This window comes from Melospiza melodia, chromosome 3 (genome assembly GCF_035770615.1).
Source record: "Melospiza melodia melodia isolate bMelMel2 chromosome 3, bMelMel2.pri, whole genome shotgun sequence".
NCBI classification, from domain to species: Eukaryota; Metazoa; Chordata; class Aves; order Passeriformes; family Passerellidae; genus Melospiza; species Melospiza melodia.
The window spans coordinates 136,563,737-136,852,094 of NC_086196.1; the positions used below are offsets into that span (position 1 = coordinate 136,563,737).

Consider the following 288,358-nt stretch of genomic DNA (forward strand, 5'->3'; position numbering starts at 1 on the left):
GAAACCCACCCAGTTCCTGCAGTCTGATGTCTGGGGCTGCTGAGCTGGATATGGATGAGTATTTTTTGTGCTGAATGCCCCTCAGGGGATTTCATGGAAGCACAGAGTAACCCAGAGTGGGAGGGAGCTGTGGAGATCACCTGGTCCAGCCTGCCCAGGAGAGCAGAGCAACCTTCAGAGTCAGATTGGTTGCCCAGTTACCTTCTGGACACGTTTACAGCTCCCTGCTCCACAATATCCATGGCAGCCACGGAATCATTGAGGTTGGAAAAGCCCTCTGAGGTCACCAAGCCCAACCATCCCCCAGCACTGCCAAGGCCACCACTGACCCATGTCCCCAAGTGCCACATGCACATGGCTTTTCAGCCCTGCAGGGATGGGGAATCCATCACTGCCCTGGGCACCATTTTAGTGAACAAATCCTTCTTAATACCCAATCTAAACCTCCCCTGGTGCAGCTTGAGGCTGTTTCCTCTCCTGCTGTCACTGGCGCAGTGAGTTGCACCAACATGGGCAGTGGGAAAGAACAATTCCTTTGTTCAGTGCATCAGACTCCTGAGTGTCACCTGCTTCCCTGGCTGTGGAAAGGGAAAAACAGAGTTTTTTGGGTTTTTTTTTTTGTCTCTTTTTCAGGACACTTTTTTGACAGTGCTGTCACACATTCCCACATACTCCTCTCCCTCTACAGTGGAAGTTCCCAGTCTAATTACTGTCTTGGGAATAAATCTCCAGCTCTTATCATCCTCCCTGCCATCCTTTGCACCTCTTTATTTGTTCGACATGTGCAGAGAGGGGGACACCAGCACAGTTTGCAGTATGGAACACCCTCAAAACTATCACAAAATCACCCCAATTTCTATCAGAACCCATTCCAGCCAACCCAAGCACTCAATTTTCCTACTTCTGGGCACTGGAGTTTCTTTTTCTGAGTACTCTTTGGGAATGTCTCATTCCTGGAAGGTGAAAATCAGTTTTTTGACAGTGCTGTCACACATTCCCACATACTCCTCTCCCTCTGCAGTGGAAGTTCCCAGTCTAATTACTGTCTTGGGAATAAGTCCTCAGCTCTCATCATCCTCCCTGCCATCCTTTGCACCTCTTTTTTTGTTCTGCACGTGCAGAGAGAGGGACACCAGCACAGTTTGCAGCATGAAACACCCTCAAAACTATCACAAAACCACCCCAATTTCTACCAGCACCCATTCCAGCAAACCCAAGCACTCAGTTTTCCCGCTTCTTCTGTTTTCTGTTTTTTTGGGTTTTTTTCCTGAGTACTCTTTGGGAATGTCTCATTCCTGGAAGGTAAAGATCAGTTTGCCATCACCGAGCCAGTCTCGTTTGCCATCTGCTGAAGTTGCCACTCAGTGCTGAAACCCTTCTGCCCCCAGACTCCTTGCAGTCAGTTCTCATTTCCCTGCTCTGAATAACCTTCTGCTGGCACCAGAGCACCCCTGACAGCCTGGATCAGGCCATGTCCACCCCAAAACTGAACACACTCGAGATCCCAGAGCTGTCTGGAGAGTTTATGAAGGAGAGGGGCTGATCCAAGTGTCTGAAAATGGTCAGATCTTCCTGGGAAAAGGCTCTCAGCTCCCTTCAGAGGGGTGAGAGGCGCCAACAGACCAGGCTGCAGGGATTGAGGTGTTTGCTGAATTGACCAGAGGGGTTTGCCTCAGCGTGACACATGGACACCAGCTCCTCTCAGTGTGTGGGGACAGCTCTAGACAACAGAGGCAGAGCTGTCAGTGCATCCTGGCCACATCCCAGCCCTGCTGCATCCCTGCCAAAGGTTGGGAAAGGCCTGTGATACTGATCTTGTTCCCTGGGAGGTCCCTCTGCCCCAGGAACATCTCTTCCATCTGCTCCCTGTCACACTCCATGGTTTCCCTTTGAATTGGGGGCTGATTCCAGCTCTGGGGACAGCAGGGCTTTGCCAGCAGGGTGGAGGGGCTGCTGGCCATGCCATGAGCAGCAGGACCTCCCCCAGAGCCTCCTCTCTGCCCTATAAATGTGAGGATGCTCAGCAGTGGCACTCACAGCTCCCAGCTCCTGCTCCGGCCTCGCTGAGATCCAGCTCCTCTCCAGCCATGAGGTTCCTCTGCCTCATCCTCGCTGCCTTCCTCCTGCTCTCGCTGGCTGCCCCAGGTAAGAGAGGGAATTCTGAGCTGGATAAAGGGGAAAAGTGGGATGAGGAGGGTCAGTCTGGGCTGCAGCAGATGGAGAAAACTCGGGCCCTGATGGTTTTGGAGCTGTGGCTTTGATGCTCACCCACAGAAATGTCCCAAATCCTTGGGGTGTGCATCTGTGTCTCCAACCAACCCAAGCCATTCAAAGACTCTGGGATTTCATGATTCTATGATTTCATGATTCTGTGATTTCATGATTTAATGATTCCATGATTCTGTGATTTCATTACTCTGATTTTGTGATTCTATGATTTCAGGGTTCTGTGATTCTGTGACACCATTTGGTTACCCCAGCTTAAGTGGGGAATCTATTTTTATACAAATAGATTTGTATAAAAACCTAAAAATGTTTAGCTTTTTATTATTTAAAATTATCATTATTAAAAACTATCATTAAATTCATTATCAAAACTTAATTATTAAAACTATTATTAATGATTAGTTGTTAGATTAATTAATAATTAATTATTAAAATTAATTACTAAAACTATTATTAAAATCTAATTAAAAATTAAATTTGTCTAAAAATCTAAAATTTTACCAGAAAAAGTAAAAAAAAAATCACTTTAAAGTACTGTAAGAGGCACGTTTAAGATGTTTTGGATGTTTTTGACATCTCAGTTAAGGTGAGCTGGGCCCTGGTGTAATTGTCTTAATCATGAAGCACCAAGTGAGTGCTGGATGTCCTTTTCAGAGACTCCAGCCTTCTGGAACTTTCCTCTGCTTGATGCCACCTTTTGTGCCAGGCAAAGTCTGGCAATACCTTCAGGGTGAAGCTCCTGACATTTCTGATGTGCAGTGCTCACACATCCCTTCTGCTCTGGTCCTCACCTCCCCTTCACTGACTGAAAGGCAGATTTGGGGCTCAGGAAGGCTCCCATTCCAATATTCCTTCACTTTGGGCATCATCTCCCAGATTTTTCAGGCCAGCAGCTTCTCCCTGCCACCACCCTGGTGCCTGGCACTTGGTGGAGCCTTGTCCTGAGGAACATCTTTATGAGTTTTGGTTTTGGGGTGTTTTGGGATGCTCTCCCATCTGTCCCAAAGTGCACCAGGGGGAAGGGAGGTGCACAGGGAGCTGCTCTGGGTCCTTCAAGGTCCCTTCCAGCTTTGGGGTTGGGTTTGGAATGTTGGACATGTGGGGCATGGAGCAGGACACCCCTATGGACAGGGTCTGATCCTGTTGCCCACTGAGACTGGGAGGGGATGTGAGGGCATGGAAGTGGGGAACAGGGATGGGAAAATGGGGAAATGGGGAACAGAGATGGGAAAATGGGGAAATGGGGAATTGGAGAACAGAGATGGGAAAATGGGGAACAGTGATGGGGAAATGGGGAACAGTGATGGGGAAATGGGGAAATGAGAAAACAGGAACAGGGGAATACAGATGGGGAAATGGAGAACAGAAATGAGGAAACGGGGAAATAAGGAAAAGAGATAGGGAAATGGGGAAATGGAGAAATGGTGAACAGAGATGGGGAAATGGGGAAATTGGGAACAGAGAGGGGGAAAGGGGGAACAGAGATGGGGAAATGGCAAAATGGGGAAATGGGGACTACAGATGGGGAAATGGGAAAATGGGGAAATTTGGAAATGGGGAGATGGGGAAATGGGGAAAAAAATTGGGGAAATAATGGGGAAATGAGAAAAGGGGGAAATGGGGAACAGAAATGAGGAACCACCACTCTCTCTCCCCCCTTCCAGGCTATGGGAAGTTCAGGAAGACCTGTGCTCCTGTGGGGTACTGCTCCCCAAAGTGTCGTGTGATGGATTTGAAATACACCTCTGCTGACTGCAAGTACTCCTGCTGCATCCCAACCAGCTGGAAGGGGAAATAGGAGCTGAAGAGGGAGCACCTGGGGAAGAGGAGGCACCACGGTGGTCTTGGGAGCAGATTCCCAACTGTCTGACCCCATTGCCATCCCCTCCTCTTAACAAATAAAACAAAGAAAAAAATGAGATATAATTTGTTGTGTGGTTATGATCCTATTTGAAGCATTAGGACAAGTTCCCCAAGCCACAAAGACCTGTTGGCATAATGTCTCATTGTTCTTTTCCACAAATTTCACAGTGGAAGTGTCAAAGAGATGGAGTTTCCCCCTCTGTTTCCCACAGGGAATTCAGGCAGTGCTGGGTGACAAAGGTGTGCTTGGAGCAGCACCTCCTTTGCTGTCCCTGTCCCCACTGAGCCTCACAGCAAATCCCCTGGGTCACTCGAAATTCAGTGTTCATTGGAGATCCTGACAGGAGTGTTGTGGCCATGGCTGGAGAATGAGAGGGAAGGATGGGGACAAGGTCTCAAACTCTCTTCAGCATCTTCCTCATTTAAAAATGAAAAAACGGGACACAGGCTGGAGAAACCCAAGAATTGTGAGGAAACATGATGAAATAAAGCAGGGATTGGTGAAAGGGAAAATGAAAATAGAGGGACCTTAAAGGGAACATGGAGAGACCACTCAGGGATGACCAGAAGGTGCTCAGGAAGCTCCTGAAAATGGAATTGACCCTCACTGGCCACGGGGCAGATCCCACCTCCTTGTCCTCCAGCAAATACACGGAGTAAAGCAAATTTCCAGAGTAAAGCCAATTTCCAGGCTCCTCTGCTGGTCCTGGATGGGGAATGGATGCTGGCAAAGGTAGAAGAAACATAGAACCAAGAACTCTACAGGAGGTGAGGAAAGGGGCTGAAAACTCACACTTTGGGTTTCCCACTTGGTTGTTCCTAAAAAAGAGACAATCCAGGGAATGTAGCACATCTCTGGCAGCAGCTCTGACCTCCCCGTGGCTCTGGTGTTGCCAAAATCCCATCTCACCAACCCCGGAGGAATTTCAGAATTGTAGAATTAGGACATTGTTAACAATCCCTTTCACGATGTTCTGTGCCACTGATCCAGGGCTGGGTTTGGTGTGTTTGAGCCCATGTATTTGAATGATATTTGTGTCTTTGTACTGTGAAGCCACTGCAGAAATTTCAGAAGAGGGATCCCCCTCAGTCATCACTTGTATTTCCCTCCTAAGGCATTTTCTTTGACCACTGAATTCAGCAAGTTAAAAAAAAAAAAAGTTGTAAAATATAAAATTAAAATAAAAAAGCCTTAAGATTTGGGGTTCATAAGGGTCCAAATAAATCTGGAAAAGAAACCATAATTTCCAGTGAGAAAGCAGAGATACCCTTATGTTAATTGACATCAATAGAATCACAGAATGGTTTAGGTTGGAAAAGTTCTCTGAGATCATCCAGTCCAAGCATCCCCATCACTGCCAAGGCCACCACTGGCCCATGTCCCCAAGTGCCACATCCACATGGCTTTTAAATCCCTGCAGGCATGGAGACTCCAGCACTGCCTTGGGTAGCTGTGCCAGAGCTGGACAACCCTTTAAGTGTCCCAATATCCAATTTAAACCTCCCCTGGTGCAATTTGAGGCTGTTCCCTCTCACCCTATCCCCGTTCCCTGGGAGCAGAGCCCGACCCCCCTGGCTGTCCCCTCCTGTCAGGGAGTTGTACAGAGCAGGGGAACAAGTGCAGGAGTAAAATAATGAAGTGACCCTGAATTGCTGTGGAGTTTCAGCTAAAACTGCATCACTTTAAATCAGCCATTTACTCACTCCTCTCATGTTAAGGTTTCATGGTGTTCTACATCTGGAAAGGACAGGTATTTGGGAAAACAAAAACAAAAACAAAACTTCTTTGTCTTTCCTATCTGATATAAACAGAGTAACTTGAGAAATGTTCATAAAATCACAGATTCTCCTGGGCTGGAAGGGACCCACAAGAATCACCCAGTCCAACTCCTGGCCCTGCACAAACACCCCAAAAATCCCATCAGGTGCCTGAGTGTGATGAATATCAATTAAACAGCCCCAGAAATTGCAGCTCCATAAGAAAGGAGCTTTGCTGAGTCCTGCTTCTGGAATCTGCAGGCAATGGCACAGAGAAGCTGTGGCTGTCCCTGGATCCCTGGAAGTGTCCAAGGCCAGGCTGGATGGGGTTTGGAGCAGCCTGGGATTGTGGAAGTTGTCCCTGTCCATGGCAGGAATGGGAATGGGATGAGCTTTAAGGTCCTTCCAACCAAAACCATTCCAGGATTTCATTACAATTGATTGGATCCTGGTTGTAAGGTTCTTTTTTCCCCCCTCTGTTTTCCTCTATATCTTATTCTCAGTGAAATAAGACTTCAACAGAAACATCTTTAAAGGAAAAGCCACACAGAGCAGCAAAACCCAAACCAAACCAAAACAAAAAACCTGCTTTCCCCACAGATCTGGAGTTCCCATATTGCCTGGTGCTACACATTTTAAAGATGTGTCTTTCCTTGTGGTGACAGTCAGTGCATCTGCCCTGGGAGAGAGAGAGGAAGGGGAATGTCTGGCCCTGTGATTCCTGCTAATGTGCCCATCTGCTTCCCTGTCACTGCCCCCCACACACAGGCACAGGCAGCAGGGCAGAGCCTGCACTGCCTCTCTGTAAGCACTGGGACCTTCCTGAGCAGTGAAAACAGCAAAAACAGATGGCCCAGCAGGGTTTTTTCCAGGTGAGACAGAGGCTGAAGGCTCAGCACATCCAGGTTTCACTCCCTGAGTGGTCACAAGGTGCCTCCAGCTCTTCCTTCTCCTTTCACAGGGATATTCCCTGTCATGGGAACAGCAAACACAAGGGAAACTTAAAAAAAAAAAATAAATAAAAATAAAAAAGGAGAGCATGTAAAGAGTCCCAAAATGTGTGGCTGGAATTCCCAAGGTTTAGCAAACAGCTCAGTGTGGTGCTGCTGGTGCTCCCTGTTCTCTCCAGCTCCTCCATTCCCAGTCCCTACAATCAAATAACCCACAAGGAGCCATTCACTCCACATGGAAAATGACTTGGATTTTCCCTCACAACTTAGATTTTTCTGTCATGGACATATTTTATGAAAAATCATAATATGAAATTTTATTCTTTCGTTAGGATTTTTTCTCCTGAGAAGCTGAGAGGCCCCAGAAACGAAATATAAACAATGATTATCTGCTGCTGTGGAATGCAGCAAGTGCATTTTTGATTAATCTCATGTAGTCGTTTTTAATTAATAGCCAATCACAGTCCATCAAATTTCTCCTCCACATGGAAAATGACTTGGATTTTCCCTCACAATTTGGATTTTTCTGTTGTGGACACATTTTATGAAAAATTCTTGCATTAGGATTTTTCTCCTGAGAAGCTGAGAGGCCTCAGAAATGAAATGTAAATAATGATTATCTGCTGCTGTGGAATGCAACAAGTGCATCTTTGATTGGTCTCATGTTGTTGTTTTTAATTAATGGCCAATCTCAGCCCATCAGATTTCTCCTCCTCCATAAAAGAATGCAAACCAATGAGTTATTTACAGAAAGTGTGTGAGAAAGTTCATTACAAGAATGTAAACATCAAAAGGCTCATAAAATCTTAAAAAATCAGGGTGATATTTTTCCTCACAACATCCACCTGGATTTCACCAGCCAGGGGAGGAGTCACACCCCCAAACCCAAGCCAGGTCCTTCTTCAGCCTTCACCTTTATCACCCTCAACAATGCATCTTTCCATTCCCTCCCATCCCTTTTCCAGATTGTTTTATGATCAAATTTCCTGCTGATTGCCCCCACAAATCTCCTCTTAATCCCCTCTCCTGCAGCTCAGCCCCAAAGTGCTGGGTCCTGTCCTTTGCTTTTAGGACAGGATTTTCCTGATTTTCTGTGTTTCCCCCCCTTGTTATAGTATTTAAAACTGGTAAAATCCTGGTTTGCAATCCCATAGGACACTTTAAGATTTTTTTTTTCCTTATCAAATTACCATGTCCCATCTTTGCACAGCAAAACCTTCTTGAGCAACAGATCATGGAATCATGGAATGGTTTGGGTTGGAAGAGACCTTAAAGATCATCCAGTGCTACTCCCTGCCATGGGCAGGGACACCTTCCACTATCCCAGGCTGCTCCAAGCCCTGTCCAGCCTGGCCTTGGACACTTCCAGGGATCCAGGGGCAGCCACAGCTTCTGTGGGCACCCTGTGCCAGGGCTTGACCAGGCTCACAGTGAAGGATTTTTCCTAATTTCCAATCCAAAGCTACTTCCTTTCAGTTTAAACCCTCTTGTCCTGTCACTCCAGGCTCCTGTAAATTGTCCCTCTCCACATTCCCTGTAGGATCCCTTCAGACACAGGGAGGGCACCCACGGGCTGGGCTTGGGGGTGAACACGTGGGCACTCCCTAGGGCAGCTCCAGATCACAGCAGCTCCCAGGATTACAGGAAGAAAGAGGAAGAAAAGGAATGAGAACTCCTGGAGTTCAGAAGCTGTGGAGCTGCATTTGTGGAGAAAATTTTCCCTGGTGAGGAATATCCAGCCATGAGCTGAAAATCTCCAGGCAGTGAAGACATCACCACTTCTAACATTGAATCTCACTTGTAATAACTAAAGTTTCTTTATAGAATCATAGAATGGTTTGGGTTGGAAGGGACCTTATAGGACATTTAGTACCACCCCCTGCCATGGCCAGAGACATCTTCTACTATCCCAGGCTGCTCCAAGCTCTGTCCAGCCTGGCCTTGGACACTTCCAGGGATCCAGGGGCAGCCACAGCTTCTCTGGGCACCCTGTGCCAGGGTCTCAGCACCCTCACAGGGAACAATTTCTTCCCAATAACCCATCCATCCCTGCCCTCTGGCAGTGGGAAGCCATTCCCTGTGTCCTGTCCCTCCATGCCTTGTCCCCAGTCCCTCTCCAGCTCTCCTGGAGCCCCTTTAGGCCCAGGAAGGGGCTCTGAGCTCTCCCTGGATCCTTCTCTTCCCCAGGTTGCAGAAATCATGCACTGCAGTCAGAAGTCACTGTTTCATGCTTGAATTCCCTTCAGACTTTTTTTTTTTTTTTAATTTCGCTTTTTTTTTTTTTTTTTTTAATTTCTCTTTTTTTTTTTTTTTTGAGGGAAAAGATCAGGGTCCCAGTGATTTGTTGCTGCTTTTTCTTCTCTTCCATTGTTTTTACACTTAAGGCAATGAGGATCTGCCAGGATTTCCCCTTTGATGAGTCCCCACAAAGGAGGGTTCAGCATCAAGGCCTCCCTTCTTTCTGGCTCGGTGAGAACCAATGTAAATATTTCATTCAGCTCCTGTGGAGTGGCCTGAGCTTTAATTGACTTTATTTCCCTGACCACACTCTTCGTCAGGCTTCACATTCTCTATGTGTTTGGAAAAAGAAAGAAAATCTGATTTGAAGAGGTTTCCTCACTTTTTTCAACTCTTCCTGCAATTCTCTGCTGAGCTGCCTTGTTGTGTTTTATACTTTGTCAGGCCCAGTTTATTATCTTTTCTATTTTCCATGTTTGGCCACAATTTCTGCTTTTGCTTTCTAACCACCTCCCTCATCCCATTGCTCTGCTCTGACCTTTTCCTTTTTGCTCTTTCTCAGGCCTTTTGTTTTTTTATAATATCTGTCATAGATTTTCCCTGAGTCTCCTTCTTAGTGGCCTTAAACACCTCCCCAGATGCTTGCAAAGAATCTATTTGCAAGCATTTAACTCTTTTAGCTGCACCTTTTGCCTCCTTTTTGACAATTCCCCCATCTTTATATCACTTCTTTATTGAAATTGAGGGCAGAAACATGGCCTTTCCATCCCCTGCTGCCCTGAAAAAGAAAAAAAAGTGGTAAAACATAAAATTGAATGCGAATTCCGTGGGATCTGAGTTGCAGGTGCTCTCCCAAGGGATAACTTTGAACCAAGCCCAGTGAATGATGTTTTCTCCCTCTAAATATGAGAAATTCAGTAATTCAGAATGTATATTCAGAAATTCAGTAATAAACCTAGTAATTCATGGATATAATAAATAGATATTATAAATATTCAGAAATTCAGTAATAAACCCAGTAATTCATGGATATAATAAATAGATATTCAACTAATTTCTCCTATAAAAGGTTCTTTCCAGGATATGAATCTGCTTCTTGGCATAGTTGGAATTTATAATATCATGGAATCACAGAATAGTTTGGGTTGTAAGTGACATTTTTAGGTTGTTTTATCCCCCCCATGCCATGGGCAGGGACGACTCCCACTATCCCAGACTGCTCCAAACCCCATTTTGGAGTTCATTCACTTTCTTTTCACTCTCCTCTCACAATTCCCAGGAAAAAAAAAAAAAAAGAAAGAAAGAGAAAAGAAGTTTTAAATTTTTTTTATGTTTCCTTCTGGACTTTTTATCTAATCAAACTTTCAACCTTGTGTGTCTGTGAAGTGTCACCAGCTCAGGGCTAGTTTAGGTGAATTTTCCATCTTTTGTGTCTTCTTTTCTGGGTTCAGGTCAATCTTGACAAAATCTGTGACTCTTGATGGGCCATCCTGTATCAAATGGGATTTTTACCTGCTGCCAGACCTCAGCCTCTGTAATCTAGAATTTAACCCCCTCACACCCAGCATCTCACCCAGTCTGTGAAGAGACTCAGTCCTCTTCTCCATACCCTAAGAAATCCCCCAGCCTTATCAGGTTTCCTGTATCTCTGGTCAGTCTTTCAGCTGATAAAGTGTTTCAGGTTATCAAGTTATCCTGAGGATGAAAACTTTATCCTAAAGATAAATAAAGGAGCATAAACTTGGTCCTTTTTTTCCTATTATTCTCATTTTTCTACCTGCCCGCCCCAAAATTTCCAGGGACCATTCAGACCAGGGTGGTCACAAAACCCTTGGAGCACCTCATGTTGCATGTTCAGACACACCAGCATGCCCATGTGTCCTGGAAAATGGGATTTTTGGACAAATATATAAATTATTCAGAGGAAGAAACCACTTTTACCTCCAGCTCCATGTGCCAAGATCTCTGCTGGTCACAAAGGATGCTGCTGAGGAGAGGAGACACAGGCCTTACTCCTGCAGAAATTGGGAATCATCCCACAAGAGGGAGAGGTCTGTACCCCCTCTCTTCTCTTGCAGCAGCTTCCAGCCCCACAAATACCCATGCAAAGCCTTTTTCTGTGTTTGCAAGGCTCTGGGGGCTGGAAAGTTCCTTTATTTTCTGCAGGGTTTCAGACAAACAGAGCTGATTTCTGCCCAGTGGCCCTTTAGGACACAAACATTCCCAATGTCCAGTGTTGCTGGAATGTTTGCGGGGTTTCTGAGCTGCCCTACACTGGTGTCCCCTTGCAGAATATCTGGAGTGATTGGGTGGATGGGGCAGGGAAAGGGACACTGAGGAAATCCTCAGCTGTTCTCCTGTTCTTGGTGACCCCCATGGAATTATCTGGAATGATCCCCATGGAATAATCTGGTGACAGACTCTGCTGAGAAGAAACTTGGTGAGGGTGTCCAGGACAACCCCAAAGCCTCAGTGGCTGCATTGGTTCTTCTGTGGCAACCCAGGAATGGGATTTTGGGATGCAAGGGGAAGGTGATGCTGTTTGTGTCCCATTCCCAACTCTCAGTGGGACTGAGAACCCCAGAGCAGAGGGTTCTGATGGGGAATGGGAATAATGGAGCTGTTGTGCCCCCTCCAAATAAACTGGGATTCAGCTTGTGGAGGAGGGAGGCACTGGATTAAACACTGGATTAAGCAATGAGCCTCCTCCCAGCCTTTACCACCACTCTGCTTTGAAAACCCCAAAACCTTTGCTTTTTATGGCTGGCATTTTGGTGTCAGAGGTTTGGGGCTGCCAGGGGTGTCCAGGCTGTCCCATCCCTCACACAGAACTCATCACACAGAAATCATTTTATCACAGCACACAGAAATCAGCTTATCACAACACACATAAACCATCTTATCTGCCCATCTTTACTTCAAAGCACCGAGCACCGCCTCAGCCACACCCTGGGCACATCACCAGGAGCTCCAGGGCTGCAGGGCTGGGTTCCTGCAGGGTCATTTGCCCTTTTTGGGAGCGGGGATGCAGCAGTGCAGCTCCTCGCAGTAGGGGCTGAAGGACCACTCCTCGGTCTCAGCGCAGGCGTGGGCGCAGTACCCGTCACAAAATCCCTTGGGCTGTCCCTGCCCTGCGGTGGGAAGAGACAAAGATGGGGAGTTATGGAGGGAATTGTGGATACTGTGAAAAATGCATGTATTTTGTGATTGGCTTTTTGCAAATATTCAAATGAATATTACATGTGTTGTGTTAGAAAGTAATGCTGTATTAATTCTCTTAAGTAGCGTGGTAAATATAGTTTTAGGTTATAAAAAATGTTAAAATAGGAACTATGCCATGTAGGATACATTTTTTTTAAACAAAGGACTCGCAGCAGATAGCAGCCACAGGACATCTAAATCTTTCAGAGAAAAAAAATTAAAAGAATTCTCCTATTAGAAGAAATGAACTTCTTCCCGCCTCGAAGGCGCTGTCAGGATTCAGAGGAAGAAGTTGAGGACGACCAGAATCCTGTGTTTGAATGGAATTTATGCATCATGTATGAAGTGTATGAATAAGCAACAGGCTGTTGTTTTTAAGGGTTAATCCTTTGTTAATATGTGTCCTTTTTCAGGCTCATGCTGCCCAGAAGAAGGTACCTGGACATCTTTGTTTCTATTGTCTCATCTTGTCCTAATCCAAATTGTCCAAATTATTATTACTCTAATTGTATTACTACTTTTATAACCATTTTATTACTACTGAACTTTTAAAAACAAGTGATTGGCGTTTTTCACAGATATGTAGGAGGGCAGAGCACCTGGAGTTCTCTCCTTGCTTGTTCCAGGGTGGTACTGATGCTCTGGGTACCCCACCCAGGACAGGATGCATCTCATGTCCCAGCTGAGCTGGAGGATTTACAAACCATCCCTCCACTCATGTTGAATCCCTCTGCACGAGGGTGGGAGATGGGATTTGCAATGTGGCATCCAAACCATCCCAACTCCAGGCTGAATAAATCACCAGGGCCCTGATCCCACCACCCCAGCGATGAATCCCCTCCCTCCCCCTGAGGCACAGAGGCTGCAGAGGACACAGCTTACCCCAATTTCTCCACCTCCACACCTTCCTCTCTTACCTGGGGTGGCCAGGGAGAAAAGCAGGAGCACAGCAAAGACCACACAGAGCACCCTCATGGCTGGAGGCCAGGGGGGACCTTGGCACACAGGATCTGAGGTGCCCGAGGTGTCTGAGGGCAGAGGTTTTATAGAGGGACTCTGGCCACCAGCAGCACGGCCAGAGGAGAACCTTGGGCAGGCAAAGCCACCTGCAGAGGGCTGTTGTTTGCTCTGCAGGCTGTGCAGTGTCACCCTGCCCCACTGGGCCCTCTCACAAAGGCCCCTGGCAGCCAGGCTGTGCTCCATGGGCACGTGGGGCTGCTCCTGCTCTCCACATCCGGCTCTTGGGGCTGCCCAAGGCACAGCTGCTCCCAGAGCAGCTGGAATTCAGCCTGGGATGGCTCCTGATGAGCTCTGGGCACTGTCTGCAAGGCACAGACACAATGGACACAATGGGGTGTCAGATTCATGATGGGGAATGGTTTTGTGGAGCGTCCAACCCTGACCAGTGCTCTGGCACTGAGGATCCAAGAGTCATGGAACAGAATCCCAGAAGAGTTTGGGTTGGAAGGGATCTTAAAGCCCATCCAGTCCCACCCCTTGCCATGGGCAGGGACATCTTCCACCATCCCAGGCTGCTCCAAACCCTGTCCAGCCTGGCCTTGGACACTTCCAGGGATCCAGAGGCAGCCACAGCTTCTGTGGGCACCCTGTGCCAGGGCCTCACCACCCTCACAGGGAACAATTCCTTCCCAATATCCCATCTAAATCTTCCTTCCTTCAGCTTTAGGACATTGCCCCTTGTCCTGTCCCTCCATCCCTTGTCCCCAGTCCCTCTCCAGATCTCCTGGAGTCCTTTTAGGCCCTGGAAGGGGCTCTGAGCTCTCCCTGGGGCTTTTTCCAGCTGAACACCCCCAGCTCTCCCAGCCTGGCTCCAGAGCAAAGGGGCTCCAGTTCTGTGATCAATTTTGTGGCTTTCCCCTACACTCAGTCCAACATCTCCACATCCTTCTTACTGAATCAAAGAATCCTGAAGGTGAGGAAATCACTCTGAGATCCCTGAGAGCAGTGAAGCTGGCACCACTGTGTTCACCTCTAAACCACGTCCCCACATGTCATATCCACATCCCCTAGGGACACTTCCAGAGATGGGGAATCCACCACTGCCCTGGGCAGCTGTGCCAGAGCTCAGCAGCCCTTTTGGGGAAGAAATTATTCCTAATAAATAACCTTACTCTCTCCTGGGGATCTTGAGGCTGTTTCTTTTCATCCCTGAGAGCAGAGCAGACCCCCCTGGCTGTCCCCTCCTGTCAGGAGTTGTGCAGAGCCACAAGGTCCCCCCTGAGCCTCCTTTTCTCCAGGCTGAGCCCCTTCCCAGCTCCCTCAGCCCCTCCTGGTGCTCCAGCCCCTTCCCCAGCTCTGTTCCCATCTCTGGATGCTCCAGCTGAGGTTTCACCCCAGGGCATGGGGATTTCAGGGCTGGGTCATGTCCAGCTCTCAACCCCAGCACCACCAAGTCCTTCTCCCAGGGCTGCTCCACCTCTTCATCCCCATCCTGGAGTGATCCCAGGGGTTGCCCCAGCCCATGGCAGGACCCTGCACTTGGCCTGAATTTCATCACGTTGATTTGGCCCAAGCCTTTTTTGAGGATTTTTTCTGTAATCTTTCCAAAAGGACCATGATGCTGAATAAAAGGGATGTAGGCAAATATGTAAATGAAGCTAAGGAATGAATTGTCACACCACATCTGATCAGAAGTCTCTTGTGATTCCAGGGTTATCCTGCCTAAAAATTTCCACAATTTTCTGGAAAGAATGATTCAAAAATTCACAAATAAGATGTTGAAAAAGACTGCAAAGCATTCAGGGACAGGATTGGAAACCCAGTGTATCTCCTCATGCCAAAACCATAATGTTAAAAATACATTAAGTAATAGTGGAAGTTCCCTTGCCTTTACAGACAAGGATAATAAGCTGGAGAACACAGACCAAGGAGTTTCTGGCTCCTTGCTCTGCAGGGATCATTTGTGTGGCAGTAAATCACAGGCAGGCACCAGAGAGCCGAGTCAGGGTGTTGGGAAAGCAGCAACAATTGTCCTACAAGTGCAAACAAGAGCTGGCTCTGGAAAACACAGGCTGTACCCTTGGGAAGGGCATCCATCCCATTGTGTGCTCCAGGAAAGCAGGGAAGGGGCTCAGTGGGGCTCAGAAAATGGCTCAGGGTCACCAAGAAGAACCAGGGCAGTGCTGTCCCCTGTGCTGGCACTGCTGGGGCACCTCCAGTGCTGGGGACAGCTCTGGGACAAGAAGGACATTGAGAGGCTGGAGCTGTCCAGGGAAGGGAACAGAGCTGGGGAAGGGGCTGGAGCACCAGGAGGGGCTGAGGGAGCTGGGAAGGGGCTCAGCCTGGAGAAAAGGAGGCTCAGGGGGGACCTTGTGGCTCTGCACAACTCCCTGACAGGAGGGGACAGCCAGGGGGGTCGGGCTCTGCTCCCAGGGAACAGGGACAGGAGGAGAGGGAACGGCCTCAAGGTGCCCCAGGGAGATTTAGGTTGGATATTGGGAAAAATTCGTTCACCCAAAGTGTGGTCAGGCATTGAAATTGGCTGTCCAGGGTGGTGGTGGTGACCCCATCCCATTAAAAGCCATGTGCATGTGACACCTGGGGACATGGGTCAGTGGTGGCCTTGGCAGTGCTGGGGGATGGTTGGACTGGATCTCAGAAGGGCTTTTCCCACCTAAATGATTCTGGGATTCTGTGGTTAAGACGTGTCCTGACAGAAAAAAAAAAGAAAATAATCAAGTGGAATGGTTATGATCAGGAAAGATGTGACATGGAAAACATGCAGCGCTCAGATCCAGGAAAGGGGATCTGTTGGTGGCCAGGATGAGAAGTCAGTGACATGAACTTTGGCAAATTCCCCAAGGAGATTCTGCACCTAATTTTTAAACCTGCACCTGTTTCATTAATTTATAAATTGCTTTTTTGATACATTTGTCCTTTCAGTGCATTTTAACTTCTTGCATTTCTTGTTCAAGTTCCTCATTTCAGCTATCCTTAGTGGGAAAGAGGACTTTTATTTTTTTATTTTTATCATAAATACATAATTTACCTTCATATCCCACCTATTTCTTGAGTTAAGAAAATTGCAGAACTGCAGTTCTGTCCTGCTTAGGCCTCTAAAATATTTGCAGCTTGTGATTCACCTTCACTAAGTTTCTACTCTGAGCTGACAAGTTCCAGTATATTTAATTTCGTGAAAACAAGTCCCCAGCTCTGCCTCTTCTTTAACCTCTCCTTTCCCTACCAAAGGCCATCAGGGATGGGGAGATGAGCAGTGACATCCCACAGGGGGATGCAGGATGCCCAAACCTCCTTCCCAATTGGCTTCAGGTAATTCAGATCCCCATTTGTACAGAGGTTATAGATTTTCCCAAATTTTCACTGATTCAGTATTTGTCATTTTGCTGCCCTGTGTTGTTGTAAGATTCACCTGCTGCACTCTGAGGATTCAGGTCTGATGATATTGAGTAATCATAAAGCAGCTTCTTGTCCTTTCAGCCTCTTTCTCTCCCTGGCTGTTTATCAAATTATTAAACAGCCCAGTGAGCTGGGGCTGGAAAAGTTCCCTCGCAGAGTTTGGCTCTTGTTGGAAAGCCCAGGATTGTCTGGGGGGTCTGTGGGGATGAGGTGATGATCAAAGTGTCTCCTCCAGGCTCCCTGGAGCTGCCACCCACCCATCCCTCAGAGGGGACAGCCAAGGCTGAATTTATCAAGGAGATTTTGCATTGCAACCCTGAGCATTGGCTGAATTTATCAGGGAGATTTTGCAGACACAGAGAGCAGGGATCCTTTCCAGGCCATCAGTCCCACATGGTGATCAGCCTGGACAATGCAGGCAGAGTTATCAGTGCATGGTGGCCCTGTTGCATCCCTCTGCATCCCTGCCAGAGCTTGGGAAAGGCCTGGAGTTGTGTGATACTGTTATTGATATTGATATTGATCTTGTTCTCCTCTCCCTGCTGCATCCGCAGATCTCCATCAGGTCCCTCTGACCCACAGCCCCATCCCAAGGACCCAGATATCAACATCCCCCATTCCTTTGTGTTCCCATCAGGGCTGGGATCCTATCTGATGTTGGGCAACCACATCTGGGACAGACAGGAGGTGCCTGCCAGCACAATTGGGGAGTTCTTGTGCCATCCCTGCACGCCCAGCACGATTCGGATGAATTCCCGCATGTCCCCAGCATCCTCTGCTCCTCAGGGAGATTCCCTATAAAACCCAGCAGCTCCAGCCTGCCTGTACATCACCTCCTCCCTCTGAGGTCTCTGGCTCTCCTCTCTCCAGCCTTGCTGAGATCCCAGCTCAACTCCAGCCATGAAGTTCCTCTACCTTGTGTTCGCTCTTTTCCTCCTCTTCTCCCTGGCCACTCCAGGTAAGATGGGAAATGGGGTGGGATGAGCTTTATGCTGGTTGGGATTCTTTTAAAATAACTTTAGCTCAGTTCTTACCCTCTGAGGTAGCTGCTATAAGCTGGGCAGGTGCTTAAATGACTTCTTTCAAGGGACAATAAAATGAGAACTACCTCTGGGAGATTTGTATGGGAATAATGGAGGTTAAAACATCAGTGTCCAGTTTAGGAGTGAGCCAAGGACAGACAATTCCAAACAAGAGTCTGGATGTGGCCACTTCTCTCAGGGATTTGGAGAATTTCATAGAGTTGGGGGTGCTTTTCAAGCAGCTCAGTGTCTCTGTCAAAGCTCAGTCCTGGGTGTGTTTAATAGCTTAAGCTGAGAAAGGGTAGATTTAGTTTGGATATGAGGAAGAAATTCTTCCCTGTGAGGGTGGGGAGGGCCTGCACAGGATGCCCAGAGAAGCTGTGGCTGCCCCTGGATCCCTGGAAATGCCCAGAGTTAGGTTGGATGGGGCTTGGATCAGCTTGGGATAGTGGAAGGTGTTCCTGCCCATGGCAGGGGGTTGGAACAAGGAGATCTATAAGGTCTCTTCCAATCCAAATCATTCCATGATTCCATGATTTTATGTTTGGTTTATTGATGTGACACAACTGTTGCTGCTACTCCCAATTTCTCAGACTCTAAAACTCTCTGGTCCCTCTCCAGGAATCAAGAGGGGATTTTGGGCTGAGATCTCCCAAAGGGATGTTAGAACTTCCCTTCAGGTGTCAATTATCAACCACCTGGGGCAAGTCTTTCCCTTGGCCCATTTTTAACCTTTTAGTGGTGAATATTTAGTGCCAGGCTGCTGTGGGACTAATTTTCAAACCTTTGCAACATCCTTGATGTGGTTTTTGCTGCTTTGCTCTGAGAACAATAATCCTTTCAGGAGAGAGACAAGGGAAGGAAACACCTATGGGCATAAGGGAACATCTTTAGGGACTTGGCTTTTGGGGCATCTCTCAGGAGGGAAATGGATCTGCTTCCCTTGGGAGCATCTCTTCCAAAAATGAGGGGAGGGAGGTGCACAAGGAGCTGATCAGACTTGTGACCTTCCAGATCCTTTCCAGTTCTGAGCTGGGTTTGGACAGGAATGTTGGACATGTGGGGGATGGAGAAGGACATCCTTATGGACAGGGGCTGATCCTGCTGCCCACTGTGACTGGGAGGGGATGGCTGGGCATGGAGATGGGGAACAGGGATGGGAAAATGGGGAAATGGGGAACAGGGATGGGGAAATGGGGAACAGAGACGAGAAAATGGGGAACAGAGGTGAAGAAATGGGGAAATTTGGAACAGAGATGGGGAAATGGGGAAATGGGGAAATGGGGAAATGGGTAACAGAGATGGGGAAATGGCAAACAGAGATGGGGAAATGGGGAATACGAATTGGGGAAATGGGGAACAGAAATGAGGAAATGGGGAACAGAGATGGGGAAAATTTGGAAATGGGGAGATGGGGAAACAGGGAACAAAAATGGGGAAATAATGGGGAAACGAGAAAATGGGGAAATGGAGAACAGAAATGAGGAACCACCACTCTCTCTCCCCCCTTACAGGCTATGGGAAGTTCAGGAAGACCTGTGCTCCTGTGGGGTACTGCTCCCCAAAGTGTCGTGTGATGGATTTGAAATACACCTCTGCTGACTGCAAGTACTCCTGCTGCATCCCAACCAGCTGGAAGGGGAAATAGGAGCTGAAGAGGGAGCACCTGGGGAAGAGGAGGCACCACGGTGGTCTTGGGAGCAGATTCCCAGCTGTCTGACCCCGTTGCCATCCCCTCCTCTTAACAAATAAAACAAAGAAAAAACGGAGATGGAACTCTGGCGTGTGTGGTGTGGTTACTGGTGTCCCCACAGTCCCTGCTTTAAAACAGGCTCCCCAAGCCCAGCCCAAAGGCTCAGCAGCACAAAAAAAAAAGCCTGAACATTCACTGACAATGAGCTGCAGGTCTGCCAGTGGTCTGAGAGGATGGTGATTTGGGAATAAGGTGCTACTTTTCCTCTTGATTTCTCCACACAGCCCTCTGGAGACAGGAGAGATTCTTTTAGCTCCTTGCTGCTTTTCAGGTCATAGGTTATCTGCAGATGTCTTTAGAAGTGTCTGTCTTTAGAAGGCTCAACAATGTCTCCTCCCAAGCAGAAGACAGCCCTCTTTCCATGAAAATTTCAGCAAGTGGGAAACAGTAACATAAAGGTCCTCACAGATCCCATGCAATGGGACAGGGGGAGATCCCTCAGCAACCATGGGCAAAACAGACTCCACTTGGGAAACTGAATATAATTTATTGAAAACGAAAATCGGTAAGAGAAATGAGGAAGGAAAAAAAAATCCTAAAATTCTGCCCTCCTTGCCTGCTATTTCTTCCCATTCTGGGTGTCCTGAATCCTCTCCCTGCCCCTCTCAGCAGGGAATGGGGGCTGTGGTCAGTTGTCTCTGCTGCTCCTTCTTCCTCAGGGGCTGGGCTCCTCACACACTTCCTCTGCTCCAGTGTGGGTCCTTTCCATGGGCCCAGTCCTTCAGGAATGTGTTGCTCCACATGGAGTCACAGGTCCTGCCAGGACCCTGCTCCAGCCTGGGTTTCCCCCAGGTTCCTTCAGGCATCCCCTGCCCCAGTGTGGGGTCACAGCTCCTTCAGGCATCCCCCTTGATCCATTATGGGGTCTCCAGGTGGATTTCTGCTCTCCCTGGGCCCCCATGGGCTGCAGGGGCACAGCTGTCTCTCCCTGGGCTGGGAATCTCAGCTCTGGTGCCTGGAGCAGCTCCTGCTCCTCCTGCTGCTCTGGCCTTGGAGCAGGGCTATTCTCACTCCTCTCTCCAGGTGATGTTTTATATTTTCCCCCTCTTTTCTTACCTCTGTCAGCCCAGAGGTGCTGCCACTGTCCCTCATGGGCTCAGCTTATCCAGTGGCACATCCATCCTGAAGCAAACTGGAATTTGTAGAGGAGTCAGGGACCAAAAGAGGGGCTGAGGGATCATTTCCCATCTGGAGAAGGGACAGCTCCAGAATGACCCCATCCTAAATTTAGACATCCAACATCTGTGGGTCTGCATGGGAAATGGGCCTATTCATGGTCCCCAGACCATGCTGGAGTTAGTGTAGGTGCAGATCTTTCCTTCTTTCCACAGCCAAGAGCCAGCCAAAGGGGTGCATTAGGAACATTTGGGACAGTTTAACCCTCTGTTTATCTTCTCTGCTTCTCTCCTGCTTTTACCTTGCAATGCAATGGATGCATTCAGAGCAGAGAGAGCACAGCAGCAAACCCACAGGGCTTGGGATCCATTCAGCCCCTCAGAGCTGTGACATCCAGCTGGGTGTGGAAGGGAACCCCTTGTTCCCAGTCCCTTCACATGGCCACACACTGGGAACAAGACCTTTTCCAGGTTGTGCTCCCCCAGGGCAGGCAGCCCCAGGCTGCTGCCAGGCCATTCCAGAGGCAGCAGCATGGGACAGTGCCAACATTGTTCAGGCTCAAACATCCATCCTTTGCCAGGAACACAACCTGCAGGGTCTCTGCTTGGGTTCAGCCTCTCCTCGGACTGGAGGTGCTGAAGGAATTTGTTTGTTTCTCCACAAGAGAGAGGGAAATGTGGGAAAGGAATCACACAACATCAATCACAACCTGATATAAGTGTAAATGCCAGGACTTCTGGTTCTTCTGCCAGTAACCTGCTCTAGTGAAAAGTGTCCCTGTCCCTGTCTTGGGGTTTGGAAATAGATGACGTTTAAGGTCCCATCCAACCCAAACCATTCTGTGATTCTCTGACTCTTCCCAGTTTGTGGTGAAGGACACTTTGGGAGGGCAACAGAGGCCTGAGCCACTCTGGCCATCTCTGCTATTGGCATTTTGCTACTTTCTCTTATTTTATGTGTAAAATTTACCTTCGGGCATCCAGAGGGTTCTTCAGATGGGAAAGACATTTCAACTTGATAACAACTTGCTTGTCCATTGCCGCAGGATTCAAGGCTCTGGTAGAGGGTCTGGATCTTGACAGGCAGCTGGGAATGAATCCCAAGGTGGGATTGGCCAGGTAGTGCCAATCCTCTCAGGCCTCTGCTTTGGAAAGAGAGGAAAAAGGCTCTCGAACTCATTGCCTTAGCACTGATCACCCCAACCATTCCTACAAGCCAGCACCAAGTCCCCTCAAAAGGGGGACAGTCTCAATTGGCTGTGCTAAAAGTTTTGGCAGCCAGACCAGAAAAAAAAGCTAGATCAGGTTGTGAGGGACACTGGCACAGGGCACATGAGAGCCCTTCGAAGAGCCAAATGGGCACAGAGTGGAAGTCTCATTGTCAGATGGCCACTGGGTTGGAGTGACATAAGTTCCCATTAAGCAGCAAACAATGTGTCCTTGGGCACCAGCAAAGTCATGCTTCTCTTAACCCTGTCCTGTCTGTCAGGAAATGTCTATAAATATCAAGGTCTCCAGGCTTTTTCTGAGCAAGATCTCCCCGCAAGGCTCCATCCCAGAGCTGCTGTGGTCCTGGTGAATATCCAGCCATGAGGGTCATCTATGTTGTCTTTGCTGTTTTCCTAATGGCCCTGATGGCCACCCCAGGTAAGGTGGAAAATTGTGTAGAGCAGAATGAGAGATGAGACTGAACCATAAAGGAATTAAGGTGAAAGTGTTCCAGGAAGTGTCCAAGGCCAGGTTGGATGGGGCTTGGAGCAACCTGGGATGGTGGGAGGTGTTCCTGGCCATGGCAGGAGGTTGGAACTGGACCAAGGTCCCTTCCAACCCAAACCACTCTGGGATTTTATGTCAAAAAAGTTTTCCAGGAAAGTAGGTGTGGGTGGGTCTTTCAAGAAGAATTATGCTGGGTTTGGTTCAAAAGACTTTTGGAGTGGAGTTCAGCTCCAGAATGACCCCATCCTAAATTTAGACATCCAACATCTGTGGGTCTCCATGGGAACTGGGCCTGGTCATGGTCACTGGACCGTGCTGGTGACCATGAGGGGTTAGTCAGTGCAGATGGAGATCTTTCCTTCTTTCCACAGCCAAGAGCCAGCCAAAAAGGAGCTGCAGAGGACATTGCTCCAGGACCTGTGGCAAAGGAGAGAGGGAGGAGCACACTGAGGACTGTGGGAGGATGCACTGCTGCCTGACACACAGGAAAAGGAAGTAGAGAGGAGAATGGAAAGTGATGCTTGCTGTGGTTTCTTCTTGTTTGGAAGAAGTTTTGTTTCTTCTTTGTTTTCTTCTTTCTTTGTTTTGTTTTCCTTGATGGAAAAATATTTTGCTCCTTTCAATAAAAAATACCCTGAAATGTGCTGTGCAGTTTGTTGTGTTCTAAAAAGTTGGGTGCAGATGTGTCACAGACACATATTTTATGAAAAATCCTTTCCTTAGGATTTTTCCTCCTGAGAAACTGAGAGGCCTCAGGAACAAAATGTAAACATTGATTACCTGCTGCTGTGGAATGCAACAGGTGCATCTGTGATTGGTCTCATGTGGTTGTTTCTAATTAATGGCCAATCACAGTGAGCTGGCTCGGACAGAGAGTCCGAGCCACAAGCCTTTGTTATCATTACTTCTTATTCTATTCTTAGCCAGCCTTCTGAAGAAATCCTTCCTTCTATTCTTTTAGTATAGTTTTAATGTAATATATATCATAAAATAATAAATCAAGCCTTCTGAAACATGGAGTCAGATCCTCGTCTCTTCCCTCAACCTGAGACCCCTGTGAACACAGTCACACAGAGGACCAACAAAAATCCAGTCAGTCTTGCCAGAGAGGTCCTTGTTCATGGAGATGATGTGCCCAAATGCAAATACTGCCAGTTTAACCCATTCCCTGTGTCCTGTCCCTCCATGCCTTGTCCCCAGTCCCTCTCCAGCTCTCCTGGAGCCCCTTTAGGCCCTGGAAGGGGCTCTGAGGTTTCCCTGGACCCTTCTCTTCTCCAGGTGAGCATCCCCAGCTCTCCCAGCCTGGCTCCAGAGCAGAGGGGCACCAACCCTCACCCTCTGCACTGGAAATAATTTGGAAATGAGAAAATGACCATGGCTGCGTGAGCAGCTCTGTGTGGTACCACAGGAACATTGGAAGGTGCAGGATCCTTGGGATTGAGCTGCTGGAGGGTGAAGCAGGAGGGGAGAAGCACAATCTCAGATAACAGATTGGATTCAGCCAGGGCTGGTGCAGCCTAAAAACTGTGCTGTGGCTTCTGAATCTGAAAAAGTGCCACCAATAATTAAGTTTTGTCCCCAGAAAGACTTTAGTTTTGTTCTTTTATGCGTCATTGAGCCCTGTTTTAGAGTTGACCTGATAGGGTAAATAGCCCAAGGCATTCCTGGAGACTCTTCCCAAGGACACAGCAGGGGGAAGGTGCCCTCCAGCTGCTCCCTCTCAGCTGAGGCAGCATCTCTGGGCACCTCTGGGGACACCTGAAGGAGAAAAATCTGATGAATGTGGAAGTGATCCCTGACCCAGCAGAGCTGCAGCTGGCACAGGGTGCCCAGAGAAGCTGTGGCTGCCCCTGGATCCCTGGAAGTGTCCAAGACTGGGTTGGACAGGGCTTGGAGCAACCTGGGATCATGGAAAATGTCCCTGCCCATGGCAGGGGATTGGAACAAGATGATCCTTGAGGTCCCTTCCAACCCCAAAAGTTCTGTGATTCCATGATCTAGGGCTCTTCTTTGCTCACCATTTCCTTGGAAAACAAAGCACAGACAAACCCAAATCACCTTCAGGCCTTGCTGATTCCAGTTCCCATTTGTCACTGTGACTTTCCTCCTGATGTCTCCAGGAGGAGCAGCAGGAAGTCCCTGCTTCAGGGACTGTGCTGCCACTACACCTTGCTCCTGAGGGAGACTGGGTGGATTTCCTGAAGGAGAGCTCACCATGGCTCAGGGAATTGTGTTCTGCAGATTTTTAAGGCTGGATTTTCCTTCAATTCCCACCAATTTTCCTTCATTTCCCATAAATTCCCTTCAATTTCCTTTCCATTCCCATCAATGTCGTCACCTGTGGACTCCTGGGTCACCTCCAATGTCACCTCCAAGTTATCCAAGCCCAGAGTAAAGGGCTCCCATGTCTCTCTTTGAGAGTAAGGAAATCATGCCTTCCTCAGTTTTAATGCACAGCAAAGGGAAAGGATTTAAAAACTCAAAAACTGGATCACCACAGTTTTATCTGAGAAAAACAGAGGACGCACTGTGGATAGCGACAATTTCATCTTTTAGGGAGGCTGGGATCAACAGGGATGAACAGAGCCTATTGTGTCAGTCCAAGTGCCAGGTGGGGACAACAGCAAAGGTGTTCACCAGCAAGGAACAGGGATGGGGGCTGCTCACACACCAGTGATAGTCTGGACATGGCCAGGTAATGCCAGCTGGCCTCAGGCCCAGCAAACAGGCCCTGGCACTGTTTAATGGACTGGAATAGACACCTCCAGAGTGTCCAAGGCCATGGGAACAGAGCCAGGAACACACTGTGTGACTTCTTTCTCTAGGACTGGCAGGCTTGGGGAAATATTGGTGGGGAAACAGAGATGAGGGTGTTGGTTTGTATTTGTACTTTGGTATCTGTAGTTTTCCACAGGCTGCAAATATAATGTGGAGAGATGAGTAAACTGATAAAAGGGATGCTTGGAAAAGAATAGGGTTTATATTTGTGTTTTCATCTTCCACTTCCAAGGTCTGCAGAACAGAGATGCACGAGATGGGTGCATAAAGGGGACATAATTTCCAATCTTGATGAGCTCCTGCAATGAACACAGAGGCAGAACAAAATCTCTGGGGAGGAAGATGAGAATCTTGTAAGGATAGGGAGGCCCTGGCACAGGTCACCCAGAGAAGCTGCGGCTGCCCCATGCCTGGAAGTGTTCAAGGTCAGGTTGAACAGGGCTTGGAGCAGCCTGAGACAGTGGAGGGTGTCCCTGCCCATGGCAGGGGGTGACTGAGAAGGTTTTTAAAGCCTTTTCCAACCCAACACCACCTCTCTGTGAGTCTGTGATTTCTTGAGGGGACACGCTGGGATTTTGTGTGTGGGTGACCACAAAACCACACAGCAAAGGCACCAGCAGGTAGAGCTCATCTCACCATCTCACTGTGTCCTTCTGCAGGGAAGAACAGTTGGGGAATAGAGATCACAGGGAGCTGAGAGCCCAGACCAATGTATTTCTGGCTCCTATACATCCCCCTGGAGTTCCCAACCCAAACCTTTCCTCCCACAGAAGCTGCTCCAGGCACCATGAATGGTGAGGAACGCCACAGGAACAGCCCGGGATGCTAAAAAGGCAACTTTGGGTGATGTACAACCAAGAGAAAACCCAGATCTTCTCCACCATCACTGCTGCAGGCAGGAACCAGGAAAATCCCGGCAGCACGGCTGGAAAAGTGGCTTTTAGGTCTCTGGAACTTGAGATCTCATGGGCTGTGCCTGCTGCCGCGTCGGGCTCAAGGTGAAAGCCGTGCCCGTGGTCAGAGCCCGGAGAAGATTTAGGGAAGGCTGCCATCTCTTGGATAACTGCAAAACGACGGCAGCTGCCTGGGAAATGCTGCTCAGACAGCCCAGGGATGCCAGCTCCAGCCTTGCTCTCGCAGAAGGGCATTCCCTGAAGTTATTCCCGCTCTGCTCGTGCCCCCCGCAGGCCGATCCACGGCTTTATTTAGGGCAGACTGGGATCAGATGTGGGAATGAGCTGATTGTCCGTCTGGCTTTCTGTGCCTTTCAGCGGTGGCTGCCTCTGTGGGGCTGCAAATCTGGAGAGTTTTATTTGAACCACCTCCCACCTGGCTGCCTCAGGTCACACACAGGTGGGAGAGACTTGGGACAGCCTTTTTGGGGTCTTTTTGCCCATCCCTGCTGTGCTCAGGAGATCCTTTCACCTTTCCATAGGAAGTACTTTGGCATTTGCAGTGGTCACATCTGCCTTGAGGTGCAAACCCTGCCCTCCTCTGTTTCCCTGTCCCCAGGGTCCCCTGCACTGCCCTCTCTCCCAAACCCAGCTGCTCCATGGCTCAAAAAGCATCCCAGCACCTGCCTGCCTGGTGGCCCACTTTCCTGCAGATTAAACATTTGTCTAATGGCCATAAGCTGCTTAAACATGTCTTGGGCAAAGCCCCTTTGTGAGTATCCCAGGAATAAATGGCTTCCTGCTGGGACCACTGCTATGCCCCCACTCCAAAGTGTTTCTTATGGATACCTCATCTGTTTTCCTTCCATTTTGTGCCTCCAGTCTGTAGTGGTGCTTGCAAGGGTTTCAGGATGAGGGGAGAGATAAGAATTACATTGAAAGAAAATGAAATATTAAAACTTTACTAAAAGAATAGAAGAAAGGATTTCATCTGAAATTTAGCAAAGAATGGAATGGAATGGAATGGAATGGAATGGAATGGAATGGAATGGAATGGAATGGAGTGATAATAAAATCCTTTGACTGACTCACAGCTTCGACACAGGTGGCTGTCATTGATTATCAAGTAAAAACAATTTCACATGCTAAGTAAACAATTCTCTAAATCACATTCTAAAACAACAAAACATGGAGAAGCTGAAACTTCCCAGCTTCTCAAGAGAAAATTTCTTAATGAAAAGATTTTTCATGAAATATGTCCAGCCAGTCTGCTCATCTCCCTTCCAGGAGTGAGGAATTTACCCCATCATGGACAAAGGGAAATGGCCTCTGCTGCACAGTCAAAGAAAATCCCCAATTCTTACTCATTTTTCACCCTGCTCCATCCCTCCAGGACATCCCAAAACACTCCTCTCCCTCCAATCCCATATGTGTTTACCCAGCCAGCCAACATCACAATGTTTAGGATCTGCCAAGCATGAGTGTGCAGCACTTTCTAATTAGCCTGACAAAACCCAAATAAAATCAGAGCCAACATATCCAGCGCTTCCAGGATTTCCCACCCCCACATGCCTGTCAGCTCTACATCTCCATTGTTTGTCCTCCCTGCCACCTCTGACCAAGCTGTAACCTTTAACCTAGACCCAAAAAAAGCATCAAATTCAAATAAAGTGACTTTCGTAAAGCTTATTTTTGGCAGGCATGGGAGGAGGATCAAGCTGACCAATACTGGGAATATTTGGTCCAAACTGTAAGAATTCTGATTTTCTTTTTTTTTAAGGGAACTTTTTTATCATGATGACTTTAACTTGTCACTCAGTTTTTGCCTCCTGAGGATGTATGATATGCCCCTCTGCTGCACCCATTTTCTTTTCTAGAAACAAATGCTGACTCTAAAATCCCAATAATAACCCATCTTCCTATGCTCTGAATATCCAGCACAGAAATAGCAAAAAAAGACGCAAGCATTTGGAACAAGGCAAGGAATTCCAGTGACACCCCGTGCCCTAATTCATGCAGGGCTTATGCTATTAGAGGAGGTGATGCTAAGCTGGGGCTCCTAAGCTGTGGCTCCTTGGATATTAGAGAAGGAGAGAGTGTGGGGGAGGTGGCTGGGATGGAGAAATAGGCAATGGCTGAGCAATGCCAGGTTTTAGAGGATCATGGAGGCTGCTGGCTGTGATTCCCCTCAGGAAAGAGTGGTCTGGTAGGAGGAAAGGGCTTGTGGGCTGCATGGAGAGCTGAAAAAGAGGCAAAGTGATGCTATTGCCCCAAAAACTGTTCTTATTTTCAGCTGGAATGTGGGGTATCCCCCTGGTGTTTGGAATACCAAGGGTTTGGAGGCCAGACATTCAGCTCTCATGGTGCTGTGAGAGTTGGGGAAGAACAGGAAAAGTCCTTAGGAAGCAGCATGAGGCATAAGGGAGATGTGGAAGAGGGAAGTGGGATGGCCACAAGGGCAGGAGGGATGCGGGCAGGAGGAATTCCAGGAGCAGAACATGAGCAGAGACCAGGAAGGGAATGGTTACATTGAGCAAGGTCATGTGGTGGCTTCATCAGGGTCTAAGGATTTGACACAGGAAAGGGATGGTGAGGTACTGGAGCTGTGGCTTCAAGATGGGAAAATGGATAGAAGAATGATGTCAGGGCATAAAGGCAATGGGTGCAGTGCCTGTATGACCAAGAGGATTTAGAGATAATCCAGGGACAGCACCTGGTCTGGTCTGGGTGTCACTGGGAGGGAAAAGTCACATCCCACAGGTCTTGGGCCAACAGCCAGCCCAACCTGTGGCCAAACAGCCCCTCCAGAATCCTTGGGAAGGCTCTTGCAGTATTTTTTCCTTGAACTTGACTTAGATCACCCAGCAGTCAACACTCAGCTCCTGCTATTCCCCTGGAGAGGGGATTCAGGCCTTCAGTCCCTAAATGTGATTAACGACCCCAGTCATAATTACTGTGTAGCACCACAGCACCTCAGAGCATCCAGATTCTCTCCAGAGATTAATAAATCTCTTAAGAGATTCACAATGTAAACATGGCCTCGTGCATGCCCCAAAGCCAAGACAGAGTGGCCAGTTGGGCTGGATCTGCTATTAAACTTTCTCAGTCTGCAAAACAGGATGATCTCTCCAGATGGTCCATTGGGAATGGTCCCTTGTCCATGTTAACTCCTGAGCTTCCCAGATCATTCCAGCCCATGTCCCACCTGAGCTGAAACAAGCAGTTCAGCAGTAGGGGTGACTCCCTGTGCCCCAAACAGCTTCACTCCCAGTTGTAGCCACAGCCTCAGGGATTTTAATTCCACTAGGCTGGAGTAGGACAGTGGCCACATGGCCACAAGGACCAGAAGTGGAGCAGACCAGAAACAAAGACCTTCACCTGTCACCATGATATTTTCTGAAAAATCCCTTTGCCAGGAATTTTCTCCTGAGAAGCTGAGAAGCCTCAGAAAAGAAATGTTAAACAATAAATACTAATAAATAAATTATTACACATTCCAAGCAATGTGGTCTGGAGGTTGCTTACCAACAGGTGCATCTTTGATTGGTTCCATGTGAATTGTTTTAAGTTAATGATCAATCCCAGTCCAGCTGTGTCGGGACTCTGGTCAGTCACGAGATTTTATTATTCTTTCTTGTCCAGCCTTCTGATGTCTCCTTTCTCTTTCTTTAGTATAGTTTTAGTATATCATTTTCATATAATATAGCATAATATAATATAATATAATATAATATAATATAATATAATATAATATAATATAATATAATATAATATAATATAATATAATATAATATAATATATGAGTTTTCTGAGAACTTGGAGTCAATTCTCATCTCTCACCTCATCCTGGGGACCCTCAAAACACCACAATATTCACCAGCAGTGTCAGCTCATAAAACACGGGGCAAAATTGTAACTCATGCAAAGATAAGAAGCCTCTTTTTCTCTTTAAAAGTAAAAATGCTGGAACTGAGTAATTACTCCAGGCCTGGCTATCCAGTCAGAAAGCATCAGGCATTTCTGAGCAGTGCTGGGTGAGCGACGACGGGGCTGGCTGGCATTTCATCCCAGCTTCCTTTCACTTGAGCAATCCGCGCCGGAGACTCTTGCTTTAGTCACTTTTACGGCTCCTTGCACTCAAGGCTGCAGCAGCATGCGCTGGAAGAGATGCTAAATGTTATTTTGTGCCACTGTTTCCCCTAAAAGTAACATTTTTTCCTTCTCCCTGAATAGCTGTTTCCCCTATTTCTTGTGATACCTGGTGCATTTTCACTGAGAAACGCAAGTTCTGGCAAATTGTACTTGGAATCCCTGAGTTTCTTCTTGTCTGGAATGCAAAGGGGTGAGCTCATCATCCGCCCTCTTCTGCTGGGTCTCAGATGGTGTCAGCCCTTGAAATGGCCTTCCTTGCCTTTCACCATCCAGAGGGACGAGGATAAGTAGAGAGGTGGGAACCTCATCAAGATCATCCATGTGAACCTCATCAATATCAACAAGGCCATCTGCAAGGTCCTGCACTTTGGTCTGGGCAATCCCAGGCACAAGAACAGCCTTGGAAGGGAATGGGACTTCTCCTGGGGAGAAAAATTTGGGGGTGCTGGTGGATGAGAGCTGGAGGTGACACAGCCATGGTCATGTCCTGGGCAGCGTGGGCAGCAGGGGAGGGGGGATTCTGCCCCTCTGCTCCTCTCAGGTGAGACCCTGTTATAGGTAAAAGTTAAGTTAAGTTAAAATAGGATATAGTTAAATTATATTGTTAAATTATATTAATTATGTTCTATTATTTGTATTATGTTAAAGGGGAGGGGCTTATAAGAATGTGCTAGAAGGGCCCAGGGTTTGGTGAAACAGGGGTCTGATGGGGCAAGGCAAGGTCGAAGAGAGATTGGATGAAACATCTGACCAATCATTCGAAGCCCTGCAAAAACGATTGGTCCAGAATGAACGGCGGTAAAGACCAATGAGAAGCCTGGAAATGGACCAATCATCATGAGGATCCAAAATGCACCAATCCTGGACTTGAGGGGGACTATAAATGTGGGGAGTTCATTTGGGTCGGGGTTCTTCTTCTTTTGGGATATTTGTTGTTTGGGAGAACCCAGTGCACTTGGGGTGAGCGCACTGTTTTCGTTTTTGGCTCCCTGTGTGGGTGCCTGGGCTTATCCTGGGCACTCCGTTCCTTGTAGCTATTTCAATAAACGAGAACCTCTTTCCCTGGAGAAAGTTTGGCCTCGTTCATATCCATAACAACCCCACCTGCAGAGCTGCCCCAGCCCTGGGCTCCAACAGCAGAAGGACCTGGAGCTGCTGGAGAGAGTCCAGAGGAGGCCACAGAGATGCTCCAAGGGCTGGAGCCCCTCTGCTCTGGAGCCAGGCGGGGAGAGCTGGGAAGGAGAAGGATCCAGGGAGAGCTCAGAGCCCCTTCCAGGGCCTAAAGGGGCTCCAGGAGAGCTGGAGAGGGACTGGGGACAAGGGATGGAGGGACAGGACACAGGGAGTGGCTTCCCACTGCCACAGGGCAGGGATGGATCGGATATTGGGAAGGAATTGTTCCCTGTAAGGATGAGGAGGCCCTGGCACAGGATGCCCAGAGAAGCTGTGGCTGCCCCTGGATCCCTGGCAGTGTCCAAGGCCAGGCTGGATGGGGCTTGGAGCAGTCTGAGACAGTGAAAGGTGTCCCTGCCCATGGCAGGGGGTGGGACTGGATGGTTTTTAATGTCCCTTCCAGCCCAGACCATTGTGGGATTCCACGATTATTGGTGTATTTTCCTAAACATACCCGAGATTTTTGCCCTGAGAAGCCAAAGGATAAGTTGAACATCTCACGGGTTATCTTCACCTCTGCTCCAGGGTGCCAGAACAACCTGAGGAGCTGCACAAGTTTATCTTGATTCAGGAAAGAAAACAATCAAAAATCCAAAAATGCTTTGCATAGACAACAGAAGACTTTGAGAAGACTTTCAAATAAAAAAAGAGAAGGAAACCACAGGCACGAAACCCTCTTTCCATTTTTCCCTGCCTGTATAATACAAGTCACTGGATGTCACTTGGGGAAGATGAAGTTCAATGGAGGAGGAGGAGGAATTCAGAGGTTCCTCCACTGTGTAAAGCCAATTTATGGACTTCACTGCTAAAGAAGGTCACTGAGTCAACTGCTGTGACTGGATAATTGCATGACCACGAACATTTGCAGCTCTGCATGCGAAGATCCTGTAATAAAGGTAATCAAATCTCATGCTCCAGCGCATAAGTGGATCTTGGGCAGCAGCCGGGGGAGAGCTTTTTCACCCAACACCCAGAGCTGTGCAGACACTTTGGAGTGTGATGGAGGCAACCTCAGAAGCCTCCAGTTTTGGTCATTGCCAGAGGCAAGAAAGGGGGTTTGATGAGCTGGTGGTCTAAGTGGGAATGGCAATTGCTGTGCAGGAGCTGGGGAAATCACGGAAGGGGCCGGGTGTGATTAGTGTGCTACAGTGAACGGGGAAATCCATGGCTCCAGAGATCGCCCCAGCAGCAAAGCCTGGCCTGGAATGTCAGCAAAGCACCACAGGGCATTTATGAAATGGAGTCTGAAATATCCTGGGAGACTGCAGATGACACTTTGCCCAGTTCAGGAGTGAGGGGTGATGAAGGAGCCCTCACTGATGCCCAGAGATGGGGTGGACTCCCCATTCCTGGAGGTGTTCCAGGCCAGGTTGGAGAGGGCTTGGAGAAACTTGGTCTATAGAAGATGTCCCTGCTCATGGCAGGGGGGTGGAATGAGATGGTTTTTCAGGTCCTTCCAACCCAATCTATTCTGTGATTCTATAATTCTACCCTCAGCAAACGCTGGAACACTGACCTCCCTCCCATGACAAGCCAATGGAAAGCTCAGCCATGCTTGGGGTGTCCTGTGCAGGGACTGCAGTTGGATTTAATGGTCTTAGTGGGTCCCTTCCAGCTCAGGATATTCTGTGGTTCTACTGCAAACCAGAAAGGAAACATAACAGTCTGATAGGTGCATTGATGGGGGTTGAGGATTGGGATCTACATGTATTCTACATGTATTTATATGGATAAATCAGGGACATCAGAACCCGTGTAGTCCCACCCTAACTAAGATTTACAACATATGCAAGAGAAAAAAAAAAAAAAACAAAAAACAGGCACTGCACAGCTCTTAAAATGCCATCTAGAGTGGATTGGGTTGGAAGGGACCTAAAAACATCACCTCATCCCAACCCCCTGCAATGGGCAGGGACACCTTCCACTATCCCAGGTTGCTCCAAGACCCATCCAGCCTGGCCTTGGACACTTCCAGGGATGAGGAAGCCACAGCTCTTCTGGCACCCTGTGCCAAGGCCTCCCCACCCTCTCAGGGAACAATTTCTTTTTTTTTTGAATATTTGGAGGAAAGAAGAAGGCACAGACAAGCAGCATCTTGGAGAAAAGTGCATCCAGCTATAATGTGAAAACTGCTTTGACAAAAATGCCCACTGTGGGGGTACAGGGGACCCCAAATTAGTGCCCTTCAAACCTAAACATCCAAGGGGCTGCATCTTTGATTACAGGGCCCAAACTCTGCATCAGGAGGCTGTGAAAGCTGTGATTTGTGCAGGTCAGCACAGGCTGGAGCAGAAATGGATGTTTCCCAGCAAGCGGAGAGCTGTGAAATATCCTATTGAAAGCCAGTGCCAGGGATCCGCTCCCATCTGATCCACAGTAATTTCACACAGTGCTGGAGGTTTTCACACGTAGCAATAAAGAGTGATTTTGGGGAGGCAAATGGCTGAAAGAGCAGAAGCACCTGGAAATGAAGGTATCACCTCTGGCCATGATTGCAGCTCCCTGACATCAGGGGCCAGCACCAGGCAGGCACAGGATTTCCCAGCAGAGCCCAGCTGCCAGACTGTTACTCTGCCTTCACACTGTCAAATGCACCTGGATCCACAATTCCCTGAGCTCTGAGGGAACCATGGAAAACAGGCTTTGCTGCAGTGCTGTGAGAGCCATCTATCATCTCTGTCCACAAAACCCACACAGGGGAGAGTGTTTTGAGGCCATGGCCTGGCTCTTCTGAGGAAAAAAGGAGAGGTCCTGGGAAGGTAGTGCAGAGGCCACAAAGATGATCTGAGGGCTGGAGCTCCTCTCCTAGGAAAACAGGTGAAAAGGCAGGGGTTGTTCAGTCATTGTGACCCCTTCCAGTAATTAAAAGCAGCTTATAAAAAGGAGGGAGAGGGATTTTGGAGTGATAGGACAAGTGGAGAGGCTTCAAACTGACAGAAGGAAGAGTTAGGAAGAAACCATTTGCTCAGAGGGTGGTGAGGCCCTGGCGCAGATTGCCCAGAGAAGCTGTGGCTGCCCCTGGATCCCTGAAAGTGTCCAAGGCTGGCTGGATGGGGCTTGGAGCAACCTGGCATAGTGGAAGGTGGAAAGGTGTCCCTGCCCATGGCAGGTGTTGTAATGAGATGATGTTTAAGGTCCCTTCTGTCCCAAACCATTCCATGATTCCATGATTCTGTTTCCCAGCAGTGATGCCTGTAAAAGGAGCTTATGGCACCACTCACCTGTTGAGACATGAGCTGTGGGTCAAGTGTCTTAGATGGGGAATTCAGAAGTAAATACATCCCCATCTAGCATGAAAAATCCAAGGACTGGATTGACTGAGGCCCATGCACAGCCTGGATGGATGAATGAACAACAGGGATAGAAAATACTTGAAAACACTGAGATCCCTCCTGAAGCTGGATGGTTGTCATGGCTTTGACCCTCAGGTGAGCTCCAGCTCCCAATCACCCTCTATCAACACCCCATTAAGCAATTCAAGGTAGACTTGCAGGCTCAGGAGGAAGCTGTGAAGTCCTTCCATGTACATTTTCTCCTACAAAAACAATGTTAGCTTGTGTCTCCAGCAGTGACAGGGATGTTTCCTTGCACTGCCCTCTCTGTACCTAGGAAGCTGTCCTTTGCAGGGGAAGATCCTGATTCAGCAAAATATTACACCTAAAATTAACCTGAAGCCCATCTGTGCTCCTTGAAACAAGTGGCACTGGGAGCTGGTTTGAATATTCTGCCACACAGACACATTTCAGGATCAAGACATGATAAAGGATAGGGATTTAAATGCTTTGTTTAATCAAGAAGTGATAAAAGAGCTGCTGACAAGGAGATGGAAGTTGTGCTGTACATGATATCCTGCAAGCACACATCAGCAATTGTGAGAGTCTGTCCAAGTTTTCCCTCATCTGCCTCATGATTGTCATTTGGAGACCACTGAAGAGAAGACCCCACTGTCTTCTCTGTAGGAGAAAGTCACACACACCACAGGCCTGAGACCTGAGAGCACAGTGCTAAGTTGTTGTTTTCACAGGTGTGTTTGCTGTATGCTACACTGAGCCCAAAGAAGGGGACACCGTGCCCTTTTTGCAACAATAGCCTTGGAAGCTGTCCCACCTCTCAGCCTGGCTGGACTTCTCCTGAGTTCTGGTTCTTCCCCTGCAGAAGACCCCTCTCACTTTTTTGCAACCACCGTGACAGACAGACTGAGATGTAAGGAGCCTCTCCATCAAGGACTGAGACATGAAACCCCCATGTGAAAAGGCCTCTCTGCTCCTTCCAAGGACTGGGACTGAAACCCCCAACCTGGGGGAGGTGTGTGGGGGGAGGCAAGCTGACCAAACTGAGATGTTTGCCTGCAGGTTGTGACCACTGGACCAAGAAGACAATGGCTCTCATTTACTGCTGAGAACATGGACTACCTGTTACATCTATTCCCTATTGTATCCGTTTCCCCCCCTCACAATTTTCAATAGAGTTATCATAACAAAAACCTCTGAGTTAGCTAGAGATTTTGAGATCTCCCCAACGTAACAGGTGGATCCTCAACTGGACTGGACCAAAGGACATCATCTCTACGTTTGGTAGCTATATCCCCCTCTTTCCCTCTCTCTTTTCTCTCTCTTTCTCTATCTTTTTTCCTCTCTTAATCTCTCTATCGTATTTTGCTATGGTCATTTAATAAAGGTGCATTTGTTTTGATTATCACTGCAAACCCCCTGTGCCGTGTTGGTTCTTTTTGCTGTGATCAGCCCACGAACCATCACGAAACCCGTTTGTAAGGACGGATTGTGACAGCAATCCAACGTTGTTGGACTCCCTGTGAGAAACCTGGAGCAAGGAACAGGGTGTGTGCTTGCCCCTCGAGTGTCACAACACTGCCCCAGCTCCTGAAAACAGGAGTTTGCTGCCTCTCACCCTGCTGGCCCGACCACCTTGCACCAAATCCTCCTGGCATCTGGAGCTGTAGCCACACCCAGGAGGGAAACTTGGTCACGGGAGTGGAACCAGCGGCTCCTCCCTGGAATGTTAACCATAAACAGCCAGCTCCAGGTGTGCTGCAGCCTCACAGCACCCTGAGCAGCGGTGATTTGAAAGAGCAATGAGTGCCATTCTCATCTGGAGATTTCCTGGGGGCATTTCTGACCAGTCCTGAGCAGGCTCAGCAGGATCATAGAATCACAGAATGGCTTGGCTTGGAATGGAATACAAAGTTTATCTAGTCTGACCTTTCCATGGGGAGAAACACTTTCCTCTATCCCCGGTGGCTCCAAGCCCTGTCCAGCCTGGCCTTGGACACTTCCAAGGATCCAAAACAGCCTCAGCTTCTCTTGGAAAGCTATGCCAGGGCCTCACCACCCTCTCAGGGAACAATTTCTTCCTAATCTCTAAACCAAACCTTTCCTAACTTAAAACCATTCCCTCTGCCATTCCCAGGACTGTTCTTCATGTTCAGGTCTATGAATGAAGTCTCTCCTTATTATAGAATCATGGAATGTTTCCTGTTGGGGGGAACCTTAAAGAACATTCGGTTCCAACCCTTTGCCATGGGCAGGGACACTTTCCACTAGTAAGTAACCTGCCCCAGTAACCTAACACTAAATCAGGTCGCTCAGATCCTTACCCAGCCTGGTATTAAACTTCTCCAGGATAGGGAGTCCACAGCAACAAGATGGGGATGGGAATGTATCAGAGGAATGGGAATTCTTTCTTCTCTTAAGATGAAATATTACAGGTGCTGCAGAGTGATTAGTCAAGCCTGCACAATCTCTGCTGGTGGTGGAAGGACAATTAAGAACTTTTTGGGTCAAGGTAGGTCTCATTCAACAGGCCCAGTTTTGCAGTCTTTATCTGGACAGTTGCCTGTTGGAGAATTTTGCTCAGAAATGGCTTATAGAGTTTTGTTCAGACATGCCATAACCATATACAGCTGATGGAAAAGTAAAAGGCAGCTGTGAGGAGCAAATTCTCACAGCCTGTTTCTGTAAACAACAAAAGTTCTCAGCACATTTATGTAAACAGCAGAGGTTCTCAGATTGTTTTCAATAACAAGTAAATATCTTGTCCTTGGCTGGTTTGGGAAAGCAAAAGTTGACAAACATGGAGGCCTTGAGAACTTTCATAACAGGGTGAGAAAATAAATCTTGGATTCAGTAACAAACCTCAGGTATTGAAAACAAAAGGAGGGGTTAGTGTGTAATCTGTGACCTATGATGAGCTCGGATTTTGCAATATGCATGAGCTTAATTAACACCACTATAAAGGTGTGTAAGTGAGATCAATAAATTGGAGTCGATGCTGATCAACAAGGATGGGTCGTCTCACTTCACTTTCAACAGTTGCCCCACTGCAAGTACAGTGATCTGTAAGATTTAGATCAAGAGTTATTGTTTGCTGCTGTTTCAGCTTCTTTTTTTCTTTCTTTTTTTTTTAAGATCTTCTTTCCATTCTGCCCTAAAAATGCCAGAGCTTGTTATCCTCTCTGAGACTCAACCTGAGCATTTGTGCCACAGACTCCCTCGTGCCCCTTCTGATCAGCCTAACCAGCAGAGAACTGAGCTCCTCACACTTCCCTTTGAAGAGTCCTTGCTGTCCTCCACCTTCGCTTCACCTCCAGGGGATTCCCTCTGTCCTGCACTGCCCATCCCCTGAGCAGAGCAGGAGGTGGGTTTCTCTGGTTCTGGCTGGGTTTCCCATGAGAGATGCCACAAGGAACAATTTGTGACACTTCTCAAAGACCAAACTCACCATTCCTGGCTCTCTGGTGACCTGAGAACCAAGACTCAAAGTGTCACCTAATCAAAGGATCTACCTCTCAACAAGGTTCTTCCCATTCTGTCTGGTCTGGGTTGCCCTTGCCTAATTTCACCCCTCTAAAAGTTAAATTTCTGTGCAGTCAGCGGAAAAAGACTGGGCACTTCCAGAGCATGGTTCCTCCTGTCCCAAAATATGGGCCTAAAACAGGGAGGGAATTGCCTTCCAGTTGTGATGGCATGCTCTCCAAATCCTCCAGAGAAACTCTGAAGGATCAGCTTGGACAAGGAAGATGTCCAACTTCTAGATGGGTAAAACCAGACGAGACAAATTCCCACGCCTGGCTTCGTGTCTAGGAACCTCACAGGGAAGAACAATTCTTCCACTGCTTTTTTAAGCAATCTTCAAGCTTATTTATCTCTTCCTTCCAGTCTCTTTAAATGCCACTGAAGTTGCTGTCATCACAAATCAGAGTCACCAGAACTGCCTTTCAAAGCAAAACTCCAAACTGAGAAGAAAAGACGTCGCTGGGTATGGCAAACCCTGACGGGCTGTGGATTGCAGGGACAGGAGCATAGGGGCTGCTCCAGCCTCTCCTCACCCTGGGCCATCCTGGTCCTATGCATCCTCCAGGGCAGCAGGGTGCCCCAGGAGTGTCCCAGCAGCTGGAGTGCTTCAAATTTTTGCACTTTCTTTACCAAATAGGTTGTTAAAAATTGGGACAGGCTGCACAGCAAGATGGTAGAATCACCATCCCTGGAGGTGTTCAGGGAACAGCTGGAAGTGGCACTGAATGCTCTGGTTTAGTTGTAAAAATGGTCCAAGTTTGGACTTGATGGCCTTTGAAGACTTTTCCAACCTGTATGGTCCTGTGAAATCGAGGATTCACCTCCCATTTTCCCCCCACTATTGGCTGTTAGAAAGGTCCTATTAAAAAATGTAAGATCAAGGAAAACACTTGTTTTCTTTAATAATTCTACTTTCCACACATTTTCACCCCAGAGGACTCCTTGAACTCATTGCCATTTGCCTCAAATGGGCTTCTCTTTTTAGTTCACATTCTGGAACAGACCAGGAGTTGCTTCCTATTCCCAGTCCTCGAGTCCTGCAGGATTTTTCAGGCTTTCAGATGTCCTGAGTCCCTCTGGAGAGGTTTGTCACTGTCCAGCCTTGGCAGCTGCGTGTCCCAGAGGTCCTCACGCCCCATCAGCTCTCATGCAGTGACTTCTTCCCAAGCTCTGGCATGAGTGGGGACCAGCTGATGCTCCCCAGTGATGGCTGATCAGCTGGCAAATGGAGATTTGCTTCAGGAGAAATGTGCACCTACCCCATGGTGATGCTGCAGAATGTGTTTGAGTCCCAAGTGAGCCCAGGCTGGACAGTGAGATTTGGAAATGGTGATTTATAAAAGAGCTGGAAGAAGTGAAGCAGAAAAGAGCTGAGGGAATAAAGGGTTTTTTTATGTTTTTCTAGTTTCTTGAGGAAGCAAGACTGGGAAGATCACACCCTCAGAGTGCCCATCTCTAATTTTCTGTGTCTTTTTCATTCCTATCTGCTCCAGCAACACCTTCATCCATCCAACAGTTCCTACTAGACCCCAAGGAGACAAAAGACATCCTATCAATGTCTTCTCCCAGGTGAAGCTGCAGATGACAGGCACAGCTCCCAAAGAAGGGAAATCTTAAAGCCACTCCTTGTTCAAAGACTGTTGGTTTCACTTCATTTGGGGATGACCTTTAAGGATGGGGCTTTGAGCAAACTCATCAAGAGGAAGGTGTCCCTGCTCATGGAATGAGATGATCTTTAAGGTCCCTTCCAACCCAAATTCTGTGATTCTATAATTTGTTTGGATTATTTTTTTTCCCAAGGAGTGATTTTGTTTGATTAGAAACAAACTGCATCCCCAATATGCATCTATACATTTTAGTTATCATCATATAACATCATTCTACTCATGAGTTGTGTGCAATGAACTTTATGACATTGCCAAAGTATTTGCCATATGCTGGTTAACTGCCACTCTTAACCAGGGAAAGAGGACTTGGGAAAGGGTGAGAGGGTTCAAAGGACTCATTCATACCTGAAAAAGCTATTTGAAAATAAGTTTCTCAGGATTTTTAGCAGAAAACTCACTGTATAAATGCCACAGTTGAATACAATGAAATTGAAATTCACTTTCAGCGTCAAAGAAACATGACTGTAAATCCTACTGTGAACTCAAAGGTAACAAAGCCAGGTGTCTGGGTAGCAGGGATGCTCAAAGCGTTTTCCAGATGTCACCTATCAAGAACAGTCCTGGGAGAAGGACTTAGGGGTGCTGGTGAGAGGCTGGACATGCCCTGGCCCTGGAACCCCCACATCCTGGGCCGATCCCCCAGAGTGAGCAGCAGGGGATGGGGGGATTCTGCCCATCTGCCCCAATCAAGTGAGACCCCACCTGAGGTCCCCAACACAGGAAGGACAGTGAGTCCAAAGAGGCACCAAAATGACCAGAGGATGAGGCACCTCTTCTGAGAGGAGAGGTTGAGGGAGTAGGGACTGTTCAGCCTGGAAGAGAGAAGGCTAGTGGCTAAAAGGAGCCAACAGGAAAGTTGGAGAAACAGCATTTATAAGGGCCTGGAGAGACAGAACAAGGTTTCACACTGACAGAGGGCAGGGTTAGGTGGGATATTGGGAAGGCATTGTTCCCTGTGAGGGTGCTGAGGCCCTGGCACAGGGTACCCAGAGAAGCTGTGGCTGCTCAATCCCTGGAAGTGTCCAAGGCCAGTCTGGATGGGTCTTGGAGGAATCTGGGATGGTGGAAAGTGTCTCTGCACATGGCAGGGGGATGCAATGAGGTGGTTTTTTAGGTCCCTTCCAACCCAACCCATTCCATTACTCCATGACTCCATGAATTCATGTGGAATCATGAACAACCCATGAAATAACTTTGTTGTCTTTGGCAGGACGGTCCAAGCTTGGTCTTTTCTGCTTTAGCCTGGATTTGGAATAGGACTTTGTCTCTTAAGGTCAACAACAGGTGCTTCTCTCCAGAGCACGAAATAAAGTCCAGTTTCTTTCCTGGAGCAGAATTCTTCTCCCCACAGGCACTTCAGGAGCAGGTCTATCAACACCACAGCCAACTCTGCTTGGCAAAGGTAAATCTCCCTCACCAGTGCATTGCTGGTGTCTGAGGGTGGCCTGACAAATCCATTGACATGACATAAGGAAAGATTTAGGCGAGGTTTGGGAGCATAATAAATGAATCCCCCATCGAGTCGACTCTACGTTCCTTGGATCTAGCAAGCAATCACAATAAGCCCTTTGGATTACTTGAGACAAATGCCTGTCTGCACAACAAATCACTGCAGATTGCTTATGACAGCCAAATGAGACGTCCTTTCAGAACATCACCAGCAACTCTCACAGCTCTGGAGCACATTATACAGCAGGAGTTAAGAAATCTTAAAAAACCACATTACCTCTTTTGGTTCTTCTTTCATGGGATAAAGACAAGTGACTTCTAACCTGCTCTTTCAGGGCTGTTTGGCCAAATTGTTTGCTACAAGGCATTAGAGCTTTTGTGTTGTCTTTGACATTCCAGGTTACTAAAGGATTATATCCATAGACTGTGGTAATCCCTGAATATTTAGAAAATACACACACGGCTCTCCAAACACCAGACATCTGCCCCATGGTGCTGCACATCTGCCATTCCCATGGATTTCTGAACAATTTCCTTTGATGAGCAGGTTTATTCCAATGGAAATCGACAAATGAGAACAGCTCCCCTTCCCTCTCCACGGCTCTGCCGAGTCTGCAGTTTTGTAGCTTAACATTTTTATCCAAGACAAAACATGCAGTCAGGCTCTTTGGACATCACACAAACACACAGAAATGTTGAAAGATAAATAGGTTGGATGCACACATGCACACACACACACTGAAATCCCCTTTGCTGAAAAATCTGCTTCTGCAACGAATACATATTTTTTAAATTAACATTTTTTAGAGACACTAACTGCATCTTGAGAGCAGAGAACACATTATTTTGTAGGCGTTTTCAGCAGCACAATACCAACCCCTATTTTTAACTATTGACTAATTACCAGTAGATCTTAATTACATGGTGTGTGGAGGCACTAATAAGTTTACAAATCTGCCAACAACACTAAACACATATGTCTTTGCAAGCATTAGCCTCTCTCTCTTATTTTTTAAAACCTTTTCTCTCTTTCCCCCCTCCAATTTGGCAGCAGAAGATCCTGGGAAAGGCTATAATTGTGGCTGATTAGAAGGCGAGAATCTAAATACCCATCCTTGTGGAGAAAAGAATGGCTCAAAGCACGAGGAGGAATGAAAAGAGAAGCCAGCAGAGCCTGAAAAATTTGGATTTTCAACAGGGTGAGAGAAGGGTTGCCTTTGGAGGTGTTAACTTCTGTCTTTTCTGAAAGATTCATGGAGCCATGTGCAGGTTTATTGATTAACTTTGTTTAGGAAACAGTGACTTGGAGCAAGCTGGTCTGTGGAAGGTGTCCCTGCCCACAGCAGGGGGTTGGAATGAGATGATCTTCAAGGTCCTTTCCAACTAAACCATTTTGTGATTCTATGATACAGTCTCTAAGAAGAAGGATGGTACTATTTTATGCATTTAGGTTTAATATTCTTATGCAAAAAGTAACTCAGCAGGAACTGCCCCTGTGTTCTGCTGTACTGGCACAATGCCGCCAAACCCATCCCAGGGAGATTTCCTGACAGGGTTTTCTCCTCTTGTTCAAGAATTTTGACAAAGTTTCTGCATCCTCAGCTCCTCAGAGATGTTTTGCACCACAGCTGGACCCTCACATCTACCAAAATGCCTTTTAGACCCAGACCCCACAAAGCTGCCCACACTTGTGGGTTCTTCCAACAGTCCCAAGTGGGGCTGAGAAAATTTTGAGCCCTGGGGATGCGTCTCTTGTGTGGGGTCTGTCACAGGAGGCAGGGGGCTGTAGGTCTGCAATGTTCCTGTTAAATACACTTTTGAGTGAAGTTTGCCCAGTGCCACTGAGAGGATTCATGAAGATTCAGGAGGCAAAGAGGTCACTGCAGTCCACAGATCCTCTGGAAGTCACAAACTTTCATTATCTTCTTCAAATGTTGGTCAAGAGGGACTGGCTTTAAACTGCCAGAGGGAAGGGTTAGATGGAATATTGGGAAAAAAAATTCTTCCCTGTGAGGATGATGAGGCCCTGGCACAGGTTGCTGAGAAAAGCTGTGGCTGCCCCTGGATCCCTGGAAGTGTCCAAGACCAGGCTGGACAGGGCTTGGAGAACCCTGGGATCGTGGAAGGTGTCCCTGCCCATGGCAAGGGGTAGAAGGGGATGATCTTTATATTCCCCTCCAGCCCAAACCATTCTGGGATTTTATAGTTGAACTCAAGTACTGTCAGCTGCAGAACTGAACATCTGGAAGCTTGATGGCAAAGACTTCCATCAGTGCTCTTCCATCAGTTGAGTTTCTGACAAAAAGGAGCAACACCCTGAGATCATCCTCAGCAGAAGTCTCTGCATGCCCAACAGCACTTAGTCCAAGAGGTGATCACTTGTGGAAGGTCTGATGTTGCTTTAGAAGCTATAAAGAGGTTATTAATAATATCAAAGAGCTATTAGAAAAAATGAATTATGGTGGAATTGTATGGGCTGGTTTTTAAAATAAATAATTCCAATAATTTGACAAGAAGGAAAATTAATCTTATCTTTTCAAGTGCAAGTGTAACCAAAGGGTGAAGGATGTCCATATTCTTGGAAAAACACTGGGGACGCTTTTAGTTTGTGTCCACACTGCTGCTGATCTCCTGAGTGATTTGCCATGGAATCACTGGATAAACTTGAGGTTTATGACTCCATAAATGAGAGCAGGTGCCTCCTTTGCACATTCATATTTCTAAATGCAGGAGGGTATTTCTGTCTGGGATGATTCAGTGTTTATATTTACACGGTGGAGGAGAGGAGATTATTGTCATTTGCATTGATGAAGGAGGTAGTTGTCACCTTCCAGTTTTTCCATATTGAATCTTTGTTAGCAAATAACATGTCTTGAGTAAAATGAGAGCAAGAGATAATTTAAATGGGCGCCACACTTAGCCCCAGCAATAAAATTACAAAAGTGAATCAACATGAAAGCAGAATCATTTTTTTTTCTCTACAATTTAGGTAATTATGGACAAGGCAGGCATCAGTTTTCCCTGCAAAGAAACTGAACCAGTTACTCTGGTGTCTCAGGGCAAAACTTCAGTTCCTTAATTAACAGATTCAGAAATATTGTATGCGCTGGCAGATGGAAGAAATGATAAGAGCACTTGGCAAAGCTGGAAATGCTGGTGATTGCACATATCAGAAAGCACAGAGTGTGCCTGAACCAAGACTTCAGAATAGCCAGACTTAATTCTGAGATGTTGTTTGAAACAGCCACGTGATAATTTTTGCCATAGAGATGAGAGACTTCCAGCATCCGTTTCAAGCTGGGCAAATCTCATCCATCCCCTCAGTTATTAAATGACCTGTGCAAAGCCAAATTAATGAAAAGCATTAAAAAACACAGAGGGGGGATTAGTGATGCTTTTAGTATAGTGGGAGAAGAGAGAGAGAGAGAAAAGAAAGAAAAGAAAAGAAAAGAAAAGAAAAGAAAAGAAAAGAAAAGAAAAGAAAAGAAAAGAAAAGAAAAGAAAAGAAAAGAAAAGAAAAGAAAAGAAAAGAAAAGAAAAGAAAAGGAAAGAAAAGAAAAGAAAAAAGAAAAGAAAGCAAGCTTGTTTTTCTATGAAAAATAGTTTTACACCATTATGGAATAAATAGTCTTTATGCCCCATCTCCTTACACTTAATGCCAAGTGACAAAGGCAGGCAATTGATTTCCCCAAAACAGGTAAAAATTCTATGCTGTTTCCTGAAACTGGAGCATGTTCCTGCCAAGAGAAGCTGATCTAGGAGAGGACAAAATCATGGGATGGGAAAATCCCTGGCAAGGGACTGGAATTAGATGATTTTTAAGAGCTCTTCCAACTCAAACCATTCTGAGACTCTACGTTCCCACTCAGGACCAAAGTGGGACAAATGGTGGCTGAAGTGGGGCCAAGGCAGTGGGAAAAGTGTGCAGAGTGCACACTTTTTTTTACACCTTTTTTACAGAGTGCAAAAGGACACAAAAATCAGAGTCCTGTGTGGTGCATGGGGAGAAGAGGAGGGCTGCAAAGATGTCACCAACACAGAATTAAAGAACATCCAGAGATGGAAGGGACCCACAAGGTTCATCCAAATCCAACACCTGGCCCTGCACAGAACAACTCCAAGGTTCACACCATAAACAACAGGAATTAAATGGAAATGGAAATTCTGTCCTCAGGATGAAAAAGGAGAGAAAAGCAAGAAGACCTGGTGTGGACAGAGCTTTGGGAAAATGGGCCATGGAGAATCTCAGAAGATGATCAGGGAATCAAGGGAAGGTGATTTCTCTGCAGTACCAAGGAGGACCAAGAGGAAGGACCAAGAAGTGAAGAAAGACACCAAGGTGTAGCAGCCCACAATGGAAAGAGGCAATGGTTGGGCTGATATTTCAACCAGAGGGAGATGGAAGAAGCTGCAGTCACCAGTCACCAGTCACCTTTTCCTTCACTTTTTTCCAGGAGGGAACACATTTGGATTTGTGCACCATCCTGTCTAAATTTTGTTTGATATAAAAGGTCATGTATTTAATTAACTGTGAAAAACGCCAATCACTTGTTTTTAAAATTTTTAAAAGTTTAATAGTAATAAAATAGTTGTAAAAATAGTAACACAATTAGAGTAATAATAATTTGGACAAATTGAATTAAGACCATATGAGACAATAAAAACAAAGAGTTACAGATGTCCGGGTACCTTTTCTGGGCAGCACGAGCCCGAAAAAGGACACACATTAACAAAGGATTAACCCTTAAGAACAATAGCCCATTGCATATTCATACACTTCATACATGATGCATAAATTCCATTCAAACACAGGATTCCATCTGGTCTTCATCACCTTCTCCCCTCTAATCCTCATAGCGCCTTCGAGGTGGGAAGAAGTTAGTTTCTTCCGATAAGAAGGCCATAAATTCTTTTTCTCTGAAAGAACTAGGTGTCCTGTGGCTGTTATCTCACTGCAAGTCCTTTCTTTTAAACAAAACATCTTACATAGCATAGTTTCTATTTTAACAATTTTTATAACCTAAAACTATATTTAACACAGTACTTAAGAAAATTAATGCAGCATTGCTTTCTAACACAAAACATATTATATTCATTTTAATATTTGTGAAAAGCCAATCATAAAATACATGCATTTTTCACATTAACAATTATGTAGTGACAATGTTAAATATTAGAAAAATATTCTGTTACATTCAGAGGTTCAGGGAAGGTTCAGCATCATGAGACCCCACTTGAGGTGCTGCTTCCAGATCTGGGGCCTCCAACATAAGAAGGACATGGATCTGTTGGACTGAGTCCAGAGGATGCTGTGGAGATGCTCTGAAGGTTCCTTCTGCTCTGGAGCCAGGCTGAGAGAGCTGGGAATGTTCACCTGGAGAAGAGAAGGCTCCAGGGAGACCTCAGAGCCCCTTCCAGGGCCTAAAGGGGCTCCAGGAGAGCTGGAGAGGGACTGGGGACAAGGGATGGAGGGACAGGACACAGGGAATGGCTGCCCACTGCCAGAGGGCAGGGATGGATGGGATTTGGGAAGGAAATGTTTCCTGTGAGGGCGGTGAGGCCCTGGCACAGGTTGTAAAGAGAAGCTGTGGCTGCCTCTGGATCGCTGGCAGTGTCCAAAGCCAGGCTGGATGGGGCTTGGAGCAACTTGGAAAAGTGGAAGGTGTCCCTGCTCATGGCAGGGGGTGGAAAGGGATGAACTTTTAGGTCCCTTCCAACCCAAACCATTCTTTGATTCAATGATTATCAGTTGTAAAAAACCAAGCATCAGGGACTGTGGGAAGGGGGATTATTTTAAAGGAACATACCTTACCTTAGTTAAGGTGTGAAATCCAGCTCCACTTCCTCCCACAGTCCATGGCTTCACATGGGCTTTTCTAGTGACCCAGAAGAACAGAAAAACTGGATGTTACCCACATTTCCCATTGGCACAGGGGCCAACCTTCACCCTGCTTGGAAGGGGAAGCATTACCTGATAAGTTTATTTTTCACTGAGCTCTGGAGAGCAGCGTGGCACAGTGACAACAGCAGCCAACTACTCTATGAGATATATCCCTGCCCTTCAGAGCCAATTAAATCACTGGAATCCCATGGGGGGAAGTAGGAAATGCTGTGTAGTCACTTTTCCTAAATCCCAGCTTGGAAAAGCACCGAGCAAGTCCATCAAACTGGAGGCCTGAGCTGTTACTGCTTTTCCAAGGGGAGAAACACAGTTGCCTGCACTGCTCACCACCTTCCTTGGCTGATGAAGTCACGTTGCTCCTTCCTACTGGATAATGAGTTCCTCGAGGAGCAGGACACTCCTCAAGGGGATTATCCCATGCTTGGTTTAATGGGAAAGATGCAAGAACTTCCAGAAAAAGGATGGAAATCCTGGAGTCACCCTCTCCTGGCCAGCCCCCCACCCCAGGTGGCCCTATGTCATTTGTTCAGCTGATGGTATTGAAATGGCATCCCACAGAGGCATTTTGGGGGAAGCAGAGAGAGCAGACAGGTTCCTTTTGATGCACAGAAATAAATTAAAACAGCTGCAGCTCTCAGGAGATTAAAGGGAGCCTGAGGAGAGCTGAATAAACCCTGTCACCACAGGTAAGATCTAGATAACAGCAACGATGAAGTTTGCTAACGCACACGTCTCAAGACCATACTAATTCTTAAATTTGTCAGGAGGTGTAAAGTGATTTAAATGTAACATTTTTGTCCAATAGAGACAAGTTTGGGATTCATATAATTTCATATTTAGTGGGGAATTGGTATCCAGGTTTTATCATGTAACACCTGGGGACCTGAACACATTTCAGGGACTTGTAAGGAACTGGTCCAGATATGGGAACAAACCATGTTCAGTTGTTTAAAGTCCAGGCTGGATGAGGCTCTGAACAACCTGGTCTGGTGGGAGATTCCCAACCCATGGCAGGGAATAGATCAAGATGGTCTTTAAGGTCCCTTCCTACCCCAAACATTCAGTGATTCCATGATTAAGGACTAACACTATTGGCAGTCACTGATATCACTTCCCAGTCAATTGCAGTGCTAAAATGAAAACTCAAAGATGAAGCCCTCCTATAAAAGAGAAGGGCTGGAATTGGAAATGTTCACCAAACACTCCTCACACTGTTTTAGAGGCAGTTCTTATGATGGCTGTGAATTGGCTTTTCAATAGAGAATATTTGGGACCTTCTGCACCTTTCCTAGAGAGCCCGGTGTCACAAAGTGGTGGGTGAGAGCTGGACATGTCCTGGCCATGTGCTCTCACACCCCAGAAACTCCCCATGCCCAGGGGGATCCCCCAGTGTGGGCAGCAGGAGAGGGGGGGGATTCTGCCCCTCTGTCCCACTCAGGTGAGACTCCACCTGCAGAGCTGCCCCAGCCCTGGGGACAACAGCAGAAGGACGTGGAGGTGCTGGAGAGAGTCCAGAGGAGGCCACGGAGATGCCCCAAGGGTTGGAGCTCCTCTGCTCTGGAGCCAGGATGGGAGAGCTGGGGGTGCTCACCTTGGGAAGAGAAGGACCACGGAAAACTTATTGCTGCCTTTTAGTACTTGAAGGGGGGCTGTAAGACAGATGGGGACAAAAGGGACAAGGATTGATGCCTTAAAACTGAAGGAGGGTCAGTTTAGATTAGATAGAAGAAATGAGTTTTTTGCAATGAGGGTGGTGAGGCCCTGGCACAGGTTACCCAGAGGAGCTCTGGCTGCCCCATCCCTGGAAGTGTCCAAGGCTAGGTTGGGCAGGTCTTGGAGCCACCTGGGATAGTGGAAGGTCTCCTTGCCCATGACTGGGTGCTGGAACAAAATAAATTTTAAGAAATCACTTCCAACCCAAACTATTCCATGATTCTAGACAGTGCTGCCAGAGGGACACAAGTGGCAGCAGAAGCAGCATCCTGTTGATCCTCCCCTGGTATAGACATGTAGCATTCAAAGAGGTTAATAGAAATTAACAAAGTTAATCAACAGAAAAACTGGCCTAAGTGAGTCTTCTAAGTCAAGCTCACACAGTAACTACTAAGTTTACCAACACATCCAACTTTTGATCCTGTGGACACATGAACGTTGTGGCAACGGAAGCTGGAGCTTTTTCTGCCTCATGCATGAATAACAAAGCCACCTGCTATATTCCAGCAGTGAATGCTTTATTGTTAGTGATGATGCATGAGGCAGAAATAATGCAGTTTGATTTTTAGAGACAATACCAAGTTGAGCTTGCGAGGCTGTCAGCCCACACTCGTTTGACTTGGGAACTGAGCAAACAACATGGAAGTAATTGATGGAAACTAATGACACAATAAGATGTCATTTTTTTCTGACCTACTTTGCTTAAAGTAAATCCCCATTAATTGTAATTATCTGTACTCCATGTACACCAAACACTCAGCTGGATCCATCCCCCAGTTATTTAAATGAGGCAACTCCAGATTTACACAACTCTGATTCTGGCTTACATACCTCTCTATATTTAGTGTTTGTTCCCCTGATCTGAATAAATGCCTGGAAGATGGAAGACCACACAGCTCAATTAGGGTATTGATCAGGATGAAAAAAGCCTTTAACCAAGCAGCACAAAGAGGTTGTGATCCCATGCTGGGGTGCTGCTGGAGCACTGAACACGCCTCCCCTTCCCAGTGCCTCCCTGGTGCTCCTGGAGAACAGCAGGAACACAAAATGCAAGGCACAGACAGATCAGCTCCCAGTGCTGTGAAGGAAAACCCTGGCTAAACATGTTTTATAAATACTTGCAGATCTTGGGGTCACCCAGAGTTTACCCAGACCTCCGGACACAAGCGCCTCCAGCGTGATGGAAGCGTGGGATGCTGCTGAGTGCCAAGAAAAGATTTCTCCTCTCAAAAATATGAGTTGAGAGATCTCATCATGGGTGTGATTGACACTCACAACTTCCAAAAAATCCCTAAAAATACAGACTGTTGGCTAATAAAAGAAACAGGCTCTGAGCAATGACTTCTGGCTCTCTGGGAGGGCAGGACTACAGAGGAATGGGAGCTCTTGTGGATTAAAGGGGCAAAGGATCTCCCCCAAGTCCTTGGCCAAAGCAACCCCAGCAGCAGCTGTGGGAAACAGGGAAATTAGGGGGTTGTGGGGAGACTGGGACACGGCAACATCTCTGCTGTGTGCTGAGAGAGGGAGCAGGAGCTGGAGAACATCATGGGATAATCAGGAATTAAGATGTAAGTGGTGGAGATATCACTTCTGGCCACCCACGGAGTCATGTAGCCATGACTCATCCCCTGGTGCAGGAAGGAACGTAGCGTACCGTGCATCAAAATGGACAGGATCTTTCCAAGGAGAGATGATCTGGCATGGAAGACCTTTAAAGGGCTTCCATCCCAGCTGTTTGTCCCTCCACACTGGCATGCCTTTTTCTTGATAAAATCAGGAAGTGATGTGTTAAATGAGTTACTTTTTTATTTCAGTCTCCGATACTCCTACTGGAAAGATCTTCCGATTTCCAGGCTAAAAATATTCATGGCCAGTTCCTACTCATTTACTTTTCCACCGTTGCCCTTCAGTGTCCCAACGCCTTTCCCTCCGCTCACATTTATTTTCCAGGATGTATTTATAGGCAGGAAAACATATTCCTTCTCCAGCCTCATTTTTTAGCTCAACTAAACAAGCCAAATTCTTTCAGTCCACGGGAGAAAAGACAGATTGTCCTGCGCTCTGATCAACACCCAGCTCTTCCCTGCAGCTGGAATTCACCTTTCCTGGGCTGGGCACAGGTGGCCACAGCTGCACCGAGGAGTTTGGGGGCAGTGCCAGCAGGGTATTGTCATTGTGTCATCCCTTGTCCAAGCAGCTGCTTCTCTCACTCCACGTGCCAACGCTGAAATCCTCAACTGCTGCCTTCTCCCACCAGAATGTCTCATCAAACAAGTTTGGGTTGGTTTTGTATCAAAACAGATGACTCGTCTGCCCCCTTACTGGTTCACCTACACTTCTATATAAGTAATAAGATGAAATAGTTTGTTTACTTCTCTGTTGTTTTGGGTTTTGGGAGACTTTTTTTTTTATCTTTTAATCATATGTAGCAAATCTGCCACACAGAAAAGTTTGAGGGAATGAGGGATGCTTCCATTTATATCTCTTTATACAGCAAATCAGAAGTCGAAGCTTAATCTGGGTGCTTCTCACCCAAAAATATGGGTCCCAGAGTCCTTATTTCTTACTGCTGTGAGAATTAACAGCCATATTTAGGTTTGAAAGTATCTATCAGGAGAGGGAGTTGAAGTTATATATATATATTTATATTTATACATGTCTTATGCACATGAAGTAATTTGGTCGAGGGCTGGTTTTGCTCTTATTTATTTCCATATTCTTGCAATAGCTGAAGTTGCAGAAAATAAGAGAAGACCTTCAATATTTGAATATGTTATGATGGGGATCTGTGGGATCCTGTTTTGTCTGATCCCATTAAATAATATTATACATAATAGCAGTTTTGTCCCTTTGGGGAACTTTGTGCCAGAGTTTCACTCCAAGTGAAATTTGTCCACATCCAGGTGTGCATCAGGTGCATCCAAGTGGATCATGCCCAAAGCTTTGCTTTCTGCTCCCTTTCTTCTGTTTCTTTGCTGGAGGAGGATCCAACCATTTCAAAACCAACAGCATTTTGTTTCAGACTTCACAAAACTTTTCAGCTTTTTTGACATCACCCAGAAACACCAAATACACCTTTCCCAGATAGCCTGATTAATACATGAAAGTCCTCCCACTTTTTTTTCAAGATTAAATTAATTTTTCCTCCCTGAAAAGGCATTTTATCTGCACTTTATCTCATTTTTCTACCCTCTTGGAGCTGTTTCTTTTTTCTCCATGTTGCAATTTAGGCTCTGCAAAGCAGCAACTTTTTCAGCCAGTTCTGGAGTCCTGACATTCTCAGTCCTGATATTTTGACACAATTTAAAGGAAAAAAAAAAAAAAAAAAAAGGAGAAATGGTAGAATTCAAACTCCCACAGAAAGAGGCAGAAGCAGGTGCTGGAGATTGTAACCTACAGAGGACAGCACAAGACAGCTCAGAAAAGATGGATATGATGAATGAACAGATGTGTAACCTGGAATTTGGCTTTCCCACATTGCCAGCGGGTCCTTTGGTAAAACAGCTGCCTGGGGTGCAGCTCAGCTCCAGGCAGATCCCAAAAGCAGAGCCAGGAGCTGCTTGCTCAGCCTGCAAGAGGTTTCTCCAGCACAGAGCTGAGCCCCTGGAGAGTCTGCCTGACTCTAAGTGCACAGTGGGAAAAGCAATGTCCCCCAAAGTGGGTAAGGGAGTGACAAAGAGCAGAGGAGGGGATGGAGAATCCCTGTGTTAGAAGGACAGGAAGACACCAAGGTGGGGGATTTGAGAAGGCAACAAGGTGGTGTCAGGTCAGGGTGCCAAGGTGTGCTTGGAGAGAGCTGTTATCAACAGAGAATGAATCCCAGAAAGGTTTGGGTTGGAAGAGACCTTAAAACTCATCCAGTGCCACCCACTGCTGTGGGCAGGGGCACCTTCCACTATCCCAGGTTATCCAAGTCCCATCAAACCTGGCTTTGAACACTTACAGGGATGGGGAAACCACAGCTCCATCACCCTCTGAGTACAGGAGAGGGACCTGTGGGATGGGGAGGGACAGGAGCCCCCCTTCCCCAGCACAACCATGGGAAGGGAAAAGGCAAAAAGAAACCCAGAGGAGGTCCCAGGTCTCCCAGGGACCTGGGAGCTGCTGGAGGCGGGAAGGTGGAAAGCAGCCTGGCTGAGGATGAACTGAGTGGTGATCCTGGGATTTGAGGTTGAGCAGGGACAGGGCAGTTGCCACTGGACTGGGGAGCTGATTTGGGAGCAGGATGGGGTCAGCACAACGGGCTCCAGCCAAGGCTGGTCTGGGGAATGGAGGTGTCAGCGCCTGAGCCTTGGGGGAAGAAGCACAATGGAACTTTCTGAGTGCCCAGAGGAGAGCCAGGAAGAGGGTGAAGGATCTCAGGGGCCATCTGAGGAGCAAATGACATCGCTGGCTTTGTTCAGCTGGAGGAGATGGAGGTCAGACCTTGCTGGGGGCTGCAGCTCCTCCGAGGGGCAGCTCCAATCTCTGCTCCCAGAGACAGAGACAGGACCCAGGGAATGGCTAGAGCTGTGTCAGGAAGATTTAGATTGGATATCAGGGAAAAGTTCTTCCCCAGAGGGTGATAGGGCACTGAACAGCTCCCCAGGGAATGGGCATGGCCCCAAGGCTGCCAGAGCCTTTGGAAAACACTCTCAGGCGCAGGATGGGATAGCTGGGATGTCCTGGGCAAGGTCAGGGGTTGGACTTGTGTGCCCCTTCCAAATCAGAATATTCTATGATTCAGTGTAGATGTTGTGATTTCAAGATGACTAAAGAGATGGAACACCTCTCCTGTGAGGAAAGGCTGAGAGAATTGAGGTTGTTCAGCCTGGAGAAGACAGCCCTGGGGAGATCTTAGAGCCTAGGTCTTACATGGCTGAAAAGGAGGTTCAGGATGGACATTAGGAGGAATTTCTTTACAAAAAGGGTGATTAGACTTTGGAACAGGCTGCCCATTGAGGTTTTAGAGTCACCATCATGGCGGTGTTCAAGGAATCACTGGACATGGCACTCAGTTCTCTGCTGTGGTTGACAAGGTGGTGTTTGGCCATAGGTTGGACTTGATGATTACATATGTGTTCTCCAACCTAAATGATTTTGTCATTCTGTGATTCTGTGATCTCAAGTTGTACCAGGGGAGGTTTAGATTGGATATTCGGAAAAAAATTCTTCATGGAAAGAGTGGTCAGGCAATGGAACAGGCTGCCCAAGGAAACCTGATGGTGGAACTCCATCCCTGAAGGTTTCCAAAACATGTGTAGATGTAGAACTTGGAGACACAATTTAGGCGTGATCATGTCCATGGGTTAACAGCTGGACTTGGTGATGCCAAAGGTCTTTTCCAACCTAATTCTGTAAAGGAGCTCCAAGAAAGCTGGAGAGGGACATTGGACAAGGGCATGGAGTGACAGGACAAGGGGGAATGGTTTTAAGTTGAAAAAGGGCAAGGCTAGATGGGATTTGAGGAAGAAATTCTTCCCTGTGAGGGCGTTGAGACCTGTGAGGGCAGAGGTTGTCCAGAGAACCACCCACAAGGATCATCCAGTCCAACTCCTGGCCCCACACAGGAGCATCCCCAACAATCCCACCCCGTGCCTGAGAGCGCTGTCCAAGTGCTGCTCCTCGAACTCTGTCAGGTTTGGTGCTGCGACCATTCCCAGAGGAGCTGTCCCAATGCCCAGTCACCCTCTGGGATCAGAACCTTTGCCCAGTATCCAGCGTAACCCTCCCCTGACACAACTCCAGCCCATTCCCTCGGCTCCTGTCCGGGCCAGCACCGAGCACAGCCCGGTGCCTGCTCCTCCTCTCCCCCTCACGAGCAAGTTGAGTTCTCCCCTCATCTTCCCCTTCCCCAGGCCTCATCCCCGTGAGTTCCCGGGCCAGGCGGGACGGGGCACGGAGCATCCCGCTGCGGCGGGCGCTGTCCGTGCCCGGGCACGGCGTGTGGAGGGCGCCGCTCCCTCCCGTCCGCGCCGGCCCCGCCGCCGGTCGCTGTCGCCGCCAGGCGGCCCCGGCCCGTCCCGCGCGCCGCGGAAGCGCCGCCCCCGGAAGCGGCGGGCGGGGGGAGCGGGCACGGGGGGGGCAGAGCGAGCGAGCGCCCGGCGAACGGGCCGGGGACGCGGCGGCGGCGGCAGCAAGATGGCGGCCAAGTCGGATGGCGGCGGCGGCGGCGGCGGCGGCGGCGGCAGCGGCTTCGCCCAGCTGCACAACCTGGACGAGGCGGCGGCGGCCACGGGCGGCGGCGTCGGGGCAGCGGCGGCCGAGGTGGCGGAGGAGCCGGGCGCAAGCAGCTCCTTGCACATCTGCCACTGCTGCAACACGTCGTCTTGCTACTGGGGCTGCCGGAGCGCCTGCCTGCGGAACCTCTTCGGGCGGGCCGCCGCCACCGCCGCCGCCGAGCCGCTGGCCCCGCGCCCCCCCGCCGCCGCCGCCGAAGGGCCGCCGGAGGGCGGCGAGGCGGCCGAGCGGCCGTGGCTGGACTGCCTGTGGATCGTGCTGGCGCTGCTGGTGCTGCTGGGGGATGTGGGCACGGACCTGTGGCTGGCGCTGCACCACTACGGCCGGCGGGACTACTTGTGGTGCGGCCTCACCCTGGCCTTCGTGCTGCTGCCCTCGGTGCTGGTGCAGATCCTGAGCTTCCGCTGGTTCGTGCAGGACTACACGGGCGGCGGGCTGGGCGCCGTGCAGGGGCTCAGCAGCCGCGGGCCGCCCATGATGGGGGGGACCGCGGGCCGGCGTGGGGGACCCGCCGGCGGGGTAGGAGGAGCCGGCGGCACCGCCACCCCCGGGGCGCAGCGCCTCTGCAGGATCTCCGTCTGGGTCTGGCAGTCCGTCATCCACCTGCTGCAGATGGGGCAGGTCTGGAGGTAAGGGGCGGCCGGGGACTCCGCCGTGCCCCCGGCGGGGCGGGCGGCGCGCTGGGTCTCGGGGACCGCGGCGGCGGAGGGGCGGGAGCGGGGACTGCGAGCGCCCGGTGCGAGGCGAACGGGGGGCAGCGTCAGCCCCTGCTCCGAGGGGGATGTGGGGCACTGTCACCTCCTGGTTTGAGATGGACGGGGACAGTGTCACCTCCTGGTTTGAGATGGACGGGGACAGTGTCACCTCGTGGTCCAAGGTGGACGTGGGTCAGTGTGCTGCTGTAGGTGGTTGTCAGCACCTGGTTTGAGGCGGATGTGGGTGACTGTCAGCTCGTGGTCCAAGATGGGCATGGGTCAGTGTCACCCTCTGGTTTAAAATGGGTCACTGTCCCCTGGATGAGGTGGGGAGCTCTCAGCTCGTGGTCCAAGGTGGACGTGGGTCAGTGTTACCTCCTGGTTTGAGGTGGGTCAGTGTCATCTCATGGTTTGGTGTGGGTCAGTGTCCCCTGGACAAGGTGGGGCAGATGGGGGTCAGTGTCACCTCAGTAGTCTGAGGTGGCTCACTGTCCCCTAGCTGAGGTGGACCAGATGGCCATTGCTGTTATCTCATGGTTGGAGGCAGACGTGGGGCAGTGTCATCTCATGGCTTGAGGTGGATCAGTGTCCCCTGGCTGAGGTGGGACCGATGGGAGTCAATGTCACCTCATGATTTGAGGTGGACATGGGTCACTGTCCCCGGCTGAGGTAGGGCAGATGGGGGTTGTTGTCGGCTTGTGGTGTGAGATGGACATGGCTCAGTGTCACCTCGTGGTCTGAGGTGGTGGTGGTGGTCAGTGCAGTGCTCCCCACGTGGAGATTTGGGGGTTGCTCCAACTTTGAGTGATGAGAAACCCACAAAATGAGCCTGTGGGACATGGGGGTCATTGTCACTTCATTGTCTGAGGTGGACCCTTGCCAGTGCTCCCCATGGTGGAGGAGGTGTCAAGGGCCCCCTTGTGCTGAGGGGACCTTTGAGGGGAAGAGAAGTTCCCCCAAAATATGTCTGTGGGGCTGAGGTGGGAGGAGTGGCATTGGTTGGTACAAGCAGAACATGAGATTGGTGCTCCCCACGTGGAGATTTGGGGTGACCCCTTCTTCACTGAGAAGAGCCCCAAAGGGAGCAGAGATGCAGCATGTGGGGCTGAGGAGAAGGGAGTAGGGCTGCTGTCACCTCACAGCTTGGAGGGGACACAGTTCTGTGCCCCCCATGGTGTGGGATGGAAGGGATTCTAGCTCCGTGGGAATGAGATGGTGCTCCGTGGGAATGAGATGGTGCTCCACAGACATGGGGCAGGACTGGGAGGGAGCTCATGGAGCTGCTCTTCCCTCCAGGACAGGCCCAGGGCTGGGGGTGACCCTGGCAGTGGCAGCACTGCAGAGGGAGGTCCTGTGTCCCTGGAGGGGACTCACCCCATCGCCCCCCTCCTGGAGCCAGGGGGCAATGAGAAAAAGCCCCCATGGAACGCAGGGGCTGCTCCAGAGAGGGTCTGCAGGGGGATGGACCCGTGGCTGCCAAGCACTGGGACGTGCTGGTTCCAGAGGGTTGATGTCCTCCTGGCACAGATCCCGTGGGGATGAGGGGTGAGGGTCTCATCCATCCCCGAGAGCCTCCCCCCAGCCAGAAGAGCGGGAGCGGGAGCTGCTGGCTCGCTGACTCCCCTTGAACCGAAGGAGCCGGTGGTGGGAGTGGAAAAACGCAGCGTGATGCCTCGGCTGTGGCTGTGGAGAAAGGAGAAGCCTCCTCGGTGGGGACGGCGGCGGCGGTGGGGCTGCCGGTGCCAGCCTGAAGGTCAGGGATAAGGGACTCTTCCCTGCCGGAGAGAGAGGTCCTGGGGTGGAGGAGACACTGGCCAGAGGACGAGTCTGGCAAGTGACCTCGGGCTCGGCAGGAATAAAAAAACATCCTCCAGTGCGAGCTGGAAATTACGTTATCCTCCCCAAAAAGAGAGGTGGGAGGAGGCAGGGAGGGATTCTCCAGGATGAAAGCCTGTGGATGCAAACACTGCCACAGAGATGTCGGGCTTGCCGAAAGAGGTGGTGTAAGGACAGCTGTAAAAACCCGGCGTGGCCCAGCATCCTCTGAGCTGGGGCGCGGGTTGGGAACGTGGAAGGGGTGTGAGATTTGGGGTGGGGGTAGAGGGACAACTCTGGATTGTGTCACAGGGTGGTGGCTGCACGCCCTCCACACCATGGATGGGTCAGGCTGTAGGGAAGAGGCTCCAGATGGGGGTCCCTCAGCGTTTGTAGCTTTTCAAATAATCCTTAGGGATCCAAGATTTTTATTTTCCCCATTTTTTTTGAAGAAGCCGCGGGGGTGGAGGGGAGGGGATCTGCGTGGGAAGGGTGCGTGAGATGTGTACGTAGGAAATAAGCCCATGCAATCATGCAGTGCAACAGCAAATACATATTTCTTCTGCATCTTCAATGTCATTTGTGCAGCGTTCAAAGCACATTTGTTCTCAACTTCTGCTTGGGGGTTTATTCTATTTTTATGGGTTTTTTACGGCCGGGATTTGGGCTGGGGGGTGGCGGGAGGGGGATGTCTGTGGGTGGTGCGTGCGAGGATGATGAATTGGTCCGCGACCCTTTCTGCTGCTTCCCCTGGTACTCCCAAATGCTGATCCCATCAGCAAAATCAATGCAGATGCTCCTCTGGCAAGTTGGATTTTTCCTTTCTTGGAGTCAGGCAGAAGAAATGATTGTGTTTTAGCTGTGCACAAACACCCCATGCCGTGGCACAGTCGAGTGAGCATGTGGGGAGGGGGATGCCGAAGTGATGCCGGCAGGGACAGAGGGGATTCATGCAGGGGGCTGATTTTTGGGTAATAGGAAGAAACAGAGCTCAAGTTGCCCAGACTTCTCCCTGCTAGGGTAATGCAGAGGAAAAACATTTGCTTCTGAGATTGTGCAGGGCTGGGAATGCCAAAGGGGACTGATAAGGAATGCTGCAGCCCAGATCATGTCAGGTGAAATCAGGGAGCTTTCTCTCCTGTTGATCTGTAATCCCACCAGCACCCAGCTCCTGCTCTTTAAGGCACGCTGGACAGCGTGGAGCCCACTCCCAATATCTGACCAGAGCCAGAATTAACTTCCTGGGATCTGTGGAGCAGCCTCCACGAGGGTGTCTTTTTGCATTCCCACTCCAGCTATTGCCAACGCCATTAAAATTAATCTCGGATGCGGTGATGGGACTAATACTGGATCACGCTGGTTTGGCCAGCTTTGCCTGCAGCACAATCCCTGCCTGCTGGGGGGAAGTTTAGGCGTGGGGATGGAGGAGGAAAACCTGGGACAGCGTAAGTTCAGTGCGTAATGCTCCGAGCCTGCTCTCCCGTGGGATCACGGATCCGCGCTGCCGCTGCACGGAGCGTAATTGGGATCGTACCTTACGTAGGGGATGTCGTGGGTGTTGCTCAGCATCTGGGAACGAAACCGTGGAGAATTGGAGGGGGGCAGGTTGGAGTAGTAGAGGAATTCTCATCCTGAATACGTTAGGTAAATGTGCGTTTGGATTTTGAGGGATGACACAATTCCTGTGGCGGCTTCTTCTCGTAAATACTGGGAAGACTCGCCAATAAGATGGTGAATAAATAGCATTTTATGGCAGAAATATAAATATACATCGGGATCTTATTTTAGCAAGGCTGTCTCTTCATTTTGTCAGGATTGTGGGAGAAGGAGCTTGTTTTGGAGCAGTCTGGATGAGGGCTTTGTCTGTTTGTGTCATATTCAGAGGGTGGATCGTGACCAGGCAGGAAGGTTGAGGGGGCAGTGCGAGTGCTGAGGGGCCACTTAGTGATATTCCTGGAGTTTTTGTGGTTTTTTTTAGTTCAGCTGGGATCTGAAGGATGTGTTAATACTGTCTGTCTGTAGTGGCTGTTGGAAAAATAGTAAAAACATATGTGTGTGTGTATAGATGTATTTATTTTGAATTCTTGCAGGAAGTAGTCTGATCTCAAATGGATGCCAGTAGTCTGATCTCCAATGCCATTCCCACCAATAAAGCTCAGCTCCTGAGGTTTTTACCTTCATAAACCTACAATATTCACCTTTCCTCTCAATTTGAGGACTTGAACAATTCATTCAGACTATCCAAAAAGTGAAGGATGCCAGTTGGGGCACATTATGCTCATTACTGAGGCGCTGCAGTGCAAGCTGCCAAGGGCTGTTCCTTGAGGAGGGATGCTGTGGTTTTGCTGGAAACAGGTGAGGACAGGGCTGTTCTTTTGCTGCAGCTGTTCAGCCATGTAAATTCAGGAGAAGCAGAAGTTTTGGTATCTTGAGTAGTTGCACAGGTTGTATGAACGACAGGAGTGGACTTCCCTGTCTGATGTACCTTTCCTTAACCTCTGCTGGAAGTGGGTTACTGGGTCATGGATGCTGCCCTGGAATGGGGGGTTTAGAGTGGAAAGTCGGATCCCTTGCGTTGTGCTGTGCTATTAAAGCAAACATTATTGGATTCCATTGGATTAACGGGATGTGGAGCTGAGCTAAAATGAATGCTGACCAGCTGGAAATCTCTGTGTGTGTGTTAAACCATCAGTGATGGTGAGTTTTGGGACGTGAATGTGCTCTATTTGTGGGGTTTGTTATTAAAACAGATTTGAATACAGATCTAGGAGAAAAACATTCTGTGCAAGAAACCCCAGCAAACCACAACAAACCTTGTCATTGTTGTGACATTAAAAATTGTCTTGTGTATGTACACGGTGAGAAATTCCTAATGTTTAGGCAGAGAGTTGGCATCTTTTTTATTAGTGTAAAGACCAAATCTGTGAGCTGTTCATCTTTGGAGGTGGAAGGATGAATCAATGGGTTTAAATGGAATATGTGGCATTTAATGACTTTGTGTTTGAGTGGGTTCAGGCGCTCCTAAAATACTTTGTCTGGGATGAACTTTGTGAGTTGGAGACACATTATTTTGGATAGTTTAGAAATACAGGCAGCTACAACTCTGAAGTTCTCTGTCTGAATCCCTCAAAGTGGAAGCCATCTGCTTGTCAAACAGCAGATGAACCAGAAGCTGCTGACCCAATGCTGCCTCCTTGTCTTGGTTTGGGATGTTCAGATACTTTCTGTAAATTTGCTGCCTTCCTTGGCACGTTGGAATATTTTTTTTCAGCTTTTTCTGGTTAGCTTGTCTGGCAGCTGAGTTTTTCCTTTTAGCCAAGTTTTAACAGCTTGCTTTTATAGTATGGAGTTTTGTCAGTTTTTGACAAGTTGGCAGAGGGAAGACATTCTGGGATAGATGATAAATATGTTCTCCCTACAAAATCAGGTCTGGGGTTTAACTTTTTATATTTTTTTTCCAGTGAGGTTGTTCTCCCTTTCAAAAAACTTACCCATTCCACCCCCATTTCTGCAGGATCTCCATAAGGAAGTGCTGGGCTGTGGGTGTAGAGGTCCAACAACATCTACAGAACATGTAGCTTGTGAGAGAGTGGAAATAATAATAATAATAATAATCATAATCATAATAACGATGGGAAAAGGGCTTTATCCCTCGAGTGGGGTCTCCATGGGTGGCTGCTGGTGGTGATGCTCCGTGTCTTGTTGAGTGGTTCCCACTAGAGGGGGTCCAACCACAGATGTTGGAGCGGATCTGCTGGGCCAGCCTTGGGAGGGCAGAGATTTCTCCAAATCTTTCCTTGGGAGAAATAATATCCTGCCCTGAGCTGCTGGGAACTCCCCTTCCCATGCAACCCAGTGTTCCTGCAGAGACAGCATGGCTTGGGCAGGTGGGGATGGGATTTGGAGGAGAAACTGGAGTTTGGTTTGCTCTTGGATGCTGTTGAGGAAGAGCTGCATGGTGCTGGGCAGTGACAGCAGCTCATCACCCCCTGCCCTGGTTTTTAGGGGGGTATAAAAGGGGAGCAGAACTGCTTGGGTGACCTGACCTAGTTCTTACTGGAACCAGCATAAAATTTCCATGGCTTTCAAGGTGAAGACACCATTGCAAGGTATTTTGGGGACAGCATCTCCAGGAGTCCAAAAACTGGAAGGGAACCCAACTGCTTTGAAGTTGAGCTGCAGGCTGCTTTCCTAAATGCTCCCCCCATGTGGACCTTGACCACAACATCCCTTTTCAGCTGTTCAAGCTGAACTCCAGGAAAAACAGCTGTTTGTTTTTTTCCCACTCTCCCTATGGCTTTATCTCTAATGCCAGTGGCAGCCTGACAGTGCCTTTCCTGGTGGAGGGGAGGCAGGGTGCCAAGGGGAGGAGGGAAAGATGGCTCACCATTTTTTATGTGTTAAAATTCCAGGCTCTGTATTTTCCACCTTTCCAGACACTTCCATTTTGCTTTCAGCTGCACTGAGCCAGCTTTATTCCTTGCAGTGGTTCTCCTCTCTGAACAAATGTAGGTTATTCAGGGAGCATTTCTTTTAATGAAAAGGATGGAGGAAGAACTGATGGTGATAAAGCATCTCTTTGGAGGAGAGCTGCTTGCTCCGCCTTGAGACTGCAAGGAGCAGAAATGGGATGTCAAATTTGTAATTTTCCTTGGGGAATGAAGGTGAGCCTGTGGAAAAGTCTGGATCCCTCACACAACTCCGCTCTCTACTCATTTTGTTTTATTTCCCTTGAATCCTGACTTGATTTTTAGCACCTGACTGTAGTGAAAATCAGCAGTAGTACAAGGCAGTGTTTTAACACCTGGAAGCTTTTAAGCAGGAGGAATTGTGAGTCAGAGTAAAGCTTTGCTAGAGAGAAAATTAAATTGTAATTAAAGGCGTAAGCAAAGAACATGTGCCAAATATTGTCACTTCATTGACCCACCTTCTTCTGATGTGCTGGCATTCAGAATAATGGGCAAGCCTATCATCATTTAGGGCACCAAGATGCTTTTCCAAACAGATCCCAAGAAAATGGGGAAAGAGCTTTCCAGGGAAGGAGGATATTTAGAAAATCCTCCAACCTACCAGCAGTCTGATGGAGGGGGGAATATCTTGTATTTTTAACCCTGTGGAGTGGAACTGCTTGATCTTTGCAGGCACATCCCATGTCCTTTAGGCTGCAGTGTCAAAGATGCTCCCAAAATCTTCTGGATTGTGGGACTGAGCATTTAGCTGTGTCCCAGTAGCAGCCCACTGCATGTCTCCATGGATGGATTTTTATTTTTATATTTTTTTGTCACTCTCTCCACTTGGGATTTAAATTTCCAACCACCCTGTATTCCAGTTTCAGCCTGTGTTTGGTTATATGGAAATGCTGTAGCAGAGGAACTACATTCACAGTGCTGTGGAGGAGTCTCAGGAGTTGCTATTTGTCCATTCCTGAACAAATTTCAGTGATGGAGTTTCATTATTTCAGTATAAATGGGTGTTTTATTCCTTACTTCCATATCTTGAACCAGGAAGAAATTCAAATCTTGGCCAAGAGGCAAAAAAATAGAGCAAAAGGCCATCTCAAATGTGTCCCCAAAACTATAACGGGACCTGAAGACTGTGCTGCTCCTCACGTCTCCTTTTTTTGGAAATCTGTGAGAGCTCAGGTTCACCTCTGAAATATTCACAGTCTGTCCTTAAGTGACATCAGCTGCACAGAAAATTTTTGCAGAATTGGCAGCTTTGTTGAAACCTTCTGTGTTCAAGCCCAGAGCCTTTATTATGACCTCCTCTTCCTCTGCTCCATCCTGATTTGGTTTACCTGCAGCAGGATTTTGGTATCCCAAAGAAATATCCCCATGTTGTTATGGAATAGAATCATTTCATGGAATGGTTTGGGTTGGAAGGGACCTTAAAGATCATCCTGTGCCACCCCTGCCATGGACAGGGACACCTTCCACCATCCCAGGTTGCTCCAAGCCCCTTCCAACCTAACCTTAAACACTTCCAGGGATGCAGGGGCAGCCACAGCTTCTCTGGGCAACCTGAGCCAGGGTCTCTCCATCCTCACATGAAAGAATTCCTTCTACATATCTGACCTAAATCTCTCCTCTTTTGGTTTAAAACTGTTCCCACTTGTCCAATCACTATCTGTCCATGTAGAAAGTCAATTTTCCTCTTTTTTGTACACCCTGTTTAAGTACCCCCCCTCTGTACAGGATGGGCTGAGGGAATAGGCATCTTATCCCTGTCCCAAAACCCTGTGGGAAATAGGACTAAGACAGGAATCTCTCAGTGCTCTTTAGATGGTCACTGAATGAGTGCTAGGAAAACCAAGCCTGTTGTGAACAGACACAAAAATGGACACTGCAGAGGTCTCAGCTCATGCTGGAAAACTCCTGTCAGCTGCTGAGCTACACCACCTTTTCTGCCTTCACAGGTCTGCTTGATGTGGGAGAAGTTTCCCATAAAACCCCCACCATTTTGGCAGAACTCTTATTAAAAACTCCTCAGGAGCCACAATGCAAAAGGCTCTGGCAGCTGGAGCTGCCTTTATCACTTTGCTAATTAAACCTGTGGGAAAAACCCAAACCTGAGTGAGGGAGGATCATGTCCAGCTGCCAGAACCTCCCTCAGCTCATGGGGTTCTGTGGGGTTTTCTGTAGGGGCAGGACCATATTTTGCTTCTGTGATGGACACTGGACATCACAACTCTCCAACAAAAGTCCAGGAGAGATGAGCTCCCCCATCCTATCAGTGGGGTGGCTCAGGATCATCTCCTAAAGCAGGGACATGCCACATATCCCAGTGAGTTTGAAGAGTTCCAGTCTCTGGGAAATTCACCATTCTCCAATTTTCTCTTATAAAAAAAAAGATCAGTTTAACTCCTCATGCTTGGATCCCCCACACAGGCAGCCCTGGATGACAGGATGGCAGAAATACGTTTCCTGATCTACCAAACACAGAAGACAGCAGTGAAGCACCAGGAGTGGTTTTGAGTTTGGGATTGGAATTCATCCCAGTTATGTCTAAGCGAGGGAAAAAAGAGCAACGGAGGCCGATGTTGTTGAAGTAAAAATTGTAAAGAGTGGTATAAGCAGAAGGCATTTAAATAATGTAAACAGTCTGGCATGGGAGGAAGGATGGGAGGCATTCCAGAAACAAAGGGAAAATAGTTTTAAAACATGGCTAAAAATACAGCAACTCTTGAATTCCAGAGATTATCTCAATTAGCGCTTTTCAATATATCTTTACAACAGAATTGTAGGAGTTCACAAAAGATAATGGAGGCTATGAGATACGGAGAAGTGATATAAATTTGTTTAATTAAAAGGATGAAGGGCTCCCTAAAATAAGATTCACTTATCTTCTGTAGCTGGGAAGAGCGAGGTTATATTGGGAAAACTGCAGCTTGTGGCACCGTAGTGTGGAGAAAGCATGGAGAGAGCCAAGGCTGGGAGGAAGAGCCCCTTCTTCAGCCTCAGCAGTTCCTTGCTCGGTGACTTTCAACAGCAAATCCCTTCCCATGGGATTTATGTGCTATTAGAGCAAAATGGGATGATTTTACATTTCCAAGAGGATTTTGTTTGATGTTCAGAGAGCAGGAATAGGACATTTTTGTCCAACAGAAAATCAAATACTCAGACATCAGAGCTTTGAGAGGCAGGCAAACATGGTTTAAGCTGGGAATCTGTGTGTGTGGAGCTGTGCATGGATGTGCTTGATGGCTCCTCTGGCTCCAGAGGTGTGTGGCACATGTCAGAATTTATGTCCAGCCTCAGCATTGCGTGTCCATCCCTTGGAATGGGGGGAGAAGCATGGATGGATATCCAGCTGGAAGTGTAGGGGGAGACCATAGGGGCCAGGGAGGAGAGGAGACCCTCATGCAGATCTAAATTAAATTAACCCCCCTGGATGTATATTAATATGTTAAGTAGCACTAAGCTCTGTATCCCAGCTTAGCAATATTTTGAGGCACTTTATTGCTTTAATGGAGGGATAAAATAGAACCTGCAATTATAGTAATTTTTTCTAATTGAATATTTTGCTTTATTCTTTCCCTTTCAAAGCATGACTGTAAGTACCAGCCTTCATAAAGCTTTGGAAATATTTATACTTTCCCTCTCTGGCAATGGGTGTAAATATGCTTCTTCTTGGGCAGACTGTTTAGGTCCCTCGTGGATGAGGAGCAGAACAGCTCTGGAGAGCAGTGGGCAATGCACCTTCCTCTGCTCTTTTTAATCATGGAATTTTGGGATGGTTTGGCTTCAAAGGGACTCTAAGGATCTTCCAGTTCCAACCCCTTTCCATGGGCAGGGACACCTTCTTCTATCCCAGGTTGCTCCAAGCCCTGTCCAGCCTGGCCTTGGACACTTCCAGGGTTCCAGAGGCAGCCACAGCTTCTCTGGGAAATCTGTGCCAGGACCTCACAATAACAGCTGTTATTCCCAGGCCATGTTCTGTGCAAACAGATGAAATCCTTGTTTTCTGTCACCTAAACTGAGTTTGAGGAGGAGGACAGGTAATGCTCCTTCAGGATCCTGCTGGAGCAAGATGTAGATGGTTGGTAGAGGCAAAAGCTGAAGGGCAGAGTCCTTGCCCAAAACCAGCCAGGTGAGGCAGCCCTGCTGCCAACAGGGACAAAAGGGGATTAAACTGGACAGCTGATGGTGTAATTGGGTGTCAGTTGAGTTTTTTGAAGTAGCCATTTTCAGTGGCAGCTCTTCAAACCCAAGTTCCTCCCTCCAGCTCAAGCCTCAAGCAGGCAGCGAAATGCAGCTAAATTAACATAATAATTGCGTTGTGCATTCCGTGTGCTGAATCTGGGGTTTAAAGAGGGAGATTTGCTGATACTCCCTCCATGTGATGGGATGCTATCAGTTGGAGGCTGTTGCAGTAGCTGTCTCCTCGTCTAAAGGGGACTTTTGATCCAATAAACTGCTTATCTCGTGTAGTTGTCCTTTCATCTAGCGTGGGTGGTGTGTGACGGCTGATGGAAGGCGCAGTATTGTGGCTCGTTTATGAATATTAATTAGAAATGGAAATAATTTGGAACAGCGTGCACCAACAGCTCTCCAAGCATCACTGGCTGCAGAAATCCATCCGTTCCTCCCTCATGGAACACTCACAAATTCAGGGAAGACGCTCACGTTGGGGTGTGAAGTCAGCACACGGCGTCTGTCACGCCGACACGTCGGCGATGCAGCGGGAGCTTGACTTGGGGCTTTATTTCCCAGCATTTGTCACGGCTGGGCTGGGCAAGGAATGATTTCCTTGGGAGAAAGGAAAGGAATGATTTCCTTGGGAGAAAGGAAAGGAATGATTTCCTTGGGAGAAAGGAGCTGCAGCAGTGCCTTGCCAAGTCATGTGCATCCGAACCGGGGCTGGAGGTTGAGGCTGTGCCTGGGCACGTGGCTGTGCCGAAAGGCAGCGCGATAAGGCTCCGGCGCCCTTGTTTCAGTGAAGGACACGCTTTGCTCCTGAATGCTTAATCTTACCTTAGTCCTTGTCACTCCGGGCCCCTTGTCACACGCTGACGTAAATGCATCGTGCCACTGACGCCAGGAAAGGCTCCAGCTCCAAGTGTGATGATACCAGAGCCCTTCAGTGAATCTCACAATGGTTTGAGATGGAAGGGACCTTAAAGATCATCTCATTGCAACCCCTTGCCATGGGCAGGGACACTTCTCCCCTTTTGTGGTTCCATCTCAAAGTCCAGCCATGTGCACTGATGAAGGATAGAGCCCTCTTCATCTCTCTTGCCAGGAACTCATCCTCAGTGGCCACATCTCCTCTTAGCAGCTTGGTAGTGGCAGGATTTGCCCTCTGACCCTGAGATGGGCTGGCACAGCATGGCTGTTTCTGGCATGTTAAGCTTTCATGGCTTTTGGGGTGCCTCCAGGATGCCAGCTGGGAATGGTTCTGGTGGTGCTTCTTGAAGTAAGGGCTTGTAGGGATGATTATCATCCCAGGGATGATCCTGTGCTGGTTGAGCCTTGAAGGCAACAACATCCCTGCCCAGTAGACAAGGAGGAGCCCAGAAGCGAGCAACACATCCTAGCAACACAAGGAAAATGTTCCCTTTACTTAGGGTTAATTTTTATTTTCTTATGAGAGCATAGGCTTGTTTTTCCACTCTGATGAAGGTGTATCCAGCCTGTCAGAGTCTCCAGCAAAATCCACCTCTAGCTTTTGGACATGGCCACCAGACTTATCTGTTTGGGACTAAATTTATTTTATGTGTGCACCAGTAGTGGAGGCCAGATCCCTTCATTGGATTAGATTGTCACTGTCATCTTTGGGAGGGTTATATTCAATGGGCCACCTTGGAATTGTTGCTTAGGGGTGAATCCCAGGTGAGGAGAGCGGAGAAATGCCTGGACATGTCATAAATCGTGGAATGGCACAGGACTTTGAAGCTCATCCAGTTCCAGTCCCCTGTGATGGACAGGGACATCTTCCACTGTCTTGAGTTGCCCCAAGCCCTGGTCTTGAACACTTCCAGGGAATTCAGCTGAGACCCAAACACTCGTGTCCCTGTGCACTCATCCCCCTCAGATGCTGGTGGAGGAGGATGTGGTTTGTTGCTCCCACAGTTTTCTGGAGTGCTTTGCTCCTCAGAGAAGACCCTCTGGGGTAAACTGGGATCATCCCTGAGAGCTCAGGACATGCAGCGAGCCAAAAATGCACACTTCTGGGGTCACCCATCATCACCCAGACTCCAATTTGTGGGTTAATTTATTTTTAAAGTGAGCCAAGTAATTAACTGCTTTCCTTTAAAACTCCTCGGAGCCCTTCAAACCAACGCTTTAAAAATGGGTTGATTATTCCGCTTTCTTCAAAGCACGGGGTATTAGGAAAAGTCGGCTCCTGCAGGCACGATCCTCTGGCAGCCCAAGGCACTCCAGGGGTGCTGTGCCGTGTCACACCCGCTCAGTGTCACAAATCACTCGCCTGTGAGTGCCACTTGCTCTAAGTGGGGCATGACGGCTGTCACAGGGCCGGCTCTGCCATCCCCACCTTCCCTTTGGAATTTGTGAATTTGTTCCCTTCCCCCGGCGTGGCCAGGGTTGGGTTCTTTGAACCAGCTCAGGCTTTGCTTTTCAATCCTGAGCTTTAGATCTGGGATAATAAAACATCAAAGTAAACCAGATTGTTGTGGATAGAGAAAAAAAAAAAAAGGAAAAAAAAAAATCAGGACACTCAGTAGGACTTCAGGGAGTAATAAATTTGTTCTATATTTAATCTCGTATTTATCGCAGTGTCAGTATGAGACCACTTCATTTTACTACTTTAACTGTAGCTAAGAATAACTGAATCCTTGAAATATTGAGAAAGTGGCTAATACCTGGTGGTAGCTGATGGGATCCAGCTTTAATAGTTATTGATTGGCTTCAAAAAGCTCCCAGTAATATCACATTTGAGCTACTGTATGTTGGGAGTTCAAATCCTATCAGTTATTTAAGATTAGAAGTAATTGTAGATTTGCAGCTTAATCATCCCTCAGTAGGTGAAGCCAGCCAGGACTTCAGGTGTCATTTATAATTTTGCAAAAAATTATGGTTGATCTGCCCCGGTTTTATTGTGGGAAAATCTTGGCATCCCTAAATTCAGACATTCTCCAGCATTTCCTCAGCTTGCTCTAAGATTGGTGTGGATCTTCTGATGGGGATGCAAAGCCCAGTTTGAAATCTGTTTGTCAGGCAGTCAACAAAAGGGACAAATGACCCTGTGGGGTTGGTCCTTTCTCATAGTGCCCCATGTCTCAGAATGGGCTGAAAAAATCCAAATATCCTCATAAGAAAATAAAAATTATCCCTCGGTAAGGGGAATATCTTCCATTCAGAAATTCAGGAGAGCAAAAAATCAGATTAAACATTGCTTTTGAGTACTAAAACTCTGCCTGGGTAACCTGACATTTACCTGTGCTTCAGCAGAGCTTCAAAACAGCACCTTTAATGATGCTTTATTACCATTTGTGTTCTTAGTCTTTGTTTTACTGCTCTGGAGTTTCATAATCCCATTTATCAAAACATTTGGGGTTTTGTTGTTTCTTTTCTCCCTAGTATGGCTTATTGCACAATTAGAGCTTCGTTAAAGGCTCTCATTATTTTTTTTTGGTTGTGATCAAGCTCTGCTTGCAATGAACCACTGAATTTTCTGTTTGAACACACAGATCTCCCTGTAATTCCCGGCTGCTCCTTTCACTGGGAATCAGATCTTTGACATTCCTGGGAAGTGACCAATTTTTTTATCAACGAGGGCAAATTATTTCTAACTCTTTTAATTTTTTTTGTTGATATTTAAGTGTATTCTGAGAGGAAAAAAAAATACAGTTTTTCCTATTTCCTGCAATTGTCGGGAGCTGCGTAACTGCAGCGCGGAGTTTGAATTCAGGGGTTAAGTTGCATTTCTGGTGGCTTTGCCAACTTCTTTGCCTGGGAATGGATTATTTCCCCCTTTTTTCAGGGGATTAGGGGATTTATTTGGGAAGCAGCACTCCTAACAAAGGTGTCTGAGGCACTGGGTTTGCACCTCCTCCATTTACTTTGAGTGAACTACTTTTGCCATCCTGAAACTGGTTTTTGGGGGGAATGGTGAGGAAATCATGCTTTTAATTTTGAGTATTTATTTTGGAATAATTCTGCTGAGTAATTTTAAGTAGGAATTGAAGAATGAGGATATACTAATTGAAAAATTATTGTTTAGAGCCAATTCCCACATGGAATATGTGTCTCACTGGAGCAGAAAGCTGTTTAAGGATCCTGAGCCAGGCTGGGAATTGTTGGGATCTGGTGCTGGGTCCTTGTGTGCTGCTGTGAGGCTCATAAAAGACCACAGCCCTAATTAAGAATGAAAATGTAGATATTTATGATCTTTAGGTTCCCTTCCAACCCAAACCATTCTATGATTCCATGATATTAGAGTGGATATTCTGTCTGGCACTGCTCCTTATGGTCAGCAAAAGGGTCCTTGCCTTGCTGCCACTTTCCACTGGCTATAGGATTAATTGGTTGTGTGAATTAACTGAGGACTAAGCTTCATTAGGCTGCCATTATCAGTGCATTTGTATTTTTTCTGTCCTAAATCCTCCATGAAAACATCTGTTAGTCACTTAGAGTAGGAGTCTGCATTCTTAGGAACAATTTCACCATCATAAAACTGGACATTTTTACTGATCAGACTCCTTTAAATATACTCACTTCTCTTCCAGTTCTTTTTCCAAGAGGAAGCCTTTCAGTAGGACACTAAATCTGTGTTAACTCTGAGGACAAGTTTGTGTTGTTGCTTGTGAGGCAGGTGGGACTCTGACACCTGTCAAGAGCTCTGAGATGTGTTCTGTCCTCCTCCCTTGGCATCGCCCCTCATCTGTTTTCTGCAGAATTACTGAATTATAGAATCATTAAAGTTGGAAAAGACCTCCAAGACCATCAAGTCCAACCTGTGACTGATCCCCATCTTGTCACTGAGTGCCACATCCAATCATTCCTTGGACACCTCCAAGGATGAGGACTCCACCACCTCCCTGAGCAGCCCCTTCCAATGGCTGATTATCCCTTCAGGGAAAAAATTCTTCCTGATGTCCAGCCTGAACCTTCCCTGGTGTAACTTGAGGCCGTTCCCTCTCCTCCTGTCCCTGTTCCCTGGGAGCAGAGCCCGACTCCCCTGGCTGTCCCCTCCTGTCAGGAGTTGTGCAGAGCCACAAGGTCCCCCCTGAGCCTCCTTTTCTCCAGGCTGAGCCCCTTTCCCACCTCCCTCATCCCTTCCTGGTGCTCCAGCCCCTTCCCCAGCTTGGAATGTATTGTTTTCTTCAATATTGTTGAAGTTGGTTGAAGTGTTTTATTTGGACTCTTTTTTTCCCCCAAACCCAGGGTTTCTGTGCAATCAGTGCCTTGAGTTGCTGTGGTCATTGTTACTTTTAAACTGAGTGTCCCCAGGACTGGGCTGCTCACTGCATTTATGGAACTGAGTGGCAGAAACCCAGGAACTGCAACATTTTATTAACCACAGGATCAGAGAATTGCTAAGCTTGGAAAAGCTCTCTTAAGATCATAGAATGCAACAGTTCCTCCAGCACTGCCAGGGCCACCACTGGCCCATGTCCCCAGATGCCACATCCACACAGCTTTTAAGTAGCACCAGGGATGGTGACTCCTGCTGTCCTGGGCAGCCCCTTCCAAAGCTTCACCACCCTTTTGGTAAAGAAATAATTCCTCATTTCCAGTCTAAACCTCCCCTGGCACAACTTGAGGCCATTTCCTCTCATCCTGTCACTTGTTATGTGGGAGAAGAGATCAACTCCCACCTGTGGCAACCTCCTGACAGGTAGTTCAGGCTTTAGAGTTTCCTTTGGTCCATATTAATTTTCTTGGGTCACCTAAGAAATGGGATACATGTCCAAGGCTGGCTTTCCCTGCCCTTCAAGCATCATCTGCTGGGGTTACCTCAGAAAGTTTCATGTTTTTGGAGCTTGGGTACCTTTGGCTTTTTAATAAAAGACAAGATTCCTAATAGAAATGCAGCTTAAAGGCCCAAAAAACCAAAGCTGGTTTTACTGAAAATGGCATTATTGGATTTCAGAAAAGCCTTCTCACAGGAGCAGGGGATGACCACGAAAATTCACCATCCCAGACATAAAATTTGCTCTCACATCCTTTTGCCCATGATTCTCATGATGACACTGAAATTATTTGCCTATTAAAGGGTATCTATTGCTCCTCCTAATCATAGGAATAGAATTAGAATAAGGAATTCCTGCTTTAAATGTGTCTGTTTACCCAGTTCTGTGACATAACCATTATTTTCCTCTATGCACTTCCCCATTCAGCCACAGCAGTGAAGTGTCAGATATACCTGAAACCTCTGGATTCAGTCAGCAAAGTCAGCTTGTGTCAGTTTATGATCTCACACTCTTTTTTCCCCCCCACAGGAGTTCTGTTACCTGATAAAGTTGGATCTCTTTGGGTCAAACCAGTGGGATTATCTAAATGAGGCTGTCTGCTCCGCTGTCCTTCCCGACCTGTCTCTGCTCTGCCTTTGATGGGGGCCCTTCCTGGGGTGTCCTGCACTTGTTCCACCCTGCCTTTGGTGAATTAAAGAAGTAACTGCATGTCCTGAATGGTTCAGAGCTCAGGGTGACAGGGATAACCAGCTTTTGTGCCCAGCTCCCTGTGATCTGTAATAACTGCTGGAATTAAAGGAAGGAACCACAGAGCAGCAGCAATGTTTGGCGTTTTTAAAGTAGTTCTGATTTAAGTGTAAAATACCTTTTTTTATTATTTTTTTTGAACTTTATCAGTTACTGAAAACAGTTCACAATGCTTGAAAGAGCTTTTCTGGCAGTATAGGAAAGTACCTTCAGAGATCTCAGGCCAAAGCACCGTGCAGCTCATTATCTGCTTTCTGATGGTGAGCAGAAAAGAGCACAGCTGGCCCAGGAAAAGGGGTTGGATCTGGGCAGGTACATCCTGATTTTCCTCCAGGTTCTCATGCCATCATCTGGCATTTGTGGTTTAAAAGTTTCTGAGCAGGAGGTGGTGTGTATTTAATAGCCCATGATGAATGCTTTAGTCCTTTGAGGGGTTTTGGAGCTTGGTAAAATTTTCTTCATTTTTTTTTTTTTTCATTTTTTGTTGCTTGGTGTCTCCTTGCTCTTTTCATCAGGAAGATTCCCAAATATGAATCTTCTAGTGGAAGATTCCCTGCTTATGGCAGGGGATTGGATCTGAAGGATTTTCAAGGTCCCTTTCAACCCAAACCATTCTGATTGATGATTTTGTGCTTGAAACTGTTTTCCTGAAAATATTGAGAGTGGGACAATGACAGTTGTTTTATTTGGGGCTTTTTTTTGGCGGGCTTTGGTTTGTTTACATGCAGATTCCTCTGTGGAACAGGGATTAGTTGAGCTTTACACATAGTAAGTTATCCTGAGGAACTGAAAGCAGTGGCGTGAGTTTCTGCCCCTTGCAGAGAGGGAAAATACCTGTGCAACAAAAACCTTTCCATAGATTAATTGTGGATACTCTATGTTTTAGTGAAGCAAGGTACTGAATATTCCAAAGTCAGTTTTCCAGCTTCAGTGTGGTGTCAGTGTTGACAGTTGGATTCAATGGTATTTTTATGGGGTAATTATGTTTTGTGTGTATTGGACTTTGGGAATATGTATAGAGAAAATATTCCTGTGCTGTCAGAATGTTTAGTGTGAATGTGTTATTTACTCTGCAGTCAAAGGGTGTTTTAGTGAGAAGGATTTTATTGAATCATAGAATCCTGGGATGGTTTGGATTGGAAGGAGCCTTAAAACTTCTGAAGTTCCAGCCTCCTGCCATGGCAGGGACACCTTTCTAGAAGGTAAAATTGCATTTTTAAAATGTCTGTGCTGTCTACACATAGAGCTGAGCTGTGAAGAGGAGGGAGACCCAAGGAAACAGGACCCCCTTCAGATCAAATCCTGCCTCCCACATGGGATGCTCATGCTGATGAACAGAGGTGATTTTACACCAGGAACAGCTTCAGCAGCAAAGCTCCTCTCTGAGATGAGTCAGTAGCTGTAGTTTCTCTCCTTTTGCTCATCTTTTACCACTTGGAGTAACTCCCTGCAGGCTCTGGGGAGAATTGGTCCCTGCAGATTTCTCTGCAGCAGATTGTGATCCTGGTTCTGAGATGTACAGCAGGGTTTGAGGAAAAATCCTGGAAGGGGGCAAGCACTGAGAAGGGAGAGTGGGAATTGCAAGGAGATAGCTTGGCTAAATATTTCCTGGGAGGGTACTAAGGGGTGTAATAATGGCTGATCTCAGAGGGGATGGTTTGGAAAGAACAGCTCATGTCTGATTTCAGCCTCTGGATAATGTGGTTTGGCTCATGCCTTGGAGCAGCTCAGGGAGAAGGTGGAGAGCTGGTGGATGAATGGAGGAATATCACTGCTTCAGCAACAGGCAGCATGAAGTTATGACTTTGTGAGGGCAGGAGATGAAAGGAAAAAGCACTTAAATTCAGAATCACAAGAGTTTTCAGTGATTTTTCATTGTAGGAAGGAAAATTCCAAGCAGTTGCAGCCTTTTCTTTTCATGCAGTTAATGCCATTTTCCCATTAAATTAATTTATTTTCACAAATCACAAATGGATCTTTAGGATTGTTCACAAAGGTTACTCAGTGCATAAAACTTTGATGTCTCTTCATACAACTGTGGAATGGTTTGGGTTGGAAGGGACCTAAAGATCATCTCATTCCAGCCCCTGCCATGGGCAGGGACACCTTCCACTATCCCAGGTTGCTCCAGCCTGGCCTTAGACACTTCAGGGATCCAGGGGCAGCCACAGCTTCTCTGGGCACCCTGTGCCAGGGCCTCCCCACCCTCATAGGGAAGACCTTTTTCCTATAATTTAACTGAAATCTCCCCTCTTTTAGTTTAAAACCATTCTTGTATCTCACCTGAAATGCGAGGCTGTGAGCTGCAGGTGCCTTCCCAGCCTTTGGAGCACACACACCCCAGCCCTGTGATGCTAATCCACCTGCTCTGAGCAGATCCCAGGGAGAGTTTTCATCTCCAGCAGGATTGCAGGCCACAGACCTCGTGTTCTCCAGGATGTGAGCAGAGTGTGATATTGATTGCAATGCTTACTGTAGTTATTTATTGCCTTCATTAGCAGGGAAGAGATGAGAGACTATCACAGTGTATTAAGTTGTCCCAGAGACACCTGGATAGTAAATTATAAATAAACAGTCAACAGTGGAGTAGAACTGGTGGAAAGCTGGGATGGTCAATGTGAGGATCTACCAGCCAGGCTTTTTAAATCACTAATGTGCAGATTCAGTGGGGTTATTGCTTCCTGTGGCTGGTAATGCAGTTTTAAGGGACTTAAGTGACTGGAGACGTGGTTTGACTGAGCTAATTGACGTTCATCTTCTCTTGAGATGCCTCTTCTCTTTTGCACAGCACTGAGACTTTGGATAGGTGTTTTCGTAGGATTTCATCAGAGATAAACCCCTCCAAACTGCTATTTTTGCTGTAAACATACCCTTCCAAGGAAGGGAAAGATTGTGCTAAAATGATTGATGATTGGCTGGAAAAGGGAGGTAAAAATCTGGGTAGAATAAGGGTAATTCCTTGTCCATTTCCTTCCAGCTTAGCACCAAATAAACCTTTGTTATCCTGAGGGACATGACTCTGTGTGTGCTGGTATGGGATTGTAGCATTTTTAACTTTACTGGTTATCATGGCTATCATAGTTAACTGTTGGAATCAATGATCTCACAGATCTTTTCCAACCTTAATGGTTCTATGATTCACCCAGGATTCAGCTTTTACTGGAGCCTTTTGAACCCAGAGCCTGCCCAGAGCTCAGTACTGCAGCTGTGGGACCTTATTTTACAAGAAAAATAAAACTTACATGGCCAAAGGGGCCTCAGAAAAAGCTCAGTGACAGAAGGACCAGTTGAAGACAGTGGAATTGAAAGTGACCAAACTTTTTTCGTTGTTTTTATTTGTATTAACTGTAAAAAACCCAACAAACTTACAGTTCTGCTTTACTTGAAGCTGCTGTGACTCGTAAATAAACCACTGAGAGCTGTGCTCACAGCCCAAACCACTGGAGATGTATTTAAAGCCATAAACCCTGTTGCTGCTCTTGTATTTTTGTTTTAAATCCTGTTTGTGCAAGACTGTTAATTTACACAGGGCTTTACAAACACAGATAAGACACTTTCCTTGCCCACATAACTCATTCTTAGAGGTCTGGGCTTCCTAAATTAATGATTTGTCCAGGTATTAGGGCATCCCTTCCTTTCCTTGTGTATCCCTGTGAGGAATCCTCGAGCCAGAGCCTTTTTGTGGACAGACATGCCTTCACCCAAGGGAGTTCTCATTCCCAGCTGGGCACTGGGCTCTGGTTTTTGGGAGTAATTTTGGGGTGGAAAGTTGAACACCCAGGGTTGTAGGAGCAAATCCAGGCTTTTTTTAATCCCCAACCCATTTATGTTCATGCATAAATAATACCTGAGTGTGACAAACACTGGTTAAGACATTGTGCATTTAATAATGACATTTCTTGGCTTTTCCTCCTCGATTTGGGAAGGATCCTCTTTATGTTGGAGGCACAGGGAGTTCAGAGCATGGTGGATTTCATCTCCCACTGGATGCAGGATGGAGCTGAGGATTTCCCTTTGCTGGAGATTGCTGGTGGTGTGAAGCACTTCAGGCAGCCTGAAAAGCCTGAGTGTTTCCTGCAGGAGAGTGTTGTGTTCTCCTGGTGCCAAATGGGTCAAAATCTCTGCCGTGGTGGTGGCAAACTGTGGAGCTGGCAAGGGAAGGAATAAATCAGGGAACGTTCTGGGGAGATGATCGTTAACCAGCATTCATGTGTAAAACGGCGTCTAGACATTCAAACACTGCTAATAGCATTTGATTAACCATTTTTGTTTTGTTCTTGCTCAGTGTGTTAATCACTGTGATTAAAATGCTTAGCCACCATGGAGCTAGGCGTTGGATAAATTAGGAAGTAAGCAAATCCAAACAGATGGGGCAGGGAAAATTAGTGTCTCTGGCAGGGCCAGCCTCAGACAAGGCAGGGCCAAGGAAGATTTAGGGGGAGACCCTAAATTATCTAAGAAGAGCAAATTTACATTTGCAGTGGGCCTGCCAGATCTCCCCATCCTGTTGTTCCTGTAAAGCTTTGCCTCCTCAAGGCTTTTTCCTCTGCCTCTGGAACTCACCTGGCCTGGCAGGTTGCAGGATGCTACAGCCAGGTTTGGGATCTGCTCTCTCCTTTGCACAAGGACATCCCAGCATCCTTGTGGGGTGGGTCCTGTGTCCCCTGCTGCAAATCCTTGTGAGAAGGATCAGCCACTCAATTCTAGCTCAGGACTGGCCCAATTTCTACTTATTTTTTTTATAGCAATAACAAAGACTGTTGGTGATGTTTAACCCCTCCACCACCAAACATGTGGGCACCATCCTTCAGTGGCACAATGACTACTTTAAACTGCTGGGATTAGGGCTAAATCCTTGTCTGCTGCAGATTTTCAAGGAAGAATGATGGCTGCAATGGGTGGGAAGGGCACCTTGCACTACTTGTAAGATCAGGAGCATTGTTAGATATCGAGATGCATTAAATTAGCCCCCAGTTGTGTCATCTCTAAAGAGAAATCACAGATAAAACAGATGAGCACAGGGGTTTCTCTGTGGTAGTTTGGACAAAGCTGGAATTACCTGAAGGAGGGATCATCCATGGAGGTGATGGGGAGAGCACACTCACAGCCCTCTCTGTTCTTCCTTCCCCTTAATCTTGTTTTCTGTGTAACTCATTTTCTGGTAGAGCTGTGGGAAAAAAAAATTGAATGGGTAGTTTTGGTGACAGCAGGTTTTGGCCTATTATGTGGTAGGATCTGTAGCTAGGATTTCCAATTTCCCCTCTAATCAAAAGGCTTCCTAAACCTTTCAGAAGTGCTCTCCTGGGATGACTGCACTCACAGAAAGGCGAGTGCTTTGTTTCTGCTGGTGTCAGTCTCTTCAAAGGTACCTGAAGCACAGCAAAGCCATCAGCCCAGTCCTGCTCCTCTCAGAGCATCACAGGGCTGGGGATATCCAGTGCACAGTTCTGGGAATGTCCAGTGCACAGTTCTGGGAATGTCCAGTGCACAGGGCTGGGAATATCCAGTGCACAGTTCTGGGAATGTCCAGTGCACAGGGCTGGGAATATCCAGTGCACAGTTCTGGGAATGTCCAGTGCACAGGGCTGGGAATATCCAGTGCACAGTTCTGGGAATGTCCAGTGCACAGGGCTGGGGATATCCAGTGCACAGTTCTGGGGATATCCAGTGCACAGGGCTGGGGATATCCAGTGCACAGAGCTGGGGATATCCAGTGCACAGTTCTGGGGATATCCAGTGCACAGAGCTGGGAATATCCAGTGCACAGTTCTGGGAATGTCCAGTGCACAGAGCTGGGGATATCCAGTGCACAGAGCTGGGAATATCCAGTGCACAGAGCTGGGGATATCCAGTGCACAGAGCTGGGGATATCCAGTGCACAGAGCTGGGGATATCCAGTGCACAGGGCTGGGGATATCCAGTGCACAGTTCTGGGGATATCCAGTGCACAGGGCTGGGGATATCCAGTGCACAGTTCTGGGAATGTCCAGTGCACAGGGCTGGGGATATCCAGTGCACAGAGCTGGGGATATCCAGTGCACAGTTCTGGGGATATCCAGTGCACAGAGCTGGGGATATCCAGTGCACAGAGCTGGGGATATCCAGTGCACAGCCCCTCCTTTTCCAAATGCTCCAGCCCTGTGTAAGTGATGATCCTGGGATATTACAGTGAGAAAAGCTGGGAAGTCTTGGAGTTTCAAGAAATGCTGAATTTAATCTGAACCAGTGTTCAGTCATTGCCTGTGTGGGACTTTTCACTCAAAGGTGAATTTTGTTCTTGTATTTTTGTTGTCCTGGATGGGTTTTTACTCATAATCACAAAATCATGAAATGGACAGAGTCCCCAGCAGAAATTCAATGTTAAATGATCTCTTGAGGGTAAATTCCTTCCTACTGGTATTCTTTTAAGACCTCCAGGCAATACTAAAACTCTTTAAAAGTTGGTTCCCTGTTTGTTTGGATTTTTTACTTGTTTCTGCCAGGAATGGTCACAGCTCAAGAAGTGTTTGGACAATGTTCTCAGTCTCAGGGTGGGATTGTTGGGGTGTCTGTGCAGGACCAGGAGTTGGACTCTGTGATCCTAATGGGTCCCTTCCAACTCAGCATATTTTATTATTCTACCTCTTATTTTACATTTCTGATTTCCTTCATGACTAAGCACAGCAGTTTTCAGGCTTCATAAAAAACTTCTCTGCCTGCACCTCCTTCCTTACACTGGCCTTACTTTCTTGCTTTCATCTCTTCTTTTTTCCCCCTCAGGTCATATTCCTATATGCAGGAAAGCATAGATAGGCCTAAGTAAAAATGCCTTTTATACCTGAAATATATAAGAAGCCCTTAGACACAACACTGTGTCTAAATATACCTGCAAAAGTTGGGCTTATTCAGCTCTCCTCTAAGGGGATTGAGACATGTGAGTCTCCAGCTGAGTGTGTTAAGCTCTGCAGTGACCACACTTCCAAATATTTTATTTGCAGTGTGTTAAGGGTTTTTTTTTCAGCAAGTGCTCTATTGTTATTGCCAGGAAAATGCTGACATATATTTTATGTAGCACATCAGATGTGATCCAGACTCGCTTTGCAGAGCTGAGTAGCATTGCTACGGCCAATTGTTCGACACAGCATTTTGCTGCGTTTCCTGACATGCTTAATAAAGATATTTTCATGATTCTGGAGGCAGCCTGAATGCCATTAACTGCTGGCTTTCTGAGGAAGCACAAAACACAGCTCCTAATGCCAGGCTCTGCAGGTTTGGCTCGGCAGCCATCAGGTACCACTCCAGAGCATGGGAAAATTGAAATAAAAACCACCTTGGCTGGTTGGCATCACTTGAGCTGCTGCTTTCTGTCCTGCAGATTGATCTTGTCCATGGATTAGGGTAAGGCAGAGCTGGGGGTGTTTTCTCAGGGATGGGGATGGAGGTGGTTGAATATTCTGGCACACAGGAGACCTGGCAGAGGATCTAAGGAAAAGGTCTCTGTCAGCCTGTGTCAGGGTCCCTGTGATATCCATGTGTTGTCTTGGCAGAGTCCAGAGCCTGTGGATGTGCTGACCTTGCAGCCAGAACAGGAATTTGTTATTTCAGAAGATCTGGACCTTGTCATCACTGGTTTATCTTGGACTTAGTATTTTTTTCACTTATATTCCACAGTGGATCTCTGGGTGGGAGGAAAGCAGGAAAACTGTAGAGGAGTTGTACCTGGAGATAAATCTAGAGGAAAGGAGCACCCCTCCCATGAGGAACAGCTGCAAGGATTGGGATTGCTCATCCTGGAGAAGGGAAGGCTCTGGACTGACCTTATTGACTCCTCAATAATAAAAATGGAGAGAGACTATTTACCACGATCTGGAGGGACAGGACAAGGCAGAATGGTTTCAAAATAAAAGAGAATATGTTTAGAATGGATATTAGGAAAAACATCTTCCCTGTGAGAGTGGGCAGGCCCTGGCACAGGGTGCCCAGAGAAGCTGTGGTTGCCCCTGGATCTCTGGAAGTGCCCAAGGCCGAGTTGGATGGGATTTGGATCAACCTGGGGTAATGGAACGCGTCCCTGCCCATGGCAGGGGGTGGGATGAGAATCTGTAAAGTCCTTTCCAAACCTTTCTATAATTCCATGATTGATTCTCTGGTACCTGGTTTTGAGAAAGAGAGAGAAAATAGCCTGGTGGTTGTATTTTAAGGGATGATGTTGATTGACACAGGGTGACTCAGGGTGTCTCTGATCACTTAGGAAAGTGCTGAACATCCCTGTGGGAAGGGAACAGGCTCACAGCACATCCCTTCCCACAGAGGGAGTATCTGTTCCTCAGGAACAACCAGTTTTTTCCAACTTTGGTGTTTTTCTACTCTGAATGTAAAACCAGGGAATTCTCACTAGAAAAGAAACAAAAATGTTCGTGTTTCGCTTTTGCCACCCTGAAGGCTGCAGGAGAGGAAAGAAAACTCTTCTCTCAAGAGAGAGGTGTCCTTTTTGGCAGTGTGAGCTTTAAAGAAAGCCAGAAGTTCAGGAGGAGGATGGAGGCCAAGGGGAGGAGGTGGGATCTTCCATGCTCCCTTCACAGATCCCAAGGATGCCCCAGTTTGGTGGAGAAACTGAAGCAGGGGGTGGCAGAGAGTTGATTTGCTGCTCTCCGTGGATCTGAACAGCTTCTGAGCAGTTTAAAATAAGCACTTGGAAGGTATCATGTTCCTGAGGAGGTAAATGGTGAAGGAATCACAAGTTGGAGCGTGGGGAAGGATACGTGACAGAGCTGAGCCCAAGATTTGGGGCAGAGAGGGAGCTGGAATGGGGAAGTCCTGAAAGTGTCTGTACTATGGTGGAGAAGCCAGAAGATGAGGATGTTGTGGTCAAAGTGAAATAAAAAGATGTCTAAAGTGTGCCACTTTTACTGAGTTTTCCTCAAAAGGGTGGTTAAGAAGAAATAGGGGTTGTATTTATGCTACTTACTAAAAAACTTTGGAGAAGACGTGATGAGTGTTTTCCATAGTGATCTTTAGCTTCTTTTCCTGATGTCCTGAATTGTGAAATCAGAGCATCTGAATCATGAAAAAGCATAGCATAAAGCACTGGATAATTAGGCTCTTTTGAATATTTTAGATTTAGATTGAATATTAGGAAGGAATTCTTGCTTTGAGGTGGGGAAACACTGGCAAAGGTTGCCCAGAGAAGCTGTGGCTGCTCCTGGATCCCTGGAAGTGTCCAAGGCCAGGTTGGACAGGGCTTGGAGCAGCCTGGGATAGTGGAACCCATGGCAGGGACTGGAATGGGATGGGTTTTAAGTTCCCTTCTGTGATTATATGAAATTATTTAATCATTATTGTGGTGTTTTCCATGTGTGCAGGACACACAGAGTCTGCCCCTGATGTAGCTTCTGAATTTGACCCATTTCAACCAGAAGTTTTCAGTGCAGATTTTTCTGATCACAAAGGGTTACTGGGTCCCTGAAAACAGAGGGGAGAGAAAAACCTATTAGAGGTCCAAAGGAGTAAAAGCTGCCACATTTGTGAGTTTACCAGGACACACAATTATTCCAGTTAACAAGGTGGGGATCAGTCACAGGTGGGACTCGGTGATCTCAGAGTTCTTTTCCAACCTAAATGATTCTGTGATGATTTTGTCAATGATCATTCTGTGATGATCTCTGTCAATCTCCAAGGTCTTTCCTCTTTTGCAGGCAAATCTTTGGGAGAAGTGATGCCATAATCTGATCCCAGGGCTCTGCTTTTCCTCCTGCAGCTGCCGATCCCGGCTCAGGCTCCCGGCACTATGGGAGGGGGTGTGCCAGATCTCCACGTGTTCCCTGCATCTATGGGAGCTCCGTGTGTTGGCCTGGTTACAGAGATTTTGTTCGATTGTGTTGGTTTAACTCAGTGGGAGGTTATTTGAGAAGGAAATGAAAGGCTCAGTGAACAGTGAATGCTTGAAGAGGTGTTAAGAGGAAATTCCAGGCGTCTAAGCTTTAGGTTCTTTTGTTTTAGGGATTTTTTTTTTTGGCTTTTCAGCCAGCCGGGTTTTGAGCAGTGCAAGCACAGAGGAAGGGATAGGAATGAGAAAATCCCAGGGAAGAGGAGTTTGTGCAGAGAGGACCTGGCAGTCACAACAGTTATGGAGAGGAGAGTAGATAAAGGAGACATTTTTTATGATCAGAGTAGATAAAGGAGACATTTTTTATGATGAGGAGACATTTTTTATGACGAGAGTAGATAAAGGAGACATTTTTTATGATGGGGGTGTTGGGGGATCCCCACCACCCTCATCATAAATGATGCTCCATGGGTGCCCCATCCCTGCAAAAATTCAAGGTTGGATCAGATGGAGCCCTGAGCAAGTTTATATCCCTGCCCATGGCAGGAGGGTTTGACAGAGAGATTTTTAAAATTCCCTTCCAACCCAACCCATTCCATGATTCTGTGGAGGGTTTTTCCCTGCCTCAGGTGCTGCAGAGGATGATTTATGTCAGAACTGTTTGGTAGCAGGACAGGACTTTACAACAGGCAGCCTTGTTCTCAGCACTGGGAAAAGTTTATTCTATAAATCAGTTTTATCATCAAGAATGGTTTCTGGGGGCAGAATTCAGCAGGACGGGTCACAGCCTGGGCTGTCACATCCCTGACCTGTGCTGGAGAGGAGAGAGCTGAGGGCAAGTGGGGACAGCCAGGTGTGAATGAGAATGTTCAGAGGGGCACAAAGTGCTCTGTGTCACCATGTTAGGGACAAGCTCTTACCTGGAGAGAAATAATTAGGAAGCCTGGTCGTCTTAAATGGAAAAGGAAGAGGTTTTGTCCCTTTAGAAATTCTTTTTTTTTTTTTTCACTCAGCTTGTATTATTAATTAGATGGACATTGGAACTATTTTGAATGTATTTTTTCTAGAAGGGGGTATGGGAAAAATTCTGATTGTATAAATGGATGAGTGTAAATACTATAGAAAAAAAAAGGACAAGATTGGCTGTTCTGAAATCCAAACTTTCCTGTTGAAAATGATCATGTCAATTATATCAGAATCCTGATAGCAGTGAAGTAATGAGAGGGAGGCTTGATTGCTGAAACAAATGTAATTTTTACAGATTAAGACCTGGCCAAAACTTTCATTCTGAGTCAGTGAATTACAATCTTATTAGACAACTGTGGTCTTCCCCATTTTGCTACAGACGCACAGACTTGTGACTATGTAGGCCAAGTAGGTGCAACAATATCTCACCTACTTCTCACTGATGTGTAATTTCTGTCCAAGTTACAACAAAGCAGCTGCTTCCAAAACACGTAATAATTATGGCTGCTGCTTTTTGCATGCTTGGGATCAATATGCTGGAAGTAGTGTAGGACTGGAGAGCTGCACTCTGCTTTAAAAGATTTGAGTACTGATGTACACAGCATGGCAGAGGCTGAGAGTGGAAGGCTTTGTTGGAGGCGGTGTTGAAACAAAGTGTTGACATCCTTCTCCACATTTCATGCAGTTCACTTCTCAAAAACAGTCCCTTCTTAATTATCCCTTGGATTTATTCATCTTTCCCAAAGTTTTTTCACATGATTGGTGAAAGGTGGTTGCATGTGCCTATCTTCTGCTCTCAGCAGGATGCTGGATTGCCCTTGCACTGAGCATCCTTCTGCATCCCTCATATAATTCTCCAGTTCTTGAGCATTCCCTATTTAACATTTCTGCCTGCTTATGTGGGGGTTTTACAATTAATATCACAGCTGAACTATACTGGGAGATCAGATGATTTATAAAAAGGAGTATAAAAGTCTCATTTCATGAAAATAAATCTTGTGAAACCACGTCTGTAACCTTTAAAGTGAGCAGGAGTACCTCTGGAGAGATGGATTCTGTGAAATTACACTGCTAAGAGACAGAGAGGAGTCTCTTGGCTCCAGGGCACTAAAACTCAGCCCCTGCTCTTGCTATCCTCTAACAGAGAACCTGATGGGTCAAGAGGCAGCCCATAATTCCAAGCCCATGGTGTGACAGGGTTGAACTGAGTTTGGTACAGGATTGTTTTGCCAGGGGCTGAACTGATGGACCCTGAGGGTGGACATTGGTCCAGCATCTCATGAAGTGGTGACTTAGAACCCAAGGGAAGCAGCCAGACCATCTCCAGAGTGGTTTTGGCAGTGGAGCAGCATCACCTGAGACCAGCCTTCCTTCATTCAGTGTGGTGTGTCCCATCTGTGCCAGCTGCTGCCTCGGGTCCTGTCCCCAAAGTTCCCAATCTGGGGCAAGCAGCAGTGAAGGAGGCCGGGGTACAACGGTGCTGCTTTGTCAGCAGAGCAGATTTGGGTGAGCTTCAGCCACAGCAGCTGCTCCAAGGCAGAGCAGGTGGGAAACACCAGACCTTGCACGGCTTGAGGAGAGATGTTCTCACTCTGCTCATCCAGGAGCTTCTCAGGAGGAATCACAGAATGTCCTGAGCTGAAAGGGACCCACCAGTGTCACTGTAGGACACGAAATAACACAACGTGGACATGCAGCTTTCCCAAGGTGAAAAAGAGAACTTGTAATTTCTGACTCTAACATTTATAGATTTCTAAAAGTGACAGTGGATTGGAGGGTGAAAGTGCCACCTCTCCAATGACACTGGGCAAACTTACAGTCTATCAAATTTCTCCTCCTCCATAAAAGAATGTAAAACAGTAAGTTATTTACATAAAGTGTGTGAAGAAGTTTGTTAGAAATATAAACATCAAAAGGCTTAGAAAAACTTAAACAAAATGACACACCAAGAGTCCAACTCCTGGCCCTGCACAGACACCTTAACAATCCCACCCAGTGCTGAGAGCATTATCGAAACACTTCTTGAGCTGTGGTAGCCTTGAGGCTCTTTGAAGTTGCAGAGAAGTCTTGGTGTGATTTTATAATTCCAAATGGGTTAAAAAGGCTTTGTGCTTTAGCAAGGAAGCAAGTCAGGAACAAATTCCTTTAACTCCTCTTCCAAGCTGCAGGGCAGTTTTTGGTAGTTGTCCTCCACAGAGGGAAGTGGAAGGAGCGGGCTGGTCCTTTTGCCATCTCCTGAAAGGTTTTTATCCCTTACAAAGGCAGCACATCTTCCAAGGTGGGTGACTGATCTAATATTGTAGGATTACAGGCAGGGACACCTTCCACTATCCCAAGTTGCTCCAAACCCCATCCAACCTGGCCTTGGACACTTCCAGGGATCCAGGGGCAGCCACAGCTTCTCTGGGCACCCTGTGCCAGGGCCTCACCACCCTCACAGGAGGAATTTTTTCCTAAAATATCTAATCTCAACCTCCCCCCTTTCAGTTTGTTTATCTGATGGATTAATGCCCCAAGGAAATGCATCAAGTATAGGGAAGAGTGTTCCAATATCACCTCATCCCTGATGCTATTTAGGTGAAGGGTTGATGGTAGCAATAATGGGAGGAGTTTTTAAGCCAAATTGTTAAAAAGCATTGTTGGTACTGAGATAAGGGAAAAAATGGCAGGAATTTAAGTAAATAGTTCCATGAAGAGCAAGAACAACCAGTAGAGCTTTCTAGTCTTGTGTGTTTGTACATTTTCCTTTATTCCAGTGAAGTTCCCAGCTCAACCTGACTAACCAGCTGCTGTCCAGGTTCTCCTGTTACTCTTGGATAGGAGAATTCACAGCTGCATTTCTCCTTAGGAGACAAAAAGCAAAGCAAGGCAGCTCTGTGCTGGTGACAGCATGAACATGCTCATTGAAAGCTTCATTTAATGTTTATAAACATCAGGGATGACAGAAATGTTGTAACTTCAGCATTTAGCGATTTTTTATTTTTAACCAAAAAAAAAAAATGCAGTTAAGGCACTTTGAGGCTGCTGAAACAGCAAAGCAAACATTTGTAAGTTTGTAGGAAATCTGTGTCACGCTTCTCAAGTCTATAGCTGTGGGTAGGAGGAGAAGTGTCAACTTATCTCCAGGAACTAAAACATCCTGATTGTATCACATAGAATCAACCTCTCAAATTCATTCCTGCGCGGAGAAACCCAGTCACATAAAATCGGCCAGTTTTGAAAAAGGACTTTGAAGCTTTGTGACCACTGGCATTTGTGTCAAGCCAGGGTTATTTAGAGGCTGCTGTGAAGGGGTTTAACTAATCACTGGCAGCATTATCCAGTTTTTCATGCTTGGAGAGAAGAGCTATCAAAGCCCCAAGTTTTGAGTGGGGCTGAAGAGGTTTTTCACTTTGAGGCATCGTGCTGTGGCCTGTGCTAGAGGCACAAGGCAGTGGGTTCGTTTGGCATTCAATATGCAAAAAAAGCAATATTCAGGAGAAAGAAGCAGGGTCTGGCTGCAAGAGTGGAGGTTTAAACATTGTTCAGGCGTGTTTGGTTTGTGTCAGGAAAGCCAGAACTCAGCTACAGCTGATGCTTGCAAGGGGTTGTCAGAAAGAGCAAGATGTTTTTAAAGGTTGTGTGCATGTGGCACTTGGGGACATGGTTTAGTGGTGGGCTTGGCAGTGCTGGGGGAATGGTTGGACTTGATAATCTTGAAAGGCTTTTCCAGCCTAAATGATTCCATGATTCTCTACTCGTGTTCCTTGGGCTCTGGCACGGGCAAAGACCAGAGGGGTTTGAGCCATAGAGGACCATCAGCAGTGGATAACAGTGGGGTGAGGGATCACCTGCAGATCCATGAGACCTGCTGGGTGCTGAGAGGTGGCTGTGTCAAAGCAAGGCCACTCTGAAAATCCATGGAGATGATGGGAAAATGGTAAACATTGCCCCTGTCTTCCTAAGGCTACAAATCCAAGGAGCTACAGGGCAGTTCTCTCCATTTTGACTCCTGAAGAAATTGTGGGATGAACAATTTGAACAAATTTCTAGGCATGTGCAGGGAAAGAAGGAGTTCCCCAGGAGCAGAGCCTGACCCCCCCTGGCTGTCCCCTCCTGTCAGGGAGTTGTGCAGAGCCACAAGGTCCCCCCTGAGCCTCCTTTTCTCCAGGCTGAGCCCCTTTCCCAGCTCCCTCATCCCCTCCTGGTGCTTCAGCCCCTTCCCCAGCTCTGTTCCCTTCCCAGAAAAGGGAACACACCAGCAGCATCTCAAGCTGTTTAAACAGGAGCCCAACCACAAGAGAGGAGTGACCTTACCCCCTCTGTTGGTCATACACAAAATCCCACATCCAGTTTTGTGCCTCATAAGAACTTCTCTGAACCAGAGGGGATTCACCATCAGGCCGACAGTGTGGAGTGTTTGGACACAAAAAAGCATTTATACCTGCTGTAATATATTTCTGTTTTCAATAAGATCTTCATTGCTGTGATGAAAAATGAGGTAGATAAGGTGTCTCAGTTTATCATGATGTTGTCATGATTGGTGCACTTGCAGGGTGCAAAGCCAGAGTGAGAACTGAGTCCACAGACAACTCTCCCTTCCCAAGTGATCCAAGGGGATTTTTCACTGCAGAGTTCAGGCTGAGAACAAGAAGCATGTGTTCTCCTTGAGCAGAGCTGCTTCTGTTGGCAAAACTGCTACCAAGCATCTCACAAAACTACAGAGTGGGTTGAACTTCCCAGGTTTTACATTTATAAGGAAAAGCAGTCAAGTATCTTCCTTTTTTTTCCTCACCAGCAACAGATTGCACCGAATCCGAATTAGGTGGCTGCCATCTGCTTTCACACAGGCTTGGAAAACAGGCCTGCCCTCCTCAGCATGGGTGGGGAGGGTGCTGGGGAGTGTTTACAACTCTGTGTTTACAGGATTTGGGATTAATGTGCTGTTTTCTTTTTCTGAGACAGAGTAAAATTGAATTAGGCTTTGAGTGAAACACTGAGTGCCGCTCGCTTTCAGCGCCGCAGTGTAATTTAGAAAAATGAGCTGCTCAAATCATTCCCTACCAAAATATTCTGACCTCACCCAACTCAGTTTGGTAGTATCAGCCTGGGATGTGCATTTTGACAATTTTGCTGCTTTCAGTGCACTATAACAGACTCAGGTGATACATTCTGAAGTCTAAGTGGTGAAGCAGAACCCTCAGAATTTTGGGAGAAAAAGGAGAATAAGGTTTTATTAGGACTGTAGGTCCCAATAAGGTTAATAAGGACTGTAAGGTTGGATAACTCTGGTTTTCAGAGTAGGGTATCCATGTCATCATCCCTAGAAGCTTTCTGAAAGTGTGTGGATGTGTTATTTGAGGACATGGTTTAGTGGTTAATATGGTGGTGGTGCTAAGTTGGTTGGACATGGTGATCTCAGGAGTCTTTTCCAGCCAGGCTCTGTGATTCTGTGATTTTATAATTCTGTGACTCAGACATTCCAGAGTCAATAAATCAAAGGGTTACTTGATCTTGTCCCCCTGTCAGGACAGGTTGTGTCTGAGCCACACAGGTACATCTTCCAATTTTAGTCATATTTGTTTAAAAAAATGACAGCATGGAAAAATGATATTAACACTGAAGTCAGGGTCAGCCAGGTCCTGGAGCAAACACCTTTGGGAACACACCAGGGCTTGTGCCAGGCTTCTCCTGCTCTGGTGTCCTACATCCCTGGCAGCCCCTCATTGCTGAGCTGGCACTGAGCTAGAGGGGTGGATTTTTGGGGGGTGACCCCCATCAGCTGAAGGTATCACTCTGTGTGCAGAGAGCTTTGGGAAGCCAAGGGAAAAACAGACCTGAATTCCAGCGGTGTGACCCACAATGGATAAGGATACTTCAGTTCCCTGCCTGGTTATTCCACTTGACTTGGCTGATTTAACTGATTTCCCCTGATTTCACACACAGGGGCTTGGCTTAAGCTTTTCTCAGCTGTGGGGATGAATCAAAGAGCTCCATGGCAGCAGGTGGGTTGGAGAGAGATTTGGTATCAGTGAAGGTGCAGAAACAGTAAAAGAAATTTTTGGATGGTTCATTTACTGGGCATTTCCGTGCCTGGTTTTAGTGTCTGACATGACACTACAGTTCCCAGGTGCTGCTCAGAGGAGAGCTGAGCAGCTCCAGCACACACTGAAAGCAGCATTTGCACAAGGCACAAGAATACAAAACATCTGTGCTTGGGTTTGCTTTAGTTTTTAACTTGAAATCTTCAGCTGGATCAGCCTTTCCACCACAGCTCATTTACGCTGCTGCTGGAGGAGTATAATTTATTCTCATGTTTGCACTGCCAGGGTGGTTTTAAGTGGGAAGTGAGATTCAGACCTTCAATTTTCTGGTGGTTTCTTTGTGTTTTGATGACAGATGAACAGCTGGGTGCAGTAGCCTTTAACCAAGCCCCAGAGCATCCCTTCATTGCTGTTAATTCTCAGCAGAGCCTGCGAGACCTGTTGCAAATAAGTCACGGGAGGATAAAGCAACGCAAAGCTCGTTGTGTATCAGAGCTGCTTTGTTCCTTCATTTGATAATTATCAATTTGATTTTACTTATTTAAGCTGTTGTATTCTGTGTCACCCTGGGTCTGTGCACTGCTGTGGATGGGACAGCTCAGGAGCAGAGAGAGATTCCTGCTCAGAACACATTCAGATTTACTCTGAGTGTGACCTTTGGACGCGGATCAGGGTTGATAAATCTCTGCTGACAAGCAGAGAGGCATCACCACTTGGAATTTGCAAATGTAGAACAGCAGCAATTAGGGAGGAGTGAGTTTGTATTGCCAGAGCTGTGAATTTATTTAAGGCAAGATGGATTCGGTGTGAGGTGTTGATGAGGAACGTTTTGTTTTTGCCCAGTTCCTGAAAAGCGCTTTTTAATAAATTGCTGATCTTTGGAGACCTGTAAGAAATACCAGGGATTGCCTTTATCAGCCTATAATGTGCTTTCATCACTCCAGAGAAGGATGTGAGAGTGATACTAAGTTGGTCCCTGGAGAAAGGCAGGAGACACCACTGAAGGCTCCGGAGTCTGCCTTGAAATGGAGCTTAAATTTCCTCGTTAGCACAAATATCTCTCTAACCTTATCACCAAAGTGCTGCTGCTCGATTCTCACACGCAGAATTACTCTTCTGTAATGCTACAAGTAATTTACCTCAGTAATACTGAGTCAAAAACAACTCCTATCTGAGCTGTTATGATTTATTGCTTCTTGAGGCTCTTTAGATTGAAATGGCTTTTCCAGCCTTGCAATTCTAAAATGCCTAAATATTATACTCTGCATTTAGTACGAGGCAAAATCTGTGTGGATTTGATGGCATTGAGATAATCAAGATGAGATGCTGGATGGCCATTTTGCAAATATTTTCTGAGAATAACATCAAAAAGTAACCAGTTTAAAAGTATTGTAACCCTGCTGTATTTCTTGGAATCACAGAACGGTTTGGGTTGGAAAGGACCTTAAAGCTTATTTTGGTCCAGCCTCCTTCCATGAGCAGGGACACTTTCCACTATCCCAGGTTGCTCCAAGCCCTGCCAGCACACCCTGTGCTTTGCCCACCCTGTGACCTGCCAGCTCAGGGGTTCACCACTGTGCACACATATTTTATTTTAACATTTTAGTTTCTATGGCTGAATGGAGCTGAATTGGAGTTTGCCTTTGGGGCCAGTTTGTTCCCCTCCTCCTTCCAGTGCGCAGCTTAGTGGGGTTTAAAAACTGCTGACGTTGTTTTAAGGGCTGATTTTTGGGTCAGGCCTTTCATAAGCACATCAGGGGGAGGAAATTGTTGGAGAGCAGGGGAAAGGAAAGGTTGCTGTGGTTCCAGGCTGGAGGAAAGGGTGCTCCGCTGCTGGAGAATAATCCTCCTTCACTTTGAGGTGCTTCTCCTTCCCCTCCTGCAAAGGCACTCCAGCAGTGCTCCAGCTGCCAGGATGAGGGATATTATTGGGAGAAAAATGGGAGGAGCTTTGTAACAGGGCTGGGGGCAAAAGTTACAGAATCAGAGAATGATTTGGGATGGAAGGGACCTTAGGGAGCATCACATTCCACCCCCTGTGGTTGCAGGGCCACCTTCCACTATCCCAGGTTGCTCCAAGCCACATCCAACCTGGCCTTGGACACTTCCAGGGAGCCAGGGGCAGCCACAGCTTCTCTGGGCACCCTGTGTGTGAAAAATGCATATTTTATGATTGGCATTTCACAGATATTAAAATGAATATTATATGTGTTACATTAGAAAATTGCGCTGTATTAATGTTTTAAGTAGTGTGTTAAATGTAGTTTAGGTTATAACATAATGTTAAAATAGAAACTATGTATGTGAGATATTTTTTAAGAAAGGAATGAGGTACTTGCACCAGATAGCAGCCACAGGACACCTAATTTTTCAGAGAAAGAGAATTTATTGCTCCATTATCAGAAGAAACAAACTTCTACTCGCCTCGCTCAGCCATGAAGATGCTGTGAGGATTCAGAGGAAGAAGCTGACACTGACCAGACAGAATCCTGTGTTTGAATGGAATTTATGCATCATGTATGAAGTGTATGAATATGCAACAGGCTGTTGTTTTAAGGGTTAATCCTTTGTTAATGTGTGCCCTTTTTCGGGCTTGTGCTGCCCAGAAAAGGTACCCAGACATCCGTAACTCTGTCTCTCTTGTCTCATATTGTCCTAATCCAAATTGTCCAAATTATTATTACTCTAATTATATTACTATTTTTATAACCATTTTATTGCTATTAAACTTCTAAAATTTTAAAAACAAGTGATTGGCGTTTTTCACACTGCCAGGGCCTCTCCACCCTCACAGCCAGTAATTCCTTCCCAATATCTAACTCTGCCCTCTTTCAGCCTAAAACCATTCCCCTGTGTCCTGTCCCTCCATCCCTTGTCCCCAGTCCCTCTCCAGCTCTCCTGGAGCCCCTTTAAGCACTTGAAGGGGCTCTGAGCTCTCCCTGGATCCTTCCCCTTCTCCGTGTGAGCACCCCCAGCTCTCCCAGCCTGTCTCAGGCACAGAACTCCAGCCCTCTGAAGTAACTTTCTTAAATGGTCACTGACACACCCAGGGTGCTGGGGGAGAAGATGAGTAGCAGGATGTTTTGGGAAATTGCAGGGAGACCACAGAGGAGCTTATTCCCATGTGGACTCAGCGCAGCAGGGATTTGTTTTTTCCACCTAGGTGTAAAAGCAGGAGGTGTGTGAGCACCGATCATTTAGGTGAGCGCATTACAAACACTCCCCTAATTTAGCACATGCTAAAATAGCCCGAGGTTAAACCACACGGTATTGCTGAGAGCCTTTGTGTTTGAGCACACTGCAAAAGCCGTGGGTTCTCTTGTTGAAGAGCCTGAACAAAGGAGGGCAGTTATGGGCTCAGAGTCGCTCCAAGCAGCGAACAAAAATACCTTGGAGTAGCAGTGAATGGCGTGCCTGGGAAAAGCAGGGCAAGTGCTCTGCCTTTGTGGTCTGCAGCTCTGTCCTCACCAGGTCGAGGTCGTGTCAGGCAAGAGCTGCTGGCGCAGGAAGGCACCTGAGGTTGAGCTTTTTAGGAGGGCACAAAGTGAAAAACCAGCGAGGAGAATGATTCACCCGGCTCTGCCTGGCAAGCAGGACCAGAGCCCTCGGTGTGAGGACAGAGGCAGCCTTGGGTTTGATTTTGGCAACCACAGAAAGGTAAAACAACATCTGGTTTGTGGCTCTGGAGGTCGGAGCCAGCCTGAGTGTGCCTTCACTCCTCATCCCACAGCGCACAGGCTCTGCTTGTGTTCTCATGGGGGATTTCCCTGCATCCCACACAGAACTTGAATATTCCAAGGCCCTGGACTGCTTCCATCCCTTGGCATCGTAACGTTGCAACAAGCACCAATTTTCTTGTTTTTCTCCCATGCAATTGAAGAGTGGAAATCTGTGATGAATATATTAACATTCATTGAATTATAGAACAGATATTTAGCATTTTTCCTGAAGGATCCTAAAATGCTTTGCAGACACTTTCATGTATCACTACACAAATGCAGCTGCTTTTGCTTCATGCTTAGATTTAATTTGAGATGAAGGGAGAGAATTTGCTCTGTTATATCACAGAATCACAGAATGGTTTGGGTTGGAAGGAGCCTTAAAGCTCATCTCATTCCAACCCCTGCCATGGCCAGGGAACTTTCTCCTATCCCAGGTTGCTCCAAGCCCCATCCAGCCTGGCCTTGGACACTTCCAGGGATCCAGGGGCAGCCACAGCTTCTCTGGGCACCCTGTGCCAGGGCCTCCCCACCCTCACAAGGAAAGACTTTTTTTTAATACCCCATCTAAACCTACACTCTGCACAGTGTTTTTTACAGGAGGACACATGGTGAGTTAGAGCAGAGAATTTTGTTGCATAAACCCATGTCACAAGTGCATCCAGTGCCCCTCCTACACTCCTGGTGGCCTCAGGCTGAGAGGTGACATCTCATGAGCTTTGCAGTGTCCTCAGTCTGGCTGCACCATAGGAATTTGGAGGTGCAAGATCAGGTCCATGTATCTTTTTGAGCCAGCTGGGTGCCCCACCATGCGTTGCTGTGGGTTTGCATCCTCCTTTTCCCTGAAATGAACAACCCTCTAAATACTCAGGGTGAAAGATGACAAAATACTGATCTATTCTGAGTTAAGGCAGGAAAATTGGGTGTGGGTGCTTCCTCCTCTCTCACAGCTCTATCTCACTCCTGAGCCAAGATTCATTTCCATGGGAAGTGCCCTGGGCTCTTCCCTCATGGATAATGGGGGTGTGGAGAGTCCCTGTAGCTCAGTTCTCCTGGAAAGAGAGAAGAAAGCAGCTCCTGCCTTCCTTCACCTCTTCCCAGGGGTGGCTTTGCCCACTGCTGCTCCTGTTGCCCCAGCCCTGAGCAGGGATTGTTAATCAAGACCACAATCAGCCTCTTACAGGTCCTTTGTTTCCCAGACTGGTGCTCCCTCATTTCCTGTGATTTTTTTCCTGTCTCTAGCAAAGCTGCTTCCATTTGAAAGCTCCTCTTCCATCTTCCCCTTTCTTTAAGATGTATTTGTGCATTTTTTTTGTAATCAAAACAATCTCCAAGCCCTGCCAGGATCAGGATTTCTCTGGATGATTTCAAATGTACTATGAGAAAGATTTGAACCTGAAGACACCTAACTTGTAAAATGCACTCAGTGGAAACCCTTCAAATTCAAAAGCTGCTTACAGTGTCCATATTGGATGTTAAAGAGGCTGGATTCCAGGCTGGAAAGGGTCAAACACCACTTTTGGAGAGTTGGAGTGGCTGAAATTGCTCTCTTAGTTCACAGACATCAGGAGGGTGGCAGCATCTGGAGATCCTGGCATGGATTGCCCAGAGAAGCTGTGGCTGCCCTGGATCCCTGGAAGTGTCCAAGGCCACGTTGGATGGAGCTTGGGACAACCTGGGACAGTGGGAGGTGTCCCTGCCCATGGCAGGGGGTGGCACTGAATGATCTTTAAGGTCCCTTCCAACCCAAACATTCTGTGTTCCATGGCTGGTGGCAGAGTGAGCTCCTGGCTGCAGTTAAAGGTGGCTGAGACTTCAAAATAACCTGAGGCAGAAGGGGAAAATTGAAGTTTGTGATACCCCAGGAGGTTTGGGATAACCCTTTAGTTTCCTGATTGATGCCATGTCTCCTGCAGCTCCTATGGAATGGGAACAGAGGTGTCCAGGGAGAAGAAGGAGCTGCTCCACCTCTAGAAAAATAATTCACTAATTTTTAGCTTCAAATGCCACTTACTTTGCAGCCTGCTGCGCTTTATGAAAGCTGCCATTGAGCAATCCCAGTTTTCTTCACAGCTCCCAAATTTAGTAAACACTGTCACTACAAAAGGCAAAGCTACTGGGAAAGTTTCTTCCCAAAGTCACTGTGGGAGGAAGGATTTGGGTTCACTTCATTTGGGCTGATCTTGTCCATGTGGGAAATGGGGCAAAGATCCTGATGGGGTGGTCCTGATGTGTCCCTTGAGAGCAGAAATGCTGTTTCAGTGTCCTGTGCCTGGGTTGTGGTGACTTTCAGGAGGGGTTTAAGTGTTCACAGCCCTCACTGAGCTTTTTTTGGGGACAGTTTGGACATTTTCATGTCACCATTTCATTGAAGAGCATTGTGATTGTTAAGATCCAGTTCAGACATGTTGCTTTGAGGCTGGAATTTGTGTATTGGAGACAGATGGGTGAACTGCTGAAGATAATCAGAGGTCAGCTGGTTAAGCCTTATTTTTTGAATAGCCTTGTTGGGGTTAGAGAGTGCTTTCTTAAAGAGTATTTACTGCATAATCTGTGCAGATGAGTGTAAGAGAGCCTTTGAAGGAATTAGTGAAATTCAGCTGAGGCTGCTTTGCATTCAGGCAGTAGAGTGCTGCTGAAAAACCCAAATGGCTGAGGGATCCTTCTCTGGTGACCCTAAAAACACATTTAAACCTTCTTTTCCACCTGCCAGCCTGATCTGTGACCTCACCACGGCCTGACAAAGTGGAGTTCTCATGAAATGTGCTCCAGCTTTTAAGAGGGTGTAGTTAAGATCACTTTTGCTCCAGAAGAATGATAGGAAAATGCTGACGCTCCTCATTTTTGAAGGAAAAATCCATATGCCACAGCCTTGTGTGAACAAATGTGGTGTCTGGGCCGGATGGACAGACTGAGCTGGGCAGTGATGAGTCTGCTCACAGGAAGAATCTGCATTAAAATGTGAAATGATGGAAGCTGGAACAATCAGGCTGGAAAAATAGCAATTTATTGGGAGTGTTCCCACAGCTAATGCTGGGATCATGATCCTCTTAATGTGCCAGTGCTGTGGCATGCAGTGTCCCAGCAGGGCAGCACTTACAGTCTGTCTGTCTGTCTGTCTGGAAAATCCTGTGGCATCTGTGACAGAGCCACAGAGGTGCTGATTTACTCCTTACCTCTGCTGGGTAGGAGCAAATGGCAAATTAACTGGGGCTCGATGCAGTGTTGCTGGTGCTGCACTGAGAAAAATCTTCCTTCAGGAAAAGGTTTCAGGTTTTTAGGTGTCAGGACAGGCTTGGAAGGAGCAATTTCAGCAGCTGCTGATGCCTCTGAGGCTTTCTCTGCTCTCTGAGGTGATGTTGAAGAAGAGGTTTATTTTCATTCTTCACCCTTGGAATAATCATAAAACTTAGAGAAGAATTTAATCCATCCTGATGCACTTTGGGACAGCTGTGGGGATCTGTGCAAGGGATTGAATGTCCTGAAGAAACGGACAGGAATGATTTAATTTGGCTTTCCTGTAAAAGTGGTGCTGCCAGAGGTGCTCGGCAGTGGCAGATGCAGCAGGATGTGGTGGAAGCAGGCAGACCTGCACAGCAGCTGTCCCATGGCTCAGGGTGAGGCTGCACCCTTGTCCCCATTGCTGATTTCACAGCAAATCTGACAGTCCTGCTGCTGTAATATAAAAGCATAAAATATCCCATTGTAGACAGGCTGGGAGCACTGGGAGCGTTCAGCTTGGAAAGAGAAGGATCCAAGGAGAGCTCAGAGCCCCTTCAGTGCCTAAAGGAGCTTCAAGAGAGCTGGAGAGGGACTTGGGATAAGGGATGGAGGGATAGGACAAGGGGAAATGGCTTAAACTGAGAAATAATAGATTTAAATTAGAGATTTCAGGAATTCTTCATGTGAGGGTGGTGAGGCCCTGGCACAGGGTGCCCAGAGAAGCTGTGGCTGCCCCTGGATCCCTGGCAGTGCCCAAGGCCAGGCTGGATGGGGCTTGGAGCACCCTGGGATAATGGAAGGTGTCCCTGCCCATGGCAGAGGTTTGGAACTGGATGAGCTTTAAGGCCCCTTCCTATCCAAACCATTCTGTGACTCCAGATGTGACAGGAGTGCTGTGGGCACCACTCCATTGCCATTCACATCTGGTTTAGCTTCCAAGAGTGCTGAGCACTCCCAGAAAGCTGCTGGAAGCAGAAGCAGAGTTTGTGCTCAGCCAGAGGAAGGTGGAGCACTCTGCACCCATCATCTCTGCACCTTGCCTCAGCGTTTCTGGGCTGTTTGTGGCCCTGGTTGTTTTTCCCTGCTGCCAGATTTAAACTCCAGCCTCTAGAGCAGTGATAATCCAGCCTATGCATGGAGACACGAGGTCAGGAGGAAACCAGAGCTGCCAGCAGGACTTGAGCAGATTTTAGCTGTGTATCCTCCAACCTCAGAGCATTGTTGCTGGAGGTGTGTTCCTGTGTTCCCTGACATCCTCCACTGCTGGATCATTCCAGGGACCCTTTTGCAGGGCATTCCTGTTCTGTTAGGGCATCCTGAAGAGCTGTGTGTCCCTCAGTGTTCTCAGGACAAATTTCCTTATTCTGAATCATCATAACATGAGTGACCAAAAAAACAACACAAACCCTAAGTACTGGTTTGTATTTACTGTTTGTTATCCCGAAGTTCCTTGCTGGGATACTGCTGCTGGATCCTGCTCTGAAAAATGCTCTAATACCAACAATGAGCAGCTAATTTTGTCCTTTGTAAATTTAATTTAGACTTTCAAAGGGCTCTCCCTTGACCTCACAAGTTTAGGGGAAGCTCTGTAGATGAGTGGTAGCCTATTTTCACTGTCATTGCTCCCAACTCAGGTTTATCAGCAATCTTTCCCAGATTTTCATTAAAAGCACCAATGCCCTGGTGTGCAATACTCAAGTTAAATCCAGCTGTATGAATGTCTTATCTGATTTCTCATGCACAATTTTGGTACCTGTAAGAGAACAGGAGGATGACCTCCCTCTAAAAGGAGTGTCCCTGCCATGAGAAGAAATAGGAGTACAGATTACACTTAAAATTTTACTTCTGAATTACCAATCTGTGTTCCTGGAACTGGTCTGTTACTGCTCCCCAAGGCACACTGTGAACTTGTAATGGAGCCACTGGACATAAATAAATGCTTTAAGCAGTTTAGCTGGAAGTGTGGATCCTCACCTTTCCCCTTTTCCCTCTTCTGTCTCCATTCCTGCCTCCTGCCTGGCACTGCAGTGATTTGGAGGGGTTTGTATCTTATTTCCACGTGGCTGCCTTGGAGATCTTTTCAACCAACTTCCCTCTGGACTCTCTACAAACATTAAAAGATGTTTGAAATTACTCAACCTCAACGGTGCTTGAAATTGAGCCATGTTCTGTTGTGTCAACAAAGTGCTGCAAGTGCTGATTGTAGAGGCCAGAATAAAGGTTTCCAGCTCTGGTGCTGCTGCCCACAAAATTCCCTTATTAAGTGATGTTTCCCCACCTGGGAGCTCAGATGTGCTGCTCTGGTTGCTTATTTGTCCATCTTCCTTTATTTTATTTAGATTTTATAATCAATGAACAGGTTGGAACAGTTCTGCTGCAAAGCTTCCATCCCTGCCATGGGCAGGGACACCTTCCACTATTCCAGGTTGCTCCAAGCCCTGTCCAAACTGGCCTTGGACACTTCCAGGGATCCAGGGACAGCCACAGCTTCTCTGGGCACCCTGTGCCAGGGCCTCACCACCCTCACAGGGCAGAACTTCCTTCTGATGTCCCATCTAAATCTCTTTCCTTCTCCCCTTTGTCCTATCCCTTATCAGCCCATGTAAAAAGTCACTCCCTCATTCCTTCCCTGCTTGTTTTCCTTTGTGTGCTTGGATCTACTCAGAAATTATTTGGGGAAGAATGAAGGGCTTTGTGGGTTATTGCAAATTTGTGATACTACCTGAAATCTGAATAATTTCACAGTGCTCTATTTGGCAGTGCTATGTATTAGAGCTGAATGTTTCAGAGATGGAAGAGCATTTCCTGTTCTTCACACTTGTGTTCCCCATGAAATACATGGAAAAGGAGAAGTGAAGTGTAATTTGTCCAGTTTTGATTGCAGATGGTGTCTTCCCTGAGCAGCCTCTGATCTGGAGCCAGGCTGGGAGAGCTGGGAATGTCCAGCCTGGAGAAGAGAAGGATCCAGGGAGAGCTCAGAGCCCCTTCCAGGGCCTAAAGGGGCTCCAGGAGAGCTGGAGAGGGACTGGGGACAAGGCATGGAGGGACAGGACACAGGGAATGGCTTCCCACTGCCAGAGGGCAGGGATGGATGGGATATTGGGAAGGAAGTCTTGGCTGTGAGGGTGGGGAGGCCCTGACACAGGGTGCCCAGAGAAGCTGTGGCTGCTCCTGGATCCCTGGAAGTGTCCAAGGCCAGGCTGGATGGGGCTTGGAGCTGCAGTGGCTCTTGAGTGGTTTCCCTTCCCTTGGCAGGGGTTTAGAGATGATATTTAAGTTCCCTTCCATCCCAGACCATTCGGTGTTCCTGGTGTCAAATGCAAAACCTTTATTTTGGGAACACTGCATTTCACTGGGTGCAGCACAGCCTCTGTGTCTTTTCTACCTCTGGGTTTCCTTATTCCTGCAGCAGCTTTGATATCTTGCAGTAAATTCCCGGTCACAGCCACTGTCAGCTGGTGTCTGAGGGCATCCTTTAAGCAGAGGTGAGGACTGAGTTTATTTTTCAGTTCAGAGAGTGTTTCTGCGCTTGGTGAGTAATGAGCTCTGCTGGTGCTGGGTCAGACATTGAAAAAATTCTTTCTCTGCTGGTCCCACCTGACAGTGAAAGCCGCAGTTTCCCCTCAGTGTCTGAGGTCAAAATAAGCAAAATATTTCAATGATTCCACAGTCAAGTCCTATGGTTGCATTGGAGCTGCAGATTCCACAGGGGGAGGTTTTGTTGTCTTCCAGTTGGGATATCCCAGGAGCAGTGCTGTGAGAGCCAGACCTAACAAAGCCTGATGTCCTGGAGTTCTGTCTCACAGCTCTGGGACCCAGGGGGAATCTCAGAGAATTGGTGGAAGGTTTTGTGTCATTTAAAGGGTTCTTCTCTTCTCTGCAGATCCTTTGGTGCCTGAGAAGTGACAGTTTCACACTTTCTTTTTTCCCCAAGGATGAGCATAGAGGAGGATCCACCACTTCCATTCATCATCAGGGTGAACTTTTGGGGGATTTTAGGCCTTTTTGTTCCACAGGAATTTGGGGTCTAGAGAGGAAGTCCTATGAGGAGCAGCTGAAGGAGCTGGGGGGCTCAGCCTGGAGAAAAGGAGGCTTAGGAGCTTCTTCTTGCAGATGGAGGAGGCCCCCCAAAGGTTCCTGCTTCTCCTAACACTTTGTTGAGAGAGGAGATAGACTGGAAATCCCAGAGGATGTGTGGGAATGGGAAGCTGAGTGAAAGGGATGCCTAAGGAGGACTGAAGAAATGTGGGTTTCAAGTGAGAACGTGGGAAGGAATGCTGGCTTGGCTTTGTGAGGAGCTTGTAAGACTTAAATATTTGAGTTCCCTGAAGATGTTTGAGATTAAAATAATAAGGGAAAAGAACAGCATGGCAACTACCTGATACCCCTGGCTTTGGAACACATGCCCAGTGTCCCAGGGGAGATGATTCCTGCTGGAAGGGGGGAAGTTTGCAAAAACTTCAGAAACTGTAAAAAAAAAAAATATTGAAATGTTTGTCAAAGGACAGCAACTGTTGGAGGGATACAGGAGAAACTTCCAAATGCAGCTTTGAAGAATCACCAGAAGTATTTAGGAGAGCAGGTCACAGACCCCTGGAGGTTTGGGTCTATAAAGTGTTGTTTGTGCTCCAGCCTCCAGAGGGAGATCCCTACAGGGAGGTGTGTGTATCCCTGCCTGTTTTGAAAATTATTCACATTTTTGATGTGACTGTCACTGTCTAAAACCAGGATGTAAGGAGCTTGAGGAGCTTAGGAACCTTCTGCCATGTGACAGTGTCATTCCTGATATGTGGGGATCATGGAATCACAGAATATCCTGAGTTGAGAGGGATCCATCAGGATCATTGATCCAACCCCTGGCCCTGCACAGACACCCCAACAATCCCACCCTGTGCATCCCTTAGAGCGTTGTCCAAACTCTCCTGGAGCTCTGGCAGCCTTGGGGCTGTGCCCATTCCCTGGGGAGCTGTTCCAGTGCCTGACCACCCTCTGGGGGGAGAAGGGAAGCTCAGTTTTACCCACAGCTGTAGCTCTGTGGTTTCCAAAGAGCTTTGAACACTCCCAGCAGCTGAGCTCCCTCCCCTCCCTGTGCCATCCCCGCTTGGAACGTGGCATTCATCTGAAGTATTCATTAAGATGGGGAATTATTTGCATATTATTAGCATTATTACATGGAAATAAAGCTGCTGCTGGTTCTTCCCTCCCTCTATGTATCTTTCATCACCCGCCTTTATAAGGCTCTGAATCCTGTTTGTTGTGTGACAAACTGGGCTGATAAATCTCGTTACTCACTTCAATGGCTGGGAGACTCGCTGCACATTACTGAATTTGGTGAATTATGTAATAAATGCATAATTAAAATTAAACCCAGAGCCTCTCGTGGAACCTCAGAAAATGCCGTTCATCATGAATTATAGAGAAACCTACCCGGGTATTAAAATTTAAGCCTAATTATTTGGATTTATTTTCAATCAATATTTAATATGTTACCTATAAGTTCCTGCAGGCCCACAGCAAATCTGTTGTTGTGGCTTTGCTGGAAAGCACAGAAAGTGTCTGTGTGTGTGTAGAGTGAGGTGTTTGTTTTCATGGGGCTTCAGAGCTTAATATTTGATTACAGAAAGGAAAACTCCCCTGATAATGATGTGCTCAAAAATTTTTTCAGCCACAGAAGTGTCACGAGGAGTTGGGTTTTGCCCAACTCTTTCCCCACTTGATCACCTTTGAATATTACCCAGAGAAGCGGTGGCTGCCCTGGATCTCTGGAGTGTCCAAGGCCACGTTGGATGGGATTTGGAGCAACCTGGGATTATGGAATGTGTCCCTGCCCATGGCAGAGAATTGGAACAAAATGACCTTTAAGATCCCTTCCAACCCAAGCCATTCTGTGATTGTGGTTTACTGGAGGAGAATCACAATAACAGGAAATGATTTACTCAAATAAAGCACTGCTTGGTTGCTCACTCATCAAATTGGTATTAAAATAAACTGAAAATCTTTCCCCCAATGAATTTCTGCCCTCCTGGTTCTTACTTCAAGGCAGCTGCTGTCAGGTCTAAACTTGAGATGTGCTAAAAACTTCTTCTCTCTGTGCTTAAAACAGGTTTTAGAGATACTTTCCTTGGAAAGAGAAGAGATGTTTTTCAGGCAAACAGCCTCCAAGTTTAATTTTGAAAGGTTTGTCTCTTAAGTAGCAAATTGAATAGAAGGGATTTGATTCCCTTAAATCCCCGATTCTAGAGAAAGCAGCTTGAGATCTCAGTAAGAGAATTAACACATGAGTTAAACTTACAATAAGAAGCAGGACTTGGAAAATGCCTATTCAGATGCCGTTAAGGAAATAATAGGATTAGTTCTTGTCGTGTCAGTGTGGATTCCTCAAACTGGGGGCTGTGCTGACACACAGCCGGGCTGTGTCGCTGGTCTGGCCGTGAAATTGGGGACAATGACAATAAAGATGACTTTTCTTGGAGGCAAATTCCTTTGAATGTTTAAGCCAGTGCTTGTGTACACACGGAGGGCAGGTAATTCGGGATGACAAAGGAGTTCCTAATAATCCCCCTCCCTCCCTCCCTCCCCAGATGTGCTGTTTGTGGCTGAGGTGATGGTAATTGCAGCTGGGTAAGCGGTGAAAAAAGTCAGGATTGCACCGTGGCAGTGTGTTTTCAGTTCCTGTAAACAGATTTCTGTTCATTTCTGTCATCTGTTGCAAACACAATGTGGTTTCTTACCTGTTATTTTCATCCCTTTTATTCCAATGTATATATATTTTAATGTATATACATTATACCCATCGTTTAAGATAAAGCATTTTTGTTCTTTGTTTATATTTATTTATTCGTTTTCACTGTTCATGACAATTCAGAATCCTGCAAAAAAAACATTATTTTCATTTTCTTGTGTTTTCCATTCCATAATCATCCATGTGTGTCTTTGTTTTTAGCTTAAACCAGAGAGAAAGAAGCACTAAGGCAGAATTGGGGTTATTTTCACATCACCTGATTCCATCATAGAAGGAGCTCTAGGACACCAGCACTCTGGAAAACTTCCAACAAAATGGTAATGAGACCAAGAAAGGCTTCTGTTGTTCTGTCATTCTCTGTTCTTGTCTTCAGCCACAACTTCTGCTGCTTTGCAAAGCTTCTCTTTCCTTTTCCATGGGGTTTCCTCTTGCAGTAGTCCTGGGTATCCCATAATTCCCCCCAAAAGTGCTATAGGAGCTAGAGGGGAGCTTAGGCAGCATTGTACAAAGCCAAAAATTACATGAGAAGTTGTGGCTGCCCGTGGAAGTGTCTACTTGGAGCAGCCTGGGATAGTGGAAGGTGTTCCTGCCCATGGCAGGGGTGGAACTGGATGGGCTTTAATGTCCCTTCCCACCCAAACCATTCCCTGATTCTGTAATTTTGTGATTCTATGATTCCATAACTAAGAATGAAATAAAGTTTTGTGTTGACAGGTAATTGGCAAATGTACCAAATTTCTCAGTAAATTATCACCAGAAAATTTATATATAATTATATCATAATATCATAATATCATAATACCAACAGTGGAGGAAACAAGGTGGGCACATACTCAGGCTGACACTTCCCTTCCCATGTCACAGCATTCCCAAGCACTCCTCAAGCTGGAACTTAAAGAAGCAAAAAAAACCCAAGCCAAACAGCTTTACAGCTTGGTCTCTGACAGAGAGTATTTGCTGTGTTTTGGCACAGGATTTATTTAGGGGGTGTGGATGAAGCTTGGAGAGAGCTCTCTGCACATTTTGCAGTGGCAGCTGCTGACGTTGCCTCGAGTTGCAGCCAAAACTGGGCTGGTTTCAGCTCTGTGTGTGTTTTAGCTCAGTGTTGCTCCATTCTGGAAAGCTGAATGATCCCACAGATTTGGAGATCAGCAATGTATTATCTTATTTAGCTTGCAATTCAAGACTTTAAGGAATTATGCAGAAAAGCTGCACTGAATGCACATGTTTACATGCATATAATTGTATCAGGTTACTGTACGTATATTTTTCTTATCCTTGAACTGTTCTTGCTTGAAATCCTTCTGCTCTCCTCTGAGCTGTTCCTTTCTTACTCACTAACAGGAGTTGCTCTCCTTTAACAAAAAGTGCTTATCCCTATTATATGTCTTTTAAAATGTGCCCATTTAAATTAATATTTAACAGAGCAGAGACATGTCTGTGGTATAATGTATCCACTTATGGCTAATCGTTATTTGAGGTGATTGAGCCTCTTTGTACTTAATTTTTTGTGCTTTTTATCCAGCAGAATCATTTGTGGATTGCAGTGTATGAGCTGATTTACACCTCAAGTAGACTATTTCTCCTGGAGCTCTGGGTTTATCAATTGCCAGCAACCTTTTAGCAGCATAAAGTGAGCACTGAGTGTGGAAGGATCTCATCCCAAACCAGAAATCCCAATTCCTGACCCAGTTTAAGGTGTAGTTACCAATTAATTGGCACCCACCTGTAAAATTATTTTCTTAAAGGCTTTGGAATGGTTAATTTACACTGCTGGGATTTTTTATTCCATCTGACTTCGTTTATCTGTTCCTTCACTGAAGGGATGCTCAGGCACTGAAAGAGGCTGCCCATGGTGGAATCACCATCCCTGCAGGGATTTCAAAGCCATGTGGATGTGGCACTTGGGGACATGGACCAGTGGTGGCCCTGGCAGTGCTGGGGCAGCTCGATGACCTTAAAGATTTTTCCAACCTTAAAGGTTCAGTGATTCCAAGTGAGCTGCCCAGGCAGAGCTGCTGGTCTTGGCTCCCTCAGTCACTGACGCTGCCATGTGTCCTCTCCTAGAAATCCTGGCCTTTGACTGAGTCTGCGCCTCAGACACTGAACCTTGGGTGGGATGAGCTCTGCCACCCCATCAGGGATTCCTGAACATCCTATTTTTATTTCACTATTTAAGCTTTAATTGATCAATAATGGTTTAGTTAAGGTTTAAGCATTATTATTTATTTAATTTTATTCTTTTCTCTTTTTTTTTTTGTTTTTTAGGTATGAAAGGTTTATATGGGTGCTGAGATGTTCCAGTGCTTGGATCAATCAGTTTATTTAATATGGGAAGGAGTGGATTTCTTTTTTTGGCTGTTTTTTGGTTGTGTTACTTTAAGTTTCTGGAATTTTACATCAGCAGAGTTGATCCAGGTATAGAGACAGAGAATCATGAAATCAGAATGGTTTGGGTTGGAGGGGACCTTAAATCCCATCTTGTTCCACCCCTCTCCCATGGGCAGGGACACCTTCCACTATCCCAGGCTGCACCATCCAACCTGGCCTTGGACATTTCCAGGGAGGAATTTTAAGAGATTAGATTATTTTTAAGGTCCCTTCCAATCCAGTCCTGTGATTCCCTGATTTTCTAAAAGCTCATCAGAAACACCTCCACTCCCAGGATTTTTAACGTGCTCTGCTCTCCCTCAGCCCCTGCTGAACCCTCTGACAGAGCAGGGCTTTAACCCCCAGCCTGCTGTGTCTCCCCAGTTCAGACATCTCTGCAGAAGATTAAGCAAGTTAGAGAAATTAGCTTTGATCCCTTTCTGCCAGCATAGGATTATTCCATATCACACTGGGTTTGAAGTTCACACCTAATCCAGTTTTACACGGCCCGGGGGGGACCGAGCTCGAGCTCCTCCCGGCTCTGTCTGCTGATTTAGTGGCACTTCCTTGATACTGAGATTCAATTTGCATTCCCATTACTGCATCCCATTCCATCCTGTGCCATCCCATAACACTGCTGCTGCTGCTTTTGGGATCAGCCTTCCCAAGGCAGAGGGATTGTTACCCTCCCTGTTACCCTCCCTGTGCTGTTTTGGGTGCTCACTCCATTAATATACATTGATGTATATTTAAACTACAAACATCTCTGGTGTCCTGTGTGGAGGTTTTCAAACTATAGGAACAGATCTAGATACAAAAAGAATTTGGAATGTCCATCCTGGATCTTTGTGCACAGAAACAACTGGTGTGAAATGAGATTCCAAGAGCCACCTGTGCAGAGCTGATGGTGATCGTGGCAAAGTGGAGGGTCCTGTCCCCATTTTCCAGAGATTTGCTGCTCAGTCCTGAGGGGTTTTTATATCACACTACATTTTATTTATTATATTTGTAACCCCATAAGTTTTCTTCCTAATAAATGTGTATTTTCAGGTTGAAAAAAATCCTTGTCTGTGATCCTTTGAAATGCTTTTTTACAGGCATTCAGCATTCTGAACATTTTCTCCTCACACACACACTGGTATGGGGGTAGCAGAGCATTCCAGCCAGGAGCTGTTTGAAGTCCCCAAAAGGTGCATTTAAAAGTGACACCATGTTTGGCTTTACTGGCAAAAGCTTGGTTTAGCATTTGCATCACTTCCAGGGATCTTTCAGGAAGTGCCTCCTGGAGCAGAAAGCACTGGATAGGTCAGAAACATGGTTTATAGACCAAAAATAGGTTTATAGGTAAGAATTACAATTTCAAGTTTCTAAGGGTGGCTGTATTTTAGTGGGAAGCCCAGGAGATCCCAGAATGGAGTTCTCTTCCCTGTGCCTTCCTTTCATACTCACCTTGTAACAATATTTCATTTTTCTTCAAGAATGCAGCATTCATAGAAGGACAGAGTTTTAAACACTCTTGTAGCATGGTTGCCAGAGAATATCCCTGTTTTTCCATGCTGAGTTCCTTGGGTAGCCCCTGCTCCTGCTTTTTCCTTCACTGACAACATCTCCTTCAGAACCTAAATCCATCCCAGTGATATTTAATCATGGAGTCACAGAATGATTTGGGTTGGAAGGGACCTTAAAAATCATCTCATTCCAACCCCCTGCCATGGACAGGGAACCATCCTCCTCCCCCAAAGCTGTCCTTGGCAGAAAAACACCATTAATCCTGGTGGGAAGCAGCAATTCCAGGGATTTCATGGCACTCCTGCTGCAAAGGTGGTTTGGAATTGTCCTCCCCCATCCTAACAAGGTTTTGACCATACCAGGAGCACCCTCTACAAAAAAAAAAAAAAAAAAAAAAAAAGATTTTTTTTTTAAACACATCAGCTCTGGAAGGTCACAAAGCTGTCAGAGTGACTTATCTGCTCTCCTCTGGAAATGGCATTTCTGGGAGGCCGTGGCAGATGCAGCTCCACAGTCTGGGCTGGATCCTGTGGAAGTGCTTCAGGAGATCCATCAATGCCCTACTTAATTTTAAATGTTTGGAGTTTCTTTTGTTTTTATTTTTTAATTTTTGTTTTGTTCTCTTCACTGTAGTAAAATTATTTTTATTACCCTTTGGGTATTACCTGCTTTTATAAATCTTTCTATAATTAAATTTACAAATCCGCCTGTGAGCTGGTGATGTGTAAAACCTTGCAAACGGGACCCTTTGTGTGTTAACCTATATTTATGTTACTTTTATTCCTTCTGGCAGTAATTATCCTGGCTCTAGGCCTAGGATTAATCTATAAGATGCTGAACATGCTTGAATTTTTTTCCCCCCTTCTCTGTGGCAAACTCATCTTATGCAGAGCAGGACATTTTTAAAACTGCTTCCTATGAAGTGGTTTCACTGTGCCCCCTCTTAAGTGATTCACAGGAGGAGCCATGGCAGAGGTTCATTGATCCTGGGCCTTGGGTATGGAAGGAGAAACGATTGAGCCTCTGTCACTTTGGTGCTGGGCTGTGTCTGAGCCTGGTGACACAGCTCTGGCTGCCTGGCCAAGGGACTGTCACCATCACTGCTCTGCTGCACTGGGGGACAGGCTGGGACAGGGCTGGGGGTGTTGCAAAGCTGGGCAGGGGCTCCAGCTCTGGTCTGGTGGGGCTGGAACTTCCATGCTATGGATATCGGGCAGCTGAACAAGAGCCAGGTGTGCCCAGGTGGCCAAAAAGGCCAAGGGCCCATGGGCTGTTCCAGGAAATGTGTGTCCACCAGGACCAGGGCAGTGCTGTCCCCTGTGCTGGAGCTGCTGGAGCATCTCCAGTGTTGGAGACAGCTCTGAGAGCCTCCTGATAAGAGAGACATTGAGGGGCTGGAGCATGTCCAGGGAAGGGAACGGAGCTGGGGAAGGGGCTGGAGCACCAGGGGGGGCTGAGGGAGCTGGGAAAGGGGCTCAGCCTGGAGAAAAGGAGGCTCAGGGGGGACCTTGTGGCTCTGCACAACTCCCTGACAGGAGGGGACAGCCAGGGAACAGGGGCAGGAGGAGAGGGAACAGCCTCAAGATCCTCAGGAGAGATTAAAGCTATTTATTGGGAATAATTTCTTCCCCAAAAGGGCTGCTGAGCTCTGGCACAGCTGCCCAGGGCAGTGGTGGAGTCTCCGTCCCTGGAGGAATTTAAAAGCCCCATGGATGTGGCAGTTGGGGACATGGGTTAGTGGTGGCCTTAGCAGTGCTGGGAAATGGTCGATCTTCCATGATTGTGTTATTTTTATTTTGCCATGGTCTTTGGCCGAAGGTGCTGCAAGATCCTTAAAGAAGTCATGGAGGGTTTGCACCCACCATACAATACCTTGGTGGAACATTTATTCATCCTCTTACTGAGTAAGAGTTCAGGGACATCAAAGAGAGGCACCAACACTTTCTGGAGACAAGAAAATGGTGTTTTCTGAGTGTCATGTGAAACAGCCCTGGGCATGGGCAATCCACAGATTTCCCACAGCTGGGGAGGGAAGTTCTGGTTCCTCCATCCCTAAAAACATTCAGGATCAGGTTGGGTGGATCTCTGAGCAGCCTCACCTGGTTGAAGATGTCACCACTCGCTGCAGGAGGTTGGAAGGCCTTTAAAAGCCTTTTCCAACCCAAAATACTTCCTGTCACATGTCCTATCCCCATCCTCCTGAGCTGGCAGGTGCTGACCAAACCTGCTCCATCCCTTTCTCCATCCCATCCTCATCCCCACTGTGGGTGGATGAGGGAGGAGCTTGTAGAGACTCAGTGCTGTTTCAGGGCTGCTGGTGCATCATCCTCATGGCTGAGCTATCCTTGGGGACTGTCCCCTTGGGCACAGGAGCCAGGTCCCAACAGTGGTGACCTCTTCACAAGTTCACAACTAGAACAAGTTCACAACTGGAAGTTTCAGCCTTCCTGGATTCCCAGATCGATGCAGCCCCGGGCTCTTTGCTGCTGTGTCAGGAGAGCTGCCGTGGGCTGGAGCAAACTTTGCCCACTGGGAATTTTTTCCTTAGAAAACCTTTCTGGAGTCATTGATTTGCAGTGTGTCTGAGCCAAATTTAAGCATGGAGCCACAGAGATCTGAATTTAGCTGTGCTGGCTGTTTTCCCTAGGAGGAGGGATCACAGGGATGGATTTGATTGCCTGGGAAAATTAGTGTTGATTTCAGTGAAGAATATTTTATTACAGTGTTTGCATTGGCATTGTCTTCATAAGATAATGGCTGAGAGTTTCCTGTGTTTCCTGTGCTTGTGTGTATTTAATAATTTAAGCTATTCCTTCTAAATACTGGCTTGGACTAGAAAAGAAAAAAAGAAAGCTGCCTACTCTTAATATCCCATCATAAAATAAAATCACTAATCCCAAAGGTGGAGTTGCAATTAAAAAGGAAGAAAACCGGTGTTGAGAAGTCTTGAAAGTGAATAATATGGTCTAAAATAGACAGTGCCTGTGGTGTTTGCTTCAGATACTCAAGATGCTGAGGTTGTAGTGCCTTGAAAAACTGGGATGCGGTTCCAGGATCCCAGAGTGGTTTGAGTGAGTGAGGAGAGACCCCAAAACTCCTCTCATTCCAACCCCTGCCATGGGCAGGGACACCTTCAATATTCCAGGTTGTCCCAAGCTCCTTGGGGAGCCTGCTCAGTGCCCAAACACCCTCTGGAAGAACCTTTTCCCAATATCCAGCTTAACCTTCCCCTGACACAGCTTCAGCCATTCCTGGGTCCTGTTCCTGCTCACAGAGAGCAGAAATCAGAGGTGGAGGATCCAGTGTGGAGAATCCTTTCCCTCTTCTCTTTTACAAATATAAAATCACAAGTTGACCAAGATAATGGCCTTTAACCCTTGTTTTCCCCTGCATGGGTTGCTAAACCTCCTCCTCAAACTCCCTCCAATCCCCCCAGGCACTGTCTCCACACCAGAAGGTTCCCCTGCCATGAGGATCCAAACATTTGCTGCTCATGTGGGGCACAGGAGGGCCAGGGAGGCTCTTCAACACCATCAGGCAGCTCAGTCCACCTCAGTTTGGGATCTGGTTTGCAAAGATCAGGGCAGGTGAGAGTTGTTGCTGTAGGTTGTGTGTCTGGGAGTCTCCCAAATTCCCTCTGGCTGCTTCTGATGAGGTGGGGAGCTCCAGGACAGGGCAGGAGTGCTCCAAGCTCCCCAGCTGGGTATTTTGACCTGCCTGGCAGTTTTCCCTTCTCTCCTTTCCCAGGGTATCACTCCAGGCCACGGGAAGTTTTGGATCAAGAGGAATTACCTTCAGACAGTAATGAAAGAGGCTGTACTCATAAATGCAGCACTGGACCTGTTAAATCAGGCTGTGCCTGGCACTGGGGGATGAGTGCAGTCTAATAAAGGTATTACAAGCACTCAGGTTTGGGCAATTAAAATGATAATGATATGCTGGAGCTAACGAGGCTGAGGTGAGGCTTTGTGGGGACCAGGGAGTGCATCCAGGTCTGCCCTGGCACACAGAAGCTGTGACTGCCCCTGGAAGTGTCCAAGGCCAGGTTGGACAGGGCTGGGAGCAGCCTGGGATAGTGGAAGGAGTCCCTGGCCATAGCAGGGGGTGGAATTGAGATGAGCTTTAAGGTCCTTTTCAACCCAAACCATTCTGGGATTCTGTTTGCAGAGCTTCTGGTCTGCAGGAAAAGAGAAATGAAGGGGCTGAGAGGAGGGGAGGATTAACCATCACTTAAAGGTTACTGCACATTTTATGTGCAGGCCTGAGCTTCAATTCAAAGAGGCACAGGGTGGTCTGGGAGGGAAGGAGCCCTAAAGACCATCCAGTCCAACCCCCTGCACGGGCAGGGACACCTTCCACTCTCCCAAGTTGTTCCAGGGAGGAATCCTCCCTTTACAGCAGCATTTTCCTGGGTCAGGAGTGGCAGCCAGGCTGTGCTCCCTCTGAGCAGCTTCCCTTTACGAGAGGAGAGAGCAGGAGCAGAGGAGTCCCTGTGACCCACCACTGTCATTTGCTGCCTTCAGAGCTCTCCGTGGCAGCACAAGGGCTCCTTTATGGCATTGTGTTTACCAAAGCTGCCTGGAGGAGGTTATTTAAACTGTGCAGTGGTTTTGAACCATGCTCTTGACATAATTTTTCTCCATCTGTAGCTTAAATATCAGCCATTTCTCTGAACTGAATGACTCTCATGGTTACTCAGATGCTTTCAAGGTGCAGTCATTCCCTTTGTGAGCACCTGTGACATTTTGGAGCTGCCCAGTCTGATTGCTGCAGAAATCCAGGCTCTGTGTGGGAATCACAGCAGTTACAGGAGCACATGGAGACGGCTGGATCTTCTGTATTAAACAATTTAAATTAGATATTAAGAATAATTTCTTCCCTGGGAGGGTGGTGAGGCCCTGGCACAGGGTGCCCAGAGAAGCTGTGGCTGCCCCTGGATCCCTGGAAGTGTCCAAGGCCAGGCTGGATGGGGCTTGCAGCACCCTGGGATAGTGGAAGGTGTCCCTGCTGATCACAGGGGGTGGAATGCAATACTCTTTAATGTCCCTTCCAACCAATACTTCCAATAAATTGCTTTGGAAACTCCAAATGTGATTATTAAATGGATCTTCATTTGATGCAGGAACCCTCCCATTATGTGGTTCTGTGGCCACAAAAGAAAAAAAAAAAAAAATGTGCTTTTTATTTTCAAAAAAACCCACCCAAACCTGGGGAGAAACCCCCAGGAGCAGCAGCTTTCAGCCTGCAGGTCTATTTCTTTGTGTGTGGGCAGGATGATTTCTGTCCATTTATAAAAGGCAGGTTTTTTTCAAATAAATAAATAAACACCAATTCCTGGGGTGAAATTCTCAAAGGCTTTTAAGAGAACGAGCACTACTGGCCAGGGTGGCTGGAGGGAGAACTTCTTGGTGTCACCTTGTGCAGCCACTTTGAGAGAACTGTGAATCAACCACTTCCCAGGCAATTTGTTCCAAAGTTTCACAACCCTTTTGGTGATTAAATTTTTCCCAATATCCAATCTAAACCTCTCCTGATCTAACTTGAGGCCATGCCCTCTTGTCCTATCTTGCCCTGAGTGTTTTTGTTTGCCTGTTCTCAAGATAAACAATTTTCAAGTCCTTTAACACAGATACTCACGTTACAAAATATTATGATTTCATTTCATCAAATATGAACCAACTGTAGAGAAAATTTTTCCTTGTGTTTGCAGTTCAACACAGTGAGCTTGTAAGCCTCCCCAGGTTTTGTGTCTTTGTGTATTGTCTTTGCAGAAAGCAGCAACCAGCATTTACCATTGAATCTGTAGGTGCCCCAAAGCTTACTCTTTGTCCATTGAGAAACAAAGAGACTATTAAAGGGAGAGACCAGAATGTCCTGGTGTCACCTTGTGCAGCCACTTGGAATCCCAGCTGCAGAACTCCAGCCAAGCAGATAAAGACATGAGGGTGTGTGGGACCCGGAATTGGTGAGGAAAACCAGAATGAGCTCTTGGTGCTGAGAGCAGAGTTGGGATGCTCAGCCTCTTGGAGGAGAGCTCCAAAGTGCTCCTGACAGCTTGGAAACACCTAAATTCCTTCATTAGAGCACAGAGGCAGAGAATTGCTGAGGTTGGGAAAGTCCTGCGAGACCATCCAGTCCAACCATTCCCCCAGCACTGCCAAGGCCACCACTGGCCCGTGTCCCCAAGGGTCACATCCACAGGGCTCTTTAATCCCTGCAAGGATGGGAACTCCATCACTGTCCTGGGCAGCTGTTCCAGTGCCTCACTACCCTTTCCATGAAGAATTTTTTTCCCTAATATTCTGATATCCAACCAAAACTTCCCCTGGCACAACTTGAGGCTGTTTCCTCTTTTCCTGTCCCTGTTCCCTGGGAGCAGAGCCTGCCATCCCCTGGCTGTCCCCTCCTGTCAGGTAGCTGTGCAGAGCCATAAGGTCCCCCCTGAGCCTCCTTTTCTCCCTCCTGAGCCCCTTTCCCAGCAGTGCTGGCTGAGGTGTTGGATTATGTTTGGGTTAGCAGCCTCCAGCTGAGTTTGCAGGAGCTCCCAGGCTGTGCCCCAGAGCCAGTGCAGCTGTCAGCGAGCTGCCAGGTGGATTTTGGTCCCTGTGGTGCCTTCACTTCCAGCATTTCCTCACTCTGAGGCCTCTGGGGACAATCTCACTCGCTAATGCAATTTGAGAGCCATCACTCAGAGGAGCTCTGTGGGAACCCAGCTCCCACTTTCGCTGATCTGACTGCTTTTGCTGCAAGAAGAGCTGCTGTGCTCAGGTGTTTGTCCCCACCTCTGCCCTGCACTAAAATGTTTGTTTTCCGTGAGGAAATCCCATCGCGCCTGCAGAGCCCCCGGCTGCCCTCGGCACCAGCACGCCATCCATGGCTCTGTCCTCCTGTGATCCCAGCAAGTGCTACAGTCCCCAAAGAGGCATCTCCGCACCACAGACAGGACAGGCAGGCCAGGGAGCAGCTGAGGAGAGCTCCCAGAGCAGGAGCTGGGTGTGAATTGAGGGGTTGAATAAGGATAGGGAAGAGGAACCGTCGGGCTGGGGTTGTGTTCAGCTCCTCCTACAACCACTCATGGGAGGCAGCTCCTGGGGAAAACCACTGCAGCCTCCTCTGGCTGCTGGAGATTTCACCAGGAGCTGCAGTGGGAGCCTGGGGAGGAGGCTTGGATGTGGATACCTGCCTTTTGGTGGTCTGGGAATGAAGCCACATCCACAAAGCATCATCCATGCCCTGAGGAGCTATGGCTGCCCCATCCATGGAAGTGTCCCAGGCCAGGTTGGAAAGGGCTTGGAGCACCCTGGGGTAGTGCAAAGTGTCCATACCCATGGCAGGGGGTTGAAAGTAAATTATTCATAAAGTCCTTTCCAACTCCAACCATTTCCATGATTCCATGATGGATGTAGATGGCAGAGAAATGAGGTTTCCAGTGCAAAGGCAGGAACATCCCATGGAAACCACTCACTTCCCATTACCTGTGCAGGCTCTCCAGGGTTTTGGGAGCCTCCCAGAGAGGGAGAGACGTGGGGGAAGCGAGTCCCAGGTGGGAGTGTGTTTTTGTACCAACACTGAATTCAAAAGGAGCTGTGAGTGCAGAGACAGCTGAGCGACGGCGCAGCCTCCACTTTCCTTTCACACCAGGAATTGTTTCCACTCCAAGGGCTGCTTTGCATTTGTATTTAATATGAATTTCCCTTTTAACAGTGCCACTCGTGACTCTTGGGTACAGCTTGTGATTCTCCACATCTGAGTACAAAAAGCCAGGCTGGGCATTGTGCTTTCCGGAGCTGGAAATTCCTGCCCTCTTATTTTGTGGGCAGGAATAGCTTTTCCCACATTGCTGGGAGGATCAGTGTTGAAGAGAGGATAAAATACTTCCCTAGGTCATGGGACAGATGGATCTAGAATTGAGCTACCCACTAACCTCCTGCTGAGTTTTTTGGGGACAAGATCTGTTGCCTGCCAGATGTTTGTGCTCTGTCTGGCACAGCAGGGCAGTCTGGGTGCTATTTTTGTAGCTGTGTTAAATAACTCTGTCTACAGGGTTTTGGAGGTAGCAGGGGAAGGTCTGTCAGGGCCCTTTTAAGTGTGACTCTGTGGTTTATTCATGTTCAAGCTCATGTAACACTGGATGTGTTGGGATTACAGAGCCTTCATCCACCCCCAGAGCTGCCTCTCTCCTGTGTCTGGAGTTGGGCAGGACTCAGCCAGGCTGGGAGAGCTGAGGGGGCTCACCTGGAGAGGAGAAGGATCCAGGGAGAGCTCAGAGCCCCTTCCAGGGCCTAAAGGGGCTCCAGGAGAGCTGGAGAGGGACTGGGGACAAGGGATGGAGGGACAGGACACAGGGAATGGCTTCCCACTGCCAGAGGGCAGGGATGGATGGGATACTGGGAAGGAATTCCGGCTGTGAGCAGGGTGGTGAGGCCCTGGCACAGGGTGCCCAGAGAAGCTGTGGCTGCCCCTGGATCCCTGGCAGTGTCAAGGCCAGGTTGGACAGGGATTGGAACAAGCTGGAATAGTGGAAGGTGTCCCTGCCCATGACAGGGGATGGAACTAAAAGATCTATAAAGTCCCTTCCACTCAAACGATTTTAAAATTCCATGATTATTCTTAAATAAACTCTTTCCCATTGCAGGGATATGTTGGCCTTCTCTTATATGTAAGATTTCTTTTAAATGGATATAGTACCTGAATCCTGTGCTCCATCTCAGCATCACTTCCACATTTTAGGTGGAAACTTTGAAACATTGAAGAACTCCTGTTTGTTGACCCTGGCTGTGTTTTGTGCCGCCCATTCCTTCCAACCCTTCTCCACTTCCCTGTTTGTGGAGGGGGATGTTGGTCAGCCACTGCCCTGCAGCCTAGAGTGCCTTATTTTCCTTAAAACTCACAGGTTCCATCGAGCAAAGTCCTAAATTATAACTTAATTAGATGAAGCTTTCATTAGGGGATGTCTGTGCTGGTGAGCACACCGAAAGAGGAAAGAGACTGGCAGAAAATCCCTCCTCCCTTCCTGAGGCAAGTGTCCCAACCACTTCCAGCCACGACCTTCCTGCTGCCCTGTCCCACTTCACAGCTGGCCTCCAAATGGGAATAACAAAGCCTGTGGTGGCTCAGGGCCTGTCACTGTCCCCAGCCTCTGCAGCATTGGAGGGTGGATGTCCAAAAGCTCTTGAAGTGGCGGCTTTGTACCAGCTGCTGTTCCCTCTCTGCTGGGAGCTGCCTGGTCACACAGGCTGGGGAAACAAAGCCAGGGCAGCCAGGTGGTGCAGGGGCTCAAAAGCCTCTTTTGTTTGCTCCTTGCCCTTGAAAGGCAAAAATGATGTCATGGAGGAGAGGTGGAGGCTCGGGAAAGCTCCTTGCGACATTGGAGAGAGGGGAGTTCACTGCACAACCCCAGATCCTGCGCTGTGGTGGTGTAGTGACCAAAAGGAGGGTGTGAAGAGTCCAGAGCATCCTTTAGAGTTTTCCAGCTCTGCTTGATGCTTGTGCATCACCTCTGTCGTGTGGTGTCCAGCACAGAACCCACAGCGCTCGTGGAAATTAATTATAATGTCTTGAAAAATAAGATGTGCGTAAGGAATTTTGGGGCAAGAAAGCTTCAAAGACAGGTTGGATTGGGCTTGGAGCAACCTGGGATAGTGGAAGGTGTTTCTACCCATGGCAGGGACTGGAACTGGATGGTCCTTAAGGTCCCTTCCAACCCAAACTCTTCAGTGATTCTATTCTTGAGGTAAAATTGGCTCAATCAAAGAGAAAATTCCAATGAGATGTTGAATTTCCTGGCTGCTTATTCCAATGGGGGTGAGGCCCCAAATGAAGGAATGGTGTTTTAGGAACTGGATGATCCTTAGGGTCCCTTCCAACCCAAACCCTTCAGTGATTCTCTTCTCAAGGTAAAATTGGCAAGAATTGGCTCAATCAGATAGAAAATTGCAACAAGGGGTTGAATTTTCTGGCTGCTGATTGCAATGGGCATGAAGCCCCAAATGAAGAAAAGGTGTTTTAGGAACTGGATGATCCTTAGGGTCCATTCCAGCCCAAACCCTTCTGTGATTCTCTACTCGAGGTAAAATTGGCAAGGATTGGCTCAATCAAAGAGAAAAATCCAATGAGGTGTTGAATTTCCTGGCTGCTTTTGAGGCCCCAAATGAAGAAATGGTGTTTTAGGAACTGGATGATCCTTAAGGTCCCTTCCAACCCAAACCCTTCAGTGATTCTCTTCTCAAGATAAGGTAGAAAAGAATTTTCTCAATCAAAGGGAAAATTCCAATGAGATGTTGAATTTCCTGGCTGCTGATTGCAATGGGGATGAAGCCCCAAATGAAGAAATGCTGTTTTGGGAACTGGATGATCCTTAGGGTCCCTTCCAACCCAAACTCTTCTTCAGTGATTCTCTTCTCAAGGTAAAATTGGCAAGGATTCTATTCTCAAGGTAAAATCGGCTCAATCAAAGAGGAAATTCCAATGAGGTGTTGAATTTTCTGGCTGCTGATTGCAATGGGGATGAGGCCCCAAATAAAAAATGTTGTTTTAAACCCCCCCATGCAAGGATTTCTGCAGGGAGGATAATAATGGCACAAGCTCAACCAAGTACAAGGTACTCTGAGGCAAATGAACTCCCACGGATAGCAAAGAACAAGGAAAGAAAAGGAAAGGGGGAAAAAAAAATCCCAGCTGGGTTGGAGCAGAACTGACTCCTGGAAATACTCCAAGCTTTGGAAATTGGTAGGCTTCTGGTTCTTGATGGCCCCCTCATGGAGCTTAACAAAGACTGGAATATAAAGATATGTTTATACCTTTTCTTTGGGAGTCATTTTGCCTCTTGTTGTGGTCTACAGGGCTGTGCCCTCAAGCCTAAAAATAGGGATAATTGATGTAATCCTAAAGCAAGGGAACACACCAGCTGAGTGCACAGACTGTCAACCTGTCCCCTCAGCACCTGCAGGCTGGGAGAGGGGACATGCAAAGAAGATTTCTGGTTTTTGAATGCTGCCCCCTGATCATCACAAGTTTCTAATTTCATCACAAGTGATGAAACAGCAGTGTGTGATCACTGCTGTGATCACCTTCCACTGGGAGTGGAAGGAAGGATTGGGGAACCCAGAGGTGCTTTGGGGATGGATTTCAGGAAGATAATACCTTCTCTGGAGGCCTGCCCACAGGTCTGGGCTGCTGTGGAAGATCCACAAGTGATGGATGTGACTTCTCTGTCTGAATTTGAGGTGTCTTACACCTGCTAGCGCTGTTTTATGGTTAGAAGTACAGGCAATGCAGGCTCAGGCTGAAATTCCTTCTGAGTTAGCAAATGAGAGACTGGGATCACATCCTTCCCAAGAGGTGTCCTGCTCCCAGGTGCATCTCCACATCTTTCTGCATCCTCACAGCCTCAGTCTGCACCAGGGGAGGGTCAGGTTGGACAGCAGGAGGAATTTCTCCATGGAAAGGGTGGTCAGGCATTGGAGGGCACTGCTCAGGGAAGTCATGGAGTCCTCATCCCTGGAGGTGTCCAGGAAAGGATGGGATATGGCACTCAGTGCTCTGGGCTGGGTGACAAGGATTGGTCACAGGGGGCCTGAGAGGTCTTCTCCAACCTAAATAATTCTGGGATTCTGTGAAAGAGGCCATCTCCACCAATACCCTCGTAGTAGGGGTGTCTTTTGTTGCCTCTGAGAGCCATTGGGTTGGACTTAAATCCTTTGTTCAAGCTTTTACAGGATTATTTTTTCTCTTTCATCAGTGCAAAGATCAGAACAAGGATGTTGTGGTGTAGAAACTGTTTGCAAAGAGCCTTCATCGAGGAAGAGAAACTCTGCATGGTCTTGCTGGTCACCAGGGCCTGGTTTCAGCTGGGATCTTGTGGAGGATGTGCAGAGATGTGTCATGGATGAGGGGGAATGGCTTCCAACTGAGAGGAGATTTAGATGGGACATTGGGAACAAACTCTTCCCTGTGAGCGTGGGGAGGCCCTGAGGTTTCCCAGAGAAGCTGTGGATGCCCCTGGATCCCTGGAAGTGTCCAAGGCCAGGATGGATGGGGCTTGGAGCAAAGTGGATGGTGGAAAACAAAAATGAGCATCAGGAACTCTCCTGGCTGCAAAGGGGTCACTCCTCCATGCCTGGCCCATGCTCTGGCTGGGATGCAGAGCAGCACTGACCCTCCCAGCCACAAGGCTGGAGATTTTAAAGCTCTTCTGGGGAGACTCCTCATGCCCAGAGTAACTGTGTCTTCATTATGTCTGGTAGATGCTGCTGAAAAATTAATAATGCACTTACAGGCCTTAGTTAAGGAGGAAGAGAACGTCCCCACTGGTGGGGCCTGGAAACCTGGAGAGCCAAGTGGTGCCTGCTATTTATTCCCTTTTATTTAGCATCCATATTTAATGCTTTGTCTCCTGCAATGGCTCTGCAAAGAGGAAGGAATTAATTGGGGAGTTGCTGCAGTGCACATAACGAGGCACTGCTAATTGCTCAGGGTGGGGTGTTGATGGAGCTCTGTTCAACAAGTTGCTCCTGTTCATTCCCTCCTTCCAGTCTAAATTCTGGTTTCAGCTGCACTTCACTGATTGGAAAAAAAATCCAAAATTCAGCAAATATGCCTTCTGAAGGCTTTTTCTCAAAAAGGAAAAGCAAAGCATCTGTTTTCCAAGGAAAAGGAGTTACACTGGTGTGTTTAATTTATGGATTTAACTAATTTTAAACTCATTTTTCCTTTTTCTTTCCTTTTTTTTTTTTTCTTTTTTTTTTTTTTTTAGCCTTATTCTCTGGATAGCATTAAAAACATACCTGGCTGGGAATGTATCTCTAATTAATTGCTTTGCAGCAAATGAGACCATTTCAGCAAATCCTCCTTGCATGTTTTAGATCTTAATCCAGTGGTTATATATTGGATAGTGCATCACAGTGAGCAGGGTAACTCCACCCCTGTTGGAAAAATGCTCATTTCACAGGAGAGATTATTGAATTTGGAATTTCTGGTGTCTCTGTTACTGCAGTTACTGTGAGGTGTACTTCTGCTTTGCATCCGTGCCCAAGGGACAGTGTCCCAGGAGTCTTCTCCTGTTGGGTCACTTCTCATTTCTCCACCCCATCCATCCTAAATGTCCCTTTAATATTAGTGGGAGCATGGTGGAGCAGGAAATGAATGCAGGAGGAAATTAGGTTGCTTTTGATCCATTTTCCTGAATTTCTGGCCAATAACTGCCTCCAGTCATACAAAAATTGACCCAAATCCTAGGAATTGTCAGAGGTGGGGGCTGAGTTGCCAGGATGGAAGAGAATTTCTCCAGGAACGTCTGTGGAGTGTCTATTCTTCATTCCCTTTGAGAAGAACTGGAAAGCACTGGAACAGGCTGCTCAGGGAGGCTCTGGAGTCTCCAGATATTCCAGAACCATCTGGACACAATCCGGTGCCCTGTGCTCTGGGATGACCCTGCTGGAGCAGGGAGGTGAGACCAGATGACCCCACTGTGCTCCCTTCCAACCTTTACCATCCTGTATCCCCTGGCTTTGCTCTTTCCTAGCTGGAAGGGCCATTTTCCATGATTTTTCTGTGTAGCCACCTAACATGGAGGGTGTCCATGCCCCAAATCCCAGCTTGTGACTTCTGAACCCACCACAAACAAATCTCAGGTCCCATCTTTCTCCTTTTTGCTTCATCTTCCCTCCTGCCACACCAGCAGCAGGAATTCCTGTCTGACTCTGCTCTTTTTGCCCTGAAGACACCACCAACCTCCTTGCTGGGTGTTTTCCAACTGAACACCTCCACTGACCCTTGGGATGCTCCTTTCCCAGCTCTCATCCCACTCCTTCCATCCCCTCAGGGGTGCTGCCTCATCCTGCTGCCTGCAGGGTGCTGCTGATGCTCTGTATCCTCTTGGGAATGCCATGGGGCTGGGTTCATCCTGGGCTCCAGGAGGTTCCCACACAGCCCCTGTAGAGGCTGGGGGGGATGATCTGCTGGAATTTGGGGTGGTGCTGTCCTGGAATCTAGGAAGATATGTCCTGGAAGCTGGGGAGATGCTGTCCTGGAATCTGAGAAGATGTTCTGTTGGAATCTGGGAAGATGCTCTGCTGGAATCTGGGGAGATGTTTTGCTAGAATTTGGGAAGATGCTATTCTGGAATCTGGGAAGATGCTCTTCTGGAGGCCGGGAAGATATGTCCTGGAGGCTGGGGAGATGTTCTGCTGGAATCTGGGAAGATGTTTTGTGGAAATTTGGGAAGACACTGCCCTGGAATCTGGGGATATGCTGTCCTGGAGGCTGGAAAGATGCTCTGCTGGAATTTGGGGAGATGTTTTGCTGGATCTGGGAAGATGCTCTGCTGGAATCTGGAAAAATTGTGTCCTGGAAGTTTGGAAGATGCTCTGTTGGAATGTGGGGAGATGTGTTACTAAAATTTCGAAAGATGCTCTGCTGGAATCTGGGAAGATGTTTTGCTGGAATTTGGGAAGGTGCTGTCCTGAAATCTGTGGAGATGATGTTCTGGAATCAGAACATCAGATGATGTTCTGGAATGGGGAGATGTTTTGCTGAAATTTGGAAGATCATGTCCTGGAGGTTGGGAAGATGTTCTGTTGAAATCTGGGAAGATGCTCTGCTGGAATCTGGGAAGATGTTTTGTGGAAATTTGGGAAGATGCTGTCCTGGAATTTGGGGATATGCTGCTCTGAAGGCTCCGCAGGTGCTGTTCTGGAATCTGGGAAGATGCTCTGCTGGAATTTGGGGAGATGTTTTGCTGGCATATGGGGAGATGCTCTGTTGGAATCTGAGGTGATGTTTTGCTGGAATCTGGGAAGATGCTGCCCTGGAATCTGGGCAGATGTTCTGTTGGAATCTGGGGAGATGTTTTGCTGGAATCTGGGGAGATCATGTCCTGGAATCTGTGGAGATGCTGTTCTGCAGGCTGGGGAGATGCTCTGCTGGAGGCAAACGTGGCCAGCACACATCAGCTGCTGCACGGCTGCCGCTTCATTCCGGCACCGGGCTCGAATAATCCCCTGTGCCTTTAAACGTGCTGCACATCAAAGCCAAGCAGAGCAGAGGAATTCCCTCTTCCCGCCTCCCAGCCCGCTCTCCCTCCTTTTTCGTTTAAATTTTCGGGACTGGAGAGCGGATTGCAGCTGACACAGATTTGTACCCGTCTCCATGACGACAGAGACGGGCAAGTTGTATGTGGAGCGTGTTCATTGTTAAGTTTCTAATTTCGGTAAGGTCGCTGGACGGTTTTTCTCCTATTTTTTTTTTTTAATTTTTTTCCCCGCAGCTCTGAGATACCCTGGAGAAGGAGGAGGAGGAGGAGGAAAGCTGTCGGTGCCCCTGCTTCTCCAGACGTGCTCCCTTGCAATCCACGGAGCAAAAGCACTGGGAACGAGCCCCCAGTTTTCAAAGCTTTCCTGTTTTAACCCCTTCTGCTCATCCCTCTGGGTGCACCTCAGCAATTCCCACTCTCCCTGAGTTCCCTCGGGATCTTTGCTGCCTCCTTCTCTTGCTTTCAGCCAGTGGGATGCTGTGCAAAGCTGAAGGTACATGATGCTGATGACCACTCACATGAACACCATAAAAGCCACCAAGTCCTGTCCAAGGATGCAGAATTATCCATGTCTTGGCCGGAGACGTGGGGCACAGCCAGTGCTTTGACAGAGCTGGTGGCATCACTGATGTTTCAAAAAGTTTGGATCTTCCAGTTTGACTTGCTCCATTAGGGGAGATTTAGATTGGATATTAGGAATAATTTCTTCACAGAAGAGGTTGTCACGTACTGGAATAGGCTTCCCAGGGAGTCACCATCCCTGGAAATGTTAAAAAAAATTGTGGATGTGACACTTGAAGACACGGTGGTGGCGAGGGGTTGATGGTCGGAGTTGTTGATTTTAAAGGTCTTTTCCAACCTTAACAATTCCATGACTCTCTGATTCTTTTCTCACCTCAAGAAGAAAAACACACCTGCATAAAGATTTAGGGATTTAAAAAAAAAAACTTGGTTTAGAATGAGATGGAATTTGGTATTCCATGTTAGGATTAACACTCCTTCCCCCCTCAAGTCATCCTTTGATAGGATGGGGGAGAGAGAAAATGTTCCTTGTGCAGATGCTCTGATGCTCAAGTGACTTTGCTTGTACAAGGTCTCCCTCCCTCCCTCCCTCTTCCCATAAGAAATGCTGAAATTCACACAGCCAAGAGGAAAACAGGATTGCTGATGGCAGAGCAGTTTGGGAAGAGAAAGCTCTGGGGACACTTCAATTCAGTACTGAGAGGGGGCTTATAAAAAAGAGGGAGAGACTTCTTACATGGGTAGAGAGTGACAGGACAAGGGGGAATTGTTTTAAACTGACAGAGGAGAGATTTCAGTGAAATTTTAGGAAGAAATTTCCCCCTGTGAGGGTGGGGAGGCCCTGGCACAGGGTGCCCAGAGAAGTTGTGGCTGCCCCTGCATCCCTGGAAGTGTCTAAGGCCAGGCTGGACAGGGCTTGGAGCAGCCTGGGATAGTGGAAGGTGTCCCTGTGCACAGCAGGAAGAGGAATGGGATGATCTTTAATGTCCCTTCCAACCCAAACCATTCCAGGATTTCAGGACATCAAGTTGCTGCTCACAATTTCCCCAATTTGTGGGAAATTGTGAAATTTCCCACATGCATGGGAAGGTGCATGAACAGGGTCAGATCCTATCAAGAAGAGGATGTGCTCAGGCTTTTCTCAGTGCCTTGCCTTTAACTACAATAAAGCCCCAAACCCTTGGGATGTTTTTCAAACAAACCCTACCTTTGTGGTGTCACCAATGCCCCTTTTTCTTGGCTGCAGATGGAAAGCAGGGGAAGATGGGACATTTGAACTGCAGTGCCCTATGCTGCTTCCAATGTCTGCTGCCAGCAGGTCAGTTTGAGCCTGGCTGGAAGCCCCTGGGTGTGTTAATTGAATTAATCTCCTTCCTATAAAGCACTGAGCTCTTAAGGTCAATGTGCAGTGGAACACAGAGCCGTAATTGAGGTGCTCGCTCACTCGTGCGCACGCTGGAAGAAAGACTGCCCTGATTGATTCCTCCAGGAAGGATCTGCCTGACATTTCAGGCTCAGATGGTTTGCTTGGGATGGTCTTCATGCTCCCTCACTCACTTTCTGTCATCTGACTCATTCCCTCTCCTTGTAGCCCCATTGAAAATGTGGGTTTGAAAATGAAGATACCCAGCAGCTCCTCACTTCAGCTCTGTGTGCAGGGGTGGGTTTTGTGCAGACCAGCCTGCTCTGGTCTACACAAGGAAGCAAATTATCCTCCTTTTTCAGTATTTGGCCATTTTCTTTTGCTTCTGCACCTTCCAAACAGACAGAGAGCTGTTCCCAGCTTTTCTTAGTGGAGATGAAGGAGAGTTGACCAGAAGAGATAAAATCCAATCAGGGGAATGAGGAATAAAATTTCTGTTTTGTTCTGTGATGTTCTATCAGGGACTTTGCAGGATTCGAAAGACTTTGGGTAGATTAACCTGAACAGCAGCACTTGAATGTTCAGTATATCTTCCACTTTTGGAGGAAAAAACATCAATTTTGGACAGGATGGGGGAGATTTCAGGGGAGGGAATGATGACACAAGAAGAGCAGGAAGGCTCTTGGCATCTATAGGAAAACTGGCAGCGGGAAAGGGCTCCACTTGCTCCAAAGAGTGAGGAGAGATTGTTTAACCATTGCAGGAAAAACAAAACCAAATAAAATCCCATCAGGGGAATGAGAAATAAAACTTCTGTTTTGTTCTGTGGTGTTCTGGCAGGAACTTTGCAGGATTTGAAAGACTTTGGGTAGATTAACCTGAACAGCAGTGCTTGGATCTTCCAGCATGTCATGATTCCTTCTGCTTTAGAGAAAATACATTAGTTTTGGACAGGATGGGTGTGATTTTGGGAGAGGGAATGATGTCACAGGAAGGCTGTTGGCATCTGTAGGGAAACTGGCAGTGGGAAAGGGCTCCACCTGCTCCAAAGAACGAGGGGGGAATTGTTCGACCCTTGCAGGAAAAACAAAAACACATTGTGGACATGGTTTCCAGGGGCTCTGGAAATGGCAGATCCCAAGGGATAAAAGAGATCTCCACACTTCTGTCTCTGGAGTGGCTCAGGGCTGAGGGTGGATAAAACCTGACTTTCCACCAGCAGAAAGCCACAGATCTCGTCAGTTTTCTGCCAGTTTGTCCTTTTGTCACTACTTGTAGGCTACAAAAAGGTCATTTTATAAGGACAAATCCAGTCCCCAGCCTTAGAGAAGGGCTGTTATTACTCAGAAAACAATAAAATCAAATAATGCCAGACTTTGCAGGAGTCCCTCTGTACAGAGAACTCGAGAGGATTTGCTGTCTCCCTGGGAAAGAAATTACAGGCTGAGGGTTAACCCTTCTGCTTGAGTCATTTTTCAGAGTTGATTTTGGCTTTGCTGTGGAATATCTTGTCAGATTTTTTTTGTTTGCCTGCTGACATTTTAATAAAAAAATATTTTATTTCATGCCTATAGTACTTAAAAAATAATTGGGAGGGAAGGCAAAGGGAAAGCTTTTCATCAAGTATCTCATTTTCCTAAGGATCTTTGCTTGTGAAATGTATTTTTTTCTGACAAAGTCCATGTGCTCCAGGAGCTCAGGATGAGCAGAGCTTCAGCTGGAGAGAGAAGTGGAAATGCAAAAGATTTGCACAAGTTCTGACTCACTCAGAACACAGAGCAGGAGGCTCCAGCCCTGCTCCACAGAGGAATCACCAGCACATGCCCCATCCCAGGAGAAATCAGGTGCTTTCCCAGAAGCTGCTGCAGCTCTTTTTGCTCTTCTTGCAGGAGCTGGCACATGCTGTGCTGCAAAAAGACTTTGTATTACAAATTAAATTAGAATTACTGGTTAGAAATGGGAAGTCTCGCACAAATACCTGATTTATTGGGAATTCACATTAATGGGATTATTTCTGCTGCCTCCACAAGGCTTAGGTTGGCCTCCAGACCTGGCTCTGGGGCTGCCATGCCCTGCATGTAGAGAGGGGAGCAGGGAGATGTCAGATGAGCCTGGCTGGCTTTGAGGAGCGGGGTGTGGAGCAGGTGGAGTTGAGCACATGGGCTTGTGGACTCACTGTGCCAAGGTGGAGGGGCCTGGCTTGGAAACAGCAAAAACACGAAGAAAAACTCTGTGTGGATTGATCACAAGGTGGAAAATATAGCCTGGAAGAGGAGAAAGGAGGGGGAATCAGGAGTGTCTCTGGACCAGCTTGATTCTATCTGATCTTGGAGCTCTGGCTGGAACTTGGCTCCCATTTCTGGTGTTCCTAGCACATCCAGGGTGGGTCCAGAACTGGGCAGAGTTCAGAGTCCAGAGGAGAGGGTTGGGCTAGGTGACCTCTAAAGTTCCCTTCCCACCCAAACTTTGCCATGGCTCTGTGATCTGTTTCCAACCATCCCAAACTGCTCAGCTGGGGTGATAACAGAAGGAGTTTGGGGTAGCAGCTGGAAGCATCCTGGGTCTTGGAGCCACCAGCGAGGAAACTTCTGTGTCTTAACCCCCAGGGTGTGCCTGTGTTGGATCATGGCAAGGAAACCTGGCACAGGTTGATCCCAAGGGTTGAACTTGGTGTTCACATGGGTCAAATGGCTTTTTTAAAATCACACCCTGGGATGGCCAAAGCCCCACCAGGACAGCTGCCACCTCCTTGGCAGTGCTGGGTTAGCAACTGGACTCAGTCTTGGAGGATTTTTCAAGACTAAACAATTCTATAATTCTATACCAACCCATTCAATGATTTCCTTTCTGGGTTCTTCTCCTGAGGCAGGGAGGAGATCAGAATCCCCCACTTGCTGCTAACAGAACCATTCCCTATTCCCTGTCCCCAAGCACCACATCCACACTTCTTTTAGATCCCTCCAGGGGTGCTGATTCCACCACTGCCCTGGGCAGCTGTGCCAGTGTTGGCAAACTTTTCTGTGGAGAAATTATTCCAAATATCCAATATAACCTCCCCTGGCTCAACCTGAGGCCGTTTCCTCTTGTTCTGTCATTTGTTACTTGGGGTAAAGGACTGATACCCAAAATGAAATATCAAAAAAATGATCTCTTCCAGTCCCTTGGCTTATAACCTTCCCTCTATCACAGCTGTATTGGAGGGAAACACAGAAATTTTCATCAGGTTTTGAGGCAACTTGGATGGGGCTGATCCATCCCATCACTCAGGAGTCCATGGGGTTTGCTATGGTCACAGGGCAATGCCCTCTGCTTTAGAAACACCTCCATGCCTGACTTCCTGGCTGTCTCTGGGGACAATTCCCACCTCCTTTTGCACTTCCAACACTTCAGGGTTGACAGCACTTCCCTGCCAGGAAAGGATTGCGTGCAGAAAGGGCCCAGCACCATCCTGCATGGGCTGTTAGTCTGTCCCTGAGCTCCTTGCAGCACCTGCTGTTGCAAGTTTGGATTCCTAACATTTTTCCAGGGTGCACTGGAGCTTTTTTAGCCCCTCCACTCAGAATTAAGGGAATTTGTTTGTGCAATTTCCATTTGTGTGTGTTCACCTAACACGGGGCAGGCATGTGCTCCCAGCTCTTGGAAACATCCCCTGAAACCACAGCCTGTGAGGGGCTGGTGCTGGAGGCTGAAATTTGATTTGGGAGGAGGAGATGCTGTCTGGCTTCTGCACAAGGAAATCCCATCCTTTCCAACCTAAGGATCAGATCAAACATTTGCCTGTCACAGACATCTTTCAGGAAAAATCCTTTCCTTAGGATTTTTCCTCCTGAGAAGCTGGGAGGCCTCAGGAACAAAATGTAAACATTGATTATCTGCTGCTGTGGAATGCAACAGATAGATCTGTGATTGGTCTCATGTGGTTGTTTGTAATTAATGTCAATCACAGCACAGCTGGCTCAGACACAGAGCCCGAGCCACAAACCTTTGTTATCATTCTTTCCTTTCTATTTTTAGCCAGCCTTCTGATGAAACCTTTTCTTCTATTCTTTTAGTATAGTTTTAATGTAATATATATCATAAAATAATAAATCAAGCCTTCTGAAACATGGAGTCAGATCCTCATCTCTTCCCTTCTCCAAGAACCCCTGTGAACACCATCACACTTGCCAGTCTGCTAAATGCACTAAGTGCTAATTTGGTGGTTTTTTTCATCTGCTTCATGCACCTAAAAGTGGATCCCTCCTCTGTCTATCCTTGGGAAGCCTTCAAGGAGGTAAAAAATCCAAATGTGAAAGCTCTAATGATGAATGTCCCCTCAGGATTGGCTTGGAGCCTTTCAGATGTGTTGAGGAGCCAGGGCACAGGAGCAAAGCTGGAGCACTCACAGGGGAAGCTCTCATTGAAAACCACAGAGGATGTGAACAAGTTGTGTGATGAAGGACACAAAGAAAACATGGAATTATAGAATGGTTTGGGTTGGAAGGGACCTTAAACTCACCTCATTCCACCCCCTGCCATGGATTCTGCTTGGAGCCTTGTGGAACAAGCAGTGGATGATCCGTGCACAGCGTTATTTGTTGGGAAGGAACTCAACAAACTCATAGCACATAAAGTTGAACCAGGCCAGCTTGAAGAGTTCCCTGCCATCCTCAGGGGATTAGGAGGAGCCTAAAATCCAAAGATTGGTAGTTAGGGAAAAAAGTCTTCACTGAAAGGGTGCTCAGGCATTGGGACAGGCTGTCCAGGGAAGTGATGGAGTCACCATCTCTTGGAAGTGTTCAAAAACAAATGCATGTGGCACTTGGGGACAAGGTTTGGTGGTGATTGTGGTGGGGCTGAAGGAATGGTTGGACTCCATGGTCTTGGAGTTCTTTTTCAACCTAAACAATTCTGTGATGCTGGGATCAGCTGGATCTGAGGTTTTGAGTGAAAAGTAACCACTTTAAGTACCCCCAACCAAGCCCAAGGAGGAGGTTTCCGAAGGAAATCCACCTTAATTTCAACACAGCAAGAAACAAGGCTTTTTCCATGCTCCTGGGTAAATTGTGCCAGTGGCTAATTCTCCTCTGTGTGAGAAATATGCATCCTTGGAATTTTTATGAATTGAGGAAGTTTTTGATTTCTGGACAATGCTTGTTGTTCCCCCAGGGTGCACTCAGAGCCTCTGCTCACCCTCCTCTTCCAGGCAGGCAGGCATGGATTCAGACTTCCAGGAAAACATGATGTGATCCTTGGGGTTGTTCTGTGAAGGGCCAGGAGTGGGACTTGATGATCCTTGAGCATCCCTTCCATGGCATGATTTTATTCTATAAAGCCAAATCCTCACTAAACCTCTAAATCTCTTGGCAGTAAGGACGTTAACATCATCATTTTGGAAAGACCTCAAGCAAAGTGGGTCGTTCTGCAGACAAATTAACTTTTTTCCCCCCATCACATTTCTATGGGATTTAATAATTTAATTTCTGCAGTAATGCGTTTGTGGTCCAAGTTGAAGTTGGGTTTAGTGTAAAGGTTCGTACTGTTAAAACTGTTGAAAGAAAAATCTATTTTACAGCATTTTAGGCCATAAACAGCTGGGTGGTCAAGGCTGAGACTCAAGCCTGGTTATAACTGGGTTTGGTAAGAGAAGAAATAGGAATGTTCAAGGGAACAAGTGATAGAGCAAGAGGAAACACCCTCAAGTTGTGCTATGAGAGATTCAAGCTGGATTTTAGGAACAATTTCTTCACCAAAAGAGCAATCAGGCATTGGAACAGACTGCCCAGGGTAGTGCTGGAGTCACCACCTCTGGAAGTGTTTAAAATGTGTGGATGTGGCCCCTGGGGATGTGGTTCAGTGGTGAACAGGGTGGTGCTGGCTGATGGTTCCTGTTTCATTCCTCTAAGATAATTAAAGTTTGCAATAGAGACGCAGAGATTTGGAGAGGCAGGATCCTGCTCCAGGAGCAGCCTAACAGAGCCGGGGTTTCAGATCTGCCTCTGATCCAGGCCTGGGGCCTGCAAGATGGGGACAACTTTTTATTAGGATCTGTAGTGACAGGAAAAGGCCTTTTAAACTAATAGAGGGTCAATTTATATTAAATATAAAGAAGATTTTTTTTTATAGTGAGGGTGATAAAGCACTGCAACAGGCTGACCAGAGAACTTGTGGATGTTCCATCCCTGGAAACATTCAAGGCCACATTGGACAGGGTTTGGAGCAGCCAGGGATGGTGGAAGGTGTCCCTGCACATGTCATGGGGGTGGAATTAAATGATCTTTAAGGTCCCTTCCAATCCAACCGTAGTAGGATTTTCTGATTCCCCATTTTGCAATACTTGTGTCTTTAATTTCTCTGGGGGTTGGGGTGACTCAAGGTGGGAGCAGACCCTGCCCACATGGGGCATTTTCCCCTTCAGCACCTTGCAGGATCCAGGAGTGCCTGTTCAGCTGATTTTTCCTGGGAAAAATGGGCAGGGAGGTGGACAGAGGGAGGATGTATCCAGGTGAGGAGGGTCTATCTGTCCCGGCAAATTTAACCCCAGACTTGGACTCTGGAGCAGAGTTATCCACTGTCGCAGACATCTTTTTATGAAACTCCTTTTCTTGGGATTTTTTCTTCCTGAGAAGCTGAGAGGCTCCAGGAACAAAATGTAAACAATGGTTATCTGCTGCTGTGGAATGCATCAGGTGGATTTTTGATTGACCCATCTTGGATGTTTATAATTAATGGCCAATGAAGGCCGAGCTGTCTTGGACAGAGTCTGAAGCAGCTGCCTTTTGTTGTCATTCTTTCTTTTCTATTCTTAGCTTAGCTAGCCTTCTGAGATGAAACTTTTTATTCCATTCTTTTAATATAGTTTTAATGTAATATATATATATCATAAAATAATAAATCAAGCCTTCTGAAGATGGAGTCAACATTCTCATCTCTTCCCTTACCTGGAAACCCCTGTGAATGCCATCACAATCCACAATGCCACATTTTAGGGTCCTGCACTGTTTGCCCAGGTGCTGGGTCCTGGCAGGTACAATCTGTGTGTGAGAGCCCAGAGGTCCCCAGGGCCACATCAAACAAACCAGGCAGGGCAAGGGCAGGAGGCTGAATCCACCTCTGGGATCATCCCTGGCACTAAATCCACACCACGATCCCAAACACGGGCTGGGCCCAGACCAAGCACCCCTCTCCCAGACAATATCTGGGTGTGCCTGAGGGTTTAGCGGGGATGTTTTCCAGCAGGCTCCGTGCCAGCCTGCTTTGGAGGACGGGAGAGTTTGTCCATATGGATGTGAGCTGTGCCATGCTGCTTTGCCCTCAGAGAACTGGCCCTGACCCATTTTATTTCCTAGCAGAGATTTGGGATGCGTGGCCCGGAGGCTCTGGATTCATCAAGCTCTGCAAGCAGAGCTGCCCTTTGCCAGGTGTCTGGGAGTTTTAGGGGCTGTTAATGGGAGAATTAAACCCCACTGACTGCTCCCTCCCTTCCTGGGAAACCTGTGATGTAATCCAGCATCCAGTGTTTTCTGTACGTCCCAGGAGAAACAGCCCCAGATCCAGAACATTTGCAATCAAAACACAGGAGAAACTGAAGCACAGGACTTGTTTGAGCTACTAGGACCCCACAGGATGCAGATGCTGGATCCACACTCTGGAAATCATCACCAGAGAGGCACAGTTTGGATGTGGGTGATTAGTTTGGGCAGTGAAAATCAAGGCAAAAGCACTGTCAGGAACCTGGGTGATGCAAAAATCTGCTGGGGCTCAGGAGGACTCATCCAATCCAAGATCATCTCAGTCTCAGGCGCAGGATGGGATTGTTGGGGTGTCCTGTGCAGGGCCAGGAGTTGGGCAAGATGATCCTTGTGGGTCCCTTCCAACTCAGGATACCCTATGGCTCTATGATCCAGTTCTGAATGGAATTCATTGCTGAAAGAGAGAAGTAGACTCTGGAGGTTTATGTAACTGAAAAACTCATTAGAATAAGGGAAATTTGAAAAAAGAAAAAAAAAAAAAAAAAGCCCTAGAATCCGTGTGTGTAGGTGGAATCATAGAATTATTTAGGTTGGAAATAATCTTTAAGATTACTGAGTCCAACCATTCCCTCAGCACTGCCAAGGCCACCACTGACCCATGTCCCCAAGTGCCACATCCACATGGCTTTTGAGTCCCTTCAGGAATGGAGACTCCACCACAGCCCTGGGCAGCTGTTCTAGGGTTTGACAACCCTTTCCATTAAGAATTTTTCCCTAATATCCAATCTAAACCTCCCCTGGTGCAGTTTGAGGCCATTTCCTCTCCTCCTGTCCCTGTTCCCTGGGAGCAGAGCCTGACCCCCCTGGCTGTCCCCTCCTGTCAGGAGCTGTGCAGAGCCACAAGGTCCCCCCTGAGCCTCCTTTTCTCCAGGCTGAGCCCTTTCCCAGCTCCCTCAGCCCCTCCTGGTGCTCCAGCCCCTTGCCCAGCTCCATTCCCTTCTCTGGTAGCACCAAATGTGGAAACTGCTGGAGACTGGGAGAGTTGTGGGAAATTCTCATCTTACCCAATTCTCATCCTTTCCTTGGGAATCTGCTACTGGTGATTGTTGGAGCCAGAAAATGGCTGAGTGTGACCCAGCAGAGCAGTTTGTGACATCTTACAGGAATTGATCCAACTTTGATTCAAGGGAGTTTGGGTTTGGACATGTTTGAATTATGGGACAGCTCAGCAACTTCTAGAGCACAGCACATAAAGGGCTGGGCAGGGCCTTGGGAGAAGAAGTGTTTGGGCTCCAAGGGACTTAAATATCCCAGAGACAACATCCCAGCTGCTGTGTGAATTCAGAGCCATGCTGGAAACCCCACCTGGCCACCAAGGTGATGTGTTCCATCCCCCAGGACACATCCATAGAGATGCAGCCTTCACCATAGGGAGCTTGGGTCATACCTAATGTGCTTAGAAAAAATTAAAAATAAAATAACCTCTTTATCCAGACTTTGCAGCTTTCTGTGTTAACCAGAGTGGCTCTTTGAAGTGGGGGATGGATTCCCTGGATGCTCCCAGGATGTATTTGGTGCTCATCTGCATGAGGGGGATGAGCAGCCCTGCTGAATGAATAAAGAGCAGAGCTTTGCTGCTCCAAGTGACGTTGATTTTAATGCAGAATGGCACAAAGTGGAGCAGGAGGAGTTCACCAGCTTTCTAGAAAAGCTTCACCTGGTGGGAGCAGAGGCAGGAACTGACCTTGAAGGAAACTCAGCTCAGATTTGGGACATCTGTGAGCCCCTGGAAAGGCTGCTTGGTATAATGGGAATGCAGCAGGGTGTGCACCTGGAAGCACAACTGGATGGGGCTGGTTCAGTGGCTGAACAACCCTCTGAGAAGCAGCTGCTGCCGAGCAAAATGAGTCCCTGCACTAACATTTCCACTGATTTCCTCCTGCAGGGAGAGAGGCTGTGGAGCTTCACTCCAGCAGGAGGCATTGGGGGTTTTTTTGTGTGCATATCTCTGTGAGGAGACAAAGCACAGGATCCTCTGTCCCCTCTGAGTGGAAGCTGCTGTCACTTCAGTGAGCTTTTGTTCCTACAGCCATGCTCCCCTACCCTGCCGCCCAAATGATCTGAACCCTCCCTGTATGTGTACATGACAGGGATAAACCAGCATAGGGATGTTTCCTTCCTCTCTCCATCAATCCAGGAGCGTGGCTCCCTCCACCCATCAAAGAGGCATTTTTATTCCCTTGCTCCACGTCACTCCTGAACCGCTCCCAGCCAGAAACTCTCTGCTTGAAGCAGTGTTTGATTTAACCAGAGGCAACTTAACACTGTAGTCATCAGTCAGTTCCTGATACTATCAAGGCCTGGGAGATAAAGGAGCAAATTAAAAGGGATGGGAATAAAAAAAAAAAAAAAAAGAAGAAGGGAGAGAGAATAAAAATAATAATAGTAATAAAAAAATCCTCTATGATCTGATTTTGTGTTAAATGTTTCATCTTTGGAGTGAGCATTAACAGCTGATCAGCAATGTCTGCTCCATTGACTCCCTGGTAAAGTGCAGTTGTTCAGAGGGAGGACAGGGAACACTGTGGGAATCCACAAAATCAGAGGGTTTTGGGAAAGCTGCAAAAGGCAGGCCTCAGATACAGTAGACCTGTGATTAGAGCTAAGCAGCAGCCATGAGATTGGTCAGCAGAAAAATTATTTAAACTGTAGAAAAGCAAAGACGAATAGAACAATGGTCTGTGTATTAACGCTTGTCTAGAATTACTCTCTGAGCTACAGAAAAGTTTATCCAGCAAGATATTAGGAAGGTTAAAGCTTGATAATGGAGCTCTGTGCATTGTGTTTTAAGGCTTACAAGTAGGTATTGTATTCAAAATAAGCAAGCATTGTTTTAACCAAAGGTATGTGTGGTGATTGGATAGAACTACTGTCAATGTCCTTTTGCTTTGTGTGATTGGTCAAGAAACTCCTAAAGTGAGTTGTAACATTAAATTCTCGGTCTGCTGCCTGGGATGTGAGCTGGTGGCATCTTCCCATTGTCATAATCATGTAATGAGACTGATGCTGGAAAATAAAACAGCTCAAAGCACATTCCACAGCAGCCCCATCCTGTTCGATAAACACCAGCTCCCGCAGGGCTGGCACTGCCCGGATCTGCCTCCCATGCAGCCTTGCCAGCTGACCACAGGCTGCAGGAGAGGCCTGGCTGCCTCTCTGGTGTGTCTGCATCTTAAAAATTGCTGTGCCTGCACAGGGAACCTATTCCTTGAGCTCCTCAGTGAGAGAAAACTACTGGGTAGGGCAGCATAAGGGAGGAAAGGCTGGTAGGGCTTTCCTCCAGAGGTGTGCTGGGCTTCTGATGGGACTGTTGGTCGTGGGGAAGATCCCTGGCACGTGGCTGGGATTTTACACTGCCTGGAATGGTCTCAGTGGCTGCAGGCAGGTCAGCCAGGACTCCTGAAGGGTTTGCCAGGGTTTTCTGCAGGCAGGAGTTGCGATGGAGCTGTGCCATCTGCATTAACATTTCTAAGTGTCCCCACTGTGACCGTGTTCACAGGGGTCTCGGGTTGAGGGAAGAGATGAGGACCTGACTCCATGTTTCAGAAGGCTTGATTTATTATTTTATCATATATATTACATTAAAACTATACTGAAAGAATAGAAGAAAGGATTTCATCAGAAGGCTAGCTGAGAGTAGAATAGAATAAGAAGGAATGATAACAATGGCTTCTGTCTCAGACTCTCTGTCTGAGCCAGCTGGGCTGTGATTGGTCATTAATTAGAAACATCCAACATGGGCCAATCACAGATGCACCTGTTGCATTCCACAGCAGCAGATAATCATTGTTTACATTTTGTTCCTGAGGCCTCTCAGCTTCTCAAGGAGGAAAAATCCTAAGGAAAGGATTTTTCCTGAAAGATGTCTGCGACATCCCCACCACTGTTTTTATAGTCCCACTTGGACACCTGCTCATGCCTGAGCTGGAATGCAAGCCAGGATTTCCATGGATGTAAAGAAATGCAAATTGAGTGACCTTGGTGGGGCAGCTTTGATGTACAACAGTTGTGGCTGCCTTGGGCACCAACATCAGGGCCACTCATTGCTCCACAATTGTGGAAATGCTCGGATTGAAGAGGAAATGAACTCAAATTGTGCCAGGGGAGGTTTAGATGGGATTTTGTGGAAAAATTCTTCACTTAAAGGGGGGCCAGGCATGGCACAGCTGCTCAGGGCAGTGTGGAATCCCCATCCTTGAAAGGATTTAAAAACTGTGTGCATGTGGCACTTGGGGACTTGGGTTAGGGGTGGATTTGACAGTGCTGGGTTAATGGTTGGACTCTGTGTTCTCAGAGGTCTTTTCCAACTGTATCAATCTGGTGATTCCATGATCTCATTCCCACGTGTGCCCAGCAGTTGGAAACAATCACAGGAATCCCTTTAAGGGTTCCTTGACTGATGTCTGGCATCTAAAACTTCCCTCTCCTGGGACTCTGACTATGCTGGATGAGTTTCCAACACAGAAAACACCTGACTTCTGATTTTATAGAATCCCAGGAACTGGATTTGGGAGAGTTGAGTGCAGTTAAGTCCTAAGGCAACTCTACCTGCATGATTCCCTGTTTCTCAAGTCCCATCTCATGAATTCCACAATCAGAGAAAGCTGTTCCTCCCAGCTGGCTTCAGGATATCATTGCTGGGTTATCCAAAAATTCCTGGTGCCCTCAAATCTTTTTAGGCTGGAATGGGAGGGTGAGGTGGCCCCTGGAGACCCAGATCAGGTTCTCTGAAGGGCATCACCTGAGAGGTGGCTGTGTCAGAAGCTCAGGGCCCCTGGTTTGTGGAACAGAGGCAGCCTCAGCTGTGTGTACAGATTCCCAAAATGCAGCTGGATCCTCCTGCACCTGCTTCCCCAAGGATGGTGGGAGTGGGAGTGGAAGCAGGAATCAGTTAGCAATGCATCTTTAAAGCTTCGTTTGCATCATTAGGCACTTATGAGCAATGACCTGACATCTGAGGGGTCAGGATGCTTCATTATCCCTGCTGGAATTAAACACACCTCTGGAAAAGTGTTTGGCAGTTTTTTGTTTAATATTTCTGTGTAAGATGGATGTGAAGTGTCAAGCAATGCTCTCTGATGGGCTTCTAGGCTCTTCTGGAGGAAGGATATAGCACTGCCCAAAGTGGAAAGAAGGGAAAAGGAGTTGGTCTTACCTGGAATTCAGAAAAAGGGAAAAGGAGTTGGTCTCAATTAATCTTAAAGGGGGACTTATAATAAAAGATGAAGAGGGACTTTTTACACAGGCAGATTGCGACAGGACAGCAAGGATCTGTTTTAAACTAAAAAAGAATAGATTTAGATTAGATCTTAGGAGGAAATTATTCCTGTGAGGGTGGGGAGGCCCTGGCACAGGTTGCCCAGAGAAACTGTGGCTGTCTCTGGATCCCTGGAAGTGTCCAAGGCCAGGTTGGATGGGACTTGGAGCAACCTGGGATAGTGGAAGGTGTTGACAGGAGGTGGAATGAGATGGTCTTTAAAGTCCCTTCCAACCCAAACATTCTGTGATTCCATGATTCTGCGACATCGTCCTTAGCAAACAATGAAGCTGGAGCTGAATGTTTGTGAGGCTTTTTTTGAGATAAACCTCATATTCAGGAAATCTTGGGATCCCTCTAGGAATGGCAGCTGGCTCAGGGGTGAGCCCACTTTACACCTCCTTGCAGGCCCTGGTTTTCCCTGCCTTGTGCCTCTCAGTATTTCCTTGTTTGGGACAGATTTTGGGTTTGTTCCTCTCCTACCACACATTTTCACCCAGACCCAGGCTGCTCCCTAATAAACCCAGCGTGCTGGCAGCCAATCATCTGATCCTGCTGAAGAAGTGCCTCTGTTTCTCCTGACACGGGCAACTTGATTTGTAAACAGACACTTAAGTGGGTGTTTTTAGTGGTATAGCAGATGGTCAATACAGCTGCCTCCTCTCCCTACTCTGCATTCCCCCCCCTCCTCTACAATTACACTTTCTTGCCATTTTTCTCTGTAATGTGGATTTGGTTTAAAGAGAAAAAAAAAATTAAAAAAAAAAAAAAGATTGCAAGAGGGAGAAAATTGTTCAGTGAATTTCAAGAGGGAAAAAAAAAATGGACGTCAACCTCCAACGTTACCTTAAAAGCACTGTGAGAGCTTCCCACACATCCTCACTTTGCTTGACTTCTCCCTGCTTGAGTAGCTCTGGATCTCAATGGGACTGCTCGTGTGGGAAGAGCACAAGGCCGGGATCCACTTCCCTCACGCACAGGAGCCCGTGACTAATGCTACAACTGAAATGTTCATTTTCCTCCCTGCTTGCTGGAGTCACTGCTTGCTTCCCTGAATTCTGCAGCAAAGCTCTGAGGTGATTTTGGGATGGGGGATGGCATGGATCTGTTGCCCTGATTTTTTTAAGATTTTTTGAGCCTTCTGATGTTTACATTCTTGTAAGGAACTTTCTCACACACTTTCTGTAAATAACTTATTGTTTTGCACTCTTATATGGAGGAGGAGAAATTTTATGGACTGTTGTTTCATCCAGTGTCATTGGAGAGGTGGCACTTTCACCTTCCAATCCACTGTCACTTTTGGAAATCTATAAATGTTGGAGTCAGAAAATAAAATTCCCTTTTTTCGCCTTGAGAGCAGCAGTGTGTGTGTGCCGCGTTATTTCGTGCCCTATAGTGACATGGATCCCTCTCCGAGGGTTTCTTGTGGCCCAGGAGCATGGTTGGGGTCTCTGCAGATGTTTTGGCCTTGTTGCTGCACTTTTGCCTTGTGTTAGACTTGTGTTTTCCAAATTCACCTTCCTACCTTCTGTGAAATCAGTGATCAGCCCCAAATTGGGGGTGGGATTGATCCCCTTCCCTCCCAGGCTCTGCCCCCCAGACCAACATCTCTCTCTTTATAAGGCTCTTCTTAAACCCCCTAAATTTTCCCTCTGCTTGCTTTCCAGCTGTCATTTCTGCTTCCCCTCCCAGCACAGCCCCATGGCGTGGCTGACACCTCCAGGAGTGAGCTCTGAACCTTTTCAGGCACATTAAGGCACTGGGGTGAGACTAATCCAGCACCAGGCTGGGGGCTGCACTGCCTGCAGCCACTGAAAGCAAACCAGCCACCCCCTCTCCCTTACAAGAGGCTTGGCTGGGGATCAAACTCCAGTTGGGGTCATATTGAAGAGTCTTTTTGTCTTTGACAGGTTGTCATTCCCTGCAGCTCATCCCTAAGACCTGGAGATGCAATCGGTGGAAACAAGAGCCTGTCCCAGCCTGCCTCCTCCATGTGCCTTCTGAGAGAGGGTTGTGGCTTAAAATATTATCTAAAAATAATTAAAATTATTTAATTATTTATAATTATTATTTTAAAAATAATTAAAAATATTATTATCCCCATGTTTCAAATATTCTGGGGGTGGCTGTCAGGTCTCCTGGCCTGACACTTGAAACCCATGGAGGGTTTCCTGCCTCTTCAGTAGCCTTTTCCAAGCAGATTTCACTGAAGCACAACTCATTCCCTGCCCAGGGCAGTGGTGGATTCCCCATCCCTGGAGGGATTTAAAAGCCCTTAAAAAGAGGGATGTGGCACTTGGGGATGTGGATCAGTGGTGGGCTTGGCAGTGCTGGGGGCACAGTTGGACTCAATCATCCTAAAGGGCTTTTCCAACCTTTGTGACTTGATGAGTGTATGAATCTCCTGAGGAAGCTTTCCAGGAATTTCTTAAGGCAAACTTTCATTTCCCTGCTGGAAAATCCCAGTTCAGCAAAAAAAAATTCCTTTTTTAGGAAGGTGCTTGTTCCAGTAATGTCTCCAGCAGGAATGATCCCTCTGAAATAACACTCTGGTGATCAGGGAATTATTTAGGGGTTACTATTTGTGGGGTTTTCCCCAGTTATTGGTGTCCCTGTGGGTGTGGTATGCTCCAGTATCCCACCAAATCACTGGATGGTTTGGGTTGGGACCTTAAAGAGCATCTAGTTTCAAATCCCTGGATGCCTTTTCATCTCCAGCAGCAATTAGGAAAAAGCTGTGAGGAACATATGCAACATGCAATTTCCAACACTGGAAAGATCTGTGGGCACACAAAAAGATGTGGATGCACAAAGGATTGCACAAGGAATATTTGCATCCCACAACACCCAGTGAATGCCCTTTCCTTGTCTTTACCTGTCCTGCTGATGTTTAAGGTTTTGCTGGTGTTTTAAGACTGGAATTTGGCTCTAGATCCAACTGGGAAAACCACACTGCTCAGGTTAACGGTGCCACTGGAGGGATTTTTCCAGAAGGATGTGACCTTGCCTGTGAACAGAGCTTTCCTGAAGGGTCTGCTCCTCCTCCCTCCCCCAAGGTGAGTTCCTGGCCCAGGACTCTGCTACCCTGCTGTTTCCTGGCTGGAGCCTCCTTGTGCAGGGCTGGCTGTGGTTCCTTCCCCTGGCCCTGGCCTCCATCCATGGCTATAGGAGGACTCTGTGCTATGGCCAGATCCTCCTGTGCTTCTGTTCCCTGGACCCGAGCCCAGCCCGTTTCCCTCCCTGTCCCTCTTTTCCATGAATGAAGCGGAGGGATTTGGCCAGGAGCCAGAACCCTCCAGGGCTTTTATCAATGGGATCAAGGGTTTGTCAGATCCTGAGGATGAGTCACTGCAGGATCCCCTGACTGCTGGTTAATGCCTCAGGGATCTGCCTGGAAAGGGTTTGCTTGGATCCTCTGGAACAGTTCCATGGATGTAGGAGTGACAGGACACAGGGAATGGCTTCAGACTGACAGAGAGTAGGGATAGAGGGATATTGGGAAGGAATTGTTCCCTGTGAGGGTGGGGAGGCCCTGGCACAGGGTGCCCAGAGAAGCTGTGGCTGCCCCTGGATCCCTGGAAGTGTCCAAGGCCAGTTTGGATGGGGCTTGGAGCAGCCTGGGATAGTGAGAAATGTCCCTGCCATGTCAGGGGATGGAATAAGATGAGCTTTACTTTCCCTTCCAACCCAAATCCCTCTTTCATTGGTTGGAACCCAGGACATTGCTCTGGCTGTCCTGGATGGCTCGAGACCCTGGCAAGGGGCTCAGAGACCTTGGCACAGAGTCAAAGACACCTTTGCCTTTGATTTTAACCCATGGAAGCAGTTACTAGCTTTGTGTGAAGATTTACAAGCCACTAGAGTTTGAGTAGAATGATAATAAATTTATCATGGGGTGAAAATGTAGAATTTTGGAGATTTAGAATGGGGGTTCAAGAGGCAAGATGGACAAATCTGGGTGTCCTGTCCTTCTCCTTCTTCTTCTTCTTGTCCTCCATCTTCTGCTGTGATGGTGACACTTTTAGATTGTTTAGAGTAGAGACAGACTGTCTAATGTAGGTGATAGGTATTGGAAAATTATTGTAAATAAAGTACATGTAGTTTTCAGTATAAAAAGTTAACACCACCCCAAGGGCAGGCACTGTGCCACAACCCCGACCTGCTGGACAGATCTCAGCAGGTCAGAGAAAGAATGTAATAAATAAGAGAAAATAAACAACCTTGAAAAGCAGAACTGATGAATCTCGACTGTCTCTTTGGTCGTGGGGCTGGGAAAAAAGAGACTTTCTGACACCTCAAAAGTCATCTCAACCACAGAAACCCAAGATGATTCCATGGTGACACGCGTGCCTGCTGGGACAAGGTGGCATCTTGCAGCTTTTCCCAGAGCAGCCATGCAGGAATGTGGTCCATTCTTGGAGAAGGACAAGAGGAGGTGACTCACACAAGGAAGATCAAAAAAAAGGATTCAGCTCAGCTCTGTGGGATGCCACAGCTTTCCCATGGTTGTCTCAGAGACTGGCTGGGGTGATGGGCACAGCAGGGAGGGGACATGGTCACCAGCACCAGGACGTGGTTGCTGAGCCACCAGACAGGGTTCCTGTCCCATCTGCAGCTCAGATCACTAGTGTGATCAAACAGCTCTTTTCCCCATGTCCTGAAATTCACTGGCTCCAGCTAAGGCATTGACAATCTCAGGCTCTCCAAGATGCACACCAAGTCCTCAGAAAGTAACAAAAATGATGATCTGAAAGGTCTTTTCCAACCCAAGTGATTGTGTCATTCCATGGTTTAAAATCCAGGCACGTGGAGAAGTAGTCATGGGCATTCCATTTCTTCATCATTATTTTTTTCCCTTCAGATGTTAGAGCCTGGAGGAAAATTTTGAAGTCAAACCTCATCTCAGAGACATTTTAAATGCTTCTCTTTGTCTGAGAGGTACAAAATTCTGTTTCCAAAGTTTTGCTATTTGGTTTTGGGCAGTTTTTCACCACAGCTTTACGTTTGTTTCCTAAAGAAACCAGACCGACGTAGGGACAGAGGGTGGACCCCTCAAAACTTTTAATACTGATTTTTCAGAGGATAAATCCTTCAACTTTCACACAACCAAGCAAGTGGAAACAGAATTTGAACCTCAGGATCCTCAGTGAGGGAAAAATCACCCCTTGGACCATATTCCCTCCTAAATTCCAGCCAAACCACCCATCAGAGAAATTTGATGAGTGCCACAGGCTTGGGTAAATCTTTCACTGGAGTTTATTCTTTACTGGATGCAGGAAAATCCACCATCCCTTGAAAACCAACCTTGCTTTGCTCTTTTACTCACAGAGGATTTGTTTTCTTAGCTGTAGTGTGGGGAGAGATCTAGATGTAATTTCATGTTGGAGCATGTAAAGGAAAAATTTGGGAGGCAAATGGGAAAAGCTGAGTGTTTTGAACTCTGGGATACTGCAAGAAGTGGAATTTGAGCCTCAGTCTTCTGCATCTTCAACCACCAGGTTCATCCTGGGCTGGCCTGAGCTTCCTCCTAATTTAATACCTGAGGAGGCTGATTTCCATGGGCCCATCTCCCCTTTGCCCCAGGCACATTTACACAGGGCTGAAAAACCTTTTCTTCCTTCATATCCATGAATTCCCACCACCCATCAAACAGCCTCCATCAGTCTGCACCCCATCCCTGCCCCACAGCCCTTGTGGGCCCCCAGCAGGGGCTGGCATGGTGGCAGTCCTGAGCTTCCACCTTGTCCCTCCAAATGTCCCCTGAGCTCTTGGCAATGACCCAGCCCAGTAATTGCACTTCCAGCTCCCACTCCAGAGTATCTGTTTCCCTTCTCCTGGGTGCAGTGGGGTTGCTGGAGCTTTCCACAGCCCTTTTAGACAGCACCAGCCTCCCCTCTCTCTCCCACCTCCAGAGCCTGCTTAGACCCATTAAGTTTTTAATCTGGTCTGTATTTACAATCTCCCCTTATATTCTTATTTTCTTCTGTTTAATTCCTGCTCCCCACTGGTGATTCAGCAACAGGAGGACAAAGAGTTCCTCTGGCCTCCAGGGTTTTGCCTTTAGAGGGTTTTTTTAAGCATTTCCTGAAATGTTCCCCCTGGCTGGAGTCTCATTTGCTGCCTGTGGGCTGGACCAATGTCCCCACAGCAGAAATGGGCAGATGGGTGGTGCAGGAAGACTTTCCTGGGAAGGTCTCATCCCAGTTGTCCCACTGGCATCTTCTCCTGGGTGAACATCCACGGCAGGAGTGTGGTTGGAGTTTCCAGGTGTTGAGGTTCCAATCATCTGCCAACCAGTCAGCTCAGAGGTCTCGTTTTGGCCAGGTCTGAGAGGGCTGGGGAGAGGCAGAAGGACACCATGACTCCATGTCCAGAGGGGTGCAGGATCTTTGAGGTGTAAATCCTTGCTGGGTAAGGAGCTGGAAGAGCATTTGCAGTTTGGGTAGGCCAAGGAAAAGACCTCAGAATCTTGGAGAAGAGGCTCTGGATATTTCACAGATACAGATGTTGTTTTCTCCTAGTTTTTCCCCAGGTGCCAAAAGCCACCTGAGATGCCCTCAGGCTGTGCCACTCCAGGAGGTCAAAGGTGCTCAGCTCAGGGTGGAACCAAATGAAACTCTGCCCATGTTTTCATTTCAGGGAGTAAAACCTCTTCCACCCAACCCAAACTGCTTTGCTTTTCCCCAGCTCCTTTTCAGCAGCTGCACTGGGATGCTGTGTGTCCCACCATCCACACAGACCAAAGGACTCATCATTCCTGGCTCATCCAGCAGGAAACTGAGTCACAGGCAGGTGACAGCAGAGACCAGCACCCAACAGGGCTGTTTTCTGGATTGAAACTGTGCAAGGGACTGTGCCAACAGGTGACAGCAGGAGTGGTGCAATCCCTGTCCCTGCTTCCTTCACTGGCACAGACAAAGCTTTTCTGTCCCATCTCTATCTCTGCTGCATCCTCTGCATTTCAGGCATCTTTGTCTCCAACTCCCAGCCCTGCCCAGGCATTTACCCAGCAGAAATATGACTTTTAATTTCTATTTTTTATGACTTCCTTTTCATAATTGCACTGGAGGCTCTATGCTGTTCTGCTTTAATCTGCATCCTGAGAAATCGCTTTCTCAGGCACGATTCACTGGATGGGAAAGGGAAATAAGGATTTCAAAGTGCAGCCATGGGCTTGTTGGCAGCAAAGAAATGTGGGGTCCACTGGAGTTTAATCACAGAATTATTTGGATGGGAAGGGACCTTAAAGATCATCCCATCCCACCCCCTGCCAGGGGCAGGGACACCTTTCCCTATCCCAGGCTGCTCCAAGCCCTGTCCAGCCTGGCCTTGGACACTTCCAGGGATCCAGGGGCAGCCACAGCTTCTCTGGGCAACCTGTGCCAGGGCCTCACCGCCCTCACAGGGAAGAATTTCTTCTTAAAATCAAATCTAAATTGTATACCTTGGGGGAAATGGTCACCAATTTTTCATACAGTTTTAAGTTTGGTCAATTTACATATCAGAGATTAATCCTCCAATTACAGCTTCAGGTAATGAAGTCATAAACTCCCAGTTTGCTTCTCCCCTAAACTTACTTTTGTTTGAACTTCTTGGGGACTGAGACAGTGAGGTGTCCTTGAGTCCTGGGCCTAGAGAGGAATTGTTTGGTCCAAATAAAATGGAAGAACAGCAGCTGACAGGTAACTTTAGAGTTATACACTAAAGAATTTCCAGGATTACAAATGTAAGAAAATATAAAAACTAAAATCCTAAGGCATCACACACAGAGGCATTAATTGGATTGAAATATCAATGTAAAGAATTAAGCATCCTTCAACATCCCCTCCATCCACCCCATCACTTCTTAATGTCCCTGTCATTATCATCTGTCAGGATCTGGGGTTGTTTATTGTCTGCCATCTATGGGGGGGGGGGGGATCATTTTACAGGAAAACCTTCAGATAGTGCCAACATTCCTCAACATGAAGAAATGGAAGTGGATTTTTCACAGGGCCAAGGCTGCTCAGGGTGGGGATGAGGAGCAACTTAAGAATGGAAGAGTTTGTGGGTTTGGTGTTTAAAAGCTCCTCAGGCCTGGTGTGCTGGGGAAAAGAGGAGATTTGGGCGCTGTAGACACTGGAGGGATGGCTGTCACTGCTGTCCCAGGGAAATGGCACAGGGCAAGTTCATGGACACTCCAGCCCTGGGGTGTGAGTGAGGTTCTGGTTCTCAGACCAAAGTATCTGAAAGAGGACACTGAGGCCACCAAATAACCTTCTGTCAGCAGTGGGGACACCTCCAGTTGTCCCACCCATGAGAGGTGTCCAGGACACACAGGACAGCACCTTTGGAGGTGCCCATGACTTAGGTGACATCTCAGGTGACCAAGTGAGTGACCTAAGCAGCTCCTGGCATTATCCAGATAGCAAAGCCAGCTCTTTGCAAAAAGCCACAAAATCCAATCCTCAGTCTCTGACCTGTCCTGGGCATCCCACAGAGAGTTGCCCAGAGAAGCTGTGGCTGCCTCATCCCTGGAAATGTTAAAAGCTGGCTTGGACAGGGCTTGGAGCAACCTGGGACAGTGGAAAGTGTGACTGGAACCCTTCCAACCCAAACCATTCTGTGATTCTGTGATAACCCAGCATGACCTGCCTGGAACTGGGACAAACAGCCAGCCAGGAGTGGATATTCCCACCATGAGGACACGGGGCTGGGAGAGTGGGAATTGAGTGGTGAATCACAAAGCTCCACCACACCACCAGCTCCAAAGCCTGCCAGAGAGGCTCCTTCTCACAGCAGAACCCCCAAGCCATCAGATTTCTTTTAGACTAAAGCAGTGTGTAATATATAATTGATAATGGTTATTCCTGGTGCACTCCTTGTAATGAAATTTTAATGCTGGGGACAGCTCAGCGTGTGCGTGTGTGTGTGTAATGTAGAGCTGGGCCCTCGTGCTGTTAAACACGGCTCCTCAGCCTTTGTTCTGGCAGCTGGAATCTCAGCTGGCTTCTCAATGTCAGAGAGGACAACCCCACATCCAGCTGGTGCCAGAATTCCCACCAAAACCAGGAGTCCAGAGCTTGGAGTGGGCTCTGTTCCCAGGAGTTAAAACATGATTCCACCTGATACCCAAGAGTTGCCCCTGCCAGTCCCTTCCTGGGAATTTGGCTGCCTGTAAATAACATTTCCATCACCTTTGAGTCCTGTTAAGGAAGAATTTCAGCTGGAAGCAGGAGGATCTCACCCCATGGAAGCTGCTTTTTAGTGAGCCGAGCTGCCTTTCTCTTGTCATTGATGAAAGTGGCTGGCAAACAAATTCCAGCAGTGACTGTGCCTTTCCTTTCCTTTCCTTTCCTTTCCTTTCCTTTCCTTTCCTTTCCTTTCCTTTCCTTTCCTTTCCTTTCCTTTCCTTTCCTTTCCTTTCCTTTCCTTTCCTTTCCTTTCCTTTCCTTTCCTTTCCTTTCCTTTCCTTTCCTTTCCTTTCCTTTCCTTTCCTTTCCTTTCCTTTCCATTTCCTCTTCCTCTTCTCTTCTCTTCTCTTCTCTTCTCTTCTCTTCTCTTCTCTTCTCTTCTCTTCTCTTCTCTTCTCTTCTCTTCTCTTCTCTTCTCTTCTCTTCTCTTCTCTTCTCTTCTCTTCTCTTCTCGAGGGGTAATTAGCTCACTCTCCCACAGGCTGAGGTTCACCCTGGGCTGTGTTTTATTTCCATTATTTATTTCCATGGGCCAGGACAGGCAGCAGTGTATGGAACTCCCTCCTTGCTCATGGCCAGCCCTAAGTCCTGGAAAGCAGAGGGATCCTGCCTTCAGATCAGGTTTGCCCAGATTCATGGGAATGAGGAAAAGAGTTATCATACCCCTTTCTTTTGTACCCATTGTGATATTTGTGAGGGTGTAACACTAGAACCAAAGGGGACAGGCTGTCAGCTGGACAAGCTGACCTAGTTGGAGATGTCCCTGCTCATTCCAGGGGTTTGGACTTGATGACCTTTAAAGGTCCCTTCCAACCCAGACTGCTCCATGATTCTGTGATCAGTGGTAGCTCTGTGCAGCCACTGGTCCTGGGTCCTTTTTGGGATTTATATGGTGGGACAATTTGAAACAGCATTCATTAGTCTGTGCCAAGGCTGTGCCAAGGAAACAAAGTCCTCCCCACACCCTGCCAAGCACTGGGGTGTGGAGAAAACCTGCAAGAGTTTGGATGTTCTGTTTGATTGTTATTTACCAACCATTATCCACACAACTAAACCAGTTGTGCTTATTTTGGGATTCGGTTGGATGTCAGGGAAAGGTTCTTCCCCAGAGGGTTGTGGGGCACTGAAATGGCTCCCCAGGGAATAGGCGCAGCCCCAAGGCTGCCAGAGTTCCAGGAGCACTTGGACAACACTCAGGGATGCACAGGGTGGGATTTTGGGGTGTCTGTGCACAGGAGTTGGACTGGATGATTCTGGTGGGTCCCTTCCAGCTCAGGACAGTCTGTGATTTTACGATTCTAAATAGTTCCTGCCCTTTATTCCCACTCTGTGGCTCTTTCCTGGGCACAGCCCTTGCTCTATGCCAACACTCCCAGCACTGTCTGGGTCTCTACAAGGTGGCTTCATGTCCTTGGTGACTGTTCAGCCAAAATAACCAGAGTCTGATTCTGCCCCCTGGGGCAGGGCACAATCACCTGAGAGGGTTCTGTAAGTCCCCCTCTGGGTCCAGCCCTTGGTAGAAGTCACTGCTGCTGCTCTGGGCACTTGCTGTGACATCCCTGGGGCACAGAGGGATTGAGAGCACTGCCAGCACATGGACTCAGGCTTGCCCAGGCCCTGCCAGGGCTGGGTGATTGATTATTGTGAGTGGTGAGTGGAACAGAGTCAGAACACAAGGGCTGGGGTTCAACCTTCACCTTTCTGTTTTTGCTGCCATCCCCAGAGCCTTTTCAGCCCTGGCCAACTCAGATTCAGCCAAACCATCCCTGTCTCAGCTCAGAAGGTGGCACAGGTCAGGGATCATCCCCAAGATGTGGTTGGGGTGCAGGCACTTTAGGAGGGTGGGAAGGGTTAATGGTCTCAGGGATGGAGATCAGGCTCCAGCATGGATTTATTGTGGAGGTGTAACCTCAGCATCAGGCTGGGTGGGAGAGCTGGGGGTGCTCACCTGAAGAAGAGAAGGCTTCAGGGAGACCTCAGAGCCTCTTTCAGTGTCTAAGGGGACTTCAGGAGAGCTGGAGAGGGACTGGGGACAAGGCATGGAGGGACAGAATGCAGGGAATGGCTTCCCACTGCCAGAGGGCAGGGCTAGATGGGATAGTGGGAAGGTCTTCCCTGTGAAGGTGGGAGAGCGTGGGACAGGTTTCCCAGAGAAGCTGTGGCTGCCCCTGGATCCCTGGAAGTGTCCAAGGCCAGGCTGGACAGGGCTTGGAACCACCTGGGATAGTGGAAGGTGTCCCTGGCCATGGCAGGGGGTGGAACAAGTTGAGCTTTAAGGTCCCTTCCAAAACAAACCATTCGGGGACTCTTTTGATTCCATGATCAGCTCTGACCTGAGCACTGTGAGGGTTTTCCCTCTTTGCATCCCAACCTCTCTCATCACCCACCTCTCACAGCAACCATTGCTGGGAGCTGGATCAAAGAGAATCCCCAACCTGGCAGCCTTCTCCTGTTAGAATCCGTGTTTGGAGCTTCCTCCGAGCACTCAACCCGAGGCTGTTTCTTGCTGCTGAACCCTCTGAACCCCACGTGGGCTGCACAGGCACCAGGAGCTGTGCGTGGAGCTGGGCTCTGCAATGGAGAGGCTCCTGTGAGCCAAGCGTTGTCACGGAAACCGGAGAGTTGGGGAGGAGGCGGAGAGAAGAGGGGATGCCGAGAGTGCGGAGGATTCGGGAGGGCGGAGGGGCTCTCCCATCATCCCTCCATGCAGAGATTCCCCCAAGGAAGAGACGTCTCCCTGCTGCTGTCGAGAGCTTGCCTGCTCGGCTCCTGCTCGCTGGAGTTGATGGATGTGTCTGCGCTGCTCCTTCTGAAACTCTTCCTCCCTGTGCCACCAACAAAAGAGAGGAAGAATAAAAAGGAGCAGAAAAATGAGGAAAGAGAGAGAGAAAGAGAGAGAAAGAAGGAAAGAAGGAAGGAAGGAAGGAAGGAAGGAAGGAAGGAAGGAAGGAAGGAAGGAAGGAAGGAAGGAAGGAAGGAAGGAAGGAAGGAAGGAAGGAAGGAAGGAAGGAAGGAAGGAAGGAAGGAAGGAAGGAAGGAAGGAAGGAAGGAAGGAAGGAAGGAAGGAAGGAAGGAAGGAAGGAAGGAAGGAAGGAAGGAAGGAAGGAAGGAAGGAAGGAAGGAAGGAAGGAAGGAAGGAAGGAAGGAAGGAAGGAAGGAAGGAAGGAAGGAAGGAAGGAAGAAAGAAAGAAAGAAAGAAAGAAAGAAAGAAAGAAAGAAAGAAAGAAAGAAAGAAAGAAAGAAAGAAAGAAAGAAAGAAAGAAAGAAAAGAAAAAAATAGGAAAACAAAGAAAGAACAAAAAGAAATAAAAGGAGCAGGAAAGCGAGGAAAGAAAGAAAAAGAGGAATTAAAAGGAAAGCAAGGAAAGAAAGAGGATCCAGAGGTGTGAAGAGGAGTAACTTTGAATCCCCACTGTGCTCATCCCTGTGGTTCCTCTGTGCAGGGTGGCACTGGAAGGCACCAATGATGGAGCTTCATCCATCATCCCCTGAGTGCTCTGAGGCAATCACAGCCACTCCTCCCTTTGCCTTCCCCAAAAACAGCCTGGTCCCCTCCTTGCTCCTCCTCAGGGAGTTCTGAGAGGTGGGACACCATGGAGGTGCCACAGGACCGTGGCCATGGTGGGCAGGACACAGTCCTGGGGTTGGTGTGGGGGCCTCTGTCCCCTTTCCATCCTTCCCTGAGACTCTGTTGACCATTAGGATGTTTGGTTTCCCCCAAGGAGACCCTGGGGAAGTCACCAAAGGCCAAGTCTGGCTGTGATTCAGGGGTGACAGTGGCACAGAGCAGAGGTTCACATGTGGACATCAGGAGGGAATTCCACGTTGCACCCATGCTGTGACCCTGGGAACAGCATTCTGGGGCATCCTCAGGGCTCTGCTCACCCCCAGGGTCAGACATGGCTGGGTCTGGGCTGCTATGAGCTGTGCCAAGGGTTGCTTTAGCAGGTTGGGGTGGGAAAATCAAATCAGATCCTACAGGCATGGCAGTAACTCAGGACTGGCTCTTGCCACATGGCTGAAGTGGAGGATGAGACTCCTCAACGAGATCCCCCTCATGGCCCAGTGTCGCAGACATCTGTTATGAAAAATCCTTTCCTTAGGATTTTTCCTCCTGAGAAGCTGAGAGGCCTCAGGAAAAAAAAAAAATGTAAACAATGATTACCTGCTGCTGTGGAATGCAACAGGTGGATCTGTGATTGGTCTCATGTGGTTGTTTCTAATTGATGGCCAATCACATTCAGCTGGCTAGGACTGTCTGTCCAAGCCATAAGCCTTTGTTATTGTTCTTTCTTTTTCTATTCTTAGCCAGCCTTCTGATGAAATCCTTTCTTCTATTCTTTTAGTATAGTTTTAATATAATATATATCATAAAATAATAAATCAAGCCTTCTAAAACATGGGGTCAGATCCTTGTCTCTTCCCTCATCCTGAGACCCCTGTGAACACCACCACAGCCCAGCTTCTCCAGACCTTCCCTCACCTACATTGCCTTGCTGAGGATGTTCCCATCACTTTCCATGCTATTTTGGGGGCAGGGCACTGAAATCTGCAGGTGGGTGTGTAAGTAGCAGAAGGTGAAGTGAGGGAATTTAATTTCCTAGGAGAGTGGATGGGACCACCATGAGGAAATGAAGTTCTGTGATCTTATTCCTTAACTATGAGGTTAAAAGTCCCCACAGCAGGGGCTGGGTGACAAGGAGGTGCCTAAGCAATATTACATTTACTGCACAAAGAGCAGCACAAGGTCTTATTTGTGGGTTCAACTCAATTTTGGCCAACTCAAGGAATGAATCTATATCCAGGTTTGGAATATGTGTTCCCACACCAAGGGTGGTGAGCCCATGGCACAAGTTACCCAGAGAAGCTGTGGCTGCCCCTGCATCCATGGAAGTCTCCAAGGCCAGCTTGGAGCAACCTGGGATAGAGGAAGGGGGTGGAACCAGCTGATCTTTGAGGTCCTTTCCCACCCAAACCATTCTGGGATTTCAGGGTGTCAGGAGTCAAGAGTGCAGCCAAGAGAGAGCCACAGCATTCCCAGCTTGGAAAATGCATCCATGGCTGCAAACACCCCTCCACTAGGACTTCCAATCAGCCTCTAAACACGGTGGAAATCACAGGCATATTTATTCACTTGCAGTTCTTAATCCTGCACTGAACCTGATGGTGGTAATGGATATTAGGGCTGATTGGACATGGCTGATTATTATTATTACTATTATTATTATTTTGCCAGCTGCAGGGTGTGTGACTGGCTCTTGCAGCACTCTGCCTCTTCTCTGCTGACTCCTAGGAACCTGCTGCAATTTAGTCCAGAAGACCTGGAATTACTCCTTAGCAGGATCCTATTGTTATTTTTGTTAGAGGACTGGGCTTGTTCTGCCTTTTTTGCTTCTTCTTTATATTTTTTTCCTTACATTTTTACAGGCAGGGAAAAACCCTTACAAATTCTGGGTTTGGGTATTTATGTATATCTATGCTTTTAGAGATATAATTAATATATTTGTATATCTCCCACACTGGTGCAGCCCCTTGCAAATGGTCATTCTTTATCATCCCATCCCATCCCATCCCATCCCATCCCATCCCATCCCATCCCATCCCATCCCATCCCATCCCATCCCATCCCATCCCATCCCATCCCATCCCATCCCATCCCATCCCATCCCATCCCATCTCATCTCCTCCTTCTCCTCCTCAGCCTCACTCACCCAAACTCATTCACTAAACACATAAAGAAATAAATATTTATTTATCAGTATATTTAAATTGTATTGCCCTGTTAAATGCTGTGCTGAGGTGGAGACAGAAGGGTGGGAAGAGGAAAAAAAATGCACATTGGGGAAATGGGAGTGAGGAAATCAAAGTAAAGACTAAATCTGAGTCATCTGTGGACTGCAAATCTCTTGGTGATGGAACTTGATTAATGCTCCTATTTGAGCTGGTTTGTGGTTTAGGGAAGAATTATGAGGTCACTTTTTTAAAGCTTTGGGTCTCTTGTGATTGTTTTTGGTTGGTTTTGTTAGATTGTGTTGTTTTATAGAAAATTCTCAAAAAAACCCCAAACCTCAAAAATGTTCTCCCATCTTCAAAAACTCCAACCATCCTCCCTGGAGCACTTTCTCAGTTTTGACTTTTAATTTGCAGTAGATTTTTCTATCAGAATCAGGTCTTGGACATGTAATAAACTTCAGCGTCACTTGGCCAGCGTGGGGACTGTTTCTAAATTGGGGAAACTGAGGCACAGAGGGATGCACCTCTTGGAGCTCAGGGCTTTTGAGCACTCTGATGGAAAAAAAAAGGAATTCAAATCCAAGTCTGCAAGCAAAAAGTACCAAAACCAGGCAATTTTTAGGCTTTACAATGCAGTGCAATTTTATTGCAGTGACTAGTACTTGGGAATTGTCTGGATAGGGAAAAAACACCAAAATCCCAGGGAAAATTTCCTCCCAAAGCATAACTGGAGGTTAACTTGTGTCTAGGAGGGTCCTTATGTAAGTGTTTGTGTAAATATATATACATTTAAACTCCAGATCCTGTTGTGCTCTGTATAAACATCATTTTTTTCTGGAAGTCAGCTGAGCTTTTAATCTTTTTGGGCTTCTGAAGAGGTGTTCTATTTAGGGAACCTCACCAAAACCCCAAGCTCCTGCCCACTTGTTAGCGCTCAGCAGAGGGAAACCTCGCGCCTCGGGGGCTCTGGGGACCCGGTGCTTTTGAAGGTGAAATCTGCAGGGAAATCCTTGCAGCAGGAAGTGCAGCTTCTGCCTCATCACACCGATAAAAAAAGGAAAAAAAAATAAAAAGAGAGGGAGGTGATCCTGTGGTCTGGATGCCCTCGGTGCGAGGAGGATGCGGGGATGGGATGCGAGGATGGGATGTGGGGATGGGATGCAGGGATGGGATGTAAGGATGAGATGCAGTGGTCCTGCAGGTGGTGAAGCAGCTTTTGTGCGGTGTCTCCGTTCCCAGCACATCCCTTTTGGATGAGGAGGGGACAGGGCAGGCACGGAGCACAGGTCGGGATGTCCCCGAGCAGGGATGCGGGTGCACAACTCGGGTGAAGGATGCTGGCAGCTCCTCGGCTGCCCGTGCCCAGCCTCTGCTGCAGTGGGGACGGGAATTCTGTAATTCTGTAATTCTGTGCGTGCAAAGCCCCGCCACCCCAGCGGCGACAGCTCCTGAAATGACCCCAGCGCCGCAGGACCGATCCCTTTATCCGCGGTGCGCCAGAGGAGGGGATGGAGCGAGGAGAACCACGGAGCGGGGGGAGGAGGAGGAGGAGAGAGAGGATGGGAGCTGATTACGTGGGAGGCATTTTGTCCAGCAGCAGCAGCAGCAGCAGCGAGGATGCAGATGAAAGGATGGAGAGGATGGTCCGGTGTGCCCAGGGATGGGCTGGCAGGGATGCACCCAGCTCCAAACCCCCCTCGGCCCCGGTGGGGCTGTGAGGCTGCCGGGATTAAGATGGATAGATCGGTGGGAAGCGTTCGCTGTGACCGGAATAGAAAGCACGGTGGCTTCGTGCTGACTTGAGGGCACGGATCCAGAAAATAGCATTGCTGGGGAGATGATTACTTTACTATTGGAGCTTGTCCTTAAAATAGCAAGCTGGCTCCTCGCTGCCCCTCCTTCCCCCGTGCCCGTGCACAGCCCCAGTGGTGGCTCTGAGATTCCTAGGGTGCTTCCCCCTCCGCAGTTTATTCCTTATGTCACATCATACTTTGTAAAAATGTCCTTGAAGGCCTCTTGGTCTGTGCAAAGCTCACAGGGGACAGGCTCAGCTCTGAGCATTACATTTGGAGCAGGGGAAGGATCTGGGGGGAGAATCAATCAGGGCTGCCATGGGGTGACAAATCCAGCGTGGGTGATGCTGGGATGTCACCCAGGAAATTTCAGAGCCCTTCCCTGGCTATCTTCTCCTGCCTGGGTGCTGCTGTGACCCTGGAGCAGGGTCCTGCAAGGCCCTGCAAGGCAGGAACACTCCCACCTTCTCCCTGGGGTTTTATTCCATGTAGGGAGCAGCAAGGAGGAGAACAAAGCCAAAACCAGAGCAGGGAGCAACCCAGGGCACTTATGTTACCCAGGTAATTTCAGAGCCTTTCCCTGGCTGTGTCCTCCTGGCTGGGTGCTGCTGTGACCCTGAGGCAGGGTTCTGCAAGGCCCTGAAAGGCAGGAACACTTCCAGGTTTTCCCTGGGGTTTTGTTTTATGTTGGGAAGCAGCAAGGAGGAGAACAAAGCCAAAAGCAGAGCAGGGAGCAGCCCAAGGCACCCATGTCACCCAGGGAATTTCAGAGCCCTTCCCTGGCTATCTCCTCCTGGCTGGACCAGGGTCCTACAAGGCTGTGCTGCAGATCTTGGTTGCAGAAACACTCCCAGGTTGTCCCTGGGATTTTATTTCATGTGTGGAGCAGCAAGGAGGAGAACAAAGCCAAAACCAGAGCAGGGAGCAACCCAGGGCACCCGGGGTGAATTTCAGAGCCCTTCCCTAGCTGTCTCCTCTGGTCTGGGTGCTGCTGTGACCCTGGGGCAGGATCCTGCAAGGCCCTGCAAGGCAGGAACACTCCCACCTTCTCCCTGGGGTTTTATTCCATGTAGGGAGCAGCAAGGAGGAGAACAAAGCCAAAACCAGAGCAGGGAGCAACCCAGGGCAGCGGCTGAGGCCTTGGAGCCTTCAGCACAGGAAGGGCCTGGTGCTGTCACCGCGGGGGTGACGTGTCCCTGCCATGTCCCACGGGTGCATTTGCGTCTTCTCGGCTGGCGCAGGCCGAGCCACCCATGGCAAAGGATCCTCGGTGCCAAGGGATGGAAGGGGAAGTAGCAAAGCTTCCCCAGCCAGGGGAGCACGAGTCAGAGACCTCAGCCAGGGGTCTGAGCTCATTTCAGGGCTAAACTTAGTGCAGAGAGTCCCAGCAGCCAGGTTGGGAACGCTGCCACGTTGGGATGGATGCCCTGGAGCAGCGTTTTGTAGGCCAGGCCACCCGGATATTATTGTTAATGTTAAAAATATTCTCTGCTGAGTGATAGAGGCTTGTGCTGCTCTCAGGCTGTCTCAGTGTGGATGGATCCTGTCTTCCCCTTTTTACATAAAGCACTGAGCCCTTGGGAAGGGGAGGGGAATGAGATTTATGGAACTGAGGATGTCCCAGACTGGGGTCACGGGCAGAGAGAGAGAGAGAAGTGGGGCACCCAGGGTAAAGCAGGGAGAGCCACAGAAAGTCTGTATCAGCAAATGCAGCAGTGCTGGGACCCTGACGGGGTCTGCATTCCACTGCCTGCACTGCTCCTTGTCCTGGCACTGATGGGCCACAAATGTGTCTGGGTACAGTCACCTCCCTTCAGAGGAGGCCATGGAGATGCTCCAAGGGCTGGAGCCCCTCTGCTCTGGAACCAGGTTGGGAGAGCTGGTGGTGCCTGGAGAAGGATCCAGGGAGAGCTCAGAGCCCCTTCCAGGGCCTAAAGGGGCTCCAGGAGAGCTGGAGAGGGACTGGGGACAAGGACATGGAATGACAAGGGGGAATGGCTTCAAACTGATAGTGTCAACATCTGACCACATCATGTCCCTACAAAAGAACTTATCTGACAAGGATTACCTGATGCTTCCTGATCCTCTGCCACATCTGAGAATGATTTAGGTTGAAAGAGATCTTGAAGATCATCTCATTCCAACCACCTATAAGCCTATAAAGTGTCCCATAAGCAGGGACACCTTCCACTGTCCCAGGTTGCTCCAAGCCCTGTCCAACCTGGCCTTGGACACTTCCAGGGATCCAGGGGCAGCCACAGCTTCTCTGGGCAACCTGTGCCAGGGCTTCACCACCCTCACAGGGAACAATTCCTTCCTAATATCTAATCTAAATATCCTCTCTTTTAGTTTAAAACCATTCCCCCTTGTCCCATCACCAACTGCCTGTGTAAAAACTCCCTTTCCCTCTTTTTCATAAGCCCCTTTAGGCACTGGAAGGGGCTCTGAGGTCTCCCTGGAGCCTTCTCTTGTCCAGGTGAGCACCCCCTGCTCTCCTTCCTGTATCCAGCCCTCAGAGCATCTCCATGGCCTTCTCTGCAACCCACTTATACATATATATTAAAAAATAAATAAACAGAAATTAATTTCTATGTAATTGATGTAGTTTTTATATTTATATGTTTGCTTATTTAACATGATGCCAACAGCTGCATGGACACGCTCACGTGGGCTTCAGCTGCCCTTTCTTCTGCTTAATTAATGGTGACGACTCTTGCAGCGTGCCTGGCATTCCCTTATAAAAAAGTGTCATGAAGGACACGGTTATTTCTTCTTTTTCTTCTTAATAATAATGGATAAAGCAATTTTGAAATATAAATACAGACTTGGAGGAGCCCTTTGGACACCAGGGTAAAGTCTCCTGCAGAAAGCTGTGGCAAAGATTTATGTTTGGTTTGAAGGGTGAAAAATTTGTGGACAAGCCCACAAGGGAACATCTCTGTTCTCACCATAAACGATAAAAACGACACCCCCTAAACCCCCAGAAAGAGAATCTCTCTGTGCTTAGTGTTTTATCTCATCTTCTGGCAGGGACACACACACACAGAGGGGACAGGACAGGTGTGGGGAGGGGGCACAGAGTCCATGCCAGGAGGAGAACAGATATAAGGTGTTAGGGAGTGTTTGGACAAAGAGGGACAGAGGAATGACCTTTTCCAGCCCTGTGGGGATGTCCAGAGAAAAGAGAGGAGAGAGGAACATAGAGGAGAAACAACGAGGTAAAGACAATCCAGAAATCCAGAACCGACATCGAACTAATCGCCTTAAAAGAGATTTCTGGGGCCATTCTGGTAATTTGGGGATTTATGGTTTTTTATGACTGCCCGTTCTGGGATTAGCTCTCAGGAGAGCAAGGACTGGAAATATTTTTCAAGCTATTTGTGACTCAGCAGCTGCGAAGCGCTGATTACTGGCAGCAGCTGACGTCCGAAAAGCATCTAAGTCTTTATTGCATTATCCAAAAAGGGCAGAGGCTTTTTTTTTATCACCCCAGCTTCAGAACAGCGAGTTCCCAAACCTTCAAGGAGGACCAGGGACACAGGGCAGAAGGCGGCGCTGAAAGAAAATTTTTATCTCTTTCCCAAAAGCTCTTCAAATTTTCCATTTTTTGGTGCTTCCAACCACTTGTGTTGCCTTGGGATGTTCCCTTTGGATTTAGGCAAGAGAAGTGATGCCAAACCATCAAGTCTGGTGTCCAGCAGCAGAAGTTTGTGGTGTTTCCAGGGAGCAGAATTTCTGTGTTTCCATTGGGAGAGCATTGCTGTGCTTTCCCACAGGTCCCTGGAAGGCTGATTTCCTTCAGGGAATCATCATGGAGCTCCTGGAGAGGGTCCAGTGGAGGACTATGGAGATGGTGAAGGGACTGGAGTGTCTTCTTGATGAGGAAAGGGTGAGAGGAGACACAGCTGAGAGGGGCCCTCAGCCCTGAGTGTCCCTGTGTGCAGGGAGGGTCAGAGCAGGGCCCAGGCTCTGCTCCAGGGCCCAGCAATGGCACCAGAGCCACGGGCAGGGACTGAGCCCAGCAAGTTCCACCTGGACAGGAGGCAGAACTTCTTCCCTGTGCAGTGACCAAGCACTGAACAGATAGTCCAGAGAGGCTGTGGGGTCTCCTCACTGGGGATATTCCAGACCTGTCTGGGTACAACCCTGTGTAACCTGCTCTAGGGAACCCTACTTGAACAGGGATGTTGGTCTAGAGGACCTTCAGTGGTCACAATCATCCTGTGGTTCTGTGATCAGACTGGTCACTGCTCTGTGCCTCAGTTTCCCAGTGCTCACAGATCCAGCAGCCCATGAGTCCACAGCTCTGATACAGCCCCACAGATTAGACATTAATTAGTGGTTATTTACCAAAGTCCGTCAGGCTGCTCTGGTCTCAGCAAGACCTTTTTCAACATCATTTCAAGTCCAGCTCTGAAATGCCAGGTGTGGTGATTTGGTGATCACAGCAGCGTGTTTGGTGCTGCTGGATCAGCTCAGGGACAAGAAGAGAGATCTGCATCCCCTTCTCCTGGCTGTCTCCTGTGCCTCAAAGCAGGCCAGGCCACTCTCGTGACTGCTCACCCCCTTCCCCTCAGCCTTTCCAGCTCCTGTTCGTCATCCCGAGACAAACTCCCCCGCAGCTTTCCCCTCTGTTGCAATTACACACTCTTCCTCTGTCAGTCTCCCAGCTCAGCGTGCCCAGCCAAGCCCAAAGCCAGGAAGTTCCCAGGATGCTGCCAGTCCAAGCAGCCGATCCCCGTCAGCAAATGAGGGCAGGATGGGGCCAGGGGCACAGCCAGGATCTGTTGGATGAGCGGAGGCAGCAGCACGTCAGCAAAATACAAAAAAAATTGGTACCCAAATCTCCATATGGATGGGCAGCATCCCTGTGAGCTCCATCACGGGCACTGAGCCTCCTGCTGCCTGCTGGACAGAGGGTCCTGCCAAAGCTGGGGAGGGGGAAGAGCATCCATTGGAATATTTACCAAGCGCTTGTCTGGCCCTTGCTGCTGAACCAAATAGTGGCAACTGTGGTGTTTCACTCGAGAGACACTTTTGGCTAGCTGGGTGGTGCAGCTGGGCAAGTGGAGAGGAGTCCAGGCTTGCAGGAGCTCAGGTGGCTGTGGGATGGAGCTTTCCCCATAACAGGATCTGCTCCTCAGGTTTTTACCCCTGATGAAGAAGCTTTAAGGTGATGGTGAAGGAAAGGAGTCGGTTTTCCATCCAGAGCTTTATTCTGGCCCACAGGCCTCTGAATCCAGCAACAGCTCTGTGAAAAACGCCAATCACTTGTTTTTAAAATTTTAAAAGTTTAATAGTAATAAAATGGTTATAAAACTAGTAATACAGTTAGAGTAATAATAATTTGGACAATTTGGATTAGGACAATATGAGACAATAAAAACAGAGTTACGGATGTCTGGGTACATTTTTCTGGGCAGCACAATCTTGAAAAAGGACACACATTAACAAAGGATTAACCCTTAAAAACAACAGCCTGTTGCATATTCGTGCACCTCATACATGATGCATAAATTCCATTCAAACACAGAATTCTGTCTGGTCAGTGCCAACTTCTTCCTCTTAATCCTGACTGCGTCTTCATGACTGAGGGAGGTGGGAAGAAGTTCGTTTCTTCTGATAATGGAACAATAAATTCTCTTTCTCTGAAAAATTAGGTATCCTGTGGCTGCTATCTCAGTGCAAGTCCTTTCTTTAGAAAAAAAAAGTATCCTACATAGCACAGTTTCTATTTTACATTTTGTTATAACCTAAAACTCTATTTACCACACTACTTAAGAGAATTAATACAGCATTACTTTCTAACACAACACACATAATATTCATTTTAATGTTTGTGAAAAGCCAATCTTTTTACATGTTCCAATAGAACTCCCTGACCATGTGGTTGCTGCTCCTTTTAACCCGGGGAGAGGGGCAGGGAAGGGGTAGGGACCCACCAACCAGGTACAGGAGGGGAGGTCTTAAGGGACAAAGGACACCTGGATGGCCCAATGCCCCCCCAGGGGTAGAGGGCATCCTTTGAATCTGCCAATCACTCCATGCCCTTCTGGGATTCCAGGATTGACAGACAGTGCTGGGAGGGGTCAGAGAGGGGAAAGGAGAGGTGACTGGCACACCTGGGAAGGGAATGATCAGGGGAGGGACCTGGGTTTCTGAGGCAAACCCTGAAATCACACTGCAACAAGCCTCCCTGCCATCGAGGGGATAATAAGGATAAGAAGCAGGAGTTTGAGGATAGGATAAGGAGTTTGGGATAATGGCTCTGGAGCCCCTTTGATCCTTGTTGGTTGTGGCCGTGATGAACAGGAGGGGGGATAAAATGGGATGAGTGGAGGGGAGGAGGTTTCAGAACACAGGAGAGCACTTTGTGCTGGAAATGAGCAGCACCAGGGTGGTCCATTTTGGCTGACATTGTGTGATGTTGGGCACAGCTGGGTGCAGAATGTGGATAAATCACTAAAAATGAGATAATCCTTGGTAAAGAATCATAGAATCCTGGAATGGGAAGAGACCTTAAAGCTTAGCCAGTTCCACCCCCTGCCATGGGCAGGGACACTTTCCACTATTCCAGGTTATTCCAAGCCCTGTCCAACCTGGCTTTGGACACTTCCAGGGATGGGGCAGCCACACTTTCTCTGGACAACCTGTTCCATGCTCCTGCTGGTGAATCTGTGGGAAGATCCTGACGTGCATTGGCACCATCCCATTTCCTTGTGGGGCCTCTGCTCTGTTTTTTGTGTGGTGATGATGACTAAGAAAAAGCAGTGCCAACCCTGTGGAACCTGCAGTGATTCCCCTCTGTGATTTGTTCCCCAGCCCCATCACCTGAGAGCAACCAACAGGTCCTGTGGCATTTCCTTCTCATCCCTCATGGAGTGGCCTTTACAAAGGCAGGGACAGCATTACAGCAAATATTTCCTGATATTTTTACATCCAGTGTGTAGGAGTGGGATGAGTGATCCTGACCAGAAGGCTGGTGAGATGCCTGGGAGAAGAATTCCCTGTACAAGCCAGAACCAAGTCTCATTCCCCTCTCTGCACTCATTGTTTTTATGATTCCTCTTGTCTTTCTTCCGTCATGAGCACAGGAAGTTGCTTTAGGATAAATCCCAGCCCATTCATACACATATGCCACCCATGAGGATGAGTTATGCTCTCTTTCCTCCCCCTGCTCTGCCTTCAGCCCTGCCCCTGCCTCTCACTTTGCTTCCCTCTGGGCAAAGAGCTTCTCAGAAATCTGTAATTACCAAAGGTGTGGGGAGGAATTGGAATATTCACTCTTTGTGTTCATCCCAAATGGATGTAAGGAGTTGACCTTTAGGATACGTGTGTGGAATTGGATTTCTGGTGTAGTTTCCTTCAGAAAAAATACCAGCAAAATTTAGATATTAAATATATATTTGTGAATGTGTGTGTGTGTACAGCTGTGTGGATATGCATACAAATCCAGATACTGATATGGAGATGTTTGACTGGAAAACTGCCCAGTAGTGGTGCTGGTGGTGCTGGTCAACAGTGTCTGAAGATGAACCCAGGTGGGCAAGAGGCCAAAATCACCTGGGCTGTGCCAGCTCTGGGGTGGCAGCAGGACCAGGGCAGTGCTGTCCCCTGTGCTGGCACTGCTGGGGCACCTCCAGTGCTGGGTACAGCTCTGGGAATGACATTGAGGGACTGGAGAGTGTCCAGGGAAGGCAACAGAGCTGAGGAAGGGGCTGGAGCACCCGAAGAGGCTGAGGGAGCTGGGAAAGGGGCTCAGCCTGGAGAAAAGGAGGCTCAGGGGGGACCTTGTGGCTCTGCACAACTCCCTGACAGGAGGGGACAGCCAGGGGGGTCTGCTCTGCTCCCAGGGAACAGGGACAGGAGGAGAGGACAGAACCTCAGACTGCACCAGGGGAGGTTCAGGTTGAGCACCAGGAGGAATTTCTTCTTGATAAGGGTTGCCAAGCATTGGAAGGGGCCCAGAGAGGTGTTGGAGTCCCCATCCCTGGAGGTGTTCATGTCTGGACATGGCACTCTGGGCTGGTGACAAGGTGGGGATCAGTCAAGGTTAGATTGGATGGTCTCAGAGGTCTCTTCCAATCTAAATGATCCTTTGAATCTGTGTACAGAGACATGGAGGCTTTCAGAGCTCCCCACCCCTCATTGCATCAACAGTTCTTCAGAGAATTGCTCGAAAAAATCAATCAAGTAACCAAATATTGAAATGAAAAATAAATCTATTTCATAGTAAATCACAACATAATAAATTGTCTCCTTTTCTTCCTCATTCTTTTTCTTTTTTCCTTCTTGTCTTTCTTCCTGTCTCTTAAAATAACAAACACTGGTGGTGTTGTTTTAGAGGGAGTGTGTTTCCAAAGCTCTGTAAATTGGCAGGAATTCATTAAGCCCCACTGAATTTATTGAAAGTTATAAAGTTTTTAAACCTACAAATGTCTGACATCTTTAAAGACTTATTAATTAATGCAAACCATTAAATACCGTTAAAACTCATGTTGCGTTTATGGAGCGTTTGAGCTCCATTGAATATGCAGATCAGGTAATTCATCTTTTTAAGCTCCATCCGATTTTTTGTTCCCAAAAGAAGATGGGGTTAACACAAAGGAGGAAAATCCAAATTTTGCAGATTTCTTAGGGTGGGAGAATTCACAGCCAAATTCAAGATTTCCCTGTTTCTAGGAATTTACAGCTAAGACTGATGAATTTTTGCTGTCCTCAGTTTTGTGGAAGTGCCTGGTGGGGTTGATTAAGGTCACAGCCATGTCCTGGGTTGTTGTCCTTCAGCCACTGGGGGCTGAGGTGGGATGGTGAGAGGAGGTTGAGAAAAGCAACTTTGTGCATTCATGGCAGCCACCTGCAGGTGTGAAGTTTCTCAAGGAGAACAAGGAGGATTTTGGAGAACCAGAGTGGAAAATTCCTTTCAGGTTGCAGGACAGTGGTTGCTCTAAGAAGAGAATGAAGGGGTTGGAAAAGACTTCTGGAAATCTGCTGGAAATCCAGCACGTGGGGGTCCCAGGATAAAAGAGTAGTTTCTGTCAGCCAAAACACCCACAACCCAAGGTTTTCATGAGAAGAAAGATTTTTGTATTAAAATTTTACCTCCTTAAGCTGTTGCATAGGAGGTGCTGTAATTTGCATCCAGAGCTAAACAAGGCTTTAAATGGGGCAAGGGAATGAATTCCCAGTGCCAGAGGGCAGGGATAGTTGGGATATTTGGAAGGAATTCTTCCCTGTGAGGGTGTGAGGCCCTGGCACAGATAAACTGTGGCTGCCCATGGATCTATGGAATTGTCCAAGACCAGGTTGGAATGGGATTGGAACACCCTGGGATAGTGGAAGGTGTTTGGGTTGGAATGAGGTGATGTTTAAGGTCCCTTCCAACCCAAACCATTCTGGAATTCTATGATCTGTATTTGGCTGAACTCTGATAAGGCGGGGACTGTGATCTGAGTAAGCTTTTAGACAACTAATCCCAGTGATTTACAGGCCAAGATCAAGCCATAAATGTAGGAAGGACTTTACACACTGAGCACCCCATTCACAGAGCTGATCTTGAGTGATCACGGGTTGGAACGGGGTGAGGACAAAACATCTGTGTGTCCATTCCATAGCCAAAAAATCACAGGATGGTTTGTGTTGGAAGGGACCTTAAAGATTCTCCAGTTTCAAACCCCCTCTCCAGTTCCAACCCTATTTCCTGATAGGCAGATCAAGAGACAGATGAAAAAAAAAAATTTTCTTTTGAGAAAAATTAGAGATGATGGCCTTAAGCTTCATCTATCCAAGGACTTATTCTGGACTGTGCACCTGACATTAGTGGTTCATAATTAATTCCCTGTGTTGATGCTCCTATTCCAGAATCATACATGCATTATTCCAAATTAGCTCAATCCACCTGGGACCCTGCCACAAAACCAGGTTAAGAAATTAGCACAAAGCAGCTGAGCTTTGGTAACCTACTGGATAGGCAGGAGAATCCATGGAAAATGTAAAGGAATTCAGCTTCATTTTACATCCCAGAGAGGAGGAAAAAATCCACGTAAAAATACCTGCCTTGGACTGAAAAACACACATGTGAGCAATACCCAAGCCTCAGCTGATGTGCAGTTGTATTTTAAATTGCAGTAATGTGATTTAGTGTAAGAGCCCCCAGCACCACTGGGAAATAGCAATTCTACTATAAACTCCATTCCTGCTGTAACCAGAGTGATTTTTTCCTCTCAAAAATAAATCTGCACGGAAGATTTCATAGATGAGCAGACTGAATGGGACAAGGAGTTGGAAGAGCTTTGTTATGGGCACAGTGTTGATAGTTTATCCATTTTTTTGCCACTTGGTGTATGATTTGAACTAATCACTAATTTAGTGTTCTTTTATTTTTACTTTTTTTTTTCCTAAAGCTGAAGAATTTTTAAATTTGAAACAAACAAGAAGCTTCATCGGAGGTACCATGAACACTAAGAACCAGCAAAACTGAAAAATGCAAAACCAACCAAACAAAAAAAGCCAAAACAGCCCAAACAACAAAAAACAAAATATATACACAATAAAGGAGCCTGTTTAATAATGATGTTACATAATTGGTATAATCAGAGATTCAGTAGTTTGGGTTGGAAGGGACCTTAAAAATCATCCAGTCCTGTCCCCTGCCATGGGCAGGGAACCCTTTCACCTTCCCAGGGTGCTCCCAGCCCTGTCCAGCCTGGCCTTCCAGGGATCCAGGGGCAGCCACAGCTTCTCTGGGCACCCTGTGTCAGGGCCTCCCCATCCTCACAGCCAACAATTCCTTCCCAATGTCCCATCCATTCCTGCCCTCTGGCAGTGGGAAGCCATTCCCTGTGTCCTGTCCCTCCATCCCTTGTCCCCAGTCCCTCTCCAGCTCTCCTGGAGCCCCTTTAGGCCCTGGAAGGGGCTCTGAGCTCTCCCTGGATCCTTCTCTTCCCCAGGTGAACATTCCCAGCTCTCTCAGCCTGGCTTCAGAGCAGAGGGGCTCTACTCCTCAGAGTATCTCTGTGGCCTCCTCTGGATTAATTCCAACATTTTCATGCATTTTCCTTGTGGAAGCTGCCTTAGACAAGGACCCTGGGGTATCTGAGCTCTGATGGGGATGGTGCAGATTTGGGGATTTGTTTGGTTCAGTGACAATTCACTTCTTGTGTGTGAGCATCATTCCAGAGACCAAACTGTGGAGCAGAGAGGTTGGGTATCCAAGGGATAACTGGATATTTTCTGTGGAATATTTAACTTACAGAACCCAAAATGTCAGTGCTGAACCCCTCTTTTCTCTGATGCTGCATCAGGTGTGCTTGGACCTGGCAAAGAGACCTCATACTCTCAATCATCTGGAGTCTCCAACACACCTGTGGGGAGGGGGGTCTTCCCTTTCTTGTTGCTTTCTTTGGCTTGATGGGTTTTTTTTGAATTTTTTTTTTGGAAATTCCCCACTGGCATGAATTAAACAGAATTCCTGCCTGAGTGCAGGAAGGGGCTTTTTGGACATTCCCAGAGGAGATGGAAAGCAGAGTCTTGATTTATTCATGGAGAAAAGAGAGGTCCCACCAGTGACTGATCTGGAGTGCTGGAGCACAGAACCCCCTGCTCTACCCCAGAGGTTTCCAGCTCTGGAGCAGTATAAAGAAAATCACTCTGCTTTTAGGGGGAAAAAAAGGTGAAAAAAAGAGAGAGGAAAGTCTTAAAAATGCCTGAAAGTGGCTTGAGATATCAGCTCTTCCACCATTTCCATGAGCCACCTGCAGACTCCAGCTGGATGGATGGATTAGGCAGTGCCAGGGGGTGATTTTGGACCAGTAGCATTGACTCAGGTGGTTCCCAGGAGCACTTTTGGAATTAGCACAGGGCAGGGATAATGATGGGGTGGTGAGACAATCAAGAGGAAAATGTTTCTTCATGGTTTGAAGCCCAGTCCAGGCTTTGTTATAAGAAATTTCAGGAGCTGCACTACCCAGAGAGCTCTGGAGCAGCACCAGGATTAGGGAAATATGAAATAAATGAAGTTAGGGAGGGGAGCTCTCTGTAAATCATCTGTCTGCTGCCCCTGTGATGTGACGAAGTGAGACAGTTCAGGTCCCCAGGGAGGCTGGCACTAACGTGGCCTGGGGTGAGCTCCTGGAGTGCAGCAGGGTCAGACCTTCTGCACAGCCACCCTTGGGCTGCAGGACTGAGTCCCCCCGAGATCAGGCTGACCAGGGATCATTGTCACTTCTGGAACAGATGATGGTGAGGCCCTTCCCTTCACATTAACTTCCTCTTGATGTGCTCCCAGGGGGAATCATTGTGGTGATGATGTCAATGTGTAGACACTGGCCAGGCTTTCTCAGCCAGGTCTGCAGTGAGGAGAGGGGCTCTGCTCTTTGGGGGAGGAGGTGTTGGTGGATGGAGCCTCCCGAGGTGGTGGCAAGGCAACAGCTCTTCCCCCAGGAACTGCAAATTTACCTTGCTGTGCTGGGATCCCACCTCTCAGGAATGCTCTTCCTCGAGGGTCTCTGGGCACCTCACAGCACAAGGTGATTGTGGTGATACTTCAGGTTTTAGATTTTGTATTTTTCAGATTCTGTGCTGCTTTAGTGTGTGGGTCTGGGTTTCATATTAGGGAGTGGTGAGCTCTCTTCACAGAGTAGGGAGACAAAAAAATTCCTGCTCTAGCTGGGGGCCAAGGACAAATGATCCAAATCTCAGGCCCAAGAGCACAAACACCGTGGGCTGAAGAGGGAAAAACAAGAAGGATGGGACTTCATAACCTAAAGCTGGAATTGGACAATTAACTCCAATATGCAAATGGACCAGAACTCATAAAAGTGAGAGATCTCGTGACTGGTTGTCCATTTTGTGACCATTTTGGGTTCATCTTGGGTGCAGCCCTGGCTAGGCTCTTGTGCTGCCCAAGGTGTATCCATTGAGGCCTTTTCATCAATCCCTACTTTATTCTTTAGCTCTGTCCAGCCTCTGTTCCAGGTCAGCCTTCACAAGGTATCAGTGACCAGGAGGGATGGTCTGACTGATCCTGCTCCCAGTGCCATACAGTGGTTTTTCCTTGTGTTTTTCAGTGGAGTCTCTTCCCTGGAGATTATTAAAATCCATCTGGACACAATCCTGAGCAGCAGGGCCCCTCTCCCAGCACATGTTCTGAAGGACAGCACAGGTGACCTTGTCACAAGGCCCTGTCTTAGTGGACAAAAAGTGGACAAAACTTGACTGGCATCTCCATTTTGATCCATCCCAAGGCAGAGCAGCTTCCAGAGGAAGTGAGAGGTGTGCAGAGTGTTCAGCTACTTCTGTCCAGGGAAAACTCAACAGCAGAATACCACAGGATCACAGGATGGTTTGGGTTGGAAGGGAACTTAAAGGATGTATTTCAACCACAGCACCTTTGGTGCCTTGAGAAGGATGACCTAGAACAGAGATTAGAAGGAGCTAAAGAATAAAGTAGGGATTTATCAAAAGGCCTCAATGGATACATCTTGAGCAGCACAAGAGCCCAGCTGGGGCTGCACCCAGAAAGAACCCAAAATGGTCACAAAAATGGGCAACAGGTCATGGGGTGTCTCACTTTTATAATTTCTGGTCCATTTGCAAATGGGAGTTCATTGTTCAATTACAGCTTTAGGTTATGAAGTCCCATCCTTGTTTTTCTCTCTTCAGTCCATCATTGTTTATGCTCATGGGCCTGAAGTTTTGATCATTTGTCCTTAATCCCCAGCTAGAGAAGGAATTGTTTTGTCTCCCTTGTCTGTGATGACAGCTCACCATCCCCTAATATGAAGCTCAGAATTACACACCAAAGCAGTGAAGAACCTGAAAAATACAAAAGTTAAAACCTGAGGCATCACCTTCACTATCCCAGGTTTCTCCAAGCCCTGTCCAGCCTGGCCTTTGACACTTCCAGGAATCCAGGGGCAGCCACAGCTTCTCTGGAAACCCTGTGCCAGGGCCTCACCACCCTCACAAGGAACAATTTCTTCCTCACATCTAACCTAAATCTCTCTCTTTTTTAGTTTAAAATCATTGCCCCTTATCCTAACACTATCCTCCTGTGTAAAAAGTCCCTCTCCCTCTTTTCCTAAGTGCCCTTTAAGTACTGGGAATGTCCTTAAGCTCTTCCTGGAGCCTTCTCCAGCTGGACACCCCCAGGTCCCCCAGCCTATTCCTCAGGGAATCAATATGACAAACACTCTTCACCCATGGGAGAGGGAAAATGTCATTACCTGTCTGTCTGATTGTGGGGTTTGCTCCTTGTGTCTCCCGGCTCCAGCAGCAGTTTCCTCCCACATGGAAGGTGGGAAGGAGGGGGGTGGACAGGGCTGATTAAATGAGAACATATCATAGCAGGAAATAGAGGGCCTTAAATGAAATCTGTCACAGCTCTGAGGCCACAGCTGCAGGTAAAGGACCAAGAAATATCTCTGAGAGCTCAGTAACACAGGCAGTAGATTATGAGTGCCTCACAAGGTGCAGTGAAAATGTCTTTGGTTTTGTAGGGGCTGTGCCAAAAACCTGTGATAATGTGTGTGGTAACAGTTTTTATAAAAATATTTTTAAAAATAGGGATTAATGTAATATATTGTATATAATATAATACTATACAATATATTATATATTATATATTATATATTATATATTATATATTATATATTATATATTATATATTATATATTATATATTATATATTATATATTATATATTATATATTATATATTATATATTATTATATCATACTATACTATACTTTCAGGGCTGAATTTTGCAGACCTGGGCTATCTCGGCTCCCACAGAAGTCAACAAGGGCTATACCTCCAAAATCAGTGAAGGAGCAGAGTTGCTGATTCTGAGAGCTTGGGAAATGCTCACTCCTCACATATTTTTGGCTAAGCAAGCAAATAAATAAATATCGTCACAAAAAAAAAAAAAATCATATCCCTAAAAGCCCAGTTCTCCCATCCTTCCTCATGGGGAGGGAAGAGAGAATGATTTCCATAATCCTGCCCCCAGCCTGGAGGGACACGAATGATACCAATGAATTTACATCTCTCATCAAGGAGAGCACCTGCACCCCTGTTTCTCAGGAATGCAATGTCAAGGGATGCTCCTCCACCACATCTCCCCCTCCCACAGCAAAACTCTGGGATTAAAACAATCCAGCCTCTGCTTTCTGTTCCTACTGCATCTCTCAAAATGCTTTTGCAGCCCTTCCAGCCCCAGGTGAGCCAAGGGGACAGGAGGGGAGGGGAGGGAAGAGAGGAGTAACAAAATCCTTTCAGACAGCTCCAACAGGCAGAGCAGGAGCCTCAGAGCGTGGAGATGCCTTGGCTGGAGCAAAAAGAGGCTTCCAGGGCATGACACAAGTAGGTCATCCTGCCTCCCACTCCTTGCATGGTGGCAGGAGCAGAGGGGACAGGGAAGGAGCCTCACCCACTTTCTGCTGCCCGCAGGGATTGTGGAGATGCCGCTTCCACCTGGCCCTGGGAGCATGAACAGGGCCAGGGCCAGTGCCTGCTCTGCCCTGAGCACCAGCGCAGCAAAATGCTCCTAAAATGGAACAGTTTCAGCCCTAAACTCATTCTCTGCGGGGCAGCCAGGGTGAGTCTGCAGCTTGGCTTCCTCTGCTCCATGTGGGCTATTACACCTCTCCTTTTCATGTTTTATTTTTTATATTTTTGTATTTTTTATCTTCCCATTTGGATATTTTTCCTGGCTTGCAGGGGCCAAAGTTGTTAATGCCAACCTGGCTGGTTTGTCTTTCTCTTCCCTGCTCCTGGGCACTGTCCATGCTGTGGCCACATTGCAAGGGACCAACCTCCAGGGGAAAGAGAGTCTTGTTTCTCAGCCTTCCTCCTGAGCTGGTGCCCAAATCCCTGTGGAAAGCAAGTTTGTGGAATTTCTCTGCATTTTGCCCTTGCTATCAAACTTTTTACACTATTTCCAAGCAGGGCTGCCTGCTTTTCTCTTTGCAAGGGATTCCTGGAGCCCACATTCCCATCTGGATTTGGACTGCATGGCTTTGACTGGACACAGCCTTCCCCACTGCAGCCTTCCCCACTGTAGTGTCTACACATTTCTCAGAATTGCAGAGGATTTCAATTTGGAAAGGCCCTCAGGAGATTTTTCAGTCAACTCCCCCCTTTTTAATTTCAGTCCCCAAATCACCAAATAGGTGTGGCTTGGGAATTGCCATTGGCACCACTCCTACTCAGGTCCTGTGTCACTTTGTCCCCAACAATGCAGGGATAAAAAATAGGTGTGTTTTCCTTGCATGTGGATCATTGGAAGTTTCCCTGCTCATGGCAGGGGGGTTGGAATGAGATGATCTTTAAGGTCCCTTTCAACTGTAACCACTCTGTGACTCTGTGATCGTTACCATCCATGTTCATCTCTGCAGTTGGCCTCAGTTCTTCTTCCCATGCCTGTATGGATTGATTCCCTGGCAGTCTCCTGGCTGCCTTAATCTCTCCACGCTGCCTCTTCAGACTCCCTTCCTGGCTGCTGGGTGGTTTCCCTGTTAATTAGGCATTTCCATGCTGCCTGTCTGGCCATGCTGCCTCCTGCCACCATGTTCCATGTAATACCTGCTGGAATGCAGCAGGGAGAGTCCTCCAGAACCAAAAGATCAATTTATTAAATGAACTATTTAGAGAAATGCTGAAGCCTGGGAGGCAGCACCAAGGCCTGAGAAGCCACATAACCTCTGTGTCCTGTTTTACCACAATGTGGTAATTCCCCTGCTCTCTGGTCATCCTGCAGCTGGAGGCACCACCTCTTGTATTTTGGTAACATCTGAGCACTTTGCATACCTAATATAATAATATACATATATTATTATGTTATTTATATTATTACTATTATTTATATTAATAAATTAATCCTACTGGCACTCAGGATCTTACTGAAGGTGGGACAATGTTGTTGGTCCTTCATTCCCAACCAAGGAGCCCTTGGAGACAAGTGGCCACAACACCATCATTCTCAAGCCAGTTAATTTTTTTAAGTTAATTTTTGTTAATTTTTGGTATTTTTTTGAAGTTAATTTTGTTTAATTCAGCCACGTGGGAAGTTTGGCAGGACAATCCTTTGTGGTGATTTTAGCCCCTTCTTTCCCCACCAACCCCTGCTTGTTTGCTTCTCCCTCTGGTCACACCTTGCTTGTCACCAAGGGGAATCCCAAGGCAAGCAGGGACAGTGAAATAACCTATTTGTGTACAACAGCATGGATTGATTTAGTCTGGCTCACTAAATAAACACCAGGGACATCCCCTGCCCTAAAAGGCTGCTTAATTTATCAAGTTCAATCACAACAAGATCCCAGCTGCTGAATTGGCAAAATTCAGCCTGGAAGTCAATGCAGGACCAGGAACTTGCAAGCAGCACAGTGACGCAAACAGGATCAGTCATTCCTCTGCTGAAGAAACAAGATATTTTTCAGTTTGGCTCTAAAAGCAGCTGGGAGTTTGGTCCCCAAGGGTATAACTTGGTCACCAAGGGATGTAGATGGTCTCAAACTCATAGCTGTGGCCAGAGTGCCCAGCAAGGCTGATTTCAGGCTCCTTTTCAGGGGGTAGAAGAGATTTGCCTTAAATAGGAACTGCCATGGGCTGGGTTAAACATCCTTTCCTTGCTAGTCTCAGTGAATACAGCACATGTTTGTGTTATCAATCAACATATTTGTGTTATCAATCAACCATTGGCCAATTTCACTGACTAGTGTCCTTTCCAAATCCACTGTTTTAAGTAAGGTACTAAATCTTTAGGAGACTGTCCAGACAATCCAAATGAGCTTTATTAGCTAACTGCCAATAATCCTGTGCTTTCCACAGAAACAGGAAATCCAGGCAGGACTTTCCTGGAAATCACACACAGAATCACAGAATATCCTGAGTTGGAAGGAACCCACAAGGATCATCAAGTCCAGCTCCTCCTGCTCTCAATGATTTCCTTAGATCAGTGTTCCCTGGGTCACATTGTGTCACCTGAAAATGTCATTGCCATTGGATGCTTCCAGATTTCCTCCAACCTTTATTTTCCACTGGGAGAGCTATCCCAGAGGATGAGCCATCTCCTCCACACCGCTGGGTCCTGCCTGTACCATCAGCTGCATCAAAGACTTGGGAACCCAGCTTAGGATTCTTTGCAGACATTTGCAAACATTTCGCATTCCATATTGGACTGTATTTCTGCAAAGTTGTGGTCCAAAAGACAGACATGACCTCATTAATAGCCACTATCACCGCTCACTAATTACTATCAGCAGATTTAAAACTGCCAGCTGTGGTCAGTGGTGACTTCTGGGGACTCACCCCTGCTCCGTGTCCAGCCAATTCTCCCAGGCACTGCTGTGGCTTTTCTCGTGATCCCGCTGGATTTTCCCAAACACCCCTGGCAGCAATCAGTTATTGGCTGCCTCCTGAGGCTGGATTTGAGTTCTTTGGGATGCCCAGTCCTGGGAACACCATAATTGCTGTGCCCATCAGTCCTGGCGCATGCACGGGCGGCTGCCACCGCTCCACTCCTGCTCCCTGAGAGCCTCTGCTTTGCAGCCCCATTAATGACCATAATTATTTCCCTGAGCATAAATTGTTCCTAATGACTGTAGTCATTTCTAGTGTGAGAGCACAGCAAATGATGCATCCATGGCACAGGATGAGGCCAAGGCACAGACCTTTCAAACCCTGTGGAATGTCAGGCACCCATTTATTTACAGGGGCTGGGTCGCTCCCCTTGCTGGTTTGGAGATTCAAAAAGTTTGTCACTTCTCCTTGGTCCTTCTTGGTTGTGATCACTGCTGGTCCTGGTCTGAGTTTCACCCCCACACTGCTCAAAATTAGATATTTTGCTCCAGTGGGAGAGACTCAGTAGGTCTCTTTTAACTGCTGGTCACTGAGTGGTTTGTAAAATTATCAGATATTTCAAGAGAATCTGCCAAATCAAATTTGTCTCAAATAATACAGCGCTCCAAGCTGCAGACTATAGGTAGCCTCCTTCTTTGAAATCTACAGAGCTTTGTTTTTTTCATGCCCATCACTCCATTTAATCACCACTCTTTTAGTCTCTGCTTTGGGGGTCTGTCAGAAGTATCTGCTGCTCCAGCAGAATGGAAGTCTTGGGTGTAATTTTCTTAGAAGACTTCATCACACGTGATTAACTCATTTGTAGTCTTAATTAGACCGTGATCCTGGATGACTATTGAAAGATCTATAAGTTGATATTAGATTATTGGAGTAGTTAATTGTGCCCTGGGCACAGGCACCAAGGATTGACTCTGCAGAGCACTGAAGGCAGAAACACCCACGGTACTGCTACAGCATCCAGGTTAGGGATAGGGCTGAGTGACAGCCAGGGACTTCTGCTCCTGGGATGCCATCACCGCTCAGGATTTGTGGTTTTTCCTCAAGCTCCAGCATCCTGAAATCATATTTTTATTGGAAAGTCTTTGCTTCCATTGAAGAAGTGTTTCTCTGCATCACATTTAAGAAAAGCAGTTCAAGAAGTGCCTGTGAGCTCAAAACTTAAAAAAAAACAAACTATGTCATTATTCCCAATGCCATCCATTGGCAGAGGGAAAGGTTTTCCAGGAGCTGGGGTTAACTGCACTTTCTGTGCAGGACTGGAAGTCCCAGGGAAGCAGGAGGCTGTGTCTCAGAGGAGCTCTCTGGGTCTGAGTGACTCTCAGACAGCACAGCCCCGAGGCTCCTGGTGCTGTCACAAGAGGTCTCAGCAGTCACTCGTGGGGGCAGGTGCCCTTCCAGCCCTGCTGCTGACTGGGAGGACTGGGAGTGTTGTGGCTCTGGTGACTGAGCTGGGACTGGCTCAGGAGTGGGCAGAGGTGTCCATGTGTGTGTCCATGTGATGCCTTGTGAAGGCTGAGCTAGAAGAGAGGCTGGACAGAGTTAAAGAATAAAGTAAGGATTTATTAAAAGGCCTCAATGGATACACCTTGGGCAGCACAAGAGCCTAGCCAGGGGTACACCCAGGATGAACCCAAAATGGTCACAAAAAATGGCAACCAGTCATGAGGTCTCACACTTTTATAAGTTCTGGTCCGTTTGCATATTGAAGTTAATTGTCCAGTTATAGCTTTAGGTTATGAAGTACCATCCTTCTTGTTTTTCTCTCTTCAGTCCACGGTGTTTATGCTCTTGGGCCTGAGATTTGGATCAGTTGTCCTTGGTCCCAAGCTAGAAAAGGAATTTTTTATCTCTCTACTCTGTGAAGAGAGCTCACTATTCCTTAATGTGAAGCTCAGAATTACACACTAAAGCAGTGCAGAATGTGAAAAACACAAAAGCTAAAACCTGAGGCATAACATGTGTAGGTGCCTGCACCAGGGCTGGGACAGGGTTTGCCAAGTGCTTGTGCACCTTTGGAACAGATTCCCAGATGTGTGTCCTGGCTCTGAGGCCAATTGGTGCAATCTGGCCATGCCCTGACTGCCACGATTCCCATCCCTCGTGTCCTTGCATCCTTCCCAAAACAGCATTCCCATCCACTCTGCCAACTGGGACATGTTCCAGCCACCTCCCAAAACAGCCTCATTTTTGGGGTTCATTTTTGGGGTTTGCTCCTTGTTGGGGGCCAAAACACTGCCAGGAACAGGTTGTCCAGAGCAGCTGTGTCTGCCCCTGGATCTCTGGAAGTGTCCAAGGCCAGGTTGGACAAGGCTTGGAGCAACCTGGTATTGAAAGGTGTCCCTGCCCATGGCAGAGGGTGGAATGGGATGATCTTTAATATCCCTTCCAATCTAAACCATTCCATGATTCCACAGACATTTTAGTGAGCCAGATCACCAAACTGCAGTGCCAATTTCCTTGGAATTATTCCAGGAAGATCTTAACTGGCTCTGAAGCCTGACCTACCCTGCTGCGTGATGAACAGGAAGGAGAAGGGGGTTCCATCCATCAGGATGGTTAGAAAGGGACTTAGGCAAGGCAGAGGCAGCACAAAGGACAACAGGCTGCTGACACAACTCCTACTCCTTCCCAACACAGCTTTCCAGGAATTAGGGTTGAAAGGCCAATTTGGGGCCACGTTCAGGTCATGCCCTTGGGCTCAGCTGACAGCACAGGAACACCCTGAGCAGAAACCTTCATAACCTAAAGCTGTAATTGGACAATTAACTCCAATTATATGAAAATGGACCAGAACTTATAAAAGTGTGAGACCCCATAACTGGTTGTCCATTTTGTGACCATTTTGGGTTCATCTTGGGTGCAGCCCTGGCTGGGCTCTTGTGCTGCCCAGCGGTGCGGGCAGTGCAGAGGCTCTCTGGAGGATCCTAAACTACATCACCCTGCTCACCTCGCTTTACCCAGGAATAACTCTGTCCCTCGGGATGTGACGTCCTGTCCCAGAGGGGGCTCCAGCTGCTCAGGATAGAGCTGGGCAAGGAGGCAGCTGATCCACCTGCCTCTGGATCATATTGGAATAATAACCAATATTGTGGACAGGATGTGCTTGAGCTTGTCTGGCCCTTGGTGCTGAACCAAATAGTGGCAACTGAGGTGTTTTCACCCCAGAGACACTTTTGGCTGCCTGGGTGTTGCAGCTGGGTACATGGAGGCAAGTTCAGGCTTTCAGGAGCTCTGGTGGCTGTGGGATGGAGCTTTCCCTGTAACAGAGGCTGCTCCTCAGGTTTACCTCTGGCAGAGAAGCTTTAAGGGGGTCTCGGGAGTTTAGCTGGTCAGAGTGACCCCAAGATGCGTTAGAAAGTCTCTTTTCCCAGCCTGGCTATCGAAGAAGGAGTCAGAGCTCTTCATTTCTCAGTCTCAAAGTTGTTTATTGTTTCTTATTTATAAAATTATTTCTCCTGGGCCAAGGCCCACTCAGCAAGACAGTCCAAGGCACACTGCCTGCCCCTGGGGCAGTGTTATCTTTTTATACTAAAAACTATGTGTGCAATATTTACAATTACTTCCCAATACCTATCACCTATGTTAGACAGTGAGCTTCTACTCTAAACCAATCCAAAAGTGCCAACATCACAGCAGAAGATGGAGGCCAAGAAGAAGAAGGAGAAAGTGTGGACATGCCCAGATCCCTCCATCTTGCCCCCTGAACCCCCATTCTAAAAACCCCAAAAAATTTGTTTTTCACCCCATGATAAATTCACTATCATTCTACTCAAACTGTCGTGGCTTGCAGATCCTCATATAAGGTTGGTAATTTTTTCCATGGGTCATTATCAAAGTCACAGATGTCTTGAGCTCTGTGCCAGGGTCTCTGAGACCCCTGGCAGGGGTCTTGGCTGCTCAGGACAGCCAGAGGGATGTCTTGAATTCCCACAGGTGATGGTGAAGGAAAGGAGTCGGTTCTGATGGAGGGTTTGGATTCTGAGCTTTATTCTGACCCACAGGCCTCTGAATCCAACAACAGCTCCAACAGAACTCCCAAACTGCGTGGTTGCTGTTCCTTTTAACCCAGGGAGAAGGGCAGGGAAGGGGTAGGCAGCCACCAACCAGGTACAGGAGGGGAGGTCTCAAGGGACAAAGGACACCTGGATGGTCCAATGTCCCCCCAGGGGTAGAGGGCATCCTTTGAATCTGCCAATCACTCCATGCCCTTCTGGAATTCCAGGATTGACAGACAGTGCTCGGAGGGGAAAGAAGAGGTGATTGACATACCTGGGAGGGAATGGTCAGGGGAAGGACCTGGGTTTCTGAGGTAAACCCTGAAATCATAGCACAACAAGCCTCCCTGCTATCGAGAGGATTATAAGGATAAGAAGCAGGAGTTTGAGGATAGGATAAGGAGTTTGGGATAATGGCTCTGGAGCTGCTTGCCTCCTTGTTGGTTGTGGCTGGTGATGAACAGGAGGGGGGATAAAATGAGATGAGTGGAGGGGAAGAGGTTTCAGAACACAGGAGAGCACTTTGTGCTGGAAATGAGCAGCACCAGGGTGGTCCATTTTGGCTGAAATTGTGTGATGCTGGGCACAGCTGAGTGGAGAATGTGGATAAATCACTAAAAATGAGAAGTCTTTGGTAAAGAATCATAGAATCCTAGAATGGGAAGAGACCTTAAAGCTCAGCCAGTTCCACCCCCTGCCATGGGCAGGGACACTTTCCACTATCCCAGGTTATTCCAAGCCCTGTCCAACCTGGCTTTGGACTCTTCCAGGGATGGGGCAGCCACAGCTTCTCTGGGCGCCCTGGACACACCACAACAGGAGCAGGGCTGGTTCCCTGCCTGGATCCACTGCAGGCAGGGCTGAACCCGGTGTCAGGCAGGAGTCGGGAATGATCCCATGGATTTCCTCATCCCAACAGCGTCAATTTGATCCACGCTGCTGTGGCAGGGGGAAAACATGGGGGCGGTGTGGCTGAGCATTGAGATTCTGAAAAGGGTGATGGAGAATTTAATGGATCTTGGCGGCTTAATGCTCCATTTTTCTTGTGATTCCTCCTCGTTTCTTATCTCTCGTATTTACATAAATTATGTGGACTCTAGGGAAGCTGCAAGGCATAGAAATTTAATCAACCTGAGTCTCAGGAGCCTGGTCAGTGTGCAGCAAGAGAAGGAAAAGAGGGGTGGAAAATGAAAAAAATATTAAATTTTTTTTTTTTTAAATCAATAAAATAAAATAAAATAAAATAAAATAAAATAAAATTAAATTAAATTAAATTAAAATATAAAATAAAATTAAGAATAAAATAAAAAATAAAATATAAAAATAAAATAAATGAAAAAATAAATAGAAAATAAAATAAATAAAATAAATTAAATGGAAATACAGTAAAATAAAGACAATAAAATGAAATAAAATAAAATAGAAAATAAAATTAAAAATAAAAAATATAAAACAAATTTAAAATAAAATATAAAAATAAATAAAATAAAATAAATAGAAATAAAAAATTAATAAAATAAATGGAAATAAAATTAAAAAAATATATAAAATAAATAAAATATAAAATGAAATAAAATAAATAGAAATAAAATATAAAATAAAATAAAATAAAATAAATAGAAAGAAAGAAATAATCAGAGCACAGGATGTGTCAAAGAGAGTGTTAATAACACCATCCCTGAGCCACATTCAGCAAGGAGCTGGATTTCAGGAGCGGGGAAGGGATGACATCACCTTTTGCTGCACACAGATTTTCTTGCAAGCAGGAGGGATCTGGCAGGTGAACAACAGCCAGGGAGGCACTTCCACCCCTCTCAACCCGGCACCGCAGCTCTTCCCCCTCTGGGATGCTGATCGGGACATCCTGGAGTGGGATCTCCTTTTGTCATACCCATCCCCCGGAGCCAGGCTCCTTTTCTTTTTTCCCCCAGTTTTCAGCAGTGCTGCTGGAGGAGGGATTGGATGAAAGGGTTTGGAAAGAAGTGGTTGCAGGATTGCCCAGCTCCTCCTCGCAGGATGACATAATGCCTGCTGTGGTCTCTGAACTCCTGGTTTGCTGCTGGGCTGCAGCGTGGAGAGAGGCAAGCCCACGTCTTGCTCAAGGCTGAATTCAGGCACAGATGGAAATCCAGGAGCAAACCTGGAGGAAGAGGGATCCATCCCTGATTTTACTACTTTTAGCTTTAGCATTTTCCTTATTTTAAGTGCTCCTGCTCTCTCCATGTTCAGCAGGCAGACCCTCCCCTTCCCAGTGCAGCTCACACTCTGCTTTAGGATATTAAAAAAAAAAAAAAGAAGTTCCTTTGTTTCAGGGGGATTTTTCCATTTTCTTTTGAGCTAACTGCTGACATGGGAGATTGAAACACTTGATTTGTGAAATGCCAGTCTAAAATTCTTGTACTTCTCTGCTCTTTCTTTGGTGCCATTTTATTTCTAATGCAAAACTGATACCAAAATTCACACTTTGCTTCCCTTTTTCCATTCAGCCATTTTTTCAATCAAGAATTGTTGGATATTAAAAGAGGAGAGATTAAGGTGAGATACTGGGAAGGAACTCTTGGCTGTGAGGGTGCTGAGGCCCTGGCACAGGGTGCCCAGAGAAGCTGTGGCTGCCCCTGGATCCCTGGAAATGTCCAAGGCCAGGTTGGAGCAGCCTGGGATAGTGGAAAATGTCCCTGCCCATGGCAGGGAGTGCAACTGGATGATCTTTAAGGTCCCTTCCAACCCAAATCCAAATCCCAAACCATTCTGGGATTCCATGACTGCTTCTCCAAGAGTCTGGGATGTTCAGATGGAACAACAGGAAAGGCTGTTTCACAGGAGATTGTGCAGCACTGGAAGAGGCACTCAAGAGAAGTGGGGGAATGTCCATCTTTGTGCAGGCTCTGGAATCATGGATGATGCCAAGCCCTGGCTGACCCAATCAGGTGATGGTCAGACAGAGACCTCCAGATTTCTCAATACTTCTCTGATTCTCTGCAGCCCCAACCAGACAGGATACCTGCTTTTCCACCTGAATATTGCACTACAAAAGCCAAGGGTGTGACAGAAAAGCCTTGCAGCCCCCTTATCAACCCAAGCTGGTGTGTGAACCAAGGAAAATGTGAGGATTCAGCTCACATTCAGCTCCCTGTTACTGATCCTGCCCTTCCCCTGCCTGCCTCACCCCCTGCCAGCAGGTTCAGGCTAAGGAATACTTTGGGAAGGGCCCTTCCTCACATTCCTTCCTTTTCCTTTGCTGCTGACAGGGTGGGAGATCACCCTGGCTGTCAGTGTTGAGGACAGCTTTTATGGGATGCTGGGCTTATCACAGCTCACCTTCCACATGGTGACAAGCTGCAGTGGCTGCATGATCCATCTGAGAGCCAGATAGCCCTGCACAAGGGGGACAAGGCCAGGATATGAGCCATTAAATCCATGGATATTCCTGGCCAGAGTGTGGAAGGGGGGCATCCCTCCCTGCCTTGCCCATGAGCTGCACTGAGTGCTGCCAAACTGCTCAGGAAGTTGGGTCTGGAGACCAAAATGCTGCTCCAAAGTCCATGGAAGCAGGAGCAGAGCTTCACTGGAGCAAGTGGAGGGATATTTTGAGAGTTCATTGTGCTAAATGAGCCAGCTGAGGAGGGGTTGAGGAAATCTTGTCTAGAGTGGAGGGATTTTTTTCCCCTCCTGTTCCTTTTTCACCTGAAAAAAAAATCCTTCTTTAAGGTTGTTATAACCCTCCATGCCATTGATTTGTGCGGATAGAGTTGGTCCATCACTGACAGCAGAGCAGAGGCAGAATCTCCACTGTAGTGGGAGGGGTCAGGCATTGGATCAGCTCTCCAGGGAAGTGATGGAATCCCCACTGGAATCAGTGTAAATGTCCAGAAGGTGTCACAAGGGGGATGTGGCTTGGTGGTGAACACAGCAGTGCTGGGTTAATGGTTGGACTCAAGGAAAAACAAGAGTCACCTTGGCAGAAGAAAATCTCCAAAATGGAGACACATTTCTGAGCATTCCCTTGAGCTCCTTCACAGTAATGGAAGGACACCTGTGCCTAAAGGACACAAATGGATTTATCCCAGCTGGAAGGATCTAGAGCAAACACCTCAGAACCAGGCACATGTTTTACTCACCTAAAGTTCAGCTCAGCTCATTGCATTATTTATTTCTTGCTGCTTTTTCAGCTTTAGCATTTTGCTTATTTAAAGGTGCCTTGCAATGAAAGGAATCTTTAAATCTCATCCAGTTCCACCCCCTGCCATGGGCAGGGACACCTTCCACCAGACCAAGTTGTTCCAAGCCCCATCCAGCTTGGCCAAGACATGTCCAGCATCACATTCCCTTGGTCCCTTAGCCTGATAAGCAGCAACAACCAAGTTCATTTAGTGGCCCCTTCAACCAGGAGCCAAATTTGGGCCCCAGATCATTCCTGATGTGTGATTTCACTGGCACAATGCACCAAAGCCTGGGCTTTTCCAAATGTTTGCAGTGATTTATCTCCTGCAATATAAAGAACAGCTTTGTACTGTAGTTTTCTTCAAAAGTTTAATTAAAAAGTTCTCTTCCTTTCTTTCCTTCTTTTTTGTGCGCTGGAAAACGTACAAGGAGAAAGGAGGTGGATAAAAATAAAATAGAGGCGAAGTTTTAAGCATGCAAATGTTGATTAAAAAATATCAACCCACTCTCCTGTGAAATGCTAACAATGGTTCCCATGGCTCCTGTCTCCCGAGTCAGAACAGGCCCAGTGGGTGAACTCTGATTTCTGAAAGCACTGAAGTCACTCCTGCCATGGGCACCTCTGGTTACTCACCCTCAGCAAGGCAATCTCTGCTCTGTGCAGGAGATAAAATCACCCAGTGAGCTCCAGTGTTTGGAGTGGGATGTCAGTCAAATTCCAGCTTGGAATAAGCTCCACATCTTCCAGCAGCGTGGGAAGGCAGTAATGGGAACAAATCACCAGCAGGGACCCTGGGTATTTTTTCCTCCATTATTTGTGTGGATAAATCAAACCTGGATAGCTCTGGAAGCCAAATCCAGGGGTCTGATGGCATTTCTCAAGTGAAATTCCCCATCCCAGGTGCTAAGGGAAATCACACCAAAGCTCATTCCTGACCTGTTACATCACCTCCCACTCCATGCATCCTCGAAGAAACAAATAAACCCTTAAATATAAAACAAACCCTTATTAAGTATCTAATTGTCACTCTCACTTTGCCCACTTCACAGCAATATTTAGCACCTCCACCAACCTGTGGGATTTTAACAGTGTTTAATTTTGGCTGGATTGAAGAGCAGGAGCAGCCTCTGTGTTTCTCCAGAGCTTGCTCCTTTAACCCCTGTCTTCCCAACAGCTCAGCAGATTTCCACTCACAGTTCATGTGAGCAATAGAAGAGCATTCACTCCCCATAAACATTCCCCAATCCTTCTGGAAACCAGCACTGCAAGGCACAGAGCAAGGTCAGGACAGTGGGAAGAGCTGTAGGTTGTTTATAGGATTTTGGAGCAGCTGCACCACTCCTTGATGAAGAGATCATAGCAGGTGGCCCCAAAACACGTCAGGTCTGTGATGCCCTTTGCAAGCAGGATGTGGGATGGGGACAAATCATCCCACACAGTTTCATTCTCACCAATTCTGTGCCAAACCTGCTTCAGCTGGGGCAGATTTTGATGTTGCCCTGGGAAAGCCAGGGCAAAACCATCCCTGTTCAGGATTTCAGGGCACTGGGTAATTTCCTTCAGTCACAAGCACCAGGCTCAGCTCAGGCTGCCCTGCAGATGTCAACTCAACTTTTGGGTGGAATTTGCTGAAAAAATTGAAATGGGCCATGTTTGGGACTGAAAAAACCCAACAGTAATGCTGGGCCAGGTTTAAAGTCCACCAGGAGCAGGTTGAGTAACAGGTGGGTGCAAGAACAAGGCAAGCACACAGGGATGCATCCCAGGATGATTCTGAGAGGGATGTGCTGCTGTTGATTTAATAACAGAATGTTCCTTGGTGGTTGAGTTTCTCTGTTATTCATTTTTCCTAAATCCTTGGCATTATGAGAAGGAGTTGCCCAGTTCAGCTGTGCTTTATAGAAAAAAAGGAGCTTTCTTTTTGCTGGGTTTGATCTGTCACCAACCTCCCCATACAGATTGAAATCTTTCATTGCAGGGCACTCTGGATTTCACAGCTCTTTGTCTTGAATGAAATCAGCTCTCCCTTTTCTGGTCTGAAGAATCTTGGTCTCTGTGACACATTTGTCTGGAGTCCTCAGCATAAGAAGGATGTGGAGCTGCTGGAATGAATCCAGAGGAGGCCATGGGAATGCTCTGGGGGCTGGAGCCAGGCTGGGAGAGCTGGGGGTGTTCACCTGGAGAAGAGAAGGATCCAGGGAGAGCTCAGAGCCCCTTTCAGGGCCTAAAGGGGCTCCAGGACAGCTGGAGAGGGACTGGGGACAAGGGATGGAGGGACAGGACACAGGGAATGGCTTCCCATTGCCAGAGGGCAGGGTTAGATGGGATATTACAAAAGAATTCTTGACTATGGTGAGGCCCTGGCACATGTTTTCCAAAGCAGCTGTGGTTGCCTCTGGAATTCTGTAAGTGTCCAAGGCCAGGTTAGACAAGGTTTGGAGCAGCCTGGGATAGTGGGAGGTATCCTTGCCCATGGCAGGAATATTCCCATGGTAGAGTGAGATTATCTTAAAGGTCTCTTCCAACCCAAACCATTCCCTGGATGCACAGAAACTGTTCCATCCCCCTGATCTCCTTCTCCATCCTTCTCTATTATTTTCTTGCTCTGCATCTCCTTTGGGAGATGAGTGAGGGCCACAAGCCCACTGCAGGCACATCCTGGACAGTGCAGCAGCAGCAGCACGACTCCCTGTTCACCCCTCTCCTCCCCAGCCCTCCCTTTTATCCCATTTTGCTCTTCCTGACCCAATCCCAGCTGCAGAGGCCGCGGTGGCTGCAGGGCTGGCAGCAGCACATTGCAGCCGTCTGGCTGCAGAGGATGTGGAGCTCTGAGAAGGTTCCCAGCCCTCCCTGCACTGCTTTTCCCCCCTCTCCTCCCTGCCTGGCTGTGATTGCTCTGCCTCCTCTGGCACAGATGGCTGGAGGTTTTCCTGGAGCTCAAATCCCAGTGTAAGGACTCCCCCCTGTTCCTACATGAGGCTCAGGGAGTTGTTGGCCACCGTGGCCATCAAGCACCATCAGCTCCTCATCCTCCAATCTTCCCGTTGACCAAGAGTGGGTTTTGTTACAGACAGGTTGATGGATTTAATTAGGAGCAGCAAAACATTTTGATTTATGCTTCCTACCAGCCTTACCTCCTCCCCTGCCTCTCTGCCTCTCCAGCTTCACGCTTGTCAGAGCGGATATTTTTAATATATATATATTTATCACAAGCCGCTCCTTCGGCGCTACAGGCAAAGCTTTTAGCAGGGGAGAAGATGCCCGGCTTACAAGTAGCTCTCCAATTACTATTGCTTGCTTTAGTGATTTTCTAGGAGAGGCAAAGGGCTGGATCCTGGCTCTTTCCCTTCCCTCCACAGCAGGATATTCACTGTTACCCATGGTATCATCCCCCAGCTCTCCTGGGTGGCACATCTCCATGGTGGAGAATGTTTCCTCTTTGCCCTGATTGCACTTGGTGATTTCTGGCTGCTTTCCCCCTTCCCCAAACACCAATGCATTAATAAAATCCCCCCTCTGGCCTGTTAGTCTTGAGATTATCAAAATCTGAACCAAATCCCAGGGCTGGGGTGGCAGGAGAGGAACCTAGCCTCACCCACAGTTTGTCAGATCCGCATCTGAGCTGGGATTCATGAATTGATGTGAGCGAGATTCCTTCCTCTCAGCCCAGGATCCACGTGTGGGTCTGTCTATAACCCAGTGAGTCACTCCAATGCTCTTTTCAGGTCAAATTTAAAGCTACACCTCCTCCCAGAGCCAAGGCTGGGGGATGGAGTGGTGGAGAAGGGGATGCAGGGATGGGATGCGGGGATGGAGTGGCTGAGCACTGATCCCATCTCACATCCAGGGCAGGAGAGGCTCCTCCATCCCTCCCTCCCTCCTTCTCAGCATCCAGGAGCACAGATAAGATCTCTGCTGCCCAGACCTGCCGTCTGCAGCTTGGGAGGGAAACCAGAGAAAGGCAGGGGGGAATGGGAGCACGGAGGGAGATGCCAGAATCTGAGCGAAGTTCAGCTCGTGTAACGTCTCCGGGAATGTCGGGACGGGGAAAGGACAGTGAGAGCTTGGCCATGGTCTCCTGATGCCTCCATGTGGAGCAGCAACCTGACAGAGCAAATTTCTCCTTATCTTCAGCTGCTTCCTTGCATCATCTGTGAGCAAACCCTTTGCCTTTCCAATGACAATAATGCCACCTGTATGAAGCTACATTAGTTTTATTTTATTTTAATTTAATTTAATTTTATTTTATTTTATTTTATGTTTATTTTATTTTATTTTATTTTATTTATGTTATTTTACTTTATTTTATTTTATGATTTATTGTGCCATGATAGTATGTCAGACAGCAATGGGTCACTTCAAATGAGAGGCACTGAATGTGAATTTTAAAAAAAAAGGAGATCCAACCAGGAAGAACAGTTTTGCCAAGAAGTGACATTCCCTACATTTCTAAAAAGGGCTTTTCCGAATAGTTCCAAAGGTCTTTTACATGAAACCATCAAAATACCATTATTTACTCCAGTTTGACCTCAAAACTGAATTCCCATCCTTACATCAGACAGCAGTGCCTGGTTTCAACTCTCTGCCAGCAGGAGATTGTCCATATAGATGTAGAAATGAATAAATAAATCATGAATATGGTCATATATATGATATATATAAACATATATGGTTTACTTATATAAATATATACCTCATAAATCAGATATTTTTCTTTTATTTCTATATGCCATACACCTCTCTATATACAGGTATATGCACCTCAAATGAATAAGTAAGCCATAGATTCATACAGGTTTGCACATGAATATGCACCTATATCTATGTTTAAGGTATGAATTTATATACATGGTATGTTTGTTGATTGTACATTTTTCCTTGGAACGCATTGTCCAGCATGGCCGCCATAAATGTAAAAAAAAATTATCAAAACTGTTCAAAAATTAAATCCAGAATCATTAAGTAGAAAGGTTTGTGGGCAAACTCCTGGGAAAGATGAAAGTGGTGCAAGGGTCTGGTGTGGAAAAGGGGATTTAGATGAATATGGAGGGTATTTAATAATCAGGAGAATTTGTGGATCAGAAGTGTGGGGTTCACCCCATTTGGTACTTTGGCAATGGAGAGATTTCCTGATGAGGTGTTGAACATAAATTAATTCATCATTTATCTCAGCTTGAGGTAGGGGTCTGAGAGCTGGACAGGACCCATCCCAACCTCCCCATGCCCTGGGCTGATCCCACAGTGTGGACAGCAGGGGAGGGGGGAATTCGGCCCCCTCTGCCCCTCTCAGGTGAGACCCCACCTGCAGAGCTGCCTCCAGCCCTGGGATCCATCAGAGGAATGTGGAGCTGCTGGAGAGAGTCCAGAGGAGGCACAAGGATGAGCAGAGGGACGGAGCAGCTCAGCTGTGAGGAAAGGCTGAGGGAACTGGGATTGTTCAGCCTGGAGAAGGCTTTGGGATGTGCTGATTGTGGCCTTCCAGTTCCTGAAGGAGCCTACAAGAAAGATGGGGAGAGATCATTTACAAGGTATGGAGGGACAGGACACAAGGAATGGCTTCCCACTGCCAGAGGGCAGGGATGGATGGGTTATTGGGAAAGAATTGTTTCCTGTGAGGATGGGGAGGCCCTGGCACAGGTTATCTAGAGAAACTGTGGATAATCTGTGCCAGGGCCTCACCACCCTCACAGCCCTTGCATCCCTGGAAGTGTCCAAGGCCATGTTGGACAGGGCTTGGAGCAACCTGGGATAGTGGAAGATGTCCAACCTCATCCTCCTTCTCCCCATCCCAGAGAGCAATTCCTCCACAGGATGACATTTTGGGAGGCTGGCTGTGTCACATGTGTCACCCTCTGCACCTGCCCCTTGCTCTCCCTGATCTCAGAGTATTCCCTCCTGACATCAGACATCTTGTGTTGGAGTCAGGAATTACCTGGAGCTGTGAGCATCAACTCCCCAGAAATCCTGAGGTGCTGCCAATACCTGTAGTCCTCAAACCATGACAAAAACATGGACCAGGAGGAGAAGCCGAGGGCATCTCCCCATCCCACCAGGTGTGGCTGCACCATGGTATGGCCACCATCCACCCATCAAAAATGTTCCACAGAGACCTCCTCATCCCTGGCTCCTCACCATGCCTCTCCTCCTGCTCCTGTGACCCAGCCCTCACCTTCAGGAGTGGTGGCACCATCCTGGAGCTCTGGGAAGCAGGGCTGAAGCCACACCGGCTGCAGGTGGCACTCCCAGCATGTCTGCAAAGGGGTTCCTTCCCACGAAATCGGTCAGGAAATCTTCCCATTGCTGAATGATGAGCCTAAAAGTCTTTGACAGCGTCCCTCGAAGGCACTGTCAGCTGTGATTGTCTTGGACGTGGCACCCCAGGCACTGGCAGCTTCTCACTGATTTGGGATGAGAGAGGATGGGGCAAGGAAGGTTTAATTTATTCCTGCTTTTCCTTCTCCACCTGCCTGTCCATCCAACTCCACAGTGGTGTGGAATGGCACGAGCGATCCCACAGGACTTGCTGTGCACCAGGAAGCCTGGCAGAGATCCTGCCAGCTCCCAGGAGGCTCTGCAGAGCTCTCAGAGCATCACTGTGTTCTCCCCCACGGGGTGGGCATCCCTGCACATCTGCAAAATGCTCATTAACACAAGGGAGGCATTTTCCAGTGACTCTGTTTGCTGTCCCCCGAAGGGAGATGCCCATTTATCAAAAGGAAATGCTTTAAGTGGGAAAACACCAGTGTCAGGAAAGGCAATCAGGAGTTGTCAGCATGGATTCACTGAAGGGAAATCATGTTTGACCAGCACAATTGCCTTCCACGATGAGACAACCACCTGGATGGACAAGGGGAGAGCAGTGGGTTTTGTGTACCTGGACTTCAGCAGGGCTTGTGACACTGTCTCCCATAATTTCTGTTGGGTAAACTCAGGAAATGTGGACTGGAAGAGTGGATGAGCTGGACTGAGAACTGTGCCACAGATGTGGTGCTTAGGGACATGGTTTAGTGCTGGACCTGGTTGTCTTAACTTTCTAGTTGGACTTAGATCTTGAAGGTTTTTTATTGAAGGTCTTGGTTTCAAAAGACAGATGTCTGCTAAGGAAGGCAGGAGCCTCCCCTGAAATGGAAAATGTGAACACCCTCCCTTTTCCGAATTGCTATAAATTTTAAATTGAGGGGCTCTCAGGCAAAAATATGGGAGGAGGAAATAACAGTTCTTTAATAGGGAAAAAATAAAAAGATAAAATAAACAATGAAGTAAACTAAAACAAAACTGACAGAATCAGAACACAACCTGACACTCTGTGGGTCAGGGTGTTGGTAGCAATCCAATTGGAAATGTGGCTGCAGCCCTCCTGGAGTGTCAGGTGTGGTTCTGCTGGAGCAGGGATCCTGTAGAAAATGGTGTAGTCTTCCTCTGAAGATTCAGTGGAAGAGGCAGCTGCTGTTCCTCTGGGAAATCCAGTGGAGAAGCCATGCTGGTGTTCCAGAATCTCCAGATTATATCTGGGTAGGAATGCTTGGCTTCTCCCTCTGGATGAGGAGTGCAGTGCAGTGACCAAGCACTGAACAGATTGTCCAGACAGGCTGTGGAGTCTCCTCACTGGGGATATTCCAGAACTGTCCAGACACAATCCTGTGCCCTGTGCTCTGAGATAGCCCTGCTGGAGCAGGGAGGTTGGACAACATCACTCACTCTCTGTGATCCCTTCCAACCTGACCCATTCTGTGATTCTGGGATTCATGGGAAGTGTTTTATTTTGGGACCAAGATGGTCTTCGGTCTCCATACTGCATCTTCAAAGCTTGGGGATGTCCATTAGGGATGAGGTGTCCCATACCATGGTGACATGTCCAGAGAAGAGGGAGACCAAGAGCTGGAAGGCAGATTTGCCTGTGTAGGTGTAGCCTTTCTGTCCCAATTTTACCTTCTGGCCCTTATTTTATAAGGAGTCCTAAGCTGAGAAAGGAAAACCAGAGCCTTTATCCCCTCCAGGATCTCCAGACCTTTGAGGGGGTTCTTCTTAAGCCCACACTCAACATCCACCCTGGCTTGTTCATTTGTTGTTTGTGTCCTGCACCCTTGGTGTTAATCCCAAAGATGTTTTACACTTAAAATTCACACATCCACCCCAAAATGCCTCAGAGGAAACGAGGGGAGACACATGGAGAGATCAGACGGGCTTTCTGCAGCCTGTCTCTGCAGAAGCCATCCATCATCCATCCCCATCCATCCTCCATCTCCATCCTCTGGATCTGCCTGTGCACGCCAGTTTTGACGAGGATTTTTGGTGCCTGAGAGGGGAGCGTTTTTCCTGTGAAAGCCACAGAACAGTGAGCTCCAGCTCCTGAGCAGGCTCTCAAACACAGAGCCAAACCAGCCCCAGCTCTCCCTGTGCTCATTAACGTGCAACTGGGAGAGAGGCAGGAACTTCCAAATGACTCGCGAGCAGTGCTGGCACTTTTGTTATTCCTCCTGTCGGAGCTGGTTCCACCTTTGATTCTGCTGGTGCTGGGAGGGGACTGCTGACAGCAAGGGCTGAAAGCAGGAATCATCAGGAGAGGAGATGAAGGCCCAGCCTAACACATTTTTTTTCCCTGTCCTATGCATTTAAAGAGCTGGGCTGGATAATCTGGGGGTTTGGATGGCAGGAATCACCTGCTTTTGAATGGCTGTAGCAATTTAAATGGGGAACTCAGAGACAGTTGTGGGTTTTTTTTTTTTCCTTCATAATCTCTTTTGCATGGTTTTTATTGAAGTGGTAGTCATGGGAAGAGCTGGAGTTAGCTGGTATATTCTGTAATTCCTGCTCACTGCTGGGAAAACAGGCAGGAAACCATCAGAAAATAAGCCCCATAACTCCAGGAGCAATGGAGCAGTTTATTTGCCATGGGAGATACAGCTCTGCTTTCACAACAGCATCACCAGGGGGGTTGAGCATCATTTCCCAAAAACAGGAGGGTGAACAGAATCCTCTGCTGTACCTTGTAATGAGATGGTGAAGCCAACTGAGACAGCAAGAAGACCTGGGCTCAGATATTCTCCAAAACGATTTGCTGGGCCACAGGCTGGAGTGAGCTTTATTTATCACCTTCATATCCTCCCCAGCACTGTCTGTGGGGCTGGTGACCACCCTGCACACACAGGGATGATGCTTTCATCATGCTGGCTCCTCCAAAGGGTAGATCCAAAGGGTACAGCCCCTCCTGCATCTGTTCAATGCCAAGCTGGACAGAGCCCTGAGCAACCTGGGTTGAAGATGTCACTGCCCACATCAGAAGCATGGCACTGGATGGCCTTTAAAGGCCTCTTCCAACCCAAACTATTCTCTGATTCTACCAAAATACAGATTTCAATTATCACATATTATTATATCCACTGGGATTTTTTTTCATTGCAATCCAACCAAACCTCACAGGCACTACCATTTATTGCACTCTGTTGTTTTTGCAGGCGATAGGTGATTTACTAAAGTGTTAATTTCCTATAGCAAAAGTTATAATGGGAAACCAAAGTAAAATTGATTTTAAATTACCATGGCAAGCTTGCAGAAACACTCCCATTATTCAGAGGAGTGGGTGAAGGCACTGCAGTTTTCACTGCTGGGAAGGAAAATACTTTATTTAAGACCAGGGGCTCTCAAGTGGCGTTGCCAGGCTTTGGTGACACCATCATGGTGGAATCCTGTTATTAGGGAATGTTTTCTTGGTTGAGAACAACCTGATCCATGAAGAAAAGCTGTGTTACTGTTGGTTATTTATTGTTTTTTCTTTAAATGATTCTGGTGGGGATGGTGCTGTGGCAATCACCAAGAAGCTCCCTGACTTGGATCAGGGTAACAGCAAGAATTTCAGGCATGACTTTTCTTCCTGGGGACTTGTCCTTGATATTCCTAAAAGCAAGGATTGCCCCGTCCTGCATGGACAGCTGCCCTCAGTTGGTGCTTCCTGAAAAACACCATTTTTCACTCAAAGGCTGCCATCCTAAATTAACTTTCACTAAGGGAGGCCAAGGGAGAGGGAGGGGGGCAGATTGCAAAACCCAAACTCAAAAAATCTGCTTCAGCCAAGATGATGTTTTTGGTGCTGGGATGAATCAGAAGCAAAACACAAAATAATCAGCCTAATTGTGATGAAAACTAGACCCAAGGACCTCTTGAAGCAGCAGTAATGAGTTGTGGGTCACATCCTGAAGATTTTACCATTCTCCAGGGATGTGCAAGCTCTCAGTGCCCTGGGACAGGATCCTGTGCAGGACTAAGGCTTTGTAGAGGCAGCAGCTCTCTCAGACTGCCTGAAGCTCATGGCACCAGAGGTGCTTTCCCATGGATCACTGGCAATATGAAATGTTTACAATAAATCAACACAAGGCATTATTACATCCTGTCCTCCCTGTCTGATGAGACCAGAGCTGTGGAGGAGCTGCCCTGCTGCCCACACCCACCCTGCTCATCCCATTCCCTTGCAGGATTTGGATGTGCCCACCTGGTTTTGAAGGCTTGGAGTGTTCTGGAGCATGGATGTGGCCAGATTCTTCCTGTTGGCCTCAGGGCCAGACACTGACCCTGAAATTCTCAGTTAATTACTTTATATGAGATCCCAGAGACTGGAACAAACCTCGATGCTACAAACAATTCCTTTTCCTGGCCAAGTAAATGACATGAGCCCTAAAACTGCTCATTTCTCACCTGATGCTTCTGCTCCATAAACATCCTGTAAGGAGAGGTCCTGTTTGTACTCAGGAGCACATGGAAACTCCAGGATTTGATATGAGTAATCCATGGGAATGTTTGTTCCTGCAAGGAGAAGGATGAGATCAGACAGAACATTTGAATTCTCTGTTGCCGTGGATGCATCCAGGGGTTCACGCACAGATGTTGTGAGCACCCACAGAAGGAAAGCATTTATTGATATCAAAACCATTCCTAATCCATCTTGGTTTCTTGGGAAAGGGAGAAAAGGAGGAAGTTACACCAAAAGATGACTCTGTGACCAAGGTAGGGTGATCTCAGACATATGGGTTTTGCTGTGCAAGACCCTGGGCAATTTACCCTGATTTCCTAAATCTTGTTTGTTTTGTTTGTCTGAGGAGTGGAGTCCTGGTGGATACAGCTTCAGAACAGAAACCAGTGTCATGACATGTCCAGGGAAGGGAACAGAGCTGGGAAGGGGCTGGAGCACCAGGAGGGCTGAGGGAGCTGGAAAGGGGCTCAGCCTGGAGAAAAGGAGGCTCAGGGGGGACCTTGTGGCTCTGCACAACTCCTGACAGGAGGGGACAGCCAGGGGTGTCGGGCTGTGCTGCCAGGGAACAGGGACAGGAGGAGAGGAAACAACCTCAAGCTGTGCCAGGGGAGGTTTAGATTGGATATTAGGGAAAAACTGTTCCCTGAAATGGTTGTCAGGCCTTGGTACAGGCTGCCCAGGGAATTTTTGGAGTCTCCATCCCTGGAGGGATTTAAAAGCTGTGTAGATGTGGCACTTGGGGACATGGGTGAGTGGTGAACACGTGGTGCTGGGTGGATGGTTGGACTGGCTGATCTTAGAGGTATTTTTCAATCTAAATGATTCTGTGACTCCATGACAACCAAATATCTGGAATGGACCAGGAATGGTATACAAGAACCTAAATGAGACACAGCTGGATGTGGTGAGTCAAGAACCTAAATTTACTGTTTGTTTTCAACTGAAAGCAAACCCTGCCATAGCTAATTGTAAACTCTTCAGATCTGGGGGTTCCACTGAATGGTAGAAATCTCCTTTGTGTCACTGCTATGGTTCAAATCCATTCCTGAGAGTTAAGGAAATTTGGCAGGCTAGGTAATGGTACAGGAAATTATGTCAGAACAAAATCTCAAAGTTCATGGAATCACAGCATCACTCAGGTTGGAAAAAACCTCCAAGACCATCGAGTCCAACCTGTGGCTCATCCCCACCTTGTCACCCAGACCAGAGCATTGAGTGCCACATCCAGGCATTCCCTGGACACCCCCAGGGATGGGGACTCTAGATCTCCCAGGGCAGTTCCAATGTCTGACCTCCCTTTCCATGAGGAAAATTCTCCTGATGTTCAACCTGAACCTCCCCTGGCCATGAGGCCATGACAAATGTAGTAGGAGCCTATGTATAAGTGGACAGAGGAAATTTATTTTTCCTCACATGCTTTCTCTCAGGTGTGTGGACATGGAATGCTGCAGGGCAGGTGTGTACAGACAGGTGGGACAATTTCATCGTGCTTTGAGATGCCCTGACCCAGAAATTACCAACATGTTTTAGTCCAGTTTTATGCCCAACAGAGCAAACTTGCTGTGGGTCACTCTTTCACACAGGTGTCCCCTGAAGCCCACTCTTTCAGGCAAGTTTCCTCTAAGGAAAAGTGATTGCAGTTTCCCCTTCCTAGATCAGACATTAAGAAAAAAATTCTTGAGAGAAAGGGTTGTAAAGCATTGGAAGAGTCTTCCCAGGGAAATGGTGGAATCAGTATCCCTGGAAGTTTTCAAAAATTGTGTGGATGTGGTTTAGTGGTGAGCAAGGGCTGGGCTAACACTTAGACTTTACAGCCTTAAAGGTCTTTTCCAGCCTTATTGATTCCATGATTCTGTGATTTTTGCCAGTCTGTAAAAGTACCTTGAGTGGTTTATCAGCCTCAGCCCTGAGCCCTCTACAGGATTTGGAGGGGACCTGTCTGAGAGAACAAAAATCAGTTTGGATGATGATGACACTGGGGTTGCTGGTGTCAGAAAGGGCTTTTCTCCTCCTTCCCAGCCATACACAAATAAAGCTGGGGCAGGGACAAGAATGCCTTTGTGAGGGGCTGGGTCTTTTGGCAGGGTTCCTGACCTCACCTGACTCACCAGCAGAATTCCCAACTCACCCAGATTCCCGGTGTGCTCCTTCCCTGATGGCTGAGATAAGGCAGCATCGGTGGGAAACCAAGGGTCAGGTTTTGGTTCCTCCACGAGCTGCCCATGTGACTGCAGGCAATTTATTGCATCTCTCAGTGCCTGGGTCCCCTGCTGTTAATAACACATCCTTTCCTTTGCTGTGGTTCTGTCCTTGTCAGTTTAGATTGGGAATCCTTTAGGGCAGGAGCTGTTTCTTACTCCGTGTGCACTCCGGACTCAGCACAATCCAACTCTGATCTCAGCAGAAGCCTTTTAACATTGCTATCATATAAATATCAGTGATACCTGGGAACCAGAGCTCCTGGGTTCTCTGCCTGGGTCTCTCAACCCTGCACTGAAACCAAGGATGATTTTATTTGACCTGTTTCTAAAATAAAGACTGTCTGAAATAGTGGTCAGAAGGTTGAGGAGTACAGGATCTGTTTATGAATGACTTTAAGGTGGGGTTGATGGGGTGCAAGAGTTGAAAACCCAGTTGGGAATAAATAATATGAATTAGATTTGGCTTTCTGATAAAAAGTCCTAAAGGAAAAAATGGTAGGGGTTGCACTTACTCATAGAACTGCTCCAACACCAGAGCAAAGGATTTGTGGGAAGTGTCTTGGCTCCACTCTATGACTGTCATCCTGCTCCTTCACACTCCTCAGCCCTCTCCATTTGCTCCCATAACATGCAAAGCTGTCCAGGGAGATTTACTCTGTCCATGTTCTCCTCTTTGCTGCTACAAACCCACCAAGGGAGCTCCCAAACCCCCTTTGGGTGCTGTCCCCTCCTCTAAGCACTGAGCAGTGACATCTTTGAACTGGTGACAGGAGGACCAGCAGCCCTGGAGGCCGCAAGGACAGAAGGTCCTGGTAGCTGTGGCTTGCAGGGACATGCAGACTGTGCTGTCAGTCTCACAGCAAGGGATTCTTCCAGTTGGTTGGGGCAGCAGGGGCAAGATTCTCACGGGAAACCTGTGGATGGAGCAACGATAGAGTGAGGAAGAGGAGGAAATGGTTCAGTTGTCCTGCCTGGCTCCATGGACTGTTGCTTTAGAGATTCCCTTTCTGGACTGAGACCCAGGAGCTCCATTCCCTTGTCCAAACTGCTCAAGATGCTCTAGCAGTTCAGTGCACCCTCAGGTGTGGGTCTAGAAGGGCAGAGGTCTTCTTCATGCCCTGTATCCCACCTGCCAGCAGTCAATGGGTATCTTTGATATCCTCTGAAACAGTAATATCCTCTTTGATATCCTCTGAAAAATTCAAATTCAAATTAAGGTGCCTGTGAGTCTTGCCCCTGGTCTCCATCTTCTTCAGGGATGGCTTGGAGAGGCCAGCAGGAGATGCTTGAGCTTTTCCAAAGTATGGAAACAGGGCTGGGGAAGGGTCTGGAGCACTGAGCTTTGATGAAGAGTGGCTGAGGGAGCTGGAAAGGGGCTCAGCCTGGAGAAAAGGAGGCTCAGGGGGAACCCTGTGGCTCTGCACAACTCCCTGAGAGGAGGGGACAGCCAGGGGGGTCAGGGTCTGCTCCCAGGGAACAGGGACAGGACAAAGGGAAACAAATCCTTCAATTTGAGGCATAGAAGGATTAGGTTGGATATTTAGAACAATTTATTCACTGAAAGGGCTCTCCAGCCCTGACACAGCTGCCCAGGGTAGTGGTGGACTCCCCATCCCTGGATGGATTTAGAAGATGCTTGGATGTGGCACTTAGGGACACGGGGTAGTGGCAGACTTACCCTGCTGGGTCAACAGTTGGACTTTATGACTTCAAGAACTTTTCCAAGCTCAGAGATTCCATGATTCTACGATAATGCATGGGATTGATCTCCACTGGGATTCCTTTGAAAGGCAGTACCACTCCTCCAGGTGGGAAGGACATAAAAATTATGGGATAAAATCTGTTCTGTTCTAGACAAGAACTACTCACGGCATGCGTCACCTACACACAGCTGTGCATTTGCTCCACAAGGAGAAAAAACAGGCCAAATTAAGAGATGATGTGAACAAAAGAAATCCCAGCTAGCTCTGGGAGCTCCCATTCCAGCTGTCAGATGGGAATGCATTCCATTTTAGCATGGACTTTGCTTCCCACAGGAAAATTCTTTCCCTACCTGTTGGCACAGCACTACCACAGCCTCCATGTCCCTCAGATCTTTTCCATGGGGGAAGTACAAGTGATTCCTTAAAATGACTTCTCAAAATGACAGCAAGGAGGTGAGAGGCATCTGATAGGGAAATGATGCCAAGGAGATGGGAGACATCTGGTATCAGCCATCAGCTCTCAGTCAGTCGGTCGTCTGGACCCTTCTGTAGTCAAGGGAAGGAGACAGGAAATCCGTGGGAGGTGTTGCAGACACTTATCTGGAGATGGGATGAGTGGCTTTCTGGAAATCTCTCTCCTTCTCTCTGTTGATAAAAGCGGGAATTGAGATGATGAGTTTGGATCAGCTTTCCCATTTTTGAACAGATGAGGAATGGAAATCTCATCTGAGGGGACTTGGGTCAACTGTGGTGGCTCCAGGAGGATTTCCAATCATGTGAGCTTGAGCTTCACAAAAAATCTGGGAACAACTGGAGCATCCAGGGTCACACCAGGGGCCTGGGGTATCAGAGGGGGGCACATATGACACAAAATATTCCATATATGCCAGGGAGAAAGGCTGCACCAGGACAGCACGGGAAAAAGGACTCAATCCCAAAGCTCCTTTAAAACGCGCACGCTCCGTGTCCTGCTTTTGGCTCTGTCACCTCAAGTGGCAGGACACGCAGGCAGGGGGGTGGGAGGTGGAGACTTTAATTCCCTCCAGAGCCTGGAGATGACTCAAACCTGCAGCATCCTCTTTCCAGCAGAGTGTCCTCATGAGACCAGGGTGGAAACCCGGCCCGCTGGCTCCCGGCCGAGGGAGCATTTCCAACGGCAGGGAATCGAGCCCCAGCAAAATCCTCTCCGGGCTGTCGGAACTCAGTGCATCCCTCCAGTTGTCCAGAGTTTCCAAGGACCCCGCTGGGGGGCTCAGAGACCCTGGCATGCTGCCCAGAACACCTGGGGATTTGATTTTGACCCCTGGAGCGAGTTGCCAACTTTGTATGAGGATGTGAAAGTCACACAGGTTTGAACAGTGTAATAACAAAATAATCACAGGGTGAAAATGTAGATTTTAGGAATTGTGGTATGGGAGTTATGGGGACAAGATGGAAGGATCTGAGCATGTCTAGCCTTTCTTCTTCTTCTTCTTGATCTCCATTTTCTGCAGTGATGTTGGCACTTTGGGATTGGTTTAGAGTAGAAGTGCACTGTCTAACATAGGTGATAGGTATTGAGAATTAAGTGTAAATATGTTATACCTAGTTTGTAGTATAAAAGGACAACACCACCTCGGGGGCAGTCAGAGTGCCTGTGGCTGCCTTGCTGAGCAGACCTCGGCTGGGCAGGAAGAAAATTTTATAGATAAGAATTAATAAACAACCTCAAGACCGAAAAGTGAAGAGTCCAGACTCGTTCTTCAGACGCACGGGCCAAAGCAGAGACATCCTACGCATCTCAGGGCAGCAATTATCAACAGCAACCCGAGACCAGGCCACCCTTGGAGCCAGCAGAGAAGAGCCTTCCTGACACTCTGCCATGTCCCAGGGGGTGTTCCAGTGTTGGATATCCTGCCAGCAGCCCCAACACGGGAACCTGAGAGCTTTGTCTCCTCGGCCGGCTCGGGGGGGTTGATGGGTTTGTCTGGGGTGTTCGATGGCCAAGGTCAAGCTCTTGCCTTCACGTGTAGCAAAGAAGGGTTTGGAGCTCACAGAGAAGGGTTTGAACCAAAATGAAGGGGTTTGAACCCACAAAAAGGGATTTGTACCAATAAAAAGGGATTTGAACACACAAGGAGGGATTTGCACCTACAGGAATGATTTGAACACACAAGGATTTTAACCTACAAGAAAGGATTTGAGCCTGCAGGAAGAATTTGAACACCCAAGGTTTTTAACCTATGAGAAAGGATTTGAGCCTACAGGAAGGGGTTTGAAACTACAGGAAGGAATTTGAATACACAGGAAGGGATCTGTACCAATAAAAGGGATTTGAACCCAGCAGGAGGGATTTGAACCTACAAGAAGGGGTATGAACCCACAAAAAAGGACTTGAAGCCACAGGAACAAGTTTTAATCTACAAGAAAGGATTTGAACTTACAGAATGGGGTTTGAACCCTCAAGAAGGGATTTGAGCCTACAGGAAAGGGTTTGAAGTCACAAGAAGGGATTTGAACCCTCAGGAAGGGATTTGTACCAATAAAAAGGGATTTTTTATTGGTACAACACAAGGGGGGATTTCTGCCTACAGGAAGGATATGAACCCACAATGTTTTTAACCTACAAGAAAGGATTTGAGCCTACAGGAAGGGGTATGAAACTATAAGAAGGGATTTGAACCCTCAAGAAGGAATTTGAGCCTACAGGAAGGGGTTTGAACCCACAAGAAGGAATTTGAACCTGTACCAAGGCATTTGTACCAATAAAAAGGGATTTGAACACACAAGGAGGGATTTGTACCTACAGGAAAGATTTGAACCCACAAGAAAGGGTTTGAACCTAGAAGAAGATTCTTGAACCTACAGGAAGGAGTTTGAAATGACAAGAAGGGATTTGAACCCTCAGGAAGGGATTTGAACACACAAGGAGGGATTTGAACACACAAAAAGGAATTTGAACCCACAAGAAGGGTTTTGAACCCACAAAAATGGATTTGAACCCGCAAGAAAGGTTTTAATCTGCAAGAAAGGATTTGAATCTACAGGAAGCAGATTTGAAATCACAAGAAGGAATTTGTGCACAGAGGGAGCTGATCTGAACCCACAAGAATGGATTTGAACACACAGAAAGGGGTTCGAACCCGCAGGATGGGATTTGAAACAATAAAAAAGGGATTTGAACACACAAGGGGGGATCTAAACCCACAAGAAAGGATTTTAACCTACAATAAAGGGTTTGAATCCACAAGAAGAAATTTGAACCCATAGGAAGGAGTTTGAACCTAAAAAAAAAGGGCTCTGAACCCATCTGGACACTTTCCTGAGTGCAGGAGAGGGCACTCAGACGCTGTTCCTAGTTGGGTGTTGAGGTCTGGGCCAACATGGTGGATGGTCTGTTGGAGGTAGGGAAGGATGGAAAATGAAATGACAAATCTTTTAGTGGTTCAGGACAGTCATTGGTGTTGGCCAGGCCTTCCTGTGCCTGCCTGCCATGGCTTACCTGCTGAAGGAATCAAAAACTTGCAGTTTTAAGGCTCAAATACTTGATGTTTTAGGGCTCAAATACCTAAAGTTTTAGGGCTCAAATACCTGAAGTTTTAGACCAGGATTGGAAGAATTTGTGTTCTGGGCTGGCATACTCAAAGTCAGCTGCAAATTTTTCACTGGTGAGGCTGTGGAGGCAAAGGGCAACCTGAGCCAGACTGGGAGTTTGTAATGCAGAAGTTATGTCAAATCCCAGCTCCCCATGGATGCTCTGCAATTCCAGGTTTATGGGCAGGACATATCTTGGGCCTCATTCCAGCTGGGTCTCTTGCTCTTTCCAAATCTCTGCAAACGTAGGAGGTGACAAATGCCACATCCTGTGATATTTGAGGTCCTGGGTCCTGTGGAGGGCCAGGCAGGATTTGTAGGGCCAAGAGGGCAGACAGGCAGTGTCTCCTTGGAACATGTGCACAGAGAGATGGTACATCTCTCCCCTGCAGAGCTGTCCCCTGAGCTGTGGCCAAGAGCCACCAGCAGCAGGATGCAGGACATGTCACTTGAAGGTGGGGTGGTGAGAAGAGAAGGGTCCCAAAAGCAGGAGATGGGTTGTAGCACTTCAGATGAGCTACAGGGATCTGGCTGGGGAGAAGTGGGTGGTGAGAGGGGGATATCCAGGGAGGAGCTGAAGGAAGCCAGAAATTGGTGTTTTGGGCTAGGGTTGAGACCCTTGTTGAGTCCCAGAGTGGTTTTGGGGTGGAAGGAACCTTAAAGATCATCCAGTTCCAACCCCTGCCATAGACAGGGACATCTTCTACTGCTCCAGATTGCTCCTAACTCCATCCAGCCTGGTTCTCAACACTTCCAGGGATGGGGAGTTCACAACTTCTCTGGGCAACTTCTCAGCTGATCCCAGTGACACCAGTGGGTTTTTCTTCAACCCACAACTGCTACCTCCCCAGCTGCAATCCCTTCATCTCCTCAACAACTAAAACATCTACTGTGCTCCTGTTTAAGATCCCTGGAGTGTGGGAATCTCCTCCAGGTCCATCCCAACAGGTGTCTCCACCACCTTTCCCAGCCAGTTCTTCAACATCCAACTCACAACTTGAGCTTTCCCAACCACTCTGGCCACACACCTTCCTTCTGGAGAGGAAAAGTTTCCTGTTCTCTTTGCCTAGGATCCTTGCCTCACTGCACTGGTTTAAATAATCCCTCCTGGAGGCAAGATCAGAGGAGATCAGGAGAAAACAGTGAAAGCTTTGGAGGAAGCACACAATTCCAGCAGGGAAAGGCTGCATGTTTGCACTTGGGAGAGGCATTTGGGCAGTAAATGACAGAGGCACTGAATTATTCCATGGGAGAGGGAGGAGGTGTGAGAGCAGGAGGGGAAAATCCATCCATTCATTACAGAAATCAATAACCCCCACGTGTCATTGAAGCAGGCCTGCCCCTGGAGAAATGCAAAGATGGAAGAGTCCTCCACTGCTTTGCTGAGGGGAGCAGAAACTCTGCCCAGGCTCAGCCAGGGGAAGGTGCAGAGGGAGATTATCCAGTGGTGGCTCCTGAGTCATGTCTGGATCAATGCATTCAGCAATTTATTGGTGCTTCTGGGATAGATCTCGTCCAAGCAGCTGCAACAGTCAATGTTAATGCAAACATCCTCCACGCAGGGCAGGCCAGCTGCCTGGGCTGGAGCAGGTGTGTGAGAGGCATCCAAATGGGCTGGGAAAGCATTTGGAGCAGCAGGAGGTTGAAAGGAACGTCTGTGAAAATGAAAGGCTTTCTTTCCTTTGGATTAAGCACTTCCAAAAGGAGCCCATCCAGCAGGGAGAGAGAGACAAGGGCCTCCCCAAATGGAAGCTGGACTTGATGGTCATTGCAGAGTCCTTGCATCTGAAATTATTCTATTCTATTCTATTCTATTCTATTCTATTCTATTCTATTCTATTCTATTCTATTCTATTCTATTCTATTCTATTCTATTCTATTCTATTCTATTCCTTTCCATTCCATTCTATATTCTATATTCTATATTCTATATTCTATATTCTATATTCTATATTCTATATTCTATATTCTATTCCATGCCATTCTATTCTATATTCTATATTCTGTATTCTATATTCTATATTCTATTCCATTCCATCCCATCCCATCCCATCTCATTCTAAATTAAACCCCACCAACCACCACTTGCCCAGAGGAAGTCACTTAACCTCTCTGCCTCCATTTCTGCACCTAACTGTGCATGAACATCCCTCCCTTGGGCTGAGCTGCAGGATTCCACACCTCACCTCCCAGATGCTGCTCGCTTGCAGAAAGCTCCTGTGACCTCATTTGTGTCACTTGGATGAGCTGGCTGCTGGCACGAGAGGACTCAGCTGCACCCGGAGGGTGGCGGAGCAAGGACGTGGTCAGGTGGCTTCACTTTTATTAAGCTTTGAGCAGAAAGCTCCTTTAAAATAAGAAGGAGAATAGATAAAAGGTAAAAATGCTGTGGTGATGGGTAGTTCCATGCCTGGGCTGGTTCTTCTCCTGAACATGACCACTAAAAAATGGTCCTCTTTGCAATATTGTTTAGAACCAGTCTTAACTCAGAGCTGCCTGTTGAATGGAACAACTGCAAGTGCTGCCACCCACAGGCTGCTGCTGCACAGCTTGACTTGCTGAGCTTTATTTTAAATATCCTTACTTAGAGCCCCCAGCATCTGGAAGAAATCCTGCAAGCAGGCAAAGGGGCTGGCAGACCCGTGGTTAACCACAGGGCTGGGAGGAGACTTGGAAAAGAACAACAAGTGAAGAAGGGAAGGATGCTCAGGTGAACTTGCTGAGGGATGTTCCTGCAGGGATCAGCAGGATACACCCATGGAAAGGTTCCTGTACCTCCCAAAAAGGCTGTGTCTCCTCTGCTGATGGCCTAAAACATCCTGGTGGCCTTTGGAAAGCCACTTGTGATGGGATGGCAAGGCTTGTCTGAGTATCCTCCCTCCAAAGCCATGGGAAGCTGCACTGGCCCAGCAGTGAGTGAGAGTTTAGAGGTGCTGTTGTACTCACAGCCCCCTCGAGGAACAGGGAACGTGCACGCTCCAGAACCCACCAGTACATCGTTTCCTCTGGCCAGGAATAGCTGATGAGTAATACAAAGCAGCAGAGGTAATAAATATTAAAGAGCTGGAAAAATGTGAAAGTGCACGGGCAGCGTAGCTGACAGGCGCTGTGGGTGTGAAGTGCAGGGATCAGCCTTTGCTCCTCATCCATCCGAGAAAAAAGTGGAGGAATAAGCGTTGCAATTATTTTTTGTTAATTGTGCGCTGAAAGGCATCACGGTTCCAGCGGGCTGGTGAGCTCATCCCTGGCCTCATTTCCTTTCTGTGTTCCAGCCATGGTTTTCCTGGTGTGATGTGTCTGGAGCAGCGGATACACAGCCAGTGGGAGGAAGGAGATGCGACACCAAGGATCTGAGGGGCCTGTGTGATGATGAGGTTTTGTTTCCCAGGAGGTTGCGTGGCTAAAAGATTGCAGATTTGGATTAAGTAGCTCATGGTGCTTAATTTCCCCATCCCTGGAATGTCCAAGGCCAGGTTTGACAGGGCTTGGAGCAACCTGGGATAGTGGAATGTTCCCCTGCCAGTGGCAGGGGGTGCAACAAAATGAGGCTTAAATTCCCTTAAATTCCCTTCCAACCCAGAACATTCTGTGATTCTGTAATGCTGTGATGGATGAATTGAAGGCCACACGTGGCAGTTCGTGAATGTCACCTGTCCTGGCTACCATGAGAGGTCACCAGAGTTGAGGAATCAACTCTCGGGTTCTGCAAACTCTGAGCTGCTCCCTGCCCCTCTCAGCCCGGAGTGAGGCTGTTCCTCAGACAGGGACGATGGTGGTGGCAGTCAGATCCCATTTCTGTGCTGGGATTTTCTTCCAGTCCCTGCTCCTCCCACTACACATGATGGTACAAGGTCCATGGGACAAAGACATTCTTCCTTTACTTTGCAAGAGCCAAAATGCCCAGGAAAACCTTTCTCCCGCTTGTTCTGGTCCCCATCACGGTGCAGCTGTCTGGGGCTGACTGTGGTGGGACAACAAGGGTTAAACTCTTTCCTGGCAGGCTGGGAGGACACCGTGTGATTTCTCAGAGCCCGGAGAGGAAGGCAGGCCCTCACTAATGTATGCAGCAGCTTCTGTGGAACTAAAAATAGCCACAATCTGAGGCTGTTCTTCCAGGATTTCACAGGCGCTCACCCAGTTTTTAGCTCCTTCTCCTCAAAGGGATGGCAAAGCCAAGGCGACAGTCGCAGCCCCCATGCGAAGGAGCTTCGCTCCAGGGATGCCTCTGACCCCTGCAGCACAGGGGAGACTGTGCTGAAGGCACAGTCCTGGCTCTCTGAAGGGCTCAGGAATGCCTGGTAGCTGCTGATCAGCACCCTGAGGATTTTCTGGGAGCCCTGGTGCTCTGGATGCAAGCGGCGGGCAGAGCGCGCTGCAGCTGGCAGCGAGCCACAGCTCTAACCCTGGCAGCTCTGCAGCAGCTTCTTTGCAGCTGCACCAGCTCCTCAAGAACCAGCTCTCCTTTTCCTGAGCAGAATCCTTTCCCCCTAAACCCCTCCTGGCTGCTGTTTTTCTGGCATGCTGTTTGAAAATCCTGGAGCGTCCACCTCCTCAGCTCTACAAAGGAGGGTTAGGAGAGGCTTTGCTTTGCTTGTCTGGTGATTTCAAGTCCTGCTGAAGCATCAGTCACCCTGAGGGCTGAGGAGAGAGTAAATACTGTAAATTCAGGGAATGCTCTCCTAGAATCCATATCTGATCTCCCAGACACAGAGGTGACCCCCTCATCTTTTCCAGCAGCCAGAGTGTGGGTATGGAAATGTCTCCCTCTGAGTGAGGGAACAAACTCCCAGTTTTGTCACTGTGATCCTGGGGTCCACATTGCCTTTTGAGGGTTCAGACCACAGGGAATTTGCAGTGTCTGTTCAGCTCTCTGGACCCACTACCCCAAACTGTTAAACCCGTCAAGAAGTGAGAAAACCTTGGACAAGAAAACCACAAGTGTGTCCATCTCCAAGGACTTACTGATAGCAAAAATCCTTTCTTTTCCCTCTCCTGCTCTGCATTCCCCACCAAGGGATCTCTGTGAGGAGATGAAGATGTGTCCCTGTCACTGACTGGTGTCCCAGAGCAATGCCAGCTTCTCCTCCCCTGAGCTACCCCATGGCTCTGGTAATGCCAAATCTCTTCTCAAGACCATCTGGGTTAAAACACTGTAACGTGACCCATCCTGTTCAAAGGGTGAGGTGACTGCTCCCATGTGCCCCTGAGATCACATTTTGGGTGTCCTCAGGCACTTGCTTGGGATTTCCTTTGGCATTTCAGGGAATTTCCCTTGCTTGGAGCCAAGACAAGTCAATCAGAACATCCTTGCTTCCTTTCAAGGCTTTCAGCTGCTCCTGCAGGACTGGCTGGACTGGGACCATCTTCATTTCCACAAAGAGAGCCCTGACACTAAACCTTATTTTCACAAACACACTTGAAGCAAAAACTCAGTGTGAGTCCAACTTCCTGGTCCCTGTGTAAAGCTGTTTAACAGCTTTGATTTAAAACAGAAGGCTTTGCCGGAGGCGACAGCATCAAGTGTTGGAGTATCCTTAAAGCAAATAAGCATGTGCAAACTAGGGAAGGGACTGGGGTTTAAGATTTCATCACTAACTTAGAGGGGGAATACATGATAAAAGAGAGCATTTGGCTCAGTGCAAGGACCATCCCACGTGTGATAGATGCTGTGACATGTCTCTGTAGCACCCATCACTTGGATACCCTCTCCAGCAGCCCCCGCTGCTCTGCCTCCTCCTTCATGCAGCATGGTTTCCACATTGAAATTTATAAAAAAGGGCATTCATGCCATGGTGCTGGAGAGGTCTTAGGGTTTGTATTCCTGTTTTAGAGCTCTACATCTCAGAAAATAATTAACAAATGAAAACACAAACATGATTTCTAGGAGTCTGGGTTGAAACAATGGTAGCTGCTGCTACAAAGCTATTCTCTGATTCTGTGTTGATTTACTGAGCAGAGACCTGGAAATGGGGATTCTGCAGTCTGGATATCCAGGGGAGCCCCTCAGCTGTGGGGATGCAGCAAGGAGAGTCTGCTTCCAAAACTGGGGTTGTGGTGAATGTCAATAACACATTCATGACTATCTTTGCAAATAAAGAAACACTGGACAGGCTCTGGCTAAGCAAGGATAGTTCAGTAACAGCCAGGCTGGGGAAGGATTGACAAATCAGTGCCAAAAAGTGGGGCTGTTTAGGGCTAGCACTTCTTTATGATTTGTTTCTCTTCTTCTTGTTGTGATCTTTCAGCCTGTGAGTCAGAGAAAATTACTCTGCAGCTGAGGAAGCAGAGCAGTCACAGAAACAAATCCCAGAAACATCTCCCAGATGGAGCAGCACGAGCAGCTCCTGCACCTTTGGCCTCTGGAGTTTTATCTGCAGTGATGCCCTTGCCCCACTTCCCTGCCCTGTGCAGCTGCTGGAGGTTGTGACCCCAGTGTCTGTCAGCAGGATGAAATCACACCTGCAGCCCTGCCTGTGCTCTCACAGTCCCAAATACCCACTTGAACCATCAGGTAAAAGGGATTTGAACCAAGACCAGGAGTGCTGTCCCAGAGGAGGGGGTGTAGGTTTATGTCCCTTTCACCAGCAATAATTTCAGAAGAGCTGGGGACATTGCTCAGGAATGATCAATCACAGAGCCCTGTTTTGTATATCAGAACCCCCAGATTATCATGAGTTAAATCAGCCTGCATATACCAAAGCTGTTGGAACCGGATCCTAAAAATGCCACAGTGTCATGCTTTTATTTTATTTTTTTTTAATTCCATCCAAGGAGGGGCTGATTTGTAAACTTTCTTCAAGTAGTGGAAGTGATCTTGGGCTATAAATCATTTCACCATCCCCAGGAATGTTCAAAAAACCATGTGGATGTGGCACTTGAGGACTTGGTTTGGACATGCCCATAATGCTGGGTGGATGGTTGAACTCAAGAGGTCTTTTTCAAGTTGGATGATTCCATGATTCTGCAGGGATTGGGGTTAAATGCTGGAACAGGTTGTCCAGAGGGGCTGTGGAATCTCCATCCTTGGAGATTTTCAAAACTCAACTGCACCAGACCATGACCAACCTTCCCTAACTTCAAAGTAATCCCCACTTGGATGGGACCCTTGATTCACAGACCTCTAAAATCTCCTTCCCACCTAAATTCTTCTGTGATTCCACAATATGATCCTTTCCAACATAAGTTTTATAAATCAGTTGCATCTTTTGAGGTTGGTGTGTAGTAAAGCCATCTGTGCTTTAAAACAGCTTCAGACTGGCTTAAAATATGAAATTGTAACAGTTTCTCCTGTGCAGCAGAAGTCTGGGACAATCATTCCTTCAAACACAAATTTCAGTCTCACATTTGGCAGAAAGTGAGAGTATATAATACAAATTATTAATTCTTTAATGGGAGCTGATAGAAACAAGTAGATAAGACTTAGATCAGAAACTGCAAGGCAGAATGGTTAAACCCCTTGATGAACACACCTTTTTTTAATTGACTTTTTAGCTGTAAACCATATAAGCAAATCCCCTGAAGTTGTCAGAAAGCACTGAGACCCCCAGTTCTGAAGATCAGGGCCTTGATGAAGGTCATCAAAATAATTATTTAGGTGTGTGTGGTCAGGATGACCTGTGAGGAGGCTGGATTAGAGTTTGTGCAGAAAAAAGGATCCCTTTCTTGATTTTGAGGTGAAAAGTGATCTTTCTCAGTTCAGCATAGTTTTGACCCAACACAACCAGCAGTGGTGAAAACAAATCCTGCACACCCTTCAAGGCTCAGGCCAGACCAGGAACAACTCCCTAGAGACAGCTTAGATGCAGCCCCTTGTTCTGGAGGAGTTTGATGCCGTGGGAGCAGCCAGAAAAAGCTGTGGAATATCAGCCCCTGGATGGGACCCTGTAATTCCTCTTTTGATACTCAAACTAGGAACAATAACAATCAATCTGTGAATCCTTATCACTGGCATGTGACATTATAACAAAGAAAATAACAAGCAAATGTTGATATTGAGCACATTAATGGTGAAGGCAACTCCAAGTTTGAGTTTGATTTTTTTAATAGACAGCATTTCACTTTCCTACTCCCCTGTTGCTCCAGCGCTGCGTCTCCCATTCCTTTTACATCAGTTAGAATGAAAATAATTCATTAAAATTAAAAAAGTGGGCCAAAGCCGCAGCTGGTGTAAATTGCCAGAGCCCTGTGGATGCCAGCTTGCTCCAGCTGAGATCTGCCCTCACGTAACCTCATTGTAAGGGGATGTTCAGGCAGCCTCTGCTCCCAGCAGTTACTCATGGCCTGGTTTCCTCCCCTCCAAGGAGAGGGATTTTAATCTGGGAACACCCTCCAGTGCATGAGGCCCCTTGCACAGAATTCCAGGAAAATCCCAAGAAAATTCTGGGAAAATCCTGAGAAAATCCTCCAAAAATCCCAATCTAATCCCAAAAACCCCAATCCAATTCCAATTTGATCCCAAAAAAACCCAAATGGACCCAGGGAGAACCTGCACGGAGCTGTCACTCAATGTGAAGGGGACAAGGAGCTGAGGGCCCCGCCAGAGTTACCACTGAGGGAAAAAACACCTAAATCCCAGGAAAAATATGGTAAAATCTCAAGAAAATCCAGAGAAAATCCTAATCTAATCCAAAAAATGCAATTTAATGGAAATTTAATCTCAAAACCAACAGGGCACAAGCAGGATCAGCAAGGAGCCGTCACGCAGTGTGAAGGGGATGAGGGACTGAAGGCCATGCTGGAGTCATCACTGAGGGGAAAAACACTGAATTCCAGGAAAATCTTGGGAAAAATCCTGAGAAAATAAAAAAAAAAAATTCCAATCCAATCCAAAAAACCTCAATTTGATCAAAATCTAATGCCAAAAACCCCAATAGGGCCCAGGGAGGATCAGCAGGGAACTGTCACTCAGTATGAAGCGGTATGAGGGGCTGAAGGCCATGCCCCACATCATCACTGGGGAAAAACATACATAATTCCAGGGAAAAATATGGGAAATCTCCAGAAAATCCTGAGAAAATCTGAGAAAAATCCTGGGAAAGTCCTAAAAATCATGATAGGGCAAAGGGAAAGTCAGCACCGAGCTGGTTCTCAGTGTGAAGGGGACGACGGGCTGAGGGCCGTGCTGGGGTCGTCACTGAGGGGAAAAACACTAAATTCCAAGGAAATCCTGGGAAAACACTGAGAAAATAAAAAAAAAATCCTGATAGGCAGATGAGGTGTCAGGAGGGTGAGCCCTCAGCTGAAGGACATTCCCATCCCCATTCCCAATCTCTTCCTCCAGGAGGGAGCACCAGGGAGGAGGTTGGTGCCATGGGATGGTGCCCATCCATATGATGGGTGTTGCTGCCACATCACCAAGGTCACAACCAGGCTCCTGCAGTGCCACAGGACATTTCTGAACAGCAGAGTGACAGGTGGCCAAGAAGCCTAAGGGGTTCTTGGATGGAATATCCAGGAAAAGTGTGGCCAACAGGGCCAGGACAGTGAATGTCCACTGTGCTGGCACTGCTGGGGCACCTCCAGCGTGTGGGAAATGGATTTGTAGAGATTGTGATAGCATGAATTATAACATCTGTATTGTCTCACCCTTCACATGAGAGTGAAAATGGAACAAAAGTTTTTTAAATGCCTCTCAGTTGCCCCATCTCTGCATCAGAAAAGGGCTTAATCTGACACCAGTGCTGGGGACAGCCCTGGCACCCTCATGACAAGAGGGACATTGAGGGGCTGAACATGTCCAGGGAATGGAATGGAGCTGGAGAAGGGGCTGGAGCACCAGAAGGGGTTGAGGGAGCAGGGAAAGGGGCTCAGCCTGGAGAAAAGGAGGCTCAGGGGGGACCTTGTGGCTCTGCACAACTCCCTGACAGGAGGGGACAGCCAGGGGGGTCTGCTCTGCTCCCAGGGAACAGGGACAGGAGGAGAGGGAACAGCCTCAAGCTGTGACACATTGTGGCATCACCATCACATTGTGGAGCCACCACCCCTGGAAGTGTTCAAGAAGTGTGGATATGGCATTTGTGGACATGGGTCCGTGGTGAACATGATGGTGCTGGCATGCTGGGTGGACTTGATCTTAGAGATATTTTCCAGCCTCAGAGATTGTGTGATTCTCTGGCTGGGTCTGGCTGAGATGGAGTTTGTTTTCCCCACAACAGCCCCCACACTGCTGTGCTTTGCATTTGGAGCTGGGAAGGTGTTGGTAACACCCCAATGTTTTGGCTACCACAGCATCAGAGCTGTTTCTCCAGCATTCCACCCCAACAGAGGGCTGGGCACGAGCAAAATCCATTTCACATACACCTGTACTGATAAACCAGGCCATTTCAAGACCTGTTCATGGGCACTGCAATTTCACCACACCCTGTACAGGGCCAGGGGTTGGACTTAGTGATCCCTGTGGGTCCCTCCCAACTCAGGATATTCTGTGATTCCGTGCCAAAATCTGAATATAATCATTAGAATGGTCCAGGCATATTCGATCTCTCCCAAGTCATCACAACTTATGCAGGTTTCAGCAATCTACAAGGGCCAGGAATCATTCCCAGTGCTGAATATGGAGGAAGTTTCCTGGTTTTGGAGGATGAGAGAGCTCATTTCTTGCATCTTGGCCTGTTGGCCTCAGGAAAGATGATCAGACTGTTACAGTCTGAGATTCCTGTCCTTGGTCAGCTTGTGGTTGTGTGGGACAGGCCACCAGGACTCTCCTGCCCCCAAAGCACAGCCCAGGGCCTGTCCTGATGTGCCTTTCTGGGCTCCCAAGAGAGCTCTGACCCTTTTACCCATCCTCATCTCTCAGAATCTTTTTATACTAAAAACTACATATACATTATTTATAATTACTTTCCAATACCTATCACCTACGTTAGACAGTGAGCTTCTACTCTAAACCAATACAAAAGTGCCAGCATCACAGCAGAAGATGGAGGCCAGGAAGAAGAAGGAGAAAGACTGGACATGCCCAGATTCCTCCATCGTGCCCCCTGAACCCCCATTCTAAAACCCCCAAAAAATCTATTTTTCACCCTGTGATAAATTCACTATCATTTTACTTAAACTTTCGTGGCTTGCAGATCCTCATGTAAGGTTGGTAATTTTTTCCATGGGTCAAGATCAAGGGCACAGGGGTCTTGGGCTCTGGGCCAGGGTCTCTGAGTCCCTGGACAGGAATTTCCTGGGAATTTTCCCCCCAGAGGAATTTCCTGGGTTCTGACACTCATCCTCCTCCCCTCAACCAGCCCATTGCCAGAGGTCCTCCTACATTTCCTGGTGCCATCTCAGCAAATCCAACCCTGCCAAGGCCCAGGCACGACCCTGCAGTAGTTCACCCTGTAAAATTATCAACACAGCCCCTGGAAATTTTGGCCAGGGCAAATTAGATGGATGTAGCCACACAGAGCTGATCCTTGCCAGCTGGCCAGGGACTGCTTCATTTCGTGACACAAAACTAGAGCCTCCAGAATCCAACCCCTGTCATCCCCATGGAGCAGTTTTTTCCACAGAGCTCAGGGTGGGTTGTGTTTTTACAGCAGGAGCATTGCATCTCCTCTTCTCCCTCCTGGTGGGCTCCTGCAGCTCTTTCCAAAGGTTATTTGACCACATTTGGTGGATTTGGCTCCTTAAAAAGGCACTTTGGAGCGGGGACAGCAGTGACTTTGACCCCAGCAGTTCGTGTGCTGCTGTGACATGTGTAGTAAATAAGAGTGAGGGTAATTATACCAACAAGAATTCTGGGAGCCCTGCCAGGAGGGAGGGGACAGCCAATCCTTTGTGCACTAAAAAAAAAAAAAATAAAATAAAAAACATCGCCCCAATCCCCCTCACAACCCCAAATTAGTTCTATCTCTTGAAGCCGTGATGAGACTTAGAACTAAAAATACACACAAATACACACACTCATATAAAAATAGCCAGCATTCAAAAAAAAAAGAAAAAAAAAGGCCAAAGTTAGGCTCCTGTATCCAAAATTAAGCTCTTAAATAAATAAATTAGTCTGATTTTCAAAAGCACAGAGCAGTGAATGGTTTTCACTGACATAAGAGGAAGCATCATGTTGCTAAAGATTGAAGATCAGGCCTGAATATGGATTTTAAAGTCTAATTATAGAAGTCTGTTTGCCACCAGCTTGACCGGGAACAATGAATTTCAGGTGAAATGACATTGATTTTTTTTTTTTCTTAATTCTTCTTAAGTTGTCTACACTTAACCAATATTAGGAAAGGTTTGAAAGACCCTCAAGTAAATAAAATAAGGAAACAGATGACCTGGAATAAAACTGTTTACACCAGTTCTGTACATTGGTGTTTGGAAATAGAGTTTAGAATTATCAATGTTGGAGCTGGGTGAAATTTTATGTTGATTAATTAAGTAGAAATTAAGCAGGTATTTATTACTTGCTGAAAGCCCACAAGGTGGAAATATGACTTTATTACTTTTATCACAATCCACTGACATGAGGAAGGAACAGGATCTCAGTCATTCCTTTCCTCTCTTTGCCAGATTTGAATCTGAAGGATGCTAAAAACAGAGCACCATATTTTTTCATGGACTAAAGAGAAAGAAAAATTAAGTTAATTTACTTTTTGCTGCAAATGGTCCTCAGAGCTGCTTTGCTCACACTGCCCAACATTTGCCAAGGGGTTTCTGAGGTCACAGCCCCATGGGATAGGGACAGATTTGTCCTTTGGGGTCAGATTGGGCAGGGCTGGGATTTATGCTGTGAAGGAATTATGTCCACCCTGGATGGAGGAGCATCAGCTGGTAGGGCTGTGCTCCACTCATGTGGTATTAGAGGCAGGGGACAGCACTGAAAGATCTGAGATTTGATGCCAAAACAACTTTGAGAGCATCTTTTTGGTGCTCTCTGGCTCAGTTTCCCCATCCATGGAAGAGGCACAATGCAGGTGACCTTTGCCAAAGGCTGTGGGCTCAGCAGTCAGGGAGAATTTGGTGTTTGTGCCACTGCCACTGGTGGAGGCAGGATCAGGACACTGTGTCAATCCCATGAATTTGAATATTTTTCCCATGCATTCTGCCTCCATGGATTGGTGTCATGTCCTCTTTCTGTGGCCAGTAAGAAAAAACTGCTTAAACTGTGGATGGTGTGAATCCCTAGAGATTCACCCTAACCCCAGAGATCCAGGAGAAATCATTGCAGGACATTGTGTCCTGTCTGATAATTTCCTCCTAATCTTTTTGAGTGGCCCAATGTCATTGTTGCAGCTTGGTTCAGCCAAATGGGGGGCTGGGAAAAGTAAAGATGGTCTTAAAAATAACCCAAAAGTGGAGACAGCTGTTGGGAACAGCAGTGTGGAAGAGCAGAGGTGTAGGAGATAGGAACTGTGAGAAGGCACTGAGAGAATTTTTTTCTGGAGAAAAGGAGATTCAAGGGGGACCTTCCTGACAGGAGGGGGCAGCTGTGGGGTGTCTGGCTCTCCTGCCAGGGAACAAAGGACAGGATGAGAGGAAACAGCCTCAAGATGGAGCAGGGAAGGTTCAGGTTGGGCATCAGGAAGAATTCCTTCAGAAAAAGGGTTATCAGGCATTGGAAGTGGCTGGTCAGGGAGAGTCCTCATCTCTGGAGGGACTTAAAAGCCATGTGGATGTGGCACTTGGGGACACAGGTTAGTGGTGGCCTTTGCAGTACTAGGGAAATGATTGAACTCCATGATCTTAGGGATATTTTCAAACCTTAATAATTCTATGATTCTATGGAACTGTGATTTTTTTTTTTAATCTGGAGAAATGAAAGGTTTACATGGCAACTATGTGCAAACAGGTAAAAGACTGCTGCAGGGTGAAAAGCAACAAATTCTTCTTGTCTGTGGCTGAGGTGATGAGAAATGAGTGGTTTAACCTTCTGAGAAGGAGTTTAGGTTTTGTGCACAGGCAGGAATGGGAGCTTCTGGGGAGGGGGAGACCATCCAGGACTACAGGACGGATTTGGTGGAATTTGGTGGAATTTGGCAGAGGTTATGGTGCTTTTGCCAGTGGGCAGCACATTATGGGCACCACCACTTGGTTTTTGCTGTCTCTGTGTCACTAACATTACAAAAACCATTGCATTCTCCTTTTCTCTGCTTTCTCCTTGAGCCACCACACTCTCCCTGACTTTGCCTTTCCAGCTAAACTGCATTTATTTAATTCCTGGCTGAAGGGAAGGCAGGATTCCTGTGTCATGCTGCAGCTCCTGGGGTTGGGGTCTTTCCATGGAGATTCCAAATGCAGGTGGTGGATTTGGGCGTGTTGGGAGAGCAGGTGCCCCATGGCCATCTCCGTCCCATCGGGGTCTGCTGTGGATGTCACACCAGTGTCACCAGTGTCGTGTGACTGGCGCAGCATTTTCTCGAGTGTCGAGCCCCATCTGGTGGCTCTCCTGCGTCATTTTTTGGTGTCCTTGCGGTCCCTCTTTTCGGGATTTTTTTCGCCTCCTGTGCCGGTCAGGAAGGACAAGATGCTGGATGAAGGACAGGGTTCGCAGAACTGCTCTGTTTCTCTCCCAGCTCCCCATCCCTGGGTGCAGTTCGGAGATCCGGAGGCTCTCCAGGCTCTCGTCCTTCCCTCCTGCTCTGCCCGGCTGTGCAGTCTCGCCCGAGAGCCAGGGGATGATCTAATCGTTTTGGCCAAACCCCAAAGCTTGTGCCGGGAGCCCCTCCCAGAGCATCCAGAAGGCGTTTCATCCCTCTGCCGCGCTGGCAGCCGAGCTGGGACAGATGAACAGTCCCGGGAGGAGACATTTCCGACGATTGACTGGCTCAGATGAGCAGCTTTAGGGTCGGCATTAGGTGAAATGGTTCCCATCCCAAACGGGGTTACAGCCACCATTCAGGATGAGAAGGAAGAAGGCACAATATTGGATTGTCAATCCCTAGAAGTGTCCAAGGCTGGGCTGGACAGGGCTTGGAGCAACCTGGGATAGTGGAAGGCGCTCCTTCCTATGGCAGGGAGCTGGAACAAGATGATTTTTAAGGTCTCTTCCAACCCAAACAATTCTGGGATTCTGTGATATCAACAGGCATTAAAAAGGACTCTGTTAGGGTTTTTTCTTAAATGCCACAAGTCCTGAGACAGAGGCAATGGTAGAGCTGTGCCTGTCCATGCATGAGACACCTCCTTGTACTCCAACATTGCCCAAAGTCTCAAAGCTGACCAGTGACAAACTGTGGCCTTTCACATCTGTGGGTCACACACATGCTGAGGTGAAGGTGGTGTCTCATTGCTCCACCTATGATGAAACAGGGTCAAATCATAGAATCACAGAATATCCTGAGCTGGAAGAGACCCACAAGGATTGTCAGATTCCAATTCCTGGACAACTTCAAGAATCCCACAGTGAGCCTGAGAGCATGGTGCAAACACTTCTTGAGCTCTGGGGTCTGTGAGTGAAGCTCCTTACCAGAGTGCTGAGGGGGTTTAGATGGTCTCTCAAGCCACTTCCAAGTGTTAGGACCAGTATTTTTCCTGTGGGTTCATTTCTTGTGATGAAAATTAGGCGAGGGTGTTGTTCTCTTGTATTTCAAAAGCACTTCTTACTCCCAGGCTTCACGTTTGGGTGGTACCAGTTAAACTTTTCCCACCCTTGCAACACCAAATGCACTTCATTATATGATCTTGTTCTCAGGGTGGCAACGAGTTTAAGGCTGGGCTTGGTGATCTTGGAGGCCTTTTCCAACATTAATGATTAGTCAGATTCTAAAAGTCCTCCTCAGATCTGACAGGAGGGAGCCTGTGGTATTTGCTGGGTCCCCAGGATAAAGGAGGAATTGATGAATCTGACTCCATGTTCTTAGAAGGCTAATTTATATATATATTTTATATATATATAGAATATATATAATATACATATGATATATGATATATGATATATGACATATGATACATTATACGTTATACATTATATATTATACATTATATATTATATATTATATATTATATATTGTATATTATATATTATATATTATATATTATATATTATATATTATATATTATATATTATATATTATATATTATATATTATATATTATATATTATATATTATATATTATATATTATATATTATATATTATATGTTATATGTTATATGTTATATGTTATATGTTATATGTTATATGTTATATATTATATATTATATATTATATGTTATATTATATGTTACATTATGTTACGTTATGTTCTATTATATTATGCTATACTGAAACTATACTAAAGAATAGAGAAATGATACATACAGAAGGCTTAACAAGATACTAATTAAAACTTGTGAAAGCTTCCAGAGTCCCAACATAGGTGGACCATGTTTGGTCATTAAATAAAACCAATTCACATATTGGATAAACAATCTCCAAACCATGTTCCAAATACAGGAGAAGCAAATGAGATAATATTATTTTTCTTTTTCTCTGGGGCTTCTCAGCTTCCCAGGAGAAGAATCCTGGGCAAGGGGATTTCTCAGAAAATATGACAGTGACAGGAGCGGAAGAACCACGCAAACCCCAATGTCTCCCCAGAACCCCAGAAACAGATTTTGCTGCAACTCCAACATCTCACACCCAGCTTTTCCCTCCTGTCCCCTGCAGGTATATCCGAACAATGTACCTGGGGATCCAGAGCCAGAGGAGGAAGGAACACCAGCGGCGTTTCTACTGGGCTATGATGTACGAATATGCAGACGTGAACATGCTGCGCCTCCTGGAAACGTTCCTCGAGAGCGCCCCTCAACTGGTGCTACAGCTCTGCATAATGATCCAAAAGAACCGTGCAGAAACATTACCATGTAAGTGGTCCCTCTCTTTCCCACCTTTCCAGCCTCTCCCCTCTGCTCCAAGTGCCTGGCAGCTGATGGATGTGCTGCTCACTTCCCACCCTGGCTGGGGGTTGCTGCTTTGGGACAAATCTCTGCTGAGTTCGCTGGGTAAAATTTCTGCTCGTTTCCTCTGAGGAGAAAAAAACAAGTCAGTGTCAAGGAAAAGATGGGATTCAGCTCTTCCACACCCAGTCCAGGCTAAAGGAATGATGGTGGTGTCAGGAGGAGGCAAGCAGGCTCTGCTGCTGTGGCACCACTTGTTTGTCGCTTGGCACTGGGCAAATACGACCATTCCTTGCCTCAGTTCCCCTCCTTACATAAGTAGGATGATAAAACTGGCCAGATTTGAGTTTGTGTTGTGAGGACAAATGGTTCAATGCCTATGCAATGCTCTGATGGTGTTAAGTGTAAAAAAAGGGGGGTTTAACAGCTAAATGCTGTAGGGCCTTTTCTGATGCGTGCCCAGGAGTTAAAGGTCTTATCACTGGTACCATGGTTCTCACCAAGCCCAGGAAAAGAGAAGGGGAAGGCAGTGGAGAGGATTGTGTAGGGACAAGGATGTTATGGAGGTTTAGTTGGACAGGCAATTAAATGATAAGAGGAGGCTTGAAAGCCTCCATAGGGAATATTTTGCCAATTCTGGTGCCCACCACAGTGTCCACCACTGTGATGTGCTGAGCATGGGGCATCTGTCCCAGCTAAGGGGGACATGGCCCTGTCCCAGCCCCGGCGTGACCAGCCTGAGGGACAACCATCCTTTCCAAAGACCAGCAGTGGAGCTGCTTGGTTATTCAGCCTCTGTTCAGTTCGTGCACCATAGGGTGACACTCAGCTTCCCAAAGACAGCCTGGTTGGGGCCTGTTCATTTCTGAGGAGTTTTTGGAGCTGAGGTGGGAGCTGAAATTGGAATTTCCTTTGGGGTTTAAATTTTGCTGGTTTTGCCAAGGTCACCACTATCTACAGCATCAAGGAAGGCCAGCCACTCTCCCTTTCCCCTGCATTGCCAGCATGTCCATCACAGTTGTTTATAGAAGCTTCCCTCCTCCTATTTATGCAGTCTTTTCTTGAAACCTCTCATCACGAGCTCTCCAGGCCTCCAAAGTGCTGACATGATGAATATGCCTTTCTACAACTCCTGCTAGAATGGCTCACATTTGCCAGCCCCCTTCTTCCTGCTGCTTCCAACGTTATTAACCCGACTGAAAATGCAGAAATCACAGCCCAGGAGGTTTGCCAGGGCGTTCTGCAGATTGCTGGGCTCGCCACAGAAAGCGCCGGGTGAAGTTTGTTGGCCTCTGTGTTGTGCCGCGAGTCAGACAACGCGGGAGAATAATCCCTCCAGGCTTTCAAATCCGTGGCTCTTTCACTTTGCCACTTCCAGGCACGGCTGCCTAATCCACTGAACGAGCTGCATCATTTTTTTTCCAGCATCCCCCTCCCCTCCCTTCCTGGGCTTTGCAGTTCCTCCGCTCCTCCATCCAGCGCGCCGAGCCGGCTGCGCTCTCTCTTCCAAGGCAGCGCTCTCTTCCAAGGCAGCGCACGTCCCCGCCTGCCTCCCCGAGCCCTGGAGGGCTCTTTGCTCGCCACGCTCCAGCAGCCGAGCTCACCAGGTCCCCAGTGCATCCTCTCCCTGCCTCCCTCCCCGCCCGTGCCAGGGATGCGGGCGCTGATGGATGAGAGCAGCGGAGCTTGCTCAGCGCTCCTTGACTCCTCCGGCGCAAGGATTCCTAGAGCTCCTCCATGCACGTTCAGTGCTTCTCTCTTCCACCTCCTCCTCCTCCTTCTCATTCTCCTTCTCCTCCTCGCAGCCAGTCCATAATTATATAAAAGCAAATTAAATGCTGAGAGGAGCCGTTGGGAAAGGGAGCATCAAAGATTTTCACTTCCAGCAGGGGAAAAGCAAAGGGAGATGGATACTGTTAGGAAGGCAGTGTGTTTAAAAATCAAATCGTGTCTCTCCTGGCTCATCGAGTCTGTGGGAGCGTGGCTCGTCACAGGAAGGGGCCAGTTCTGCCTTTAAACAGGGACAGCATCAGCTGCATCCCTGAGGAATGAGAAAACAGCCCAGGGAAGGGCTTAAAAGCCCAGGTACTGCCTCTGCTGATGTGTCCAGACTCCAGCTGCTTCCATACATGCCCCACAGACTTCTATGGACTCATTTAGTGCCAGACAAGGTCAGTTCACCATTTCCTGTGGCATACATCCCTCTTCCAAGCGCCAGCCCTCCCTGCTCTTTGGATTGTAATGCCAAGCCCAGGCTCCACTTCTCCCCAGACAGGTCAACTTCTATTTAAGGAGCTTTAGAAAGGGAGTCATTGGAATGGCTATCAGGAGGTTTTGCTTCTGTCTCCTAATTCCTGTGTTAAGAGAGTTGTTGAGGAAAGAAGAGTGAACACATTGAAAGTCCTATTTCTTTACTCAGATCCAGAGCATCTCCTCCAAAGCATTTCTGCCACACAGCGTGGTGGTAGAAAGGGCTGATCTTGGAAGGATGAGTAGAAAGTGATACCACCAGGATAATGCCTAATTTCCTGGGTTTCAATCTATTGGGTGGGTGAAAGAAAGAAAAACCTCATCATGCCTTGCAAGAACTATTTGACCATGAGAGGTACCTTTGTGAGAGGATTGGGTAGGACTTGCATTTGTTGTTCCTTCAGCACTCAAAGAATGGAGGAGTTTCACCCAAAAGTGAGAATGTCCAGCAGCAGAAGTGCTGGGGCTGGAATTTGAGGTTTACCCAGCCTCAATAAAGCTTGGGACAAGACAAGCTGGGATTTCATGAGAGTCAGGGCTCATTCCTTCATCCTATCCCCAGCACAAGGCAGAGCAGATCTCAGCTTAGCTGCCCTTGTCTGAGCAACAACAGAAAAGAGCATTGAGAGAAAAGAGATGAGAACTCTGTGAACTCCATCAGGTGGGCAGTGAAAGGTGAATGTTGAGAGCCTGAGCTGGAATTCTTTGGTTGGTGGAGCAAATGGAGCAACATAATCTCCTGAATATCCATGTGGAAGGAGCTGGTGTTGGTAAGCAGCCCCTCTGTGGAGGATTTATCTGCTACAACCACAGCTGGGTGGGCCCAAAACAGAGTCAAGAGAAGGTGAGGGAATAAGGATGGATCCAAGACGTGGAACAGCTCATGCCCAAAGCAGCTGAAGAGGGTGGGATGAGATGCTCAACCAGCAGCAGCCCTTTTCTCCAGGGAATCTGGTGCATTTATACCTATCATTGGGGTGAGGCTGAAGGAGGGGAAGGGATGCTGGAGAGGATGCAGCATTGTCCCTCAGTCATCCTCACTGTGTCTGAGGTTTAGGAGAGGATAAGAGGGTGCCCATCTCTCCGACTCCTGGGCAACAACGGCCAGAGGACTTCCCATTATTTAAATCATGTATTTGCAGGGGGAAAACATAGCATTAACAACAGAAAAAACTCAGCAACCCAGATCCTCATTCCATAATCACTCCCAGCAGATAATCCACCTCACTCCTTGCAGAACAAACCATCCTTAACCCCTTCACCCCACAGAGGTGCTGCTTCCTCTATGCCAAGTAGGAAGGAGCAGATCAAAACAGCTTAAAGGAGACACTCAACCTCCAGGCAGACAGGGAGGTGAGAGGGATTCCAGTTTTTCTGGCATAAATCTCCTCTTAAAGAGGTTTGCTTCCACTCAATTTTAAATTTTTTTTTACATGGCTTCTTTAAATCTTAATGAGATTTAGCTGAAGCACCAACGTCCTTCCACTCATGTCACAAGTTCTTTAAACAAAGATTTCTGCCTGTATGAGGCTGCAGTTTTCAGCACAGGGTCTCTCCCTCTAAAAAACCCCACATCTCTCCACAGATGCTGTGTCCATCTCTTCAACAACCCTACAGCTGATCTGAGAGAGATTAGCAGCATAAGCCTTCCTTTTGCAAAGTCCTGCTGGAGTCTCCGGGATTTTGGGTGGTGTTTGCACTCTCCAAAGCCCTCAAAAGTAGGATGAAGCTGCTCATGTATTTAAGAAAAAGCAACAATAACTTAGGGGTTTGGGGGGTCATTTTATTTAAGCAGACTGATACAAATTAGGCTTTAAAATGGATTTCAGACATCTCAGATACAGATGTGCGCTGGCTGCAGAGTTATCCTAGTGGAGTTTGCAAATCATCTGGTTCTTCCCAAAGTGAATTCCTATTTTTTTATCACGTTCTCCCTCATCTGTGCCATGTCTGGGGACCATTTATTATCATTTATGATTCCTTTTTGCAGGAGTGAACTAAAGATAATTTTTCCTGTCACTTAGTTTAGAAGTCTCAGCTGGTCAACTGAGTTAGAAAGGGACCTTCAGCCTGTAGGTGTTCAAAAATGTGAGTTTCAAGTGATATCAACACTGAACACAACTGAGAAGACTAAAATCCACAGGTCTCCAGTGAAAGTGAAAAAAAGACTCATGAGATTTGAAATTTCATCCTTTTCACCACTTGAAGGAACACTCAAAGTTAGTGTAAGACCATTCATGCTGGCCTAGGCCAAACAGGTGTGTCCAACAATGTTCAAACAGGAATCCAAACCCCCAAACCCAATCTCTGTGACCTCACAACACAAAATTGCCCCCATTTGTGCAGAGTCCCATAACCTCATAAATAAACCAGGGTTTTCTCTACACAGGCACCAGATCCTGTGGGGATCAGTACAAAATTCAATATGGCATCTGCAGGTTCTGTGGGGGAAAGTCCTATTTCTGCAAAGCAGAAATCCTCTTCCTGACTGGTGCATTTTTCCTGAGATCCACCAAGAGAACTTCACTGTATTTCTAAAGAAGTCTTTGCCTTATAAAGTCCTCAGTAACAGGAGATGAGGTGGGGACAAGATCTACCAGAGCCCCACTCTGGGCTTTGGCTCAGGTTCTGAGACAGACTATGAGGAAAAAGAGATGCTACAACTTTGCCCAAAGGCAGTTTTTCTTTTTTCCTTATTTCTCATGTTATTCCTTGGGGATTAAAAGAAGTGGGAGACATCTCCATCACCCAGGCCTTGTTTCCTGTGACAGAAGAAGCACAAGGAGAAAAGCAGTTGCTCATTGCCACGTGGGAAAGGGATGTACTTGCTGGGCCTGCAGGATCTGGGGTGATCTGCCCTGAAAATTTGTCCTGACTCCACCACAGTTTCCCTTTAAATGTTCACCAGCAGCCCAAGGAGGCCCAGATAGCTCTGAACTCATAAGCAGCTCGCCTGGGAGGCCACTCATATGACTCCAGTGCTCTGCCAGACTGGGGCATATGGCTCTGTTCCTGCCTTCCCCTCCTTCCCACCAAAGCCGGATGACAGGGAGCAATTTGGTGCCCTGCTGGAAAGGAGCCTCTGGTGCCTGGCCAATTCCCAGCAGCATCAAAAAGCCATCTCCACAGTTGGCAGTGGCAGTGAGGACGCCTTGCTCTGGCATGCTGAGAGCAGGCCAAGCCTGAGGCACGCTGGCATGGGACAGCTTGTCCCATCATCAGCCGTATTGTCCCGGTGCCGTGGGATCCAGGAGCTTTCAGAGCCAGGGACAGCTATTTTTTCTTTTTCCAGCAGGATTTGGAGCCAGCCCAAAGAAAGACATCATCCCTTCACCCATCCCCACCTGCAGCTTCTCTGTCCACCACCTTGCCATGTCTCTGGCTCTTATTTTTGGAGTGCTGATAAAACCCCGTCTGTTCGGTACCACGTGTTGCCGTCACACACAGGACATGGCACAGCCAGGAAAGATGAGTCACCATTCACGGGACAGAGCTGGCAGGGGGCCAGTGCTGCCAATTTTAGGCTTTGTCAGACTGTGGTAATCACTGGGAAGGGGTTACATCATCAGAGCACTACAACAGCATTAGCTCATGCTGTTCCCAGGAGCTGGGGGCCAGCCAGGAAAACGAGGCATGGAGAGAAGTTTGGGTTCTTGTCAAGCAGATTCCAGGCAGGAAATTCAGACTTTTTTGGGTGACTCCATGCTGCAGGCTTTCTGGAGATATACCTCTCATGGGAGGTTTGGGATAAGAGCATAGAAAAAGCTGCTGTTGGTTAGTGAAATGCAATTCTTTTTAGCTTCAGGTTGCTCTAGTGCGGGATTCTTGTCAGGAATCTAGAAAAGCACAGATAAACAGGGAGCACATAAGCCCTGGGATGTGTAGGAAAACATGGAAAAGGCGCCACACAGGCTCTGGGATGTCCAAAAAAACATGGGAAAGATGCCCTGTTGGGCAGGGACTACTCTGTGCTTCTACCCCTGATAGAGGTGGAGCAGTTCAGGTTGATGCAACTCAAAATCATTGAGTTTTGAAGGAAAGAATTGTCTCACTTCAGAAGCTATTAATTGTTTTTTAATTATTAGCTTGGGGTGACAGCTCTGAGTCTGTGCATGCAGCAAAATTACTGAGTCAGTAGAAATCTCCTGAAATTACTTTTGTCCCAACTGGCATTTGACCAACCACATGCTCTCAGTGCCCTCAAAACATCCATGTCTTCACACAGAGGGTCACTGAGGGGGGACAGCCACCAGGCACAGAAGCCTTTGTCTGGTGTACACTGTGGTCCCAAAAATATTTGCAGAAGGCAAAAAGACCCAGGAGATAAGCCAGGATAAGCATGACGTAATGTGTGAAGGACATGGGCACAGACAGCTCCCACCATCCCAGGCTGCTCCAAGTCCCATCCAGCCTGGCCTTGGACACTTCCAGGGACCCAGGGGCATCCAAAACTTCTCTGGACCACCTGTGCCAGGGCCTCCCACCCTCACAATAAGGATTCCTTCCCAATATCCAACCTAAACCTTCTCTCTCTCCATCTGAAGCCATTCCCCCTTGTCCTGTCACTCCAGGCCCTTGAAGAACTTGGACACCAAGTTGTGACCTGCTACCTGTCACATAGGTCTTTGCAGAGCATACAAAACGTGGGAAGCAGAGGGAGAAAGAGTTTCCTGCTGTTATCCTTGGAGATCAGTGTCCCTGGTGCCTTCAGTACCCCACTGTGAGACAGCACCAGCTGCACCACAGCCGTTTTTGCCACTTTGTCACTCCCCCTCACAGGAACACTCTGCCAGACTTGCCTCATAGATGTCAGCCCTGTGCATTCCCCAGGAATGTTGAGAGGCTCCTTCTTTTCCAGAGACCAGTCCCCTCAGCTGGGATTATGCTGAGGCATTTCCACCAAAGGCTCCCCTGCACAACATCAGAGGTTTATAAACTGTAAGGTTACAAAGTGTGCACTGCTGACACACCTCTGGATGGATCCCTCTTTCTCTGGCCACTGAGTGCGATCCCAGCTGGGTCCCTTCATCTTCCCATCAGGCCAAAATCATTCCCAGAGCTGGGATGAAGTTATTTCCCTAATTGCTTGCAGTTGCTCTGCATCCAGGCCCAGCCACCTACCAGAGGTTTGCAGGATCCCTGTTTGGTGCTGTCACAGACTCTTTGGAGCATTGCCTTGATGTTGTCTCATCCCCAAGGAACAGCCTGTGGGAGGTGTTTTCAGCAGGAAGTTCCCTCACAAAACCCTGGCAGGAAATGTTGCTTTCCCAATCCTGGGACATGTCTGTTGGGTTTCATCCCTGCTGATGAACCAAAACACATCAGAACATGAGCACAGCCACCAGATCTTGTTCATCCTCTGCTTCAATTATCAGCCCCTGGCACATTTTTAGCTCCCGGCAGCCAACACCAACTCAAACAATTCCCGTGCTTGGCTCAGGTGATGGCAAGAGCAATTCCCACCAAGCACTCTGGGCCACCCTGTTTCAAAGGCTGGGACAGTACTCAGCAGTCCACAGAATTAGGCTTGGCTTAGTTGCTGACTTCTGGGTGCAGGGTGCAATGCTGCCCCAGATCTAGGCTAAGGAAAAAGAGATCCTTGTGTTTGGTCTCCAAAGCAGACAGTGGAACTCTTTGGGCTTTCCTTTCTAGCACTGGGGTGCTGCTCCTCTCTTTTTCATACTATTTTAACCCCTACTTGTAGAATTACAGGATGCTTTCAACTTGTAGTAGGCAGGTTTGCATGTTTCCCAATGTCTGCTGTCCTTATCTGAATTAAAACAGAAATAAAAAGAAAAGGAGTGACAGGATAAGGGTGTAACAGATGTCAGATTGCAGTGTTGAAATGCACATATATTGTACATGTTTGTGGAGTCCTGCTGTTTCATGCCAACCATCCCTACTCATAGAAATGGGTGAGAAAAGATTTTGTGCTAAATGGAGCCATGTGTTGTTGTTTTTAGCAAAACAGTTTGTTTGGGTTTTTTTTTTTCACCCTTTCAGTGCATGCAAGTGGTTCCTTTAGGTGTGTTTCTCTTCTAAGGGTTCCTAACAGTAGAGTTCAAATATAATTAGATCTGAAAAATCTCAGTGTAGGAGGCTACTTCTGATATTTTCAGGATTCAAACTGGAAGCAGCTCTGCTGGATTTGCTATACTTGAAAATCTTAGCAAACAATTGGCCACTAGAAGTTGTAACTAAAGTGCCCTTCACAAAGAAGCAGCTGATGAATGTGAAATGTGTTTTTTTTCCTCCAAGAATAACCCCTCTTGGATTTTGCCATCTTATTCTTACCTGTTGAAGTAACCATGTTTGGGTGGGGTTTTTATGCCTGTTGTTCTAGAAAGACAATTTTAATTAGCAAAGGGACAAAAACTAAGTTCTCAACAGGAAATAGCAGTGGAAGTTTCTAGAGATGTTTGTGTCCCTGTCAGGTTGAGCCAAGTTTCTGTGACTGCCCTGCCTTCTAACGCTACAAAGAGGGATTTTTTGGTCTGTTTGCACAGAGTTAAATCCTGTCCTTGCTGGAGGTGTTGTCAGAGCATCCTGGTGGAGCATTTCCAATGAAAGCTCTTGGGGTCTCTCAAGGAGCTTCGCATCCTCTCATGTGTGGCTGTTCACTTTTAGGGGCTCAGGTGGTGTTCTTTGTCAGTGTCATTCTGAGACAGCACTTAAAGGCTTCAGATTAACATGGATTTAACTCAAAAGTGTTTATAATTACAGTGGTGGCTGTGCAGAGGGCACCTCGGCCTGAAAAGAGTGGCAATCCATGCAGCTTTTGACAAAAATAGACACGAAGAGCAGTTCTCATGCTCTATTTCCAAACAAGCTAATCTGTGCCCGGGAAATCCTGGCTGCTGCTTTCCCAGCACATTTCTAATGCAGAATTAACCCAGGTGATTGGTGCCTGGAGGGATTTAGACCAAGCTCAGGGCAGACCATCTCTCCGTGTCTGTGGCTCATTAGAAGACAAGGATGCACATGGTTGTTGGTTCTGAGTGTTCTATCAGCTGCAGTGCCATCCCAGCCCACCTGAGATTCAGGGATTTGTGGGATTCAGGATCTCTGGAGGATGCACTGGGAAAAGGTGAACTTGGGCATGGTGGGAAGATCCTTGAGAGGTTTTGGCACTTGAGTCCTTGCTGCTGCAATGTGGGTTACTGGTCCACATCAACCCAAATTTTTATGACAACAGCAGCTCTTCTAAACACCATCCATGCAGCCCCACACCAACACTGAAAACACCATCAGTAGGATTAATAAAAATTCTGATTTTAAAAATCACAAAGGAAAGAACTGTTCTTCATGAACACCCTCAAAGGAGCATCTGATGAAGTGGGGGTTCTTTCAGTGAGAAAAAACAATCTGCTTTTGCTGAAAGAAAAACAGTAAATCCTTTCAATTTCATTTTCTTAATATTTAGGGGAAGTTTCAAAACGGAAGAGCCATTTCAAAATAAATAGTGTTGTGTTATAAATACTTTTATATCATTTATGCCACACCAACAGAACTCCAAAAGTAAGACTGTGTGTGTCTCTCTGCTCCCTGATTGCCTCCAGCTTCTTTAGGACTGAGCCAAATCACCAAACTCACTCCAAATTCCTGAATGGATTTCTTAGACATATGCCATGCATTGTTCCCCCTAAAAAGTGAGTTTGTGTGTTGTCATTTCCTTGAACTCTACCATTAGAGTCCCATCAGAGACTCTGGTGGAGCTGTTGCAGAAGAGGCTGCTCTGCAGAAGGCAGGATTTGTCTCTAGCAATGGACTCACACTGACATGTTCCTCAGGCATAATTTTGGGAGCATAGCTGACACCAGATTCCTGGAAGGATTACCCTGTCCTGCTAAAATAACATTTTTCTGGCAGAAAGCTGTCCCCACATCTGTATTACCCTTTACCTAAGCTCTGCCTTCCATGCCTGGGCTCCCCAGAGCTGTCCAGACACAGCAGCCACCTGGACTAATTTACTCTGCCCAGCCTGGAAAATCTGATAATATGAGAAGCTTTATCTCCAGGCATTGAGGAGTTGAGCCAAAGGTCTTCCACATTATTTTTAACATTATGAAAAGGATTATACGACCATGGTTGTGATAAACAGAGGACTGTGATCAGATTTCTCTATACCTGTAACACAAACAGTGTTGGAGCCCAAGCACTGGCACTCAGGTGTTTGTGCTAAATTGGTCTCTGGTAGTGTTTTGCCTGCCAGCCCTTTCCCAAAGCTTTCCCAGGCATGAGAAAACAAATTCAAATAGTCCAGGAACCATTCCCATTGGCAGGTTGGATACAACTCCTGAGGGATTTTAACAGGATGGGCATGGCAGATTCTGCCAGCTGGGCTCAGGGTCTACAAATAATCCTGTTTCTCATTTGGGGTTCAGATACCACCACCAGGTTCTCTTCCCATGTGTCCTTCTCCTCTCTGCTGGTTTTTATGAGCCAATCTGTGGTGACAATTCACCACACAGGATCAAAGACCCCAGTTAGCCAAGTGAGTTGAGGCTTGTTTGTGGACCTCTGCTTATACAGGGACTGAGATTTCCCCCTGATCCCCCAGCCAGAAATGTTCCAGCTCTGGAAAAGGTGTCAGCAGCTTCTTTCCCTACATAGATAGGTAAAACCTGAGATACTTGCAATCAGCATCCTGGGAAAGGGGCAAGGCTGTCATGGAAAGCAAAAAGTGAATTTTCATGCTGCTGAGGGCTGTGTACACACAGGCCTGTTGGAGACCAGCCTTCTTCTCAGTGATGTAACAGAGGGATGTTATCTTTCTCCTACCCCTTGAGGATGTTGGTAACTCTGTCTGGCTGTTCTAGGACGTCCTCTGGCTGACCATGGCACCTTTCTCACATCAGGAGGGTGTTGGGGGCTGGTTTTGCCTGCTTCGCCTTGAGTGGTGTAAAATCATTGTGTTGTGTTACTTGAATGTGCCCAGATCATGTCAGGTCTGTCAGCTTCTGCTCTGCAGGAGCCACTGTGGGCTGTTCTGCTCATCCTGGAGCCAGGAAGAGGTCTCAGCAATCCTCTTTTCTCCTCTCTTCACCTCGTTGAGACTCAGTGTTCCTCCATGAGCTCTTGTGGGGAGCTGGTGGATGTAAAACCTCTGTTATCTACTATTCATCTTACCATGTTCTTCTTTGATTATTTCAGTTTGAACCCCATCCCTGGAAGTGTTCAGGGCCAGGCTGAGCCACCTGGGAGAGTGAAAGGTGTCTGTACCCATGGCAGGGGGTTGGAATGAGATGAGCTTTAAGGACCCTTCCCTCTCAAACCATTCCATGATTCACCAGGAAGAGTCAATAGGGAGACAGAGGCATTTCCAGACAGCTCATCCCATGTCTCAGACAGCATTCCTGGCGTGAAATAAACACTGAGGCACATGATGGACAGGGCATCTTCAAACAGAAGGTTTTAGAACAGTGGGGAAGCTTTGCCAATCCTGATGTGGTGGGCCAACATTTTGAACAGCAGATTGACACTTCACTGAGGTTATTTGAGGACAATCCCAAACAGAGGGTGGATTATCCCATCTCTGCTTGGCCTGGGGTGCTCGTGCCTCCCACAGCAGGATCAGTCTCTGGCTTGCATCCAGGAGGAGATCCAAGCCTCGATGGCTGCAGGGTTGGAGCTGGTTTGGAGTGCCCGAGTTCACAGAGAACATGAATAGGAGGAGACACGACAGAAGCAGCCGAGATAATGAGAGCCCAGATCAGATGAGTGTGGCTGGACACCCCTTCCTGCAGCAGGGAAAAGGGGCACTGGGGACAGCTGAGAGGCAGCAGGATGAAAGGGCAAGGAAAGCAAGGCCTTTGGAAACACAATCCCTGGTGACCCCATGGATGCTTCCTCAAGGCAGTGCTGAGGCGTGGGCTGGGGGAGGAACTAAGGAGGGATTCGGCTTTTCTGGGGTCACCAAGGACATCTTAATTTAGCAAAAGGAAGCAGCATTTCAGGACATGAGCCAGACTTTAACTGTTGAGGGGCAGGAGGGCAACTTCCATGTGAGTGAGCTTTTGTGGAGGTGCCTTGGCATGGATTTTCTCACAGAGAAAGGTTTGGGAACATGGATGTGCCTCTGGTCTAATGTGCAAGAGCTCTCCTTGTGCCAGCTTGGACATGGGCTGTCCTTACAGAAACCCAGCACAAGCCTTGTGTGGCATTCCAGTGGGATTTGGTGGTAGGAGGCTTTCTTGTTATCCAGACCTACTTGGAAATCTGTCCCTGAAAGGAGTTACCTTTGCATCCTGCCTTTCCCAGTCATCAGCAGTTTTCTATTTCTCATGGAATGGTGATGCTGTGTCCAGGTGAGCTGGGTCCTGGAGAATGGGGATGTGATACCCCTTGGAGGAAGGTCCCAGAGGACCTCCATGGCAAGGGAGCAGGTGCTGAGGATGTGAATTCACCCCTCACCAGATGAAACCAAAATATTTTCCATGAGAAAAGAGCAAAGGGCAGGACACTAGTGTGGTATTTCTTCCCAGTCTCCCCAGTGTAAAGATCTGGATTTTCATCCCTGGTAATTCCAGCTCTTAGTAGAGGTGTCTCATAAATGGGAGGAGGCCATTCCTGGGTCAGATTTTTGCATCATGTTCACAATAGATGGAACAGTTCCCATCTGCCATACTGGACTGGTGGCACACTGGAGGAACTGTTTAAGGAAGTGTCCTGAAATCCAGCGAGGAAAACGAAAGGCAAAATAGTCTGTGCAGACCTTTATTATTTATATGTTAGTAATGTTCCTTATTTGTCCATGTTTAAGGAGACAAATAAAGAGGGAAAATAAAGGAGAAAAGACAAAAGTCATTCCCTCCTCAGATGGGAAAGAATTAAGAAAGATCAAGCATCAAAATCCATCAGGAAACAATGAAAATCAGACCTGGGGTCTGATTCTGACCCCTTTTACTCTGACACAAACAAATTAAATCAGATTAGAAAATGAGGGAGAGTGACTTTCAGGCCCTGTTGTTACAAAAGCAGGATCTGCCTTGATCTCTTTTGTGTATAAATGCATTTTCACTCCGTGTGCAGCAAAATGAAAGCCTGCTCCTCGTCTCCTACTGAGCTTCAGGGAGGAATGTGCCACCCAAAGGGGAAAACAGGATAACAGGGTTCACAGCACAGGGGCCTGAGCAGCCATGGAGGGATGGGGATGAACTGAAATGTGGCACTTGGCATTAAGCAAGAGCTGCCTCTGCACAGGGGCTGAGGGAAGGTTTCGTGTCACGCTCAATATTTGCCATCCCGCTCACCCGGGAGAAATGTTGGTATCTTCCCATTTTGTTTTAGTGGAGTCTTAAGGAGAATTAATGTCAAAAAAGAAATAGAGCACTGTTCAGGCATCATTTTCAACGTTAAAGGGGCAGGCACCACAGGAAATGCTATGGGAATGTGCTACAGCAACTGCATCAAAATTATGGGCAGCCAATGACCTGCAGCTGGATTTGTGATGAAAACTGTACCTACCCCTAGTGAAAATCCTCTCTCCTCAGCTGGACAGCACTGAGTAAGGCCAGAATGGGTGTATTGTTCATTTTAAATATTCATTTGTGTGTGTGTGTGTGATTTTTTTTCATTAGAGTGGTTGTAAAACCCTGCATAGCAGGAATAGGCCAGATAGACAGGGATGGCTTTCCCTGCACTGTTTTTGTTCCCAGGCTTTAAAAGCAACAATGGCAATTTCAGGGGAGTCATTGCTTTGATTCTTTCATGTGGATGGATTGGGGTTTTTTTTCCTAAAGAGCCTTTTTTACAAATCTGAGATGACCTTTTCTTTTTCTGGACTATGGGTAGGAACCAGAGGAGGAAAACCAAACCAGGATGAAATTCAGAGTGTTCCTGTGAGCTTCTGCAGTTTCCCTTGAACTCAGGCTCTTCTCCTCTGGTATCAGATCACTGTCTGCATTGTACTCAAGTCCACCAGGCTTTCATGATCCAAAGCAATAGCTCTTGTTTCCCTTTCTCAGAGAATCCATTCCTTGGCCTGACATTCTCAGAAATTTAACTTTTATACACCTGCCTTATTTCCCACTGCTTTCTCATCTCTCTGTGCCATTTCCTGTTGCACATGTGTTTATCATTGAAGAGGGATCATGAGCTCCCCTGAGAATGGCAGAATTTTTTTGAGTCTCAGCTGGTGTCATTTGAAATGCCTTGAGTGCCTTCCTTCACCCCAGCTCCCAGTTCAGAAATGTTCTTGTCCTCTGCATGCAAGTTTGTCACATCTGCCAGCTCCACATGGTGGTCTGGAATATCCTAAAGCATCTCAAACATTGTTGGATTCCCACCTGTGATGGTTTCACTAAGCTTTGATCCTCCTTTGAGCAAACAGACATCATTTAACCAAGGACACCCTGGGGGGAGTCTCTACAGTAGGAGCTGAATCCTGTCTGAAATGTCTTGTCAAGCTCACTGTGATGTGAAGGAGAACTACTCCCTGCTTTAGCTTGGATTTTATATGAGATCTTGGGTAAATCCTTCAAATCTTGGTGCTTCATCTGTCAAAAAGGACATTGTGGAGCTCTGCCTCCTCATGCTGAATGTAGGTGAGCAGATGTCTCACTGCCAGGACTTCAGGGTTCATCCCTAAAGGAATCTGGGGGATTATTTCTTGTGCTGTGTCATTCAAGACACAGGGACTTGACTCCTTGATGGTGCTGACTTTGGTCTGTGTGTCACTCATGGCTTCCTAGGGCAGAGAGGTTTGAAGAGAACCCCAGTCTGTGCCAGTCTGCCTCATTGTGGGCAGGTGGGATACAGATCCTAGAGCTTCCAGCCCCACAGGAGCTGATTTGCACCTGACTTGAGAATGCCTGCAGAGATGTGGCTGTGCATGGTGGGGATGTTCCACTCCCAAGGCTGGGAACAGAGTGGGAAGAGTGGGAGTGGGCTTTTTTCAAAGTGACTTCAGTGTTTACCCAACCTCATCCCTTTGATAAACAAACATTGGAAGGGAGTTGAAACCTACTCATGCTCCACCAAGGTGCATCAGTTACCACGTGCAAGAGTCAGAATCAAAATAAAAAATGATTGCTCATGTGATCCAACTTTTCAGGACTGTTTGTTTTAGTTATAATTGAAGAGATGTCTAAAGTTGCTTAGAGATAAAGTCTGGAGAAGTTGAGAGGAAAAACAGGGATTGTTTATCTCACCGTCTGTGAGAACTGTAAACTGCATGAAGATGTCACAGGCTAGAAGTCACAGGGAAAGTTGAGAATGGGAAACTTGTGGTCAAGATGACAAAAGTGCTGTGTCATTTAGGTCTGTATGAAAGAGCTAGGGAATAGTTTCTGTGGCAGTAAGTAAGAGTGATGTAAAAGTCTTAACACTACTCCATAGTTACTGCTGACGTCCACCTACAGATCTCCCCCCTCACACCCAGGTCCAGATCCTGCTCATCACCAGGGTGCCCAAATTCACATTCAACACAAGGCTTGTGAACTTTTAAACAACAGCAAAAATATGCCAAACTGCCCAAAGGTCCTTCATTGCCTCCCTCAGATCTCGGTGCAGATGAAGAGACAATGAGCTGTTCTGTACGGGGGGGGGCTCATCCCGCCTGACTGCTGGTGCTCGCACGTCCCCTGGCAAGGGATGGAGTCAGACACCTTGGGAGCATGAGTCAACCCCTCCCTGTCCCACACACGGGTGTCAGGACAGGCTGAATCACTTTCTGGGGGTGTCTGCCTCTCTCTGCTGGCTGGAGGAGACGTTCAGATGATTGTCAGCAGCCCGGGTGCCGTGCGAGTGACTCAACGCACGCACTCTGAGCAATTTACAGCAAGGGCTGTGATTAGTGGAGGGTTCTGCCCTGAAAACATTAGGTAAAGCCTTTATGTGCAAACTGGGGGATTGTTTTGGGTGTATTTTATTCCTCTCTCTTTTCTGGAATAAATGAGCCCAATAGAAACATTTTTAATCCAGGCTGACACATCTGTCTCCTGTGGGTTGGTGTTGCTTGAGTTTCGCTGTACAGGTACAGCTAATGCTGTACAAGTTTCTAGTAAAACAGCACTAAAATAAGGCAATAAGTGACATATTTTTTCTCTGCTTATCATGGAAAGTTTTTAAACTGAATAGCCAAGAGGTAAAGCAACAAACAGTACTTATACACATAACAAAACTTTGTGGCATGACTCATCCTTCCAAAACTGTTAATAAAGTCTACCAATAATGTAACTCATCTTGTAGGTTAAAAATGAATCTAATCTACATCTGCTTGAGTATGAGGCTGTTCATATTTAAGAGTTTTCATCCATTATGGGGAGAGACTGAGGGAGCTGGGCCTCTTCAGTCTGGAGAAGACTGAGAGGGAATCTCAATAATCCATATAAATACCTACAAGGGGTGCCAGAGGATGTTGCCAGACTCTTTGCAGGAGGTGCCCAGTCACAGGATGAGGAGCAGTGGCCATAAAATAACCCACAAGAAGTTCCACCTCAATGTGAGAAAGAACTTCTTTACACTGAGGGTGGCAGAGCACTGAACAGCTGCCCAGGGAGAGTAAAGAATTCCCTCTCTGGAGACATTCCAAACCCACCTGGATGTGTTCCTGTGCCACCTGCTCCAGGTGATCCTACCTTGGCAGAGTGATTGGATGATCTCCAGGGCTTCCCTCCAACTCCAACCATTCTGTGAATCTGTGGCTGGAATCCCCAAGTCCTGTGTGCAACTGTTTCTTAGTGAGGACTTAGAACTTGCAGGAAGTAGTGATTTTCTTAAAGCTGGTGGCTCAAAGCTTCCTTCTTGGATAAGGCCACTGCTCTCACAGCTTTGCTGTTTGCTGATTTTTAAAGTTCAGTCTGAAATTCAAATGTCGATTTGAGCCCAAAGACAAGGGATTCAGAGGGAAACCTGAGAGCTGATGAAAAAGTGTAGTTTTGGTGGACTTTGCAGGCTGTGAGAATTCCAGTGAGGGCAGAGTTGGAGTCTGCCATTCTTCCTGGCCTTCTTCTCCACCATCTCTCCTCCAGACACAGATAGATTGGAAGGAGGGAAATCTAACCCTGCCACACTGTGGGGTGGGCTCCTCAAAACCAAGATAAATTCTACAGAGTGAGGTCTGAGGAGTCAGTGGACCTTATTTGCATTCCCATGGAAGCAAGGCCCCTGTGAGCAGAAAAAAAAGGAAACAGGAGATGAAGAAATTGAGGTTTTTCAGGCATTTTACCTTTTTAACTCTGAGCAGCTGCAGCAAGATGTTCCTTTGATTTTCTTAGAGAAGTAAAAGCCAAATAGGATCTGGATCTACCACCCATTCACACATCAGAAATGGAGGGGCATTTCTCACTGTTCTGCTGGGAACCATTAACAGTTTTTCCCTTGGACTTTAAAAGTGATGTTCCCAGATAAATCTTTGGCTAAGGCCCAATCCAACCACAGCTACCAAATTTCTGAGCTTCCCAAATATGGATTTTCGTTCATCATCTGTTTCCACACCTGCAGAACAGTTGTCCAGTGAGCAGCAGTGTGGGCAAAGGAATAAGATGCCAGCAGCTCTGTCTTTTCCCAGGAATCTCTCAATTAATTTTTTAATGTGATGCTTTGCTTCATGAGTTATTCAACCTACCCTTGTGATAATCAATGGAATTGTATTCCTAAAAGCCTCTCAAGTGTGGTGGGGCCACTGTTTTATCTTCTGGAGGAAATAAATTGTGTAAGTGTTGGGGTGGAGAATAAGACCAGGTCCCTTTGGAATATCATGGGGTGTTCTGCCCCATGTCAGGGTGCAGCTGGATGTGTTGGGAGCTGAAGGTGACCCCAGTGCAGGCTGTGCCCTCCCTGACATGACTGTCACTTGGATTTGTGCTCCAGGCAAGAGGCGAGACTGGAGAAGAGCTACCTCCAGTAGAGGTCTTGGGTCCATCCCAGAAACAAGGCAGGGATTTGCTGGAGAGATCAGATCCTTTGTTTTGGGACTCTTTCAAGGGTATTGATGAGTCTTGATGCTCCCTGGATTTATCTACATGGGACAAAAACCTTGTTTTTCTGAAAGGCAAATGCAAATGGGGATCCCTGAGTAAGGCAGATCAATGGGAATGTTGCCTAAATAAAAGTATTTTAGAATAAAAAAGAACCCAAGCAGTTGCAGGGAATACAGGTGTCCTGCTCTTGCCGTGGTGCATTCCAAGAGAGATTCTGCTCTCCAAGAAAGTAACTTTCACTCTTGGGCTTCAGCATTTAGATGGGATCTGGATTTCAAACTCTCAAGTGTGGATCCAGTCAGGATGAGCACAGAGGCTGTTCCCTACTGGAACTACCAGGGTGGGATGGCAATCCAGTGGCTCAGGAAGATAAGGACAAGGAGTCATAGAACTCCTGGATACCATTTCCAATTCCCGCACTGATATCTCTGTATTTCTCTCCTCCAGACTGTAAGGACAACCTGACGTGAGTTGAACCTTCAGGCTCCAGAGCCTGCCCCAGATGCAATAATTTAGTGAGCAGATGATGTTTTCCACCAAAGCTCCTGTCTAACTCAGTGGATCTGTGTGTCTTCCGGCAGGTGTGTCCTCTGTGGCCTCCCTGATGTCCCTGGCTTGGGTGCTAGCCTCCTATCACAAGCTTCTTCGGGACTCTAGGGACGACAAGAAGAGTATGAGCTACAGAGGGGCCCTCATCCATCTCTTCTGGCGCCTCTTCACCATCTCATCCCGAGTTATTTCTTTTGCTCTCTTTGCTTCCATCTTCCAGCTCTACTTCGGGATCTTTGTAGTGGTCCATTGGTGTGCCATGGCTTTCTGGATCATCCATGGTGGGACAGATTTCTGCATGTCTAAGTGGGAGGAGATCCTCTTCAACATGGTGGTAGGGATTGTGTACATTTTCTGCTGGTTTAATGTCAAGGAAGGGCGGACTCGATACCGAATGTTTGCGTATTACACGGTGGTCCTGACGGAGAACGCTGCCTTGACGCTCCTTTGGTATTTTTACAGAGATCCTGACACCACTGACTCCTATGCCGTGCCAGCACTGTGTTGTGTCTTTCTTAGCTTTGCTGCTGGGATAGCTTTGATGCTGTTATATTATGGTGTGCTGCATCCCATGGGGCCAAGAGCTAAGATCTTTGCCAGCTCCTGTTGCGCCGAGCTGCTCTGGGGCATTCCTTTGCCCCCCGATGTTGAGCCCATGGCGCCCCAAACCCCTGGGTACCGGGGGGCCCAGGCTACGCCCACCAGAGCGGTCACGGAGCAACAGGAGGAACTCACAGCTGACACTTGCTTGCCCGTTTTCCAGGTGAGAGCAATGGTACCATCTACTCCATCTGGGCGACCCTACCCCCCCGAGGGGCCTCTCATTAAGATTGACATCCCAAGAAAAAGATATCCTGCCTGGGATGCTCATTTTGTAGACAGGAGGTTAAGAAGAACTATCAACATCCTCCAATATGTCACCCCCACAGCTGTAGGTATTAGGTATAGAGATGGACCTCTCTTATATGAGTTGCTACAATATGAATCTTCACTTTAAAGCTCCTTAAAGCAAAAGTAAAAGAGGGGACCTTATTTTTGTTTACGGTAAACACAGATCATGAAACAAACACAAACCTTCAGATAAGCTTTCTTTCTGGTTGCTGTATGTATAAAAAAAAAAGATATTCTCTATGTTTTGTAAGTAAAAACAAAAAGAAAAACTTTTCTTTTGTTTTTTACACACAAGAAACAGTATTTCAACTTCCACACCTAGGATTCACAGGTGGAGAAGGAGGCATCTCCACATCAGTTTTATACCGTACACCAAGTGTAGAACATTATTTATGGGATTGGTGCTGATTGAAAAATAAAAAAAAAAAAAAACAAACAAACAAACCTACAACTGCCTTATGCCCTTAGGTGCTGAGTTTCATTAAGTACTGTCACCTTTCTCATGCAAAACTCTTTGATGATTATATGCCAGGAAAAAAACAAAAGAAAAACCAACCATCCAACTGAAATGCAAACCTTTAAATTAAAAAAGAAAAAAAAATTAACAACAACAAAAAGAGAGAAATGTATTAAAAAAAAAAAAAGTCCTGTTGCTCATATTGGATTTAGCAGAAAAAAATCCTCCAAATGTCTAAAGATAAGAAAGAAAAGATAAGAAAGCAAAGCCAAGACAACCCCAGTGGAGTTTGATTTTTCCAACAGCTGAAAGACAAAATCAGGTCTGTAAGATAATTTGTCAAGGAATTTATAACACCATTGGGCCAAGCCTTGACCGAGTCGTGTTATAAAGGCAACCCCACCCTGGGACCGTTTTCCTCGTGGAAATGGACCCTGTACAAAGGTGGGATTCTACCAGATCAGAGTGAAAATACCCCAACAACTGCTCGTGCTTAAGCCCCACTGTCTCCAGTGGAGCAAATACCAAGAGTCTGAGCCCAGAATAAGGCCTGACTCCTTGATTTCTGGAAAATGTGAAAATTATCAAAATTATAAACCAAAAAAACATGATCTGAAAGTACATTTCCACATATCTAATAATTATTTCAGTAATAATAAAACTCAGCATGGTAGCAAAAAGCGAGTCAATTTAAAGGCACAATACTTGATCAGTGACTGGCAAAATAATTTGACCTACTGTATCATTTTAAGGCTGTGAAAGGCATACATGTATTATTTGTAATCTCGTGTAAGACCTGTCATGTCTCATTCAGTGCGAGCCTTAAAGTGATTGTAAAGCATCCTTTGTTCCATTTTGGGGATTTTTGGGTTTTGATTTTCTGTTTTGTTTCTGTTTTGTTTTTAAGGAAAACAAAACATGAAAAGTCGGGATTAAAAAAAACACAAAAAAACACAAAAAACAAACAACAACAAAACAACCAACAAAACTTCTTCAAACGGTAATAACCTGTAAAACTGACTCACGTCTCGAGATGAATTTGGTGCTTTGTTATTTCTGTTGATGTTGTTGTTGTGATTTAGCTGAGAAAAATTCTTCGACTCGGTTACGTGTGGGGAACTGCTGATAAAAACTGTCTCGTGTCACCCTCTACTGTAAGTACATGGCGAGAAACAACAACCAGAGGAAACCCAAGAGCGTAGCGAGAGCGCCGTGGTTTAGCTTAGCCTTCCACCGCCAGGAGATGCTGCCACCTCCGATGCTGGCAAAGCTGTGGGGTTGTCTTGACATTTCCAAATAACCCGCTCGGTGTCTGAACATTCTCATCTCTCTCGGATTCTGTTTCTGTGCTGGAACATCTTGGGTTTTTTGGGTTTTTTTTGAGTTAAATCACCGGGTTTGCGTCTATCCAACACCCTTTTCCGTTTCGAGAGTATTGCTCCTTTAAAAGAATATTCCCGTTTCAGGGCATCTTTTCAATCCCACCATCCCTCTACTTGGGAGGGGAAAAACAACAACAACAAAATGAGATATTTTTAAGTGAATGCTGTAGTATTTTCTGTGTGTAATTGCAATTTTTTATTCCAGAAATACTGTAACTGTCTAGGGTGCAAAACTCCCATGCTGACCTATTCTGAAGAGAAGATCAGCATGGAGGGATATTTTTTAATTATGATTATTATTTTTTTTTAATTTCAGGAATCAGTTGGTTTTTTTAATTATGATAGTATTTAAAGAAACTAGTACCAATTTTATATAACAGTTTAAAGAAGCTGAATGCTTTCTTCGCCTGAATATACCTGAAGAGAAACATTTTTTTCAATCAGTGATCCTTTGCAGTGTTCTGAGAAAACGTTGGGGTTTCTTCAGTTGTTTAATTTTGTTTTGTAAAGGAAACTTTCAACTGGTGTCTGTCCCCTTCAAGGAGGGCAGGACTCCTTCACGCCAAACTATAGACACATGGCAAAGTTTATACAAAGCCAAATTGTCAGTGGTACTGTAATTCCCAGTCAAACTCCATTTCAGGCAGATGTTTCTGGGCTCTGATTACAACCAATGTGATGGTCACATTTTCATGCAAAGGGAGGGATTTGGTCTTGTCATCCCCTGTCTAACTCCCCAGTCTCTTGTTTGCTGTGCACATAAAGACCTATATGTATATATATATATACATGAACTGATATATATTTGTGAAAAGCTTTCATTTCCCTTCTCCATTGTCTGTGCCCCACAGCCAGTTCCTTCTCAAGTGTTCTACTAACATTTCACCCTGTTTCTCCCCTCAATGTGCAGTCTCCATAAAAAGAGGTAATTTGTGAAGTGAACTCCCTGTCTCCACCTGCTGAGTCCTTAAAACACAGAGGTGCCCATTCTCCAGCTACAGGCGTGCATTTCTCCTTCCAGAACTTTCTTTTGACTTGCCTTTAATGTTAGTGTAGACTTACCTTGATCTAATTCCCCATGTAAAGGCTCCCCTTGGTCCTTGCATGAAGAGCTCTCTTCCTCACATCTGCATTTCCATGGCAAAAGCATGAGAAAGGAATGGATGGCAAACAGCCCTGTTGTTCCTCGGGGACCATTTTTCCAGGAGGTGGCATTCTTGTTTTCTAAAGCACCCTAAGAAGGTTCTGCTCCGCAAACTCATCAACCTTGAGGTCTGGAAATGTGGTGCTGATCACTGACCCCATTGAACAGCCAGACCCTTCCCACCAGGACAGTGACAACGAGCCAAGGCACAGTCACCAGGTGCCAGGAGGAGGAGACCCTTTAGTGTTGCCTCTCAAGAGCAACTCCAGCCTGCCTTCCCTCAGGAACGGGATCTTATTCCACAACACCACACCAACAGCCGTCGCCTCCACCCCACGCCAGGAGTGGAGGGGCAAAACACTCTGGAAGTGTCCTTACTTCTCAATGCAGTGCTAACTTCTCACAACCAAACCAGCTTAACCAAGGGCTTGACACGTCCCTGTTCCAAAGTCCTCCTCCTTCATGGCTCGTAGTGTGGATAACAACAAAGGCAGGTGCCTCCACTGCGAGTTGAGACTGTTTCACTACTTGCATAAACTTTCTGCCTCTGCTTCTCCTTTCTTTGAATGATATCCATCAGCATCTTCATTTAGCTAAGGATTTCCAGGGAGAGCCTGTGTCCTCCCTGAAGAACTATTTCTTTTTCCAGGACTTCATTACAGCCTTAACATAATGCACGTGCTCTGCCACTACTCCCAACATGTTCCTGCTGGACAGTTTGGGGTGGTGACCATTTCCTTTTGGGATTACCTGTGATCTTGTTGCCAAACAGCGCCTTTTGCCAAGCCAAAAGCTCAGGGTAGAAAACTACCCCAGCCCTTTATTGGTACTAATCCCAGTGCTAAGAGTCTCGTCCTCTCCTCCTGTTTTATCTTTTTGCCCTTTGATTTTTTGGTGTGCACTTTTGGAGGATGGTCAGCAACTTCTTTTGGTTTCACTTTGATTTTAACTCCTCAGCTTTTCCCTGGTACCTTTTTTATACCATATTCCACCTTCTGGCCAGAAGATACTGCGTGAGGAGCTTTTCAAACTGCCATGGAGAGGGTTGAGCCTGCATCTATTCACAAGACCGGTGGGCAAGTTCTCTGGCACATTTGTGGTGCTGGATTCACCCTGGGATCATCTAAACCAGCCAACTGTGCCATGCCAGGGCAATGCCAAGGCACGAGGGCTCCACCATCTCGACTGTTATTGCTCAAACCTCCCCTGGCATGGTTTTGATCCACTCCAAGGAGTCCTGGGCTCAGGCACAGCTTGCCCAGGCTTTGGCACTGGCCAGAGACCGTCCCCAGTCAGCAGTTTGGATGCAGCTGCTCTGTATTAGGGGTGGAAGATTTTCGGCATCAGGATGGGGCCAGCACTACTCAGTTGACTTCGTGGCCAGAATGGATCCTGGAAGTGCTTAATTTCCTGACAAAGACGTAACTCCATGCCACAGACCAGGATGCAGAAGGTGGTGGAGAATGTCAGCTCTGATCTGGCATTTTTCTGTTTTCTGCCTGATTCAATGGACAAGTTATTTTTCAGTTCACTTTGTTCCTTTTGCTGAGGTTGTTTTGCAAACTGCATCACTTTTATGGTTCGGATGTCAACCCATCCATCCCTCCATCCATGTCAGATGGATGGCATGTTTACTGTGATAGTGTTACACATCCATAGGCAGCTAATTCAGAGACAGGAATCATTCAGACCAGAGCAAATCAACAGTGGAAACACAGAAATTACAAGGTCCCTGCCCATGCCCTTGTCATGCTTTGCCACCCACACGAGGCATTTTTCATCTGCAGCTAATCCAACCTGAATTGTAGAAGAGAAGCCAATGGTGAATATTTACCAGTCCAAAGTGCAAGTGAGACACCCATTTCAAGTGTAAATATATATATTTTCAGTGGAGCTACTTCTCTGCTTCACCCTGTCCTTTTGTGCATCTGCCAAAAGTCAGCAGTCATTTGCATGTATTTTTATTTCAAGCTGACTGGATGAAATGGCAAAATTAATTCCAAGCTTTAGTGAATTGTCTGCTAAAACCTGGCTCACGTGAGGACCATCACTATTGACTTTCAGAGTGCAATCACTCCGTGCTCTATAGATATATTTTTGTACACACAAGATTCACTTCACAATTTATCCCACCCCTGGCCCTGCATGTCACACCTGTCACCTGCACACCTGCAGCATGACTAAACCTCCCGAAGAAAATGTGGTCTGAGGTTAGTCCAGCATGATTTCATTGAAGCTCAGAGGTGCTTTGAAAAGGAAAACTTACTACTGTGCATTTGCAAAACCTTTTAGTGCCTGCTTGCTGGGCAGCTTGGGCAGGAGACAATTTGGAAGCTGACGGAGTCGGTGGAAATTTGTGGAGACAGGCTTTCCTAGGATTTTTCCTTCTTTTACTGGGTTTGCTTTTCTCTGGGTTCTGCTCAGATCAAATGTGGTCCTGCAAAAGAAAACCCACCAGAAAACAAAAAATCCGAATAACCATGACAAATTAAGATCTATGCCAATCCCCACAGAAGCTGAGGTGGCTGATGTAGGATGGTAGGGATGATGTGAACTCCGTTGTGTACCCTTTGCTTGCTGGAGCTTGCATGCTGTTCTTTCGGCAGTTGTCTCAAGCCCTGGGGGCTTTGGGAATGGTGCTTTCCCAGGGTTATGATTGCTGGTTTTATTTTTCCTTGGAGCTCAGGTGTATTCTGGTGCAGAGGATCTCAGCCTGGTTTGAACAAGGAGATTTGAGGCTATCCCAAATAGACGTGGGCAAACCTTTCACTGTGTGCAGAACGCATTTCCAGACCTTTGGGTACCGCTAGAGATTGTTGCAATCCACTTAATTCTCCATGAGCACGTTCAGAATCGCTTCATTGTTCTGTTGTGTTTGAACTTGGGAATAATGGTGTGATGACTCCTGTCGAGGTGTGATGTGAAGAAAGGGAGGAGCTTTCCTGCTGTGCTGGGTATTGCCTGTGTTCAACCCTTGTTCCTTACTTGAAGCTCAGACAGTGGGATAATGAGAAAAATGGGAAAATGAGATGACAGATCGCTGCATATGTTCCATTGGCTCTTCGCTGATGAGGAGGGAGGCAACTGGTGACTATTAAAATAAATCTGCATAAACCATCTGGACCTCAATGTATATTCAGACATGCACAGAACCCAATTGGAAAGTGATGTTGTTGATAAAACAATGTGGATACCTTTTCCAGTCCTATATTAAAAACCAAACCAAAACCAAGCCCTGCAAACTGAAAAAAAAAAAGAATATTTGAGAGAAGAAACCTTCCTGTGCCCTCCCCATTCCTTTGGGACACATGCAGCAAGGCAACTGTTTGAAAGCCAGGCACTTTGTAATCCGCGGAGTTAATTGGATTTGTGCAATGCTGTGTTTGTCAGATGGTCTCTTACAGAGAGCGTAGAAAGTGGCCACGGTCTAAAAGTCATTGCAGATTTTTGGGTGACAGTACTCCTGGGTTTCGACCCCAGCTCTGCCACGAAGTTGCTGTGTAACCTTGGGCAAGTGATTTAACCTTTCTGTGCCTACAGTTTACCCATCTGTACATGGGTATAATAATATTTACCTACCTCACAGGGGTGTTGTGAGGCTTAAGTTAACGCGTGTGAGAGGTGCTGGAAGCGCGCCGTGAAAATTTCATTCTTGCTGGGTTTGTGCTGTTGTGGGGGATGAGCAGTGAAGGGGTGGGTTACAACATGCAGAAGGAAAACCTGCTGGTGCATGCCTTGAGAAAGTGATTTGAAGTCTTTTCTCTCCCCAAAAGCAAGGAACGGAGAAAATTGTTGTGCGCCAACTGAACAGCCTTGCTTTCCTGGTCAAATGTAACAGCACTATTTGCAATATTATTTTCTTACACAACAGGTGACCTTTCCCTTTTCCTTGCTGTTTCTGAAAACTTGAAACTAAAGATGACAAAAGTATTTCTGAACCGAACAGATTACTGACGAATACTTGAATTTCTTTAAAAGTTGCTCTCATCAGCCACGGTTAAATGTGCACTAATCTTTCAGTCATCAGCTTCCATCTGAATACAGTGAAAAATTTGCTCACGCTGTTTTGGAATAGCCTGGACCTTATTTGGGAGGCTGGTATTGCTGAGGACTCTTGTAGGCATGGGAAAACTAGTGTCTCAACTGATAAACGAGTGAAAAAATATCTTTTTTTTCTTTCTGTTTTTGCCTTTTGAGTTTCTTGACTGCCTAAGACAGCACAATAATTGCAGTTTACTTGGTTGTACAGTAGCTTTGTTGGTTTTTTTTTGGTTTTTGAACTGTTTCCTTACGCAAAGGGCGAAGGTGGGATGTGAAAGGATAAAATAGACCCAACGCTGCTCCCGTGCAACTCTTCCTGAAGTCCCTGCTTTCCTGGAGAAAAAACCTGTGCCACACCTAGAGAGACCAGACCAGGCTGCCTTCACCGTCCTCCTGCAGGCAAAACTGCCCCTGCCACCTGTGGGAGTTTTGGCTGTTGGTTCCGTGTCCATCGAGGTGGATTCATCCCTGGTTGAGCCCCAAGCCACGTGGGTGAAAGCCAGGATAACTTTCTTTAGAACAAGGGAAGGGATCCAGTTCATTGCTCCAAATGTCACCACTGGTCAGATGATTCAGAAGGGAAAAACGTGTGATAGAAAGTCTGGGGTGCAGGAATTTTTTTGTCTTTTTATTGTCTAAGTGTCCTGACCATTGTATGATGTCTCTTGTGGGAATGCAATGCCAGGCAGGATTCTCTGCTCCCTTTTGGAGAAGCTTTGTGAAGTCTGCTCACGCACTCCTTACTCAGGCAAAACTTCTGGGTTTTGTTGTTGGGTCTCCTTTTCTGTCCTGAGTAAGGACTGTGGAGTCTGGTCTGTTTGGGATCACTGGGAGGTGTTTCAGTGGCCATTGTCTTCTCTAGCCCAAGACTTGCCTTGCATGAAGCAAGAAAGAAGCTCTGGCTTGGTCTGCCACGTACCTTCCCTGTCCCTTCCCTGTATCCACCATGAGGAGGGAGTTCAAAATCTTCTGGCTACAGGGGCCAGGCTCTTCCACCTGAATTTCCAGGCAGCTGCACATCTTCTTGTTGGGGCAGAGCAAATTTAGAAGCCCCACTCCTGCAGATGGGCTGTCGCTCATCCGCATTGGCTTTGGGTCTGCTTCTTCCCCATCCTTCTCCCCAGCTGTTTCTTTGCCCTGTTTTAAGCACTCAGCTTGGTGCATCTGGGTTCTTTTTACTTCTTCTGTTCAAAAAAAAATTAAAAAAAAAAAAAGATTGATGTTGGGAAAAAAAAACAGCAATGTAACTCCTTCGGTGCTATGCTAACTGCTTTGTTTGACCCAACCAAATGCTGGCCAACAAACTGATATTCCCTCTTTGTCCTAAAAAGCACCACACATCTGTGTCTTGAACAGGGATGGACTGAGAGGGCTGAGAGAGGGCAAGTGTGGTTTTGAAAGCAATTAAAGTCTCATGTGTATCTGGTAGAGCAAAAAGATGTAGGTGCAGACTGCTTTCAAAGCTCATTGTCGCCCACCTCGTGGAATTAAATAGGATATAGCCTATAAGGTGTTGAGGGCATTATAATATATATATATATATTAAAAAAAAAAGACAAGAAGTTCACATTATTGATAAATCACCCTTTAATTCTCCTGAAATTGTTCTGTTTAACAGGGAAACCACCTGGCTGTACTTGCACCCTGTTGTTTTGGTATGACCCACTTTGGCAGTGAGAGTAAAACAGCAGGAAGAGAGAGAATTCTTCCTACTATATATTAAGCCTGAAGTGAAGAGGGTACCTATGAATTTTCAGGATTAAAGGGATTAATCAACATGTATGTCTGAGTCTATATCCCCAGTCCCATGGAAATATAGGTGAGCATACATGCCATGTTACTGCAGCAGTATATATGTTTTAATATATATGAACACATTGTGAATTCCAAAGGGCTTTTTCGAGATGAGGAAGGTCATTCCTGGTGAGAGGTGCTAGCAATTTGGGATTTGCAAGCAGGGTTGAAATAAACATTCCTTGTAGTTTTTTTTTTTTTTCTTGTTTTTTAATTAAAAGACCATCAGAAGCTTAAGGTCCTGAGGAAATGCTGTCCCACCTATCTTCCACTTGTTAAGAAATTTGGAAATCAAATTTGACAAAACATGAGGGCCAAACACAGCATCAGGATAAATCAATAGAGCACTGATGGCCAGGTGCCTCCTTACACTATCTATGCTAAAAACACTAACTTCTACTGGTATGGGGAGCCCAAACAGGGCCCTATTGGTCTTTTCCTTCAACTGTGACAATAGATTTCATGCTTCAGCTTGTAGGGTTTGTCAAAACCCAGGCAAAACTTGGTCAAAAGCAGGAGTATCTTTCCAAGAGGAGCCATCTGAGTGTAGACTATCCCTGATCTCTGTGGGGGCTTTGTAGTCCTTGGCATTACCTGAGGAAGAGATGGTTTCTCCTGTCACCAGTATCAGCACAGCAATGACAACAGCCCTGTCAACACACGCAGCAAACAGGGCCCTCCTTTGCAAGGAGTAAACCCTTCCAAATCTGATTTCAAGCCCTTAAAATTCAAATGCCAAATGCCACTCAAAGGCAATGATTATTGTTTTGCCTCCAGATGTCATTCCCATTCATCAGTCACAAGGACAAGCAGCTCATATTTTCCTTTCTAGCTGTATTTACCAATAAAACTTGCTGCCAGTGCCAGAACCTCCTCCCCTCAGCCCCAGCTGAACGCCACCTGCACGCCGCCCCCGCCTTCCCTCTCCTTCTTCCACTCTAAAACCAAACACTGTTCCTTCCTAACTAGGGAAAATCCAGGACAAATGCCAGCTGATTACACCTGCAATCTGTTCTCTTGAGGGGTTGGTTTCAGTTTCTGAGGGCATGCAAGTACACACACACGCAGGAATTTCAGCAGCTTAAAGAAGAAACCTCTTGACTTCAACCAGGTGATTCTTGGGGTTGCACCATGCAGGGCCAGGAGTTGGACTTCCACGATCCTTGTGGGTCCTTTCCAGCTCTGATTCTATGTGCAGATACTGTGGGAGAAACTACAAAGTGCTCCCCTCAAATTATTTCAATTTCAAACCATACCCCTATAAACTGGGGTTTTTTTTCAATGATTATTGAAGTCTCAGTATCAGCCAACAAATTCATGATGGATAAGTAGTAGGGAAAGTGGACTGGTTTGCACTTATCCATATACTTCCCAGAACTAGTCGAGCAATTAAACAAGCCTTAAATTGGATGTAATTGCAGTCATTTGGAGGAAAGCTGTGATGTGTGATTTCTGAAGGAGGGTTTAAATAGGTATCACAGCCAAATCCCTTTGTCTCCCATCTTTTCTTTGTAGGGAGAGTGAGAGGGAAGAGATCTTACCTTGAATATCACAATTTTCCATTAGCTACAAAATATGTCCCTTCCCAAAATGGATCTAAATCTTGAGGGGGTTTCCACGGAAAATATTTTCCTATCAGAAAAAAATGGTTCTGGCTACTGTTTCTGCTCTGCAGAGTTTTACCATTCCAGCCTTTTGTCCCAACAAGGAATGGGAATTCATTTTAAAAGTGTTTTATTTACTCAGGGAAGGATTATTTCACATCTTGTTTTCGTGACTCCTGTCACTGGGCCAAGTTTGGACCATTCCACTAAATCTGATGTGGCCACTCATTATGGAAGGAGTATGAGATAACAGGTGGGGTGACATTCTTGCTTGGTTTTCTGTGTGTTCCTTCTTCCAGACTAATAGGAACAAGGAATCTCTTTGGGAATCTGACAGCATATTCCATGGTGGAGCTGTTCCCCTAAAACCAGGATTATCACAGGAAGGCCCTATATTCTGGAGGCTTTGAATGACTTTCTGATTGCAAGGAAATGCCCTCCCTGTGGTGTGAATATTTTTTGATTTATTTTGAAAATCACGGTGCCTGAAGATCCATGTTCTCTCTCCATCTCTGCCATGGGCTGTTGGTTGGGAAAGCAAAGAGGATTTTAGGATTGTGTCTGCTGGCAGGTGTAAGATGTTCCCTGGTGCCCTTGGCCTGTTTTCCAGGGCATGTGATATGGGAATGGTCAGTCTGATGCCACCTTCCATCCCTGGATCTCTCCCATGTTTACCCCAGGTGTTGCAATGTGCATTTAAAGATCTTTGTCAATCTTACTTCTTGCAAAGCTCTTCTGATTGAAAAGAATCCTAAAAGTCTACAGAAACCTTTCAAATTAGCTGTCATCCTAGGAGAGTTTTTGATTAGTGAATTTTGATAGTACTGGAAAGTTGGCACAGCCACAGAGAGTAGCACAATTTAAATACTTCCATTGCAGAAGTGCCACTTTTCCCATAAACATTGAAATTCAACTAATCACTACTGGAACCCATTAACACTCAAAACCTGGAAAACACTCTTGCACTTGATTCCTCAAATAAATCTTATTCAAAGAGAACAAATTCCACAATCACTACAAAGTGGTAAAAATAAGTTGTTAGGGTTACAGGATTAACCTGGGGGTTTGGGGGGTTTTTTGCTCCATGTTTCATCTGTAAACTGGAAGGGATAAAGGTTCCCTCACAAGGGTGATGAGAGGATTATTTAGACAATGTTGGTAATGTGCTTCCAGACCTTAACATCAAAAGTGTTGTGGGACCATGGTGGCGGTCAGCAGAGCAGGACAAATCCATCATATCACCTTCCTTTTGTCCCCATTTGGCTCAGCAGACACAAACAGGCAGATTGTTCTGAAACATCTCAATAAGATTTTGGGAAGCATTTTTCTCCATCCTCTGAAATTCCCCTCTTTCCCATGGAAAGCATCCAAGGAAGTCAAACGAGAAACCAAGGATTTAGCACAGTCCTGTTGGGCCATGGGGGTGTTGACAGCAGAGGTGGAGAGAGCACATGGGTCCTCAAGTGGATTCCCAAGAGTTCATGCCACAGGCATCCCTGTGTCTTATTCTCCCACCCTAAATCCTGCCTGGCTGAAAAAATTCCAAAGAATTCTCACTCCAGACCCTCTCAATCAGGTGCATCAGTCAGGAATAATGGCCTAAGCTTTCCTAGTAAAAAGTACATTTTTTGTTAGCTAAGATTGAAACTTGGTCATGCCCATGCCTTGAATTTGCCTTATAAACCAAACTCAGCCCATTCTGAACCCAGGTCCTTCATCTGAAGTTGTCCTTCCAGTGCCATTCTGACCCAGCGTGGCTTGCAGGTGAAGATGCCCATCCATCCAAGTTAGGATCAAGGATTTTCAGTTCATCTGGGAGAGGCTGGCTTCTTCCTAGGTCATTTCTGCTCCTGAGCCAGCCTTCCTGGGATTCTAGAAAGACTGGGATCCAAATCAGATGCCCAAAATTCGACCTGAATGAACAAGGAACACCACATCACGTCCTGCCGCAGGCAACTCCACTAGTCCCCTGCAGTGGTCTCCCAACACTATTCTTGGCTTCTTCCAGCAAGCCACACACACGGTGCTTGGTTCACATGGGGTTGCCACCCACCCTTGCTCTGAGCTGGCCAGAAGTGGCCGGGGACAGTTCTGGGGACAGTCCTGCCCCTCCTCTCTGTCCAGCGAGAGAATTTCCGCCAAGCTCGTTGGTGCTGTCCTTGCCTCGGCGCGATGCCGCTGACTGCAGGGGCAGGCTGCTTGTCAGCAGCTGTCGGGAGAGCTCGGGATTTTCAGATGGGATGGGCTGACAGGTGTCAACACGATGCAAAACCTGTGCTCTTAACTTGGCATCGAGTGCCTGCGAGTCTCTTCTTTTTCTTTTTCGATCACCAAGCAATGACCTTATGCACAGGGAGCCCCTTGGGGATGGGCAGTGTCTGCAGCAACTTCTCGTTTTGCAGGAGGGCTCTGAGGATGTGCTCTGGTTTATTCCCAGCTCTTCCTCTGTTTTCTACATCTTGCAGGGCAAAGTGCTTGAGCATGAGTTTATGAGCAGAAGAAATAGAGCAAGGGCCAACACAAAAGTTTAGCACAGCGGAAATGTTGATTGAGTAAGGAGGGAATGAGAAGCACGGGCTAAGACCTCAGAAAACCAGACAGGTGCAGGTTTCATCTCTGCCTCAGCCTGGCAGGACTTCTGCCAACTTCTTCCCATCAAAATTGTTGCCTGTGTCCAGGACAATTTATTCTCTGTGCTCCTGGCGTGTGATGGATTGAGATATTCAGGACAAGGCTACGCAGAGGGATGAGATCTGACTCACTGAGCGCCTTCAACTTCCCCTGGTTTAGTGGGAGCTGAAGGCATCCAGCCCATCCCAGGAGGCAGCCCATGGCAGGCTGAGCCCTCTTTGTGTTAGATTATTCCCTGAGTGCTCAAAGTTCCATCCTGCTTTTCTTCCATCAGTGAAGATATGTTGAACATGGCACAAAGAGGTTGTCTGAATCTAGGAAAGCTGATAAAAAGTGTCCAAAGTGCTACATAAGAGCTCGCAAAATCAACGGGCCCCTTAAAAGACCAAACTGTGGTCTCAATTTCACCATCAGCCACCCTGTGTAAGGCCCAGTATTTTTTTCTGGGAAATCCCTGTTTTTTCTATCATCAGTGAGGCCAGAATTCAGCCTGGCCCCACCTGCCCTCATGAACTCCACCAAGCTCTTTGTTTTTGTTGATGAGGGCTATGTTAGGGTAGCAACATTTCAACTCTCAAAGCCTCGTGGTGCCTTTCCTTGTGGTGCTCACCCTTCACAGGACTTCAGTCAAGGCAACCACTTGCATCCAGCAGCAACGCCAGTACTTTTCCTCTGTATTAGGTGCCAGTGCAGTAACAGACTTTAATGTATACTTATATAAATAAAAATAGATAGATAGCTAGATAGATAGATTGCTATAGTTATAATTATATATATATAATTGAGGTTCTGATGCCGCTGTCAGGGGAATGGACCATTCCTCTGAAGGATTAACACTGATCGAGTGAAACCAACAAACGTCCTGTAAAACATTACAACCTTGGCAAGGAGCTTCTCTTTCCCATGGTTTCTTTATTTTTCCAGCTTCCTTCTCCCCTTCCAACTCCCAGAAACGCTCTCAGTGAAAGACGCTGTTTCACATCATAAAAATTTACAAAAATTTCTTCAAATCTCCCCTGTGGATGCTGCCAGGCCATATCTTCCTCCTCACATGGGATGGGGAGGTCTCCCCTTGCCATGGAAGGAGGACGATGGGGTCAGTGGGGCAGCATCCCAGGGGAGCATCCCAGGGCAGCATCCTCTGCGCCTTGTGGCAAGCAGTGTTATTGCCCCCACCCCGAGCAAAACCATCTGCTGTCAAGCCTCTCCATCTCAGCTGCCCCAGCAACTTGGTGCGGTTTTTTCCCTCTTTGGATGCTCGGTTTTTTGTGCTGCTCAGAGCAAACTGCTGCCCCAGCCCTCGCTGGCAGGCAGGAGGGAAGCTGGCTAAGGCTTTGCTCACATGAGCAGTTCTGCCTGACTTCAGGCGGGAGAGTTTTTTTTGTCAAAGGACTGCTGGTTTGGGTCAATCATCCCCTTATTGTTACCTTTGAAGTATTGCTGAAACTAAAGAGAGATGATAAAACAGATGTGGAGTGAAGGTATTTTTTTTCCTAAAGGGAACAACACCAATAATACTGTAAAAGGTGCTAGAATCAAACCTCATTTTATATACTTTGGTTCTTAGAGATTAAAAAAAAATAAACCACACAGTATTCTTCCTGTGCAGCCTTACTGTAGATTGTTATAACCAACTCATTATCCAAAAGACAAAAAAAAAAAGTGAAAAGGTTTAAAAAGGACAAAAATGAAGTCATTCTGTGTAAAGTGTAACAAATATGACTTTCCTATATAAATGTAAATGATCAGACATTTATTAAAATGCACTTGAGACAGGCAGCAAGCATGAAAAGCTTTTGAAGTATCTTTTTTAATGCACAACACCTGTCTTTTTTCGTTTGGCTGGTGCAAGAGGGAATGTGCCAAGTTGCTTTTATTTCCTTTTCATTCCATTTGTGATTTTTTGGAAAAGGACAGAGGGTTGAAAGAGGGTGGGAGGTTTAGCTGGGACAGAAACCTGGAATATTCATCTCAATTCATTTTGTTTTGTTTTGTTTCATTGTTAGTTTACGATGTTGGTGGCAGTGTTTGGCCTCACACCTCATCTCTCAAATGCTTTTGAAAGCTTTGCTGCCTGCCCCAGGTCCTGAGCATAACTCTTACCTCAAGAAAACTTAAAAAAAAAAAAAAAGAGTCAATTGTTTTTTCCCATCTCTGGAAAATTAATGTAAACAAATGACAACAACAAAGAGAAAAAAATTTAAAAAGCAAACAACCAGCAGTGGTGAAGGAATGAAAATGAAAAGAGAAAGAAGTCAAAGCAGAGGTTTGGTGATCAAACCGAGCCATTTTGGTGCTTTTCCCCTTTTTGTGTTGCTAATGATCACAATTACATGAGATGGGCTTAGACAAGTCTGTGGTCTTAGGATGTAGCAAAAAATGTATTTAAAAAGAATACAAATTTGCATGGAACAAACTCTGATGGAACCTTTAAAGAATGGCTGTTTCAGTGTCAGACGTTTAATGTTAGCATGTGTGTGTGCTGTAAATACCTTTTCATGTGTGACATGTACAGTTGACTGAGGAAAAAAAAAAGTATGGAACCGAACAAAAAAGAATAATAATCAAATGCTATTTTATCAGATGATGCACTTTTTCACCTTGATGAGAAGCCACTGTTCACAACTATGCAATCTTCCAGTTTCTCTCTCTATCTCCTCTCTCCAACCTCAAATTTCCCAACTATTTTCCATAACCTAAACCGTTTTTTCTTTTGTACAAAGAAACACAAAAAGTTCCAAACTCTGGTTCAAGGTGAGAGTGCTACTGTGACTTTTCTCAAACAATAAGAGCTAACAAACAGACAAACAAAAGGGGTTTGGTTTTGTTTTTAAGAAAAAGGACGTTCGGACATGACCCTCTTTATGTTCTCTAAGTGAATCAATGTTTTCTACATGTGCCAGGCTTCTGTTGACTGTTTTTTGGATTTGGTTTCCTTTCTTAATTCATTTCTCTCTCTTGGGTTTTAGAAATTTTCCTCTTTGTTTGGTTCCTTTTGTTTTTTGTTTGTTTTGGTTTTTCTTTTTAATTCTGGTTTTGTATTGTAGGTATTGGGGATGTGAAGATAAAGGTGAAATTTGGCTTAACTCCAAGTGTTTTAGTACGTGTGTGCTATATGTACATAGTTTTCTACATAGAAAATTTTACGCGCTTTTTAACGCACTTTACGACTTGTATGTACAAAGTTGTCTATATAGAAAATGTAGTGAGTGTCCCCCTCAAGGAAGAGCCTTTTGATTCCATGACTTAAGAGGAGTTCAGGTGTTTGAGTATCTCACGTGCGTGTGCGTGTGTGTGTGTGTATTATATACTATATTATATATTATAGAAATATATAATAGCCTATGTCCACATGAGGGTGTGTATAATATAGACACACATCCAAACCCAGGATCATACCCATCTACACCATCCAAACAGAAGTTTTGTCGTTCTTTCAGCTGTAATAAATAGCCTGGCTCTACTGGGTAAAATTCCTCCTGTCCTTAGGTGAAAGGCAGAAAATCGACCCGTTATCCACAGTGAACATTCCTGGGGAGGGGAATTCAGTGATTCAGTCTTGATAACCTTTCTTCCCCCACCCCGGTTCACCACGGAGAGAGCGTTGGTGAGGAAACAGGGTCGTCCAGTGATGAGCTCAGGAAACCATGCGGCCCCAGAGGCGGCTGCCCTGTCCCCTCACGCCCACCACCGGCTCCCCTGCGGCTTCGAGCGCGTAGCTCCCACCTCTCTGTGCCTGTCACACGGGGGTTGCCACTGCTGACCAAGCCTTTAAGCACTTTGCACTCCTGGTCCTCCCTGGCATGCCCCGCGGGGTCCCTCTCCGTGCCAGTGGGAGGCGATTTGGGCCAGTTTATGGTGAGTTCTTCACCAACCTGCCCCTTGTCCTCCAGCTCTCTTCTGTTCTCAAAGCTCACTGCTGCTTCCATCATCAACTTATTTTTATCTTCTGGCTGTGCTTCTTCCTTCCACTCAAGGCCTCCTCGTCCTTGGGAGTCGTGGCCCACCATGGTGACACTCTTCAAATCTCTTAATTGGATTCTCCTCAGCCACAGTTTGGCTGAGGGCAAAATCCTGGATTGCTGCTGTCAACTCCCATATCCCATATCCTGCATATCCTGCACCCAGATCCCATGGTCTGGATCCTCATGGTTGCCTTCCAACTTATTCTGTGGTTCAATGATTCTGTGACCTTGAATTTCTTGGGGTGGGACAGATAAAATCCCATTTCTGACTCATTGGACACCTAACTTAGTGAAGTTCTTCCACGTGACCAAAGAACAGGTGTAGGTACAGAAAGGGCCCTTTCTTAAGTGGGGAGGATGGAAGGAATGGATTTGTGGCATCTCTTCCATGTATCACTGGAAGCACAAGTGTCCTCATCATTCTGTGGTATCAAAAGTGCTTCTTCAATCCAATCTTCTTGCATTTGGTTCCTCACCAAGAACTTGGTGTGAGTCTTCCTGCTCAAGTTACAGACACATTTACCTGAAAACAACCGTAGTGGAAAAGCTGGATGCCAGCATCTGCAGTCTGTGTTAATGATTATTAATGATTAATTTCATGATTAATCAGTATTTTTCAAAGAGAGTACTTCCCCCCCCTCCCCAGCTCACTTTAAGTTAGAATTTCCATTCCTGAAAATGCAGTGCTGAGAGGCCAAGTGGAGTCATCCTCTGCCCCAGTTTCTTCTAAAATTTTAAGGAAAAAATTAGAGTACTTTCCTAATGGCTAAATTCAGTGAGCAGAGGAACCTGGAAGTTAAGTTTGACCCAATCTGTAATCCAGCAGCTAAAATATTTTAAGTTCGTACTTAAGAACACTCCAGTTCTTAAAGGAAGTAACTTGCAAAAAGCTGCTTGTTCCATGACTCACCAAGAAAATCTGTTAGGGAAAAGAAATGCTTGGAATGGAAGATGCTTGGCAATACTTTTTTCCTTTTTGTGTTACCCAGCCTCTTGAAAGCAAAGCAAGGCACCCTTTAGAGTATCAATAAAAGCACACCCATGTTTCAATTCCAAATAGCTTTTTTGGTAACATGAAAATTCAAATCCAAATCCAAATCTTCAACAGTGTCTTTGGGAAAGAACAGGAGAAATTCACTTTGTGGACAAGTATAAAGCCACTTCAGGCTTCCAGAGCTTAAGACTCGGGTGCATTTTTTGACAGATTCCCTCAGGATAAGGAGGTTTGTCCAAAGTTCCTTGGCTGTATGTGAAAGGGATCCAATCCTCTAATTTAGCCAGAAGATCTGGGTATCCCATGAATTATCAAGATCCATTCTCTCAAGGGTGACTGCCAGGTAGGAATTCATCCCAGTTGATTTCAGATCTGTCATGTAGCCTTTATTTGGTTATGTTTAGGTGAGCTGAATCCCATCCAAACTGGACAGGATTTACCATGCTTCCAAGACACTCTCCACCACGGCTTCTCATGAGAATTTTGTACTCTGCTAATGAGCATTCAAAATTATCTCCTTCAACACAGCTCTGGAGTCAGGAATTTGGCTCTGCAGCCCCTGCCAAAGTGGCACATCCACATTCCCCTGACAGGACTAAAGGTATGGGGGAATTAAATAAATGGGGGAATTTGATTTTCTTAAGTGCTGCACACTTTCTGTGACTGTCTTCTGGTCGCTGTAGGGGTTCCCAAAAAAATCTCTTAGAAATGAATGCACAAGCAATAACCTTCTGTGTGTTTTCCTAAAGATAAGGTCATTCTCTGACAGTGACTTGTTCAATTCACACAGAGAGCTGGTAGCAGTCACACTGGCTTCTCCTCCTGCTCATTTGCAATTTGTTCTGGTCAATTCTCCTAATTTTCTTTAATCTAGCCATGACATTGTAAATGATAGAAGAATCAAGCTTGCATTGCCGCTATTTGCAGGAGAGCTGGGGAATCGTGCTTCTTCCAGGGTGTTACTTCCTCCTTTTGCAAGAAGATTAGGAGATGTTTGAGCAGCAGCAAAGGGGCTTCCTATTCCAGAAAATCCAACTTGCCTTTGTCTGTGTTGGACATAGAGCACTGAGAGCTCCTTACACCGCTGATAATTCACAGCTCCTGAATGGTATGAGGGTGCCATATCTATATTTTGCTGCACATGCCACCCCATGGATGAAGGTGGTCCAATGGCCTAAAGAACTTTTACCAACCATCCCTGTGCTGGAAACACATTGGAAATCTTTTCCTGGATCCAGCCTGGTTCCCCTTGGCTAACATTAAACCACAGCTTCTCATATCTGTCTTTCCACTCATGGAAGGAAGCACCAGGTACACTTTGTTCTGGGTTGACAGATTAAATTTAAAAGCCCAAGGCTGTCCCAAATCCATTCTGGGATATTGTGCTGAGAACTACCCGTAGAGCCCCATAAGTCATCCAGGTGCCTTAACAAGTCTCCTTGTGGGAATGCAGAGCAAGCAGCCAGACCCCACCAGGTGCCAGCACCGGTCCCACCAGCGCCGGTCACTTCAGCGGCACCAGTTTTCTTGCCACGTACCTGCTGCTGCCTGAAAAGAGCAGCAGGATCCATCCAGGGGCTGCCTTCCTGCTGAAGCCTTGTTTTGTTTGCCATCATCAACAAGTCCAAGCTGATATTCCCGAGCACACTTTTGTGGATGCAGCCTCCAGCATTCCCGGGTGTGCTGCTTCCTCTCAGCCACCTGAAAGGAAGGGAACATGGTTTATTTTGCTTTTGCTTATGTTCAACCCCAGTAGATTCCCCCTGCTGGAGAGTCCTCCCTCTTTGCCCTCAGGCACTACCAGTACCCCTAGATCACAGGCTATTTCTCAGAGCTGTTTTATCAACATTAAAAGTCATGAAAAATCAATGGAAAATTTTCCCTCGGAGACGACTGATTTGTAGGAAACACTTCTGATTTATTTTCCTCCCCATTCCCCAAATGGCATCATTCCTAAATGGGCTCTAATATCAATATCAATGTTAGTAGGATCCATTGATCAAGCTGTGAATCAAAGCTCACTGCTGTGGTGGATATACAGATGTTAATGACAGTTGCGTTAAGCCAAATTTAGCAGCTGGATTCTTCACCATCCCTTTGTTTTGTATCTACCTCACTATGATTTCTTTGATTTCTTGTGATTTAGTGTTGTATACAATGTCAGAGGTGATATGTAGATAAAAATATATATATATATATACAAATATATATTTTTTGCTTTGCAATAAAGCTCAAAGCTATAACACGAATATTCATAAAATGTCATAATCTTTATTGTAATGTTTCCTTCTTAGTTGTAAAATCCTGTCTAGATCCTATTTTCCTGTACACTGGAATCGATATTGTGTTCATGAGTGAATGGTTATTATTTCTGTTCCTTTTCCATTGAAGTGATGTTTTTGAGATGTGAGATAGACACCAGAATTGTCAAACATGAATTTACTATTTTTCTTTTCCCCAAATACAGACTGTTTGTAACAGGAATAGAACAGCAAAATTGAAAGAAAATTATTTGCAGTCCTGATCTTTCAATTTTGGTTTGTCTGATCTCAACACTGAATTTGGCAGATAGGGAGCAGACAAAGAGGGGCTTTTAGGGCTGATGGAGGAAAAATATGTTCATCTCTTTCCATTTGGGTGAAGAAGGGGTCCATTTTATGAAATAATTGGAATGTGGCACTTTCCCGAGCCATGGGACCACATTAATTAAAGATTTGTCCATCTTATGGCAGCCACTGACCCAGAGTCACTAATCCAGGTCTTTTCTGGGGGAGTGGAGAGAGACAAAGAATTCCCCAGGACAAATCACCACTTGGCTAAGGTACGTGGGATGCATCTCCTTCAGTATGGCTGGAATTGAGGATTTGAGGCTCACCTTGGATATCTGACCTTGATGAGCTAAAGCCAAATTCCCATGGTCAGAGCACAAATATCCTGGGAAGTGAAAAACCCTTGTTTTTTGATCATGTGCATCATTCTGAGCCACACAGCTCCTCGTGCTCCAGCAATGGAAGGGGTGAGGAATGTGGGAGCTCCTGGCAAAGTGAGGAAGACTTTGCCCTGTGCTTATCTGGTGGAAAATGTCCTTGGACCCTGTAGCCAGGAGCACCACAATGACCAACATCTGGCACTGAAATTCTGGCAGTGTGGGGAGGAGCATTAGAGAGGGCTGCTGAGGTGGACGGGACCTCTCAATGGTTTATTCCCAGGAAAACCTTTCTAGGAGCTCACAGCTTGATCCTCCTGCCAGAAATGTGAGGACACAACTGTCCAGAGCAATCCTTTTGCAATGTTCTCACCGCTCCCACAGGCTGGAATTAGAAAATAAAAAAAAGCACCAAGCCCCAAATACTGGGATTCTTAGCTTGGTTAGGAAATGTTTACAGGCAATTTACTTTACTGGGAGTAAAATGAGGGGGAATCCTCTCCATTTCCTTTCCACCAGATGGTGGGGAATGTAACATTTTCCCCCACTGCTTTGTCAAAGCAAACAAAAAATTAGTGACCAGAAAGAATTGGACACAAATGGAATATGACATATTTTTTTTAAGAGCAAGGAGAATAATTATTACTGAATATAAATCCAGCTGTACCATTAGGAAATAAAAATATTTTTAAAAATTAAAAAAATTAGAAAGGAAAATGAAATAAAGAAAGAAGCAGGAAATGAAACCCAAAGATGAATAAATCTCTGTGGAGAAAATGCTGTTGGGTTTCACTTAAAGCACAAGACAGGACTGCAAAGCACAGATTTAGACTGGGTTTCACAAGACCCCTTCTGCGTAGTCTTCTCTCTAAAACTGGCACTATTGTTCAGTACAAACAGCGTTTTTTTTCCTCATTCTGATCTGGTGTCTGTACAAATCTGGCTTGTTCTTTGGTTCGGTTTGATTATTTTTGCCTGTTCCCACCTATTTCTATTTTTATGGTGTAGTATTTTGTCTATCTGGAATGAAATACAGACGTGTTCATGAAGTTGTATAGCAGATGGAATTACAGGTTGGAGTTTAATTGGAAAAAGAATTAACCTAACAATGAGAAAAATACCTATATGAAAAGTATGCTTCCAATGTGTGTGTTTGAATTTGGGCATTTTGTCATTCTACCGAGCTTTTTGAAAGGTTTATTTTGAGATAATGAGACTTTCTGAAGTTTGAGAAGAGCTTGAGATACCAAAAAGCACAATTTATTGTTAAACTGCTATAATTTGATTGAGGGTCCATTATGGTAGTTCAATCTTTGCCTATTATAATCCCCAAATTTTTGACATAAAATACGCAATCCTTTCAATTTGTTCATTAATCATCTTGCATTAGGCAGAAGGGAGAGATGCAGCTGTTTAATTTCTGCTCAGAAATCACATGGAATTCCTGGCCTTATTTGTTCTTTATTTGTTTCAGAAATAGGGTTGGATTTTGTACTTTGTGGTTATTGCCTTCAATCCCTGCTGTGAAGTCAAAAATGTCTCCTTTTAATTGAGTGGCAAAGAGTCTGTGCAGTAAATGGAAGGGACAGCCTGGCTTTCCTCTCATCTGCAGTGAAATGTGCTCTGGGAAGGACCAGGTTGTGGATCTGATTGGGTCACACTAATTAATGTTAACGAGGTTCCTGGTGGGTCCTCTCTGGGACAGAGCTGCAGGTGCTGGATGAACTTCATGTCTGAAGCAGCATCAACACTGTCCTTAAATGTTCAGAGGGCTGGTGGTGGTTTGATGAACTGGGGAACTCTTCAGCATTCCTTCTTCATCTCTTTGAAGGGAGCTCAGGTTTTCTTCCCTTATTTCCACAATTATTTCCACTGGTGCTGATGGGATGCCTTTAGTTTTGGTCATGGAAGCATTTTCTTGTCCCAGCTGGTTGGTTTGTTACTGTGGTCGTATTGCAATGATTTCCTAATGCCAACTCTGAGGTTTTAGGTCCTTCTGGAGGATCAGCTTTGCTTTTTTGAGAATCTTTCTGTGTCTCTTCCATGTATGTGGAGGAGCTTCATGCTCACTGTTGGGCTATCTGCTCCTTTCCATGTTTCAGTACTCTTAATTTCTATAAAGATCCCTTTGTTTTGGAAGCTGGCTCCTGAGCAAAATTTTCCTCTTATTCCACCTTGCTAAATGTGGGAAAGCTTCCGTGGAGCTGACCCAGCTTTTATCCTGGCCTAGAGCAGAGTCCCCATGAGTGAGCAGGGTGTGCTGTTTGAGCAGGAATTGCCTCTGTGTTGTCTGCTGCATGACAGATGGGATGTAGCAAGTGGATATAACAGCACTGGGAATGTCTTCTGCTGTCTCACCTACTAAAGAGAAGGTTTGGGTGAAATGTTGAGCAGGTTCAGTCCATGGAGCTCCTACAGAAACCAAGACTCATTTGATTTGGATCAAGGTTTTTTCCTGAGATCCTTTAGGCAGCAGAGCAGTGAGAAAGGCTGCAGGACTCAGTTTTATTTTCTCTCTGTTACTCCTGATGTTTGGAAGCACAAGGCCCTGCACAGAGTCAAATTTGGCTCATTCACTCCTCAGCTCAAGTCAAGAAACAGAATTTTGTCCGAGGCATGAGGGTGAAACCACGGTTTGAGGGTCCCTTCATGGCTGTAGGGTTGGGCATCAGGACATGCCCAGGCTCTCACGGGAAGGACAGATCAGTGCACCATCAGAAGATCCTACAAAAGATACCAGACCTTAAAATATGTGGGAAAAGTGCTGCAATTTTAGCTCACTGAAATTCTCCTCTGAAATACAGACACAGCAATGGAGGCTGAGGACAAAATGCCTGATGGGGCAATTGTGAATTATGTTTGTTCTACAGTCAGGAAAAGCTAATTGTTCAAACAAGTGATGGATCATCTTGAACCTGAGGAGAACCAAACTGCACTCACCAAAGCAGTCTCACCATCAACACACAGCGCTGCCTGGCCTGGACTAAGTATGCCAGGAGGAGATGTAAGGCTGGTAGAAGCTCAAAGGATGATCTTCCTCCTCCTCCCCAGGGGGCCTGCCCCATCTCCGAGGCTGGCTCCAGTCTTGAAAATGCACCCTGAGTGACTTTTGTGAGGTGTTAATAGCATTGGCTGTGAGGACACTCAGCTCTTGGTGCCAGTCCCTCTTTTGGATCATTAGCTCAGCCCCGATGACATCACTTGGCAGGGAATTTGGTACAGCTCTTCCTGAGCACCAGATGAGAGTTTCAGTGCCCAGCCAAGTTCAGTCTTCAAGATGAGCAACCAAACTCCTTCCCTGATGGAATTGCTTGGGGTCTCTTCATCATCATCCCTGAGATGCAGGATGAGGGGCTGAGTAACATTTTGGATGTGCTTTGAAGTGGCAAAAACTCTAAACTTATTAAGACACCCAGATTATTCTCCCATTCCTGTTGCATTCCTTGTCTCCACTCACACTAAGGAATTGCACAGAGCAGGATCTGGCACTCAGTTGTCAAAAGTTTTTCGGTTCTTGGCACAGTTTGGGCTGCAGTCAGTGAATACTGACCCAGAGATTCCCCCATGTGAGGATTTAGCAGCAGGACTGGATAAAATTTTGGTTGTGGGCACCCTTTGGTGGAGGATCAGGGACACTGTCACAGGGAGAAAGAACCATTGTCACAGTGATTTTTTAAATTTATTATGGATAAAGTCACCACAAACCTCATCAGCTTTTGGTTCAATGTCATGACAAGCAACATTGCAAAAGTCAAGAGGAGGTGATATCAGACTGAACCTGAAAACAAGTTCCTGTTTAATAAGAGAGAGCCAAGGTTTGGGGAAGAGGTCATATCTTTCACAAGAAATATATATTTTATTATTAAAATACCTCCCCCTTCAAACCATGCCTCTTGTATCACCTCAGTCTATGCCAGATCCCAAAACATGACTGGAAAGTGCTCAGAAATGTCTAAAAATGGATTTTTATCCCAGTGTTGTCATTCTATTGTTAACACACTTTTGTGGCCCATTTCATCCTTCTGACTTGCACCCTGTTCTTATCCCACACCAAATCAAGAGGATTCAACTTTGCAAGGTGCCAAAGGTTTCTTATTAAGTCCCAAAATACCATCCCTGCTTTCTGTGGGAGCTGAAGGGATCAGAATGTTCCAAGAAGAGCCCAGAATTTTTTTGGTCCATGCCTTCCCTTTGTTATGCTGCCAGCAGAGCCTCAAGGACAGCATATGGCCTTGTTACATTTGCTTTTTTAAAAAAATAACGACTCCACAGTGCTGCCTGAGTTTAAATAGTGCTGTGCTTATGTCCATTTCCCTTCAATAAGTGAGATATTTCTGCAGAATTCAGCACCTTCAGAGCTGGCTGCATTTTCCTGCAATGATTCCTTATTTTTCAGGCTAGGGGGAGTTATTCTTGCTTTTTTTTCTGGCTTTTCTGCAGTCCAAAACTGACTTAAAATAAGATTCTTCATTTTCTTCCCCAAATCTGATGGGGGATCTGATTCCCCAGCTCTGATGCTCACTTTAAGAACTCAGCCTTGGGCTTTCTTAAAACTCACAGCCAAGAGCACTGAAAGAATTTGCATCAAGGGAGGCCTGGGGAGGTGTTTGCAACTTCAGGTTGGGTTAAAAGTCCACAGATTTGGTAAGTGAGATTTGGCTGCACAACTCTCTGGATCACCTCTGTGCTGGCTCCATCAGCTCCTGTGTTCAGTGCATCAGATGCTCTTGCAATATTAGGGTTTTTCTATAAAAATGTCACATTTTAGCAGAAAAAACAAATGTATTTGCATCTTCTTATGACAAGAGCAACCTATATCCACATCTGCCAAATTTTGGTAATTCAAACAGCAGAAATCACCTGTAACCCATCATTGGAGCAGCTCAGTTCTTTCCTCAGGAAAAGAAGAATCTGGTTTGCATGAAGCAAAAAGAGTTGGAATCAATCTGGTATTAAAAACTATACCAGGTATTTAAAGAAACTATTCTGTGCTCATTTGTCTTTTGGTATAATCTGGAAATATGTAAACAACGATTGAAATCTGGTTGTCTTCACATCCCATGGCTACGTTTATAATTTATTTAGCTACTTGAGGAGTTCCAGAAGATAAATCCTTAAACCTGAAGGCTTTAGGAGCCAGATGTCCTTCCCCAGGTGTGTCCAGACCTGGTTATCACTATAGGATTTTGGGATAATTGTAGAAACCTGTGAGAATACCCACCTGTTTTTGTCCTTTGAAAATTTCTCTTAGCAGCAACAACAGAAGTTTTTAGCACATGGTTTGTTTTCTACTCTTTATTAAGGTATCTTTCATCTACATTCCCATGACCATTTGTCACCCCGGTATACCTTAGATGGGTGTGTGAGGCAAGATAATAATTCATTGTCATTCTTCCAGGGCAATTTTTTTTCTTCCCCTTGCTCTTTATTCAGAAAAGGTCTCCCACAGAGCTGCAGTAGGAATCTCTCAAATTATAAGGTTTCTGACTGTCCCCCTAGAAATAGGATTGGTCCTTGAGATTTGTGTTTGCTCCATGATATCCTGGATGCTTTGGGAGGAAAAAAAAAAAAAAGATGTGAAATAACTTTGCAATGAAGGTGAAATTTGACTCACCCAATTTTAGACATTTACAGCGTGGTTGTCCCACTTGTGTAGATTAATGAATGGATGCCACATTTAGGAAGGAATGTGCCTTTCTTGGATGCAATTCCTGTCATTGTAAAGCAGCTGCCTGCACTTTGTCAGGTGAATCATGACCTAGAAATGTCTGCATCTGTCTTGACTTTAGAAGGAGTCCGAGATACCAACTCAAACGCAGGCATCGATCTCTGTTTGTTCAGATAATGAGGCTCCCGGTGTCCCAAGATCAAATCAATTTTTAAAGTGTGCCCTGCAGACTGCTCACCTGTCAAGGTGATCTCCTGTTTCTTCCAATCTTTATGGGAGGAAGAGAATTTCTCACTTTTAATACCGTGGCTCAAGTTGAAAATATTTAAAAGTTTGATTTCTGTAAAAGATCTCATTGGAACCTTAATGGCCACTTAACACCATAATTACACAGCAGCACCTGCAAACAATCTCATTTTCATCCCAAACAACCTCATTTTCTTCCCCAGCTCAGGGTTTCAGTGGAGAAGTATCACCTGTTGAAAATCTTGAGCTGCTTTCACTCTCAGTCTTCTGTCCAGATTTGGCCACAGCCAATTTTGCTCATTTTGGGAATTCAGATAAATTTGAACAAGATCAGCTTGCCAAGCCCCTCCAAATGGACACTGCAAGATCCTGCAGCTCCTCTTCTAGATTTTTATTGCAACATGTGAAAACAATTCAGAGGCTTGAACTGCCATGTCTGGTACCTTGTTTTTGAAGAAGGAATCCTTCTCTTCAGTGTACCCACATCTCTTGCCCAAAGCTGACATCTTTTCTCTGGCAGAACAAATGGCATCATTTGTTTCCACCTTCCAAAGAGATTTTAGAGGATTACTGTCAATGAGCCAGTGCTGAGGCATTTCCCATGTTCCAAAAAGCACAGATCCTGTTGATTTTTTTGTGAACATCTCTCTGGAATCTGGACTCCGTGGGATGATCCAGCTTGACCATTGCTTGACTCAAAGAACAAGAGGTGTTCAGTTCCCAAAGCCACTGGCCAGGGCTGCAGATGGGAGACTCAAATGGAGAAACAATTACAGGTACAGTGGGATGAGATGAACTGTGCTGACAACACTGGGGAAAAGCAGCTCTGTTGTCCTGGCATGAAATGAAGGAACACAAATTTAAGATGGCTGTTGCTCCAATGTGGATGAATAAATTCAGGATGGAATAAGCCAGCATGGAAATGTGTCAGTACTTTAAAAAATCCAGACCTCCACAAACCTTTAAGACTGAATATTGCTGGTAAAATTCACTTTATCTGACTTAGATAACTAAAAGTTAACTCCCCAAACTCTAACTGGTGCTGCTCAACTTTTTCTTTGATCCTTGGAGAAGAACACTCACCTCCCCTAGCAGAGATATCTAAAGCAGGAGAGATCAATCAAGCTCTGGAAATGCCAATTTCCTTCCACTGACTACAGAAGGAGACAGGGGTGATCCTCTAACACAATGTAGAGATCACAGGCCATTTTCAGTACTCGGGCAGCAAATTCCTTTGTGTAGGAATGAGGCAACATTCCTGCTGTCCTTCTTCCATCTGCAATTCATCAGAGAAGTTCAGACATTAACACCAAGGGGCAAAATCACTGTAAAAAGTAGAGATCTTCATTGTTTCCTGGAATAATCAAAGCCTACCCTTCTTGAAAAGCTTCACAGTCTCAGATCCCAAACCTTGACATAGTTTGATAGAAGCAACTTGGCTTATCTGATTTCCACCACTTCTTTTCCAGCTTGAAAGATTGTGTTTTAATTGTCCAAGTACTTTCTGGGCAGGCCATGAAGTTTTCATGGAATTCCTGACTTTTCAGCTTTTTGTAGTTAGGCTTGTGCTTCACCGCCTTGTTGCTCAGAGTTTGGGAGGAGTCGTGCTTTTCCTTTGACAAGGTTGCAGATTTTTTTGTTGAATTAGTCTATTAAAGGTATTTTTTGCTTTAGAAAAATGACCCTAAAGAAATTCTTCCTGCTGTGGGGCACCACACAACACCACAGGCCTCCATGGTTGGATTCTTGGCTTACCACAGGCCTCGATGCTTGGATTGCTCTTCCACTGGCCCATCAAGCTTCCAGAGGAATGTCTTGTTAATTAAAGACTAGAGTAGAGCAGCGCTGTGATGAAAACTTTCCTGTTTAAAGAGATTAATTCTTCCTGGCCAGGGATTTTGTCAAGCTCTTTACTTTTCCATGAGCTGCACTGCTACGAGCTCCCTCAGTGCTGGGCAGATCCCACCAGCAGAGTCAGGCTCTCCCCAAAAAGCAGGCAGTGTTTAAAAATTGGGAAACTCAGGTGCAGGTTTGCCATTGGGAAAAGCTCCTCAGGAAAAGGTCCAGGTGTGCTGTGGGAAAGGAGGGATTCCTACTTGGAATTCCTACAGAATTGGCAAGAAGGAGCTGAGGGGCAGTGGTGGAGCTGACTGCAGAAATCTGCTGGGAGGATGTAGTGTCAGACAGAACTAAAACACAGTGACTGACACAACCAAGGGGATCCCACTCTTGTGTTGGACTCCTGCTGCTTCTAAAATGTCCAGAATAAAATCTAAAGGGAGGCAGAGACGGAAGAACTTTGATAAAACATTTGTCCTTATCTCCTTTGAGCTCACAATGTTCATCAAACCTCCTCCAGCCTCTGACTGGGGCTGCATTTTGTTAAGGATTGCAGATGCAATTTTCAAAATATGTTTGGTGGTTTTTTGTATAAGACATTCCTTTTAAGAAGTTCTGCAGCCTTTCCCACCTGAGTATAGCATATTTACTTACCCACCCATTTGGAGTGGGGAGAGAAGTCAAAACAGGGATTAATCCCACTTAACTTTCTCTCCCTTAAAGAGTCTAGTCTGAGTTCTTTGCATCTGCTTCCTCCACCATCAGTGGAAGGATATATGCAGCTTTGGAGAAGAATTCCCCACCACTTTTCTGGGTCTTTCAATAACTGGAACTCAGATGAAAACAATATTATCTACCTGAGAAAAGACAACTGGAGAAGGTAGAAATTGTAAAATCATGCAATAAATAAGTTTCTGAAACACTGGTGAGGGACAGGAACATTTCTGTTGGAAGCCTGTGTTTTTGGTGGTTATGATGTCAGCTGGATCCCTCTTCTTGGAGCTGAGGTTTAAACTGCATCATCAGATTTTCCTGGCTATTTTCTGATTACTGTTTTCTTGCTTTCAGACAAGTCAGGTTGGTTGTGAAGTAAAATCAATGTGTTTGACTAAATCAGTGAGTTACCATGACGCTTCAGGCACAGGGTGGGATTCTTGGAACTGTCCTGGGCAGAGCCAGGAGCTGGACTTTCATGATCCTTGTGGGTCCCTCCCAACTCAGGATATTCTGTGATTCTATGATTCTAAAGCTTCTTTAACTCAGAAAACTCAAAGTTGGGTGCAGGGAGACCAGAGTGGATGTGGCACTTGAGGACATGGTTTAATGGTGAACATGGTGCTGGGTTGATGATTGTAGAGGTCTTTTCCAACCAGTTTCCAAGGATTATTGCAGGGCTGCAGTCATTTGCATCTCATCCTGATCATTCCAAAAAAGAGCCCTTTCCAAATAAACCTGGGGCCTGGAGTCGCAGACCCTCTGTGGATGATCCTTCTTTTTGAAAACTCATCCATCCAAAAAATAGATTGTTGATAATGTTAAATGCACAAACTCAAATCCCAGCTGTGGGAAGCTGAACACCATTTTGCCTGGCCAAAAAAAAAAGCTGGTGGGTGAGCAAGAAGCAGCAGTTTGGACAGCACAGACTCATCCAGAAGCTGGGGTGGCAGAAAGCCGTGACTCAAACACACACTCACGTCCCTCATTGAATGGTTTTTACATTTCTTTAAATGTCGGGGTTTCAACCAAGTTTTCATGCTTTTTATTAAGGCAAAAGTCCGTGCTTGTGAAATTGTGAACTTGTTGTGTTATTTTGTATCTGTTTAAAAAAAAAGAAAAATGTATTTAAAGCTAAAGAGCCGTTATTGTGCGGGGTTTTCTCTCAAACTGGTGCATACACTTTACATCAGGGACCTACTATACACAACAAAAATCAGTGCTACAGTTACTGTAAAACCAGATACACACCTTTTACTGTAATAATAACTTTTAAAACCTTGCACTGTAATGGTTGCTATTAAAAAAAAAAAAAAACTACAAAAAAAAAAACCTCTTGTCAGAACTGATTTTGTATCTTTGATTATATCTGAAATTTTAGCATTTTTGTATACTTGCCATGTCAACCACAGCACCCTCCACAGTTGATTTCCAGGTTCCGTTTCCTTTCCGTCTAATCCAACCCATGCATTGCTCCGTGTGGATGGGCAGGGTATGGCCTTGGGGGAGCCACGTGGGTCCCCGCCCCGCTCTTGTTCAGAGCCGAGCAGAAGGAAAAAGCAAAGACCCCCCCCAAACCATTGGGATGGTTTCAGATCCCGTTCCGAGTTCTAGCTGCCCCAACAGAACCCAGCGAGCGATTCCCGAGTCATTCCTTTTTATCCTGGCATTGCTCCAGCCGCCGTGGCCGTCCAGCTCCATCCCACGGCAATGCATCGCGAGTAGGTAGGAAATCCAAACCAACCAGATAACTTTGCAATCACTGAGTTTGTTGATTGATTTTTTTATTTTTTTTTTTTAACCTTCCCCTTTTGAACATTTTTTCGAACTAAGATGTATTTGGAATCACAGCATGGTGTTGCAATTCTTTCTATTTTTAAATACTGATACATTCTGTGTGTAAAGTCTTGTTTCTTAGCTAAGAGAATCTTAAATGTGGAGCTGAGTTCAAACCATTTTTTTCCTTGTTGTACTGTGATTTGGGAATTATTTTGATATAATCCTTTAATTTGGTAGAAGATTTCCCACGCCTTCTCCCTCCTTCCTATCACCATTTCATATTTTTTACAAAACTGAAAAAAACAAACAAACAAAGGAACAAATAATCTTTTTTTCTCTATTTAGGCTGTGTAATGTTGTGTTGTCCAGATTCTGTATAAAAATATGTATATGATGTATCTGATATTTGGCAGTGAACGGCTGCAACTTTAACCAATATAATTAACAAAGAAATGCATAATGTTGGTGTTTTAAAAAGTAAAAAAAAAAAAAAAACCTAGTTAAGGTGTTTGTGTAAACTTGCATGGTTTAAAATGTACTTAGTGCATTGAGAAATGTTGTTAGGGTCCTAAGTGAAAGGCTGGTTTACTTTTTGATTCTAATGGTGATTGGTTCGTTGATCAGAATATCCCCTATACTGTATGTCTTAGTTTATTTAGCATATTGGTTTCTTTTCTTTCCTCCAGACCTAGCATAGTGTATCTATTTCTGTGTGATACTGTTCCTTAAAACCAGGTTGTGGAAACTGCGTTTCGTCCGGCCAAAACGATCTTTCACATCACGCTCGTGGTTCAGTTGCGTTCCGTTTGATTTGCTGTGAAGTCCAGGTTTGACTTTCCCTTGGGATCTGACGGCAGGGAGATGCTCCAGGCCGGGCTGCAGGTGCCACTGGGACCAGGAGGATCTGAAGGTGTGGCTCAGTGGGACACCAGCGCCAGGCCCGGCGGTCTCTGACCAAGGAGGGGTTTGAGGGCAGGATTTGGTCCATCCTTAACCAACAAAGGCTGGGTTTTTCCTCTCGGCAGCACGTTTTTATCAGGATCACAGCAGGCATGCCCTGGGCTTTCTCCCAGCTCTCTAATGGATGAAATTGGCTTTTGTGGCAGCCGTTCCACACTGCTGAAATCACAGGGTACCGGCAGCAGCGGAGTGTGGGCAACCAGCCCTTGCCACCATGAGAAACACAACGAGCTTTCAGCACTTGCAATAAGCACCATGTTCCCTTCCAGAAGCACAAATTCCATGTTCCAGAGGAGCTGGCTCTGCATCCTGCAGAGCTGATGGACATCATGACAGTTAGGACCAAACGTCCAAGAGGCGACCACGCGGGCAAAGGCCATGGTTCGTTTTCACATCTCCTGCCCCCACCACACCTCTTCCCAGTTCTCTCCCAGCTTTGCTACTGCTGAATCACCAGAATGGGGACATTTCCAAGCCTCCAGCAGGAAACAACAAAGTTTGCTATTGACCATTAATGGCTGGTGTGACTGCCCTCCCTGTGCTGGGCAATGCCAGCACAAGTCTTCTTGTCTCTCAATGCCTGAAAAATCTTCAGTGGCCTTTTCCAAAACCAAGACAGAGCTAGACTTGAATATATGGAGCTATCCAGCTTCTTCAAGTCCTTCACCCCAGAGGGTCTCCAAGGGCTTTTCCAGCATAACACGATCTTACTCGTGCAGCCTGTAAAGTGGCAGAGCACTGTTAGCGACCCGCAGCCACCTCTGGGGTGACCCTGCCAGCTCACGGCCACTCTATGCAACAGTCTGGTGCAAGAGGTGTGGATCACACCCTTGGGGGGACTTGGCAAAGGTATAACATGCACAAATCCCAGCTAAACCCATGCTGGGACCCAAGAGGACAGATTGATTCATTTAGTTTTTCTTTTCTGGGCAGTCCCCCTCTTCTTTCCTGTCCTCACATCACAAGCAGTCCAAGTAACCTAAACTTTTACAGTTTGCTTTCATCAGCTTTTTCCTTCCTGAAAGCTTTTTAAATATTCTTTTCACACAGGAGGATAGGGAACAAATATTTCCTTCCCAGCTCCAGAAATAGAACAACTCCATACCTCTCTCTTTGCTTACCTTCCTTCTAGTCACTGACCAATTAACATCCAGTCTTCCCTGATCTCCACCACATCTTTTAAACGACAGCTGCACTCTGATTTTGCTGCTTGATGTTCTAATTGGTTTTAATCCGGACAGAAATAAACAGCCTGACACTAGGCACTGGCAGGAATCCTTGCTTGGCATGCACATATAGGCACTGTCCTGTGGCCAAATCCTACAGCTCGATGGATGCCGGCTTTTGGCCTTGCCGCTGACTGCAAATCCTGTGATTTGTTGCAGGATTGGCTGCATCTCTGAAAAGCTGCTCGTGGTGCTCATCTCCCCAGCTTGGTAAGCTTTGTTCTTCCTTTGTTCCAGGTCCAGAGTTACTGCAGTCAAACAGTGGAAATGCCTCAGCACTGGCTCTCTGGAGAAAGGAGGAGATCTCCTAGTTGATGTTTCGAGGCGTGGTGCTCGGTGGATCTTTCCCCTCAAGAGGAATTCAGTTGATCCCAAGTCTGAGGTCTTTCTTTAGAAAAGCTGGCGCTGGAATCAAGCTTTGCTTTCAAAGGCTGTGAGCTCAGCTGCTCCAGACCCCTCAGGGCTGTGGAGCATTCTCAGATGGAGAACATCACCACTCAATCCCTTACAAGAGCTTTTCCCATCAGTTTTCTTTCTGCAGAGCTGGCCTTCTGTATCTCCAGCACATCTGGGAGAAGGAGCTGCGCCCTGCTAGGGAAAAGTTTATTCCTTGAGAGATGCCATTTAGATTTATGGACCTGTTGTGTCCCCTTGCCCTTGGCCCATCTGCCTCTTTATGGTCCTACAGATATCAAGAGGAGTTGGCTTTTAGAGCAGCCTCCTGCAGAGTCAGTCTCCAACGGTCCATCCTCCTTCCCTGTCCCAAGGCCAGCATGAAAATGCTTTCGTATGATTAATTAACCATAGATCTGACATAAATTACCAGAATCCCACAGAAATATGGCATGGCACAGCTCTCCGCAGCTGTTCATCTTCCAGTTGTCCGCTAAGCTTTGGTTTGCTCAACAGGAACATGTTTCAGGATAAAATAAAAATCCTCTTAAAAATATTGACCTGGATTACCGGCTGGGCACATACTTTGCTCACCCTCACCAGAAACACATATAGACAGAATTTCCCCTTCCTGCCCTCAGAAGAACAAATGCCATGACCAGCTCTAATTTCCATCCTTGAAACAAAATTAAAAAAAAAAAATCAAAAATCTTCAAGCCCTAAACCCTGAAAATATTCAGCAAAGTCAAGATGAGGTGGGGATTTTGCAGGCCATGGCTGTGGATTTATGCAGGACTTTCCATGACTGTTTTATTTCCAACGCAATAAAGAATAACCAAGTTATTGTAGCAAACCTTGTGCCAGGTGCTATCTCCCAAACCTTCTGCATGGGACAGTCTCCCTGTTTTGTCTCTGCCTCACAGCACTTTGCAGAATGTTGGAAGGGAAAACATCCCCCTTGCAGATTGCAAATAGGGAAAACTATGTTTTTCTTTTCTTTTTCTTTCTCTTTACTTTTTCTTAATTTTCTTTATCTTAATCCTCTTTCTTTCTTTCTTTCTTTCTTTCTTTCTTTCTTTCTTTCTTTCTTTCTTTCTTTCTTTCTTTCTTTCTTTCTTTCTTTCTTTCTTTCTTTCTTTCTTTCTTTCTTTCTTTCTTTCTTTCTTTCTTTCTTTCTTTCTTTCTTTCTTTCTTTCTTTCTTTCTTTCTTTCTTTCTTTCTTTCTTTCTTTCTTTCTTTCTTTCTTTCTTTCTTTCTTTCTTTCTTTCTTTCTTTCTTTCTTTCTTTCTTCTTTTTCTTTCTCTCTTTCTCTCTCTCCCTTTAACTCTCTCTTTCTCTTTCTCTTTCTCTTTCTCTTTCTCTTTCTCTTTCTCTTTCTCTTTCTCTTTCTCTTTCTCTTTCTCTTTCTCTTTCTCTTTCTCTTTCTCTCTTTTCTCTCCTTTTTTCTGTCTTTCTCTCTCTCCTTTATCTCTAATTTTTCTCTATTTCTCTTTTCTTTTTTCTTTTATTTTTCTTCCTCTTTCCTTTTTTTTTTTAAAAATATCTTCCCCAGTCTTGCTCTCTCAACCTCCTTCTTTGCCTTTCTTTCCTTCCTCCTCTTTCTTTCTTGTGAGATGAGGAGCTTCCACTGGCACCCACTGGAATCTGTGAAATCAAATCCCTTTGCTCTTTCCATCATAGCTCCAAAGCTCACTTGAGGGTGTGCTTGTGAAGACTCCACAGATGTCCCTTTGGAGCAGCCCTTTGGAAGTGCTTTCCTTCATGTCCCCACTCCATACCTGACTTACCAAATCTTGTGGTGGATTCTCTCTTTCACTGTCTTATGCCCAGTGTACTTTTCTGACCTTTAAAAAGCCAAAAACTGGACTTCAAACAGGAAAATGAGCATTGTCCCAAGAGCTCCTTTGGTGTCCCTCCCGCCTTCCAGCAGACAGATGTATTTCTTCTTCTCCCTGGAGCAGCAGGCTGGTATCCAGGATCCCTGGATCCTTGCTGTAGTTTTTCCTCACACTTTCTCCCTTCATCTTCTCTGTGTGACTCCATTTGCCCACCCAGGTTCAATATCAACCTCACAGGGCTGCTGTGAGACCCCTGTCTGGGGTAGGAACATCCACCATTTATGGATCAGCTCATCAGCATTCCCAAACTCTGTCTTGACACATCCTTGTTGGCAAAGACCAGGAGTTCTATTCATTCCTTTCATCTGATGCCAAAATTTGGGGCATTTCTATCGACATCCCACAGGCAAGGCTGGGTGTGAGATGTGGAGGAGATCAGATATGGGAATTCCTGCTCTTTTTCCTGAAATACATAAAATTTCCAACACAACCATGGACAAAGGGATTTAGTCCCACATTTCCAAGCCACCACCAACCACCTAATCCATCTTTTCCACCACAAACCCAGCCTTTGGATTGCACAACTCACTGAAGAATGGTGCAAGTGCACATTTTGTCTGTACAAAGGATCCCAGTGCTTTCTGTGCCACAGTCCAGGCTGTCCTACAACACTGCAGGAGCAGCTCAGGAAATGTTTGCTGGTTGCTGTTTGAAAGGATGTGCAGGAATATGTAATTTGAAAATAATTTCTCAGCTTTGGCAGGAGTTTAGCACCCTCAGCCAGCCTCTCCTTGACTGTACACACTTCAGTCAATGAATTCAGGCTCCAACAGACAAGATTTAGGACATGAATCCCAGCAACTGGTGCTGGAGAGGAAAACTTTGTCACCATCTTAGCCTACCCCATAGTCAGAAAAAAAAAATGCTATTTTATCCCAAGTTTAATCTTAATCAGAATGAATGGTTAGCAGGGTGAAAGCCGCAAGAAAATTGGATTAGGGAACAAAAGGCTAAAAAATTAAAGAAAAAAGAGCAAAATGCCCTCTCAGGGGTGGAAAAGGAGCACAAAAAAGACCCTTCTTGTGCACTATGTGAGTTTGATTCAGGGTAAACAGTAGGACAAATGACCTCCTTCCAGCCACACTGGTATGTGGAAATTCTTGGAGCAGCTTTGAGTGGGTCCCTCCCACTGGAAAGCAGCCCTCAGAGAACTTCTGCTTTGTTTGCCTTTGAAAACGGAGTCACAAATTCAAAACTAGAGAAGAGGAGGGCTTTAGATAAGGTGAATCAAGTCTTCTGCACAGGGGAGTTGGACAGGAAAGAACTGTTCCATCCCTTAAGAATTTCTGTGAATTTATTTTTCCAGCCCACATGGAAACCTCAAGGCTAACAGCAAACATGAAACAAAAACATGCAAAACAATGTATATGCCAACAAAAACAGTTTGGCTATCATGGAGGGAGATTGTTTTGATCTTTCCCTGTTTGCATCCTCCTTTTTTTTTTATTTAATATATAAATTATCCTGCATTTTGAAACAAAAGCTTTTCTGAAATGAAAAGTAAACAAACTGAAGGAAAATGTCAAAGAAGACCTCCAAGAGCTTCAAATCACGTCATTCCTTTCCCAACGGATGTGATATTTTCCAACAGGAAAAGGCCTGAAGTTGGCATTTCCCAAGAAGTTTTTACTGTGACTCACTGGCTCCTTGTGGAGGGGGAGAAAACAATTTTCCTTCCCAAATCTTGACCGTGTATCGCATCTTTACAGGGTTCTTTTTACAACGGGATTCCCTTTGATGTGGGAGCTTGCAGCAACATTCAGGGCACTGCAAACAGCTGGTGCCACAAGATCCTTCCTCACAGGATGGGAACAGCCAGGCTTCCAGGAGGATCTAATCCCCATCAGACAGTGGAGCACCAAGAACAGCACAGGCAGCACCTTCTCAAGTCCTGCCTGCCCTTCAACCCAGCCAGGATGGGGCTGTCCCTCCTTTCGAGGTGGCAAAATCTTCTACTGCCTTCAAACCAAGCAAACAAAGAAAATCCACCCTCTTCTTTTTGTGGTTTCACTGGCTGGCAGCAAAACAACCCAAGCCTTGAGAAGGTTAATCCAGAGGTTGGCAGGAAGATTCTCTTTAATTCTGTTTTAACATAACCACGTTTCTTTTGCCCTTTTGAGTGGAACTTGAAGAGTTCCTGGCATGCTGAAATTGGGAAGAAGTCACCATGACCCATCAGGGGAGCCCATTCTCCCACACCCAGCCCCCAGCAGGACCCTGCCCATTGCCCAGAACGATAAGCACATGGTAGAGGTTAGAGGGACCACGACAGCCCCTGGCTGCAGTGACAAAGACAAAAAGCACACTTGAGATTAAAGCACACCTCCAAGCCTGCTCTGCAATCCTGATAAAACCTGCTGCCCAGGAGGGAACTCCCCACTGCCTCCCCTCCAAGGTCCCAAGCCCACACTCACACTTCCCCCTCTGCCCCTCTCACTCTGTGATTTCTCATCTCAACATCAGCCCCCTCTCCCAGGCCAGGCTTGCTCCAGGATATTCCACTGAGCTCAGCTCTTGCTTCACCACCAGCGAGGAAGGAGTCTGCAGAAGGTTCCTGTGTGCCAAGGGGGAATTTTCCTGGCATCATGAACACCCCTGGGAGCTGCAGTGGAGCCCAAAATTCATCAGGGCTGATCTCCAAGCCTGCGTTCCCCTTTGGAGAAGAAGCTGTTTTGTTAGACCTGGCCTGGAGCTTTTGCATCAGATCTGGGCTTGTGCACCTGCCTCTTCCTTGTCCCATCTGTAGGCTTTGGTTTCTGAGCTGGTTTTTTCCTTTTTTGCACTGTCAGGAGTTTCTTTACCAGTGTTTAATTGTTGTCAGCTGCAAAAATGTTTGTTAAGCCTCTCCACCAAGCTCTTTAAGTGAACGTCAGTGGCTGTCTTCCCTTGGACAATAATGAATGTATATATCGTAAGTGCAGACTATACAGAAAAGTGGCTAAGTCAAGGATCAGAGGGTTTTGTAAAGCCTGTTTATTTTTTTAAATAAGTTTGAGCATTTATATTTTACCACCATTTACGTGGTTTTGGGGAACCCAGATTGTGTCAAGATCTCATGCCAAAACAAGCCAAAAGTTGTTTGATTTCAACCTTTTCTTCCATGAACCATATTTTAAATGATATTTTGTCATTTTAAATGTTTTATTGAAACATGTACTGATGAAAAAAAAATGAAAAAAAAAGAAACAAAATGTCATCTTGACAAAAGATTTATACATGAATCAGAAAGTATTTATTTCAATTTTGTACCTTTCCATTTTAATACATTATAATGTATTGACTCAACCGAGATAATATAAACAGTTCATTTTAATAACATGTTTGCAGTGTGCTGTGTCTTCTTATTCTTCCCTTTCCACTCCACATTGAACAGAGAGATTATGAAACCAAAATAAATATTTTAGATCTTGACAATCCTGAGGGTTTTTTAGACCAGAGCACGAGTGTGTCCTGGGCAGGATGAGGCACTGGGTCAGACCATGGGATGAGGTCTCCTGAGAGAGCAGAGGACCTGGGCATAGGAACAGTCCAGGGTTCCCACATGCAGCTGGAAATCCAATTGCCTGCTGCTGGCTCTGGGTGATGTGACACCCTGTGGAGTCTCCAGACAGGGAATGGCACCACCATCACCCCACGTGTCCCATTTCCATCCTCTGGCAGCGGTGTGGTCCCTGCACTCAGACCCCAGCAGAGCCACTCGCACAGGGACTGAGTGTGTGACACCTGTCCTGGCCCTCCTCATCCCCACTCACTCAGTCCCTAAGGACTGACCTTTTCCTACACCAAATTCAGCTATTCCTCCTTTGTTCCCTGCTGTTCCTCCAGTCCCTGCCCAGGGAGGTGCACAAACCCCTCACACACACAGGGGGACACATCTCTGCTGCTCCCCACGAGCTGTGCTTTGCATTCTCTGCTTTGTCCTTTGTCCTGGGGCAATCCCAGACATCAGCACACACTGAGAGAGGAACTCACTGAGGGCAGCCCTGGCAGAAGGGTTTGGGGGTGCTGGTGGGGGTGGGAGCTGGACATGACCCATTCCTGAACCCCCCAAGTCCTGGGGCAGCAGAGGAGAGGGGGATTCTGCCCCTCTGCCCATCTCAGGTGAGACCTCACCTGCAGAGCTGCCTCCAGCCCTGGGGCCAACAGCAGGAGGACCTGGAGCTGCTGGAGAGTCCAGAGGAGGCCCCAGAGATGCTCCAAGGGCTGGAGCCCCTCTGCTCTGGAGCCAGGCTGGGAGAGCTGGGAGTTCTCACCTGGAGAAGAGAAGGATCCAGGCCAAGTCCACTGTGGTAATTAAAAGAAGCTTGTAAAAAAAAGAGGAAGAACAACTTATTACAAAGACAGAGGTGATTGGACAAGCAGGAATGGTTGTAAACTAAAAAAGGAGAGATTTAGGTTAGATGGGATTTGGGAAGGAATTGTTCCCTGGGAGGGTGGGGAGGCCCTGGCACAGGGTGCCCAGAGAGGCTGCGGCTGCCCCTGGATCCCTGGAAGTGTCCAAGGCCAGGCTGGACAGGGCTTGGAGCAACCTGGGATAGTGGAAGGTGTCCCTGCCCATGGAAGGAGGGGGAACAAGAAAATCTTTATAGTTCTTTACAAAGCAAACCATTCCTTGATTTTCTGCTCCAGTTTTCCAGCCTCAGTTTGTGCAAACCTCCTGTTGGGTCCCTCTCCCAGCCCACTCCTGAACCCAAATACACATTTGATGATAACTGACCCCTCAATCCATCACTCCATAGGGAAAACCCACATATTAAGCAGTCTGTGCAAGCTGCCCTCCCTCACACCTGGGTCTGCCATGTCCTTCTAACTCCTGCTCATGGGCACCCAGGACATGCTGCTTGTGAGGACAGGAACCTGCTGGTGAGGTGCTGGAGGCTGGTGCCATGTGAAGAGCAAATTCATTTGTGACCACGAGGCAAATGCTGATTCCATCCTGGGGTCTGAGACACCTCTGGCCAGGTCCTTGCCCCCAAAACTCCAGAGGAGGGGAGGGGTCACATCTAAACCACCAGTTGGGAATGGTCTGTTCTAACTCCTGAGGCAAGTCCAAGGATTATTTGGGACATTTCCAGGTGACCTGGTCCAAAACTGCTCAGGAATGTGCCTGGAAACAGCATTGGTTTAATTTTTTGCTATAGATACAAGTAGTGAGGACCAAAGCGCACAACAACAAGGGAGCCCCACTGGGTCCTGATTTCTAGTGGCAGGTTTTGGGTATTTTCAGGAAAAGCAGATCATATTATCCATGACTGAAGTACAAAGCTGTTCCCCTCAAGAAACTGCTGTTCTCTTTCCTCTGGTGGGAGTTTTTGTGGCAGTGGAAACACGGACCCAAAATTGCTCCACCCTATATTTCAAAGCAGAATGAATGCCTGGTACAGACTCCAGGAAATTTTCTCCTCAAATTTGCCAGTTTGGTACCAGTTCCATTGTAAAACACCTGATCCTGGGAGGTGATTGGGAAAAAGGACTTCTGGTACAGTGATGTCCCAAAATCTTGGGGATTTTCTCCAAAGGTTATCATTTTCATTTTCAAAAACTCCCTAAAATAATTTTTTATACCACAACACTCCCAGTTTGCAGCAGGCAGAACCTCACAGCTGTGAAGGTCCAGTATTTCATTGCATTTCAAAGAATACAAAGTAGGAAAGGAGGTGTTTCATACACAACAAGAGCTCAAACCAAACATCTTTATGCTTCCCAGCTGCCAAATCCAGGATCTGGATTTCAGGACACACCAAAGCTTGGTTGGAAGGCAGGGCTGGGAGATATTGAGTGGGAAAGGAAGAAGGGGTGAAAAACTGTGCAGCCTCAATGTCACCTGAGAGCCATCAGAGAAGAGAGTTTTCTCCACCCCTATATTTCAAAGCAGAATGAATGCCTGGTACAGACTCCCAGAAAATTCCTCCTCAAATTTGCCAGTTTGGTGCCAGTTCCATTGCAAAATACCTGATCCTGGGAAGTGATTGGGGAAAAGGACTTCTGGTACAGTGATGTCCCAAAATCTTGGGGATTTTCTCCAAAAGTTATATTTCATTTTCAAAAACTCCCTAAAAGAACTTTTTGTACCACAACTCTTCCAGTTTGCTGCATTTCATTGCATATCAAAGAATACAAACTAGGAAAGGAGATGTTTCATACACAACAAGAGCTCAAACCAAACATCTTTGTGCTTCCCAAATGCTCTGGGCAGGATCTGGATTTCAGGACACACCAAAGCTTGGTTGGAAGGCAGGGCTGGGAGATATTGAGTGGGAAAGGAAGGAGAAGGGGCTGGGAGGTTGTGCAGCCTCAATGTCACGCCTGAGAGCCATCAGAGAAGAGAGCTCATGGGTTATGGAGAGGCATCTGGAAGAAAACCAGGTGAGTGTGGGCACTCACTGCACACAGTGTCCTTTATTGTGACTCGAATTTCCCTCTCTGGGGATGTCACAACAAACACAGACTGGGGCAGAGTGGTTGGAAAGATGGAAAAGGCCCTGGGGGTGCTGCTGGCATGAGTCAGGTGTGCCCAGGTGGGCGAGAGGCCAAAGGCACCTGGGCTGTGCCAGCTCTGGGGTGGCAGCAGGACCAGAGCAGTGCTGTCCCCTGTGCTGGCACTGCTGGGGCACCTCCAGTGCTGGGGACAGCTCTGGAACCCTCATGACAAGGAAAAAAAGGGGCTGGAGAGTGTCCAGGGAAGGGAATGGAGCTGAGGAAGGATCTGGAGCACCAGGATCAGCCCTGAAATTAGAAATTCTTACCCCTCTATGTCCTTGACTCCCCAGATGGGTCAGGAGTATTGAGATTACTGCACTTTTCCACATAAAATGGCAACTCTGGAGCACAAACATATCCAAATGCTCTTGCAATGGGGTCTTTGAGGCTGGGACATGAAGGAAAAGGGAGAGAAGAGGAGTAGGACATAGGGATGAGGCTGAAGAGGTCCTGGGATGGTGGGAGAAACTGAGAAGGAACCTGAGGGAAGACAGAAGCAGCTAGGAACTCCTTCAGGGTAGGAAGGGAGGCAGAAATAAATGCCAAGGGAGGAATTCCAAGGGATTTCAACCAGCACCAGGACCAGAGCAGAGCAGCAATCCTGGAAAAAACATCTTTCACCTATTTGAGGGAGGAAAAAACAAGTGAAGAAATTACTTCACACAGCAATTACTTGTCTCCTGCTGACACCCATCCCAGGACAACCTTCTGACAAAACAGGCTCCCTGTTCCATCAATCTTCCAGCTTCCATTTTAGCACTTTTCCTAATAATTTGCCCTGGTTTGCTGCTATCAAACAACTTCTGGAGAGGACAACTGCAGCTTAGCCCACAACCTGGCTGGTTTTTGTGCTGTCCCTCGCCTGCCTGAGGAGAGAACTCCTGCCATGTTACAGCACAAAGTAGGTAGCAGTTGCCTCCATCTAGACCAGATATTCAGGGGGATTTCCTGGAATTTGGGAATTTCCCAGTCTGTGGTTCTGTAGGAAAACTCATGGAATGGGTCAGCATGGCCACACTCAAACTACATGCTGGGATGAGAAAACAAAGGAGTCAGGACAAAGAAATGGGTTGAAAATAGGCAAGAAATGGTTGAAAAGAAGTGAGGGGTGAGATAGCAGGAGCAGCTTTCCCCTGGCTGGATAAAAGGACACTGAGAAGGTTCTGTGGGTGGGAGCTGAGCATTCCCAAGTGGAGGTGAAGAAGGGGTTGGATATGATTCAGCAGGACTGGTGTGGGTGGCAGTGTCCTGCCCTGTGGCAGCAGTAAGGGGGACTCTGCTCCGGGTTTTGTTAGGGGTGCCCCTCGATAGATTAAATTGATTTTTCCAATTCTCTGCCTACAACTTACAAAACCTCTGGCCTTACAAAACCTCTGACCTTACAAAACCTCTGACCACATGTGCATGTCTCTCTTACCTGTTTGTGAATCTCTCTCTCCCTAGAACGAGCCAGGACCTGAGTGCTGCAGTAAAGTGGAGATTTTCTTCCCAAGCTGAGCACTTTTCCAAGAGCTCCAGAGAACCTTAAACAAACAATGGTATTTACAGGCACTGGTAGTGCTGCTGCTTCCTTTAGCTGTGGATTTGGAAGTGTCTGTGGGATGTATAAGTGTGCCACGATAAATTCCCTGCCTCGTTGACTGCACGATGGGTGAGCAAAGGAAAGCTCCAGCTCAGCTCCTGCTTAAAAGGGGAGAATTCCTTCCCAATGTCCCATCCATCCCTGCCCTCTGGCTGTGGGAAGCCATTCCCTGTATCCTGTCCTTCCATCCCTTGTCCCAAGTCCGTCTCCAGATTCTTGGAGTCCCTTTAGGCCCTGGAAGGAGCTTTGAGGTCTCCCTTCCCCATTATGAACAGTTCCAACTCTCTCAGCCTCATTCCTCGATGTTTGTGATGCTTCCATGGGCTTCATGAGGGAATCCTGTTCTTCCAGTGTGTGGAAAAGGTGAGGACAGAGACATGGGCTGGCAGTGAATGACAGTGATGTCCCCAGACCTGGCATTCCCCAGTCACTGTCAATGGGGAGCTCACAGGACAAAGCGTAATGAGAGACAAGAAAACCAACGTGTAATTAAAGAGCTAATGAGACCATCTTGGCTATTTTTAGTGCTCTTTTATTTTCCAGTGGTTGCTCAAACAGCCCCAAAATGACAGTACTGGGTCAGCCTTGAAAGTGCAGCTCCACTTTGAAAAGTGAGCAATGTCCTTGTGGGTTTCCCTCTTTATTTCTGTTCAAAAGCCCTAAATCTAATTTGCTGTGTTTACAAAGCTGAGCCCTGCTGGGACTATGAGCAGTGCTGGTTCTGAAACCTTCATAAGGAACCTCCATCCTGCCACAAGAACATCCCAGACAACCAGGGCTAATGAATAAAAGGGGCTGGAAATTGGCTGCATTAAAACCCTTTAAAATCCATTGCAGGTCTATTTGCTTTCTTCACTGCTGACCTCTGTTTGCTGCTGCCGGATCCTGACAAGTCTTCAGCACATAATTCCTTATGAATAATATATCAAACACGCTCTGCTGGGCCTGGCATTTCCTCCTCCTTGTGGAAAGCAATGAACTTTCCTTGCAACTGTCTGCAAATAAAAAAAAAAAAAAAGAAAGATATCTGGGGCAGGGATGGTTTGTTTTATTTTACCAGTTTCTTCCTGATATTTTTTGTGGGTTCTGTTGAAGTGAGCCATTGACATTGCTTTTGTGCTGCTCAATATTTCTTTTTGTGCTTCATGACCATGATTCCTCTCTCCACAAAAGTGCCATTTTCTTCTTATCTCATGTGTGTGGTAAATTACACTCAAACCCCTGGCAACAAATGTCCTGTGCAAATGAAATTTGCTGCCCGGTTGCTTCCCAGAAAAAGAACACAATGGTGGTGGAAAGGGATTAATTTTGAAATCTGAACCAGCATCTGCAGGAAATAATTTTTTTTTCCTTCCTCTCCCATTTCAGTTAGACCAAAGCAAGTGAGTGCTTCATGGGATTAAATGGGACACTTTATTTTGCAGAGTGAGCTGCACTTCACAGAGGAGCAATTACCACAGGGTTGGTTTTGTGGTTAAGCCATTGCATCAGGCCTGAGGGAAGATGCCTTCTCAGAGGGCTTCCTGAATTAACTCATAAAGTGATAAAATCTGGAGGAGCTGGAGGAGCCTTTGGGCAGCCACCTATCTCCCTTCCCCATTCTGTGCTCAGGTGAAACAGTGCATCCATGACAAATGTGACCATCAAAAAGACACTCCCAGCACCCTTTAGCCATTCCCAGGTGTTCTGTACTCTGCCTGTTCTCCAACATGCTCAATTATGTTGGATCCTGCTTTTCCAGGTGCCAGTGCACAAGGAAACCAATCCATCCCAAGCAGCCTGCACTGCTGGAGCTCCTGTGTGTCTCGGGGCCTCTTGCTGGTCACAGTGACCCCGAGAAATGTTCAAAAGTCTCTTTTCCCAGCCTGGCACTCGAAGAAGGAGTCAGGGCTCTTCAGTTCTTGGTCTCAAGGTTGTTTATTGTATCTTATCTATAAAATATTTTCTCTGTCCAGCTGAGGTCTGTTCAGCAAGACAGTCCAGGCACTCTGCCCGCCCCTGGGGTGGTGTTATGTCTTTATATTAAAAATTACATATACAACGTTTACAATTACTTTCCAATACCTATCACCTATGTTAGACAGTGAGCTTCTACTCTAAACCAATCCAAAAGTGCCACCATCACAGCAGAAGATGGAGGCCAAGAAGAAGAAGGAGAAAGGCTGGACATGCCCAGATTCCTCCATCTTGCCCCCTGAACCCCCATACCAAAACCCCCAAAATCTACTTTTCCACCCCATGATAACTTCACTATCATTCTACTGAATTTGTCATGGCCTGCAGATCTTCATTTAAGGTTGGTAATTTGCTCCATGGGTCATAATCAAAATCACAGATGTTTTGGTCTCTGTGCCAGGGTCTCTGAGCCCCCTGTCAGGGGTCTTGGCTGCTCAGGACAGCCAGAGGGATGTTCTGGGTTCCGACACCAGTGTGCTTTCATTTCTTGACCAAAGAAGTCCAGTTCATCCAAGCTCTTCCTCAGATCATCTTTTTCAATCATCTGCTTGTGCCCCTTCCTCTCCTGTCTGCTCCATCCCTGGCTCATCCCTGATTTCCTGAAGTGCAGTGGCCAGATATGGGCACGTTGTTACAGCTGTGGGGCTTTTCCATCTCCAAGACTGGGAGCCATTATCCTCTTTCATCACAGGTAATGAGTCCAGAAAGGAATTTGTTCTTTTGAACCAGTTTTTTACTAAGGTTTCTCATTTCACTTTTTGTTTTCTAGCTTTACTACTTCTCCTTTTTTATTTCCCCCCAGTGTTGGTGCCTCTTGGTCATTCTCATTTTCCCAACTTGGCTGGTGCCCACATGAAAAGTTTTGGTCCCTTTTGACCCTTGGTCACCAAAACCAGCATCATCATGGTCAGAGACAAAAATTGGGTTGGTTTGTGGAGGATTGTCCCCAGTGAATTATTCAGGTGTTTTACAACACTCTGCTGTCCTCCAGTGCACAAATATTGAACCATTTATGGAAGAACTTCTGCAGGGTTTTCCCAGGGACTGAAGGCAAAGTGGCTCCTCCACCATTCCCTGAACTCCACCACCCTTCCTCCCAGTATGATCATTACCGATTCAAAGGCTGTTACACGACAGTTCTCAAAATTTCCAGGCTGACCTTTCCCTGAGTCACAAACCTCCAAGTGGATACATCAATTTTCTTCTACTCCCAAACCCTCACCATTAAATTCACTCCAGATTTCACTGTAAAAACTGAAAACAAGAAATCTTCAAAGCCTTCAGTCTCCTGCCAATGCTTCTTATGGGTTTTTCACCTCCTCACCTGCATCAAGGTGAGAACAAGGCCAGGTTGGATGGGGCTTGGAGCAACCTGGGATAGTGGAACATGTCTCTGCCCATGGCAGGAGGAGGAATAGGATGAGCTGTAAGATCCCTTCCAATCCAAACCACCCCATGTTTCCATGATCCCATAAAGCCCAGGCTGATGAAACAACAAGAGCAATCATAAGAATATAAACACACTGCACTGTCGCAGACATCTTTTATGAAAAAATCCTTTCCTTAGGATTTTTCCTCCTGAGAGGCCTCAGGAGCAAAATGTAAGCACTGATTATCTGCTGCTGTGGAATGCAACAGGTGGATCTGTGATTGGTCTCATAGAGATGCTTCTAATTAATGGCCAATTACAGTCAGCCAGCTTGGACTCTCTGTCCAAGACACAAACCTTTGCTATCATTCTTTCCTATTCTATTCTTAGCTAGCCTTCTGATGAAACCTTTTCTTCTATTCTTTTAGTATAGTTTAATATAATATAGATCATAAAATAATAAATCAAGCCTTCTGAACCATGGAGTCAGATCCTCCGTCTCTTCTCACATCCAAGAGCCCCTGTGAACACCATCACACTGCACTCATGAAACAGAAGAAAAATCATCAGAATTCTTCTCTGCTGCCTCTTTCACCACACTCCCTCCAGCGTTCCCAGCCAGCCACTGCCCAGCTCTGTGCTGGCAGCACTTCCAGGAACAGCATCCCCTCTCCCTGAGCCTGTTCGTGCTCCTCAGTGCCCCAGTAGCTGTTCCTTGAACCCCTCGTGTCTCCTGGCTGCGGGCACTCGTTGTGACATCCTTTGCTCCGTGGGTCACACGTTGTTAATCTCCTGCTCCCTGCCTGGCGCTTGATGGGCGGCTTCTCCCACCAGAGCTCACCTCTAATCCGTGTGCTCCCTCAAATCAGTGTCCGAAATCAAAGCTGCCTTGTCATTTTAAGGTCTCCAGGCAGTCCTTGTCCCTTGTGCTTCCATCACACCTCTCCCAGGACTCCCTCAATAAGCATTTCCAGCCTGACCTCAGGCCATTTATCGCACAACAGAGGCTGATTTGCCTCACAAAAGGACTTGTTGCACAGCCGGGATTCACATCCTATTTCTTTCCTGACTTTCCTCCTCCTTTTTCTCCCTACTTTTCTTTTCCTGGCTGCTTCTCCCTCCCCACATCTCCCTGGTTGTGGTGTTTGGAGATCCTCAGGATGAGGGAAGAGATGAGGAATCTGATTCCATATTCTTCAGAAGGCTGATTTATGTTTTTTAAATAATAATAATAATAATAATAATAATAATAATAATAATAATAATAATAATAATAATAATAATAATAATAATAATAATAATTATTGTTATTATTATTATTATTATTATTATTATTATTACTACTACTACTATTATTACTATTATTATTATTACTACTATTATTACTATTATTATTCGTAGTAGTAGTATATAATTTTAATCTATTATATTAAGAATGCTATACCAAAACTATACTAAAGAAATAGAGAAAAGGGATACACCAGAAGGCTAGAAAAGAATGAATAATAAAAAAAACCTGTGACTCCCCAGAGAGTCTGGAACAGCTATCTTTGATTGGTCATTAAGTTAAAACAATTCACATGCTGAATAAACAGTTCTCCAAATCACATTTCAAAACAGTAAAACATGGAGAAGCTGAAGCTTCCCAACTTCCCAGGAGAAAAAATCCTGGTGAAGGGATTTTTCAGAAAATATCATAGCAACAATGGGGCATTGGAATGGGGCCCTTATGCAGGGCACAGAGCTCTGGGAAATGTAATTCTCTTCTTCCAAGGGTCTCCTCGAGGTGGAAAAGGGTTGGCAAGGTGAGTATCAGGCTCAGAAGTGCTCCCAACCCCTCTCCACTTTCTGGCTGTTTCAATTCCCATGTTGCTGACTCTTCATCCCAGCTGGATCTTTCCCTATGGCCCAAACCCAGCCTGGGAGCTTCACCAAAGGAATTCCCCAAAGCCTGAAAGGATTCTTCCTCCTCCTTTTTCCCCCCACTTTTCTTTTCCTGGCTGCCTGTCTCACCTCACATCAGAGGCTGATTTGCCTCACAAAGGACTTGTTGCACAGCCTGGACTCACATCCTATTTCTTTCCTGACTTTCCACCTCCTTTCCCCCCCCACTTTTCCTGGCCTCCTCTCCCTCCTCACACCTCCCTGGTTGACAGGGCATTGGAATGGGGCCCTTCTGAAGAGCACAGAGCTCTGGGAAATGTAATTCTCTTCTTCCAAGGGTCTCCTCGAGGTGAAAAAGGGCTGGGCAAGGTGAGTATCAGGCTCAGAAGTGCTCCCAACCCTCCTCCACTTTCCTGCTGTTTCAATTCCCATGTTGCTGACTCTGTTCATCCCAGCTGGATCTTTCCCTATGGCCCAAACCCAGCCTGGGAGCTTCACGAAAGGAATTCCCCAAAGCCTGAAGGGACTCCGGAGCTGACAGCAATGGGTAAGGATGTGCTGGGAGGAAAATTCCCTGCTCAGACTCCGAGCCCTGGGTGATCCCTGCAGGGCTGGCTCTAGGGAAACAGCTCTTTTCAAGGAAGAGCTCCAAATGGAATGCCCACCAGGCATCTTTATCCTTTTATTTTCCAGAGCAGAGCTACATCTCAACCTCCCCAGGCACACTGGAAACAGGATTTTAGGCTATTTTCTCAGAGGGCTGAAAAAACCCATAGCAAAAAATATATATTCAAACATTCATATGTTTTTCTTTCCTGTGACATCAGCTTTTAGTCAGGAATGTAATTGGGAAACACACATTGCCCCCGGATGGAACCTTTTCTCTGCCTAATTTCACTGCCCCTATGCATATTCGTGGACTTAATTGTTTTATAAACTCCTAATTTGCAAGAGCCGTGTCAGATAATTTGGACCTTGACCTCAAGCTTCCCGTTAAGCAAATATTAAATAATAATTAAATCAAGTACGACCTCCTTTGTGTTTGCAGTTGAGATTCTTTGCCAGCCAGGAGTGAGAGTTCTGGAGGCAGAAGCAGCTCTGATGCAGCCGAATATTAAGTTTCAAAACCAAACAAGAGAAAAAAAATCTCAACCTCCAGGCATCCTTTAACAGAAATTACTTCACATTTTCCACCTCCAGTGATGTCTTTATACCACAGTGAAGCTGTTCCAAACGTGGGGAATGCTGCTCCCTATTGGAGCGATCAAATACAGCACTAAGCTCTCAGCCAGAGAGACTTAAACCTCTCCAAAACTAAAACCAGAGCAGAATTTGGCTGGTGTGAAATGGATCACACAAGTGACCATCCAAACACCCGACACACAGTACAATTTCACTGATGTAAAAGAGATTTTAGAGGTATAATTCAAGAAAATGTATGCTGCTGCCAGGAAGGGAACTTGAATCAGAGAATACACGTAAAAGGATAAGGGAGGGATAAATTCTTTTATTTCAGATCCAGATGACAGCAAAGAGTGGCCACTACAGAGAGTGCCTGGGTGGTGGTGGAAGGGGAGGAGGAGATTTCCTACAGCTACGTCAGAGGAGGAGCAAATGGCCTCAAGTTGTGCCAGAGGAGGTTTAGATTGGATACGAGAGAAAATTTCTTCACCGAAAGCATGGTCAAACATTGGAACAGGCTGTCCAGGCACTGCTGAAGTCCCCATCCCTGGAGAGATTTAAAATCCATTTAAAATAAAAAAAAATGTGGATGTGGCACTTGGGGACATGGGGCAGTGGTGGCCGTGGCAGTGCTGAGGGAATGGTTGGATTTGGAAGTTTTTTCCAACTTGAGTGATTCTGTGAGGATGCTGTGAGTAACCTGTGAGTGCTGGAATGCAGATGAGAGCTGGGGAAGGGGCTGGAGCACCAGGAGGGGCTGAGGGAGCTGGGAAAGGGGCTCAGCCTGGAGAAAAGGAGGCTCAGGGGGAACCTTGTGGCTCTGCACAGCTCCTGACAGGAGGGGACAGCCAGGGGGGTCAGGCTCTGCTCACAGGGAACAGGGACAGGAGGAGAGGAAATGGCCTCAAACTGTGCCAGGGGATGTTTAGATTGAACATGAGGGAAAAAATCCTTCATGAAAAAGGTGGTCAGACATTGGAACAGCTTCCCAGGGCACTGGAGGGGTCCCCATCACTGGAGGGACTTCAGAGCCCTGTGGATGTGGCACTTGGGGACATGGGGGACATGGCTCAGTGGTGGCCTTGGCAGTGCTGGGGGATGCTTGGACTTGGTGGTCTTGGAGACCTTTTCCAGCCTCAGTGACTCTGGTTCAAGGCTTCCAGCAGATCTTACGTTCCCCAGCTGAGCACCTGCCTTTCTTTTCAACCACAGCTTCAAAAGTGATATCCTATGGTTTTTCCTGAGTATTTCTCCCTGTGGAGAAGCCCCTGAGATGTTTTGCTCCCAGGAGGTTGTTGGTAACAAAGCGCAAAGGCACCAAACACAATTATTTCTTGAAATTAGGAGATATTTCTTAATTTCTACCTTTACTTTCCCAGCACTTTCAATCTAAGCAGGGGGTTCAGACTCTGCTCCCAGGAACAGGGACAGGATGAGAGGAAATGGCCTCAAACTGTGCCAGGGAGGTTCAGTGTAGGAATGTGCCCCTTGTTGATGGAGTGACAAAACCACGCTTTGTCCCCTTAAAAGGAAATGAGCCTAAAAATTTCTCTCCTCAATGAGGTGAAAAAGACACCTCATAGGACTTGGGGGACTTCACCTCAAAATTAAGGATAGCTAATTGGACAGAAGCCAACAAGTCTCACCTAGGCAATTTACTAGAAAAAAAGAAGAGAACAAAGAAATTAATCGCTTTTGTGAGGTGTTTTACTAGGGGCAAGAGGGCCTCTTGCACCTCTTGGTTTTTCTCTGTAAAGAGTTTGTTATTTTGCCTTTTATTAAAAAACTTTTTGTTTCCAACACTACCACAAAAGCCATCCTATTAATTTTATGCCTTCTAAAGTAGCTAAGCTATCTTAAATGTGAAACAAATCTCCAAAAGCTTATAAAACCTAACTCAAAGAGACTGCTATTTCAGTTCAGGTTGCACATCAGGAGGGATTTCTCCATGGAAAGGGTGGTCAGGCATTGGAAGGAGCTGCCCAGGGAGGTGTGGAGTCCCCATCCCTGGAGGTGTCTGAGGAAAGTCTGGATGTGGCACTCAGTGCTCTGGGCTGGTGACAAAGTGGGGATCAGTCACAGGTTGGACTCAGTGATCTTCGAGGCCTTTTCCAACCTATGAACACAGAAAAAGGGCTCTTCTATGGTTGATTCTGATCTCCAAGGATTTCCTCCTGGAGAAAAGTGTTAAGTGAAAGTTTTGAACAGGAAAATATCTCTCTGCCACAAAGTGAAGGTCCAGGCAGTATTTATTTGTTTTCACGTCAGTCAAGCCTGATGAATGTGACCTGAAAGTGCAGAGAACTGGCAATAAAAAGTCTGGGGAGAACAAAGCCTGTGAGGATTCCTGGCAGTGGGATATGGCCTCAGAAAAGTATAAAAGGACCAGTTCAATACTCTTGTTTAAAGGAGGAAGTGGGGCAGCCAGAGCAGCCAGTTTAATAGGACCTGAATATGAACTATTAAAAATAAATCACCAAGCTAATTATAAAGTTAGAGATTTTCCAGGATCAAGCTCCACCATAATTTTGCTGACAGACAGAAGGGGTCTTAGAGTGGAATAGACTCAGATAAAATATTGGTTTGCTTTGTCTGTGAAGAAAAGACAAAAAACCTTGTAAAAACTGTCTTGCACAGTGTTCCCAAAGCAAACAGGTGTCACAGACATCTTTTATGGAAAATCCTTTCCTTAGGATTTTTCCTCCTGAGAAGCTGAGAGGCCTCAGGAACAAAATGTAAACACTGATTATCTGCTGCTGTGGAATGCAACAGGTGTATCTGTGATTGGCCCATGTTGGATGTTTGTAATTAATGGCCAATCACAGTCAGCTGGATTGGACAGAAAGCGAAGCTACAAACCTTTGTTATCATTCTTTCCTATTCTATTCTTAGCCAGCCTTCTGATGAAACTTTATCTTCTATTCTTTTTTTTACAGTATATTTTTAATGTAATATATATCATAAAATAATAAATCAGCCTTCTGAAACATTGAGTCAGATCCTTGCCTCTTCCCTCATCCGAAGACCCCTGTGAACACCATCAGAAACGGGGAACTGTAACATAAATCCAAAGGCACAGAAGCAAAGCAGTGGAAAAAACTGAGCTGGGGAACTGTAACCCAGATACCATCCAGATGGGAGGATGGATGGAGAACGAGCAGTGGGAAATCTGTCCTGGTCCTCTCCTTGAGGAAAGGCTGGGGAAATTTGGCTTGTTCAGCATGGAGAAGAGAAGCTTTGGGGTGACCTAATTGTGGCCTCCTAGTACCTGAAGGAGAGCTGGAGAGGGACTTGGGACAGAGTGGAGGGAGAGGACACAGGGAATGGCTTTCCACTGCCACAAGACAGGGTTAGATGGGATATTGGGAAGGAATTCCTGGCTATGAGGGTGGTGAGGCCCTGGCACAGGGTGCCCAGAGAAGCTGCAGCTGCCCCTGGATCCCTGGAAGTGTCCAGGGCCAGGTTGAAGCAACCTGGTATAGTGGAAGGTGTCCTTCACCAGCAGTGCCCAGAGGGCAAAGAAGGCCAAAGTGATTCAGGAGTGCACCAAGAAGAGCATTTCCAGCAGGTCAGGGAGTGATGCTGCCCCTCTGCTCAGCCCTCTGAGGCACATCTGGAGTGCTGTGTCCAGCTCTGGGCTCCTCAGGGCAGGAGGGATACGGAGCTCCTGGAGCAGGCCCAGCAACAAGGATGGTGAAGGGCCTGGAGCATCTCCCTCGTGAAAAACGCCAATCACTTGTTTT

At 46.8% G+C, this 288,358-nt stretch overlaps 1 protein-coding gene across 2 annotated transcripts; it reads left to right on the forward strand.

Annotated features, from left to right (window-relative positions):
- Positions 1–54,878: 54,878 nt before the first annotated feature.
- XKR6 (XK related 6) lies at positions 54,879–241,427 on the forward strand. 2 transcript variants are annotated; one of them, XM_063153174.1, is made up of 3 exons: positions 54,879–55,606; positions 214,659–214,855; positions 233,643–241,427. In XM_063153174.1, exons 1-3 carry the CDS (start codon positions 54,879–54,881, stop codon positions 234,605–234,607), a joined length of 1,890 nt encoding a protein of 629 aa, XP_063009244.1. In that variant the 3' UTR covers positions 234,608–241,427. The 2 variants fall into 2 exon arrangements, 1 of the variants encoding a protein (XP_063009244.1); XR_010027283.1 differs by lacking the exons at positions 214,659–214,855; positions 233,643–241,427 and adding exons at positions 103,290–103,405; positions 105,357–106,519 and having other exon boundaries at positions 55,471–55,606.
- Positions 241,428–288,358: the final 46,931 nt, after the last annotated feature.

Excerpts from the sequence above, each read along its gene's own strand:
- XKR6 (XM_063153174.1), top strand. The coding sequence starts at position 54,879 with ATGGCGGCCAAGTCGGATGGCGGCGGCGGCGGCGGCGGCGGCGGCGGC. Across the intron at positions 55,607-214,658 it reads CAGATGGGGCAGGTCTGGAG|GTATATCCGAACAATGTACC; the intron begins GTAAGGGGCGGC and ends TGTCCCCTGCAG. Across the intron at positions 214,856-233,642 it reads CCGTGCAGAAACATTACCAT|GTGTGTCCTCTGTGGCCTCC; the intron begins GTAAGTGGTCCC and ends GTCTTCCGGCAG.